At 50.0% G+C, this 243,793-nt stretch overlaps 2 protein-coding genes and 1 long non-coding RNA gene across 5 annotated transcripts; 1 reads left to right on the top strand and 2 right to left on the bottom strand.

Moving 5' to 3' along the window:
* The first annotated feature begins 1,006 nt into the window (after positions 1-1,006).
* LOXHD1 (lipoxygenase homology PLAT domains 1) lies at positions 1,007-163,664 on the top strand. 2 transcript variants are annotated; one of them, XM_042962467.1, is made up of 41 exons: positions 1,007-1,329; positions 6,913-7,027; positions 13,577-13,657; positions 15,521-15,705; positions 37,680-37,778; positions 44,277-44,425; positions 54,151-54,274; positions 56,813-57,063; positions 65,481-65,616; positions 66,178-66,338; positions 67,321-67,407; positions 67,802-67,937; positions 79,830-79,984; positions 81,826-81,986; positions 86,560-86,636; positions 87,526-87,722; positions 90,114-90,306; positions 93,829-93,989; positions 96,345-96,810; positions 97,262-97,416; positions 99,331-99,464; positions 108,394-108,563; positions 109,428-109,532; positions 112,137-112,265; positions 113,426-113,590; positions 117,526-117,707; positions 121,873-121,989; positions 122,700-122,862; positions 126,517-126,671; positions 130,554-130,763; positions 130,870-131,005; positions 132,905-133,113; positions 133,972-134,157; positions 136,948-137,075; positions 141,853-141,970; positions 142,692-142,866; positions 144,483-144,668; positions 150,114-150,284; positions 156,207-156,339; positions 157,663-157,821; positions 162,779-163,664. In XM_042962467.1, the coding sequence occupies exons 1-41, from the start codon at positions 1,200-1,202 to the stop codon at positions 163,257-163,259; spliced, it is 6,831 nt and encodes a 2,276-aa protein (XP_042818401.1). In that variant the 5' UTR covers positions 1,007-1,199; the 3' UTR covers positions 163,260-163,664. The 2 variants fall into 2 exon arrangements, with proteins under 2 accessions (XP_042818401.1, XP_042818400.1); XM_042962466.1 differs by lacking the exons at positions 1,007-1,329; positions 6,913-7,027; positions 13,577-13,657; ... (17 more) ...; positions 99,331-99,464; positions 108,394-108,563 and adding an exon at positions 108,957-109,306.
* LOC102950761 lies at positions 16,276-31,704 on the bottom strand. 2 transcript variants are annotated; one of them, XR_444810.3, is made up of 3 exons: positions 31,499-31,704; positions 28,292-28,385; positions 16,276-16,703 (listed from the first exon to the last, which is right to left on the bottom strand). It is a non-coding gene; the product is annotated as an uncharacterized LOC102950761 (long non-coding RNA). The 2 variants fall into 2 exon arrangements; XR_006210012.1 differs by having other exon boundaries at positions 28,292-28,368.
* A 13,175-nt stretch (positions 163,665-176,839) lies between the features above and the next one.
* RNF165 (ring finger protein 165) lies at positions 176,840-192,980 on the bottom strand. The gene is made up of 7 exons (XM_042961970.1): positions 192,854-192,980; positions 191,297-191,407; positions 185,935-186,064; positions 183,658-183,762; positions 183,217-183,312; positions 178,036-178,142; positions 176,840-177,554 (listed from the first exon to the last, which is right to left on the bottom strand). The coding sequence occupies exons 3-7, from the start codon at positions 185,971-185,973 to the stop codon at positions 177,437-177,439; spliced, it is 465 nt and encodes a 154-aa protein (XP_042817904.1). The 5' UTR covers positions 185,974-186,064; positions 191,297-191,407; positions 192,854-192,980; the 3' UTR covers positions 176,840-177,436.
* Between the last annotated feature and the right edge of the window lie 50,813 nt (positions 192,981-243,793).

The raw sequence follows: 243,793 nt of genomic DNA, 5'->3' as shown, positions 1-243,793 counted from the left end.
CACGTAGACTGGAAATTTCTAGCATTTGGGGATTTACACAGAAAACTTACAACTCAGGTTGTAAGAAATCTTACTAAAATTAAGGCCAAAGTGCTTTAATAAAATCTTAGCAAAATAAAATAAGCAAGGAAGAGGAGTCCAGTGGGCCTAAGGGAAATTTTTCTTGCTGATTGAGGGTGGAGAGGGGTCCCTGGGACTCGGTTCTCTTGCCCCAGCTCAGAATCCCCCCTTGTGGGGCCGTGGTTGGGGGAATGTCGGCCAAGTGGAGGGGCTCAGAGGGCTTGTACCATTTCATTTGAAAGTGCAGAGGGCAATGTGGGCAAATAGAGAGTGCCGGTTAAAACAGATGCTGGCTAACCTTGACTGGCCTGTCCAGTCATTGTGGGGGTCACATATGATGCAGCGGGCCTCTCCAGCGTCCATGGCTCTGGCCTGGTGGTACCAGTAACTCACACCTCAGAAAATGCTTTGTGGATTATCTGAGTGCTGGTTGGAGAAGCGTCTCTGAAGGGCAGCAGGGTCTCCTCCAGCCAAATGGTCTCTTCCAGAAGCCAGCGGTCACGAGGAGATGGAAGCAGAGAGATGGAACGAGAAGGATCCAGTAAGAACCTTGCCTGCTTTGTAAGGCGAGCAGAGGTCATGAATAATGGAGAGAAACAGAGGCCTCTGAGTCCTGGGAGCTCAGACGATTCCAGGCCGTGCCCTCCTTAGGAAGGGCCCCAAGGCCTGGGGACGTTGTTCACAGCTCTAGCTGTGAGGTTAGGGGATCTCCATGGGGGAGGCCCCCACCTACCCCTGGGGTGACCTGGAGAGGCCCCAGGGGGCCCCCTTGCTGTGAGGCCAGGTGGGAGAAGATGCCAAGGGCTTGATGTCACCTGATTCTCCATGAGGGGAGGAGAGGGGCGGGGTAAGGAAGACAGCGTGCCCGCAGTCCCCATGAATAAGAGATGAGGCCCAAGGAGAAACCCCAGGGCAGGTGCACAGGGTGGCAGAGAGAGGGGCCAGGGACAGGAAGGGCAGAGATAGGGCACAGGGTTCTGCTCAGGGGCCTGAGAGGACAGGGGAGCAGGAGGGGGCTGTAGACACAGGGGACCCAGAGGTGGGCGCCGGAGCTCAGGGAGAAAAGGCCTCGGGGCCAGGAGGGTGCGAGGTGGTGGGTGCCGTCAGCCTGCGAGTGCCAGGAAGGGGCAGCCGGCAAGATGATGCCCCAAAAGAAAAAGAGGAGGAAGAAAGACATCGACTTTCTCGCCCTGTACGAGGAGGAGCTGCTGAACTACGCCTCAGAGGACGACGAGGAGGAGCTGGAGCACGAGTACTACAAGGCCAAAGGTGCGGGCGGCGGGCAGGGCTGCGCGGGGCCCTTTCCTGCGCTTGGAGGAGGAGATGCGGGTTCCAACCCGGCTCCTCCCGCGGAGTCTCCTGCTGGGTCTGTGCTGCGTCGTCGCCGGGAGTGACCGGGCGGGCATCACACGGGGTTGCCCCCTGTACAAGAGCTGAGGCCAGCTGCCCTTAGTCATGTCTCAGTGGCACAGAATGGACCCGAACCGCGGTGCCCACGCTCTCCAGTCCTGTGCCTCCCAAGAGCCAGGCTCCAACCTGGCCTCCACCGTGTGGTCTGACGGCCCAGAGCCCCTGCTCGGGCTGTGGAGGGGAGAGAGAGGGAGGCCTGACCCCTCACGGCTGGCCTGGCGGGGTGGGGACGGCTGTCACCACAGCGGTGGAGATGGGGCCTGGGGCTCAGCAAGGAGGACACTTACTGCTCTGCACCCCGGGGCTTGCTCTTCCAGTCTCTGTGCACCCCCCGCCCCCACCGCCGATCGGGGTGGATGGGGCTGCTTTGAAGGGTTCCACCTTCTTGCCAGATAATCAGAGAGGGCAGAATCGGGGGTCCAGAAGGTAATTTTGGCCCGCAGAGGGTTGTCGTTGGTTTGGTTTGATGGTGTTCAGGGTTTTTTTTGCCGTTACCATGTTTTCTAAGGTTTGGCCTGTGAACGCCTGTAGGCTGTGGACATCCAGTTTGTGGACACCACAGTCTCCACTGCTCCCTGTCGCTCAGACTAGGTCCGTTTCGCCCATGGACGCTGCCTGCCTGGCCCCTGAAGGCATTTAAATTCTCCGTGCTTACTCCAAAGTGGCTCACTAGTCCCTGTAAGCACCACATTCATTCATTCACTCACCTATTCATTCATTCACCCGTCCATCCATTGAGACACCAAATACCGATTGAACGCCTGCCCTGTGCCTGCCCATGGACTGGCTCGCCCTCCCCTTTCTCCCTCTTCCTATCTTAACTTTGAAAGCCCAGCTCGGGTCCTCCTCTTCCATGAAGCCTTCCTTAATCCCAGCCCACCGGGAACTCCTTGATTACATCCACTTCTTCATTGTTCCGCTGCTTCACGCAAGCCTGGCATGTTGTAGCCTCTTAAGCCTCAGCCACACGGCCCTCCATGAAGGTGGGGCCCTCCTTCCCTTGTCCTCACTCCTCCCCCAGCTGCCAGCACAGATCCAGGCTCAGAGAAGGTGGTCGCTGCCTGAAGGCCGTGGCTCAGCTGGGGTCCCTTTCCTGGCAGGATGTCCCGGGTGCCTCCTGGGGTGGAGGCGGGGAGTGGGGGCTGCGGGAAGAAAAGATGTGCCTGGACGAGTGAGGCATTGCCGCCCTCCCCCAGCGCAGGGGTGGGACCGCAAGCCCAGACCAGTGTTTGCAGCTGGATGTGGGTGCAGCACCCTCGGCAAGTACTCTCAGGTCCCCAGTGCACATGGCTGCCTGCCGGGAAGCACATTCTCAAAGCTCCCGGACCTGCCACCCTGTCCACCTCTGTTCAGGGGCTCTGCACGCCTGTGTGACTATCTGGTCCCTCACATGTTTGCTCTTCTTTTTACCCTTCGTGAAGCCTTCTTCCCTCTGTGCTCACATTTGATCTCGAAGATTCCTGAGAACGGTCAAGGCAGGTGTGATCAGTCCCAATTCACAGGTTAAGGACTGAGGTCCTGAGAACTTAAGTGACTTGAGCAAAGTCACAGGCGGGAGAGAGAACAAGAGTTTAAAATATCCTTTCTCAAGGCGAGTCCCCCCTTGACCTCTCGGTGCCGCCAGACGGAACGGCGCTCTGTGCACCGGGCACATCGAGAGAACTGTGCTCATACTAACCAGTGTGATCCTCACAACCAGCCGAGGAGCAGGTGGGGTCCTTGTCCTCTTTCTCAGATGGGGAAACTGAGGCATGGCGAAGTTACATAACTCGCCCGAGATCACAAAGCTACCAAGTCGCAGTCAGAATCTGAATCGAGCTGGTCTGGCTCGTGCTTGCTCTTGCGCAGCTTGACCTTGACTGTGGTACCAGCGCTTGGAGAAGAGCAAGGCGAGGTGGGTGTAACGCTGACATTTCTAAGAGATGTGGGCGCACAGGCTCCCCAGTCAGGTGCAGGACACTGGCAGTAAACATGGATGCTGCTAATGGTAGTCACATGCTGAACCCTCGTGGTCACTGCTACTCTCTCGCTTCTAGAACAACATGCCTCCCACTCTTTTGAACTCCAGTCTTGCATTATTGGGAGACTGTTGGGGAGTGGGATGGGGAAGAAGAAGGAGGAAAAGGAGAAAGGCCTCGGTGTCCTTCTCTGTTCTTCAGGTCACCTCCAGGCTACAGTGGAGCTCGCCAACAGCCAGTGGGAGCAGAGCGGCTCCGTCAATCCTCTGAGGGAAGGCTGAACCCTGGCATTGGTCTGTCTCCTGGCTCGGACAGGGCCATGAGGGGAAGAGTGTGACTCATTTCAGAACCTGAGATCCAAGGGACCTTGGGGGCCATCCGGCACACGCTTCCAGCCCTGAGACCCTCTCCTCTTGTGCGGCCCAGACAGGCTTGCCCAGCATCGGTTGCGGTACAATATCCCAAGGCAGCCTCCCTGAGAATTTTTAATGGGGATAATGGCGGGCATGATGATGATGCCTTTGATGCTGGCAATGGAGATGATGATGACCATGATAGGGATGATGGTGATGATGGTGGTGGTGATTATGAGGGAAGTCTACCACTTGAGGAACGCATATCTTTTATCCAACTGTGGAAGAGCGTCTGTAAGATAAGTTCCTCGAAGTGCAAGTGCTGGAGTCAGTGAGAACGAACACTGAAAATTTTGTTTTATTTGATTCAATCCTGATCACAGTCCTTCAAGGAAGAAATTGTTCCTGCTTCAGAGATGAGGAAATGGAGGCTGTGTACAAAATTTGGTTGCTATCACATAGCCAGTAATGGTAGAATTGGGGGTCAGATATCGGTCACTTGAGTTCCATAGTCTGTGTTCATTTCATCGATTGATACATTCATTTGCTCATTCATTCCCCCAGGTAATTATTTATTGTGCACTTCCCACGTGCCAGGCTCTGTGCCAGGAGCAACGCTATGGTGCCATTGATGGTTCTTTGTGCTGACCAGGGAGGGTACTTTGTTCGTTGGGGTCGTCCCCTCTGGAGCCAAACAGAATGTTGTGCTTTCCCCGGGATATGTGTCCTCCGCAAGATCGTTCTTTGGCCATCTGAATTAAGTTTTTTAATTAAAATTTTTAAATTGGGGAATAATATATATACGGTATAAAACTTTCACAAAGATACAGTTGGATGACTTTTCAGGTATGTGCGTGCTTGGGTAATTACCATTCAGATCAGGACACATTCTTGCCAACACTTAGCACTGTCAGTCTTTTTAATTTTAGCCATTCTGGTGGGGATATAGTAGTATCTCATTGTAATTTCAGTTTGCATTTCCCCGACGAACAGTGATGCTAAACACTCTTCCATATGTTTATTGGCCGTTTGGATATCTTCGCCTATGACTTGCCTACTTAAATCTTTGGCCCATTTGTCAATTTTATTGAAACACAAGTTTTATTGAACTATAACTACTTTTTAATAAAATGCATCAATTTTACTTTATTTAAAAAAATTTTTTAATGTTTATTTATTTTTGAGAGAGAGAGAGTGAGAGAGACAGAGCTCGAGAGGGGAAGGGCCAGAGAGAGAAGAAGACATAGAATCTGAAACAGGCCCCATGTCTGAGCTGTCAGCACAGAGTCCGATGCGGGGCCTGAACTCATGAGCTGCGAGATCATGACCTGAACTGAAGTCGGATGCTTAACCGGCTGAGCCACCCAGGCGCCCCAAAATGTATCGATTTTAAATGTGCTGTTTGATGGGCATTGACAAATGTATACCTCTGTGTAACCATTAGCCCAATCTATGTATAGAGCATTTAAATTATCCCCCAAAGTTCCCTGAGCCCCTCCTCAGTCAATTCTCCATGCTGCAAACTCCAGGCAGCTGTGTTCTGCTTTCTGTTAAAATAGTTTAGTCTTTTTAGAGATTCATGTAAATGGCATTATAGTGTGCAGTGTCTTGTGTCTGACTTCTTTTGCTCAACATAACCTGCTTGAGATTCACCTATATTGCATATAAGGGTGGTTCACTCCTTTCTGTTGCTGAGTAGGATTCCGTCGTATGGTTATATCACGATTTGTTGATCCGTTCACCTGCGGTTGCATATTTAGGCTGTGTCCAGTTTAGAGCCATTATTATCGCTTCTCGGCCTTTTGGCTAAGATCAAGTGTAGAGCTGTTATGTACAAAGCTGCTGTGAACGTTTGTACGTGGGTCTTTGAGAAGGCATGTTTTTATTTCTCCCGGGTGAATACCCAAAGTGGAATGTCTGGGTCTTCTTGTAAGCGTGTGTTTATCTTTTAAACAATTTGTTGCCCTAATAGTGTGGTATCTGTTTTCCTTATTTATTTGTATGGCTTCTTTATATCTTCTGCTTATGAGTCCTTTGATAGCCATATGTGTTCCAAATATCTTCGCCTTTTCATTCTCATGATGGTCTTAATTTTCACTAAGTCCAATTTATCACATTTTTTATGGTCAGTGTGCTGTTGAAGAAGGAGCTGTGTGCCCTTGAAATCAGCTTTTGAGGCAGCTTCCTCATCCCTCTCGTGCCCCAGACTCTCCTTTTCTCCAAACCACACGTCTCCAGGCCTCTGTCTTCTCGCATGTGATGTGGTCCTGGGATTTCCACAATCCTGCTCATTCTTCTGTGGACCTTCAGTTTGGAAAGGCCCTTATGTACGTGCAAAGCTGTGTGGGCATCGCTTCAGGCCCTGGAGTCGTCCAAGGAGGGCTTGTGTACAGATCAGGCACCCTTGTGGTGTAGGCTATGAAGAATTAGGATTTGTTTGTCCCCAGAGACAAGGAGTGGTGCAAATGTACTGCTGCTTCCTTTCTTGTCTTGTAGTGCCTTGATCGAGACCTTCATCAGAACCAGGGACTTCAAGAGAAAAGGCATCAACAGCAAACAGCACAAGGTTCTAGGAACCTCAGAGAAGGGAAATCAGTGCCCCTGCTAAGAAGGGACACTGGACAAAGCTCTGCTCGGCTCTGGGATGCCTTGTCTGGAGCCTGTGATGACAGTGCCTGGGAGCTCACGGGAGACGAGGGCTGGCAATGCAGCTGTGTTTGTAGAGGGCAGAGAGGAGAGTGAGGGGCAGGTGCAGGCTCTGAAGAAGGCCAGGTCTAGGAGGCACATGAGTGCCGTGCTGGAAAGATCACAGACCAGGCGTCCAGAGGCCCTGGGCTGGGCTCTAGTGCTGACACCGAGTGGTATGTGACCTGGGCTTTCCCTGCTGCCTGCAGGCTCCTCACCTGTAAGATGAATGTGTGGCATTAAATGGGAGGTTTGGGTCTTACACGGGAGTTGTTGTGGCTCTGACCCTGGCTCAGTGGCTTGTGGGCTGGAGCGGGGTTTATAGAATAGACGCCTTTGTGGCTGGATATCCTCTGCACAGCTGGCAGGAGCTGTGACTTCTCCAAGCCCCTGTAGGATTCTGGGTTTTCTCAGAAGCCTGTGATGTGTTCTCTTTTCTCCTCCAGTCTACGAGGTGGTCACAGCCACGGGGGATGTTCGTGGTGCAGGGACAGATGCCAATGTCTTCATCACCATTTTCGGAGAGAATGGGCTCTCTCCCAAGCTCCACCTCACCAGCAAGTGAGTACCAACTTGGCCTTAGTGGGGTCACGGGCCATTAGTCAGGGTTGGTGCCGTTCTGGAGCCCAGGGAGAAGACCCGTGTGTCCACAGGCATATTAAGTGGCATGGGGCCTCTGTCAACCAGGTCTCTCCCAGTGATCTCTAGCCAATATTCCTTAGCTCCCCTGTTGGCTTTTGTGAGAAGTATCGCCCACTTTGGATCTCTGACTTCCCCAGGATCTTATTAGCTGTCCCTTGCTTTGGGAGAGGACACTCAGGACTAAGAAACCTGGGTCTAGGCCCAGCTTTACCACGTGGTTGCCATGTAACTTTGGCCAAATCTCTTTGCATCCAACGGCCTGGCTTCCTCATCTAGCGTCTGGGAGTGAGAATTCCCCTTTTACCAAACTTACAGGGCAGTTGAGAGGAAGAAACAAAAGCATGCATTCAAAGGAAGCATGAGCTTAAAGTGCTCTGCACCTGTGTCTCTCCAGGGGCCCAGTGTCACACTAAACCTGCCAACACACACTCGAGTCAGCCGTATAGACTAGCATGTGTGCTCGTGTGCGTGTCTGTGTAGACGTGCTCTGTGTATGTGTTCGTGTGTGCGCCTTGTGTTCCCCATATCATTTGTGATCCATTGACAGCAGGGGCTGCTGCCTCTTTGTTTGGACCCTGTCCCCCGACCGCACACAGGCGCACACAGATATACCCAGAGCAAAACATGGGAACGCTTTGGCGGAATTCTAGAGTTTTAGAGCTTCCCGGGGGCTGCAGGCGTGGTCTAGGCCCTGGTTTTCAATCTGTGCTGAATGGAACCGGGGATCGGTCCGTTGGTTCTGGGCCCATCGTGCCCCCATCCTTCCTGCAGAGTAGCTCACTGATGGTTGTCTTACCCACCGAGTTTCGGAGTCAGATTTTATTTGTACCGAGAGTTCTATAGCCAAGAAAAGTTTGAAAAACCACTAAATTTATTTCAACTTATTCATGGGGAAACTGAGGCCTAGAGAGGAGTGGAGATTAGCTCTGAGCCATGGAGCTTCTAGATGGTAAAGCTGGTCCTCAAACCCCAGGTACTTGATGTGGACGTTTTCCTCAAGCGCTGGCCCTGTGGCCCGGAGGGTGCGTGGGAGCTTCCCCTGCAGGCTTCCAGGTCGTCACTTCCAAGGGGGCCGGGGAGGCTATAGAGGGGTGGGGACCACAGGCCAGGACATCCCCGAACTCTGTGCTTCACAGACTGACCTGGCCCCGTGTCCCAGGTTTACCCTGAGCGCAGGCTGTGGTATAAATGCGATCCCATCGAGGCAGGCATAACGTCCTATTTTGTCCATTTCTGCAGAACAGGGTACCCGCCTTCTTGTACCGCTTACACTGCAGAGTGACTGGCTTGTGGAAGTCTTTCTCACCCGTGATGTGGGCACGGTAAAGGGAAGACATGAAATGTCCATCCTCTTTGCCATGTGACCTCCCCCAAGCACACCGTTCTAGGGAGAAGCCACTAGGCCCTGGGAATGCAGCCAAGTGGGTTTCTAGCATCCCCAGCCTGCCCTTTTGAAACAAAAAGAGCCATTTTCTCCTTTCATGGTCATTTCTCACTGTCTTTCCCACTTTCTTGCACCTAGTGCCCTCACTCTTCCCCCTCGGCCTTTTCATTTGTCACAACAGCCTCTCGGGAAGGCCCCAGAGTCACCCTTCATGAGCTGGTGTGAAGGTTTGTCCCTGAGTCCCCGTTTCCAGGAGTGTGAGATCCAGCCTTCCTTCTCAATGTGGAAGGGACTGCCTCATGGCAGAGGGGCTAAGACGCGAGCAGGGCCGGGAGGTCTCCGGGCGTCACACGCAGGCCCTCCCGCCAGCCCCGTAGACAGAAGTCAACACCCCTTCCCCCTGCTACTCCGAGGTCTCTCCCGTACCGGTGTGGTGCTGCGGGTGGGGCAGCAGGGGCACAGGTCTGGCCAAGACTCCGGGCAGGCTGGCCTGGAGGGCTCTGCAGGAGCCCATGGGGAGTGGGTGGTTTTGGAGACGGTCTCATTTTGTAGCATCAGCATATGTCCTGGGAGGCTGGAGAGGTGACATGCACAGCGATGCCAGGTGGAGGGTTGATGAGGGGAGTCTGCTTCATCCCTCTGGCCCCTCTCCCAGTTGTTGGCAAACAGCCAGGGCTCAGGAAGTGTCATACTGTCAGGGCGGCCAGAGTGGGACTTTATAGGGAAGGGCAGGTGATCTGGGCCTTGGGTGAGGGAAAGACTCAGATGAGAGAGGGGCAGGAGGAAGGTAGTTTAGACCACGGGGAACAGCTTGCAGACACATGGAGGCAGCAAGGGGCCAGGAGGGGAGGACAGGCTGTGGCAGGCCTTGCTTGCAAGCTGATCAGCAGAGGCCCGATTTACGATGCGGCCCAGAAGGATGAATCTGGCTGCCGCAAGACCCCAGGGAAATGTCTGCAGAGAGAATTGCAAAGACACAGTCAGTCCTCGCCATCTAAGATGCATTCAGTTCAAGACGGAGACCTTGGGCCTGGGAGGGGAGCACCGCTTTCCAAGGAATCCCAGGCTGCCTGAGTGACCCGGACGCCAGGGCCGCAGAGGTCACCGTGCTCTGTGCTATTTAGATGCAGGTGTTCCAGCCCAACCCTCACCCCCACCCTCGCCCTGGGGTCTGGCTCGGAATCTCTCATCTTGCTGTCTGCTGCTGGTCCCTCCTTGCCACGCTGTGTCACCCAAACCCAACTCGCATGTCAACTGGAACGGAGCTCCTTTTCCTTGCCTTACCCCCCCCCCCCCACACACGGGCACACACACACACACACACACACACACACGCGCGCGCGCGCACGTACACACGGGCTACAAGGTGTTTTTGAGTGCATCAGACTTCACCAATACTCAGGGCACCAGAGGGAGTTCCCAGCACAGCCAAGCAAATGACTTAAAATGGAATATTAGACAGACTCCCTCATCTTAAGATTAAACCACTGCCTATCCTGGAATTTCTTCCTGGCTGCTTTCTCCACAGCGTCTGGTCTTGTCCCCTCACCCCACCGTCCTCTCCCGCTTCGCCTACATCCTCTCTTTTCTCCCTTCTGTTCCTGCTCCATCTTCTGCCTTTTCTCCTGAGCCCCAGGACCTCCCACATGGCTTATCAACATGCTTATTTCCCAATACAGAATCATTCTGCTGCAATTATTTGGTGCCTGAGGTTAACATGCTGATTGTGCTTATCCTCATGGTCTAGTGTCTAAATTCCTCCGTACACACTGGCCCGTGTCTTGGGCAGCGAAGAGTGTGACGTGTTCACTTTGATCCTCTGTTAGCTCTACCCTGACCCCAGACCAAGCTGAGTGTCAACAGCCCTGGGTCCCACAGGAAGGCCCCCATATGCTGGGCGCCCTTCCCGGTGACCCAGGACCACTCCCAGCACTGACTGGGTCACATGTTCAGAATATGGCAAAAGGATGGGATCTCATGCATCTTCTGGAACACGGATCTCCTGTTGAGAATTCGCCAGCTGAGTGTCAGAGAACGCCTGGCATTTTAGCCTGCTGGCCCTGCCAGGCTGGCGGCTAAAATGCCCTGTGCAGCCTGTGAAGCCTCTCCTGGGTAGGGATCCCCGCTGAACGGGCAGGTACGGACAGGGAGGGGGCTGGGTACTGCATTACGCTTCATTTGCTGAGTGGCCAGGACCCCCGGTGAAGCCACGGTCTCCACAAAGAAACGAGCGGTCTGCATTTCTAATGTTTCCTTTGACAGGGGACCCTCCATGCTTTGGTATTTCCGCCTCACCTCCAGTTTCTGAAACCCACCGGCATTGCATTCTGACTTCCCAGACGTGGGGATTCGGGCATCTGACCCCGGTGGGCTGCAGTTGGGGGTTTGTTTGGGATTATCCTGGCCGCTCCCTGCAAGAAGAGAGTCCGGGTAGGCCTGTCTCCACAGTCCTTCTTTTCGTTCCTCTGAGGACAGGCCCTCACAAGGCCTTCCTCTCGTCTGCCGGAAGATGTTGACACTGCGGACAATCACTCCACATTGTGTGATGCCCTGGAACACTCGGGTGTGGTCCTGAGATCCTCTGCCCCCACTGGTAGTTCTTTCTCTCCTGGTCCCCCTCCTTCTGCTTTGCTTTTCACAAATTGTTTTCCGCGAGACAGTGAAGCATGGCGGTCAACTATTTAACAAACACGCTGGAACGCACGCATCCACATTCTCCCTGGCCCTGGGCTCAGGGCCTTTGTGCAGGGCACAGGGAGCTGTCAGTGCTTCTCCAGAAGGAGCTGTGGTCAGAGGCCCCCCCAGGACGCCAGCTGCTCTCCTTCCAAATCACCCTCCTCTTCCCCTGCTCATGGGCACTCGCTGTTTTCCAAATTCCAGGCAGCTCAGCAGATGAAGCCTGACAAGCCTCGAACTCATCCCCCAAGGATTCAGCCCAGGCAGCTGCTGGCCTCGGGGCATGGGGGGCTGTGGAGACAGGACCTGTTGCCGTGTGCATAATCACAGATCTAGATGTACTCCCTTCGGCAAACTTAGAAAATACATACACGGACCAGAAAACATAAGCAACACTTCATAATACTCTTACCATCGAGACATGATGTTTTGTATAAATCCTTCTTCTTCATTGTTTTTAAAAGCAGCTGGCCTCCCGTGGTGTTCCTACATTTTCTTTTGCAACTGCTTTTTCTTTTAAGCCCATATCATAAACCTGGTCCTGTTCCATTAACATTATAATGGGAGTTTTTGGTGGCTGCGTAATATTCTACCTCACAGCCTCCCAGGGTGGCTATTTCTTAGGGTATTTATCTGGTGTAGAGACCCTTGTCTATTCTACACATTTATTTCCTGGTCTCATAGGTTGAAAATACCTCTTGTTCACTTCCTTATATCCCACCCACACAAGCCTGATGGTGCTTAGATTTGACGTTCCTGTGTTTTCCACGTCGTTGCACATCTGCTCTTACCCTGCAGCACAACATGGGGTTGTTGTTCATCACTTTTGGAGATAAGATTCTCACAGGTATGTGCAGCAACCCCGGAGAAGGGGCCCTTTCACTCGAGCAAAAAGCCAGAAGTTTCCATCACTTTCTCCTCCTCCCCCTCGGTGCCCAGACCACAACTTGGGGGCCTCTTTCCCCCCAACAAGGCTGCCTCAGGGTACATTAAAAAAATTTTTTTTAATGTTTATTTTGAGGAAGAGAGATACAGAGTGCGAGCAGGGGAGGGGCAGAGAGAGAGGGAGACATAGAATCCGAAGCAGGCTCCAGGCTCCAAGCTCTCAGCACAGAGCCCGACGCAGGGCTCAAACCCACAAGTCGTGAGATCGTGACCTGAGCCAAAATCGGATGCTTAACCGACTGAGCCACCCAGGCACCCCTCAGTGTACACTTTCCACTTAATTTTATGAGATCTGCCCTGCTTTTGGAGGACCTTAGGCCTCATGTCTCACGACATGCCCACCTGAAGGAAACTTCTCGGGACAGACTATTTGCTAAAGTGGGTCTGTTTGCAGAGAACCACAGCTTTGGAGTGTGCAGAACTTCTAGGCCTTCTGTTACCAAGTCTGAGCCTTGTTGCCTTAGAGGGAAGGCTCTTCCCCTCTGTCTTTATTTGGAAGCACAGTGATGGCCTAGTTATTATATGTGTTTGTCTTCCACACTTTTCTTTCCCGTGGGCTGGTGCTGGTGACGGGAGCCCTGGCTGGAAGCCCCGGGGGAGGTCGACGGCTCTCCGGCCTGTGAGGGCGTCGCTGTGTGGGCAGGAAGAGCTGTGAGTGGAACTGGATGGCCGGGTCTGAGCCCACACAGAGGACACAGCAGATGTCCGTGCGAGATTCAGGTTTCTGCTCCCGGAGGACTCCGGGTGAGGCTGCTCCAGCCCTCCTGTGTCTAAGCTGATGCAACCTAGGATGCTCCAGAGTCTGGACCCACCCGGGCAGCTCGTCGAGGAACATCTCAGGTGTACTTGCTTCTGTTCACACGGTCTTTGTGATGCCAGATACGCATTCCCTCACTGCCTGCCTCCCTGGTTGCTGGTTTTTTGGTTGAGCGTTTCCTTTCTTGTTGGAATGGCAGGACCATGGGCCACCACCCAAGCTCCGCATCCGCTTGGGGCTGCCATTGCCACTCCCCCCAGCAAGAGCAAGGCAGGTGAGGAGAGGCCCAGGAACCTGCAGACCCAAGAGCACCATGGCGTTCACTATGGCCTCCTTCCTCCTCCGCTGTCCCAATGCAGAGCAGCCAGAGGGCATTGGGTCATGACTTTGGGGATCCAGGTTCTGATCCTAGATCTGCGATCAATTGACAGTTTACTTTGTTTGTAAAATGGGGCTAATTGTTGCCCACCATACCTGCCTTAGTGATGCGTGGCGAACATCACAGGAGAACTTGAGTGTGAAAGCAAGGAACGAGTAGTAACCGACCTTGCCCTCTGTCAGAAAGGAGTCTCAGAATGGGAGTGGTTACTCATAGCACTTCCCAGGACTGGGATTGTGGAGGAAGAAGGGGGATGCCAGCCCTTGGCTCTCCTCCCAGGCTTGTGAGCCAAGTGCAGATTACTAAGTGTGCACGTGTTCGTTGTAGGAGTGAATCTGCCTTTGAGAAAGCCAATGTCGACGTCTTCCGGGTGAGAACCAACAACGTGGGCCTCATCTACAAAATCAGGTCAGAATCTGGCCCCTGACCAGGAAGGAAGTGAGATGAAAACCAGTAGATTGGGAACTGATGTCACTACTGACACTTTCTGGATGTCAATTGCTCCCTGGTGTCATTTGAGGGGTGACTGAAGGCCCAGATCTTCCCCACCCATGCTGAGTCATGGCTCCCTAAACTTGCCCATTAGAGATTCACTTCTCTGGGTTGAGACTACTTAAGACAATTTCTCACAAACTTAGGAAATATGCTCTAAGAGGCACTAGCATAGTGGTTAAGAGTGGATTCTGAGTCCAGATTGCCTTGGTTCAAACTTCTGCCTTTCCATTTGCTAGCTGTGGAACTTCGGGCGTTTCCTCTCCAAGCCCCAGTTTCCTCATTTGTAATAACAATTCCTACCACCTAGAGTTAGGGAGGACTCAACAAGTTAGTGCTCAGACGGTAACTGGCACTCAGCAAGTATTAGAGATGCTGGGTCACATTGCAGGGTGCCTTATGACACAGAGCTTGCCTCTCTCTGGGGGCGTCTGTGTGAGTGTGCTGGGAAGGATAATTCTATCAGCCTGGTTGCCAAGGAAGAGTCTTCAATAGCCCTCCTTTCCCCCATCCTTCCTCCCTCCCTACGACCCACACCCATTCAAGTTCATGCCCATTTGTCAGAATGTCATCATCTGGGGTCTGATTGCATCCAGGCTAGGGCCTGGCTGCCTCAGTCCTAAGTTGTCTTCCTCCCACTAGAAAGTATAGGACCATGCACTGTCTTTCTTGGAAAAAAGGGACAAATGAGGGCCCCGGCACTGGTGTGTGAGGGAAGGGTGTGACAAACAGGGAAGGGGAGGGTCGGGAAGAGGGTTTTGCTGTGGGGAAAGGCGACTGCTATGCTGATGTCCCACTAGGTGCTGGGCTCTGTGCCAGACAGAGGCACACATCCTCGGGCACGTCACGGGTCATCGGTCCATCGGGGCTGTGTGCTGTGAGCTCTGTCTGTCCCATGAGGGCCTGCAAAGATAAGGCCCTGCTGCAGTGCACAGGGAGGTGATGTTTGGCATAAAGTGAGGTCATGCAGGGGTCAAGGTCTGGGGGAGAAACTGACCTCAGAGAAAAAACTGGGATTGCCAAGGATAAGGGGCACAATCAGAAGTGCAGGAAATTTGGGGGACCAGATTTTGAAGAGTGTGGATCTATGCTGCCCAATCCAGTAGCCCCTGGCCACATGTGGCTCCTGAGTGCTTGAAATGTGGCTACTCCAAATTGAGATGCACCGTATGTATATGAGCACAACAGATTTTTGAAAACTTAGTATGAGAATATAAAATATTGCACTGATAAATTGTCACACGGTTGCATGTTGAAATGATAAATGGATGAAATAGAATGTATTATTAAAATGAACTTCACCTGTTTTTTTTTTTTTTTGTTTTTTGCTTCTAGATATCTAGAAAATCTAAACCTATGTACATGGCTCGCACACGCAGCTCATGTGATATTTCTGTGAGGCAACATCAGTGTAGATGGCTACAGGGTATCCTCTGGGTGGAGAGACTAAGGGGGAGTGTCTGGGGGTCTCTGGGGGTCTGGGGATCAGGGAGAGAAGTGAAGCTCAAGATGGTCCCGCTGCAAGCCTGGGCAATCCTGGACTTTCCGTGGAAGGCAATATTACCTTGCAGGTGATGTCACAACGTTAACACTCATTAATAGGCACATCTACCTTGCAAGGTATTCCTATTTTGCAGATGAGGAAACTGAGGCTCGAGGGGGAAAGCGACCGCGACAAAATGAGGGAACCTCTCTTTGGAGTGAACATTTGGGTATGCCAGTGTGGAAGGGTGTCATCTCTTGCTGCCAATGACATGTAGGTGTCTGCCTCTGCCCCAGGATCGAGCATGACAACACCGGCCTGAACGCCAGCTGGTACCTGGATCGTGTGATCGTGACCGACATGAAGCGGCCTCACCTCCGCTACTACTTCAACTGCAACAACTGGCTGAGCAAGGTGGAAGGTGACCGCCAGTGGTGCCGTGACCTGCTAGCCAGCTTCAACCCCATGGACATGCCCCGAGGTCAGTGCCGAGGCGGGCCTTCCTGCCGTCCCTCCCTGCCTGGGCTGGCCCCCATCCCTGTCTTGCTCTGGGCAGTCCCGTGTCCCCTTTGCCACTCCTCCAGGGTCTTCCAGTCGGCTGGGACCCAGCTGAAGCCCCATCTTTTCCACATGACCTCCCCAAGAGCAAGCTTATGTGCTCTGGGGACTCAAGGAAACGGGAAATGCAAACGAACCAGGAGGCATGATGGAGGGGTGGGAGCAGCCCTGGGCATATCCTGTGTTTTCAACACCTCTTGTTGATGGGTATCTACCTAGAGTCCTCTCTGAGTTCAAAGACAGCTGCCTCCGTCTTCCTATCTCTTTGCCCTTCTTCTGATGCCCAGAGGAAGGTGAGCTACGGCCAGGGCAGGGCAGATGGGAATCAGAACTCACAGCTACAGGGGCTCCATCAAGCTGTCCCTACCTCCTCCTGATTCTATGAGGAGGGAAACGACTAATTTCAAGTGCATCTCTGGCCAAAGGCCTTAAATTCAGGCATTTTAGCTCAACAGGAGGCGGGGGAACAAATCATGTAAAAACACACACCATATCCCGTGGCCTGTTTTAATCACACTCTGTCCCCTAAAGTTCTGACCTCACCTCATTATTGGACATAGTTGCCTTTCCAAAAACGGAGACATAACACGTGGGCACCACCATCATAGCACCTTGCTTGCAGAGTGTCATAGACTTTTGGAGATGAAGGCATTTGATAGCCATGTGACTTTGCCGGGGTCGCTCAGCAGAGTAACAGAAGGCGGACGCACTTCTTAGATTCTGCCTTCCAGCGTGTGCCCTGTGGTCTCCAGGTTCCGTCCTCTCTTGCAGCCCAGCTGGGCAGAAATAAGCATATTCTGTGTCCACTGGGCTTCAGCTCGCCTTTCTCTGTCTACCTCTGATTTCCTACCTTCCAGCTGATCTTGAACTTGCCTTGTTCCTCTGTGGCCCCCACCATAATTCCTTGCAACTTCACTGTTTCTTTAAAAAAAAAAAAAAGAGTTGCTATTGATCTTTCTCTTATGACAAAAGCCAAATTTGACCATTGTAGAAAATTTAGAAAACAGAAACATGCAAACATTAAAAAAAAAAAAAGAATACCTGTAATTCCATCATCTGGAGAAACATCACTGGTGACATGTTTGTGCCCCCATTTCTAGTCTCTTCTATGCATAGTTTGAGAGAATGGGCTGGTACCACATCCTGTTTTAGAGCATGTTTGTTTTGATGCCATTAAATATGGCTCAACACCCCTGCTTGCAGTGGCTGTGAAGTGTCCTTGTATAGAGGGGCACCATCATTCATTCACTGAATCCCTTATGTTGGACATTGACATTGTGTCCCCCTCTAAAATTTTATTGTTGATATAAATAATACACCCAAATCTTTGCACAGACAAATGATTCTTTCCTTAGGATAAATTCCTAAATAGAATTTCCAGGTCAAATAGAATGCACATGGTTAAAGCTTTTAATGGGAATTTCCAAAATACCATAGAAAGGGTATATCAGTGCACAACCCCACCAGCTATGCAAAAGCACCTACTTTCCTCACCTTCAATTCTTAGTATTGTTTAATTTTCTAATTGGCTAGGAAAGGGGGTTTTACAATGTTCTCTCTTTGGTTATTGGTGAGGCTGGAAATTTTTCATGTGTTTATTGTGTTTATTGGTCATTGGTATTGTATGTGTGTGTGTGTGTGTGTGTATGTGTGAATTATCTGCCCATATCCCATGCCTGTCTTTTCAACTGGGGTGAATTTCATAGATTTTCATCAAAACTTTACGTATCTTTACTTCTTGATCCAGTCTCTTTACTAGGAAAAATCCTTAGCAAGTTGTCAAGCTGGCTATCTTCCTGTCTATTCTCCCAGGCTCCCCTTTTTTTTTGGCCTTTTCCCACTATTTAGTTCTTCATGCTACCGTTTGCTTTGGTCACATGAAAATCTAGGGTTCCCCTGTTAGAAGAGCTTCTGAGAAGTCACCATTAAGAAAGAATTCATGTGACCCCATGGTTCCCCAGCTTTCCACAAGAATCATCCAGGGTAGTGTTCTTGCCTCTTAAAGGAAAGACAAAGACACCCGCTGACCTTGTCCCTGAATCAGACCACCTGGGCCCCCTGCCCTTTTATGAGCTGGAGGCACTGGATTTTTAGTAATTCCAGGCTGGATTCTGAAAGAAAGAATGAAAAAGGGGATCTTCGAATATTCAGAGGACTGCGTTGGTAAACAAAAGGTAAACTCTCTTTGCTTTTCACCTGGAATTATACCCACTTGATATTTGGTTGCTGCAGGGGAGCCTCTAATGGTCAAAATGGGGAAGATAATTATTTCTTCATCCATGCAGTTTGACAGATGAAAATACTTTAAGTCGTGGGATGGGGGCTTAAGAAGGGGACTTTTTAGTGCATATTTCATCCTTAGTGAGTCATTAGCTGGGTAGCTTTGCTCCTCTCTCCCCACCTCCAGGACCATCTCCTGAAGCTCTGTCTGATAAACAGCTGGAACCTTCTTTTGTTCCTGCTCTTCAAGGAGGGTAGGTGTTCTAGGCTGACCGACTGACCTTTTGGCCAAGGTGATCAGTAGAAAATGGCAGGGGCAGAGGGACTGGACCTTGATCAGATTTCTAGATGGTTCCTCTATAGGGGATCTCATATATCATGCTTAGTTAGAGACACGGCACCTGTGGTTGCTGGCGAGCTGTGTAGCTTTAGGACTGCTGCCCTGGCAAGAACATTACCCTTCCTGCATGACGCAGTGCCTGACGTTTGCCACGGAGATGACTTTTCCTTCTCTGGGTTCTCTTTAAACATGGGAAAATGCCCTGCATATTCCTAGTACGTCAGGGTGAACGCCTGGTCAGGGCCACCCTTTTCCTTCATGGAGCCCATGGGGTAAAGGTACCCATGAGAAAAAGCAGGGACAGGAGGTTCCAAAAGAAGGAAGGGGATGATGACTAACTCAGTTACTGCGGAATGAAGTTGTGTGGGTGGAAGATCCTAGAGCCTAAGTTCAGTTTCTCAATTGTTCTCAATTGGTTGGTAAAATCGCTACACCTGGCACCTTAAGAAAACCAGGTAGCAGAGCCAACCCAAACCCTTCACCTTTCGGTTTCCTTTGTATCTGACTGCCAAGCCTGGGGGGATCTGTTGCTGGGGACCAGGGAGACAGGCTGTGGTATCCCCTCAACCACTGGACGCTCCCGAACCCCAGCTGCTCACATTCCATCTTCAAGAGTCTTGCCTTATTCAAGTAAGCAATTTTCTTTGTTTACTTATTCTTCTTTAACTCACTTTTGGCAACTTATATATTTACTTGTAAATTTATTTTTAAAAGAAAGCAGATATCACTATCACAAAAAACTGTTATCAATTCCTGTAAATATCAGCACATGTGAAAACAAATACGTAACGTTAGATAACCCTCCTGTATCACCATTAGCATCCTGTGTGCCACCTGTGGTGTGCAAACTGCACCCTGGGAAACACTACCAGCCCTGAGCTGTGAGGAAGGGAAAGTAGAAGTGGGGAGGAGGGGAGAAGGGCTGGTAGGGTATCTGGGCTGTCCTCTTCAAGAGTCCTTGGCTTCACTTCATCCCTAGCACTTCTGGGGGAGGCAATGTGAAGGATGGCAGGCAGGTGTTAATTGCACAGAGGACTGAACTGAGGGCTCAGAGAGGTGGTGATTCATCTAATACCAACCAGCCAACCACTGATAGAGCTGGGACTAGAATGCGAGGCTCCTAATTCTTGGAATGGGCTTCCTGTGTCTCCAAGACCAAGGGCAACCAACCTGGCCCCTAAGAGATCAGGGCTTGAAGGATCACAGCTAGGGCTCATGGGGGTTAGTAGGACCAGTCGACTGTCACAGGGATCCTTTCCACAGCATCCACATCAGTTGCTTCTCCAGCCTTGGTTTGAATCCAGCCTTTCTTGACGGTGGTTGGTTCCCAACCACCCAGCTCAGCCATCCCAGTGCTAAGGGACACTGGTTTTCAGAAAGCTCTTCCTGCAATTAAACCCCATACACTCTCCCTGGGACTTCTGCTTGTCCATTGCAGTCCTCTGCTAACAAACACCCTGGATGTTTTCATGTCTGCCTTTCAGCCATGTGAAGAAAGGCTGCCCTCCTCTCAGGACTGCATCCCCAGGTTCCTTGGCCTCTCCTCTTGTGGCTTATGTCCAGCCTGCATCCCTGAGTAGCTCTGGTTTGTCAGTGATCCCCAGGAATGTACCTCCTAGGCAAGAACCCTGTGTTCCGGATTGGCAGGTGGCGGGCGGGGGGGTGGTGGCAGGGGGAGTGGACTCCTCAGAACAAGAGTGCCTAGGTCTCCCTGACTCCATTATCCTACTTCTTCTAAAAAATTATTATTATTGCAGTAAGACATAGATAAAATTCACCATCTTAACCATATTTAAGTGCATTATTCAGTGGCATTAAATAAATTAATTATTGGGTATCCATCACCACCATCCATCTCCAGAACTTGCTCATCTTCCCAAACTAACACTCTGTGCCCATAAAATAGCTCCCCTTTCCCATTTCTTCCAGCCTTGGGCAACCTCTGTTCTTTCTTCTGTCTCTATGAATTTGACTACTTAGGAATCTCATATAAGTAGAATCATACAATATTTGTTCTTTTGTGACCGGCTTATTTTACTTTAGCGTAATGTCTTCAAGCTCCATCCATGTTACAGCATGTGTGGGAATTTCATCTCTTTACAGGGCTAGATGATATTCCGTTATATGCACAGCCCCTATTTTATTTATCCAGCCATCTGTCGATGGACATTTGGGTTTTTTCCACCTTTTGGCTATTGTAAATAACACTGCTATGAACATTGTGTACAAATAGCTGTTGAAGTTCCTGCTTTAATTTCTTTTGGGTACAGGCCCAGCAGTGGAGTTATTGGATCAGGTAGTAATTCTGTGTTTAACTTTTTTGAGGAATAGCCATACTGTTTCCTACAGCAGCGACATCATTTTGCTTTCCCAGTAACAGTGGACAAGGGTTCCAACTTCTCTACATACTCACCAATACTTGTTATCTTCTGGGTTTTTAAAATAATAACCACAGTTAGTGATGCTGAACATCTCTTTTTGTGCTGATGGGTCATTTGTAGATTTTCTTTGGAGAAATGTCCATTCAAGTCCTTTGCCCGTTTTAAAGTTGGGTTGTCTGTTTTTATTGTTGAGTTGTATGGGTCTATCCAAAATATATTTGGGGGTATTAATCATTTATCAGAGGTGATTGATTTACAACTATTTTCTCCCATTCCATGGGTTGCCTTCTCACTCTGTTGAAAGAGTTTTGTTGGTGCACAAAAGCTTTTAATTTTTATGAAGTCCAATTTATTATTTTTTCTGTTGTTGCCTGTGCTTTTGGTGTCATATCCAAGAAATCATTACCAGACCCAATATCATGAAGATTTTGCCCCATGTTTTCTTCTAAGAGTGTTATACTTCTACATCTTACATTTAGGTCATTGATCCATTTTGAGTTAATTTTTGTGGACATTATAAAATAAGAGTCCAATTTCATTTTTTTGCACATGGAGAACCAATTTTCCTAGCATCATTTGTTGTAAAGACTGTCCCTTCCCCCACTGAATGGTTTCACACTCTTGTCAAATATCATTTGGCCATATTCACAAGGGCTTATTTCTGGGTTCTTCATTCTGTTCATTGACCCAAATGTCTGTCCTGAAGTCTACTGCACTGTTTTGATTACTGTAGCTTTGGACGGAGTTTGGAAATCAGGATGTGTAAGACTTCCAACTTTGTTCTTTTCTTTTAAGATTGTTTGGATATTCAGGCTCCCTTGATGTCCTGCTTCTTTTCATCCATCCTACATTTTCATTAACCGTTTTTCACAGTGACAATATATCACATTGACTTTGAGGCCAAAGGGCTCTTATTCCCCCCAAAAGAAAAGATGAAAATGCTGTCTCCACCCCAAGTCCTCAGTTCTTGCCCAGGACTTCAAGGCTTCTGGAGAAACATCCTGGATTGTCCTGACTCATTCCCACATGAGTCAGCAGGAGCGGGTATCCCATTCTTGGCTGGCTCCCCTCCACATCTTAGTGGGAAGGTCCAGGAGACACCACACCTCCTGATTAATAGTCTCAGACATACATTCACACTACTAGGGAGCTAGCAGCCATCTCTATGGTCATCTCCCTCTTAGAGTGGGTGTTAGGGGTCCTGGTACCTTCTCGGGTCTGGGGAGGGTTGGCAGCCGTTTTTTCAGCATGTCTGCATCAACTATCCCTGGGAACACAGTCTTGGCTCTCGAACCACTCCAGAATTATAGTGAATTTTCCCTCCTGCCATCTGCCTCTTGGCATCCCCCCATTGCCATGCATGCCTGACTATCTTCCGAGAGGATTTCCATCTAGAATGGCTGCCCCTCTTGACAACCCAGAACCCAGAGGGGCAGGGTAGCTGCATTGACAGCTATACACTGAGGGCAGCCCCTGGCCAGAATCTCAGCACAGTCTCCCAGGCCTCGAAGTGAAGCATCACCATTAGCAGCTGTCATTGGTCATGCCCTTCTGCTCCCCAAGCTGCTCTTAAATGCTGAGTCTGGGGTAAGGATATCACCCTTGCCTTCCAGTTGCTTGCAGTCCAGTGAGGACACAGACCATCATAGTACGAGCTACCCTCAAGGGGAGTGGAAGGTATCACGTGGTCCACAGCTCCATGTCTCAAGTCATAAGAGCCCTAGGTTCAAATCCCCAAACGCTACCTTCTAGCTATGTGACCTTTGGACAAAATACTTCTGTAGTCTTGTGTCTTCATATGTATACACTGTACAAATCCACAGCACTCCTAGGAGGTAAGGTCTATTATTTTCCCCATTGTATACCTGCAACAAAGGTCAAGGTGAGCATGCACAGAGCACTTCCCACCTCTCCCTGTGTTCCTTAGTCCCATTCTTAGTCCCAGTTCCCATTTGTCAACGTGTTTGCTCAGATCGTGTTGGCTCCAGTGTCTGGCAGGCGGTGTCTCTGAAAGCTGTTCTCTCCAGCACTAATAAACCATGAGGAAGTTTCAAGGGACCCATAGGAAACGGGTCTGAGAATGAGACATTCTCTCCCCACCTGCTCCCAGATTGTGGAGAGAAGCCAGACTGCTGACAGAAGTTTCTGGGGTTTGGGCCCTGTCCCATCAAGCCCCACAAGGACCCAGGAGGACTGCTCTCCCCAGAGCCCCAGAATCCTGCCTGCCTGCTGCCTGGAAGGGGTATCCTTGCTCCCACGCTTCTGTGTCAAGTTGGTTAGAGAGAAAACTGTGGATCTCCTACTAAAACATACCTCAGGGTCAGGAAATGTCAGAGCCAGTGCCTTCCTGGTCCCCCTCCCCCCACCTGCTCTCTTTTATCCTATACTTCAGTCTTCTCTGTGCTACCCAAACCCCACTGCGGGGGAAGCCCCAGCCTCTCTGGAAAGCATTGGCTGCTCCCTCACCTCGCGTGTTCCTCCTCCAAACTCTGGAGAAATTGAAGTCTGTGCCATCCACTGAAGTGGATTTTCAGGGGGTTCCCCCAACCCAACTGCATCAAGGATGTGTAAGGAATCTCAGGGCAGAGAGGAGGAGCTTTTCAGCCTGCTCCTTGAGATGTAGGCATGATCCGGCCAGTTCGTAGCCAGAAGGAGCCACCATGGCTGATGGGGTGGTTGTAGCCCCCAGGGATTTTGAGATGGCTAAATGGCTGAGACACTCCGTATCTCAGGGACTGCTGTTGGCCTCTTTGGGTGCTAACTGCTGACTATGTGTCTATCTGGGCTCTCCAGCCAAGCTCAGGTTTCTCTGGGCATAACACTGGAGTCTACCCACCTGGTGATTTATTTCTCTTGTACGTGCCAACTTGGTCACTGGCACTAAGGGACTTGAGTGAAGATTAGTAAAAAACAGACATGTGTGTGAGTGTGTGTGTGTGTGTGTGAGTGTGTGTGTGTGTGTGTGTGTGTGTAGACACAATCACTTATGAAGGCCAGCAGCAGAGATGGGTGAAAAGAGCTCTACCACGGAGTGGGTGGCAGATAACAGGATTCTAGTCTTGCCCTTTGGTAACTGTGTGCCTTAGGCAGGTTACTTGTCCTCTCTGGGCTGCTTCCTCATCTGACCAGAAGGCTGGGCTAGACGTTCTCCGAGGTCCTTTATAGCACTGGCTTTCTCTGGTATTCTGCTAGCTAAATGCCTCCTTGTCTCTGTTACCTGGCTTCGGGTCTCCCACTCTCCGAACTCACTCCCTTGATGAACCTTGATGTTGTTACTTCTGGTTTGACATTCATGGGCACGGCACCCAGGTGCAACTGGTGACTGTGCTACAGAGTTGCACAGGCTGAGAGCACAGGGCTGCCCATCCTTCTGGCCCCAGAGAGGCTCAGGACACATCTCTGGGACTGAAGAGGGCCAGACCTGTTTAAGACAGACCCTGCCTGGCCTTCTCACTGCCAATATGATGTCATTTCCTGCTTCCTGGACAAGTAATTGTTCTCATCCCAGCACCAACCCACAAACCCGCCCACCTTAAAAAGCACTGAGATGATCACGTGGCTGAAATTAGTACTGAGCCCACACCACATTGCTTCGGGAAAGTTCTGCCAACTTGGCAATGCGACAGGCCTCTGAAGCCAAGAGCTGAGTTCCAGCTGGCCTGGGGGCTGTTCACACCCCAGGGCTGTCAGAACCCAGGCACAACAGCTCATCGATGTTGCAGACCCAGGCCTCGCAGACAGCGGAGGAGGCCCTGAATTCAGAAGGGCCCTGTCTGAAGTGGGTCCTGTCACTCCCCATTCTCAGTGGAGCCTGTTCCCTAGGAGCATTTATCTTCTTTGGTGGGTTAATAATAAACATGGCTGCAGCCAATGTTGTGCTGTGTCCCAGAGAGACCGAGGGGCTGGCCGTTGAAGGGAAGGGGGTCCATGAGAAGTTGCAACCACTGGGGAGGCGGGCCTAGAGCGTGCAGGTTGGGGAGTGGCGAATTCCCCCTTTTCTTCCAGATTCCAAGTCTGGAGCTTTTTCTTTCTTCCTTTCTTCCTTTATTTCTCTATTCCTCCCTCCCTCCCCACCTTCCTCCATTCCTCTCCTCCTCCTCTCCTCCCTCCCTTTCTTCCTTCCTTCCTTCCTTCCTTTTTTCCTCCTCCCCATCTTCCTTCTTTTTCTCCTCCCCCTTCTTCTTCCTTTCCTTCTCCTTCTCCTCCTTCTCCTCCTCTTCCTCCTCCTTCTCTTTTGCTATAGCAAATAGGACAGCTAATGTTGAGGCTGAAAGCTGCCCATAGGCCAGCTAGAACAGGTAGAAATGGGACTGTGTTTGTCCAGCATAATCACTGTTTCCACTCCCAGTGATTTTGTCAGGCAACTGGGTTATAATTTTGTTAGAGCCCACACTGTGCTACACAGTCATTATCACACAGCTCCAGATGTGCACCCAGTCTTGGCAAGACCATGCTGGGCATGGTGCCCACGGTGCATTTGAAGAAGTGATTGGACGAGAAAGGGCTCATGATTAACATTTTAGGGGCATGTGCACATTTCGCTGACCTGCGGTGGGTTATGATGGGCCTGCCCGAGAACTGCCTGGTGCCAAAGCAGATGCAGCATGAAAGCAGCCTGGGTGATTGATGCAGAAAGCACCTATCATGAGGGCTCTATCACACAAGCTGGCAGCCCTGACTTATTTCCACATTCTACAGAATGACACCACAGAGCAATTAAATCATTGATTTTAAAAAATATAGCTCTCTGGCTCAGAATGCACATGAGACTATATACCCTGAGTTCTAGTTCTCGCTTTGCCACCAGTAGCGATGAGACCCGAGGCAGATCTCAGTTTCGCTCCCATCCTCAGTTTCTTCCTCTATAGAATGGGTGCATTAGGTGGCCTCTGGGGGTCTTTTTAGGATTAGTAGAGTGTCATATCCAAAGAGAGAAGGACGGGTCTGGGGCTAGCCCTCCTCCATGGGGCAGGGGAAATTGGCTTTTGGTGACCTCCCTTCTGCTGCGGACACTTCTTCCTCATTCCACTCCCACCCCAATACTTACTATTCTTCTGCATAGTGTCTGTTTCCCCACTGTGGGCTTAGTCCCTGGACTCCCCTTCTCTGTGGTCAAAACCTGGCCCTGCCACTCTACTGGTTGGGTAAGCATGAGCAGATGTCTTAAGTTCTGTGCCTCTATTTCTTCATCTGTAAAGTGGGGATAACATTAATTCCCACTCATAAAGTGGTTGGGCTGATTAATTGGGGAAATGTACATAAAGACTGACTGTAGTGCTGGACATAGAGTAAGCGCTCAGTAAACGAGTATTGTGGTGGTGGTTATGATCCTGATGCTTTACCTTCTTCTTCCCCTACATCCAGGCTTATTTTGACTCTGAGATGCATAGACTCAAGATTCTGGCCTTTCAGAATCAGATAGGACTTTGGAGCCACTCAGTGCCGGGATCGCCTCTAAAAGGCAGCAGGCTCATCTAGACAACTGGAAACGGGCTGATGACCTTGATTTCAGTTAAAGCCCGCAGGGAGTGCCTCTTTTCCAAACACTTTTCCTTCTCCCCGATGTGTCCCCTCAACTCAGCTCAAACGTTATCCAAAGCCCTCTGAGCTAGATTTGCTGTGGATGCCAGTTGGGAGTTACTGTTCCTTTGACCTCTAGGGAGGGGGTCCTGGGCCCATGGACTCAGAGCTGGACTCAGAGCGAGAGGGCTTTGGGGCGGGGGGAGCTGGGCCAGTCCTGCATCGCTCTCCTCCTCTGAACTTCCCAGCAGCTCCCCGCCCACCCCATCTGCTCCCACCTAACATTGCAGAAAATCATCTCCGGAAAGAGTGGGAAGAAGAGAACTGTTTCCAATGAGGCCCCAGTGACGAGTATCAGAGAATTTCAGGACCAGAAGGGACCTTATCTGCTCTTCCTCCATTTTGCAGAACACAGAAGCCTTGGAAAGTTAAGCCACCTGCTCTTGGTGACACAGTGTGGGCAGAGCTAGTGCCCTGGGTTCCTGATGCCACCTTGTGCTCCTCTGATGTCATTCAGTGATTCAATGGGCACTATTTGGGAATCTTCTATGTACCAGATCCTTTGCTCAGGATAAATATGTACAGACCTTTCTCTCTAGACACTTAGCAACTAGAGGGGAGAGGGTCAAGCCAGGAAATAGTGAGTGCAAAAAGATAGAATGTTCTTATTAGGGATTGACCTGTATCACTAGAAGCATAGAGGAAGGAGGAATCAGTAAGGCTTCATAGAGTAAGTGATGCCCAATTGAGACTTCATAGTTGAGATGGAGTTTGCTAGGCTTTCAACAGAGGGAGGTTTTCAAATAGGTGTTTATAATAACACTCCCCCCCCCCACCCCATTTATGGAGAGTACTTTCTCAGAGCTGCATTTTGTGTGCATGTTATGATACAGACATTGCCTTGGGCCTGATCCAGCTGTGGGTGTCCATTCCAGCCACCAATGTTTTCCTGCCGGACCCTTCCCCTGAGCCCCAAGCATCGGCCAGGGTGGTGCAGGGGTGTCAGAGAAGGGGTTCCCACCTACCTGGAGCTGAATGTCTATCAGGTGGCCCCTGCCTTTGTTTTTCCTCTTCCTTCATCCAGTCCTCAACCCTCCCCCTAGCCTCCTAGCTGCCCAGACCAGCAAGCTCAAAGGTTTCTGGTACCAAAGCCAGCTTGAGGGTGTAAGGATGTCCATCATGTGCATGGGTTTTCCTCAAGCTGGCAGTTCTCAACAGCTCCTTCCAGACCATACAGGGCATGAGTTATTCAAATTGAATATTCAATTGAACTTTAGGTGACTTCAATCTTTAGTTTTCAATTGCAGGGAAAAGAAAAATGGCTGTTGTATAAATTATTAAAAGTACAAATAAGCAAGAATTCGAATAAGAATAAAATCTTCCATAATCCCATTACCCCAAAATGATAATAGCTAAAATTTATTGGGCATTCACTCAATGTCAGATATCATTGTAATCACTATCTATCTGTCTATCTCATCTTCACAATACCATGACAGATATATTATTATTATTATTATTATTATTATTATTATACTCATTTTATGGGTAAAGCAAACTGAGGCACAGAGTGGTTAAGTAATGTGCATACAAGTGAAGGGCCCAAGAGTAAACCCAGAACCTTGAACTTAATCCTTGTGTAGGAGAGCCTCGGAGACACTGCTGTTAACATTTTGGTCAATCTCCTTCCCGTGCTTTTTTACGCATGAATGCATTAAACACTACATACTGACGGAAAGTAGTGTTGTATCACAGTCGACTTTGTAACTAGGTTTTTTCACTGAATACTAAAACATTGAATAATCTCCTAAACCATTATTTTAAATGGCCACATGGGTGAATATCATAATTCACCCCAACAATCCCCCATTCTGGATATTTTTAGGTTGTTCTCAATTTTTTGTTATTAACGATGCTGTGATAGACATCTTTACAGGTCATCTGTGAACACAAGTATTTCCTCATATAAATGAATTGTTAGGCACAGGGACTGAATTGTTAGCTCCGGGATTTGCAGAATGTTAAGCCTTTTGACAGGCAGTACTCACCTGCCCTCCAGGAAGGCTGTGTGGTGTTCTGGTTCCTCCAGCAGCATATGAGAAGTGCATTGGAGGACGATAAGCTCCTGCAGAAGAGTGGAATCTGGGTTGGAAAGGGAAGAAATGGACGAGATTGCTGGGGTGTGCAGGTTGAAGGGGAGGGTCTGCTGTAGAGCCACACGAGGGGGAGCCAAGGGAGACGAGTGACTGAGGGGCGTGTGGAAATAGCTCTGCGGGGCTTGGCAGTGAACTGGATAAGAGGGGCTGAGCGCAGTGAGATAAAAGGAGAAAAAGCCTACCTACTCCATACTCTTTCAATACCTGATCACATCAGGCTTACATCACAGCTTCCCAAAAAGATGTGCTAGCTGTCTATGATTTGGGGGTAAAACAAAGGACGGAGTATTTTTTCTTGATTACCACCCGGGAGCAACTGTTAATGACTGACCAATGTTTTTTTGTTTTTGTTTTTTACATTTTATTTATTTTTGAGAGAGAGAGAGAGAGAGCACAAGTGGGGGACGGGCAGAGAGAGAGGGAGACACAGAATCCAAAGCAGGCGCCAGGCTCCGAGCTGTCAGCACAGAGCCCGGTGCGGGGCTCGAACCCACAAACTGTGACATCATGACCTGAGCCAAAGTCAGTTGCTTAACCAACTGAGCCACCCAGGCACCCCGGCTAAGCAGTGTTTTAATGTCCTTGTGTAACCAGGCTCAGCTTCGTTCACCCCATGGTCTGTGCTTGAGCACGTGTTAAGTGCCAAATAAATGATACAGGCCACAGGAGTTCTGGAATGGAACACCCTGGGCCTGGGAGGTGGGCTTTCAGCTAGACCTTGTGGGGTGGGCGAAAGGACAGATGAGAGTCAACCCTCCTGCCCGGACCTCTTGAGTCCGGGCTTCACCCTTTCTAACTGTGGGAACTTGATGAGGTTTCTTAACCTCTTGCTTCCATTCTCTTCTCAGTAAGCAGTGACCACAGTAGTAATAGGGTCTGTCATCTTGAGGATTACATGAGAAACATGTGACCGGCCCACAGTCAGTCTTCAGTAAGCATCAGAGGCTCTTACCAGCTTGAGGCGTGCATGTGTCTACAAGGGCAGCAAGATTGAGGGTATTCTCCAGAAAGCAGAGAAGTTCCAGTCCTACTTGAAGAAGCGGACGAATCTGGGTGAGCGATTCGGGCCTCTGGACCCAAGGGAAGGAAGAGGAAACGTTCTGGGGGCAGCAACAGGGGAGGGAGACTTGAGTCTGGGGACCTGGTTCACTGCTCAGTGGCCAAGAAGCAGTTCCCCACGGGTAGCCTTGCGGCCCATCCTTTGGGTCCGTGGACACTCCTCCCAGCACCGGTGCAGGCAGGCCGGAGGAGCTGGGGGCCTTCCCTGGCTGGAGGAGAACATTCCCCTCGCCCCCATCCCCAGGGCAGCCCCGCTTCACGTCTCTCGCTTGTTTCCGTGTTCTCCCCTGGCACTTCCCCAGTGCCTGGCTCTGGGTGAGTGGAAGTGAAAGGTGCCAGGGAGCAGCCGTGGCCTCGGGTGGGGGGCGGGCGGGAATCAGGTGCAGCCAGCCTCCTGCCACCCCTTCCCACCGCTCACCCGCAGGGCAGGGCGAATGAAGCCACTGTCTAAATACTCTAAATATGCACGACCTGAGAATGGGGGGCGAAGGCTAGGGAAAGAAACACCCTGCGGCAATTCAGGATCACTTCATTCATGATTCCCAGTTTCCTAAAAAAGCTTGGGCCACGTGAGCTACTGCGAGGCACAAATCACGTTGGGTGTGGGATGGTCCCATCCTTGGCAAGCAGGACGGAGGCTTAGTTTCCGGGCATTTGCTTGACTCCTGTCATCGGGAACGTGACAACCAGCTTAGCCCAGCTCAGCGCCGAGATTTGGGGGATCCGGCCCACTCATGGCTGTGCCTCCCCCACGTCGCCCAGGGTGGTTCTCTCAGATGTGTCCTGTCGCTGCTGTGTGCTGACTGTTCCAGACAGAGCGCAGGCGAGGCTGTGGGGGTGGTTGGCGCACCAGGCGCAGGAGGCAGCTCGGGCCTGCCAGTGCCTGCCTTTTCTGGAAGCCCACATAGGCAGCTTCCGGCTGGCCCACAGGGGACACAGTTCCTGTTTAGAGGGAGCAGGCCTGTGCCTCTGCCATGGAGGCTACACAGGAAAGAAGGGGCAAGGCTGGGCTTGTGGATCCTCTGGGCAGGGCAAGCAGGGCACAGACAGCCATATGCTGTGGCCTTGAGGGCCATCTGTCTTTAGGCTGCTGTTAATGCCATCCGTGCAGTACCCCCAACTCGATTCTGTTTGGCTCTGAGAGGTACCATGTAATTACCTTAATCTCTGGTCTATTTCCCTTCTTGTATGTTGTTCAGATCAATGCTCAAACTACTTTGGTGTCTTTGAGCTCACACTGACCTTCAGCAAAAGGCAACTACTCCCTGAAAGGTAGTGTTCCTGGGTTCAGACATGCAGGTTGTGCACTGCACAATTGAGACTATGTAAAGAGACATCTTTCACATCATAGAGGTTGTAGGTTTGTGTATTTATGATGACAGTTATCCAACAGATGGCAGTAAAGTGTCTTGAGGAAGGAAGCCTTTTTCTAATTTGTCGAAAGGCACCCTATGAACTAATGGTAGCTCCCTAAAAGGCCAGACAGAAATCAGTTCTAGGGAGAATGTTAATAGCATTGATTAAACCACAGGCCGACCTCAGAACTGGCTAGGGCAACAATTCCTGTCATCCATCACTAGGTCATGTTGGTCCCACGCTTGCTCGGGGAAGCACAGTGAACTTGCTAGCCCCTCCTCCAACTTGACCTTCCCCTCTCTTTTCATCTCTGTTCCTTGCTCACTGTCAGGCAGGCAAGGAGCTGAAGGCACAATACCCGAGGTTGCAGAACTGGTGCTGCCATCTGTCCCCACTTTTAGGAAACCCCAGCCGAGCCCCCCCATTCTCCACTGCACTCAGGGGAACATTGAGCTCAGCCCAGTCACCCAGCATTGCATGGGCAGGGAAAGCTGGCCCTGCCTACCCACACTGGGCACAGGACATGCTCCTTTTCACCCCCTCCAGCCCAACAGAAAAAGGGCAATAGTTCCCCAATCTTCAGAGCTTTGAGCTGCTTCGCTGGCGAATAGAGTGTGCTGTGATTACCCCGCAGCAGCAGCAAGCCACTCGGATCCTGTTCCAGGCCGCAGCGCGGAGAGTTACCTGAAGTTCCTGCCTAGACACACAGAAGAGGGCCCGAAAGCCCAAGGCAGCCTGGGGCAGCTGGTGGCCAACGACTACGGTGGCCGACTGGGTGTAGCTTTGCGAGGATCTGAAGCTAACAAAGACGTTTTACATTTTTTAAGGGCTGTAAAGAACTAAAACAAGAACAACAGCTGATGACACAGGAAAGTTACACGAAGTTCCGAGGTCTGTTGCCCACAAAGTTTATGGCACAAGGCCACGCCCCTTTGCTGACGTAGTTTTTACGTAGCGTGGTAGCTGCCGCGTTTCCCTTCCCGCCGTTTGAGTTTCTCGAGGTGAACCCGCATCCGGAGCGAGCGGATGATCCTCGCTCTGATCCAGGGTCGGAAGGTGAGTAGTAGCGTAACATGCGTCGGAGCCTGCGTCGTTCTCTTCCGTTCGTCATCAGGCAGCTCTTGTCCTCCCCCATCTTCAGGAGAAGGGTGAGTACAGGGCAGGAAGGAATTTTGAGAGAGGGAGACTGCCTTCACCTCGCTGTCATTACCGCGTATTATTACGGTCGTAACACGATTAGTTGCTGTTGGTAAACTCTTACTGTGCCTACTTTAGAAGTCAGACTGTGTCACAGTATGTATGGATAGGAGAAAACCTAGTTTATAAAGCGTTCCGTGTCAGGGTTGCAGGCATCCTCCGGGGGTCTTGGACTGGCCCTGCAGGGAAGTGGCGGTGGGGGGCGTGGGGAAGGCGTGGAAGACTCCTGTATTGCGTGTGGGCTGCTTTCATGATACAGCCGCGGAGTGGAATAGTTGCAACAGAGACCGGGCAGCCTGCAAAGCCTAAAATATTTACCACCTGGCACCTTATGGACAGGTTTTGCCTACCCCTGACATAGAGAATGAGAGGCCATGGCACACTCTAAAAAAGAGCCCTGACTTCAGAGGCAGGAGACCTGGCTTTGAGACCCTCTTGCATCATTTAGCAGCTGTGTGTCCCCCGGGAAGCCACCTTGCCCTCTGAGCCTCTGTTTCCCCATCTGTAAATGAGAATGTCAACAGTATCTGTCCTGCCTGTATCATGTGGCCATTGTACGGCTCAGGTGTCGTCGAGGACGTGCAGGGACCTCGTGAGCTGCAAGGCCTGGGTGACTGTTGCCTATTATTTGCCCTAGAAGGTGGGCCAGCCCTGGCCCGTCCTCCTTCAAGTCCTTCCTCCCATCCCCGTTCTCTGTCCTGCCTTGTTCCCTTCTGGCCCCCAGGGCGGGGATTTCTACTGGCCTTGGACCTTTCCCTCTGGCCCTGTTGCTCTCGCCAGGAAGGCAGCCACATTTCACATATGGGCATTTTGCTCTCACATGGATCACCAGATCCAAGGGGTGAATTCAACACATAAAAACCCACTTGTGACCAGAATTGCAAGTTTGTGCTCATTGAAATTCTGATCACGGGGAACTGGGGGGCTCTCGTGACCACTTGGGAGGAAGGCTTGATGCACTGTGCTGACAGTCTGGCAGCCGGGAGAGAATGAAGCCCTGCTTTTATCCCGTCTTGCTCTTTCCACTCTATATGCATTTAATCACAATTTCGGGTTGGCGCTGGGCCCTCGGCCTTGTTTGGAAAATGGCAAATCAGATAGTATGGGGGTTCTGCTTGAAGAGGAAATGTGGACGAAAAGCAGGAGAACAGTAATATAATAAGGCTCATTGTCTATCTTCGGGGCCTTTTACAGAGTGGTTTTGTGAGGTGTGCCTTGCCCGCCCCGCTGCAGCCCTCAGCCCTTCCCCAGTGTGGTCAGAGGTCATCTGGCACATGGGAGGGGGGGTGTCTTGCTTCTCACTCAGCCAACTATGTGGAGAACCAGGGCCCCATCTTGCCATAGAGAGTTCTGCAGAGGTGAGAGAACAGTCCAGCCTTATTCCAGAATCGATTTCCTACTGCATTCTGTTCAGCTGACTTTCTGACCCCTGGGCTTGGGCCCTTTGTCCACCTCAGCCAGAGAGTTCTGGAAGCTCCTTCCACCCTTGGCTTGTCTCCTACGTTGCCTCATTCCAGCCCTGATGACTCCTTCTCTGGACTTCCCTGGGACTGGGATGCTGTGTGTTCCCTAAACCCTGCATAGGGTCCTGCTCCCCAGGCCTGCCTGTACCAGCCTCGGGCACCTCCCCTCTACTTTGAGGGGCCCCCTCCATCTCTTGACTTCTCTCTCTAGTCTGCAGGCTGCCTTTCCTGGTCAAATGTCATGGAATTGCAGATTGAAAAGGACCCTTAGTGTTCTCACATTCTCTCACCTCTGGCATTTTCTTTACAGCCTCCCTGACAGATGGCTCTCCACCAAAGTGCTTGTCACAAAGTGACTGCTTAGATGTCTCTAGGGATGGGAAACTCACTTCCCCCAAGGGCATCCCATGCCTTTGTTGGATAGCCCCAGGTACTAGAAAATGTTTCTTTTGGTGAGCTAAAATATCTTTCTTTATAATTCAAGTGCTAAGTCTAATTCTGCCTTTTGGAACGATGCAGAATGTCTGCTACTCCTGCCCTGAGTGCTCCCCTACCCCCCCTCATCCTTTCTCCTGCTGCCCTGTGCCCAGTGCTGTCTGGCATCCTCTTGCCCTCTGACTGACTGATGCTCAGCGGTGGCCTTTAGCGCCTCCCCCACCCCCCTGGTATCACCAGCCAGGGGGCCCTGGGCATCTTGTCACCCTGCAGAAGGGACTTGCTTCTGTGTGAAGTGAGCCCCAGACTGGACCTGAGAAAGGATGTGAGCCAAAATGAATGGTTCTCAGAGACCCTGCCAACCAGGAGAGGAGAGAACAACCCCACAGCCAGAGGCCTCTGCAACTTGAAAGATGATCAGGAGCAGGGGCGGCTGGACATGGCCAAGGCCTTCTTGGTTCTTCACAGCCGTGTGTCTCAGGAGCTTCCGGGGGCGGGGGTGGGGGGAGGGAACCTGGAAATTGCCTTGTCAGCAAGCTAGCCTAAATATGGCCCAGATTTCAAGCCACTGACCTCGGGGTTGCCTGAGTCTGGCCTCTTCTGAAGACCATGGTTCTGCCTCCCATCTCAGGGGCGCTTCATGGGGATCCGGGGGGGGGTGTGTGTGAGAATCTCGGAGATCTTCGGTTGGGGACAGGATTGGAGGGTCTTCCCTCTCTCGTGATGGGTCTCACCGAGTGAGGTTTGAGGGGAGAATCACTGCCTCCTGGCTCAGGTTCTCAGCAAGTTAAAGATCAGCCTTCAGGGCTGTGGCGTATGTCGGGGGGGTGTCCTCTATGGGTGCCCTGCCACATTCTGCATCGTGTCGTCTCTAGATGGCAGAGGCGGGGCAGGATTCGAGATGGGGTTGGAGTGAAATTAGGTTTTCTCCTTGTCGCCCCACCTCTCACTCCTTTGCACTGAGCAACTTCCCCGGGACTTTGAGCTTTAGGAAGTTCAACTCAAGTTGTTTTCCGATACACTTAGGGAGGTTCTAGTATGTGCCCAGCACTGTGCTAGGGAACGTGTGTGTGGGGAGCCATATGTGAAAAGGAAGTCCCGCCCCAGACCTCTTGTAAATTCCTGAAAATCTTAGAAGCCTCACCTGCAGGAAACACCAGACTGCACAAGGCAGTCCTTGGTGAACTTGGAAATCATCGGCACAGACAACATAGCAGAACCAAGGAATGCAGGGGAGAAAGGCCCGGGGGGCTAGGACATCAGGGAAGGCCCCAAGGAGGCCGTGGGCAGAGGGGCTGGAACTCTGGGCCTCAATTAAAACAGTTCGATTTTGTTTTTATTGAGGTGTAATTGACATGAAACATTATATTTGTTTCAGGTATACGAAATAGTGATTCGATGTGTGTACATATTGCGAAATAATCACCCAAGTCTAGTTAATAACCATCACCACGCATAATTACGATTTTTGTGATAAGAACTTTTAACATCTACTCTCTCAGTAACTTCACATATGCAATGCAGTGTTATTAATTATAGTTGCCATGCTGTATATCCCATGTCATGATTTCTTTCCCTTATAACTGGGAGTTTGTACCTTTTTAAAAATTTTAATTTATTTTTTTAAAGTTTTTGTTTTTTGTTTTTTGTTTTTTTTTATCTGAGAGACACACAGTGTGAGTGGGACGGGGCAGAGAGAGGGAGAGGGAATCCCAAGCAGGCTCCACACTCAGTGCAGAGCCCAATGTGGGGCTTGAACTCATGTAACTGTGAGATCATGACCTGAGCCAAAACCAAGAGTCAGACACTTAAGCGACTGAGCCACCCACGTGCCCTGAGTTGGTACATTAAAAAAAAAAAAAGTTTTTTTAATGTTTTTATTTATGTATTTATTTATTTATGTATTTATTTATTTATTTATTTTAAAGGTTTATTTGTTTTTGAGAGAGACAGAGACAGAATGTGAGTGGGTTGGGGCAAAGAGAGAGGGAGGCACAGAATCCAAAGCAGGCTCCAGGCTCTGAGCTGTCAGCACAGAGTCCGACGCGGGGCTCAAACTCAGGAGCTGTGAGATCACAACCTGAGCCGAAGTCGGACGTCCAACCGACTGAGCCACCCAGGCACCCCTCATTTATTTTTGAGAGAGACAGAGCACGAGTAAGGGAAGGGCAGAGAAAGAGGGAGACACAGAATCTGAAGCAGGCTCCAGGCTCTGAGCTGTCAGCACAGAGCCCAACACGGGGCTCAAACTCATGAACCGTGAGATCATGACCTGAGCCCAAGTCAGACATGTAACCGGCTGAGCCACCTAGGAGCCCCAGAGTTTGTACCTTTTGACTCCCTTCACCCATTCTGCACACCCCCTTATACCCCACCTCTGGTAACCACCAATCTGTTCTCTGTATCTATGAATTTGGGTTGTTGTTTTTTTTTTTTAATTTTTGTTTTGGGGATTGGGGGGGTGTGTTTTGTTGTTTGTTTTTTAGATTCCACATATCAGTGGAATCATGTTATGTTTGTCTTTCTGTGACAGGCTTTTTTCACTTAGCAAAATGCCCTCAAGCTCCGTTCATGTTGTTGCAAATGTCAAGATTCTCTTCTTGGAATGCTGTTCATGGCGGAATAGTATTCCATTGTAACAATTATAACACAACTTCCTTATCTATTCTTCCATGGATGGACACTTAGATTTTTTCCATGTCATGGCTGTCATAAGGAATGCTGCAGTAAGCGTGAGGGTACAGATACCTTTTTGAGTTAGTGAAACACCTCTAATTTTTATTAACTTCACGTATTGGGAGTAAGAAATCTGAACAAAATTCTTCTACATAAAAAATAGAAAGTCTTTGAAGGAAGGGAGGAGGGAAAGGAAAATTGCCTCAGCCCTCGGAATTGTTGGGACCCAAAGAAAGTCTAGAGGAGTCTTCCTTCCCATACACACACCGGCGCCTGTCCTTTGCTCCCCATCCTAAGGCGGGCTCCAGCTGGGGAGACCTAGGTGGGCTCAGCATGTTGGTGAAGTTTACAGTGAGCCCATCTCCCCTACAAGGCCTTGGGCAAGGCTGAGGCATTTGTGGGTTACAGTGCATGGGTTTCTGCTCAGCAATTGGGGGAAAGATAGAAGAAGCGATACAGATCTTTAAGTAAGGTGACCACGAAGCATGCATGCGCTGGCTACTCTTGGTGCCCCAGTCTTTGCATTGGTTATGGCCCTGACAATTTACATATAGATTTGATTTTCACATGCAGAATGTATTTTCCCCAAGTAATTTTTGCACTGTGATGTATGTGGAGAACAGATTGGAGAAGGCAGAGTAGATGTGCAGTGGGGCCAGTAAGAAGCATTTCAATATCCAGGGGAGATTGGCTGGTGGTCTGGTTCAGTGTGGCATTTGGGCTGATTCTTGCATCCCAAGGCAGTATGAAAACAGAAGTTTCCTCTATCTCTGATTTATGCTCTGCACACCATTTAGCTTTAGCAGTGACCATTTGACTTTTCTTTTCTTTCCAGCTTTATTGGGATATAACTGACATATAACATTGTGTGAGTTTAAGGTGTGCGATGTGTTGATTTGATACAGGTATATACTAGCAATGACCATTTGGAACCAATGTCAGGCAACTTGTTTCTTGCTCTGTTTTTGACAGCGATGGTGACACTTCCTGTATTGCTGGAGGGAAGGGTAGGTGATGTGGTAGCTGCCTTGGGGCCTTTTTTCTTCTTTCTCGAGATCCTAATGAGCTGGGGCTTTCTCTGTCCTCATTCCCAGGTAACAAGTACGAAGTCAAGGTATGCACTGGTGATGTCATTGGTGCAGGGACCGATGCTGATGTCGTCATCAATATCTTCGGAGAGTATGGAGACACGGGTAATGGGTTTGAAATCCTCTCTTCCCTAGCTGTGCCCTGTTCTGCTTCTTAGCTGGGCTTTTCCCCCCACTCCTGGCAGAGGAAGGCAGCTCCAAGTCTCTTCTGTTGAGCAATAATTCTGCCTGTGGTGTGGTTTGTCACAGCCTTTCCTGGGCAGCAAGGTGCTCATCTTGTAAAATGTATGTGTGTGATGTGTTTTCAGAATAAGGTGTTCTTGGGTTCGGGTCTATTTAAAATTGTCCTTCATCCTAGACAAGAACAGACCCAAGCTTTACTTCCATCAGGGAGCTCAATTGTTACTTTCCTAACCTCCTTAAGCTCCATCTTGAGTTATATTTTGAATGTGGCTGGGCATGGCTTGATTCAGTGCACTGGCTTGATGCAGACCAGAATGGGATCAGGGGATAGAATTAGACTTGGCTTCATGGGTGAAGCAAGAGCTGAGGACACAGACATGGCTGCAGGTGTTGGGAGACCATTCGGGCCAGTAGAACTGGGATGGAGAGTCTCTCCTGCTTCTTCCAATTTTATGAAATAACAGAGGAGTCAGAAAATCTACCGAGGTGTGAACTTTGGACACAATGTATTAAAGAATTCAGAATGCATTGCTGAGCTTATAAGAAGAGAAGAGAAATCTCCAGGTGCCAGAAATCAAGAGGGAGCTCAAAACCAAAGAATTAGCTCTGAATTGGTGCTGTGGCTCTTGGAAGGAGGGACCTTTCATGTTCAGTTATCTACAGGATAGATTGTCATCCCCATTTGGGGTCAGAAAATGAGATTTCGTCCTGCATGAAGCAAGACAGGCAAAATTAGAACCGCGTATAAAGCCAGGAGCCCTGAAAGTTCACAGGAACATCTTCAGTGAAAAAATAGGCCAGGAAAAAATTTGCTCATCAGTACAGTAACTTTATCTCTGCAAGAGCTCTAGATTGAAAAGACAGTTGCTGAGAAATCGATACCTCCTGCTTGCATACATGTGGGCTTGACCTCCGATTTTACACTACAGGTGTGATTTGGGAACCCCCACTCCCCCAAAGGACACAAAATTGGTTCCGTGCCAGTAATACCCTTGGGAGTTTACAGAAGCATTGTATAACATTCCCAAAGATAAGGTACTGGAGATGACTTCACTTTCCAAAATTACCAAACACTCAAGGGCATAATCCACCATGACTAAACATCAGCGGACACAATAGATTAAATCCTGCAGAATTTCAGATAATAATCTGAGAAAAACTATAGTTTAAGAATGTTTAAATGGACTAGAGACATGAACAAAACAATGGAAGAAAATAAAAAGTCCCCATGAAAAATATAGTAAACAGAAATATAGAAAATGAAAATGTAGTTACCAAATATAAACACTTAATGGATGTGCTAGGCAACACAATTAGAAACCACTGAATAGAGATTATAAACTGTAACACAAATAAGAGCAAAATACTCAGATATAGCAGAGGTATAAAGAGTTGGAAAATATAAATGAGAGGTCATGAGATATGTAGGACAGAGTAAGTTGTGATAGATGTTGAATAGGAGTTCCAAATAGAGAATCCATAGAATAAGCAAGAGGATATATTTGAAGAGATAATGGCTGAAACTTTTTCAAAATTGAGCAAAGATACGAATTTTCAGATTAAAGTAACAGAAGGAATCATTGAGCAGCATAAATGAAAACAAATCCACATTTAGATACATTGTGGTAAAACCAAAGGCAAAGGGAAAGATCTTAAAAGTAACCAGATTTGGCAGATTCTCTTCCACAGAAACAATTAGGTTGATAGAAAATTCCTGTCTGCTACCTACACAAAGTCATAAGTTCATGGAATAATAGCTTTAGCGTTCTGAGCAAGAATATATATCAACCTAGAACTCTAGATCCAGTTAGGTTATCATTCCAGAGGGAAGGCAAAATTAATGAATTGCCTTGCAAACAAAGAGAAATAGTTACCACTCATAGACTTAAGCAGCCACTGAAGAATATGCTTTAAGAAAAAGGAAATTTGGGGTGCCTGGGTGGCTCAGTCAGTTAAGCATCCGACTTTGGCTCAGGTCATGATCTCGCAGTTTGTGGGTTTGAGCCCCACTTGGGCTCTGTGCTGACAGCTCTGTGCTGTCTCCCTCTCTCTCTCCCCCTCCCCCGCTCGCACTCTGTGCACACTCTCTCTCAAAAATGAACATTAAAAAAAAATGAAAAAACATTAAAAAAATAGTAAAAAGAAAAAGGAAATCATGCTCACAAGACAGGTAAAGCAGGGAAGAAAGTGAGCAAAACTATTGATAATTATGTGACAAAGCTAAGCAAGCACTGGCTATAGTAAACAATTCTAATAATGACTATCACTAGGGCATGAGAAAATGTGGACCCAAAATACTCAAACACAGTAATCTTAAGGAAGGCAGATAATGAAAGTTAAAACATAATTAGGTTCTTGGCCAAAGTTCATTCCCCAAGTGATAGGAGAGTAGAGACATTGATGAACTTTAGACCTCAGTGAGTCCAGTATGCATATTAAAATTGTAAAAGTAACCATGCCCCCCCCAATACAAAATGTGTAACTTCTAAACCAATAGAGGGAATAAAGAGAATAAAGCCTCAATAAAATCCAATAGAAGGCAGGAAATGAGGAAAGGGGAACAAAGAAAAAGAATGGCTAATCATAAAAAAAAGTAAATGTATAATAATCACAATAAATACAAATAAACTAAACTCATCAGTGAAAGGATGGTGTTTTCATATTAAATGAAAAGAAAGAAAAATCCAGCTTAAACGTGATGCCGAAGGGCTGAGAATAAATAAAACTGAATGACATGTGTCAGGAGCATGTCAATAACACAGAAGATGGTTGTGTAGCTATATTATTATTCATCAAATTAAACTTTAAGGCAAAAACCACTTTGTGAGAAATAAAAGTATATCGGACAATGACAAAAGGAACAACGAACCTACAAGATGTAATAATTATGAACGCTTATAAATTTTACAGCATATTCCCAAAATATGGGAAACAGAAATTAACTAAATTCTTGAAGAAACTTGACGAATGCCTAAGTATAATGGAAGATTTTAATACATCACTCTCAATAACTGATAAGTAAAATGGATAAAAATTTAGTATAGATACAGAAGACTTTAACTACACAGTTAATAAGCTTGATGTACTGGATCTATGTAGATTCCTGTGTCCAACTGGTAGAGAATACACATTCTTTTCAAGCACTTAATGACCACATACTAAACCACAAAGCAAATCTTAACAAACTGAAATTAAGCAATAAGACAGAGACAGGATTCTTTGATCACAGTCAGTAAAATTAGAAGAAACTCCAACCTCTCAGTCCATTTGGAAACAAATTTTAACTTTCATGAAAAATAATCAACTATAAAATCCAGGAGAATGATCAGAACCATGGGAGAGAAAGTTTAATAAAGATGCTGGGTACAAGATTAATAGATAAATCTTAATAGAAACAACAAGCGAACATTTAATTCAAAAATAAATTAATAGCAATATTAAGGTGCCTAATAGCACCTTACAATGGCAATTATAAGGTGCCTAAGAAAAACTAACAAAAAGAGCTTTCTGTAAAGAATATAAATATTTACTTGAGGATATACGAGAATATTTAAACGGAGAAATATGCTCGTGGAGGAGAATGGTCTCAAATTCATTAAGAAGTCAAATTTTCCCAGATTAGCCTGTGAATGCAATGCAATTTCAGTTACATTTCCAAAAGGCAATATCCCACAGTTTAAGCCGCTAATAAAATTGCCATCCATAAGGGCTAACTATTTCCAAGACTATTTTGAATAAGGAAAATAATATTAACAATATTAATAAGTGAGGGTATTTACTCTGATCTCTAAAAGATACCACAGATCTCTAAAAACTAAAACAGTGTGGTATGGATAGAAGGAGAAACAAACCAGTGAAACAGAATAGAGTCTAGACCCACACAGAGAGATAGTGTTATAAATCAGAAAGAAAGGATGGAATATTCAATTATTGGTGTGCAAACAATTGTCTTACCATATGAGGAAAGATAAAATTAAATCTTTTTACCTTTCACCACACACAAAGGTAACTTCCAGATGGGCTACAGACTTACGTGTGTAAAAGCAACACTATGAAATTTTTAGAAGAAACTTTAAGAGCATGTCTTTTGAATTTCAATTTAGGATGGAGTTTCTTGAACTATTCACTAAAAGCACAAACAACAAAGGAAAATATCTATGAAGTCTACTAAAACAAAAAAAGTGTCTGTATGATAAAAGACACCATAGACAGAGGAGAGGTAATAAAGAATATAAAATATATGAACAGAAAAAATTACAGAAGAGCAAGATCTAAATGGCCAACATATATGGGTATATCTCTCCCCCCGCAAAAAAATATATATGTATATGAACAGTATATATTATAATCTCTCCACATAATCAAGAGAATGTAAATTAAAATCACAATGAGATACTATGGTATATATATTGATATAAGCTTTTTAAGTATATATGTTAATGATGATTGTGGGGAATGGGACCCCGAATACACTGCTGGTGATAATTGATGTACAAGCATTTTGGAAGGTAATTTTACAATACCTAATACACCAAAGGTGAGCACACCCCAGGACCCAGCGACTCTTTGTAGGTGTCCACTCAGAGCATTTGTCACAGAAATGTAGCGGAAGGCAGTTATGAAAGAGTCCATTTCAGTGCTGTTTACAATAGCAAAAAACCAGGCACAACCAAAATGTCTATCAGCAGAAGAAACATTAATAGTATTTTCTTTATTCAATGACTTTTATATAGCAGTTCCACAAATGACCTCAAGCTACCAGCATCAACAGGGTAATCTCAAAAGCATAATGTCAACTGAAAGGAAAGTCAGTTGCACAGGGTATGTTGACGACGATGGTAGGATGATTAGAGAGCGATAGCAACAGCCTCCATCACTAACATAACACTTTCCATGGGTGGGTGTCACCACCAGTGTTTAGTGTGTACCAATTCAGTTCATCCTCACAGCAGGACCCTGTGTGGTGGTGCCATTATCCCCACTGTATAGATGAGGAACCTGAGACAGAGAGATATGCACTGCGATGTTATTTATGTAAATTCTAAAACATGCAAAAATAGCACGTTTTCTTTATGAATACCTCCATGTGCAAACAAAAATTCACGGGGACGATACATATCGCTTGTGGATAGTGTTTATTTAGGGGAGGGAGAAGGCGGGGGAAGGCAGGATGGCCAGTGAGACTGTAGACTTACCAGTTATGTCTTCTTTAAGACGGAGAAAGGTCTCAAGCAAATTAGACAAAGTGTTAGCATCTGTTCTGCCTCTGAAATCTGGGCAGTGGGTGTACAGATGTCTTCCTTTTTTTTTTAAATGTTTTTTAAATTATTTATTTTTGAGAGAGAGAGAGGGAGCACGAGTGGGGGAGGGGCAGAGAGAGAGGGAGACAGAAGATCCGAAGCAGGCTCTGCACTGACAACAGTGAGCCCGAGGTGGGTCTCAAACTCAGGACCTGAGCCGAAGTTGGAGGCTCAACCGACTGAGCCACCCAGGCACCCCTCTACAGATGTTTTATACTACTTTCTGTAGGGTTTTGAGTTTTTGCCATTTAAAACGTAGAAAGATTTAAAGAATTAAATTTTAGAAGAGAAGGTGAATGGATGGCATCAGCACGGAGCTGGTGCTTAGGTGGGGCCATAAGGGTTAATATGACCTGTAAGTTTGGGAACATAATAATGGAAAATTGAAAAGCAGAAAGAACAGGTTAGAATGGATCCTAATGACGTGCTTATCACCCAGTGTGACTTCCGACATGTAATTTCAGTTCTCCAAGCTTGTTTCTTCATCCACAAGACAGAATTAATAATACCCCCTCGCAGATTGTGGTGACAAATAGAAAGAAAAGAAAAAAAAATCTATGTGAAACTAATGTGTCTGATGGTGGCCGTCCTGTTTTCCAGAAAAGGAGGCAGGCCTAAGGAAGTGTGTCGGCTGTCAGGGTCCCAGCACAATCCTGGACCAACTTCCGTGGTTGTGCTCCCAGTTTGGGACAAGCAACTGGTACAAGCCAGGCAGGGTCTCAGCTCCAGGAATGGGGGTACACATGTGGTTACCAGGATGGGAACTCCAGACTAAGATAGAAATCAGAAGCCCAGTTATGGGACCTGGGCACAAGCCACACACAGGACAAGCTTGACTGGAGGTTGCAACGAGAGATTTACAGAGCCCAGAGATCTCAGGGTAAAGCTATTCTTGTTGACTTAAAAAAAAAAAAAAATTTAACACTGTTGTTAGAGTAGTTTTAGGTTCACGGCAAAAGTGGGTACAAGTACAGAAAGTACCTATGTACCACCTGACCCCCACCCTGCCCGCCAGCCTCCCGCCTTATTGACTTTTGAGACTACCTTCAGTGGGCAGACCATTGGTTCTTTCTCCTCTTCGGGTCTCCTTTGTAAGTTTCTTGCCTGTGTGTGTGTACAGGGGAGCGTAGGCTGGAAAATGAAAAGGACAACTTTGAAAGGGGAGCTGAAGACAAGTTCATACTCGATGCTCCCGATCTGGGGCAGCTGATGAAGATCAATATTGGCCACAACAACAAGGGCGGGTCTGCAGGTTGGTTCCTGTCCAAGGTAGGTTCACTGCCTGTCTGTGGTTCCTGTGGCCTGGGAGGGGGAATTCTGGCTCTTCAGAGGGTATGTTTCAGCCCTGACTTCCCTCTCTTGGTCTGTCTGTCTCCACTCTTCTACCTAAGCCTGCTGGCCAACCATACTGCCCGACCCTGCCCACATTACCCCCTTCCCAGAAAGCCCAGGTCTCCCATCGGAATGTAACCAGGGCCTGATCATCCTTTAAGACTCTGCCGTGAAGCTCTCCCTGACTTGCCCACCGGAACCTCTCCCTCCCGTGAATGTTTATAACCCTGCCTGTTTAGAGCATTTGTTGGTCCCTAATCATAAGCTTTCTTGTGACTTATCTTGGGCTGTTGCCTTGCATCTTAGATGCCTTGTAGTCTCACCAACCCAAGACAAGGTAAGAATCAAGAAGAAAGCAAAAAGGCTTCTGGGAAGCTAAAACAGTAGGTTCAGAGCTCGTGAGGAGAGCTCATGCCCCTGGCTTTATCTTGCCCTGTCCTGATTTTGAAGGAGAGACCCCCTCAGACTCTCTCTCATAGCCTAGTGCTCACTTACAGTCCCTTCTAGCAAACTCTTGCCTGCAATTTTAAACCTAAAGTAGAAGATTAGAGAGGGAAAGAGTCCTTGTATTAGGTAGGCCTGTTGAAAACTGTAATGGGGACTCAGAGAAGATAGAAAAAGCCAAAAAATAATGAAAAATCCATAGAAGTCTGAGGTCACTTAGAAAATGGGCTATCAGCTCTTTGCAGATACTTCCCTTCATGAGGCTATCAGTATATTTCAGCTCATTCCAGAATGATAGGGAAAGGTTATTGTATAACATAGTTTTGAAAAATATTTTGAAAAAGCTCTTAGCGCTTAAAACAGAAACCCTTCCAATTTGAGACAATTTGACAACGGAGAATGAGGCTGTCTGATAGGTGAGGTTTTGTTATTGCTTAACTTCATTTACCTTCTAATGTCAGCAGTGGTTGACCTGCAGTTATCAGAAGACTTCTCATCCACACAAAATCCAGATGTGGCAGCTGCTTTCTAGGACACCTGCTTTCTTGCTGTGTCACCATCCTGGGCACTGTGGCTTTCATCCTCTACCTTGTTGCCTCACGATCACATGATGGCTGCTGAGCCTCTAGGCATCTTAAGTGTGTTCCAGGCAGGAAGAAAAGGGAAGACCCAAGGGGAAAACCACTTTTTTTTTCCTGGCAAACCTTTCTTTATTTTGAGAGATGCAGTGTCCTCCTTAGGCCTTTTGTCTACATTTCATTGGCCAGAAATGAGTTGTGTGACCAACCTAGCTACAGTGGAAACTGGGACAAATGGCTGGCTTTCCAGCCTTTATAAGAAGAAGGTGATCAGGAAAGGGCTGAGAGCATCCTTTCATGTCTGCCACACTCCTCTCCGTAACTAGCCTGGAAGTTCCTTGAGGGCCTCTCCCCAGCTCTTGGCGTGGGATGGGGCATGAATTGGTGAAGTGAGGAATGGCCAAGGTTCCTTTGGAAAGGAAGGGGTTTGTTTGGCCGTAAGAGCAGCCAGCCTGGTGCTGAACAGGGTTCTAGGAGGCTAAATGCTGCTTGGATTGGAGAAGAAATGGGGCAGGGATCCAGAACGAGAATAGCCAATGAGAGGCCGGGGTGTGTCTCCAGGTTGGAGGAGGGAGAGGAGGCAGGTGCGGTTTGTGACCTCAGCCGGGATGAGGCACAGAGCAGGTACCTCGAAGCCCAGTTCCCTCATCCGGGGAAGAAGAACCATCTGAGTGAAAACCCAGGGTTAGTGCAAAGAGCTGCAAGGTGCACCCCAGGGCCTGGGTGTGGCCTTGACAGGTTTTCCAACTGCCCTCTCCTGAGGTCAGGTTCCTTCTTGGTCACATGGGCCCACTCACCCCACTTCTGTGCTCTCAGAAACCTCATGAAGGAAGTGGGTTTTTGTGCCAGAACAGGCCCCTTTGCAAAGGGAAGGGGCAGCTTAGCAGAGTGAAAACATTTTTTTCTTTTTTCTTTTTTTCCTTTAAGGTGTTGTAGATCTCGTTCCATTGCCTTCTGAAATTTGATATTGAGGCCAAGGAGAATTTTGTTTCTTTCAGGATAATCTGTTCTATTTTGTTTTTCTAGCTGGGATGCTTGCAGAATTTTTTTTTCTTTATATTTATAATAATCTAAATTGGGGGGCTCTGTTAGTTCATTTATGCCCCCATCCTCCTTCCCTCCCTCCTTCCTTTCATTCCTTAATTCCTTCCTTTCTTTTGCTTTTGTTTTTGATTTTTCAGGGACACGATTAGTCTTTACTTTTATGCAAAGGATATTTATTTATTCACAATTTATTTATTTGTAGCTCAGAAAAGAGAATCTCCTGTTATATGCCAGATTCTGGCTTGGATGGCATTTGTTCTGGTCTCTTCTTCAGGAGTAACAATTAACCATTTACGGGCTCTCCATTCTCTGTTTTCCAAAGCTCTTAGCTTCTCTCTTGTTCCTTCCACTTTCTGTTCTTTGCACTCCAGGAGAACGTGTCACATTCCCTCACCCTGTCCTGGATTGGCTCCCCCATGCCGTGCTGTCCAGTCCCTTCCTTCTCCTACCAGTGTGCATTCCATTCTAATTCTGAGTGTTTCTCAGAATTTACATGTTTGTTGTAAAAGGTTAGGAACATTTACATGTTCATTGTAAAAGGCTAGGAAATAGAAATAAACAAAAAATAAGGTAAACCTAAACCACCACGATTTCGCCACCCAGAGATGACCAGTGTTCGTGTTTTGATGCAGGTCCCCTCCAGCTATTTTTCTATGAATTAATATACATGTATCATTTTTTAAAATGGGGTCATCATAAACAGTGTTTTACAAGCTGCAGTGTCTCCACTTTGAAATAGAACATGCATATGTCCCCACGTTATTTAAATAGAGTGACATGAGGGTTTTACAGTGCAATTTGTTAATGAGTCCTAGAGTATTCCTTTTTTTAAAATTTTTATTTTTGACAGAGAGAGAGAGAGAGACAGAGCATGAGCGGGGGAGGGGCAGAGAGAGGGAGACACAGAATCTGAAGCAGGCTCCAGGCTCTGAGCTGTCAGCACAGAGCCCAACGCAGGGCTCTAACTCACGAACTGTGAGATCATGACCTGAGCTGAAGTCGGACGCTTAACCGACTGAGCCACCCAGGCACCCCTAGTCCTAGAGTATTTCAATGCACAGATATAACATGACTTATTGAATCAGTCTTCTTTTGTTGAACATTCTTTTCCTCAAAATTATTGATACTATAAAGAGTGCTGTCACAAACATTCTTATAGCTTATATTTATGCACATCTAGGATTACTTCTTACAGTAAATTCTGAGGAGTTGGGTACAGGGCTTGCAGAATTGTGAGAGCCTTGACAGATTTGCTGCTCTATAGTTTCCTTGATATTTTTCCTTCTTTAGTCTGGTTCCCTTTTACTATCATCTTTTGCCTTTTCAACGCGGCCACTGCTGTCTTAAATATGTTTAGTCCTATTTCATAAAGACCAGTCTTCTTGTATTCCATTAAGCGTGTGTGTTCCCCTCAGTTCTTGTACTGTATCCAGCGTGAGGCCGTTTGCAGAGTTCTCCCCTTCTTCTGGTTCTTTGGAATGATGTTCCCACCTTCCCTCCCTCCTTGTCTCCCTGCTTCCTTCCTTTCTTTTTCTCCTCTTATGTGCTAATCAGGCACTATTTTCAACCAGAAGGCCAAGCACTTGGCTCCTTTCAGGATTAGATTGGTTGTTGTTCTCTGTGCAGCCGTATTGTGTGCAGGGTGAGTTCAGGGTCTGGTAAGGCAGGCCTCCACCCGTCCCCCCCAGTGCTAAGGTGGGTGTCCTCAAAGGTTCACGGTCTTCTGACAGACTCCTGACAGCCTATTCCTGTAACTTAAGCCAAACCAAAAGGCTTCCTGGGGATAAGACATGAAACCAATTTAAGCGCTTCGCAGGTCAGTATGCCTGGATTTACTTGATACTTTCCTGAGGAAGAGAGGGAGGAGGGGTTTAGATCTCAGGCAGGGCGGGTGCAAGCCCGAAGCCAGAGGTTGGGGGAAAGCACTGTGTCACCATACTGGGGACAGCCAGCTCTAGTGTTCTGCCTCCCCACCTCTGGCCATGTGCTGCCCCTCCACAGTTTACAAGGACCAAGGACTGATCCGCTGGCCCTCAGCTCCCCAGGGACACCAGTTAAAGGGGCTGCTGAACTGCCCGAGTTTCCAGATTTGACACTTGCACAGAAAGTGCCCTTCTTCCTCAGAGTTGCCAGGCTGGTTGCCTTGGACTTCACAGGACAATTGCTCCTTGGGTATTTACGTTCAGGGGCTTGGTGGGTAAACCTAAAAGCCAATATAATTATCCACTTCACAGGTGGTCTCCCTTCTAGTCAATTGCCCACATATGCTTCTCAGCCCAGGGGTATGGCCCCTGGAGTGACCAACACCCCCTGTCCCCTGTGTTGCACCCTCTCCTGGAGCATAGGGGGCTGGCATCCTCCTCTCCCCCGGCTCTTGCTTCGCGACCCATGGCGTGGGCCCTCACGTGGGGTTAGTCCACAACTGTGATCAGCTCAGATGGTCATAGCGCTTCAGAAGAGCAACAATCACAAAATGGCACGTCACACTCCAATGGGCCTTGTCCTTGGTCCATCTGCTGCAGTAAAGAGACTTGCCCAAGGCCTTGCAGCTCTTCAGTGGCCAGCCTGGCACTTACCCTGGTCCTCCGCACTCCAGGTCTGGACTCCCTCCCCTGCGTCACGTGTTAGCCCGTCCAGGTCGGGAGATCGATCACCCGCTGCATGCTGTAGGCGGTATAACGGCAGCCCGCACCACAGGCTCCAGGAGGAGGAGGAGACCAAGGCTCATGGAGCTGATCTTAGGGACATCAGGAAGCTCAGTGTGTCCTTCTGTTACCAGATAAAACTCAACAGTCAACAAACATTTGTGTGGCTACCAACGGCAGCTGTTGTGATAAACATCATTCTTCTCTTTTTGCTTTATTGTTTTTGAGAGAGGCAGCACAAGCAGGGGAGGAGCAGAGAGAGAGGGAGACAGAATCTGAAGCAGGTTCCAGGCTGTCAGCGCAGAGCCCAATGTGGGGCTCGAACCCACAAACTGCAAGATCAGTGACCTGAGCTGAGGTCAGGCGCTTAACCCACTGAGCCGCCCAGGTGCCCCAAGCATCACTCTTCTTGAAAGAATAAGACAAGTCCCTAAATAATTATACTTACTATACCCATATACCCCTAAATTTCTGGGAGAGTCCAGCTTTCAGTGAACATTCTGTCATGAGAGTCCCACAAGTAAAGTAATGTCGATCAGATCAGATTTCCTGGCTTGAAGAGTAGAAATCAGAATTACCATGACTTTAATGCCAAGCAGGATGAGATAAAAGTCTTGAGTAAGGAACACACCAAGGTGGTGGGGGTGAGCTGCGTCTCACTGGGCAGCAGGGGTGCCCTGGAGCTGGGCCATGAAGATGGGTAGGGGTTTGCCAGGAGGGGCAGGGAGGAGGACTCCTGTGGTCAGATGAGGAGGAGCCAGAGGGCGAGGCAGGGATACTGAGTGGATCTGGGCCAGAGCACAGGGCTCAGAGGACTGAGAAGTGGGAAGTCATGTTAGGGAGGAAGGTGCGGGCAGGACCACTGCAGGCCCTGATCATAATAAGCCATCAGAGGCCTTCACTGAGCAGTAGCCTGAGGTGGTGGAGGGTGTGTGGGTGGGCTCAGAAGAGAGGGAGTGCAGAGGGTGGAGAGAGTCCTAGGCTGTCACCATTCAAATGCTGCCATTTACACTTATTTATATTATGGGACATCGTTTTATAGTTTTTCAGTGTGGTGGCTGAGACCTGGACCATATGGGGAAGGATAGCCTCTTGACAGGGAGAAGATCTCACCTTCCCTTGGTGGGCCTCAGTTTCCCCCAAGGAACATTCATTTGCTTTTCCACAAGCTAGATGCTGAGATTTATTTTAGTGGGTTCATAAACTCCGAAAGTCTTCCTCCTTTTTTCTCCTGTGTCAGAACTTACCTGGTCTTTGCCCTTTGATCTTAGAACTCTGGAAGGAAGCCACAGTTCTCCAGTGGTTCTTGAAATGTGATGATGGCTGCCTATGGGTCACAGGTTACTTTTACTGGATAACATATATGCGTTTTTAGTCTTTATTTATTTTGAGAAAGAGGGCACAAGTGCAAGCAGGGGTGGGGAAGAGAGAGAGGGAGAGAGAGAATCCCAAGCAGACTCCATGCTGTCAGTGCTGAACCCGACTTGGGGCTCGATCTCATGAACCATGAGATCATGACCTGAGCTGAAATCAAGACTCGGATGCTTAACCGACTGAGCTGCCCAGGTGTCCCCATTTATGCATTTTTAAAGGAAAGATTGAAAACCCCTTGAAAGCAGAGGCTTGTTTTACATTCTTTGCCTGCCCTCACGCCTGGTACATAGTGGGTACGCTGTGTGGACCACTCAGATTGTGCACATCTCGGGCAACTTGGTGCATGAGTGCGAGGGAGGGGACCCTTCATCCTCCTCAAATTGCTGTGTGTGTGGGTTTCACTTCTGCCCAGAACAGGCCTCTGTTCTAATAGGTTATATAAAATTGGTGCAAATTTTTTCAGTGTAGAGCAGGGAGAGCTGTCATGAATCATATGTGACACTCCCCATCGATCTAAAATCTACTGACTCCAGGACCCATGCCATGTGCTCACACGGGCACGTTTACCTTGCAGGGCGGGGCGGAAATGAAGGCCCCAAGGCCCTGGATCATCTGAGTGTATCTCTAAACCATCGGGAAGAATAGGGAAGAAATGACCCCTGCTTGGGCAGCTCCATCTTTTCCTCCTCTTCTTTGGGGTAGAAGAATAAGCTACTTTTACCATTGGCTGGTCCGATCTTATGACTCTGCTATGTCCTTGCGGCTGCTGAAGACAGTGGATTCCACCGTGGACAGGCCTTCTCTGGCTGCGGCCTCATCTCCCAGGCGGCTTGTGACCCCTCCTTGCCCTCTTGCCTCTCAGAAGGCCAGCGCTGCCTGGGGGCTTTCTGCCCATGGAGAGTATTCCTCCAGGAGATAATGGTTCTTGCTTTTTATTAGGTCATTGCTTCTGACTGTCTGTCTGTCTCTCACACACACAGTGTCTGTCTCTCTCTCTCTCCCCTTTCCTGCCTCCAAGTATGTGCTTCTATCAGTCATGGTGAGGGGCGTTTCTATTTCCCCAGTCCTATTTTACAGCGGTCGCTGCCACAACAACAGAATCTGGGTAACAGTGGTCTGGAGGGAACACCACCATTTCATTCTCTTAGCGAAAACCATTCCTGACATGTCCTGGATTCTTGAAAGGAACTCCATGAAATCCCAGAGGTGTGTGGGCAACTTGTAAACGGAAGTGGGAAAGCCGCTCACTCCTCCCTCGGAAGGGGCTCTTGGTTATGACTGTCTAAGCATCAGGGGTCATGAGTGAGCCACAACCCACCCAGCAGAGGCCAGGACGCCTCTGAGAGAACCCGCTCCCCACCCCCCACACCCCTGTACAGTCTTTACATACTGTAGTCGGCGCGTGGTCATTTCCCTCCCTGCCTCCCCTTCTCTGCTCCTGCCCACTGAAGGATCACCGTCTGCTACCAGACGTGCTCCCAGATACCCTGCTCCCTGGGAGCCAGCTTCCTCCAGCCTCATCTTGTAGACCTTGGGGCCAAAAGTTTTGATGAATAATTGTTTACATATTTTAATATGCATCTAGAAAAGGTTTTTTTTTAATTTTTTATAATTTTTTTAATGTTTATTTTTGAGAGAGAGAGAGAGAGAGAGAGAGAGAGACAAAGCAAGGGAGGGGAAGAGAGAGAGGGAGACAGAGAATCCCAAGCAGTCTCCCAGCTCCGAGCTGAGCTGTTGGCACAGAGCCTCATGCAGGGCTCTGACTCATGAGCCATGCAAGATCATGACCGGAGCTGAAGTCGGACGCTTCACCCAGGCACCCCTAGAAAAGTTTAAGACCTGTTCATGGACTCTGATACTTTCTGCACCAGTGTTTAACCTCTCATCATCTCTCTTGGCCCTTCTTTGTATTTAGTATTTTGGAAAATCTAATTTTTCCAAAAATGTATTCAAATATTGTCTCTTTCCTTCGTGGCTCAGCTAGTTTAGTCTTGTAGAGGTAATTAATGATACACGTTCTATTTCTCAGATTAGCTAAACTTCTCAGGTGAGGAATTTCCATCAGACACCAGGCCAGTAGGGGGCCCTTTATTGATGACAACTGTGAGGGTGGTATTGATGATGAGCTGTGAGGGTGGTGTTCTCGCTCTTGAAACCGTGGCTGGTACGCTAGTCTGTGAACACTGAAAGACAGAGATGGTGAATCTGTATGCCAAGGTTTATTAGTAGGCTTGATAGCTTCTCTGATAAACGAAGTCCTGTTTTCCTTCACTCTGCTCTTCCAACTTTGTGGGAGCCAGAGTAAAGGGGGTTAGGAGGCGGGCTGAAGCCTCAGACCTTTGTCATTGACTCCCCAGTCTCCCCCTAACACGGAGATGAAAACCACCGAGAAATGTGCAGATAGAAATGTTGTGAGAGGCTGGACTTTGACAGCAGAACCCTCTCTGGCCTGTGCCACAGTGGCCTCCAGGTGCTCAGCTTTAAAAGTACAGACACTCCATCAAATCAGCAGGCTCTGAAGGGTGACTCACACCAACCAAACTCACAAGGGACTGATTTATAACCCAAAGCCTGAATGCTGGATATATCTGAGGAGAGAAGGCTGGGAGGACAGTGGCTTCCAGTCACTGGTTCAGGCCACCGGCTTTTCCCTAGTGGGTGGTATCCTTAGGAAAACAGCTCTTAGCCCAGAAAGTTCTTTTTTTGAAAACGGGATTAGAATAGGGTGAGATGGCTTCAGGCAGCCCAGTGTGTGCCCTGTTTCCACACTGCAGACATTTTGATCTTAGGAAGGGAGTCTTTCATTGAAATCGCCACCCCCCGCTGCCCTTGGGCAATCTTGGGAACACCTGGGCAGACACTTTTACTTTCCAACTCACCCTGTCTCCAGATGCTTCTGCCTGCACAGGGCTACAACTGGGGGAGAGATTCTAGTTATTGATGAGTCTGGTTATCTTAGAGTGGGTTTTCAGTTGGGTTCCTGGCACGCTTGAAAGGGCCTTTCAGCTCCTTGGTAAACTCTGAAAGACATTCTTATCTCAGCCTCGCCAGCCTGGCCCACATGTGAGTGCCCTGTGGGAGGCTTTGTAGACGGCCACTTCCTTTATCCTTGCTATCAGTGGCTGATGTTTTCTGACCTGATCACCAGACCCTGGGATTCTGTGTGCCTCATTTGGGGCTTGTAATTCTCCTTGCGTGGACTCGGCTTCTCACCGAGGGTAGGGTCCCAGGCTTCAGCAGGTGGGGAAGGCGATGCTCTCGTTGCAGTCTGTAAATCCAGGCTTCACACCCGGGTCTCACAGGGCACATCCTGCCAAATTTCCTGCACTTAGTTGTGAAAATGATCTGCAGCAGAGGAGGGAATAGTGGCTCAGTCATTCAAGTAGGAGGTACTTGCCAGTCGTCCCCATGTGCCTCTCAGTGCTTTGCAAAAGGCATGTGCTTGTGCTAAGCTTTCCCTGGGCCACAAAGAAGGTGAGAGTGTATTCTTAGAGTGCATTCAAGTGATGGAGGTATTCGATCACCAGGTGCGCTGTTAGTGACCCTTGCCGTCCCCGCCCTCGCTTCTCCTTCCCAGATTGTCATTGAAGATTTTGGGAACAAGAGAAAATATGACTTCCCTCTTAACCGCTGGCTGGCCTTGGATGAAGATGACGGCAAAATCCAAAGGGATATCTTAGTGGGCGGAGCTGAGACCACAGGTAGAACTGAGAAAGGGGAAGCACGATTGGCTGGTATTTCACTTTCTGCCTGAGGTTCGGTGTTCTCCTTGGTGGGCCTGGAGGCCTGTGATCCAGCAGGAGCCAGCCACTCCTCCTGCTCTTGAAAGTGTTCCGTCCCTTTGTGCTGGAGCCCGAGGCTCTGCTGATGCCAGAGGAGGTGGGGGAGGTGCCCCTGAGCAGATACTAACTTTCAGGGCAGAAGAGATTAGCCACTAGGTGAAGCTGGGATGTGAACTCCTGTTCGCAGTGGATGAGGGTGTGGATTTACTCTTAGCTGCTCTTACTATTGCGTGCTTACTGTATGCCAGGCCCCCTAGGCACTTGACCCGTTTTGTCCCCTTTAACCCTCACGAGGACCCCGTAATATAGAAACTGTTATCATTTCCATTTCACAGAGGAGCAAACTGAGTCACATAGGCATTGAGAGACCTGTCCAAGGTCACGCAGCTGGCAAGTGACAGATCCGGATTCGGGCTGCCACCTTAGTCTCCACCCTGTGCGGATTCCACAGAAAACCCGCACCTCCCAGCACGGGAGCGTGTGGATGTTCCGGAACATCAGTGTCGTGAATGTGCCCATCTGAGAACGTGCTCTGCTGCACAGCATCCTGTTGCTTAGCACTGCACAGAGAAGAGGTCCAAGTCCTGGGGCACAGTATGCAAACTGCTTCATGGTTTGGCTGCAACATATGTGTCAGCTGAATCTTCCAGCATCTTGTGTCACTTCCAGATGCTCACCTGTCTCGCTCCACCTCATCAGCACACCTTTTGCTCTTTCCTGAACCTACACCCCCTTTACCCTCCTTCTGCCTCCTTCTGCCTCATCCACTTGTCTTCTGCTTCTGCTGGGGGGTGGGGGAGGGAGCTTCTCTCCCCTCACCTGGCCCTCTCCTCATCCGTGCCTTCCCCCACCCCGCCCTGAGCTGCTGGCCTTACTCTTTCTCTCACTTTATCTTTAGAATATCTTTCTCCTCAGCCTGTAATGCCATTTCTCTTCTCTACACTCCTCAAATTCCTGCTCCCTGTCACTCCCTCTGAGCCCTCCCTCCTTCCTGTAGACAGGCACTCCCTCCCTTCCTTTGCACCAGACACTTGGGCAGACCTTGACTGCTATCAGTTAGGAAATCACACGTTCCTCTGCTCCAGCACTTTCCAGCCTTGCACGTTATTTGTAACTGAAGCTTGCATATTATTTACTCAGAAACAGATAGGAGGGGCGCCTGGGTGGCTCAGTTGGTTAAGCATCGGACTCTTGATCTCAGCTCGGGTCTTAATCTCAGAGTCGTGAGTTCAAGCCCGGTGTTGGGCTCTGCACTGGGCATGAAGCCTACTTAAAACAAAACAAAACAAAACAAAACAAAACAAAACAAAACAAAACAAAACAAAACAACAACAACAAAACCAGATCCCAGAATGGGTCTGCTCTGACCCCTTTAATCATATCACTCTTACTGACCTCCAGTGGTAGAGGAGAAGGAGAAATGTCTGTCAAAGGCTGGGAATTACTGGTAGCCTGGGCCATGGGATTATGTACTGGGTGTGTTTTGGAGAACACAGAGCTGGAGACACCATTTGTTCATCTTCTAGTCTCCCTGAGGCCTTGCATGTAGTAAGCACTCAGTCAGCGTTTGTTGAACAAAGGAAGGTGTAAACGTTTCATTGAATCACGCATCCCGTAGCTGCATGTGGCTAGCTCCAAAAGACTTTCAGGATTTTCATTTCCCTGGGTCCGGGGCTAGGGGTGAGGCAGGGGGTGGGGTGGAGGGGTGTGAGCCTGTACGCCATTGCCTTAGACTCCAGAGCAAAATGGAGGGAGGCCAGACCTTAGCAGAGTTTCCTGTCCAGATGCTGGTCTTTGGTGTTTTCTCTTACTCAGTCCCATGTCACAGCTTAATCTCCCTTTGCTGGCTCTTGCCCAGAACTTCATGTCCTCGTCTCACCTCCCGACTGACCAAAACCTCAAATGGCCTGACCACAATGTGCTCTCCTTCCCTCACTCTTTCCTCAACCCAGCACGTCAGGCTCAGACATTAGTGCCCTCTATTAAAAGTTATCTTTTTAAGTTATGAGCAAAAGAGCAAGCAAAATGAATCAGCTAGCCCCGAATATAAATCTCCATTAATGGAGTTGACTATTATAATTAAATCAGACATAACAGAATTCATCCGGCAGCTATTAATAATATGCACATGGTAATTAACATTAATAACAAGTACTATTCTTAGCCAACTCAAATCCCTCCTTCTCTCTGTTAGTTTCTTGTAATCAGGGCTGGCAGCTTCTTAGGGTAATACCTGCAGTTTATTCCTAAACTCAGATACATTGACACACAAACTGAAAAAAGAGCACAAAGCGGAGAGGGGCGCTGGATGTCATCTGGGGAAGGAGGACGAGGGGGGAATGAAGACATGTGGAAGAGGGAGGGCCTAGGGAGGCGGTAGCCAGGGAGGGGAGACTTGGGTGGGATTTTGTAATCAGCTGGCACTAACTCTCTCCTTCCCTGTTGCTTCCACACCAGCTATTTCATATATTGTCACCGTCTTCACTGGGGATGTCCGGGGTGCCGGGACCAAATCCAAAATCTACTTGGTTATGTATGGGGCCAGAGGGAATAAGAACAGTGGGAAAATCTTCTTGGAAGGCGGTGTGTTTGACCGTGGCCGCACAGACATCTTCCACATCGAGTTGGCTGTCCTCCTTAGCCCCCTGAGTCGGGTCTCCATTGGACACGGCAATGTAGGCGTCAACAGAGGCTGGTACTGTGAGAAGGTAAGGGATGCCCCAGGGACGGCCCTTTCCTGATTCAACCCCTCTCTTCTTTAACTTGAAAATACAAACTCTGACCTGCTTCCTGCTTCCTGCTTGCGTTGGACCAGCTACAGAGCACATGGGCAATCCCTTTCATTGGGCAATTGGATTGGTAACATGCCCGTCCATCTTGTTCTGCTTATGGTCAGGAATGAGGGCTGCACTGTGCACGTATCCAAGGGCCAGACTGCAGGATAGCTTATCTAGAGGTAGTAGTTGATAGTTACAAACTATCCTGATTCTTGGTGTAGTGTTTCACTTCACCTTATAAATCTGTCAATCAGCAAGTATTTTTGAATGTATGTTTGCATAGTGGAATACTTATGCTTTAAAGCATATACTCAATGAAAGTAAACTATAGATAATGATAAGAAAACAAATACACATTTTGTCTACCACCCTACTTAAGAAATACTTTTCCAATACTTTTGAAACTCCACTGTGCCCTTGCCCAATCATAAAATTTTCTTTTCCCCAAAGAGCATACACTATTATGAATTGTTACCTATGTATATATTATTTGTATGCAGCAGTTTTCATTCAACACTATGCTTTAGACATTCATCTGAATTGGTAACAGAAACTGTAGTTCATCAATTTCACATTCATTGCATTGCATGAATCAGTCACCATTTATTTGTTCTTTAATTTACAGACATTTTGGGGTTGTATTTCTTGATATTTGCTAATATAAACAATGTTGCCATGACATTCTTATACATCTTTGTATAAACATCCAGTTGGTTGATAGTATATGTTCAAGTATCTTTTCGTAGCTTGCCTACAATGTTCTTTGAGCAAGGGAAGATTTAATTTAGAAATGCTTTATCCAGGGGCACCTGGGTGGCTCAGTCGGTTAAGTATCTGACTTTGGCTCAGGTCATGATATCATGGTCCACTGTTGGGCTCTGTGCTGACAGCTCAGACCCTGGAGCCTGCTTCGGATTCTGTGGCTCCCTCTCTCTGCCCCTCCCCTGTTCACGCTCTCTCTCTCTCTCTCTCTCTCTCTCTCAAAATAATAAATACAAATTAAAAACAATTTAAAAAACCCTGTAATTCTTTTAAAAATATAGATTCCTTGACTACAATGCAAGTCTACTGAGTCAGAATTTCCAGGTAATTGGGATATTCAGATAATTCTTATCATTAAGGAAGTTTCAGAATCACTGATTTACTAAATAGTAATTCTTTCTCAACTGTTCTAAAAAGGCAATTTAGTCTCATCAAATTCCCCAAATGTATGGTTTTGCCTCTGAGCTTTTTTGTCTGTTCCATTTATTGATTTAATTTTTTCCGACACTGATACAATACTCACTCTCATCATTTCATATCTTTATGTAAGTCTTGGTATCTTCTAGGACAAATTGACTCATCGTATTCATCTTCCTTAGGATTGTATTGATATTCATGGCTCTTAACCCTTCCATAGAAATTTTAGAATTTTCTTGCCAAGTTCCATGAAGAATTATGTTCAACAGAATTCAATTGGATATGTAGATCCATTTGGAAGAATTGATATCTTTACTAAGTACTTTTTATATGTATGAGCATTATGTACCTCTTAAAATTTCGGTCTTCTTTAATATTTAGGTCTTCTTTAATATTTCCCCTTTTTTCCCCTTACTTTAAAAGTTTATTTATTTTGAGAGAGAGTGAAAGAGAAAGCACATGTGTGTGTGAGCCGGAGAGGGGCAGAGAGAGAGGGAGAGAGAGAATCCCAAGCAGGCTCCCTGCTATCAGTGTAGAACCCAACAAGGGGCTTAATCTCACCAACTATGAGATCATGACCTGAGCCGAAATCAAGAGTTGGATGCTTAACCGACAGAGCCACCCAGGAGACCTAGTGTTTTTCTATAGTTTTATATCTTTCTTGATAAAGATCTTGCGTGTCTTTGTTAGATATATTCATAGAGGGCTTATAATTTTTGTTCCTATTATAAATGATATCAATTTAAAATTATATTTTTAAACTATTTGTTTAAAATAGAAGAAATAGAAATACTCTGTAGAAATAGAAGTACTTTTGTGCATTGAGTTTACAAATAGCCATCTTACTAAACTTTAATTAATTATAATTTGTCTACAGATTTTGGGAGAAGTTTCTTTATAGAAACTTTGTTGTTTGTGAATGGTGACAGTTTGGTTTCTTTCTTTCCAAAGCTTATAGTTAATTTTTTCTTTTTTTTTGTATTTGACCACATGAGCAGTACAGTGCTGAACAGTAGGGTTAATAGTAGACATCTTTGTTTTGGTTTTGATTTTACGGGAACTGCTTCTAATTTTCTATTGAGGTAATTATGATTTTTGAGGGGTTTGGTAGATAGTCTTAGATTAGATTAGGAAATCTTCTATTTCTGTATTGTTCAAAGTTTTTATTATTTATTGTTGAATTTTATCTAATGCTTTTTCTGCATTTAATGCTCTAGTCATGAAGCTTTTCTCTTTTACTTGTCAATTTGGTGAATTAGGACTGCATTTTCTAGTGGCAGACCAACTCCGAATTTCTTTAAGACAAACTTGGTCATAAAAGGTTTTAATTTTACATGCTTCTGGAATTGGTTTGCCAGCATTTTATATAGAATTTTTGTGTATATGTTTATGAAGGGCATGGCCCTTGTTTTCCTTTCTCCTATAGTCCTTGGCAGGTTTGATCCTGGCATGGAATGAGAAATACTGTCTTTCCTGAAAGAGGGTGTATAAAATTGCAGTGATCTGTCCCTCAAAGTTTGGTTGCAGTCTCTCACAAAATTGTGTGTGTGTGTGTGTGTGTGTGAGAGAGAGAGAGAGAGAGAGAGAAAGAGAGAGAGAAATTACTGATTTAAAAAGTTGTGTTTGTTTTGCTGGTTATAGAATTATTTAGGCTATTTCTTCTCGAATGTTTTATTTATTTATTTTTAATTTTTTTTTAATGTTTATTTATTTTTGAGAGAGACAGAGACAGAATGCAAGTGGGTTAGGGGCAGAGAGAGAGGGAGACACAGAATCTGAAGCAGGCTCCAGGCTCTGAGCTGTCAGCACAGAGCCCGACGTGGGGCTCAAACTCATGAGCCGTGAGATCATGACCTGAGCTCAAGTCAGACACTCAAACGACTGAGCCACCCAGGCGCCCCATCTTCTCGAATGTTTTAATGAGCTGTATTTTTCTTGGAATTTGTATGTTTATAGGTATCAAATGTATTGGCACTTACAATGTTAGTCTTATACAGCATTCCCTTATCTTTTTAACTTCTGCTGCATCTATAATTATGATCCCCTTTTTATTTCTAACATCATTTGTTCATGACTTCTTGCTTTTTAAAAATAGCATTCTCACAAAAAGTGTGTTTAGTCGTTTTAAATAATCAACATTTGGCTTTGTTTATAGTCCATTTTATCTCTCTTTCCATCTTGTCGGTTTCTGTTCTCTTAATTTCTCTGGGTTTCTGTTGTTGCTATTTTTCTAAATTCTTTTTTTTTTAATGTTTATTTTTGAGAAAGAGCATGTGAGCGGGGGAGGTGCAGAGAGAGAGGGAGACAGAGGATCTATAGTGGGCTCTGTGCCAACAGCAGAGTGCCCGATGAAGGGCTCGAACTCACGAACTGTGAGATCATGACCTGATGAGCTGAAGTTGGACTCTCAACCGACTGAGCCACCCAGGGGCCCCATTTATTTTTCTAAATTCTTAAGTTGGATTCTTAGCTCATTAATTTTTAGCCGACTTGTTTTCTCATATAAGCATTTGATACTATAACTTTGCCTCAGAGTAGTGCCCTAGCTGCACCCCACACATTACACTATGGAATATTTTTATTACCATTCAGTTTAATTTTATTGCTTCATTTAAAAATCAACTTTGTTGAGGTATAATTGACATAGAATTATACTGTGCAGTTCTATGAGTTTTGACAAATTCATATACCATGTAACTATTACCAGAACCGACACACAGAAATTTCCATCACTGCAACCTGTTTCTTGTGCTCCACCCACCCCCATCAGTCTATATGGCTCGAAACACTAACATGATTTCAGTCACTAAAGATTAGAATTGTCTTTCTTAGCATTTAATATAAGTGGAATCATGCAGCGTGCACTCCTGTGTGTGTGTATGCGCACGTGTGCGTGTGACTTCTTTTACTCAGTATAATATTTTTGATATTTATCTGTGTTGTGTTGCATATTAGTAATTTATTATTTTTATCACTAAGTATTATTTCATTGTTAGGGTTTACAAGTTCATTCATCCATTCAACTGTTTGTGTACATTTGGGTCACTTCCAGTTTTTGTTCTTTGTCTGCTATTATGAGCAGAGCTGCTATGAAAAATCATGTACAAGTCTTTGTATGAGCATGTTTTTAATTTTTTTGGGTAAATACCTAAAAGTGGAATATCTGGATCCTATGGTAGATATACACATATCTTTTTAAAGATCTCCCAAGCTGGTTTCAAGTGGCTATACTGTTTTGTATGCCCATCTGATGTATGAGAATTCACTATCGTTTGATATTGTCAATCTTTTATTTATTAGCTATTATAATGGGCATATCATGGTATTTGATTGTGATTTTAATTTACATGCCTCTGATTACCACTTATGTTGAACATTATTTTCATGTGCTTATTGGTCATTTGTATATCTTTTGTGAAGTATCTTTTGACTATCTAAATTTTTTTTGTCTTTTCATTACTAATTTATAAGAGCTATTCATATATTCTTGATAGAAATATTTTGTCAGCTATATCTCTATATGTTTGTGGTGTATTAAGTATAATCTCCCAAAGTGTGACTTACCTTTTCATTTTCTTTTTTTTTTTAAGTATATTTATTTATTTTGAGAGAGCAAGAGCGAGCGAGCAAGGGAGGGGCAGAGAGAGAGGGAGAGAATCCCAAGCAGGCACCACACTGTCAGTGCAGAGCCCCATGTGGGGCTCCATCTCACAAATTGTGAGATCATGAACTGAGCTGAGATCAAGAGTTGGATGCTTAACTGACTGAGCCACCCAAGTGCCCCTCCTTTTCATTTTCAGGACAATGTTTTCTGAAGAGCAGAAACTTTCAATATTGATGAAAGGCAATTTGTCAGCTTTTTCCTTTATGCTTTTTTATTTTTGCTTTATGCTTAGTTATTGTTCTACTTAAAATTTTTCTGTGACCCATTAGCTATTTTGAGGTGTGATTTTTAGGTTTTAAATACATGTTCTTTTGTTGTGTTTTGTTATTTATTTCTAATTTAATATCATTTCAACCAGCAAACATAGTCTGTATGATGCCATTTAAGGAGATTTGAAATTTATTTTACAATGCATGTTCAATTTGCGCATTTGTTCCTAGAGTTGAATTTAAGATTTTGAGTTTATATATTAAGTTCAGTTTATTAATACTTTTATTATTTGAATTATCTATTTCCTTACTAGCATTTTATTTGATCTATTAATTACTAAGAAAGATGTGTTGAAATTTCTCACATGAGTGGTAGATATTTCAATTTCTTATGGTAGAGCTAACAGTTTTTGCTCTATATAGTGTGAGGCTATGTTATTAAGTGTGGAGTTACTATAGCCTCTTGGTGAATTAACTAAATCTTTACCATAATCCAGTCTGACACCATCTGTCTTTTAACTGGCAAACTTAGTCCACTTATATTTATTGTACTTTCTGGCATGTTGGTTTTTCTACTTTTATAGTTTTTGTTTCTTTTGGATTGGTTGTTTTTTTCCCTTGATACTAAATTAGAAATTATATTCTATTTCTGGTTTGTTTTGTGTTGTTGTTTTACTGGTTACTCTTGAAGTTTTACCCTACATACTTAATGTGGCAAACCCAAAATTCAGTTACCATCTCTACTTTCTTTTTGGCAAGGACCTTGAAAATCTCTAATGGTAATAACCCTGCATCTGGGCCTCATGCTATTCTCACTTAGTGTTTTAGCTTATTTTAAATTATTTTCAAATCCACACATGAGATACAGTTGTGTAGAATCACTGTTTAGATTTACCTACATGCTTGCCAGTTTGTTTGCTTGCCATCCCTTCTTGCATCAGAGACCTTATTTCTGGTGTCCATTTTCTTCTTCCTGAAGTTCACACTTTAGAAGTTCCTTTGGTTAGGGTCTGTTTTTGTTCATTTGGGAAATGTTTTTATTTCATCCTCATTCTTGAGAGATAATTCTGGAGTACAGAATTCTAGATTGAGTTATTTTGCCCCTCCCCTCCCCCAGGCATTTTCTGGCTTCTGTTAGTCTAATTGCTGTCAGCTCTCTTTTCTGTCCTGATGCTCTTATCTTCTTTTTGTCTTTGGCATGCTGGTGCTTCTCTTTGACACATCTAGGTGTCCCGACACATCTAGGTTGTCTGTGTATTACTACTTATTCTGCCTGGGACCAGGCTTATGGTAACTAATTCTCAGGGAAGATTATTATTATCTGTCTGGAGCAAAGGCAGAGAAGATAGGATCCCTTTGCAGATGTTCCCCTCTCTACCTTTTTTCTGAGGGAGCAGCTCCTTCAAGTGTTTCTGCTTATTCAGGATTTATTTGTAGTTCATATCCTCCAGTTTGCAAAGCCCAACGGCTAGCCTCCTGCTTCCAATTGGCTGTTGATTTCCTGATCTCTGGGTGTCTGGTATTGTCTTTTCGCTTTTGGTGCAGCACCAACTTTAGCCTTCACATATACCCATTCTCTTGGCTTCTGCTTACTCTGAATTTTGCTGGCTCTTATGGCCTTTCTGTAACTTCTTGTCAGCTCAACAATGTATATAAAATGATATTTCCTGTTATTTATATGGCCTGTGGGTATTTTGCAGTGGTGAGAGGCTTTTCAGACTACCTTGTTTGTTGGACTACCTATTCCAGAAGTAGAACTTTTAACAAGAATTTTTAAGTACTTATTGTATGCTTAGAGCCATCTTTGGGGGAGCCATAAGGGGTGAGAACATACAACCTCAGCCTTTTAGGAGTTTGCTCCTCCTATTGATCAAACAAGACGAATACACATGTAAAAACTAGAGAGTAATTCAGGAGTAAACTAAGAAGAAGTAATTGCAGGATTTGTTCAGAGGGAAGAAAGAAAGGTTGTTAAATAATTGTTGGTGATTATTACTTTCTGTGCCCCTAGACCACCCTCTGTGGGTGCCCTCCATCTTTGTGTACAGGTAGGTCCACTTCTGAATGCATGGTTGCATAGACTCTTCAGCATAAAAGATGGCGTGCAGTAATGGGTCCCAGGGGACCTCAGCCTTAATAGGAATCCTGAAATTCTCGCTGATGGGTGTAAAAGGCCCCTAACTAATAGGAGTCAAGAGCATTTATGCTTCTGGTACTGACACCAACTAACTCCAAACTTGGGCACTTCATTCCCTTTTCTGGACCTCAGCTTTCCCATATGTTGAATGCATGTTGGGATAGACTCTATGAATTGCTAACACATTTGTGTCACAGGACTAAAGTGTTTGAGGAGGCTACTGCCTGAGGCTCTGAGACATCATTTATCTCTAGGAAGGAGAGTTTCTCTGGGAGATAGAGGGTGTACACACTCCCCTCCCCGACCCTAATCTTTTATCTTCCTTCCCCTTGGTTATAAGGCAAGGTTTCATACGGCTATGACAGTCATACAGTATTAGTTGAATTCTCAGAGATATCTGGGTATATCTAAGTATAATAATTCAATCCAAGGAAACTATAGTCAATGGTAATAACCATAAACAACTGACAGCAAACACCCAGTAAGACAGTAGTTTGTCAAAATGCTTGATCAGCTCTAGAGTCAAATTACCTTTCAAGTTAAAAAGAAGATAAAGCAGGGAATCTAGCAATGTGAATAGTCAAAATTTCTTGGTTGATAGAAAATCTTGTAGTGTCACAAGAACATTCCTTTGGACATCTCTAATGTGAGTGGCCTAGGCTGGATACACTTCTGAGTTCTAAACTCATGAGTTCAGAATGTGATCAGAGAAAGCGTAGGAAAGGTTTAATGAGGCTCAAGCCCCGAAGAGAGCAGTTTGTTTTTGTATTAAATTCCAGATACACATTGCTCTCTATGTGATTGACCTTTTCCCTACAAGACAAATGTAGGGAATTAATGTTGTATTCTAGCTCATTTGGTTTGGTCTGAGGTTTTATGAAGCGCATGAAGAAACACGGGGTTCAAAGAGCGTATTATATATAGGGGAGGATTCGGGATTTGGGCTGGTAAATTGGAGGACGGATAATACCTACTTGGGAAGACCTCTTGTGGGGGGGGGGTATTTCTTGGTCGAAGATTTAATGAGGCAGAGAACAGTAAGAGAAGTGCCATTCCTTGAGGAACCTGATGTAGACGACCCATAATATGAAGAGGCTGTCAAACTTTGTAAGGGTCCCAGCCTGGGGACCTGCTGCAGGAGACTCATCTGCCCTCCCAGGTGGTGATTCTGTGCCCCTTCACCGGCATCCAGCAGACCTTCCCTTGTGGCAACTGGCTGGACGAGAAGAAGGTGGACGGGCTGATCGAGAGGCAGCTCTACGAGATGGTGTCTCTCAGGAAGAAGAGGCTAAAAAGTAGGTGCAGGGGCTGCATCAGAGGCTGGTGGCCTTGCAGACAGGGCCAACAGAGGCCAGGATGTCAGACCCCTGGGCAAGAGCTTCACCTCGAAGGAGTCCACTTCTGCTTCTCAGGTCTCCTCTAGAAAGGAAGGGAATGGGCCCCGCAGAGCTCGGTTCTCCAAGATACAGGCTGTGTGCCCGGCATAGAGTTATATACCCGGCACCAAGGCCTAGTACCCCTGTGATCCCAAACTGCATAAGCTGCTGCTGTGAGGGGCTAGATGTTAAACTGAACGGTTTTAACACAGTGTACTCTAAATATACAGAGGTGCAGGGTGTCAACTCTTCTCCCTACTTAAAACATACTAGTAGATTTCCACGTTAAAAGGAACATTGAGGTACCCTCTTTCAAATAGCAGGGAATCCTTGGGTTCCTAATACTGGCACCTGTTAGAGTGGGTTTCTGAGAGTGGGCCACACTTGTGCATGGTCTGTGCTTCATTCCTGAGCTCCTTGGATTTGCTCACCTTCCCCACTGGTAACACGAAAATCTCTTTTCTTGACCTGTCTCTGCAGAGTTCCCCTGGTCCTTGTGGGTCTGGACGACCGACTTGAAGAAAGCTGGTACCAACTCTCCAATCTTCATCCAGATTTATGGGCAGAAGGGGCGGACGGATGAGATTCTCCTGAATCCCAATAACAAGTGGTTCAAACCAGGCATAATCGAGAAATTTAGGGTAGGAAGGAAGTGTAATGGGCTGGGAGGGATAAAGGAGGAAGGGACATAAGATGTGTTTGTCATGGGGATGGTTTTCTAAGCCAGATTGAATCCAGTTTGAGGACAAAAGGGTGCAATGAGAAGTTCAGCTCCTTGCAAGGGGTGCCAGAGTGATTTATAGGCAAAGTATTGATTGAATGGTGTGCACTTTGGATCTGGCCCTTCACCTGAATCAAACACTCCAGAACCAAACCTGGGGGACAGAAGCAGGTATGAAATGCTCTTGGGGAGCCTAGAATCCTGGGGAATCATAGTAGAACAGAGACCCTGAGCCCGCAGCGTCAAACCACCCCATCTGGAATGAATTAGAAAGGAGCAAATTTAAGGTAAATTGTAAGTTTAACGCTAAATTTCTGGTGCATATTAAACCGGAGCAAGGCTTATTTTGCCAACAGAAGTGTGCTCTGACCTTTAGGTGAGAATGATTTGTAATTTTCAGCTGTCTTCCCAGAGCACCCGCTGGTGCTTCTGTTATGCACTCAGTTCATTGCTCTTCATGTATTTGTCTCCCGGCTAGACTGCCAGCCCCTTTGGGAAAGGGCGTGACTGCTGTATTGATCTTTGTGTCTGTTTCAGTGCCCAGCAGAGTTCTGGGGCTGTGGGCCTGTGCTAATTTACAGGGTTGCCATATGGGTTTTGTTACTGGGAGTTTACTGCTTGCAAGATTTTCTTTATTCTGGATCCTACTGTGGGTCAGTTATTTTTGTTCGATTTCACCAGGGCAGACTGAATCCCGGCGCTACACGGCTATCTTGCCCTCACGTGCCCCTGGTCGCAAGGTCACGAGAGGACAAAGTCTGTGAGGGTGGCTTGAAGCAAAGCCATCCTCACTGCTGAAGAAGTGGCCCAGGGTGGGTACCCTCCAGGGAGGGGGTAAGCTGTGAGGATAAACACATTTCACTTGATTATGTCCACCCAAGGCTTGTTATTTCACCCCATAGATTGAGCTCCCAGATCTTGGCAGGTTTTACAAGATTCGGGCATGGCATGACAGAAGGAGCCCTGGTTCTGGCTGGCATTTAGAGAGGGTGAGATGTGCCATCTTGGGGCTTGGGAGGTGGTTGGGAGAGGAACTCTTTCTAATAACCCTGTCACATAAGTCTGTTGGGAGTGGGGGTGGGTAAGTGTGGGTCTTGAGTTTGGACACAGGGGGACTTCCTGAGGGGAGAGGACCCCCAAAGCAGACTAAGGAAATGCACAGGTGTTTAGGAGACTTGCATTGTTCCCCAGTCACCTGGCTGCTGGGCAAGCGTGGGTCTCCAGGGACCAAGAGGGACAAGTGTTAATCTGGCACTCTGCTTTCCACAAAAATCCTCTTGACAGGATGGCTGTGGCCTCCCTTAGATGCAATAGCAGAATGGGGCCCCCAGGGCATGGTGTATCTCTGGGACACCCCCTTGCTCACCCAGGACTTCGTTCCAGATGACCCTGATGAATACCCTGACCAAGGACAAGTATAACTTCAACTGCAATCGCTGGCTGGATGCCAACGAGGATGACAATGAGATCGTGAGGGAAATGACCGCAGAGGGTCCAACGGTGCGGAGGATAATGGCCAGTGAGTACCCACTATCCTGGGGGAGGCAGCGGAACTCCTCCTCGGTATGTCAACAGGGGGCTGGCCCATGAGGTGGTAGTCTCGTCTGCTGTACCTCATCAGGCCCCCTCCAAATGCCGGGTGAACTTAGTTCTCGGCCTTAAGACTGGCTTGAAGGAGTCATCTCTACGGCATGGTACCAGTGCTCTACGATGCTGGGTGTGGGGGAGCGAGGTGACATTTATGGGTCTTCAGGTGGGCTATGAGGGGATGAGAAGACTCTGCACTGAGCAATGTTTCTCCACAGCCTTCCTGACATTAAAGAAAACATCTTCTTCAAATTATTCATGAAACGCTCCCCCAAAAGGAAGGCTGTATCTGGTGATTGGCTACCCCGATGAGTCCTCTATTTCTATTTAAGGCCAGTAAGAGAGGGACTAAGCTTTTAATCTGGGGCCCAGGTTCCACATTGAAAGGGGCTAAGGGAGATCATTTTACCTCTAGGTTCTAGTAGCAGAATAGACAGAGACACAGCACATGTCCTGCCTTTGCCCCTGGCAGACATTACTGAGTGATCACAGCATTCTCTCCCATTGAGTCTGAAATGAGTTTCAGCGCTCTCGATATAGCTCCCCAAGCAGACATTAGCAATTGATCAGAATTGGCACTTAAGATGATTAATCTATTTACTATCACTGTGGTAGTCCTTAAGTTTTTAATAGTATAGCAATATTGCAAAATTACGGAGTTAAGAATATATAGAAAACAATGTCACTCATAGTTGCAGTAACCCTTCTAAATATTTGGATAGTGTCACTTCTCAGACATTTGTACATCTAATAGAAGCTCTGTATATGTTTGTTGAATGATTTAAATAGAGGTAAATACTCAAAAACTTAGAAACCCCACATAGCGAATATCAACTACAAAAGCACCCTGTTAGTCTAATTAGGCAGTGCTTGCAATTATGTATCATCTACTTTATGGTTCTTCTTAATTTTTAAATAAAAATGTGACTATAGAATATTTGGGTTCAAGGCCTTGAAAATAGCCTGGTGCAGTTCAGGAAAGTGAGGCGTTCTTGCCCTGATCATACAGTCAGAGAGTCAGACCTAGAGCAAGGTCTCCCACCTCCTGGTTCAGGGTCTACACTCTGTCTTTTCACGTTCAGTAATGTTTTCTGTGGTAACAAGGCAATCATGTCCCTATGGACATGGTCAATAACAGCATTATGCCCCAAATTGAGACTTACTATATAACATGTAGCCCATCAAGGCAGAAATAAACCTGCTCTTATTGGATCTGGCCCCTTTGTGCACCAGAATTGAGCCCGAGAGGAACCAGTGGGGCTGGGGTCTTAGGACTAACCCCTTCCTCAGTCTTTCTAACCAATTCTCACGACTTTAGATCCTCACTCCCTGTTTCTGAAGTGACCCTGCTGCTGTCATTCCTGAGCCTTTTTGCTGGTTGCCTCTCAAATTGCACAAGTGAGAGCTCTGATCAGTTCTCTCTGGTCTGGTAAGTCAGGGCTTCTCAGACTTCCCTGTGCATTATCACCCAGAAGGCTTTTGAAAACACAGCGTGCGGGCCCTCACCTGCAGGGTTTCTGATTCAGGAGGCCTGGGATGGGACCCAGGACCTGTTTGTCTCACAGATTTCTAAGTGGTGGCCCTGCTGCTGGTGAGGAAACACTGTGCTAAGGCATTAATCACCTTTCCAGGGGCTCTCAAGCCCCCAAATTCTTGTTGCCATTGTCTATACTTGTCCCTCTCCCCTAGCTTTATGGATGAAACCATTTTTTGTTTGGTTAAAACTTGAAAATGCTGAGAGATTGTCATTTCAGTGAGGTTTTTCTACTTAGAATGCCCCGGATGTTCTTTCCCTCCACCTCCTCCTTACCCTGACTGAAGCCTGGCTTCCCCGTCCATCCGAACCTGTCTTCTCTCCTCACAAACTGTGGGGCCTGGGGGAGGGAGTTCACCTGACTCCCTCTGCACTCTCAGACTTGGGGCTCACACCATCTCACAGTGTTGCCTCTGCCCCCGATCAGTCCCATCTTTTGGTGGCCTCTGCTTACTTTCCTCTTTCGCTGAAGGTGATGTGGTGTGCCCCTCGGTCATTGTCCACACCTCCACCTCCTGCCATTGTTCTGGGGGCAGTGTTGTTAGTCTGCTCGGGCTGCCGTAACAAAATACCACAGACCAGGGGCTTAAACAACAGAAATTACAGTTCTCACAGTTCTAGAGGCTGGAAGTCCTGGATCAAAGTGTCAGCAGGGTTCGGTTCTCCTGAGACCTCTGTCCTTGGCTTGCAGACGGTGGCCTTCTCTCTCTGTCCTGACACGGTCTTCCCTCTGTGTGGTCACGTCTGTGTCCTGATCTCTTCTTCTTATGTGGGCATGAATCGCATTGGATCAGGGCCCACCCGGAGGACCTCATTTTATCTTAATCCCCTCTTTAAAATCTCTGCCTTCCTATCCTGTCACACTCTGAGGTACTTTGGGTTAGGACTGAAACATATGAATTGGGGAGGGGACTCAATTCAGCCCCACCCCAGACATGCTGATGAGACTCTCTGAGGCCTGTGCCTGGTAATCTGCATTTTAATCAAGCATCCCAAGCAATTTGTTTGCACATCAAGACCTCAGAGCCTCTGTGCTGCTTCTTTCAATGTTCATGTGGAAAATCTCTTCACCCACACCCTGGTCCTCATCCACTTTGCTGATCGCTACCTCTCACCCACTTACCCAGTCCCCTCCGTCCCCGTGCCTCACTCAGGATCAGCCCATGAAGCTCCTCTGAGCAACACGTCCCACCTCTGGCTCAGGCTCCTGCCTCCCAGCCCTCCCATGACCTTGATGGCACTGCACCCTGTCCCGAAACTCCTTCTAGCTCCTTACTCCCAACACTTCTCCTCGCCTGTCTCACGGACGTGTGGAGGATGGATTTTCGGGGCGAGTCTCTAAGAAGTCATCAAGGGCAGAGAAAAAGAGGTCCTGGGACTGGGCAAAGATTGGCTAGACTAGAGAGAGGATAAATCCAAGAGAGAGTTTGAAGGTGACTGTGGCGGGACTTGGTGAAAGAATGCCATGGGAACACAGCGGCGAGGTGAACTTTCTGCTCAGGATGTTGGGAAAAACTGCAGATGAGGTGCCATTTGAGCTAGGTGTTCTCTGAATAGGGATGTGACAGATAAGGAGAGATCGTGGCAGGAAGAGCATGTCTGTAGGTTATATATGTAAATGTGCACGTAACATCTTTAAACAGGGTACGAGATGTGGGGCTATCATAGCTGTTGGTTTTTGTCTTCTGTGATGCTGCTAAAGAACCCTTCCAATGAAAAAAGTCTCTAATGAAGAGCTGAATCAAAGAGCTGTCTGTCCTGGCTCTAAAGGCAGTTTGGTGCCTTCTGGGGGTCCTTGGCAGTACTTCTGGAGCCCATGTCAACTTGGATTCCTCGCTCCCAGATGTTTTATCTGGCCCACATAAATTTCTCTTGTGCTGGGAACACCCACCCTGGTGTCCTTACAACACCTCTACAGGAACTTGGATCTCGTTTTTTGGTCTGGATACTTCTCTGTAACAGTAAACAGAGCTGGTGACAAGTGCCACGTCCCCCATTGGTACCACGGTATAGTGAATAATGTGCAGGGCTTCCTGGCAGTCCCTTAAGTGGAGCGTCTTAGACTCATAAGATAAGTCCCAATTTAAAACCAGTTCTCTAACTTTGAAATTGTGTACTCCTGGTTTACTACATACATACATACATACATACATACATACATACATACATACGTACGTACATACATCCTAGGGCCTTTCAAAGAAGCAGTTAATGCCATGTCTGAGGGGGAAAGGCTTTCGGGAGCGGCCTCGCTGACTCACGCAGCCCCGGGACACGGACTAGACACACCGCTTATGATGTATGTGCACCCTGCCCTCCCTCAGGAGCCCGGTGAGATGTAGAAGCAATGCGATCTGCAATCCCTACTGCAGGCCCGGCAGAAGTGATGCCACACCGCTGACGAGTGGGCGGGAGACCACTGGACTCGAGTGCTGAAAATCGAAGCTTCTTGTTAGTCAGTCCGAGCTGTAATTTTTAAATTAAAGTACAAGAGGCTCTGGTAGTATGTACCCATCTGTTGGAAGTCTACGCTGCTGACAGCTAACAATACAGCTAGTTTTAATTGTCCATAGACTTCCTGCCAGGATGGAGCTTGAGGACGGACCTCAGTGGCTGGTGGGCTGGGAGGGGCCCCTGGAGAAGATCGGGAGCCCCGAGAACTTCCAGCCAAATGGACCTCAGCGCTCCTGAACAAAGAGGACTGGAATTCCCAGGCGAAGGGATGGCTGCATTCCCTCATCAGTTTGCTTCTGGGAATTGCCGGGTGGTTACAGCTAAAACTGCAGAACTGTCCATCAGAATTAAGAGTCAGCAAGGCCGCTGTTCCTTCTTCCCGTTTGTGCTTCCCCATTTCAGTACTCACTCCACTTCATGCCGTTCATCCCTCTTGCTGCTCCCAGTTCTGTCACTGGGAGCTAAACACAGAAGCATCAGCTTCACTTACGCAAAGGCTGAAGGTTGAAGACACTTCGTGTTTGCATTTCAGCAGAGGTGACTGGAGAAGGCAGAAAGGCTCTAATAAGTTCAGGGGCTGTGGCCCCGTGAAGAGGCAGCGTAGGGGCAGGATGCTTTTGCTCCCACCCCCCTTGGTTCCAGTGCCCGCCTGTGCCAGCTCTGTGGGCAAGCAGTCATTCTCTGCCTGTCCTTCTAACCAGAGCTTTGGCTACACACACTGTGTCTTCACAGACCCACATGTTTAATGGTCAAATGTGATTTTCAGATGTCTCTACATCTCCAGATAAAAGTGGGTATATTACTGAAAACGTAATGTGTGCATTGACTTTAACTTTTTGGTGACTTGTCACATTCCTGTTATACTTTATCTTCATTTGTAGACGAATCATCAGTGAGTAGTGTCCATTTTTAAAAACAGCAGCTTTATTGCGGTATGATTCACGTCCCATACAATTCACCCCCTTAAAGTGTACAGTTCAGTGGCTTTTAGTATGTTGATAAAATCATGCATCCATCAGTACTGTCAAATTTCAGAACATTTTCATCACCCCCAGAAGAGACACAATATCCATTAGCAGTCACACTCTCCTCCCTCTACCTCACTCCTCAGACTCTGACAACCAATAGTCTCTATATTTTTTTGTCTCTGTAGATTTGCCTATTCAGGACATTTCATGTGCGTGGAATCATATAACAGGTGACCTTTTGTGTCTGGCTTCTTTCACTTAGCATATTTTCAAGGTCCCTCCACATCACAGCTCCTATTAGTACTTCATTTCTTTTTATTGCTGAGCAATATTTCATTGTACGGATAGATCACATTCAACTGTTGATGGACATTTGGGTTGTTTCTACTTTTTTGGCTATTATGAATAACGCTACTATGAACATTCAGGTACAAGTGTTTGTGTAGACATATCCTTTGACTTCTCTTGGATATACACCCACCAGTGGAATTGCTGGGTTACATGGTTACTCTTTGTTTTACAGAACTGTTTTTCAAAATAGGTGCACCATTTTGCATTCCCATCAGCAATGTGTGAGGGTTCCAATTTCTCCACATCCTTGCCAACGCTTCTTCATTATTCTTTTTTCCAGGTTGTTTTGGCCATTCTGGGTCCTTTTCAGTTCCATATGAATTTTAGAATTGGCTTTTCAATTCTAAAGGATTCTGACAGAGGTTGTATTTTATCTATAGATCCATTTGGGAAGTATTACCATCTTAACAATGTTAAGTCTTCCAATCAGTAAACATGGGATGCTTTTCCAGTTATTTAAATAATCTTTAATTTTTTCAGCAGTAGTATTTTATAGTTTTCAGAGCATAAGTTTCTCACTTGTTTTTTTAAGTTTATTCATATGTTATTCTTTTTATGCTCTTTTGAAGGGAGATGTTTTATTAATTTCATTCTCAGATTGTTTATTGCAAGAGAATAGAAATATAGTTGACCGAGTATATTAATTTAATACTCTGCAACTTTGATGAACTCATTTATTAGTTCAAATATTTTTTAATGGGATCCTTACGATTTTCTATATATAAGATCATGCCATCCATGAATAGAAATAGTTTTACTTCTTCCTTCCCAATCTGGATGCCTAACTGCCTTGGCTAAAACCTCCAGTACCATAATGAAAACAAATGTTGAAAAGCAAATACCTTTGTCTTATTTTGACCTTAAGGAAAGCATCTGGTCTGTCACCAAAAATTCTGTGTTAGCTGTAGGGTTTCATAGATGACTTTATGGTTTGATAAAGTCCCCTTTTATTCCTAGCTTGTTGATGGTTTTCTTTTTTTGTCATAAAAGAATGTTAGATTTGGGAGCGCCTGGGTAGCTCGGTCGGTTAAGCATCCGACTTCAGCTCGGGTCATGATCTCATGCTTTGTGAGTTCAAGCCCTGCGCTGGGCTCTGTGCTGACAGTTAGGAGCTTGGAGCCTGCTTCAGATTCTGTGTCTCCCTCTCTCTGTCCCTCCCCTGCTCATGCTATGTCTCTCTCTCTCAAAAATAAGTAAACATTAGAAAAAAATTTTTTAAAAAGAATGGTAGATTTTGTCATATTTTTTTTCTGAACCCATTAAAATGTTCGTTATATTTGTTTTTTATTCTATTGATGATACATTACATTAATTGATTTTCCAAACTTGTATCCTTAGGATAAATTCTACTTTGTCAAAGTATGTAATTCCTCTTTATGTTGCTGGATTTGGTTTGCTAATATGTTGTTGGGGATTTTTGTATCCATATTCATAAGATATATAGGTCTGTAATTTTCTTTTCTTGTGATATCTGTGTCTGGTTTTGGTATCAGAGTAATGCTGACCTCATAAAATGAGTTGGGAAATATTCCCTCCTGTTCTTTGGAAGAATTTGAGAAGAATTGGTATTGATTCTTCTTTGAATACTTGGTAGAATTCAGTGGTGAAGACATTTATGCCTGAGCTTTACTTTGTGAGTAGTCTTTAGATTACTGATTTAATCTTTTCACTTGTTATACGTTTATTCAGACTGTCTGTTGCTGGTGGCCAGTTCTGGTAGCCATTCTTTTACTTTCATCCTATTTAGGTCTTTGAATCTACAGTGTATCTCTCTATATAGCAGATAGTTAGATCCATTATCAATTTTGCCAATCTCTGTGTAACAGTGTGACTTTTTTTGATATTTGACTGCTGACAACTTTCAAGTTACACTACCCCCCCCCCCACTTTCTGCCTAATATCTGGGCAATTTGATAAAAAGACTGGATACTTCCTCCCTTAGCACTGGTGGAAAGTTCAAGCCATGCAAGCCCTGACCCCCACAAGGGAACTCTCATCTCTTAATCACCATAAAATCCCAAGCTAGTCATCCTTCCCTGCTGTCTCAAGCCATTTTTGGACCTTCTTGGGAACCTACCATACTCTCCCCAGAACTCATTATGTGAATAATACATCTTATGTTCACGCTTGGTACATGTGTAGTGTCATCAGCCTTGATATCTGAGCAAATATGGGGTGAAAAACCCATCCTGTTTCTGCAGGATGATGACCACACTCTGACTTTTGATTAAAATATTTAGTCCATTTACACTTAATGTAATTACTGATATGGCAGGATTTATGCCTGCCATTTTGCTATTTGTTTTCTATGTTTCAAATTTTTTTTTGGTTCCTATATTTTTACATTACCACTTTCTTTTGAATTAAATAAATATTTTCTAGAATACTGTTTTGCTTCCCTTGTTTCTTTTAATATATACATTTTTTGTAATTTTTTAATGGTTGCCCAGAGAATTACAACTAACAATTTAATAGCAATCTAGTTCAGATTAGTACCAACTTAATTTCAATAATGTACAAAAACTTTGCTCCGTTGTAGGTTTGTTCTCTTCCCCCTCCTTTGTGCTATACTATCATATAAATTGCATCTTTATACATTTTAAATCCACCAGTGAAGTTTTATATTTACTGCTTTATGCAATTGTCTTTTATAAGGTATGAGAAGAAAATAATTACAATAAAAAATTACATGATACTGTCTATACATTTGCTATGTTGTTACTTTCCCTGGTGCTCTTATTTCTTTGGTTGAATTCAAGTTGCTGTCTAATGTCTAATGTGAAGGACTTCCTTTAAATATTCTTGCAGGACAGGTCAACTAGTGATGAATTTTTTTCACTTTTTGTTTATCTGGGAGTATCTTAATAGCTCCTTCATTTTTAAAAATAGACTTTATTTTTTAGAGCAGTTTTAGGTTTACAGCAAAATTGGGAGGAAGGTATAAAGATTTATCATACTCTCCATTCCCCCATACATGTGTACCCCCTCCATTATCATCATCCCCTACCAGAGTGATACGTTTTGTTATAATTAATGAGCCTACATTGATACACCCTTAGCACCCTGAGTTCATAGGTTACTTGTGGAGCACTCTTGGTACTGTACATTCTACAAATGTTTTGGACCATTTATAATGGTCCAGTGGTTTGGAAAAATTTATAATTACATGTATCCACCATTATAGTATTATACAGAGTAATTTCACTGCCCTAAAAAATCCTCTGTGCTCTGTCTCTTCTTCTGTCCCTTCCCTCCTACCCAATCTCTGGCAACCATTGATCTTTTTACTGTCTCCATAGTTTTGCCTTTCCCACCCTAACATTTTTTAACTGCATCCGGACCTTTAATCCACTCATTTTATTATCACCTCTTCTTGTACTTAGTTTTTTCTGTACCTGGATGAGATTGCATGGGCCACCATTATAATCTACCTCTAAACATGCCCTTATCTTTTCTTCCCTTATATCCCTCTATCATGCTTGCCTGGATAACCTTATCCTAGGTAAAGCCAACAAGTGACCTATTCAGTTATTAAAGATTTACTGTAGTACAACATGCAGCCTTGCGAATGGCCTCATTTTATTTTTATTAAAAAAATTTTTGTCTCAAAAATAAATAAACATTAAAAAAAATTAAAAAAAAATAAAAGGGAGAGCCTGGGTGGCTCAGTCGGTTAAGCATCCAACTTCGGCCCAGGTCATGTCTCACACTCCATGAGTTCAAGCCCCGTGTCGGGCTCTGTGCTGACAGCTCAGAGCCTGGAGCCTGCTTCGGATTCTGTGTCTCCCTCTCTCTGACCCTCCCTCGTTCATGCTTTCTTTCTCTGTTTCAAAAATAAATAAACATTAAAAAAAATTAAAAAAACATTTTTTTTAATGTTTATTTATTCTTGATAGAGACAGAGCACTAGTGGGGGAGGGGCAGAGACAGAGGGAGGCACAGAGTCTGAAGCAGGCTGCAAGCTCTGAGCTGTCAGCACAGAGCCCAATGGAGGGCTTGAACTCACAAACCATGAGATCATGACCTGAGCCAAAGTTGGGTGGTTAAGTGACTGAGCCACCCAGGCGCCCCAGGACTGGCCTTATTTTAAATTTCTGACTCAGTATATCTCAGTTTGTACTCAAGGCTCTCCCACAACCTGTCACTCCTCTGAGGCTATACCTCTGCCCTCCTTGCAGTCTCTATAGTTTCTTGAACCCTGAAAAATCTAGTCCTTTATCTATGCTCTGGTCATTCTTCTTCTTCCTCTCTAAAGAACTTCACCTTCTCTCCTGCATCATCATTTCTTTTCTCTACAGGATCATTCCCACTTGGTATAATAATCTAGTATCTCACATCTTAAATATTTTATAATAAAGCATCTTTAAACCTAATCCCCACTCCAACTATTATTTCCCTTTTGTATTCCTCTTCACTACAGACTTCTTGAGAGAGGTCTATCCAGGCATCCAGGTGCTGTACCCACTTTCTCACTTCTTTCTCACTCTGTTCAAACTCTTGCTGTAGGGATTCTTCCCTTCCTCCACAATTTCACTGAGGCTGCTCTTGTCCTCAACACAAATACTTTCCATGTAGCTAAACCAAAGATCACTCTCTATCTTTGGTGGCATTTACTTCTGAAATCATTCCTGCCTTCTCTTGGCTTCAGAGACATGTCCCCCCTGCTTCCGTGGCTGCTTCTCATCTGAGTTGCTAGCTTCTTCTGGGCTTGATCCCTAATGTTGGTGTCCCTCTAATCCTTGTCTACATCCTCTCCATGGGGGATCTCATCTGGTCCCATAGATTTCAGTGGAATCCATGTGCCAGTGATGACCAGTCATGCCAACAGTCCTGACTCCCCAGACACACATGCAATTGCCATCTTGGCCTCTCTTTATGAACATCTAATAGACACCACAAATTTATAATGTACAAACAGAACCATTGATCTGTATCTCCAAACCTATCCTTCCCCCTAGGCATCCATACTTCTTATTGGGAACAGTACCCAGTTGCCCAAGCCAAAACCCTAGGAGTCATCCATGATTCCTCTTTCCCTCAATTACTTATCCAACCCATCACCAAGTACTGTTGGTTCTCCCTCAAAAATAGATCTTTAATCTACTGGCTTCTCTCCATCTCCACAGCACCCCGGTCTTAAGCACTCTCCTCTCTTTTCTAGACAACTGTAATTATTCTGTTAACTGGCCTCTTTGATTCACTCCTACAATCAGTTCTCCACATGGCAGCCAGAGTACCGTTTAAAACATAAATCAGATCAAGTTACGTGCTCACTAAAAGTGCTCTAATGACTTCCCATTAGAAAGTCACGCTTTTACCTTGACCTGTCATACCCCCAGTGCTGGCCTTGTCCCCCTTCTGGACTTCATCTAACCCCCCTGCTCCCCTCCCCAAGACATACTAGCCTTCTCTCTGCTGGAACATTTGCTACTCATACCCATCCCCACCCTGGGGCTTCATACTTACCTGTACCCTCTTCTCTCAGAGCTTCCTGTGGTCTGCTCCTGTCATTAGCATTTTGCCAGACATCACCTCCTCACTGAATCTCTAAATCCTTTACACTCACTCACCACACTCCCCCTCCCCACTTCCATTCCACTTTAGGGCACCCTGCTCCTATGTAATCTTTGTTGCAGACGTAACTCAGAAATTTCCCCGGTTATAATTTGTTATGATTTTACTGTCCATCTTTCCTCTCCACCTGCCCCCTCTCAACTCTGCTGTAACCGTGGGGACAGGAGTCTGTTGGACTTGCTCGCTGCTGATTCCCTGTCCTATCATGATGCCGAACACCGACTGGGCTTCAGTCAACATATACAGGACCAATGAGTGAATGAGTGAGTGAATGAGTGAATGAACTTTGCTTTCTAGCTTATTTGAAGTGAGAAGGGAGGCTGTGATGTGTGGGGATGCAGTCCACCTCCTCCAAGGTACATTTTCAACAGAGAAAGGACCTGCTGCCCCTCCCACGGTGGCTGCATTTTGTGCCTTTCAGTTCTGAAGAAAAGGGGGGCTCAGTTCTGTTTCACAAAGAAAAATTCTCTTACTAGGGAAGACAGGACACATATGAATTGGAGGACAACCTAAGACAAAAGAATCTGCTGGGTTGGATGGAATCAAGTGTCGAAATATTTGAAATCAGACCTGTGGTCCCCAAACACTGCCAACCCCATCAGAGTCTCCTGGGGGAGCATGTAAACAAAGCAGTTTTAGGGATCCCACCTCTGGAGACTAAAATTTGGGAAGCCTAGGTGGGGCACAGGAATCTGCATTCTTCAAGAATTTCCCAGGGGATTCTGATGCTTGACCAGGACTGGGAGCCTCTGGTTTATGTGGGAAGAGGGACGCTGATCCTGGAGTGGGTTGAGTCGGGATTTGTGTAGCTGGGGAGGGAGCAGGGCCAGCCCAAGCAAGACTTGGAGGGAAAGAGGGAGGAGGCACTTAGAGGCAGGAGCAGCAGGGCCAGTGCTGGGAGCAGGGGGTGGCCAGCCACTATGTCCCTTTCTCTACCTGACAGTGGCCCGGTACCGTGTGACCGTGTGCACCGGAGAACTCGAAGGCGCAGGAACCGATGCCAACGTCTACCTGTGCCTTTTTGGTGACATGGGGGACACCGGGGAGCGGCTGCTCTACAACTGCAGGAACAACACGGACCTGTTTGAGAAGGGCAATGTGAGTGCAGCCATGCCCCTCCCCCGTGCGGCTCAACTGGTCCCAGGTCCCATGCCCTTGTCTTCTGTCTTCCCTTCTCTGCTAAGGTAGAGCTGATATGGGTGCTGGGACCCAGCTGTCAGAGAGGCTTGCTCAGGGGAATGGCGAACTAGCATGCACGGCACCCTCCAGGCTCCTGGGACTGTTCAGCTGGGGCCTGAAGAGCCACCCAGGAGGGGTCATGGTCCCCTCCCCACCTTAAGCATTGAGAAGGGGGCAGAATAGGAGGACATTTGGGGAAGTATGAGTGGCACCTTTCTTCCCTCAGAGGTGGCCAGGTAGGGAGGAATGCTGGGCACCTTGCGTGTGGACCAGAGGACACAGGCTAGTGGAAAGGTGGGAACTTTGCCTTCTCCGCTCGACATGACCACTGGGGGCACCTTGTCGTTTCCTTTTGAAAGAAAAACCAAGAAAGCACTAAACATGGGAATGGAAGAGTTGGGATCTGCTCCTAGCCTCCTTACTGATGTGCTGGGTGCCCCCCTCATTTTCAGCATCTGTCAGATGGGTTTCCTGGGGAGGCCGAGTGGGGCAATGGGAAAAGTGGTGGGCAGATCTGGGGGCAAACCCAGCCTGGGGCCAGTAGCTCCCTTCCCCCAGCCTATTTTCCCATGTCTAAAATGGGGAAGGGATGGATGCCTACCTGTAGCCAGCTGATGTGAACATTAGGGATGCACATATATTCCCCCCCCCCCCCAACAGACCTGGCCTGCAGCACAGAACAGGTGCTCAGTAGAGTGGTTGTTGCAGTAATGGGAGGCTGGAGGTGCTTACCAGGTGAAGCAGATTTGCAGACTGACCTCACATAAGTCTTGGCTCTTTCCCTGCCTGGCGATGGCAGGACAAGCCCTGGAACTCGAGTGGAGGTCTCTCCGAGGCCAATACAGGCTGGCCTGGTTCTTGGGTGGCAAAAGTAATCTGAGTGTTGTGGGTACACGGAGGTTCATTGGGGAGGGATGGAGAGGGAGAGTTCACATAGATCAATATGTTTCCTCTCTCCCTCCCACCTACCCACCCTTTCTTTCTCCTTCTACCTCTTCTGACTCCTTTGTCCACCAGTCCCACACTCGTGTTTCTGTTCCTGGAGGCTCCCAGATGTGCTCATGTAGGCTTGGCAACTCTCCAGCCCCTACTGTATTTCTGCTGCCCCATTAGCAGGCAGAACGGTGAAATTAGCAAGACCACTGGTCCCCCAGTCAGTATCTTTCTGTGGCAGGAGCCCAAGTTGATTAGCCAAGGAATTAATTCATGATAAATGGTTAGTGACTGGTAACAGCCTAATGTGTCCTCCTGGGAGATCTGCCATTTAGAAGGAGATCATAAAAGGACGCCTGGGTGGCTCAGTCCATTGAGCGTCCAACTTCGGCTCAGGTGATGATCTCACGGTTTGTGAGTTTGAGCCCCGTGTCGGGCTCTGTGCCATCAGCTCGGAGCCTGGAGCCTGCTTCAGATTCTGTGTCTCCTTCTCTCTCTGCCCCTCCCCGACTTGTGCTCTGTCCCTCAAAAATAAATAAATGTAAAATAAAATTTTTAAAAAAAGATCATAAGGAATGGCCATTGTTTAACCAAGAAACATAGACTTCCATTGTTGGGAACTTGATATCGAGTGACTTCCCAGTGGGAGCAGTTAGAGAAGGGGTAAGACCTGTTCTTTCTAGGTATCCCCCAGCCCACCTGTGAAAGACCAGTAGTCCAACCCATCAGCCCTGGCTTTTTTGATTTCTGGGCCCGTGTTTTCCCTTGGTGTTTGGGTCCTAAGGGAGCCACTGTCCAACTGACCCTGCTGTCTTCCCCATTTGAAGGCTGACGAGTTCACCATTGAGTCGGTCACCATGCGGAAAGTGAGGCGGGTGAGGATCAGGCACGACGGCAAAGGTGGGGGCAGCGGCTGGTTCCTGGAGCGCGTGCTCGTGAGAGAAGAAGGGCAGCCCGAGAGTGACAACGTAGAGTTCCCGTGTCTCAGGTGCGTGGGGCCTGCTGCTGCTGGCGCTCTCCCGCCTCGGTCCTGGGCCCCCGGCTTGGGAAGACTCAGCCCTACCCACCGCCGTGGACCGGGGAGCGGAGTAGTGGCTGAAGGATGTAGCTGGTGCAAGAAAGAGATGGCCCTCCCGATGGCGCTTAGACCTGCGTCCCCACCCCACCCGCAGGTGCGGAGACCCGGCTCAGGTGTCCCGGTGCGCGGCTACTGTGCCTATTTATGTACCAAAGCGTTCTTACTTTTTAAAGATACAATATGGCAATTGCAGAATGTAACTGAGTTACCTCGGAGTGTTAGTCTCCTGCTCAATGAAACTTAAAAAAAAAAAAAAATGAAGATTTAAGATCAGAAGATCAGAGGGTGGATGGATGGCAAGGAGCAGAGAGGGTGGTGGGTGCTCCAGGCTGGAGGGGTGGCATGAGGCACGGGCCTGAGGAGGGGGCTCATGCAGAGGCCGGCAAGGGGCTGACATGCACGTGGGGATGAAGCACGAGGTGGGAGAGTTCAGGTCACCCACTCCTTTCCCCCCTACTGGACCAGGAGGCTGCCTGGCTGATAGCTGGACGGAGCAGACTTATTCCCATCCACTCAAAAGATATTTATTAAGCACTTGCTCACACTTGCTCCCTGACCTCATGCAGTGCGTAGCCTAGAGGGGGACTAAACAATAAGGAAGTGAATAAACAATGAAAGCTGTACTCATGGACTGTGAGGAACGGGATGAAGGAAACCGCACGATGGCGTGGAGGCTGCTGGGAGTGGCCACACTGAGGTGGGGTGGCTTCGAGGTGGGGGCGCTGGGTAATTTCTGTCTGCAGAGGGGACAGTGAGACTGGCTTCCTGAGGAATAAAAAGGAAAGCAGCAGGGCTTCTGGATGGAAGGTCCAAAGGGGAAGCGAAGCCTGATAGGAAGCTTTGCGGGGCCCATGATGTATTAGTTTGCCGGGCTGCTGTAATAACACGCCACAGATCGAGTGGCTTACACCACAGGATTGTTGACGCATAGTTACAGAGGCCAGAAGTTCAAACTCAAGGTATCAGCAGGGCCGTGTCCCCTCTGAAGGAGCTCTGCACAGGGTTTGCCCCATGCTTCTCAGCTTCTGGTGGCCACAGGCTTTCTTGGCGATTAGATGGCCACCTTCTCCCTGTGTCTTCACATTGCCTTCCCTCTGTGCATGTCTGTGTCTGTGTTCACATTTCCCTTTTTTATGAGGATACCAGTCATTTTGGAGTAAGGCCTGCCCTACGGTGACCTCATGTGAACTTGGTTACCCCTGTAAGGACACTATTTCCCAATAAGGTCACATTCTGTGGTACTAGGGGTTAAGACTTTAACATATCAGGGCACCTGGGTAGCTCGGTCTGTTAAGCGTCTGACTCTTGATTTCAGCTCAGGTCATGATCTCGCAGTTCATGAGTTGGAGCCCCGCGTCAGACTCTGTGCTGATGGCTCAGAGCCTGGAGCCTGCTTCAGATTCTGTGTCTCCCTCTCTCTCTGCACCCCCCCCCCCACTCATGCTCTGTCTGTATCCCTCTAAAATAAATAAACACTAAAAAAAATTTAAAAAAGACTTTAACGTATCACTTTGAGGGGATGCATTTAAACCTGTAACATGGCAGCTCGGCTCTAGGGGGTCGTAGTGGAGGTGGGGAGAAAGGGCCACACTGGAAGCAGATCCCAGAGGTAGAGATCATAGGATGTGCCCACAAGAGAGAGGGGAATTGGAGACCCCAAGTCTCTGCCTTTGGCAGATGGGCAGAGGTCATGCTCTTGCTGAAGTGGGGAGCCTGGGGAGGAAGGGTTCTGGGTGGGGAGGGGGAGGGGAGGAAGGTTTGAGGGTGGAGATGGGCTGGACTCGGGAGGTTTAGCCGGGGCACGTTAGGTTTGAGATGCTTGTGAATCGAGTAGCCAGAATCAGACCATGAGAAATAGATCCAGGAAATGAGAGCGTAGTGATGGAATTTAAAGTCAGGGAAATGCATAGGATCCTTCAGGGAGAGCATGGATAAAGAACGGTGAAGACCGAGCCCTGAGACAGGCCAGTAAGAGGATGAGGAATCTGGAAAGGGGATGAGGAAAAAGTTGGTATGTCCACACTGCCTGCCTTACTACACGCATGATGCAGGGGGAGTGTGGGACCAGGAGTCTTAGCCATTTCCCTGCTGTGTGGCTTTGGGCAAATTTCTTAACCTCTCTGGTCTTCTGCACCTTCCTGCCCAGCATGTGTCTTATGGTGATGGGGAGGATGGAATGGGATTGCACTTTGAAAGGAGCCAGTCTGCCAGAGGCACAGGTGATGCTGATTGCAGGGCACAAGGCAAGCTGAGGCCCCCAAACACCCCAGAGCCCTCTCTGCCCCCAGACACATAAAGTGTTCATGCATTTTTGAGAAAATGGCTTCTCGTACCTTTCTGAGGCATGTGGTGATGGCATTTGCCGACTCGGGACCCAAGAGGACTTTGAAGAAGCTGGAGGCGGGGCTGGAGCTCCATGCTGGTTCTTTTTTCACCTGAGCTGGGAGAGGACAAACCAGGCCTCTTTCTCCCAACTTCTCTGCCAGGGTCAGGTAGGGTGAGCGGTTTAGCTCTGGCAGGTGTGTGTGTGTGTGTGTGTGTGTGTGTGTGTGTACGTGTGTGTGCATGCTTGTACATTCTTGTGAGCCCAGGGAAAGAGCAATAAAGTCACCTGTAGAAGGGCTCACCCATTGAGCAGCCTCTGGGTGCTGGGCCCAAGCGTCTGAAGCTGAAAGAAAACGGCTGTATTTGGAAATCTCGATCGATACCCTGTAAGTACTTCATTGGAAACTGAAATGGCAAGCCACGGTGTCCCTTTACTGCTGCGGTGGGCCTGGGGATGGGTGAGTGGTGGAGAGAAGGTTGGGAGGGAGCATGGGTTTTCCGATGGCGGAGGGCCTGCTGGATCCATCCTCCCCGTCCCCGTGAGTGGTGGCCAGAGCCACACCCTTCTCTGCAGTCTGCATCTGTGGGAAATGCCGGGTGACCTCTGCAGGCAGTGACCTCCGCAGGACAGGGGTGGCGACTCCTAACGGAGGGGCTCTAGGCAGTAGTCCCCACTCACAAATATCTCTCCCTGACCCCCACCCACGCTGGTGTCAGCCTCAGAATTTTACAATTGCGTCTTCACGTCTTGGAATCCCGAATGATTGTGGCGTTCTAGGCTCACAGCATTGAGAAGCCCATGGCGAGTGCAGCCACTCAGCTGCCAGCTAACATTTTGTGTGAGCTAACAGCCGGCAGGTGGGCATGTAAGTTCGTGTGCTTGGGGCGGGGGCAAGAGAGAAGGGATGGGGATGCCGACACTCAGGTGGGGGTATGTTGCAGAGAGACCGTGGTTCCCAGAGGCCTGAGCTCCGTGTCAGGAGGGCTGGGGCGGAGGCACACCTTGGCTTCCTTCGATGGCTTCTGTGGCCAGGGAGGTGCCTCCCTGCCAGGAGTATAACAGGGCTGGGTTGCCAAGACCAGCTGTAACACAGAGGCAGATGGGGAGACACTGGTCAAGAGAGGAGTGCCTTGGCTTCCCCGCGGTGCTGGAGATCACCGAGGTTGTCTCTTCTGCTGCCGTCACCTATATCACAGACCCTCGTGAGTCCTGGGGCCTGGGCACCTGGTGCTTGCACGGTCATCTCATTTCTCAGGCTGCATCCCATGCTCGGGGCAGATGGCGCTTTTTGGGTGACCAGTGCAATATGTTGCCCCCAGGTGGGTGACCAGCAGAGAGCTGGGGCCATGGCCCACTCTGACGTATAGAGGAGTCACCACCATCAAACCCAGCCCTGTAGGGTCCAGACCCAACTTCTCCTTATTGGCAAATCTCATTCTTCCTTGAGGACTCAGAGCAGAGCCCCTTCCCCACAAACTGTCCTCATTGCTCTGAATTCCTGTTGCACTTACTCTGGTTCGACAGCCATCCTTGTCCTGGTCTTCAGCACTTTGGCCGGTCTAGCCTGTCTTCTTAACTGGACAGTAGGTTCTCTAAGGGCCGAGCTGTGTCTTTACTGATCTCCATGCATCATCTCTGCCGTCTCCCCTCCCCAGAGCCCTCAGCACACTGCCACGCACATGGTAGGCTCTCCCAAAACGAGGTGATTGTTTTTGATGATAACAGTGACACCAGTGTTCATGACTTTCAGGACAAGCTCTTTACTGTGATTGCCAAGGTCCTACATCCTGTGACCCTTCCACCTGTCTAGCCTTCTTTGCTGCAGGCTAGCTGCCCTTCCCCCGCTGCCTTCCATCCACACTGGCCTTCCACCAGCTCCCAGAGGCTCTGCTCTGTCCCAACATTTGCTGTTCCCTGGAGATGGCACCTTCTTCTTCTCCCAGCTAACTCCTTGTCACCCTTCCGACATCAGCCAGTACTGCCTCGTCAGGGCCGTCTTCCTCCCCAGTCTGGGCAGGGACCTTTGTTCTCAGCCCCCCTAGAGCCTTTTCCTTTGCTGAATTCCCAGTTTTGGCCTTTCTGGTGACTCTCCACGAACAGTGTGATGGCTGGTTGTTGGCCACTCAAAGAACTAACAGCCCCTTGTCTGCCCAACAGGTGGCTGGACAAGGATAAGGATGATGGTCAGTTGGTCCGAGAGTTGCTGCCCAGTGATAGCAATGCAACACTGAAGAGTAAGTTGTCCCGAGACCAGGTGGTGGGTGTGCCCCTGACGAGAGAGGCGTCCTCCCGGCTCTTGCACTGTTCACATCATTCCCGGAGGGCAGCAGTGGGGAGGGCGGAGGGGAAGAGGCTCTGAGGGAGGATCTGGAATCCTCTTCTCTGTAGTCTCTTTGTGGCATTGGGTATGGGCCCCTGAGTGCACACAGGCCTCTGTTGATGAGAGCAACAAAGGAGGCAGCACCAGCCAAACAGACGTGTCTATCCTCCCTTGTGCACCTACGATGCAGACCTTTCTGGGTGATAAAATGGAAGAACACCAACATGGCATCCTGTTTCGTGACAGGGAGCTTCGGGCCCACATGAGGATTTCACTCCTGGCCGGCTACTTCTGAACTATTGACATCTTGAGCCAAACATGTAACCTTCTAAGGCTCTGATTCCTCACTTGTAAAGCCAAGATCAGAATACATATACAGTGCATATATAATGTGCTAAACACGGTCTGCAAAGCTTGACGTTCCTTTGTTTCGGTGTCTTCATCCATCAGATGAGAAACTGGACAGGGTGGTTGTTTGAGGTCCTTCATTCAAGTCTTTTACACTCAGTGGTCTTTGAATGCTTTCCTGTTGTCGGCATGTTCATACCTTGTGGGCAGGCCAAACAGGGATCAGCGTCCCAGTGTTGTTGAGGGGACCTGGCAGAGATGAAGGGAGCCCTGCCCCATCACAGGGCAACTTACGGAGAGCAAGGGTTAGGCTGCTGACCACCACCACTCCACCCCACCCCACCCCACCCCCGTACCAGTGTCCCGCCCTGGCTGCAGATTGCCCTCCTGCTGCAGCCCTTTCCACCCACCCTGCACTAATCCCTCCCTCCCTGCCTCCCACCTTGGACTCCCAGACTTCCGCTACCACATCAGCCTGAAGACCGGGGACGTCTCTGGGGCCAGCACAGATTCCAGGGTCTACATCAAGCTCTATGGGGATAAATCTGACACCATCAAGCAAATTCTTCTCGTCTCTGACAACAACCTGCAGGACTATTTTGAACGTGGCCGGGTGGATGAGTTCACGCTGGAGACCCTGAACATTGGAACTGTAAGTCTCCTTCCCAAGACCATGTGACATGCTCTCACCCACCCCGCATGTGTCCACGTGTGGGTGCACGCACACACTCACATGCACACGCACTCATGCACACATTGCACACTCACATACACACAAACACACTCTCACATGCACATGGGTGAACACATTTTAAAGGGAAAAAATGCCCTCTTGGGGATTAGCGAAGTACATTACTTTCCAGCTATGACCCGGAGCAGCAGAATATATGTGAACAGTGGTTAAGCTCCCAGAGTCCGTTTAGGGACAGAATGTGTATTTTTGGTGTCTATAGTTCCAACATTTCCTTTACCTACATAGGCAAGACCAATGTAGCTGGGTCCCAGACACTGGAGAAGGGGACACAGGCATGTGGGGAAGGAAAAGAGGAGAAGGGAAGAAATGAAAAGAGGGGCTGAAAATCTTCCCAATTCCAAACTTGAGTATCCATCTATCTGAATTATGCTTAGGAAACCTGTTTCAATGTACAACCCCAGCAACACTGGAGAGATACTGCCTTAGAAGATGGCACCTGAGGGTGTCCCCCTGTCAAGGACCCAGTGGCCCGGCTGCTAGAAGTCTGAGCAGTTCATCTAGAAGAACACAGATCTAATGCCCTCAACCATAGTGTTGGAAACTTTTCTGGAAATGTCCAAGCTGGGCTTCTTGTTAGTACCTGTCCTTCTCAAGGTGTGGCTAGCAGGAATTGGGATGCTGACAAGCTCCCATCTGTGACCTTACTTTCCTGTCCCTTTCCCCTCTCTCTAAGCCTCACCATATTTCAGGTTCTCCATCAAAGTGCTCTCATGTCAGTCATTTATCCCTTGATGGTAATGAGCTTAAATCACAGTCTTCCTTCCTCAAAATGTATTTACATTTTCAGCTGAATTAATAATCGTGGAGTGAGATGCTGTTCCCTTTACTGAGGATTTCTGGCAACATCCCCAGATAGATGAGACATCTGAGGGGAGGGGGATGGCATCTGGGGCCTTTCCTTCCTTTTTTGAAACCCCCTCAACAAGCAGTGTGGCCAAGAGGTTGGGAGAGCCAGCTCTGGCTGCTGATGGCCAAGGCTCCACGTTTCCACTTACCTGCTGAGCCTGTAAGTTTCTTCACCTTTGCTTGTCCTCATTCATAACAACAGGGGACACCAGGGGGATTGTTATTGGCATTAACCATGTTGATAGCACCCACATGCCCACAGTAGGTGCTCAGTAAGCTGGCGGTTAATCAACAGTCGCGCCATGTAGGTGCTAGGCACTCTGGAATTGAAAGAACTTCAGGAGTTCTGTCTTTAAGGAGCTTCCCATCCTGTCAGGTAGAAGACACTTGTCCCTGTCTTTATTCTTCCAGCTGATCCCATTGCTGTCCCAGCACCACAGACAATGAAGCTCTCCTGTGGCCCTTGGCACTCACCCAGAAGGCTGTCAGGCTTTGTAAACAAAGCTTGTTTCCTTCCTACAATTCCAGGGGACCCAGGCTACATGCACTCCGTTCTGATGCTATTTTCATTATCAGCCGCAAGAGGCACTTAGCACTCATAAGAGCGAGAACAGGGCTTAGAGGAACAATTTTCTAACTCTAGCCTTCTGGCACCAGACTCATGGCTAGCATTACCCCTTCAAACCATCACAGAGAGAAGCTGAGGGGAGGGGGAGGGACCAGCAGGGATCTCAAGGCTATTTGATAATTCCGTCTAATGTTCGAATCGCCCCGTAAACAGCATTAAAAAACAAAACAAAACACACTAAAGGGATTTGAACATTGAAGAACCAAGTACTCGTGAGGATGGTAACATGATGATCTACGCAGTGGTCTGTGTTAAATGTAAAGATGTTAAAATGTAAAATAGCAAAGCAAGTGGACTACTGAGCGTTACTGGAAAGAGAAAGATGTTCCTCAGGGCCAAGAGTGAGAGAAGGGATTGAGCACAGAACTGAGGGGTACATCAGAGAAGAAATGCAGAAATGGGTACGGTACTGTCTTGTTTAAACAAAGCAAAGCCAAACCAATAACACGGCTACCGAAGCAAATGGTTAATGTTTTGAATGTTTGCTTCCTTGTGTGGCCACCACTCAACACAATCACAGACATACTGGAGTCACACCCGCTCCCCAACTTGCTTCTCACAACTACCACAAGGGTGAGCTCCTCTTAAGAGGAGGGAACAAAGGCTCTGGGCGGGAGAAGTGCCCCGACTGGCTGATGGTGGACAAGACTGGGACCCAGCCTCCTCCTGCTGAGCCCCCCTCTTCTGGGGAGCTGGAGGTCTGGGTCAAGGAAAGCAGTTTGTACCAGTGTTGGTGGTGGGTGGGAGGTGGGTGGAAGCATGGAGATTTCTGTGCACCAGCTCTTTGCTCACTCGCACCCTGGGTTTCTTTCTAGATCAGTCGGCTGGTGATTGGGCATGACAGCACGGGCATGCACGCCAGCTGGTTCCTCGGCAGTGTCCAGATCCGCGTGCCCCGCCAAGGCAAGCAGTACACCTTCCCTGCCAACCGCTGGCTGGACAAGAACCAAGCTGATGGGCGCCTGGAGGTGGAGCTCTATCCCAGTGAGGTCGTGGAGATCCAGAAATGTATGGAAGCAGCAGTGATGGGACCATCAGCATTGTTTCCCTGCAGGATGGGGTTGTGGGGAAGGAGAAGGGACTGTGGGGTGACTTAACTTGATTCCAAGGGGGAGGCTTAGGGGAGATGATGGGGCTTCTGATTGCCTGCGGTGCCATGGTTCTAGGAGGGGAAAAGCGGCTCAATTTACAGATAGGGAAAGTGAGGACTCCGTGGATGAAATATTTTTTTCTGGAATAAAGGCAGCAAATGACTCTATTAAGAAATGTACATTCTCAGCCCTGTGTACAGGAGTTTGAGACATAGTCTGTGTCTTCTTCTGGGAAGACTGGCTGAGGAGATAAAGCTGTTTATTTATTCATTTATTGAATAAGTATATATAGTGACTGTTTCTCTGAGCCAGCGCTGCCCTAGGCACAAAATAGGCGAAACTTGCCCTTGTGGAATTTACATTCTACCAGGGGAGGCAAACAATAAATATATAATACAATGCCAAGTAAGAGCTATGAAGAAAATGAAGCAGGATAGGATGTTAGTAATGACATGGGGGTGGGGGACTTTTTTGGACAGGATGACAACATCTCTGAATGAGGGTGAAGTTCACAGTGATCTCTCCTCAACTATCCTGTAGGTTTCTTGACGGCTGTATCATATACACATGCTGTGTAATGGTACCTGCCACTGTGAAGAATCAACTCTTTCTCTTTTTAGAAGTTAGAACTTGATTTCCATCACAATAATACAGGTACTAGTTAATAAGATACAGATTTTTAGAAAGCAGTAGTTTCTTTCTCCTTACCATCTCCCTTCTTCAAAGGTAACAGTTGCTTTCACTTTCCCTCTGAAGTTAATCTCCATATTTTTAATAATTTGCTTGCCAATTCCTTGATTATTTTATTCATAGACATGAACTCTTGACTTCTTACAATGGAAGAGGAGGGTTTAGCTCTTTTAACACACATGAATGTGTGTGTGTGTGTGTGTGTGTGTGTGTGTGCATCCATTCCTCCCAGCCTTCAATAAAACTAAATCAGTATTCAATTTTTACATTATTATGACTATGTAAATAGTATACATTCTGAAACACATACTGTATGATGATAACATTTCAATTTTTGTACAACTCTTTGTTTTTTCTGGAGTTAATGATAGCCTCAGTTTTCATCTATATAGTTTTCTATATACCCATCTGTATTTCTATATACCCACCTATCTGTATTAGTTTGCTAGGGCTGCCATAAAAAAATACCACAGAATAGATGGCTTAAACAACAGAAATCTATTTTCTCACAGTTCCAGAAGCCAGAAGTCCACAACCAGGGTGTCAGCAGATCACATTTCTTCTGAGGCCTTTTCTTTGCCTTGCAAATAGCTGCCTTCTTGCTGCATGTTCACATGGTCTTTCCTTTAGGTATTTGCATGTCTGTGTCCTAGTATCTTCCTCTTATAAAGATACCAGTCATATAGGATTAGGGCCTCACTTTAATGACCACAATTGAACTTAATTTTCTCTTTAAAGTTCCTATCTCTAAGTCACATTCTGAGATACTAGGGGTTAGGACTTCAATACATGATTTGCATTGGAGTACGAGATAATTCTCCCATAACATCATTTTATCTCCATCTCCCCAATAAAACTAAAATTCTTTTCATAATTCTGTTTCCTCTCTACCTCCTTCCGCTCACTCCTTGCCCCAAGACATTCCTTTAGGAACCTCTGTCCTCCTGCTCTCTAGGCTGCCATGAAGCTGTCCTTTTGGGACTTCCTTTTGCCCATCTTTTTGGAAATTCCTTTCTTTTTTGATTTCCTATTTCCTGGACTTCATGTCTTTCTCTTCTTTGGTTTCTGCCTTCTTTTCATTTCTACTGGATAGCTTCCTGAGAAAATGTGCATGGAAGAGAAAAGTTGAGACCTTGCATGTCTGGGAATGTCTCACAATTGATCAGGAATTTGGCTCATTATAGAATTCTTAGTTAGAATTCATTTTCCCTTAAAGTTTAGAAGGAATTATTCTACCATTTTCTAACTCCCAGTGTTGCAGTTTGGAAGTCTGATACCATTCTGTTATCCAACCCTTTAGGGTTTTTTCTCTCTAGAAGTTTATGGGATCCTATTTTTATACCTGGCATTCTGAAATTTCATGATGTCCTCACTGCCTTTTGTGATTTTAGTTTCATCCATTACTCTGGATTCATCACGGGCTCCTTCTGTGGAGAATTTTTTAATTCTGAGACTTTTATGGGTATTTCTTTAACAATTTCTAACTCTCTATCCTCTATTTTCTTGGTAAGATGTTGCAATTCCTCTACTTTTCTTACCTTTCTATCATTTGTTATTTTGTTCTTGAGAAATTTCCTCTATTGTTCTTATGAGCTGTCCTTGACTTTATCCTTACTATGGACTATTTTATTTCAGCTACCACATGTTGATTTCCAATAGCTGGTTCTTGCTCTCTGAATGGTCATTTTTATCATAGTTTTGTGTAATTCTGGCTGCCTATTGCTCTAGGATCTGACAGAGGGAATGAGGTTGTGGGTTCTGTCCATTCAGAATGCCAGCTTTTACTGAATCCCCCTTGTGCAAATGCTTGCCTACCCTCACTGCCAGCTGATCCTGGTATCTCTAGTTCAACTTCTTTAGGCTCTCAGCCAGTCCTCTTACTTTCTGCCCCAAATCTCTCATATTGCTATGGTAATGGAAGAGACCCCATCTTGTTGAAAATAACAATCTTACCTTGAAAATAAAAATCACGATATCATCTTATGGCATTTCTGCGAGGGTAAGTCTTAACAGTAGTCGCTGAAAAACCATGATCCCATAGTTCTGGAAGACATCTCCCTCATCGTCAGAAATGGTGCACACCTAGTGGTGCACACCTCAAACACATTTCCACCCTCTAACTGCTTACTAACGTATTACTTAGGACACAGACAACTCTCTCTGGGTGTAGATGTATCTGTTGATGTCATCTGAAAGGTGCATATATTTAAATAAAAATTATAATTTCAGGGGTCCCTGGCTGGCTCAGTTGGTAGAGCATGCAACCCTTGATCTTGGGGTCATGAGTTCAAGCCCCATGTTAATGTATGTATTTTAAGAAAAGAAAGAAAGAAAGAAAATTCTAATTTCAGTCCCTTGTCCTTTACTGAACATAAGGAAGCCTTTGCTTCTTTCTACTCCGTGGTGTCTGCCCAGGGGCCGGCAGACAGCAGCGAGTGCTCACTGGTGTATTAACGACTCCTCATGCCTGGCTCCGGAAGTCGCGTGTGGTACAGTGGATCACTGGGCTCTGGAGTCTGATTGCTTGAGTTTGCCATTTCGACCACCTACTCAATTCCTTTAAGCCTCAATTTGTCAGCCTGCAAAATGGCACTGATAGTCCTCATCTCGATGCTGCGGAGAGGGTTAGATGAGATGGTGCCCGTGAAGCATCAGGCGTGGCACAGGGTCAGGAATGTTGGCTTTGCTGCTATCACTGCTATTATTAATATTACTGAATGTCCTGTTTTCTCCCCACGTGCCAACCCAGTGGTCCATTATGAGGTTGAGGTTTGGACGGGGGATGTGGGCGGTGCAGGCACCACTGCCCGAGTCTACGTGCAGATCTATGGCGAGGACGGCAAGACAGACGTGCTCTTCCTGTCCAGCCGCTCGAAAGTTTTTGAGCGGGCATCCAAGGACACGTTCCAGGTGTGTGTGGGTAAGGCAGCGGGAGTGCCCACAGAGGGCCAGGGGATGCCCCAAAATGAAGGGATTGGACTAGCTCAGTGGTTCTCATCCCTGGCTTCTTAGAATCACCTGGAGAGCTTTAAGAAAAAAAAAAAAGTGCTGCCTGGCCCACATCCGGATCAGTTAAGTCAGAACCTCTATGGTGGGATGTGTTTTCGGGGTATGCTTCTGAAAACTCTGCCGGGAGGCTAACAAGCTGCCAATTCCGAGAACCGCTGGAGTAGATGATTCTAATTTGACAAAATATGGCCTGAAGCCCCTGGTTACTGCATCCACTGCCAGCCTGTGATTCCACAGCTCTCTCCGCCTGTGGGCAGGGCCACACTTCGAGGCAGGATCTGGGGAGGAGCCTCCTGGCTGCATTCTCGATGCCCCAGGATTCTGCACTTCCCTTTGAGTAGAGAAGAAAAAGATGAGAATGTGAGCATGTTGTTGGCAGGGGAGGAGAATGCAGGTGTGACGCCCTGTGGGGGACACATGAATGTTTCCTGTGGGATACTAGTGCGTGTGAGTGAGTGTATGCATGTGTGTGTGTGTGTAAGCAGGTATGTGTGTGCAGGGAGCATATTCGTGCTGGGTGCTCTGTGTGTGTTTGTGTGCCTCAGGTCACTTGGCCCTCGGCAAAGAGTCCTACCCCAGTGCCCGGCAGGGTCTGATTGACCTGGGTCAGGGCATATGGAACGTTGGTGCTGGAGGGGGCCTCACTGAGGCCAACCCCCCATAACACTGCTGAGGAGGTAGAGGCCCTAGCATTTCACCTCTCTGAGCCTCAGATTCTTCCTCCGTTCAAACCTAGCCTTAGAGTGCCTCCCTAGCCTGCTTCGAAGTCCTTAGAGGGGTCAAAATGGTGAAGGTCAGGGTACGTACTCAGGAAATTGTGGCCAGTTGTGGGGGTGGAACAGAGCAGAGCGTCTTCCAATGCCAGCATGCTGTGTGGCTGGAAGTGATGCGGTCATGAATGCGGTCATGGGAGACGCATGGGTGCTGAGGAGACAGATGTGGGAGGAGGGGATGGTGAGCAGGCCCGACTGGAGAGGTTGAGGGCAGGGATGCTCTGACTTGGAAAATGCTGGGGAGGAGATCTAATGTGCTGAAGAACGAACTTACCAGGCCCAGAGCCCATCCCCTAAGTAGCTGAGAGGGAAAAATGCCTCTCCTTCAGGGCTCCTGGGCTCTCATTTTGGCTGATAACTTTCTCAGAAAGGTGGTTTTGGCCTACATTGTGGCTTCATGAACAGAGTCAGAAGACCTGAGTTCTTATCTAGACCTGGACTCCAGTTATGGGGCACTGAGAAACTCAGGTCCCCAGTCACCAGGACACATGTGGAAAAATTGGTGGCACCAGGCTTTGAAAAGTGTCAGACACCCAGAAGGGGCCCATCAGAATGGGGAACAGAGTGGCTCAACCAGCAGGTACCCCATGTGGACCCTCCCCTGAGCTCTGTGGGGCTAGACCTCGCTGCAGGGTGAGGCTTAGAACAGAGTAAGTAGATCGAAGGCCGAGGACCTAATCTGAAGAAAAGCTAAGGCTAAATCCATCCACGCTGTGCCAGACCCTGTGCCAGAGAGAAGCAAGAAAGAACAGTCCCTGTCTCAAGTAATTCCCCGTTCAGGTGGGCGGGGAGCAGCTCATGTGGACAGGGAGGGCATCCAGGACAGACCAGAATCACAGCCAAGGTCTGGGCTCCCTCTGCACTGCCAGGGAAAGAAGAAGCCTGTGCTGGGGGAGAGGCCTGGGGTCCCTGGGGACATGGGGGAGGGGGTTGGGTGTATTTTTGAAAAATAACAGTTTTCTTGCTCATTACATACAAAAGTTGTATATGATTCATGCTGAAAAAAACTTTGGAAAGAGAATCCAGAAAAGCACAAACTGAAAAGGAAAGTAGTAATAAGGTTCAGGAAATGGAATGAATGGATTTCCTTGGAGGCAGAGGAAGGAATAAAGGCACTCTGGGTGAGGGGAGTGCATGAACAGAGGTGTGGAACCAGGAGTGACAGGAATGAGTGCGATGTGCATGTGTGTGTGCGTGCATGTGTGGATGTGGGGCGGGGTGAAGGGAGAGAGGCAGGGAGACCATCCTGACCACGACCCAGGGGTTAGAAGGAAGTAGGTGTGGGTGGAAGGAGGGGCTGCAAGAGGTCCTGGAAGGCCGGCCGAACAAGCAGGCTGAGAGAGAGGGAGCTGGTGGAAGCTTGTGAGCTCGAGGCCCCGGGCCTCCCCACCGGGGCTCCGCACACAGGCCCAGGCCTGGCTGCGCAGGGGAGGTGGGGAGGACGCCAGGGGCCCCCCCAGCCACTGCCCTGCGCTTTGCACAGCTGGAGGCGGCGGACGTGGGTGAGGTCTTCAAGATCCGGCTGGGGCACACGGGCGAAGGCTTCGGGCCCAGCTGGTTCGTGGACACGCTGTGGCTGCGGCACCTGGTGGTGCGGGAGGTGGAGCTCACGCCCGAGGAGGAGGCCCGGAAGAAGAAGGAGAAGGACAGGCTGCGGCAGCTGCTCAAGAAGGAGCGGCTGAAGGCCAAGCTGCAGAGGAAGAAGAAGAAGAAGAAGAAGGGTAGCGACGAGGAGGACGAGGGGGACGAGGAGGAGGAGTCCTCGTCGGAGGAGGAGGAGGAGGAGGAGGAGGAGACGGAGGAGGAGGAGGAAGAGGAGGAGTTTGGGCCGGGGATGCAGGAGGTGATTGAGGAGTACAAGTTCGAAGCCCACCGCTGGCTGGCCCGGGGCAAGGAGGACAATGAACTTGTCGTGGAGCTGGTGCCGGCAGGCCGGCCGGGTCCTGAGCGTAAGCCCGAGGAGGGGTCTGCAGGTCCGCTGAAGGGGGCCCGGTGAAGGGGGGTGTCTAGCTCTCCAGTCACGTGGCAGCCCCATAGCAGGGCACCCGTCATGGTTCCCAAGTGGGTCTCCTGACCTGTGACAGGCCTCTGCCTGGGGTTAGCTCTGCCCCTTGGGCGGCTCTCAGGGGGAGCCTGGATGTAGCTCGCGATGACTGAAAGTGGGATGTAACGTAGGAGGGCGGCCAAGGGCGTCTCCCCTTGACTCTCAGGCTCCTGGGCCTCATGGCAAAGAAAAGTCTTGAGCAGTGGGGAGGGATAGGTTCTTTCCAGGTTAGTGCAGATGTGGAGGAATCTGTAGGTCCTTCCCGCTCCCACGAGCTGGCTGGATCCGAGAGGCTGAGCCTCAGGTCCGCCCCGAGGCCTAGGTGTCCTCAACGCCACGTTTTTCTCTGTCCCCAGCCAACACCTACGAGGTCCAGGTAATCACAGGGAATGTGCCCAAGGCCGGCACCGATGCCAATGTCTACCTGACCATCTACGGGGAGGAGTACGGGGACACAGGCGAGCGGCCCCTGAAGAAGTCGGACAAGTCCAACAAGTTTGAGCAGGGCCAGGTAGAGTGGGGGCTCTCTGGCCCTTGCGTGGGTGGTGGAGACTGCTGGTTCCGGAGGCCACACCCCCACCAGCACGGTGTCCGGCAGGGTGCTTTGTTGAGTCCACCCAGATGTAATCGAAGTGGTTCCTCTGTGAGCTCCGGCGCCTTGTGGTGGGGGGCATAAGATAGGCCGGGGAGGGGAGCGTCGAGCACCACGAAGCCCACAGGAACTGACCAGAGATATTACAGGTAGCAGATGCTCAGGCGCTGAGGGGGTGGAGCAGGGGGGTTCAAGGAGGAAGTGTCGACGGCTCTTTGGGGAAAACATGGTAGGAAGGAGAGCTGTACACTGGGCCATGGTGGGTGAGTGTGGGGTGGATGCCCACGATTACCGTGAGAGGTGTTCCCCGAGGATGGGTCCAGGGGACAGAGATGTGGGGTGGAAATCTGGAAGGCCCAGCTCCAGGACAGGGAGTCTTCCCACAGTGCTGTGTTAACGCTGAGCCAGGGGGCGCACTGCCTCTGGGAAGCTTGATGAGCCCAGTTAAGGGGGGTGGGGCATGAGAGCCTTGAAAGAAGGTTGAGAAGCCTGGACTGAGTCCTGGTCCCGCCCCAGCAGGAGCCACGAAGGCTTCTGAGCAGTGAGAGAAATGCACGCACACCCCTCTTCCAGGTATCGTGGGGAGAGTGTGAAAAATCCAGCTGTCATCTTTGTCCTTCAAGATGTTACAATATTCTCTGGCTGGAAGACTGTCCCCAGCTCACCTTTCTCATTCCTGCCCCTGATCCCAAAGCCACATTTCCTCATCCACACAGAGGAAGAAGAGAAACCAAACCCATGAAAGTACTCCTGGGCTCCTCTGATTTCTTTCAGAGGCTGCCTGCTTTTTCTTTCAATACTGCCTTGCCATGACTTGAGGTTTAGGGTTTATTTCCATAGCCACTATGATCCTGGATTGGAAGAAAACTGTCATAGAGGACGTAACTGGTACAATGGATGAAATTTGAATATGGGCTTGTATGTTAGATAATAGTATTGTGTCGATAGTATTGTGTTTCCTGAGTTTGGTAATTGTCCTGGGATTATATGAGAATCACCTGTTCTTAAGAAAGCTATGATGAAGAATTCAGAGGTGAAGAATCATGGTATCAGCCATTTACTTTTAAACGTTTCAGAAAAATAATAGCAAAAGAGAGAGACAGGGAAAGCAAATATTGCAAAATGTAGGTGAAGGGCATATAAAATTTCATCGTATTGTTTCTGCAAATTTTCTGTAGACTTGATTGTTTTTCAATATAAAGAATTTAAGAAGTTACAGCCGAGAGGAATCCCTTATCAGGTCCCGATGTCGCCTGCCTCCTGCAGTGCAGACGCGTATATTGGGCTACACGCACGGCCTTCCTACTCACATGGTGAGGGAGTGCAAGTCTCCTGTTCCTGTGAATCACTTTGGATTTACACTTTGAATTCTGTAAATCACCTTGGATTTGCACTTTGGCTCATCCCAGGTGCTTAGAATGGGTGGCTGAAGGGGCTTATGCACACATGTGCACACATAGCACAGGGTTTCAGCACACACCCAACAACAGGCCCTCCACAGGTGCACACACACACACACACACACCCCACAACACAAACGCGGGCAGCCAGCCCACCTGCCTTCTCCTCTGCCCCTCACGGTCACCTTCTTGGCCTTCCCACTCCTCCTGCCACCCTTTGGGACACAGAGTGAAAAGACCCCTGGTGTGGGCAGGTTATAAAAGAGTGCAGATCACACACGGTCAACTGGCTGCCACAGGTTTCCACACCCCCTTCCCTCAATGGTTTGGGTCTCCCTGCCGGCCCCCAGGTGCTGATGTGTAGGGGGGGTGGGGCGCACCATGTCTCGGGGCGGGGGGGCATCCCTCTGAGTGCTTCTCTGGCCCTTCCCAGACAGATACCTTCACCATCTATGCTATTGACTTGGGGGCTCTGACCAAGATTCGGATTCGCCATGACAACTCGGGCAACAGACCGGGCTGGTTCCTGGACAGAATAGACATCACCGACATGAACAATGAAGTCACGTGAGTGGGGCTTGAGGGGAGATGGGGAAGGCCATGCCTGCTTCTTAGTCCTGGGAAGAGGGCTGAGGGTGGGGTGGTTGGGATGTCTGAGGCTGGGGGGGGGGGGGTCGGTGGTGGCTGTATGTTAGTTTGGCTCCTGTGGCTGGCTGGGTGGGCACTGCCTCTCTCTCTCCCCTCTCACTGGGCAGCCCCCTGGAGTTCCTGCCCTGGCAGGTGACAGGACCTCCAATCTAGTTCTTGAGATCCATCAGTTCAGAAGGTCGGGTTTCCTGTCCCTGTCAGACCTCCACTGGCCTAGTCTCCATCCACTTACTCACTCATCCGTGTCTCCACATATGAAGCGGCTTCCAGTACAATGTTTTAATGTTCTAGACCAGGGGTAAGCACACTTTTTCTCTAAGGGCCAGATAGGAAATATTTTAGGTTTTGGGGCCATTTGGTCTCTGTCATAGTTGATCTATTTGACTTTGCAGCAGGGAAGCAGCCACAGGTGATACTTGGTGGATGTGGCCGTGTTCCAATAAAACTTTATTCGTGAACACTGAAACTTGAATTTCATGTCATTTTCACATGTCACAAAATAACAATGTTCCTTAGATTTTCTTTTTTTCAGCCATTTAAAAAATGTAAAATTCAGGGGTACCTGTGTGGCTAAGTCGATTAAGCATCCGACTCTTGGTTTTGGCTCAGGTCGCGATCTCGAGGTTCGTGGGTTTGTGCCCCACAACAGGCTCTGTGCTGACAGTGTGGGGCCTGCTTGGGATTCTCTCTCTCCCTCTGCCTCTCAAAATAAATAAACTTAAGACAATGTAAAATTCATGCTTAGTTTGTGGGATGTACATAAACAGGTGAGTGGGCCACATTTGGCCCACAGGCCATGGTTTGCTGGCCCCTGCTCAGGATTCCCAGCTACCACCAGGAGCTAGGTTGAGGAAGGCATATTATCCTCCTGACAGGTGAAGAAACCATGCCCCAAGGAGGTGAAGCCGCCACACCCCCAGAGCCCATTCATGCCAGAGCCAAGATCAGAACTCCAGACCATCAATGATGAGTCTGGTGCGTCTCCATCATTAGGCCCCATTGCCTCTTGAGCAAAAGGGGCCACGGAGCAATAGACATGAAAAAAGGCTGGAGGTGTGATGGGGAGGTGCAGGGGCAGACAGAGAGGAAGGCAGGCAAGATCCTGAGTGTGTTGTAGGGCTGCTGAGTGCCCGCCAGTGTCCGGAATGTAGCGGGCACCCAATAAACAAACATACGTTGACTTAACTTCTTGGTCTGCAGTCTGGTGTCTCTTAGAGCAAGCCCTCTTATTGGGCTACTCTCTGTGCCGGGCAAGGGGTGAGGAGGCTCACCCCATCTCCCACCTCCACCCCGCCCCACCAGCCCAAGAGACTGCCTCAGATGGGGACACCAAAGGACACCTCTCACATGGCCTGGTGTCCTGGCTTTCTGTGAGGTCATTGTGACGGCAGAGAAGGGCAGTGGGACAACGCTATAGCCGGGAACCAGGGTCCTGAGCTGTGGTAGTCCTCTCTCAGAAACTTACCAGGTCACCCTGAACTAAGTGCTCTGTGTCTATGGGCTTTCATTCACTCTTCTGATAAATAGGCTTAATGATGTCAGCCCAGCTTACTTCTCAAGATGTTCTGAAAATCTAAGGCATTTAAGCTGGGAAAGGATAAAGTACTGGCAAAAACAGAAGGACAGGAACAGACCAAATATCCCTGGCTTCCCCTTAGAGCTCTGTTAGGGTCAGTTAACTCTGTTCCATTGATTTGACATTTCTGGGCCAGCCCAACAATTTGTAAATTATTGTAGCCTTATAATCTATTTTAGTATCTGTCAGTACTTGTCCTTTTCCATTATTCTTTAAAAATATTAGCTTTTCTTGCCTTTTCAAATCAAGACATTAAGTGATTTGAAGAAAAAAATCCCATTGGAATGTTGATGGTTATGCCATTAATCGTATGTGTGGAGAATTGTGTATTTAGAATATTAAGTGCTGCCCCAGGGGCGCATTTCCATTTATCCAATTGTTCCTTCTGGTATCCCAGTGATGCTTTACAATTTTCTACAGTCGTACTAAGTTTATGCCTAAATATTTTCTATTTTTATCGCTCTCGTGAATGGTATCCTCTCGTTCCCCATCCCCTTTCTTCCCTCCCTTTCTCTTTTCCTTCCCTCCCCCACTCCTGGCCCCCTCATCACCTCCCCCGCCCTCGTCATCCTGTCTTGTTGGTGTGAGTCAGGGTCCACCTCCCCATCTTCACCAGCCCTGGTCAGAGGCTCTTGCCTGGTCCCTCTGCTGCACCCTGGCCCCTCCTGTGTCAGGGGTGTGTTCCTCCTCTGCTCAACAACCTGCAGAGGCTCCCATTCACCCCCAGGTGAGAGCCAGAGAACTTCCAGTGGCCTGCCCCACACCCCCTCCTTAACTCTTGGTCCTGGTCTCCCTCCTGCTCACTCCTTGCTGTTCCTTGAGCCCAACAGCCAAGGGCCTTTGCATGTGCTGTCCCTTCTCCCTGGTCCTCCTTCCCCTAGTGGCTTACTCATGCTTTCTCTAGGTAAGGTCTCTGCTCAACGGTCATCTGCTCAGCAAGCCTCCCACCCTGGACCTTTTATTTCTCTTCCTTTGTTTCTTTTTCTGCACGTCACTAACGTTTGACCTACAATCGACTGCAGTATTTCATCATTGTTCCTTTCCCCACAACTGAATATAAGGTCCCTGCCTAAGGTAACGATTTCACCTGTCTTGTTCCCTACAGTGTCCTCTCCAGCACCTAGAAGAGGGCCTGGTGCACAACAGGCTTGCCATAAATACTTACTAAATCAACTAATGAATACAAACCACATTTGCTGTGTTGACTCATTCATTCATTCAGCAAACACATGCCATGCTAAGTGCGGAGAGTCAAGCGGCTGGTTCCGACAGAAAACTGTGATGGTCTAGGAGGCAGATGTTTTAGGTTCATTTCCTGTCTCTTCCTTTCTTTACTTGTGTGGCCTTGGGAAAGTCACTTAAGCCCTCTGAGCCTCAGTTCTTCCATCCATGAAACAGGATAATAAAACTCCCACACAGCATTAAGATAACCCGTGTAAGGGCCAGCGCCGGGCCTGGCACCCGGCAAAAGGTAGCACTGTGCCAGTAAGAACCCAGTCAGTTGGCATCTAAAAGTGGCTGCATAGCTAGGAAGGAACGGGCATGAGCGGGATTATGAAGGAACTCCTTGGGCAGCAGGAAAGGCAGAGCGAGGGGGCCGCTGTCTCAGGGTGGCGCCCCCCAAATGGGGCTCAGGGACTGGGGGGTGAGGAGGGGGTCAGGGTGCTCCTCTGTCCGAGGTGACATTTCAGATGGGCCTTCACAAACCGTGATGTTTGGTGTTTGGAACAAAGGGCACTAAAGCGGCTGAACCGTGTGATGTGGGAGCTGAGGGGCACAAGGGGCATGAACGGCAGGTGGTGGGTAATTCTGTCCGACTCGTGCATGAAGGGAACAGGACAAGAACTTTGGGAAGGGAGGCCGGGGTGGGGGGTGCCGCTCCACAGCCAGAGGCTCCTAGCTGGCCAGCTTTTCCAGAAAGCCTGCTTCTTAATTTTTTTTTTTAATGTTTTTATTTTTGAGAGAGGAGGCAGGGGGGCAGGCAGAGCGAGAGGGAGACACAGAGTCTGAAGCAGGCCCCAGGCTCTGAGCTGTCAGCACAGGGCCTGACATGGGGCTCCAACTCGTGAACCACAAGATCATGACCTGAGCAGAAGTGGGACGCTTAACCGACTGAGCCACCAAGGTGCCCCTCCCAGAGAGCCTTCTGAGGCCGAGGTAGGAAGACAGAGAAGGAGCAGGGAGGCACTCATGAGAGATGTTGGCCTGGAGGCAGAGAGATTAAAGAGGATGTGATCTCTGGAGCCCCTGCCACCACACTGAAGTCACCCAAGCAGGATTCAGAGTGGCTCAGGGCTCTGATGCCCCGACAAGGCTAGCGCTCAGCAGGGTGGCAGTGGGGCCATGCCCAGTCCCTTTGGCCTCCAAAGGCTGCCGGTTCTGGAGAGCAGCTGAGCCTGACTGGAAATACCTGGAGGAAGGGCCGGTGGGAGGGGAAGGGCAGAGGTGGATTGATCCACAATGCAAATTGCCAAAAAAGGAGAGCATTCTTTCTCTTCAAGTAGGGAGTGCTTGAGGTCCTTTGTAGGAGTCCCAAGCTGGCAGGAGGCAGTCAAGATGATTCAGAAAAGGCTTTTGAACGGTGGTTTGCAGCCGAGGGTGGCTTTGAGTGGGTGGTCCTGGGGTCTGAGGTCCCTCGTGGGTGGACTGGGGCTCCGCACACAGGCTCACATTCCCTCAAGAAAGGACCTCTCTGGTCCTTTGGGCTAGGAAGAAGATGGTGAAGCTGGGGAAATTTATCTGTGGCTTCCTCCAGCCTCCTCTAGCCTGGGAAGCCCCACCCCTTCGCCACTCTGAAAAAAAAAAAAGTTAAAAAAAGTGTCAGATTGATTTTGTATTGGTAGCCGTATTTGGAATGCAGAGAGGCTGTTCCCACCCCCTCTCCTCTGCTCAGATAATTCCTGGAGGCTTGGGTTGGCTTTAGGTAGCACGTTCTAAGGGGAATGTTGAAAAAAAAAAGAAAGAAAGAAAGAAAGAAAATGCATCTTCAAGGAAAGGATAGTGGCCGGTTAAGAAACTTGGAGTTACTGCAAGAATTTGAAGGAGGAAATGAGAACATTTCACCTTGATAGGAGATAGTGCCTTCCAATGCTGTGGGTACTTATGGCTGCCGGTGTATGTGGGGACTGTGACCATGGCAACAAGCAAGAAGATCCCGAGCTCACGGGGTTAGTTTGCCTAATGGGGGACACAGATTTATGCTCTGGGCAAACTCTTCCATCCTCATCACTTCCGTGACCATTTATTTGAGAATAGTGCCCACAATTTATATCTCCAGTCGTACCAGTCAGAATAGTCTAGGTTGTGCTGAGTAGCAAATGGCCCTAAAATGTCGTGTCCTAACACAATAGAAGCTTATTTCCTGCTCACCCTGCATGTCCAGGACAGGGCATCGGGGGACTCTGCTCAATGTGATCGCTCAGCGACCCAGGCTGATGGGACGTTTTCCTCAACACATGTTTCCACGGTCGTTCTTGTAGTGGAAAGAGGTGTGACAAATCACCCACTGACTTAAAGATTCCTTACAGCCCAGAGATTCTAATCATATTAGCAAGGACTTAAAACTTCAAAGTCCTCCTAACAGCCAAAGCTATGAACCTCGGATGTTTGGATTTCAGAACACATGACAGAAATGGTGGGATTTGGCAGGAGGGGTACATTGTTTTGAACTAACACATCTTTGTTAAGTCGTTGACTCATCGGGCTCTGCTTTCTCCCTCTTTTCCACAGCTCTTGACTTGTTGAGGAAGTGAGGTTGTGTCATGTCTTCCTTCCTCCTTTAAGAGGTTAGCTGCTTTTTTTGATCTGCATTAAAATCTAATACACTCAAGTTCAAAGAGGAAGAGGCAAATGCTGCAAAAGTTAGGAATATATTTAGTGTCCCGAGTTTTGCCCATATTCAGCCTGGTATATTTTGCTTTCTCTACGTGTTTTCCGCCCGAAGATAGAGATTCCCATTCTGATTGGTGGCTTGAGGGTGTCATTAGATCCTCATTAAAGACAGATGCTGTTGGGTGGGCTTTTCAGTGAGAGTTGAACAGAAAGCTTGTTGGACTTCTTCCTCTGGAGTTTCATCTGACAGGATGTTCTCTGGAACCCCACACTCTTTCAGGGCCCTTGGAATATTGAGACACAAAAGACCTCGCAGATGATTTTATCCAGCCTTTGTAGTGGTGGAACTGAGGGCCTGGGGCCACGTAGCTTTATAGGGGAAGAGTAGAAACACAAACCCTGAATTCCTGAGTTCCAGATTCATGCTCTTGTGGCCATGCCATCCCACCAGTATCACCTGTCGACTTTGACCTGATGTGGTCCAGCGCTTGTGCACAAAATGGGGAAGGCCATACCAAATGACATACATTTTACAACATTAAGTTTTTCTGTCTTCTCAGTTTTTACTTTTTTTATTTAAAAAAATTTTTTAATGTTTATTTATTATTGAGAGACAGAGAGAGACAGAGCATGAGCATGAGAGGGGCAAAGAGAGGCGGAGACACAGAATCTGAAGCAGGCTCCAGGCTCTGAACTGTCAGCACAGAGCCTGACGCGGGGCTCGAACTCACAAACCGTGAGACCATGACCTGAGCCGAAGTTGGACGCCCAACCAACTGAGCCACCCAGGTGCCCCTTAGTTTTTACTTTTAAAAAAAAAGCTTATTTATTTTTGAAGGAGAGAGAGAGACAGAGCATGAGCAGGGGTGCGGGGGTGGGGGGAGGGGTGGGCAGAGAGAGAGAGAGGGAGACCCAGAATCCAAAGTGGGCTCCAGGCTCTGAGCTGTCAGCACAGAGCCCAACGCGGAGCTTGAACTCATGACCCATGAGATCATGACCTGAGCTGAAGTCATACACTTAACTGCTTAACCAACCCAACCACCCAGGTGCCCCTCAGTTTTTACTTTTGAGTGAAACTTAAGATTTGCTCCAATAATCAGTTTAAACCTCCTGCTCACCCAAGCCCCCCCTTTCCTTCCAGTGGCCTTGTTTAAGCAGGGTGGTGGCCACACCTGGCCAGCACACCTACTCGCCACTCTTCTCCTTTGCTCCTTCAGAATCCCTGGCAATTTCCGTCCCCGGTACGGTACCCAGAGACCTGCTTAAGCAGGACTTACTGCTGTGAGAGGAAGGGGAAGGGGAAGAAGGGGAAGAAGGGGAAGGGGAAGGGAGGGAAGGGGAAGGGGAAGGGGAATCCTCTGCTAAATCTTCTGTGGGTGCTTGTTGGCATCATGGGGCTAGAGGCTGAAGGCCCAGCACTCAGGCCAGTCCCAGCCCCTGCTCAGGTTCTGCCCTCCAGGGGGATGGATCTGAGAAAAGAGATGGGAAGAGATGCTGCCACTCTGGGCATGCCGAGGGGCTTTAATGTCCCAGTACAAGTATCTCGGGGACACTGGAGAAGTCGCTCCATGAAAGCCAGCCTCTGCTTCCCAAGTAGGCACACGCTCAGCAGGTGTGGGCGGACTTGGGCCTTACCCCTTCCGTCTGGCTGACTTCTCTCTCCTGGGATAAGTCGCCCACTCTTTCTTTGTGTCTCTCTCTCCCTCTGTCCTTGTTCTGCTCCAGCTTCCCACTCTCCTTGTCTCCGCCTCTGCCGCAACCCCACTCCTTTCTTTATTTCTGTGGCTCCTTTAATTGGCCATAATTAAGAGCCAAAGCCTATTATTCATAAGTTAATTGGCTGAATAAAAAATGTAACTTTCCCATTCATAACTTAAAGACTAGAAAGTGGAACAATATACATTTTTCCATTAAGCCCTAATTTAAAGGCAATTTAATCTATATTGCCCTTGACTGAGCTCCTCCCACCCTTTGAATCCGTGTCCATGAACACAGAATTGCCCTTCTGCACCCCGTGTGAGCCCGTGTGTGGGCTGAGGTTATGCCTCTCTAAAGTGTTGGCCCTAGGAGGCAATAATGTCTCTAGAGGAATGTGGGGCTCTGACAGGGATGAGACCCCCAGCCTACACTGCTCCCTCCTCTCCAGGAGGGACTTCCTTCTCTCCTCAGGGACTCTGATCAGTCCCTGAATGCATCTTAAGCAGCCAGTCTGGCAGGAAGGGGTGGATATTGGGTAGAATGGCCCCAGTTTAGACATGGGCTGCATCCACCAACCCTCTGAGTTGTTCTGGGAGCTTGGGGGCCCAAGGCCAGCTGTCCAGCCCACAAGCTCCAGAGACCCCAGGCATGGGCAGGGGAGAAACAGGGAAGTACAATAAGAGTAACAACAGCAATAGTACTAGCAAATTCTTACCGAGAGCCAGGCATTTTTAGAAGCACTTTAAAACATTTAACCCACGTAAACCTCATAACAACTTTGACATAAGCAATATGATCTTCATTTTACAGAATGGCAAACTGAAGCACAAAGTAGGGTTGCCAGGTAAAATACAGAATGGCCAGTTAAATTTGAATTCCAGAGAAGCAGTGAGTAATGTTTTAGTATAAGTATGTCCCAAATATTGGGTAGGACATACTTACGCTAAAACATTATTCATTGCTTATCGAAAACTCAAATTTAACTAGGAGCCCTGTGATTCTGTTGGCTAAATCTGGCAACCCTAACACAGAGAGGTAAAGAAACTGGCTCAAGGTCATATGACTATAAGTGGCAGAGCCAGGATTCCAACCCAGTCTGGCTCCAGAGGTGAGTCCTTAATTAATTCATGTTGCTACCTCCATCATCCCTGGACCCCCCTTTGCTTTGTTTAGGTGTCTTCATTTTAGCTGGGCTCAGCCTCTACACTGAGGAGTCTAACTTGGACCTCCCTTCCCTACATGGCGCCAGCTGTCTGCTATGCCATTCCTTAGCCACACTTTCTGTATCTTCCAGAAGCATAATTGGGTATCATTCCATTAAAATCCATTTACTCAACCCTTAAGTATTGAACACCTACTATGTACAATACTCTCTGCTAAAGTGGCTTTGGCTACCAGGTTAATTCTAGAAAAGGCTGGCACAGTCCCTGGAAGCACTTCTTCTAGATACCTCCAATATGACCCTGAGTGAAGGTTTAATAGGCTCCAGGCAACTCTTACACAGCCATTTTCAATGGGGGGTCTTGAAACCGTGTCCCCATGTTTGTTTTCTGCTCCATGCAAGTGACTCTCATAGGGTGACCCCCAGGCTGGGTAGGATGGGAGGGCCATGCTTTTGGATGGGGGGCAGATAGGGGAGTGTTGGGGCCTCTGAGGGCCTGTCATTTTGCAGCCCAGGACTGCTTTTTAATGAAACCTTTCCTAAGAGACGTTCCTAAACTCTCCTCATTCCCCTTCCTACAGGTACTACTTTCCATGCCAGCGCTGGCTGGCAGTGGAGGAGGATGATGGCCAGCTGTCCCGGGAGCTGTTGCCAGTGGATGAGTCCTACGTGCTGCCCCCGAGCGAGGATGAGGGGGCTGGGGGAGGTGGTGACAACAACCCCCTTGACAACCTGGCCCTGGAGCAGAAAGGTTTCCTAAACTAGAGGTGGTTTCTTCTCTCTAGCCTCCCTCCCTCGGTCTCCATGTTCCCTTCTCCTGTGGGTTCTGAGCAACCCCTCCTCTGGCAGTGTGTCTGTACTGCCCTTATCCCTCCATGGCCAGAATGGGGAGGTGAGGAGACATATTCCCACATGCCTAGCATAAGGCTGGGTATAAAGCACATGACTAGGCATGGAGCTATGGTCAGGAATGGAGTGGAATGAAATAGGATAGGATGAGATGGAATGGAATGGAATAGAATGGAATATAGAACTGAACGGAATAGAACGGAATGGAATAGAATAGAATAGAATAGAATAGAATAGAATAGAATAGAATAAGAATAGGTAGGGTAGAGTAGAGTAGAATAGAATAAGACTAGACTAGACTAGAATAGAATAGGTTGTAGCCTGCTCCGATCTAGTTCTGTGCTCTCCCCTCCAGGCACACCATAAGCCCTCAATACATTTTTGTCAGGGGAAAGAATGAACTTTCAAGAATTCTAGGATGCTTCCCTTCCTTGAAACTTACATCCCTAAAACTTCCCAGTGGAGAAGTCAGACCAGGCTCCTGGCTGATGAGCCTCCGACTCTCAGTCACCCCAAGTCTCCCCTAAACATCCTACAGCTCTATTAATTGAGAGATTCCTATGTGAGCTGGAGGCGGGGAGACCTCATCTCTGCCTTGAGGAAGTTTCCAGACTATAGGCAACTGCAGAACAACACATGCTACAAGTAAAGTGATTCCTAGAAATGGTCACCGTGCATGTAGAAATGTACCCAGTACGTTTTCTCCCTCCTCCCTCCACGAGAGGGGCAGTCTACCACTCACTTCTCCACACTCCTCTCCCTGCAGACAAATCTACCACATTCTCAGTGACCGTAAAGACTGGGGACAAGAAGAACGCAGGCACAGATGCCAACGTCTTCATCACGCTCTTTGGCACGCAAGACAACACTGGTAAGAATGCAGCATGGGGCCGAGCGAGACTCACCCACATTCCTCCCCGGGGAGACTAGGAGACTCAGCAGAACTTTCCAAGGAAATCCTGGTCATGCTTCTGTTTTTCTCTCTTCAAAAAAAAATAATTGAAGAATTCCCCTGTGTTGTTTTACTTTATTTTATTGTTTTATTTATTTTATTATTTTATTTTATTTATTAAGAGCACTTGACATGTGCTCTATCCTCTCAAATTTGAAATGGATAATGCATCACTGTCGACTGTAGGTATGGACTGTATGGCAGGCCTCTGGAGCTCATTAATCTTACTAACCTGAAAGTACGCTTGTTGCTTAATAACTCCCCATCCTCTCCTCTCCCCAGCTCCTGGGAACCACCATTCCAGCCTTTGATTTTATGAATTTGGCTATTTTGGATACTTGGTATAAGTGGAATCATGCTATATCTGTCCTTCTGTGTCCGGCTTATTTCACTCAGTGTAATGTCCTCAGGGACCATCCGCATTGTTGCAGATTGGAGAATTTCCTTCTTTTTTAAGGCCAAAGAGCGGTCCATTGTATGTATACATATCAACATTTTTTTTCTATCTTTTCATCGGTTAATGGACATTTAGGGTTTTTTTCCCCCCACATCTCAGCTATTGTGAATAGTGCTGCAGTGAAATGGGAGGGCTAATATCTTTTCAAGATCCTGATTTCAATTCTTTTGGATATATACCCAGAAGTGGGATTGGTGGGTCATATGGTAGTTCTATTTTTAATTGTTTAAGGAACTTTCGTACTGTTTTCCATAGCAACGGCACCATTTTGCATTCCTACCAACTATGTACGAGTGTTCCAATTCCTTCACATCCTCACCAACAGTTGTTGTCTTTTCATTTTTGGTGGCAACCACCCTGTCAGGTGTGTGGTGAGATCTCATTGTGGTTCTGATTTGCATTTCCCTGATGCTTAGTGACAATGAGCATTTCGTTCATATACTGTTGGCCATTTGTATGTCTTCTTTGGAGAAATGTCTGTTTACGTCCTTAGCCCTTTTTTTAATTGGGTTATTAGCTTTTTATTATTAAGTTATAGGATATTATGGTAATGAACCCCTTATCAGATATATGGTTTGCAAATATTCTTTCCCATGCTGTAGGTTGCCTTTTCATTCTATTGATCGTTTCCTTTGCTGTGCAGAAACTTTTTAGTTTGATGCAATCCTCCTTGTTTATTTTTTTTAAATTTTTTAATGTTTGTTTATTCTTGAAAGGGGGGTTGGTATGAGCAGAGGAGGGGCAGAGAAAGGGAGACACAGAATCCAAAGCAGGCTCCAGGCTCCAAGCTGTCAGCACAGAGCCGGACATGAGGCTCGAACTCATGAACTCTGAGATCATGACCTGAGCTGATGTCAGACGCTTAACCGACTGAGCCACCCAGACGCTTCCTCCACTTGTTTATTTTAGTTTTTGTTGCCTGTGCTTTTGGTGTCATATCCATGAGATCATTACCAAGACCAACGTCACAAAGCTTTTCTCCTATGTTTTCTTCTAGGAGTTTTACAGTTTCAGGTCTTATGTTTAAATCTGTATCCATTTTGGGGCTCCTGGGTGGCTCAATAGGTTGAGTGTCCAACTTCAGCTCAGGTTATGATCTCGCAGTTCATGAGTTCGAGCCCCACATTGGGCTCTGTGCTGACAGCTTGGAGCCTGGAGCCTGCTTCGGATTCTGTGTCCTGACAGATTGCATTCAACTAGTGCTGTTGGAGGAAGGCATATTCCCTTTTTCTTAAAAATCTCCATGTGACGTGACTTGTCTACCTGGATTGTAAACATTGGTTCCTTTAGAGATTCTTCCTAAAGCTTACTAAGCCAGTTCTCCTGTACACCAGGGGGCAAAGAGCCCCCTGTCCCCTCTCCCGTCTTCATTCCTCTGTCTACCACCCCAGAAGTGTTTGAAAGCCATATGCATCCTCTTCCCTTCAGCGTCCTCTCCTTAAGTAATGGTGCCTGATCCTATGGTCATTCTTTCTCCAGGCCTTCCTGAAACTTTTTTGCCATTTCCTGTACTCTTGCTGGAGACATCACTCCGTTTACCTTTCAAAACCACAATGAAGGGCCTCCCAGTCCAAACAGTGACTGGTCTCTTCTCCGTGACTCCTGCCAGCTTTCTTCTTCTGTTCAAGGCTGCCCCTGAGACCCCAGGGAGCACGGGGAGGCTGGTTTTGTCCCTGGCTTCCTCCACATGTAGAAAAATGTGGGGGATGTGGAGGCACAGTCAACACTGACTTAGGACCCCACCACTTTCTCCTGGATGATCTTGAATACGGTACTTCACCTCGTGGTGTGCCTCCTTTTCTTTAGATACAAACTGGAAATAAAAATACACACCTTGAAGGCTAATTACAAAGCTCACTAAAAAGACACGCGCACACACACACACACACACACACACCCCAAATTGTTAAATGTGCAAAGGTTCCCGGTGGATAGTAATTGCATGCTCTAAATTTTATGAGAGTTAGAAAAATTTGGTCATTATAAGGAGGGACCCAAAGGGGTAGTCCGGCTCGGTTTGAAGGTCTCAGGTTCAGCCAGTCGTGTGGGGGCCATTTGGTTGACAGGAATGACCCTCCTGAAATCCTCCAAGACCAACAGCGACAAGTTTGAGAGGGACAGCATCGAAATCTTCACCGTGGAGACGCTGGACCTGGGAGATCTGTGGAAAGTCAGGATTGGCCATGACAACACAGGTCTGGCTTCCCTCCCCCTCTGTTTTCTGCTAAGAATATAAGGCCCACACACAGGTCCCTGTGGGTCTGGGAAAGAATACGCAAGAAACTTGAATGTCATCTGCCTTCCACGATGACACAACTTCCTCAAACCCTTCAACCCAGTGGAACCCTAGCTGCACGCAGAAGATTCTGGTCTCGTTGGCCTGGGCTGGGGCCTGGACACCAGTGACTTCCCAAAACCTCTACTCTCCGTGGTTTCACTGTGCAGCCACCTTTGAGAATCCCCAGTATAGCTCAGTGGTTCTCTGACCTGAGAACCAGGAGCTCCTGACAGGTTCTGTTGCTTAACAGAACCACCTCGGGGGGTTGTTAAACATAGGTTTCTGGGCCCCATCCACACAGGCGTTGATTCAGCAGGTCTGGGGTGGGACCGGAGCATTTCTGTTTCGCACACATGAGGCTGCTGGTCTGGGGACTCCACTTTGAGAACCATGGATCTAGTCTGTTCTTCCCAGAACCCACTGACACTACAGCCAGACAAAGTTTGTTCTCTTAGTGAAGTAGGACATGTGTTCTTGGTCTTTAAGTATTTTAAGGCTAAGGAAGGAGGACACCTTCCCAGCCCCTGGGATGGAGAGACAGGTTCTCTGCTCAGCTCCTACTTCCTTCTTTAAACCTGATCGCTCATTTTTCCAGGGAAGACCCTCAGTCCTTCACAGACTTCCCTTTCCTTCATGCACCACAAACTGGCAGGAATGACCCTCTTGGAATCCTCCAGGACCAAAGGCCAGAGAGCTCACAGTGTCATCCTTGTCGCTGGGTGAAATGACAAAATCCCCATTAATACAAGTTCTCTCTGGCATCTCTGAGCTCCCTTTTTAGAGTGCCTTCCACCCTGGACAGTGTGCTTGCCGTCACCTCCTGTCACCTCTTCCCCAGGCTCCTTTGCTCTTGTTAATTTCCCCGACAGCAGCCTGGAGTGTGACCCAGCTTCAGCTGGGTGCACATTTCAACAGGAGTCATTTAGCAATGCTATTAGGGAAAGGAACGGCATGGGCACGGGTGCAGCTGTAGACGTCAGCCACGGGCAGGGAAGCATGTCTGGAGTGGCTGAGGTCACCCACAGTAAACCATCTGTGTAGAGCTCCGTGGTGGGTTCCATGTCTCCTTCCCTGCAGGCAAGGCTCCAGGCTGGTTTGTAGACTGGGTAGAGGTGGACGCCCCGTCTCTTGGAAAGTGCATGACATTCCCCTGTGGCCGCTGGCTGGCAAAGAATGAAGACGACGGTGCCATCGTCAGGGACCTCTTCCACGCGGAGCTTCAGACGAGGCTGTACACGCCATGTAAGAACTGTGCACGGCATGGCTGACCCTCCTCCCAGACCCCATCGCCCACTACCCCGTCTTTGGCCCCAACCCCTCCTCCAGCCCCGACCCCAGGCCAGGTGCACCTCCTCTCCCCAGTTCCCTGGGCCTTGCGTGGGCTGTGGGCAGTGCCCTGGATCCACGGTAAGGAAATAGAGAATTTAGTCCCACCTCCACCCCAAACCAGCTGGTGACAACAGGCAGAGAGCCTGGCCTCTCTGGGGCTGTTTCCTCATCTGCAAAATAGAGATGATAATACAACATGGTCATAAGACCCATAAGGGAAGAAAGACAAAAGTCTAACTGTGAGAAGTCATATGGGCCCCATCACCAGTGTTCAGTCCAGTCAGTAACGTGACTAAGAAATCACCGCTGTAAGATTTTATCCTGATTGGGAGTGGAGGGTGGAGACTTGAAAAGATGATAAATGTAGGCCTCTCACCAGCCAAAGCAGGGGAGGAAAGGGAACAATTTGGTGAAGTTTTGACACTTCCTTTCCAGTGTCATCAGAAAGTATGGATTAAACGTTCATTTACATGTAGGACATACTAGGTACTGAGAACCAAACTGAAATTAACCAAACTATAAAAATCTGTTTAAATGTGCTAAAATCAGACCCAAACCCAGAGAATATAATTTTTTTTTCTAACCAAATAATTGGCCATACCAAAAGATTTCCCCCAAACAGCTCATAATTACATGATATGATTCAGTGATGACTTTTTTTTTTTTTTTTTTTTTTTTGCCTAAAGCAATTAAACTGGAAATGACCCGATCCATCAAGATATTTTCTGGTCCAAAGCCTGAAACAAAGTGACATTTCCCTCTAGTAAAATCTCTGCATATACAAAGCAAACCCTGGATGTAGACACTGCCCCCAGGAGCTGCCTGCAGTCTAGGACAGACACACTGACCTGACAGATGTACATAGAGCTGGCAGCATACTGGGTGAGACACTTTAAGACAGAAGTAGCTGTTTCTCCCTTCGTGCCCTAGGACAGGCCTGAATTTGTATGGCCTGACCTTGAATACATTCAGCTCTAGCCTCATACTAAAGCAAGTCCATTTGCCCTTTGTCTTAGACTCAGTTCACACACACACACAGACACACACACACACACACACACACACAGCGCAGGAGAGACTTGCCTTTCTGACTAGAGAGCTGTGGAGGCAGCTTCAAAGTGCCCCTCTCCCCGAGTAAGTGCCCAGAGAGGAGGGTCTGCTGCTCAGAACCTATTTCCTTGTTTGGGAAAGGTCTTGAGAGCCCAAAGCCAGGGAGCTCCCAGGAATGAGGAGCTGCAGTCCCAGGAGTGGTGGCCAGTTGTCATTCTCAGGGGCCTGGAAGGCTTAGAACTAGATTTGGCAGTTCATCAAGGCTGCCCAATACACGTGAAACCAAAAGAACACAGCAAGATGGCACTGCCTCCTGGCCGACTGAAATGTGCTGCCCACACAGTAGAGATGGGGCAATTAGGAAGTGGACCATTGTGATGGTCTGAATTTACAGGCTCCACGTAGCATGGAGCCCTGAATGTCAGAGTCCTGTTAAGGCTGAAGCCTGTGTTCTAGGGATTGCTGGTATCGAAGCAGGTGTCTCAGGGCAGCTGGTGCAGGAAGGGAAAGGATGAGAGGGAACAGCTCCCCAATTCGTGCCATCCAGATCTACTCCTCAGCTTTAAAAAGTCAAGTTTTTTCAGAGCATTCTTCCCAAATGTTTTTTTTTTTTTAATTTTTAACGTTTATTTTTTGAGAAACAGAGCATGAGCGGGGGAGGGGCAGAGAGACAGGGAGACACAGAATCCCAAGCAGGCTCCAGGCTCTGAGCTGTCAGCACAGAGCTCTCTCTACACGGAGCCCAAACTCACAAGCTGTGAGATCATGACCTGAGCTGAAGTTGGATGCTTAACCAACTGAGTCATCCAGGCGCCCCTTGTCCTAAATGTATTTTTCAGAACTCCACAAAAGTTCTCCACTGAAAATTAAATTCAGTTAAATAATCTGAAAACCACAGATTCTATGTCAAACCCTCTCATTTCACAGACAAAGAAAAGGACCCAGAGAAGTATATCTATTTGCCCAAGGACACACCGCTCCTCAATGGCAGAGGCAGAACTAGAAATCAGGAAGCAAATCTGAGCTCAGGCCTAGGGATGAGGGCTGAAGGGTGGGCTGTTCCTGCCCAGATATTTTTAGGGCTTCTCCTGCTGCCAGAGAGTCTCAGGGAAGTTCAGTTCCTCCTGGCCTTAGACCAGGGAGACACCCAAGAAACCTCAGAGGAAGTTGCCTCTATTACTGCCTGATGGCCTGTTTCCCTTAACCTTGGTGAGGGCCCTGTTCAGGCCATTGTGGGAATGGCCATCACCCCCGTAGGCCATAGGCCCTGTGACTTGTAGGTAGCGAGCAATATTCGCCTCCAATTCACAACAACAGCACCCTTAGAGGTTGACCACACAGGATTTAGGGGTCAGACAAGCCTGGGCTCACACTGGAGCTCTACTTCTGACCAGCCATATGATCTGGGGCAAGTTACTTTACCTGTATGAGCCTTGTTTTCCCCATCTATAAAATAAAGTACAATGATATCTCCTCCGGAGGTCATTGTCAAGGTTACAGGGGATGAGGAAGGTAGAACGCTTAGTAAAGAGTCTGGCACCTGGCAAGTACTCAGCAGATGGCAGTTACCGTTAATACAGGTATTATGGTTCTACAGCAGAGTAACCATCATACTAAATGAAAAGAAAATTCATTGGCTTTGGAGCAAATTTGGGGAAGGATGGGGCCACCTGTGAGAAGGTGACTTTTAAATGTGGTTCCTTTCGAGGTCAAGACCACAAGATAGGGTAGATTTCCACTTAAACTGTTTCTCTGGGTTTTCAATGTTTTTTTATTACTGTGACTTAGAGTAAGTTGTATATACCTTTATATACATATGAAACAAGTGTCACAAAAAAATTTTAGCCTGTGTGTGATGTCCAGTGATATTTTTTATTTGATTCTATTCAATTCCATATATTTTTTTAAAATACTGGTGATGACTCACTAAATTTATTCCATAACCTGCTAATGGATTTCAATCTGTAGTTAGCAACATACACTTTTAAACTACTGGTCTCAAACTGCAGTGTAAAGTCTGAGTTAAATATTTAGATCACTAGACTCATCCCATAGAGAATCTGAGGAAAGGTTGGGAATCTGGGTGTTTAATAAGTACCCAAAGAGTTTCTGAGGTGAAGGGCCAGTGACCCACACACTGGGCAGTGCTGGTCTCTAGCCAGGCTGGCAGGTGCCCATCGGGAAGCTGCTTGCCAACAACACTGATGGGTCAGCCTCCCTTTTAGGAGTTCACAAGGTCACCACCACCCCCCTCCACCACCCACATCCAACCCAGCAAGGGCCAGATGCGTTATGGACGGGTTAGGAGGGCAAGCCAGTGTGGAACAAGTGAGGGTGAGAAGAGAAAGGATTCTCACCCTGTAGACTGCTGATCTGATTGGTCCCTTGCCCCCTGAAATATAGTCCTCCTGTTTATAGTGTCCACAGCTAAGGAGCATGGTGGACACTTTACAGAAGAGGAAACTGAGGCTCCTGTGACTTGCCCAGGTCACACAGACGGTCGGAGTAGATTCTGTGCTTTCAGCCAAACTGCTGTACCAGCTCTGTGTTGTGAGAGGCACAGAGACCCTGGTCTGAGGTGACAGGCGCTGCCTGTGGGCACTAGGCGTGACAGGACACTGTCTCCCCCCACCCCTGCACCTGTGGTTGCTAAGCAACCACGTGAAGGTCCATCCCCGGGCAGCAGCTCCCGGTGATGGGGCCTGGGGCCATGGTGCCGATGAAGAACTTGATCTTGTCCACATTTGTTTTCTGTTCTCACCTCCCCTCTGACTTCACCGTCTGTCCACCATCCTCAGTTGTCCCTTACGAGATCATCCTCTACACGAGTGACGTCTTTGCTGCCGGGACGGACGCCAACATCTTCATCGTCATCTATGGCTGCGATGCAGTGTGCACCCAGCAGAAGTACTTGTGCACCAACAAGAGGGAGCAGAAGCTGTTCTTTGAGAGGAAGTCAGCCTCCCGCTTCATTATGGAGGTGCCTGGGATCCATAATGCTAGGAGGCTGCCAGGGGAGCTGGGACTGGGAAGCAGGGGGCACCAGAAGAGGGGAGGAGGCACCCTAACGGGCTGCTGTGGTGAGAGGGCCAGGCAGTTCATCCAGCCTCACTGGGCCTCACTCAGTACATCGGAATAACCAGGAGGGCAGGCACCTCACCCGGCCCCACGGGGACTAGTGTCAGGATCTAAGGAGACAGTGAGTGGACAGGGCTTGAGGAAAATAGAGGCACAATCCCATTTCCACTGGGGCCACCTCCAGGGCCAGCGATAACACATGTGTATCCGTGGAGAGCTTGGCTTCTGGACATCCCAAATGGTCCCCTGCTCCCCTCTGGCCTAGGGGTTTGCTTGTTCCATGTTTACTGTAGGCGTCGGTCACAGCACCTTGGCGTCCTGTGCACTTCAGCTCAGCGTCTCCCCTGTGCTCTCCGCTGTGTGTTAGGTTGGGTGGGAGAGGTAGGAGAAGGGGAGGGCCCAGACTCTCTCTGCAAGGGGCTTGCAGTCCAGCTGGAGAACCCCAGACCTCCACACAAGGCCAACAAGAGAGAATAACTGATCCTGTGGGTAAGAGCAGTGTCACAGGGCTTTATCTCTATTAACTCACTTAACCCTCATAGCAGCTCTGTGCTGTTATTATCCCTGTATAAAGATGGGGAAACTGAGGTACAGAAAGCTGAATAGCTTACATAAATTCACACAGCTAGGGTGTAATGGAACCAGGATTCAAACCCAGGAGTACTGGCTCAAAATATGTGCTCTTAGCCCCTGCAGGTCACTAGCCCATGGTGATGAAGGCAAATGCGGGACTGAGAATGCAAAGGAGGGACAAGAAGGGGAGGCATTCCTAGCAAGGGGAACATCATGGCCAAGGGCCAGAGCTGGAAATAAACACAGTATGTGGTTTGGTGGGAGGGACAGGAGGAGAGGGACATGACAGGTAGAAGACCAGCTGAAACAAGACTTGGAGGGGACAGCTCTGAAGAGCTAAGCGGCTCACGAGGCTGGACCCTCCAGGTAGCAGGGACCTTTGGAGAAGTGCCCCTTCGGATGGGAAACAAAATCCAGAGCTCCATCCTCCTTCCCCGGCCAGTGTCTGTCCTGGGGGGCTCCCTGCTCCCTCTCCACCTTCTCTGGGAGCAGTCAGCACTTGTGGGAAGGTCGCCACCTTGGTGGAGTCTTTAACAAAGAAAATTCAAGGCTGATTCATTTATCCACACGAAGCGGCAACTCATCCACCCAAGATGGCGTGGTACTGAGTCATCCAGCCCTGACTCCGTCAGCGGTGGGGCTGTGATCACACCTCGGCACGACTTCCGTGGAGTTTTATCAATGGAATGCCCACTAACGGCAGCTATAGTTTGCCAGTAGTTTGTTGCTGTGTGTTTTTCTTTCTTCTTTTCAAATCTTTCTGGCTGCTGGGGGAGTGTGAGGGTCTGGAAACAAATGAAAAAGCTTTGTGTCTCTGTTTCTCTGTGTCTCTGTTCGGACTGGTCTTCAGGTAGGACGCAGAGGGCTGGGTCGTAAGCACATAGCCCTGCATCCTGGTCCTGGCTCTGGGCTCAGACGGAAAGTCATGAGCAAGCCACTCCCTCTCTCTGTGGCTTTGTCCTAAGACTCGGGAGTGGCCGAGAAAATAGCAATAATAACTAGAATTTATTGAGCACTTGCCTTGTGCCAGCCCTGTCCTGAGCCCTTCGTGTGCATCAGTTCACGGAATCCTCATAGCCATTCCAAGAGTTGCTAGTACGATGATCTCTTTTTACAGCTGAACTTGCATGGGAAGGATAAGAAACTCGCTCAGGGCGTCATAATTTACAAAGGGCAGAGGCAAGATTTGGACTCCAGTTCAATTCCAGAACCTTCTCTGCTTAGCTCTTCCACCTCTTGGGAGGATGTTAGGGTCTCTTCTGATTCCGAGTCTATTCCTGAGGCCCGTCATCCATGGCTCGCGTTCCCCTGAAGGCCTCCTTGCTCCCTGAGGGTCACAGCTAAGACGGCCACCCTGACGTGGCATCCCTGACTGACTGGCTGGATGATTAAGGTTCCAAAAGTACCATTGAAGCCAAGGTCCACACATCTGGAACCTCAGAGATGGAATGGGGAAGGAAGAAAAGAGACCTCTGGACAGAGGGAGGGGCAAGGGAATCTTCACTGCCCAACGCATCTGGCAGCTCAGCGTCCTTAAGTGGACGTCCTGTGGCCACGGATTTCCCCCGCAGCTCCTGTGTCTCTCCTGTTTCGAGAGAACGAGGCCTTGTTAAAATGCCCAGAGCATTAATGTCAGCCTGAAGTCACTAATCTTTGTTTGGGGATCAGAATGGCCCTCAGGGGCTCACAGGGGACAGCGCTTCTCTGGTGAAGTGAGAGTGAGCTGGCCGGAGGGGGTGGGGGGCTGCGCTGCAGGGCAGCAGAACCAACCTCAGTGGCAGCACCCTTGTCGAGTCACGCAGGCTCCAGCAGTGACGTGCCATGCTGGTCACTTGGAAGGAGAGACGAGGTGACAGAAACATGGCTGTGATCTTAGACTTGGAAGTGACCTCAGGGGGTCACCCCACCCACGCCTCTGCCTTCAGCTGAGTAACACATTACTCCCCCCATTTTATAGAGAAGAAAGTTGGGGCCTGGAAGGTCAAGTGCCTTGCCTCAGATTATACAGGTGGTAGGTGGGAGCACCGTGGCTACAACTGGGAAGCATGAGGGTGGAGACAGGAGTGCGGGCAGGTCCCCCAGCAGGGCTGATGGGCCCGTCCTTGGCTGCCAGCCGTGGGTGGGTGTGTGGGGAAGAAGGAAACCAGTGGTTGGAAGCTGTTCCGTTTCATTCAGAGGTTACTTCCGTGTGCGGTTATAGGGGCTGTGCGTTTGATGAATGACTTAATCTATCATTCAGATGCCGTTCCCTCATCAAAAGCTCTTGCCTGCCGTGGAGCTGACTCTGCTGTCTCCTAGCACTGAGAACTTAATGGTGCCAGCCAGGCGGCCAGCTCCGTAGAGAGGCTTCGAGGACACTCCAGTCAGCACATCCCCCCTTGCCTTGTGTCTGGCCATCCCACTGCTTCGTTAAGGGATGTGGAAGGATCAGGGCATCAGTCATTCCTGACAAGAGTCCCTCCCCTGCACCCTGTGCCATAGGCTCCAGGCAGGAGAGACAAGACATGGTGTCTCCTGAATTTCAGACACATGCATCAGCTTTTCCATTCAGTGAGACTTCCACCCATACGATCATGGTTAAGGTCAACAATGCACATGACAGAACCTGACTGATACTGTCACACCTGTTTTTCAGATGAGGAAACATTCTTTCATCCTTTCAGCAAAGGTATCCTGAGTTCTGGGGTTCACAGGCTCTGTTCTAGGTTTTAAGGATAGAATGATGGGCAAGGACAGGTGCAGTGCCTGCCCTTGTGGCTTTCAGTGGTAGAGAAGACGATATTACACAAATGAAGGCAAACTTCTGACTGTGAGAAGTGCAGGGGAGAGGGGTGCTATGGGATACTGTAAGAGCTTCTCAGGAAGAGATTTGAGTTTCTTGAGGTGGTGAGGGGGCTTCCCTGAGGAAGTGATCCTTGATCTGAGACCTGAATGATGAGGTTGAGGTTTAGCTAAAGAAGAGGAGAGTGGAAGAGCAGGAAGAGCCTGTGCAAAGGTCCTGTGGCAAGAGAACATCAAGTTTGAGGGACTGGAATTTGAAGGATCTAGAAGAGGGGTAGCTAGAGACAGAGGGGCCCTTAGGGGCCAAGGAGAAGGTCAGGCTGACAAGACAGGGCATGGGCAGAACCAGAATTCCTCTTCTGAAACCCAAATCAGTTCTCAAGCAGGGAATGAACCACCACAGTGTAAGTAATGGAAGACAGAGAGGTGGGCTCCACCATGAAAAGGAGAACAGCCTCCCAGAGGTTGATGGAACTGCGTTCTGGAATCTAGGCTGATTTTAAGTAGGGAGAGAGGAAGGGAAGCATGAGCATGGCATGTGGAGAGGAGAGTGGGGGCGGGCTTGGCTGGACAGTGGGGGCATACTGGGAGAAAGCGGCCCCTGGAAGTTCAAAGGGACTCAAGAGTGGATGTCCTGGGCAGACAGTATGTTGCTGAGTTTTACTTTCCTGAACTTTTCTACTACCATCTGGTGCATTTTCTCCTTTCCACAGTTAGAAGATGTAGGGGAAATCATTGAGAAAATTCGGATCGGCCATGACAACACAGGCATAAATCCAGGGTGGCACTGCTCCCACGTGGACATCCGCAGGCTCCTCCCCGATAAAGATGTGAGTTTCTGACCGATCTGTCCTGCTGTTTCTTTTGCCCCTTTCCAGAGGAGATTCAAGGCGGATTCCTGATAAGAACCTGCAGCCTTATTAAGTTGAGGTAAAATCTGAGGACAGTTCACCCACTTCACTCAGAGTACAGGAACCAGCTCAGGTCCAGGGCAGAACCTTTTAGAACCCGGTTTAAGGGTCAAGGAGGAGCATCTGGGTAGCCCCGTCTCTGTGCCCCACCCTCAGGGCCACATTACTGAGTGACCCTCAGTATGTGAGTGACCGAGTATGCCCTTCCTGCTGCTCAAAGTCAACTCAGAAAAAAACTCACCAGAACAACTTGGCAAACATCCTGAAGCCACACAATTCTAAACGTGGAAGGCAGGTTTCAATTGTGGCTGTGGTTGAGTGACCTGAGAGCAATTTAAAAATACAGAGCCCCTCCCTTTACCCACTGAATCTGAGTCTGTGAGATGAGGTTCTGATGCCTATTTTTAAGTTACCCTGGGAACCCCACCTTCAAGAGCCAACCCCCGATGTGGTTGTTGAAGTCTTTGGATAAGACTGGATATACTGGCCTCCCTTGCTGGCTTTTGCATTATCTGTGGGGCTCTATGACCCTTGTCATTGGTCCCCATGAGTGTTGACATGCTGATGAATCACTGAAGTCAGAAGGTTCCACACAAAGAGCTAATTTTCCTCTTGCCTCCTTACCCCAGGGCACAGAGACCTTGACTTTCCCTTGTGACCGATGGCTTGCCACGTCAGAGGATGACAAGAAGACCATTCGAGAACTGGTTCCTTATGATATCTTCACTGAGAAATACATGAGAGATGGGTCCTTGAGGCAAGTCTACAAGGAAGTGGAGGAACCTCTAGACAGTAAGTGTGGTGCCCTCCTCAGGGTCAGCAGCAGCCCTTCCTTGTAGGGCACCCGCCCCGTGCCAGGCCGAGTCTTTGCACCCCAGGAGGCAGGGTCTGTTATTATCTCCACTCCGTAGAGAGGGCACCTGGGGCCCACAGAGGTTTCCTAACCTGCCCAGGTTCACACAGCTGATAAATGGCAGGCTCTTCAGGGTCCCGGCTGTGTCACTGCACGTCTTTCCGTGGCCTGATGGTGACACTGCATCCCATGTGTGCTCTGTGCCTGGATTCTCCTGATCCTTGTGGCCTCCCTCCTCTTCGTTTATTCACTACTCCTCTGCAAGGCTTGGTCCTCTCTGCTCTCACAGGATGCGTATGATTCAAGAAGCATCCTGGACTGCATGTATTTGTGTGTGCATGCGAGTGCGTGGGCACGCCCTTACACAGGCACGCATTCCTCCTGGACGACAGGGATAGTCACACCTCTTTTTTGAGCAGCAATGCCATTGTCCTGTCAATCCCCAGGTTATTCAGTCAGCCCTAAATAAGCTTTAGCTGTATCAAAAATCAAATTTCCTTGCCAAAAACAAGCTTTCTACCACTGGCGAGGTGCAAAATACCACAGGCTCCCCATGGGGGCGGTCTGCACGGATCAGAGATGCCCCGAAGGCTTGGAGACTCAGCTCATATATGTTGCCTTGCATTCCTTCTGGAAAAAACTGGACTAAAATCCAAGATTCCCGGCCCCATATGGAACCAGAGGGATGTAAACCAGCTATAGCTCTAACATTTCCTTTGATCTCAGTTGCCACTCGGTTAGAGATAAAAACAAGTGTTGCCTCCGTAATGTGCCTTTCCCTACCCAAATCCCTTTGCTGTTAAATCTGGAGGAAAATTCCCTCTTCTACTTGGGTCCCAGAGGATGCCCTGGAAAGCTGTCCCAGCGGCACACTTGGGCTGTTCTGTATTAATAACATGCCACAAACCCACTCGGTGCCTGGCGATGTTTCTAGGGAAACATCTTTCCACCAAGAGCCGTGTGGCTTGGGTGGGACAAGGGAGGGAGGAGGATCCAGAAATAGCTGGGTTTGACTGCACAACTGCATTGCTCAGCGCCCAGAAGCGGAATCAGTGTTCCATTCCCCAAGGACTGGAAAGAGCAGTGGGGGTGCAGGAGGGGGAGAAGGAGGGCCATCCATCCACAGCCCCTGGTGACACAGCACCCCACTCTGGGACAAGGGCTCCTAGCAAAGGTCCTACCTCAGTGCGGAGCAGGGCTGAATGCACGGCTGGGAAGTGAAGGCAGAGAAAACATGAAGGGGAGGACAGTCGATTGTGTCTAAACTGTGACAGGATTCCTAATGTCACCTCATGTCAGTGTCAGCCAGACAGACTTGGGTAATGTTGACTCTCAAACACCAAAGAGAAGGTTTTATTTATTAATGCAGCACATGAAAAGCTTGACAGATGCCGTGCTGAGCTGAGCGAGGTAGGGCCCGAGGGCAGTGGGCCTGGTTCTGGTTCCCGCCCTGGCTGAGGGGGCAGGCTCTGGGGAGCTGTGCTCACGGGACACCTCGGAGGTCAGAGGTCAGCAGAGCAGAGCACTGGGCAGGGAGGGTGGCTGGGGAAAAGGTTTGGAGAAGGGGCTTGCGGGAGGGGGCTGAGCTCAGGTTTGCATGTGAGTTTATGACATCTAGTCAAGGCGGACGTGTCCCCCAGGTGACAAGGCTGTGGATCCAGAGCACAGGAGGGAACTGGGTTGGAGACACAGGCTCGGGGAACTCAGAGAGGTCAATACCCAAAGCATGCAGGAAGGGAGCTGAGGGAAGCGGACAGAACCAGGCATCTGGGGGGCGGGAAGATTAGGAACCCGGAAAGCCGCTCCAGAAGGAGCGACCAGAGAGGCAGATGGAGAGCAGGAGAGAATGATGCTGTGGAGTCCAAGGGAAAAAGAGGAAAATAATAGGAACCACTCTGTGGGTGTGAACGTGTTCCATAACCATGGGTATGAGTAACTCACATCATCTTCCTTTTTTTGATTTAATTAAATGTGGTCTGAGCCCACTTTGCAGGGGTTGGTGAGAAAGTCCATCTCAGTCACTGCAGGGAGCGGGGGATCCCTCTTTTTTGGCTTCATAAGAATCCTGAGCCTCACAGGAGGGGCCTGGCCCTTAGTCCAGGGCGGGTACCACCGACACCTATGTCCTCCCAACACATGGTGACGGTTGCTGCTGGTTCCCCGCAGACACGCGGGTCGGCATTTCTCTGTGTGGCCAGAAACACTTCAGCTTCATCATGAGACCCTCTCTCTGGCCATGAGGCCTCCTTGCTTCAGTTTCCCAGATAACCACCTCAGCCTTCCCCCTGCAGGGACTCTGTGTGCAGATGAGGGGTTCCCGCCACCCAAGAGGACTCCCGAACCCTCACCCCCACGCAGGCTAGGGAAACCAACCTTCCTCCAGGCTGGCCACTCCCGCCCTTCACCTCAAAGCCACAATCTCCATCCCTCCCCTTGGGGATAATCTGGCTAAGTCCCCTCTTCCTTGGCCTGAAACTCCAAAGCTTTTAGGACAGAGGAATACGGAGAGGGGACAGAGAATTCTTAGCCACATAAAAATGCACTTCTTGCCTTTCCCCTAGGGATGGAAGTTGGAAAAAGAGATACTTTATTCTTCCTCGACGAGCCCGCAGCAGCAAAACAAAGACAAGACAGCATTTGTTTTTATTTTCATGAATAACTTTTAATAACTGTGGCACCAGTATTTATCCAGCCCTTCCCATGGGCCATGGGAGCTGAAGAAGAGGGTGTCAGTCACTGGGCAGGTGCTGGATGGCAGGGAGTTGGAGAATAAAGGAAAATAAAGAAATGGGGCAGCTGGGTGGCTCAGTTGGTTAAGTGTCTGACTCTTGATTTCAGCTCAAGTAAATAAATATTTTTTAAAAATCAGGAAATGGACACTATGGGGAAGCTATACTTTCAAAAACATTTGATTTTTTTTCTAAAAACCACTTAGAAGGAACTGGCATGGATACTAGTCACCCTCAAGTAGGAAGGCATATTATTTTTTTAATTTATATTTATTTTGAGAGAGAAAGAACAAGAGCAGGGGAGGGGCAGAGTGAGAGAGAGAGAGAGAGAGAGAGAGAATCCCAAGCAGACTCTGTGCTGTAAGCACAGAACCCAACTCAGGGCTTGAACTCACCAACCGTGAGATCATGACCTGATCCGAGATCAAGAGTCAGATGCTCAACCGACTGAGCCACCCAGGGGCCCCGGGCAGGCATATTGTTGTCCGTGTGTCAGGGAAGGTAGATTTAGTGACCACAGCGTGCACGCACGTCAGGCAGTCTCTGGCATCTTCCCCCGTTGGAAGCCCAGACAGCTGGATGGGTGGATGGCTTGAGGGCTACGGGGAGGAACCTCCGTCCTCTGGGTCTTAGGGGCCACCTGTGTCCAGATCAGATGGGCAAACTTCCCACTGGTGAATCTGAAGATTTGTAGCAGAATGTCCATAATTGACCAAATAAAAGGAAGACACTAACGCCTCCTCGAGATGTGGGCCAGGAGCTTAATACCTCCTACAAATCCAGCCAATGGATTTAATTTAATCCTAAAGCCAATGCCACTCTTTTCTTCCCTTTGTCTGTCTGTCTGTCCGACTGCACGCCCAGTTGTGCTGTACTCGGTGCAGATCTTTACAGGAAATGTTCCTGGGGCAGGGACGGACGCTAAGGTCTACATCACCATCTATGGAGATCTGGGGGACACCGGGGAGCGGTACCTTGGCAAGTCAGAGAACCGCACCAACAAGTTCGAGAAAGGAACGGTATGCGGGGCACACAGAGTTTTTACCCCCTCCCCTTCCCCTCCGGGCTCCAGGTGTCTGGGGGCCAGCTCTTGGTCCCTGAAGCTGTCTGCGAACCTTGTGGGGTGTCAAGCTCCCTCATGTGGGCGGTTGGCCTTGCACTTCTCCCTGCAGAGCAGCTGGTCCCCTCTCTGAGCCTGTGCATGGGCCCTGGGCCCTGCATCTGGGGTGGAGGTAGACCAGAGGGTAGGGTTTGGGCAAGTGAGAAGCCTGTTTGAGTTGGCTGTACTGGGGCGGGGCGGGGTGGGGGGGGGGATGCTGGTCATCATCAGAAAATCCAGCTCACTATGGGCGGATGATGAGCATGGGGGTGAACATCAGAGTGGCGGGGGCTGGAGGCCTGCCTCTCCTGTCAGCTCCTTATCTGGTTGAACCTGTGTGGACTTGGTTTCTCCATCTGTAAAATGAGGAGCCCGATATGAATCAGCTAAGCTGTGTTGTGCAGAGCTCTGGGCAGAACTGAGGCCCATGGGAGCCACGGAGGGATTAGAGGAGCAGACAAGTACCCCGCTCCCCCAGCTAAGGTCCGCTTTGACCTGAACTATCTATGGAAGTGCCAAGAAAGTGCTCTATTAGGCAGAGGGCTCTGACCTGCTGGGGTTTTAGGAAAAGGAAGACCTCTGTCCCAGTTTCTCTTCTCAGCCCCTCGACTTCCCTCCTCTCCCCACGGTAGCTCTGCTCTCTCCCAGGCCCTTTCTGCCTTATCCCCTTCACACAGCCTCAGCCTCTTTGCCTTCACTCCATTCACCTAAATCTGCCAGAACTCCCCACAGACCAGGCTGTAGCTGCAAGGTGATCAGAGCAAGGTAACCCCATCTGTGGTCTTGCCTTTGGCTATGCACATGCAGGGGTTTCCTGTACTGAGCAGTGGGTGTTTAGTAGGGGTCTGTTTAAGCCTGACTCTCAGCCAGGCATGATCCTTGGCACTGAAACATTTCCTACTTGTGAGGAGGAAATGAGCTCTGGAGCAAGGATAGCAGGTGTCGTCTAAGCGGGTCTGCGGCCATCTGGTGACCCCATGGGCCCCGCCATCTGGAAGGAGTCCAGCCTTGGCCTCAAGGTCCCGGGGAAGTCAGGCCCTGGTGCTCCCATCCATTTGTTCCATCATCCGGATAGGAACCATTGACTTTTAGCTTTGGTTTACTGCTTTGGAAGTGGGAGTAGCAGTATGATAGCTACTTAGACCCCTGGGCTGAAAAACAGGACAAGAGATGTAAGAACACTTTGTATCAGGGAGAAATAATTTCACACACACACACACACACACACACACACACACACACGAGATATAATGGTTTGCTGCACCGGTAAGGTAGCTAATAGGAGGCCTATCCATTTTGGGGAAAAATGGAATACAGAGAGGTACACTTAAGTGGCTCACGCGATGTCCTGGACTCTATACTGGGGACAAGCTCTGTTACCTATGCTGTTGTGGGATGTGGCAGTGCCATTCAGCAGTCAGCCCTGTGGCTGGGGCCAGATCACCCACATTCACATCCTGGCTCTGACACTGACTAGCCCTGTGGTCTTTGGCAAGTTTCTTCGCATCTCTGTGCCTCAGTTTCTTCCACCGTAAAGTAGGTTCACTGAGTTAGAAACTCTGAGGTGCCTAGCTCTTCATCAGTGCTGAGGATTGGGGAGCTCACCTTCGGCTGCCTTCGCTGATGCCCGGAGCCAGCATCTGGTGATTGCACTGTAAGACAGTAATGTGCAGAGCTGACAGGTAGATGTTGGTTTGTGGCCATACCCACGGAGCCGGGCACAGAAGAGGCACCATACATACTCATAAATGAATGAACTTATAAATGAAGGTGATGCAATCCATTCCACCTGGATTCAGAGTCAGATTTTTTTCTCTCTAGGCAATTGTTGTGTCACGAGAAAAACCTTTGTCCCGTTCTACACCACCTCTTCCCTTTCCTTCCCGCCAGTTATGATGTCCTAACAGGGGAACTGGAGCTACTTCTGGCTTAGTCACGGATGATTTACGTGACTTTAAGTTCACTGCTGAGCATCTAGCAGCTTCCATTTCTCTAATTATCTCCTCAGAATATAGAAGTCCCCTTTGACACCCTCCCCCACTCAGCATCTCCCCACCCACATCTAGTCCAAAGCCAGGTCTTGGAGAGTCTCCCTTGCACACGGCTCCCAGACCAGCCCTGTCAGCTCCTTAGCCCTTTCTCAGCTTACCTGGCTTCCTGAACCACCCTGGCTGCCTGCCGCACCTCCTCATGTCACCTAGCCAAAGGTGACAGTCACTCAGCCAGCCAAGGGCTCTCCGCTGATCCCCAGATCTGGCCTGGGCCCTTTGTAGGATTCACAACCTTTCATGGCCCACCAGCCAGCCTGTATGGAGTGCCCACAGCAGAATACCCCACGCTCTCTCCTGTTTCCAGACCTTTCTGGGCATCTTCTCTGCATCCATGTACGTGTGCCCATAGAAAATCCATATATATATATATATATATATATATATATATATATATATATATGACATCATTCCTATACGAATGCTTCTTCAGCCTGCCTTTGGCGTGCAATCTCCCTATGTCAGGATATTCGAGTGTAGATGAAGCTGGCTCATTCTTCGGAACCACCACACATGTGACATTCTGCACACAATATCACCATGGTTATTTAGCCATTCCCCAAGCACTGGACACCAGATGGCTCCCAGTTTTCCACTGTAAAAATTACCCTGCAATAAGCATCCTTGTGCACACATAAAGTTGTCCCCTCCTGAGGACAGAAGGAAAGAGGTGGAATCACTGTGTCATAGGCTGTGCCTGTTTTTGCTCCGGTGATCTCAGCCAGGCAGCAGAGCCCTGCAGCCTGCAGGGTCAGCCGCGCACTGCCCACCTGCAGTTTCCTCTGCCTGCAGTCACCTGCTGTGGTGCCAGAAAGGCCCGGCCCCCACCCTTAGCTTAATGCCACCTCCTGGAGAGTCTTCCCAGCCCTGCCTCTAGCCCCCAGGCAGGTGGCTGCTCCTCACCCATGGGCTGTGATTATCCACCTGGCCCTCTCCCTCTCTGGGCCGTGAGGTCCCAAGGAGGGGCAGACGCTGCCTATCGGATTTATCTCTGGGTTCCCAGCACTCAGCAGTGACTCAGCACATCTTCCACCTTCTGGAAGAAAAACACTGTAGCTCAGGGTCACCGGCCTCTCCTGCCCTGCTTCACGGTCCTGCCAGCCACATTCAGCCTGTGTTTTTGACCATACCTCACTCAGGGCCTGGATCTCCACATCTCACTGAGCAACCCCCAAAGTGTCCAAGCGCCCAGGAGTGTAAGGACACTTTATGGAAGGGGTAATCGGACCCAGAGGGCCTTACATCACACCCCACATAAAACCACCTGCACCACAGCTGCTGTCCCTGAGCCCTCAGCCTGACCTCCCCCAGCTCTGTCTCTCTTCTGGGCCTGGTCCAGCAGCAACTCTGACTGCCTCCCAGCTTCCCCCTGGGCGTTTCGAGCCCCTCCCCGTTACTCCCTCCTGCCTCCCACCTGAACTCGTGCTGATACTCAACATAAGCAAGGACATCCAGGTACCAGGGCCAGGCTGAGCGCCCTCGTCTAGCCCACTCCTGCCTGCGTTCCATCCTCCAAGCATCCACAAGGCTTATCCCAGGAAGAACAGGACTGCAAAACAGGGCCGCTGTGGAAGTGAGGGAGGCCTCAGAATACCAAACGCTCAGTGGTAGGGACTTGGGCCTGGAGGGTTTCCATCTAGGAAGGTCTGTTCAGCCCCACAACTGAGGGGTATGGAAGGTACTGGATGGTCGGGGTTGGAGTGGGTGCAGGTGGGGCACACCCCCACCCGAGTCCCCACACCTGGACTCCGCAGGCCGACACCTTCATCATCGAGGCCGCTGACCTGGGTGTCATCTACAAGATCAAGCTCCGCCACGACAACACCAAGTGGTGCGCAGACTGGTATGTGGAGAAGGTGGAGATCTGGAATGACACCAATGAGGACGAGTTCCTATTCCTGTGCGGGCGCTGGCTGTCCCTGAAGAAGGAAGACGGGAGGCTCGAGAGGCTCTTTTATGAGAAGGTGTGGGAAAGGCGGTGTGGGGTGGGGGGACTTGGCTCAGCCGTACCTCGTACTGTGGCAGAAGGGGCCAGAGCCGTAATGGGGACTGGGTCATGCTCCTGGGCAGGAGTACACTGGGGACCGAAGCAGCAACTGTAGCAGCCCGGCTGACTTCTGGGAGATCGCCCTGAGCTCCAAGATGGCCGACATCGACATTGCCACAGTGACGGGGCCCATGGCTGACTACGTGCAGGAGGGCCCAGGTAGGCCAAGCTGGGGACTCAGCAGAGGGGAGGCAGGCACCGGGACATGTGTTCAAGCTGTTCTTGGACAGGCCATGCATTAGCCCCACCGTCATGTGACTTCTACCTAACGCTTTGTAATTCACACTGAGTTTTCCATCCCCACGACAGCCCTCCGGGGGCAGCCATCAGCCCTGTTGCCGATGGAGAAACGAAGGCTAGGAGTAGTCAGGGTGATGATACCCTTAATCCACTGACCCACTACCAGGAGGCTATCACCGTGAACTCTGCCCTCACCCAGAGTCTCAGGATGTAGACTCAGCACCGTGGGCCTGGGACAGTTCTCACCAGACCCACACAGCAGCAGTCGGAACACTTTGCATGTCAGGAGAGCATCACACAGAGGACTTCGGCCGTGTAGACTTAAGGCACAGTGTGATGTGGTCAGACAGAGGAAGAATTTCTAAGATGGCTTTAGGGGTATTTAAGTTCCATTTCTGGTTTAGACAATAATATATGTGACCTTGGACAGTCACTCTTTTGGCCTCAGTTTTCCCCTCCTCCATAAAGTGATGCTGTAATGCCCTGACAAGCCCCTTGTTCCAACCAGAGTTTTGAGAAAAAGTAGTTCTGTGTTTGTCTATTGGACATTTAAAGGCACTGCCTATCTGTTCAGCTCTCTTAAGTATAGAGCATGACAACCACTATATTCCTCCCCAGGAGACAATGTGTGTGTGTGTGTGGGGGGGGGGTGTCTCTGGGGCTGGCCGGAGTGCATCAATCATTTTCTATTCTACCTTCTCACTATGTGAATAAATGACAGGACCCACAAGAAGTATTTCTCCTGAATTAAGCACTATGATAAACTGTGAAAGGCCAAGGGGATCCTCCTATAAAGGTGAAATAAGGCCACTGGCAGGTGCAGAAAACAGTACTGGTTATTCCAGCCAAGAAGGTCTAGTTTGGAAACTTTCAAAGAGATACAAATTACATAACCTGTAACCATATAACCTCTAACCTATACCAGAGCATTGTCTCTCAAGATATTCCCAGAGAAGGGTTTCCAACTTGTATCAGTTAGTAACTGCAAGTGACATAGACAAGATAGTGGCTTAAACAAATGAGGGATTTTCCTTTTTTCACACATAAAGGTTCACATATAGGCAACGAGACAGGCACAGCAGTTCCAATAAAGTCAGTGACTTCCTTCCTAAAGACTGCCCATGGTTCCAAGATGACTGCTGGAGTTCCAGCCATCACACCCACATTCCAAGCAGAATGAATGCAAGGATAAGGGGTAAAAGGGTGCTCCTCCCAGATGAATCAGAAAGTTCCCCCAGAAACCCACCCAACAATATCTGGTTACATTTTATGACCACCCCTAGCTGCAAGGAGAATGGGTACTCATTGGGCAACTAGAGCTCTATGCTGCACTACCTGAGCAAGTTTTCTTGCGGATTAATCTAGTCTGTTTTGGAAATGGGGATGCCTTCTAGAACTTTCATTTACCGTGCTACACATATAATGCTATTTTACTTTTCTTTCCCAAATTCCTACTTTCTGTGAGGCCTTGTTTTTAACAACCTCATTTTCGCTGACTGCAGTAAGCTTTTCAGGCATCTAACCCCTGTACCTGGTGAAAGGTTATTTTCTTACCCTACTTCACAAGGGAGTGCTGGGCACAACTGAGATAATTGGTCAACGGGGCTTTCTAGAAGTGTCAAGGATGCTCTTTTAGGATGATCTCCGCTTGGGAGATACCGATCTCTCATCCCCTGGAGAGTAGACGCTCATCATAGATAATTCACCAGTCTAGAAAGCTCTGGTGCACTTTGCTCTCCAAAAGTCATTTCCAAATCTGTGAGCCCACCCCGAGCCCCCCTGGCCCATTTTGAGGCTGGGCCCCCTGATCTCTTGCAGTGATTCCATACTACGTGTCAGTCACCACCGGGAAACACAAGGACGCAGCCACTGACAGCCGGGCCTTTGTCCTCCTCATCGGGGAGGATGATGAACGCAGTAACCGCATCTGGCTGGACTTCCCCCGGGGGAAGAAGGGCTTCAGCTGTGGCTCCGTGGAGGAGTTCTATGTCGCCGGCTTGGATGTGGGCATCATCAAGAAAATAGAGGTGCTGGTCCCGGGGTCCTGGGATGGTGCCCACCCCGAGGGAAGGAAGGAGCCAACCAGTACATAGTGGGAGGGAGTGTGGAGGGCAGGCCGAGCAACCAACCTGGAGCTCCACCTCAGAGCAGGTAGTGGGGGAAGGTCCCCTGGCCTCTGCCATCAGCTGGCTAGGTGACCTGGAATGAGTCACCACCCAGCCAGGTCTTTTTCCACCCACCCAGTGGGGAAGCCTGATGTATTAGTTTTCTACTGCCGGGTAACAAATTACCGTGAACTTAGCAAAAGAACATGCAGATGTATTATTTCCCCGTTTCCCAGGCCAGGAGTCCACATGTAAGTTAGCTGGGCCTCTTTCCAACATCTCATTGGGCTTGAATCAAGTTGCTGCTGGGGCCGTGGTCTTGTCTGAGGCTCGGGGTCCTCTTCCAAGGTTGTTGGCGGAATCCACTTCCTTGCAGCTGTAGGACCGAGGCCACCAGTTCCCAAAGGCCGTGTGTGTCCCTGCCACGTGACCTTCTCCAAAACATGGCAGTTTATTTTTTCAAGGCCAATAAGACACAATCTCTTCTGCTTCAGATCTCTCTAACTTCTCCCATCTCTGACATCGGGACCCTTTTCTAAAGGGCTTGCCTGACTAGGTCAGTCTCACCCAGAATAATCTTGGATGAACTCAGAATCATCTGATGAGGGGCCTTTATTTTATCTGCAAATTCTTCACCTTCGTGGGAAAGACCTGGGTCAGTGCGTGCAGAGCACATTGGGAGGAAGCACCGAGGAAGGAGGGTGCAGAATGGGGAAGGGGATGCTGAGTGGCGAGGGCTTCCTTCCCAGACCCTCATGGCCCTGGTCTGTCCCCTCCCAGCTGGGCCATGACGGGGCCTCCCCGGAGAGCTGCTGGCTGGTGGAGGAGCTGTGTTTGGCCGTGCCCACCCAGGGCACCAAGTACACATTGCGGTGCAACTGCTGGCTTGCCAAGGACCGAGGCGACGGTGTCACCTCCCGTGTCTTCGACCTCCTGGATGCCATGGTGGTGAACATTGGGGTGAAGGTATAAGGGGGACCTGCGTGTGCATATTGCGTGGCAAGGGCAGTGCATGTTGGGGTCGGAGAGCAGAAGTGGAGACAGAAGTGAGGGAAGAAGGAGACTCGTTGCTGGGGCACCGGCAGGGGCTGCAGCCTGGTATACTAGCCACATTCGCTTTGCTCAGGTCTCTTTGGGTCTGCTGCTGGGTTACCTTGGGCAAGACGTCTGGCCTCTCTGGGCCTTGGTCTTCTCATACAGTACATGGAAGTAACACTTCCCATCTTGTTCCACGTGAGACCTCGATGAGCATGAATGAGATCATGAATAGTCCACGAAGAACTTCGCAAGCTCTGCGTAGATGTGCGGAGTCATTTTTTTCTGAAGGCTCCCTCAACACCCAAAGGCAGGGATGGGAAAAGATAGCATTTGGGATGCTGTGCACTTCGGGATCTTGCAGTGCAGTTAGAGCTGCTTGCATGGGACCCTCTTTAAGTGAAAAAGGCTGGAAGGCAGGAGCTCTGAGCTCCTGTCCAGGCCCCACCTCTAAGTGGCCAAATGACCAGAACAAGTTGTGTAAACTCACAAGTCGGTGCTGGGCAAGAGTCAGGATGCCTGAGTGCTGGTGCCCAAGGATACGTGGCCTGTTGGTGGCTCAGAGGGCTCGGTTCACATGCCCGTACAGGCTTCTCCTTCTCCCCAAAAAGCTGTGGCATCAACAGGAAGCTCCAGCCCTCATCTCTGTTCCCAAATCCAAACCAACGAGCTACTAGATTTAGGTCAGAAGGTGTCCCACAAAGATAAGAAATCACCCTAGACCTGAGGATGCCCTGCTTATTTCTATATGGAAACAGAAGGAAGGGCTGAGTTTGGGGCTTTGAAAACCTGGACAGGCAGGAGGGTGGATGCCTGCCCCTCGCCTGCTTGAGAGCCAGAAAGCAGAACCTTCTACAGCATAGATATCCTCCCCTCCCTTCCCCAGACACCTCCATCTGTGGGCAGACGGATGGTGTGGGTGAGCACACAGTTCATCCAGGGACCTCCATCCTGACCCAGTTCCCAGCATGCGCGTGGGTGTGAGTGTGTCTGTGTGTGTGTGCTGCCCCCCCCCCCCGGCACACACATGCACACCCCACTCAGTGCAGCCGCGTCTCCCCCTGAGCCCTTTAGTCTGTGGAAATGTAGACCCACGCCCCTATTATTCATGTGACAAAAGAACACAGGTTTATCACTTTGCAAAGCACCACAGGGTTCTTTGGACTGGCCATCTCCCCAGGAGATATCAGACCAGAATTATAAAAGCCCTGTGTGTCTCTTTCTGGAAACAACCTCTTACCTAAAAAGAGACGTGTCCGTGTAAAGGAGAAAGAAGTGGGCCCAGAGAACACAAGAGTCCAGAGGGACCAGCCTTAAGGGGCCAGTCTCCATACAGTCGCCAAAGCACTCATTTTGATCTATTTTTCATGCCTGTCTGACTAAAAGCAAAAAGTGCCAGGCTCCTGCCTTCATTCCCAATAGCTCCCCCTGCCACCACGATGCCCCTGTTAAGGTCTGAGAGGATTTTCCTGGTAACGCAAGAGGCTCTTCAATCATGTCCTCAGCAAACAAGTGCTAAACTTGTCCTCTGGGCCAGGCCTGCAAATGCCACTTCTGACCTTAGAGCATCATGGTAAAGATTCTAGGTACTGTATGCAAAGCACCCAGCACTCAACAGGCACAACGTCAGGGGCATGATCACTGTGACAAATAACTTGGGCTCTGAGTTGGAGGGCATCTGGGTAGTGGGGACCAGGCACCTGCACAGGTGATATTGCAGTGTGGCGGCCACAAGGGGAAGGGAAGGGCCAGACGCGTTCAGAGGAGACGGGTTGGCCCGGCACTTCCCTGGCCATGTGTGCAAACTTCTCCTGAGCTTATGCTGGTCCTTGGGCACCTGGCAAGAGGGAATGGAGTAAGAAGCCAGGACCAGAGGATGCCAGAGAGGCGGTGAAGGTGGCCACCCTTGCCACAAGGCTGCTTCTTGGAGGAAGAGCCCAGCGAGGGCAGCGTCTAGGAAAGAGAAGGCTGCTCCCTCCCCCTCCAGTGAGCACACGCAAAAGGAATACGTTCTCTCTGGAGCAAACCTCAGGCAAAAGGGCAAAATCCCAACTTGACGAGCAAATCGTGGAATCGGTGGTTGTCCTACCTCACAAGTGAATGGAGCCAGAGCTCCTTCAACAGTAACTGCTCATGAAGGCTCAGGATGTGTGCTGGCCCCACAGGAAGCAGGGATGGACCCGGAATTGCTGCTTCCGGGCCCATAGCACATGGAAGGCTGGGCATGGGCCCAGGTTTACCTGTCTGCGGCTCTCACAGTTCTGTGAAACGTTTATCCCTTTTTCTCAGTGGAGGAAGCAGAGTCTGGCCAGGCTGGAGTGTCTGCCCAAGTTCAACAGCTGGCAGGTGGCAGACTGGAGATGCAGATGGCGTGCTGGGTAGCTCCAGAAGCCGCTGTCCCGCCATCACGTGCTGCTCAACTGCATGAGCTTGAGCTGGGATTTGATTGACAAAGAGATCGGTGAATGCTGGGGCTTTCAGTCATGCTTCTGTGCACACACGTCCTCTGTCAGAAACTGAACAACTCTCTAGCACCAAACTGGACACAGCTGAGGACATAGAGTAATAAGGCTTGACTCTTGTTCTCCAGGTGATAGCAATTGATCAGGGGCGGGATTCTTTTCAGAGCTGGCAGCTTGCCCTGCCCTGGAGAGAATGAGGCAAGCCGGTGGGGTTGGTGGGTGAAGCCCAGCGTCAGGATCCGCGTCCCTCTCCCTGCAGGTGCTCTATGAGATGACAGTGTGGACGGGTGATGTGGTTGGCGGTGGCACAGACTCCAACATCTTTATGACCCTCTATGGCATCAATGGCAGCACAGAGGAAGTGCAGCTGGACAAAAAGAAGGCCAGGTATCCAGAGGTGGCCTCTGCCCCTTGCTGCTACACGCATCCAATCCCCCAGCCTCCAGTCCTACCCTGCCTCCCTCACTCTCCTCATGCCTTAGGGCCTTCCAGCCTCCACACCTTTATCCACATGATTCCTCCCTCCCAGAATGCCCTTCATTCATTCTCTTCTGTCTCAGGACCTTTCTTTTCCAGGGGCCAGCTCAAATCTACCTCCTCCAGGAAGCCTTCTTTGATCACCTCAGCCCCACAGTCCATCCATTTGTCCCTTCCTGCCTTCCTGCCTTCCTGCCTTCCTGCCTTCCATTCATCCATCACTTAAAAATGTTTATTGTAAAGCCTATATATTTATTAGTTGATAGCACTGTATCCTGTGAATCTCCTGCTTTCATTCACTGGATGGTGGTGATGTAAGATTTAAGATTAGGGGAAGCTGAGTGAAGAGAACACAGAAACTCAGTTCTATTTTTGCAACCTTCCTACACATCTAAAATGATTGCAAAATAAAAAGCTAAAAGAATTTTTTAAATAGTAAAAAATGATTGAACCCCTAGTATCCATCAGGCACTGTCTTAGACACTGGAGACGGAGTACAACCAGGAAGAGAAGATCCCCAAGTTCACAAGGCTTAATACCTGAGGGAACCATAGCAAGAGCACGAACACTGTCGTGGCCTTATTGTGTGCCATGAGTTTTTCTAAGCCCTTTGAATATATTGGCACACCTTGCCCTCCCTACAATTCTATGAGGACCATTATCATCATCCCCGTTTTATAGGTGAGGACACTGAGGCACAACAAGGTGAAGTCACACTGTCGAAGGCCACATGGCCGGTACGCTGTGGCCCTGGGAACTGCACCCGTCTCTAGTCTTAAGCATTAGGTTCTATTGCCTCTTAAGTGAGTGGTAAGGATGATGATAGTGGACCTCCCATAGCCCTTACTGTCTGCACCTTTCATCGAATCCCTGACTCAGTCCTGGGTTCGGGATGGTTTTCTGTGTTCAGCTGTTGTCCGCCAAGCCATCCCTGGCCCCTGATGTGTTGGGCAGCAGAGGGGAGAGGGGAGAGACTCAGAGCCCAAGCAGGCAGTCATGGACAAGTCTCGACCACCGTAGTAGGCAGTGGTCTGGCTGCCTGGGATGGTTGCCACAGAGCTGTGGACCAGAGATCTGCTATCTTACATGCTGTCTGTTTGGATGTTCATGCTCTTTCAGTCCTCACTTCTATACTCTGACCCTAACTTCCATCCCAACCTCAAAGTCCTATGGTTGCTGTTTTTTTAAATTAATCTTTCCATGTCACTGTCCCACCTTATTTTTCAGACGGAGAGATAGACACCTTTCTGGTAGTACTTAAACTCCAAAAGTGTTGCTCAAAAGCTACATTATAAGTATAGCCATATCATAAATGATTTGAGGCACCTTGTTAGTTAAAGGATTTTGTTTTTCTGAATAAAGACTTGCTGTTTGTGATGAGAGCCATCGCTGGTTTGCAAGCTCAAATTTAACTTTATTTCATTTGCAAGTGGCTCTGTTTGACCCATGCCTTGTTCTGGGTGTCCACATCTTGACTCAGGGACTCGGATAGTAAGACTCATTTGTGCTTGTGACATGTGCTGCAAGGAGATGCTTCCTCCAAGAAATGGTGTGCGACCAGATAGGAGGGAGAAACATGCACGCATACACAGAGAAGATCTTATGTGGGTTTGCCTGCTGCAATTGCCCTGTTGTCAAATGCTGTTATACCCAGAGGCCAAAGTTGATAGCCATGCACTCACCCTGCTCCCTAGCTGAAGCCCCAACTTCTTATCTTGCCACTTTGGGGGAGGCTGTTGTGGTAAACTAATTCACACTGAGATGCTGGTGAATTAATGTGGCATCCAAAAGAGGGGTCATCCTCAAAAGGTAACGTGAAAACCAAGGAATGAGTCTCTAATGGTGGAATTAGAGTCAATTGATGTCCAGTGGGCATAGGTGCTATTTTTAGACAAAGGTATGTGAGGTTTTTTTTTAGGGAAGTAAGTGCCTGTAAGGAATCATTCCTAGGTCTAGTAGAGAACTCATGTCCTGGGAGATTCCTTGGTCTGGAAACAAAGGGAATTCAGAGTTCTGTTGGGTCTGACCAACAGAATGGCCCCATGGCTTTCACTAGCCCTCAGTACAAAGAAGAGGAGGAGCTGAGCTCAAGGGAATGCTAGGGTTCTAGCTGCCACTTCAGGAGGCAGTTAGGAACTATTTGACCAGTGACCATGGCCAGGGTGGTGATAAGCTTGTAAGTTTCGAGTCTTCCTTCCATATCTTTATCATTTGGAACTCACACTGCCTGGTTAGCATTAAAACTCTGAGAATGGAAAGGGCCCATCTTTGGGGACTTCAGGGGCAGAGGAGTCACTGGTGAGGCTGAGTCCTTCTCTCAGTTGGGCTTGGAGACAAGTCTCAGGGGACAGAAAAGGAATGCAGGCTGCCTTCGAGAACACCCAGGTCAGGCAGTTGGAAAGTCCCAGGCCCGCTGCTGGGTGACCCCTCCTGACACATCACCTTCAGCTTGGAGGTCACAATTTAAGAGGGCATTGGCAGATTTGAACAGGTACTCAGCCTGATTCTGGCATTTGAGAATGATAAATATTTAAAATCTGTTTGAGGTTTCTTTGGCTTTGGTCTGCACTCAAACCTCTGTAAGCATACTCACGCAATATGGATGCAGGCAGGTGGGTGCAGCTCCCTGTTGCCACCTTCTATCTCATGGGGGCATGTGCCATGTTCACTTTTATCTCAGTGGTCCTGAGGAGGGATCTGAGGGGCCAGGGACTGTTGGCTTTGCCTTTTACCCCCCCCAGGCACGTCAGCACCCGTGGACACTGACACCACCACCAAGGCAGTTGTCCTGCTACTCGCCGCTCTTTGGAGCTCCCCCTATGCAGATCATCTGCCCCCCTTTAGGCCCCAAAGTGCTCCATCCATGCCTCTTGGGCTTGTGACAAAAATTTACTGCAAATCTAGTGGCTTAAAACAACAGGAACATATTCTCTTACGTTTCCTGAGACCAGGAATCTGAAATCAGTGTCATTTGGCAGAAATCAAGCCCAGCCTCACCCCCTTCAAAGCCTCTGAGGGAGAATCCTTTTCTTGCCTCTTCCAGCTTCCGGAAACTGCCAGACTTCTTCGGCTTGTGGCCGCATCTCTTCAGTCTTCAAGGCCAGCATCTGTCCATTCTCTCCCTCCCCATCTTCACATCATCTCCTCCTCTGTGGATGTGTCAAATCTCTCTTTGCCTCCCTCTTACGAAGATACTCGGGACTGCGTTAAGGGCCGTCCTTGGGTATTTGTCAGCCTACCACAAGGGCCATGACCCACAGAGCATGGATCTGAAAACCCTGTCATGTAAGAAATAGTCAAAAGTTCCAGGGACATTTAATTCTCAAAAGAATTTTATTTTGAAACATATATGGGTGGGGATACATCTCCTTCGATGACCTGTATACATTAATGACTTCATGCCTCTTTGGCACAGATTGATCAGAGAATATAGTTGTATTTATTTGTATCCAGTCATCCATTCACATATGCATAACAAATGTGGCATGTATAACATACATTTGTACCTAAATCGTAAATTAACGAGAAGCATAAAGCCAAGAATTCTAAATTCCTTTGATCTGCAAAATTATACACTTGGTGAGGAGTCAACTAGTTGAAAGATTATTTGAGGGAATTTCTAGTATGTGACATGAGCCTGACGAGGGAACTAGTGAGCACCTCCTCCTAGCTTCTGCAGACCAGAGGGACAGACAGGGCTTAAATTAGAGCAGGAGGGATTTAGGGCAGACTTCTGGAGAATGTTTTCACTTCTAATAATCATAAAATGCACATGAGTATGTTATCGAAAAGGATTAGGCCTCTGGCCCACCACTGCCTTTAAGGCAAGGAGTAGTTCTTGGTTTTCAGTCCCAGCCACACTGGCGGCGGCCTCTGTTTTTAAAAATACTTCTTGTAGACAAGGAAGCATAATTGCCATGCAGCGTCATATCTTCAGTGCCACTTGCATTACCCCAGGGGCTTATCAACAGCAGCATCTGGAGTCAGTCAGCAGTCAAGCAATCAGTCAGTATGGAAGGTTGCATTACACATGCAGCATTGTGGGAAGAGGAGTAAGATTATCAAGATAGAGCATCTCACAGATGATGAGGTCATTCACCAGAAAAGCAGTAATAGCAACAAACGCAATGTACCTTCTGTTTGCCTGCCTTTTAATAGTTATTTACCCAATCTAAGGCCACTACTTTTAGTTTTGCAGATTGTGTATAGAAATATATCATCTAGAGCTGAGCAGTGGCTAACCTGCCCCACCATTCAGGGCAGCCCCGTCACTCATAGAATATCATTTAAAGCTTTGCAGGTATAGAATCCCTTTTACATTTTAAGCTGACTTCACATTCACTCGGTCCTCCTGACAGTTTTGTGAGATTGCAGGGTCCGTGTCGTTTCCCCCAGACTACAGATAAGGAAACCAAGTCCCAGAGAGAAGCTTGGACTGCTCTAGGTGGCTAGAAGAATAAGATTAGGAACCAGAGCTGGTAGTTCTTGATGCAGGGCCATTGCTGTCAGCCAAACTCACTTAATCCAGGCTTTCAGGAACACATCTGGGGTGTAAGAGACAGGCTATTGGGGAGTCACTGGGAGCTGAGATAGGAGCTGAATAAGGGCCTCCTGTACCCTCCTCACCCCTGCCCAGCCCCTCATGGTAGCTAGGTCCCCGCTTTATGCCCCTCCTCTCTTCCCCTAGATTTGAGCGGGAGCAGAATGATACCTTCATCATGGAGATCCTGGACATCGCTCCATTCACTAAGATGCGGATCCGAATTGATGGCCTGGGCAGCCGGCCTGAGTGGTTCCTGGAGAGGGTAAAATGTCTTCCCTCCACCCTTTCTGCCCAGCCCTTCTTCCTGCTCTTCTGTGTTGTCAGTGGACCTGGTTAAAGTGCAGATGTCACTTTAGAGGGTTATTACACGAGCCAGACTCCCAGCAGGAACTGGGGCAGCAGAGGCTTTAATGGTGGGCACTTCAGGCAGGAAGGCAGGAAGCTTTCGGTTGCCCCTGTGATCGCACATTAGGTAGCTGCCTCTTTCTCCATCTTGGGCTCTGCTCTCCCCCACTCAGTCTTCTCCTCTCCCATCCACCAAAAGCTATCTGTTTTGAGTCCCCTCAGGCCCCTACGTCCCTGTTCTGCCATTAACAGATTTTCCTTGAACCAACAATATGGTGCCCACACCAAGGACAGTCTGGCAGACTTCAGGTGTTTATGGCTGACAGTGGTTTGGTTCGTCCGTTCTTCTGTCATTCGCTCTGCAAACGTTCCTTGTGCACAGTGATAGGTACCTCTCAGAAACACGTTTGGATTAATTCTCCATTTCCAAATTTCCAAACTAAGGTGGTCACAGTAGGGGCTTCAGACCCTGTGCAAGTCATACAGAGCAGGGTCTTTGTTTGGAGCGTCTAGGTCAAAAGAACTCATCTCAGGTCTGGAGTCGTGGGTCTTTGGGGTTCAGCCAAGGGGGATGCATTAGCAGGTGGGCAGCTGATGGAAGTGAGGGCAGGTGTTCCCACACCGGCTCCCTCACCCAGATCCTACTGAAGAACATGAATACTGGAGACCTGACCATGTTCTACTATGGAGACTGGCTGTCCCAGCGGAAGGGCAAGAAGACCCTGGTGTGTGAAATGTGCGCTGTCATCGATGGGGAGGAGATGATGGAGTGGACCTCCTACACTGTCTCAGTTAAGACCAGTGACATCCTGGGTGAGTCGGTGGGGCCCTCCCGTCTCCCAGTCCCACATCCCACTACCCTTGCCCTTCCTCAAACTCGGGCCCAGGCCAGGGCACTTTTCTTTGGATGACCTTCCAAATGTTAGTCAACACAAGTCCTTTCCACCATATGTCACTGTCTGTCTGAACAAAGTAGTTCTCCCAGTTACTGAATTGGCTCTGTCCCCCATCCCCCAAGGCAGTCTGGGAGAACATGATGAGGCAGTGTGGTCAGGACTTTTGAAAGCTCTGCAGGAGCTTAACTCAGAGGCCCTCTGTCTTCCTACTGCTGTCCCATGCCCCTCACGCAGATGCTGTGCATCTCAGAGGCCCTTGGGTTCCTTCCCACATCTGTGTGCTTGGCAGCCATCTTCTGTGTGCTGGCTTTAGGCCTTGGGTCTTAGGATGGAGATATGACCCCGGGCCCTTATGAATCTGACATTCTAGCACAGCCGTGACATGAAGCTCTGCCCAAGGTCTGCATAGGAGCTGGGGAACTCACAAGAGGGTGCCTTACCCGGTTGGGGATAAAGGGCAAGGGTCATGGAGGGCCTCCCAGGGGCAATACCAAAGTCTAGTCCAGAAATACAGACAGAAGCCACTGAGGCAGATGGAACACCAGATGAAGGGTCTTACGAGCAAAAATGCTGGTGTTTGCAAAGGCCTGAAGCTGAGAGGGAACACGCTCTTATGGAGGCAGTGTCTCCCGCCTACCCTTCTCTATATCAAACCTGCTCTCCAGGAGCTGTTGCGAGGAATATGGCAAACTCATTCACACTGATTATAAATGACTAGTGAGGGATGAGCCTGTTTGGTCCTAATAGCTTACATGTTCAACAGAGAAGCATTTAGCCAAAGAAATCAGGCTCTCCTGGTAGGGTCTCAGGCACAAGTGATGGGTTAGTATAGCTGGTAAATCTGTTGGCACCTCCCTTCCTCCTTGCTCTTGACAGTGGAACCTTCACTCCTTTTGGTGGAAGTTCCAAGTGTCCACATGTTTTGCACCCTCCATCTCCTCATGATGTGTTCTCAGAAAATAGTTGATAAGTTCCTTAATAACCATAGGGGGAGTGTGTCAGGAAACTTTCATGGAGCCACCTCTTCCAGAAGCATCTCTTTTTTTAAAACTAGGGTCAATACCTCTATTTGGCTTAAGCAGATGCTATGAAGCTCTAGTGTAGACTGTCAACCAAGCGTAGATATGGGGAGCAAGGAACTTTCCTATTTCCCTCTGAACCCACATTGTGCAGGAAAGAGTCTGTATTTCTAAACCACAAAGCCAGTCTTCATGGCATACCTTTTAAGTATGGGTGCATTTCCCCCAGAAATAAATGAGTTCTTGCACTAAAACCACTCATACTTGCTAACCAGGACTCCAGTTAGCTCAACAGCATTTACAAGGTACAGAGATAGGATGAAGGATAGAACTGGAGACCCAAGGGTCCCAGGAAACTAACCAGCCCTTTCCAACCTCACCCTTGGCCTCGTCAACATTAAACTTTCCATCTGCACCGCTGGTGCTTCCGAGGAAGCCAGGATGGAGACCTGGAGAGTAAGTGGGCTGTGCGTTGGAAAGGCTAGCACCTAGAGCCTCTGTCTTTGCACCCCAGGAGCAGGCACCGATGCCAATGTGTTCATCATCATCTTTGGGGAGAATGGGGACAGTGGGACCCTGGCCCTGAAGCAGTCAGCCAATTGGAACAAGTTTGAGCGGAACAACACGGACACGTTCAACTTCTCTGACATGCTGAGCCTGGGCCACCTCTGCAAGCTGAGGGTCTGGCATGACAACAAAGGTAACTCCTGCTCAAGGTCAGAGGTGGTGGGGACGGCAGGCCCCAGCTCTCCACCTGAGCCCTTTCCTGTCCCCCTGGCTGCATGTTGACCTTTTACTGCAGGGTGACAGGCAACTAAAAACTATCGATTGTCACCATTTTTACACTTGCATCAGTTAGAAAATGTCCTATGTTTCTGGACAAATTTTAGAAATCAAGCTTCATTCCTAACACCATTTTCTGGTTCATTGCTCTTCCCCTAATGCCTATCACATTGCCTGTACTATAGTAGGGACTTGGTGTAGTTTTAATGGAATTTATTTATAGCCATGTTTCACTCTCTCAGATCCATTTCTGATTTGTTCATGCCTCAGTCACAGGAAACCCACATTTCTCTGGAAACAGAGTTTTCCCCATGCCTAATACTTCAAAAATTGAGTCCTGGCCATGAATCTCAGGATCATGATTAGGTCCTCTAATACCAGCTTCCCCACCTTTTCCCCAGCACTGACTGTGCACATATCTAGACTTTTTTTTCTTGGTGCTCATTTTTCTTGGTGCATTTTTCTTTTATGCCAAAACTTGACTGCCAATTATTTCGTATTTCCTCACAGTCAAAACCCTGAAAGAAAAAGGAGGCCCCTCAGCACCACGGACAGCTGCATACAGGTCCTACTGTATTGTTGGCTGCTGCTTACTGTGGTTTATTACATGCCAGACTCTTCAAAAAGCTTGGTTCCTCTCTTGGTAACTCAAGACTATCTGATTGCCTTCTTCCTATAATGGCTCCTGGGCTTAAAGAAACCCAGAGGCACCAATATTATCCTCATTCCTTTGAAAGCAGAGAAGTGGGCCTCCTCGCCTCCAACCAGAATTTGGATCTGAAAGCAGGGAAAGGAAGATGTCTGTATCCTCACTGAACCCAAGTGGTTGGGATACTAGGGTCAGGAGAGGTACAGGGAAGTCCAGGTTCTGTGCCTAGCTTCCTCTTTATAGTAACTTTCTCCTCCATAGATGGAAGCTTAAATGTTAATATAAGCCAAGACAGCTAAATATGTCCTTAAGCGCTCTCTCTATGCCACATTTTTTCATATTTAGTTTAAAAATATTCAAGCTACATTATGCTTCCCTTGCATAGCAATTTATGAGGACAAAAATATTTCATTTGAGAGCCTTCCACCAAAAAAAGTTGTGGATCCCTGAACAGATACCACATAAGTTACAAACATTTAGTTAACTTAATAGTATGGCAGTTATCTCTTTCCTTGATTCTACCTTTCCATCTTTTCTGTTTATCCAGCAATTTTTAATGAAAAGATTTAAGCCTGCACAAAAGTGAGGGAAATAGTATAATCAACTTCCACATACCCATCACGTAGATTCAACAGTTATGACTTGTCATACTTGCTTTCCTCTTTTCACTTTTTCTTTTTCTTTCTTATTTTCTTTTTGGTTGCTATGTTTCCCTTTCAAAAATGGACACTTCTATTTTTTTAACGTTTTTCCGTCTCCAAGAGACGGAAAGAGACAGAGCATGAGCAGGGGAGGGGCATAGAGGGAGACACAGAATGCGAAGCAGGCCCCGGGCTCCAAGCCGCCAGCATGGAGCCTGACGCGGGGCTCGAACCCACAAGCCGTGAGTTCATGACCTGAGCTGAAATCAGCCACCAACCAACCAAGCCACTCAAGCGCCCCAAAAATGCACATTTCGAAATGAAATCCAGTGCCACTACATTTAAGCGTGTCTTCCTTGTGTCGTCCAATTTCCACTCCGTATGCAAATTTCCTTAATATGAAAAATGTCTTTGTATTTTGATTTTGCTTGAATCTGGATGAAAATAAGGTCCACACACTGCGTTTATCTGTGACTTCCCTTTAGTATCTGTTAATGCAGAGCATGCTGACTCCCTTTATTTTTTTTTCATGCTATTGGCTTGTCGAAGGAAGTGGGCCCAATGATCTGTAGCATGTCTCTATTCTGGACCTGCCTGTCTACTTCTTCATGGTGTCACCTCCTCTTTATTCCCCATGTTTCATACAATCTGGAAGTCAGCTCTAAAGGCATGCCTGGATTCAGGTTCAACTTTCTTTGGCAAGAATACTTTATAGGTGATATCAGGACTTCTTTACAATGGGAATCGTGTATTTCACATTACACCACAGCAGCTCTACTCTTCCTGATTCTCCCATCCAATAGTGGGTGCAGGGACTATCAGCCTGGTTACCCCAACCACCGCCCCCCACCACCAGTCCCGTAACTCTTCATCTAATGGCTTCATCCAGTAATGATCAATTAAGATTACGAATGGTGATTTTCTGATTGTCCTTTCTTATCCACTTACTAGCTAGAATGCTTTTGTAAAAAATAAATAAATAAAATATGACTTTACAAGAGGAGACTGTTTAAGAAACAGACTCGCTCATAATAGGTTTCAGATGACTCGCTGTGGATCCCCAGGGTCTCCACCTTCAGGCTAGTGCTGGCCACACAGTTAGCCAAGCTGTAACTGTGGGTTTGTCTTCACTAGTGAAAGCCAACCATGTGATATCAGCCTTCCCAGAGCTACCTGTTCCCAGCTACATGTTTGATAAGTTCTTCGTGGAGCTAGTTGCGGTAGGATCCCTGTCAATCACATCCAATATTTTCAAAACAAGACAACTAAATCAGCAATGAAAAAAAGAGCTGAGGATGAAGTGTGCTTCATCTTAAAGGAGTTAGAGTTTTTACTGTGGTATTTACCATGAAAGGAACGGTTTGTTTGTTTTCATAGAATTCTAACTTGAGAAAAGAATTTGGGATGGGTGAGGCGATGCCATGCTTTCAGAGGACAAGGTGAAGGGAGGTGCAGTGGGGTGGGAAGCAACCTGCCACCGAGCACCAGGGCGACATGGGCCAGGAAGATTCCTTCTCTGGTTGTCCATGGATAGAGTTAAAGCCAGCCCAGAATCCACCCTTCCCTTCAGCCCATGGCTTTCCTCTGTCACCACCTTGCTTGGAATCCAGGAGATGAAATTCAGGAGTGAAGCCTACCTAGGGTGTAAGGCAAGATGAATAGTGTGTTCCAGCAACAGAAATGATCTCATGATGACCCACCTCTCCAATGAATGCCATCCCTCTCCACCAACACTCATGCATACACACACACTCACACACTTATAATTCCCATTGACTCCCACTGGTCATTTTGTCATGATGTGATATGATAGAAAGACCATCATCCTGGAGTCAGAAGAGATGGCATTAAGCCAGTGATTCTCAAGGTGTGGCTCTGGGACCAGCAGCATCAGCATGACTGGGGAACTAGTTAGAGATGGAAATTCTTGGACCTCACCACAAACCAAGTCAATCGGAATCTCTGGGAGAGGGGGGCCTCAGTAATCTATTTCCACAAGCCTTCCAGGTGATTGCAGTGCAGGTGCTAGTTCTCAGCCTTGGATACACATGGAAATCACTGGGCAGCTTTAAAGGCTATTGATACCTGGGTCCTACTCCAGAGATTCTACTGTAGGTGATTTGGGTAAGGCCTGGATAGTAGAATCAGCCTCTCTCTCTCTCTCTCTCTCTCTCTCTCTCTCACACCTTCCAAAAGGACCAACATTTTGGTTTCTCATTCTCTGCCTTCCTTTTTACTTGCCTCGCCCTTTCTCTGTTCCACTCTGGAATCCTGTAAGAACTACTCCAGCAGGTCTTATGGACATCATTTCCAGACTGAACACATTGGGGATTATTAAGCAGTTTAATTAGTTTCATGATATTATCAGGAATCATCTCAGAAAGCAACCAATTTATAACCTTATGGGCGGAACTTGCCCTAGTGTAGAAAAGTAAAACGATTATTGAGATTTTTTTAAAAGTTTATTGATAAAGTAACTCACCACTCTTTTAACTCAACAGAAGTGTTTTAAATTTTAGCATAATTGTTTTAGCACTCATTGTTTTCCACTTCAGTTGAGATTCACATTTAAAAAAATTTATGAAGTACTTTTAAAACCCAGAATTGAAGTATCCTAGGACTGCCAATATGCATGCCCTGCCCAGAGCCTCCACATCTGTCACCCACCCCAGAAGTCCCGTGACTGAAGTGTGTGGCCATCTTTCTGTGTCTTTGTGCTTGTAAGACCTTAATGCTCTTGGATCTACAGATGTTGCTGTCAGCAGATGTTGCTGTGGGCAGTGTCCAGTCCTAGAGACTGGCTTTTTGGTGAGGACATTGGGGTGGTCCCCACACCCCCTGGTGACCTTAGAGGGCAAGACATTAGAGTAGAGCATATACAAGCCTTCCTTGTGAGGTTGCCTTGTGAACATACGATGAGCAGCACGTATCATCACCATAACCTGTCACACCACTGGATTTCCCCCCACTGGTGGCAGGTGCTTTGGCTCTCAGAGTGCTCAGGGACTTGGAAGGGTGGAGAGTAACTGAACTGGTGCATGGTACAAATAAAATGCAGCTGCCACAGCAAATGCACACGACTTATACTTGACGGCTGTGATTTGGGGGGAGCACTTTTGAAGGACGCCCTGCCAGTCAGAACAGAAGTAGCTGTATGTTCAATATTAGGCCAAGACCTTTCAAGTTTCACATATACCCTGAAGAAATAGCAGCTTCTCCCATCCAAGTACTAACCAGGCCCGACCCTGCTTAGCTTCCGAGATCAGACGAGATCGGGCGCGTTCAGGGTGGTATGGCCGTAGACGAAATAGCAGCTTCTTATTCATTCTGTGACTACCAAACAGCCAAGGTCCTCAAAGTCCTAACATGCACATTCAGCATCCACTGAGCAGGTACTACCTGCCAGTCGATATGCAAGTCATTAGGGAAACAAAAACAAGTAAGACCAGGTCCCTGTCCCCAAAAGCTCGTGGTCAGGAGAGGAGACACATGTAAACAGTGATGACATAGGGTGGTCAGGATGTGGCCAAGGCAGGTGCAGGGTGCTGTAAGAGCAAGGAAGATATCAGATACAGGCCTCCTGAGCAATCAGGGGACACCAGGGAAGGCTCCCCAGAGGAAGTGATGCCTGCAGTGATTCTGAAAGGATAATGGGCATGAACTAGGTGGATACTGGTGTCAGGAAGCAATAGGATTCATCCTTCAGCTGTGTGAACTCCCAGGAAGTCAGTAACCCCACTGTGAGTCTGACGAAGGCCATGAGCCCTCTCCCTGGTGAATGTGGAATTATGTATAGCACAGTTTCTCAGGGCCCTTAGACTGCTTCATGCCCATACGCAAATCCTCCAAGGGCCCATGAACCCCAGGTTAAGGATTTTGCAAAGAGAATTATATGCTCAGGGCTAGAGGAGCCCTCAGAGATCGTCTAACCCACCTCCTCATTTCGTTAACAAGGAAACCAAGGCCCAGAGAAGACAGAGAACTTGTGCAGGGCCACACGGCCAGTGGGCTGGGGGTAGCAGAGAGGTGAAAGCGCATTCAGCTCCCAATCCCCATCACGTCTCTTCCCCAGGGATCTTTCCTGGCTGGCACGTGAGCTACATCGACGTGAAGGACAACTCACGTGATGAGACCTTCCGCTTCCAATGTGACTGCTGGCTCTCCAGGAGTGAGGGTGACAGGCAGACACTCCGTGACTTTGCCTGTGCCAACAACGAGATCCGTGATGAGCTGGAGGAGACCAGTACGTGGCGGGGTGGGTGGGGGTGGGCACCCAGGTGTGATTCCTGGGCTGAAGCTTCAGAGTTAAATGCGAGGTAGCTCAGGACGGGATGGGAATGGTGTTGGAAAGTCTGAAGGAGAGACCCTTATAGCTGGAGGGGAATCAGACGTGCAGTGAAGGAAAGAGTCTTGGGAAGGTACATAAATAAACACCCTAAATGTTACTCGGTGAACTTGGAACAGCCAGGACACTGCTACCAAATCTTGGCCCCAATCACGGGGATTAATTAGGTAGCAGGAAAAACACTGGGGACAGGCTTACCCTGTCCCGAGGGCCAGGCTGGGCACTTTGGTGGGGAGCCTTCTCTGGGTTGTTTTTATATCATGGGCTCCATACAATTGGTACCTGTGGCCACAGCTGACAGATCAAGACTTCTGGAAACAGAATTTGCAGGGGGAGCCAGCATCCCCATCGGCCACTTTCTTTGATCCTTTCTCAGGTGATATTTAAAGGGAAAGAGTTTAAATTGATCCCTAAAGTGGCTGGCCATCCAGGACTAGGGAGTTGTTTCTTTAATACGGATGCCGGCGTCTGGGTCCAACAGATTCAAAGAAACCTTATCAAAGGCAGAGCCCGGTGTAAAGAAAGGATTTTTTAACCTTAGTTTTTAAGGGAACACTAACTGCAGTAAGGGGTGAACCCTCAAATCTCAATGGCTTAACAAACCAAAATGTATTTCTCACTCATGCGATAAACCATACAGTGTGGTTGTTGGCAGGAGACCTTCCACGCTGTGATTGGGGGACCCAAGCTCTTTTGATCTGTGTCTCTGCCATTTTCAACATTCTTGGAAAAGGGAAAAGAGTGTGGAGTAGGCATACTCCCCTACCTTCTTAAAGAATTGATTGACTTTCTATTGGTGAGAACTAATCACTTGACTCCATCTAGATGCAGGGAAATGCAGTGCCCAGGTGGACAGCCCCTGGGGGTGGGGGGAAAGGAAAGGAAGCACGGATCTCTGGTAGAAAGCCCCCCCCCATGTTGGCCACACCACCCAAACTACCCAACGATGAGATTAGCGGCTCTCAGAGGTAGTGAGCCCCGTGTCCCAGGGAGCATCCAAAGGAGGGGCCAAGCACCCCCTTGTCAGGCTTACTGCACAAGGATTCCTGCCCTAATTCAGAGTGTGGGCTCCCAGCTTCTGTAAACCACACTCAGCTGAGGAATTACTGGGTGCCCAGTTTCATTGTAGATGCTGTGAGTGGTACACACCCCTTTGTGACCTCCAGTTTGTGTTGACCTTTGCACATGGTAAGTCTCCCTGTACAACTATAAGCTCCCAGAGGTCAGAGACAGAGTCGCTCATTGTTGTAGCCTTCTGCAGCTCTGTAGGCTTTGGGACTCGGTGTGCTGTCACTGCTCAGGGGATGGAAGAAGAGGCGGTCCTTTTCCTTGGAGCCTCATAATCCCGTTAGAGGGAGACGCTGAAGCCCCTTACCTTCCTTAAGGAGGAAGGAATTCCTACCTTAGGAATTCCTACCTTAAGTAGGAATGCTTAAGCCCCTGACCCACGTGCCAAGATAAGCACTAGAGGCTCCTCGGGCCACTGGCGTCCAGGGGAGGAGAGATTCGTGATGCTCAGAGCATAATCACTGAGTCTCCTTCACAGATTTCCTGCCAAACAGCTGCTAAGACCTGCGAGGGTTGAGTTGGCAGGGAGATTGCAGAGGGGAGGCGGCACTTGCGTTAGTTCCGGAAGGATGTTACAGACTGGAGATTGGACGGCAAGGGCACGGAGCCCGGGAGCCGGCCTGGATGACTGGTCTTTACTGAGAGGCTGTGGAGGGCAGAGGGGCACCCTCTAGGAGTCCACAGAGGGACAGACTGCCACACCTGTGTCCTCAGACTGGAGGGTCATCCTGGGGAGAGCCACGGACACAGCCGGAGCCAAACATCCCAATCTTCAGCTACCTTTATTTAACCATTTGGCAAAGATTTACTGAGCACCTACTAAGTGCCACAGCCTATTCTGAGTTCTGGGACACACCAGTGGATAAAACAAAGACCCTGCCCTTGTGGCACTTACTCTCAGTGTCTGTGACCCCTGGGGCGCCTCTGAGCACTCAGCTTGTGAGAACAACACCCTCTCATACTCAAACAGCTTCATATGCGCAACGCACTCTACACCTCTGTTCTCATTAGATCCTCACAGTCCTACTTCCACCCCGTGAGCTAGATAGGGTACAAATTCACACCTCTATCCCATGGGTAAGGAAAACAAAAACCCAGAAAGGCGAAGTGACACATCTAAGGCCCATTCACAGCTGGTACAACCCAGGTGACCTGATTCTTAGACCGGGGCTCGCTGCACCACTGCTGGCTGCCTTGTCTTTATTGGGCCTGGCTGCTACTCCAGATGGGTCGATTGCCCCACCTGCCTCGGCCCCCTGTTCCCTACCTTCACCTCCAACTCCCGTTAGCAGCTCCAGAAGCTGCTCCCAGCCCTCTTCAAGCACCTGCCTCTACAGATGACTCCAATGCGCAGCAGAGCTGAAAGCCATTGGCAGCCTTTAAATAACACTGACATCTGGGTCCTATTCCCAAATTCTGTTGCGATTAATCCGGAGTAAGGCCTGGGCAATAGGATTACCTGCTCATGCGTGCACACACACACGCATGCACACTTGCACATGTGCCCACATGGTCACGCTCACGCGCGTGCACACATACACCCTTGGGAGGACAAAATAGATCTGTCTCGCTGGGCCGTCCTCCAGCAGGACCGGTGCTTCCCTCTTTACAGCCCTTCCCCTCCCTGTTCTCCCTCCCTTGACACCTTTAGGGCTGCTCAGTCAGCCTTCTCTGCAACATTTCCAGCCCAAATATAGTCCATTTTGATGGCCAGCTCCCCAGGGGGTGGGGGACTTCACCGCATCACCGGGCAGCTCTGGAAGATGCTAGAAAATCCATCTTTATACTCACGTTCTTGAAGCTTCCATTCTTTGGCAGTCCCAGTGGAGTCAAACAGAAAATTTCAGGAGCGGCCAGGACTCGTGGCTGTGTGTGCCTGAACCCCAAACCTAAGCTGGCTCCAGCAGAGAGGAAGCGTGTTGTTTCCCAGAACTCCAAGGCTCGGGCGGAGCTGGTTTCCACTTGGCTGTCTCCAGAGGCTCCAGTCATTTCAGTACATCCCCGTCTCCCCTTTCGTCTCGGCTCTGCTTCTTCCTGTGCATCGTGGGAAGACGGCCACTGGGAGCCCCAGCCCCACAGCCTTCTTAACAGCCTCAGTGGAAGGGGAGAGTGTCTCCCACGGGAAGATTCTGACTGGCCATGCAAGCCACACTGCAGGAGCTCCTTAGAGTGAAGACACTCCTGACACTGTGAGGTGGGCAAGGTGATCTGGAGCAGGAAGTTCCGGAAGCCCACTGCCATCCTGCTGGCACTCCACAGCGTCATGTGCCCCTGCAGTTCTTGCCTCGGGACGAACACCTGTTTATCCAGCACCTGCCCACATGATGGGGGGCCCTCGACTATTTGCTCATCTCCCGCTGCAGATGCCATGCCCAGAGCAAGATTTCAAGGGTGGTCTGCTCTCCTCTCTCCTGTCTTGCCACTTGAACTACACTCGTGCCCCAAGAGCCTGTGGTGGCTTTGCTGGCGGCCCCTCAGTGCTGGTGACTCACACGATGGCTGCTGAGCCCCTCTCTCCAGCTGAGCTTGTCCTGTGGGTGTGCTGGCCTCACGGATGACCTTACACTGATCCCCACTAGCCTGGGCTCCCCACTGCCCCCACTCTTTCAGGTCCCTAATGCTCCTCTGTCCGTTTCCCCCCAGCAACATAGACACGAAGTTGAGAATCACGCCTTCCACATTTGTATCAAGCTGTCGATGAAATACTGGGAAAGAGGGCAAGGTGAACTACACTCATTGAAACTTCTTCTCCTCAAAAGACCGCAGATGCCCCTGGCAACATTTGTTCCTAATCTCTCTAAACGTCTTTGCTGATGTACCTTAACCCAGGACCATCAGGGAAGAATGGTCTGTTTGCACTCCATCCGCATTGGTTCTCAAATCTCAGACTTGAGTTCACCTAGTGAGCCCGTGGGTTCCTAGCGCCCCTGCCTCCTCCCCTAGGCGCTGACAAACCACGTCCTCAACAAAGCCCAGGACCCACTTTGAACTCACGGGTATTGGGTTTGCAGAACTCACCCCGCCCTCTGTGGGGAAAGCGTGAGACCTGACCGTGGCTCGGCCATCGGTCGGCCCCAGCCTCCTGGGCTGGGGTCTATACGGACCCACAGAGCCCCACCTTCTTCAGGAGTTCTGTGCTGTCCGTGGCTCTCCTGCCCTCTCGTCGGTGACCTGCCTCTTTGTCAGGATTGCTTCCACACGTCTCAGCAGCACGGACTGTCCTGGAGAGAAGCCGCCAGGGCAGAAGGGCTAGCGATTCACTGAGCTACAGACACAGCGGCGCCTCGTCTCCCTTGTCTGTATCACGTCCCTGGGAGAGCCGTGCGGAAAGAGCTGTCCTGTGCATCCAGAGTCCCAACCCCTCAACGAGTCCTTTACTGTGGCAAGAGCCATATGCACAGGGGACACTCTGACCGACATTGGTTGTGTCCCGTGTGCCAGCTCCGAGTCTGGCCTGGTCCCTTGGGAGTGGGAGCTGGGTCCCGTGAACTCCCATCCCCTCCCCCCTCAGTCTTTGCCTGCGCTCCTCCCTCTGCCTAGAACCTCCTTTCATCTTCCGCAGACGGTAATCCTGGCTCCATCTTCAAGCACAAGCTCAAACGCGACCTCCTTCCTGAAGCTTCCTGTGGCCCAACCATTCATTCATTCACTCCACAAATACTTATTGAGTTCCTGCATGCCAGGCACTGTTCTGGGCACTTGGGATCTATCAGTGAGCAAAACGAAGGCCCCTGCCCCCCTGGAGCTCACATTCAGGTGGGAGGGGGAGTACAGGAAACAATAAAATAAGCAGCAAACCACATAGCATGTTAGGAGGTAGCAGGTGATAAAGAGAATGTCATGGAGCCCCTTAAGGCCACCCGGGGGCGCTGGGGGCAGGCGAGTTGCCATCTTAGGGTGGGTGGGGCGATCTCCACGAGCAAAGTGAGAGAAGTTGGAAGCACTCCAGGGGAACAGTCACCCCAGGGCTCCAGGGACAGCAGGGGGGCAGAGGGGCCGAGTGGGGGGGGGGGAAGGGGGAGAGCAAATGCAAGGAGACAGAGCTGGGAGAGGTAATGGGCAGCTCATTTGTCCTCTCACCTGGAGCTACTTCAGCCCCTTGTTGCAAGGTTAGCACATCCTTTGTTGCAAGGTTAGCACATCCCATCTGTGGCCTGTGGTAGTCAGTGTGTGCCTGGGGCTGCAGGTGGAGCTCTAGGGCCCCCCCCCAACCCCGAGTCTAGCCCCATCCTGACCCTTAGCACCGACATAACAAATGTTGCTGAGTGAATGCAGACATGCTCAAAAGAGGCGCAGGGGAGGGGTGCGGTGGTGCTGGGTGCGACTCGGCCTTGAGACACGGCAGAACCTGACTGCATGTGGATAGGGCTCAGGGCTCTCCTGGAGTCTGGACTGCCTGTAGCTTCCCCCTCACTTCTCCCTCTCTGCCCTCTTTCTGCACAGGCTCTCCGTTTTGCATCTCGGAGTGGGGGGGTGCTGTCTATTCCTGAGAGCCAGGCCCCAGCACCTGTCCCAAAAAACTCCCCACCCCCTGCTTCCTGGTGTTTCACTCCCAGTGGCTCCATGGTCACCAGGCAGAGTGGCTGCTCTATAAATAAAAGACATGCTTATGGTGGCCAGACTGAGGCAGGTTTTTGTTGTAGTGCCTCCTTGTGGGGACTCCAGCCTATCCCCAGGCTGTGGTCTAAGATCAGATGGAGGACAGAGAAGCTGCTTCCCCCAGCTGACCTTCTCCCACCTTCTCCGCTGCAGCCTACGAGATCGTCATAGAAACGGGCAACGGAGGCGAAACCAGGGAGAACGTCTGGCTCATCCTGGAGGGCAGGAAGAACCGATCCAAAGAGTTTCTCGTGGAAAATTCTTCCCGACAGCGGGCCTTTAGGAAGTAGGAAGAGGGGGTTCCCACTGGGGAGTGAGGGGGGTGGGGTGGGTAAGAGAGGGACCCCCCAAATCAACCCCGTTGGTGGGTGCCCTAAGTATGCAAATGGGCCTAAACTGCAAGCACTTAATTGAGTACCTACTTTGTGCCAATCCTATGCGAACTCCTACGGATGGATGAAACAGGAGATTTATAAAAGGGAAAGGGGGAGATTGCCACGCAAAGAGAGGCCAGTATAAGAGAGGAGAATTTAATTATTCCAACCACTAAAAGGAGAGGATAATTCTGTAACCAGACAGAGGTGCCAATATCACCACCGTGGCAATCCTACTACAATATATCAATATATTAAAGTAGCACATCGTACACCCTACATTTACGCAGGTTTGTGTCAAATATATTTCAGTTTTAAAAAGTTAATGGACAGCTACAGCAAACATTAGTAATTAATTAATTAAAGAGAGCCCGCTGTGCGGCAGGACCAGGAATCATTGCGGACCCCATCCAAGTCCGTGCAGAGCGCACAGTCTAGTCTGCAAGAGAGCCGTGTAAGACAGCACAGACTGAGTTCTACTTAGGAGGAGGAAGGGAGGAGAGAGCCTGTTAGGTGCTTTGTACGAAAATCAAAATCAGGTCTCGGGAAAAGGTGCTTCTCACCCCTCCCGGTTGACAGGCACAGCCGGGAAACCTCAACTTCTCCACACCAGAGCCACCCCTGAACTTCCCAGATGCCCACTTCATTTCCCCGCTCCCCCAGAACTGCTTACAGAAGTCTCCCCCTCCTGTGACCCACTGCACCTTGCATTTGAACTCCCTCTGCATCGGGATGAAGTATGAGCTCCTTAGACTGGCACCCGCAGACCACCACAGATGGCCGCACCCCACCTTTTCCATGGCTGCTTCCCTGACTGGACCCCAACTGCAGCCGAGCCAACACGCCCCCCACAGATGCCTCCTTGCCCTCAGTCCCCATCCCGTGACTTCGCCAAGTCAAGTCCACCTCAGGGACCTCTTCCCTCCCTCCCTTTGCTGTGCTCTCTGAATCCCCACCACCCTCCTCAGCCTAACCCTCAGGGCCTCGCCCTCCTCCCACCTCTGTCTGCTTCGTGATGTTACCACCCCCTCCTGCTGGGACCAGGCTGTGGTTGTCTTGTTCCAGAATGACACTGAACCCCTCCAAGAATGCAGGGCTGACATCAGGTCATGGTTGCCATCCTATCCCTCCTCCTTAGACCAGTGCCTGGAATGCAATAGGCTTTCAATAAAGGCTCACTTCCTACAGTGGACATCAGCATCTCTTATTAGAGGCCATGCTTTTGTGTCCTGCAGGGGGACGACGGACACATTCGAGTTTGACAGCGTCTACTTGGGGGACATTGCCTCCCTCTGCGTGGGCCATCTCGCCAGGGAGGACCGGTTCATCCCCAAGAGAGAGCTGGTCTGGCACGTCAAGACCATCACCATCACCGAGATGGAGTTCGGCAACGTGTATGTACCGTGCCTCCACCCCTCGCCCAGGAAGGGCTGCTCCCTCCGCACAGAGGGATGGGGCTAGACCACGGGCAAGACACCAGGACCCAGGGAGCTGTCCCCTTCGAGGCCACCTTGTTAAGGAAACTTACAAGATAGGGAGGAAAAGGCAGCCGTACTGTTTTGGAGCTTTCTGAGCCATAGGCCTACCCTCAGAGGCAGGGACTCGACCAGATGAATTTGAGGGCTCCAGCCTTTTAATCCAGGGACGCTTCCTTGGAAGAAGTAAGCCAAATAAGACCAGACAGCGGACGCTTCCCTTCCCTCCCCCTCCCATCACTGTGCGATGACAAAGAAATACAGCTTTGAAGCCTGATGCTTCCACTGGCACAGTGAAAGCCCTGCCATCCTTGTGGGCAGAGTGGGGATCAGAGCCCAACTGGAGTAATCCCATGGCCCACCTGCCTCTGAGGACCCCGGATAAGGAGCTTTGCATTTCCCCCACCAGGGCCTTCTGGAGACTCAGGCATTTCTGAAGGATTAAGGGTTTTAGTTACCTGGGTAACAGTCCACAGCCATCAGTTTTTCTAATTAAAACCACTTGGTTACCACATTGGATGCCAGAAAGAGCCCCGAGGCCCTGGAAGGCAGGAACAACAGTGTGAAGGCACCGGGAGAGGAGGAAGGGGAAGCCGAGGGCAGTGCTTGCCTCTGGGAGGCTAGACCCGAGGAGTGAGTGACAGGTGACACGTGCAGCTCCCGGGGCCAGCCTGCCACTGCTCGCTGGGTCACCCCCCAGAGCTGCTGTCACCCGCTCCCCGAGCTGGCCCTGCCCCTGGCGACGCCTTCACGGTGAGCACAGCAGACCGGTGCAGGCTCAACCCGGGCAGCTCCCTCGGCTGCCCTCTCTGGCCTCAGGAGCTCAAGTCGCTCAAAGCAGTGTCTGTCCACGCTCCACCTGTGACAGTAGGCTCCCTGGGATGCCCAAGCTTCCCCTTTGGGAATCGGTCAGGAAGGGTTCTGACTTGTAAACTTCTGTCTTGACCAACTCAGGCTGCCATATCAAAATCCCACAGACCGGGTGGCTCCAATAGCAGACCTCTTTTTCTCGCAGTTTTGGAGGCTGGAAGTCAGAGGTCAGGGACCCAGCATGGTTGGGTGCTGGTGAGGCCTTTCTCCCTGGCTTGCCGAGTCGTCATGGCAGAGAGAGAGAGAGAGTGTGTGTTATCCATTGCTCTTTTAGTGAAAAACCAGCCGGTTACAGTAAATCCTGCCAGACTTGCTGGTCCTGGCTGCCTGGAGCGATTACTGATGGAGACGAGAGCTGAGACATAGAGGCCCAGAGGAGTTACCACCTCACCCAGCAAGTCGAGCCTGGGCAGAACCCCTTCTGCAACCCAGCACTGCCTGCCAACCACATCGAGTATTGCTACCGATACCACACCTCTGCAAGCCCCACCCCCCCCAAAAAACCAAACGGTACAAGAAAATACAATATAATACAGTGCAACATTATGCAATAATAAGAAATAGTCTTCCCTCGAGTTAGCTTTAAACCAGCCATGGTGGCTGTAAGAAAGACACAGAGCCAAAGATCTCAGCACCACCAAGCACCTTCCAGTCTCAGAAGAAAGGGGAAATACAAGCTCAGCCCGGGAGCTTCCTAACCCACAGTCCTGGGGCCGAGTTGTAGAATTTCTCATCCAGGGAAAGAAACCACCATTCCCACACCCTCAAAAGAGGGTGGCCTTTTGTCAGTATGTCACTAGGCCTGGAGGGGGAGGAAGGGATGTCCGTGGAGTGGGGGCTCTGCCCAAAGGGAAAGGGGTGCAGAGAGTCCAGACCCCGGATACTAGAACTGTCACCAAGTCAGCTGTGTGGCCTCAGGCGGTAACCCGTCACCTCTCTGTGCTGTCTCCCTCCGTGAAGAGAGCTGGATGTTCACTGGAGTCTGGCGCCGGGGGAAGGACGACAGGGGTCCAGCTCAGGGAGCTCTCGGAGGTCATAGTGCACCGGCCTGTGCAGGTCTCGAGCTTGGTTCCTTCCTGATGGATGGCATACATGCGTCCACAGTTCCTTTCCAGCCACCACATTAACCGTACCGTTCGGACTTCCAGGAGTTACAAATGAATTTAATCTCACTCTCCTGTAAACACAGGAGTCTCCAGTTTTCATCTTTCAGCCGGTTCCAGTTGTGACTCCTCCTTAGGGTGTGCCGTACCTTCTAAGGTTCTCCTTTGCGCTGAGATCCTCCGGATTCGATGGAAGGCCACACCCAGGGGCTTTCGTTTCTTTCTTTCTTTCTTTTTTTAACCAAATATAACTTCATTGTTTTATCTCAATACCATATATAATACCCAGCCATTATAAAAATTCAAATAATACAAATCGTCTTTTAAGTAAAACTTCCCAAAAGCCCTACCCATCAGAGACAGCCACCATGAGTGTTTGGTGACCCCGCTCTCTCTGACACTTTTCTAACATCTCACAAACGCTGTTCACAGAAGTGTGATCCTATTTACATGTTTTTCAAATATATTTAATTTTTCATTTGTTATTTTTTGCTTTTGTCATTAGTCTTTCTGATGTCCCTACCCTCCTTTCCAGTGGGTCCACACCTAGAGTCATGACCCCCACGGAGCCCTAGGGTCCCACATCTTGGTGATCTTATATGTATGAGAAACGTTTTCCTTATGGGTCTACTAGGGAATATTTTTCAGCCATTAAAAATAATGAATTAAATATGTACCAGATGACTTGGAGCGATTCCCGGGAAAAGCAAGATATGGGAAAACACATATTATATGATGCCATTTTGTAAAGGGAACACTGACATCCCACATATGTCTGTGTCTGTGTGGGTCTGTGCATGGTTGGGTGAAATGGAAGGAAATCTGGCAAGATACACCCGCAACTGTTCCATGGGTTATCTGAGGTAAAGGTGGGATGTGGAAGTGGAAAGGAAGGAGGGAAAAAGGAGAGAGAGCCAAGCGAAAAGGGGAAGAAGAGTGTATTTAGAAAAACACGCATGTGATCACATGATTTGTGCATTTATAGAGAATTATGTATATCAGTCAGCATTTGCATAAAGAAATACATTTTTAAAGAACGTCTAAACAAAGACTGAAGTTATATCCCCCTCTGAGAAAGTGTGGTATGTAACAACAATCCGAATTTATCAAGTGATGAACTGGGGGAAGAGAAATCTCAAAACAGAATATGGATTTCCTGCCAGTGTCTTTCCGTGGTTGTCTCCTCAGGTGGCGAGGCAGGCTGGCTCTGGGCCCGCTCTGGCTCACCTTGGGCAGTGACTTAGTTTCCCCTTCTGTGAAATGGGAGGATGATGCCTGAAGCTCCGGGTTGTCATGGGAGCCGACGAGATGCAAGGGTGCAAAGCCCCGGGTTGGCACTGAGGAAGCAAGCAGGAAATCCTGCTTTTTTTGCGGTTATGGATTTTCATCTAAAAGGGGTCTGATTTTGCACCACTGGGGACGCCCTTTTAGGGATGCATTCCTGAAGTCATCAGTCAGTGCCAGGACAGCTTATTTCCAAAGCTGTTAAAATATTAGCAGTTGGGAGTGGGAAGAAACCATAGCAGTTGTTCAGTACAAACCTCTAGCATTGCCAATGGGAAAATCAAGGTCTGGGTAGGAGACGTGGCTTGCCCAAGGTCACAAGAGTAGCAAGTGGCAGGGCTGGCGTAGACCCGAGGCCCCCTTGCACTCCATGCAGCATTTTCCCACTGTGCCTCCTGACTTCCTCCCTTGTAATTAATTATTAGACTAACTACCATTACCCAGAGGGTAAAATTGGGGGTGTGGAGGGTGGGGATAGAGAGGGGACATTTTGGTCCAAGACCATTTCTTGGCCCTATACTTGCTTCTGCTTATGGCTGCTTCAGTAGAGGATTTTCTCTTACCCCTTGCACCCCTCAGACCATGAGCACGTGCATGTACGTGTTTTCACACACGCACACACGTGCATGCGTGCACACACACACTCATACTTTAACTCAGTCCAGTGTGAGGGATTTGGGACGTTTCCACTTGGCTTTGCCTGGATCCCGCAGCTGTCCCTGAAGGTGAGAATACCAGGTACAAACATTCATCAGTCCCTTTGAAAGAGCAAGGGGACCAGCACGGTTGGCACGGAGTGAGCTTAGTTAGACAAGGCCAGGTGCTCGGTCAGAAAGGCAAACGGCAGGCAGAGGGTCCAACCACATAGGGTCTTGCAGCCCTTGGTAAGGTGGTGATTTTTACTTAATCTAAGAAGCCATTGGAAGGTTCTGAACAGAGGAATTACATTCTTGGACTTACATGTCCACGGGGTCACTTGGCTGCTGTGGAAAGAATGGACCACAGATAGCAGAAGCAGGGAGACCAGCTAGGAGGCCGATCTAGGAGGGAGGAGGTGGTGGTGACTTGGACCAGACGAGTGGCAGGACAGATAGTGAAATACTGCATACTTTTTCAAGTGGCTGATTCTGGACCTATTTTAAAGGTGGGATTTGCTGGTAGATTTGATGTGGAGTGGGGGGGGGGGATGGAAATGAAAGAATCAAGGAGACACTGGAAGGGTAGAGATGCCTCTCGCCGTGGATTCTAACACAAACAAGACCCCATCCTCATATTTTTTTAAAAATTTTTTTAACATTTATTTATTTTTGAGACAGGGAGAGACAGAGCATGAACAGGGGAGGGTGAGAGAGAGGGAGACACAGAATCTGAAGCAGGCTCCAGGCTCAGAGCCCGATGCGGGGCTAGAACTCACGGACTGAGAGATCATGACCTGAGCCGAAGTCGGCCGCTTAACCGACTGAGCCTACCCAGGCGCCCCCCCCATCCTCATATTTTAATGCAGACATTTCCGACCCCATCTCCTGCCACCTGGAGAAGGGATCATTCATGGCCCAGGGGGCCCGGGGGAGGGTGAGAGCCTTGGCTGGTGTCCACTGAGCCTCCTCTGTCCCTGCTAGGTACTTCTTCAACTGTGACTGCCTCATCCCCCTCAAGAGGAAGAGGAAGTACTTCAAGGTGTTCGAGGTCACCAAGACGACCGAAAGCTTTGCCAGCAAGGTCCAGAGCCTGGTGCCGGTCAAGTACGAGGTCATTGTGACGACGGGCTACGAGCCAGGTGCAGGCACCGACGCCAATGTCTTCGTGACCATCTTCGGGGCCAACGGGGACACGGGCAAGCGGGAGCTGAAGCAGAAAATGCGTAACCTCTTCGAGCGGGGCAGCACCGACCGCTTCTTCCTGGAGACGCTAGAGCTGGGCGAGCTGCGCAAGGTGCGGGTGGAGCACGACAGCAGCGGCTACTACTCGGGCTGGCTGGTGGAGAAGGTGGAAGTCACCAACACCAGCACCGGAGTGGCCACCATCTTTAACTGCGGCCGGTGGCTGGACAAGAAGCGGGGCGACGGGCTCACCTGGAGAGACCTCTTCCCTTCCGTCTGAGGGGCCGGAGGCTCTCGATCCCCCCGTCTCGCCGAGGTGCGCCTGACCACAGCCTGCTGCCTCCACCTTGGCTTTCAGCAGGCCTTTCTCAGAGCCTCCCGGGGCCGGGACTGGGCGCCAGAAGGGTGGCATGGGTGGCGCGGTGGCCCGGAACTTCACGGTTCTCCGGAGGCCGCTGCAGGGGACTCCTTGTGGGCCCCGCCCCTCCTCAGTCCCCTGGACCTACAGGAATCGATCAACGCGTGTCGGAATCCCTGGCTGCACAAAAATAACTTTCTGCGCTTTCTTTTCCAGTGACAGCAGTGGCCAGGCTGAGACTTGCCAAGTGTAGATGGGAAACTGGGGCTTCACCCAGGGGATAGAAGTGGGGAAGAGGAGGCCGTCGAGGTGGTGTATTTGAAAAGAAAACTAATTAACACGTTTTTCCCCCCAAAGCTGGGCTAATTAAATTTTTTACTGACCACACCCCACGAAGAGCTCATCTTGGCATCTGCTCACGAAGAAATGCATCCTTTCCCCCAGTTTCAATGATGCCAGTGGCAAACAGAGAAAAGCAGCAGGAGGAAGTGTTTTAGCCCTGGCGGGGGGTGGTTTATAAGCCTGCAAAAAGGTACGTGATTCTGTCCATCATTTATGGGAAACTCTGTGCCAGGTGCCCACTGGTTGTTCTAACCTGTGAGAACACAGTTGAGACCCACAGACCTGAACAGAAGGTGATGGCGCTGCGGGGGGGGGGGGGGGGGGGAGACAGAGAGGGACACAAAATAAAGGTGCAGTCTCTGCCTTCCAAGGGATATGACCTTGATGACGAGGCTGCAGGAGAAACACACACACACCCTCCCTCGTGGGCAGTCACGAAGGGATCTGCAATGAAAGATCCTTGCAAGGCAGCAAGAGCGCCTCAGGTCTCAGCACCTGACTTCTGATTTTCCTGCCGAAGCAGGACTGAGTGGAAAGGAAGTCTTCCTATAGGAGGGCACCCCCCCACCCCCGTCACCCTGTGTCTTGTAGCCTAGACAGGTGTAAATTCTTATCGAGGCTGATGGGTCTAAAGCAAGTTCCAGGAGCTCCCAGAGACACTTGGAGAAAGGCTGAGTTTGCAAGCGCTGGCTCAGAGGCAGCCAGAGAGCTTGGGTGAGCTTGGGCACATTATTTCATCTCCTGGGGCCTCAGTTTCCTCACTTGTCCAACAGGGACAATGATAGTAGCTACTGCATACGTCGTCATATGGACTAAATGAGTTAATCTGCGGGCAGTTTTAATTCAGCACCTGCACTGAAGGGTATGTCCATCATGTTGAACAAGTGGGCCTCCGGGGAGCTGGGGTGGTGGGGGTGGGGGAGAAGTAATCATGAAACACCTTTATTTGTATCTTTTTCCGTGGAACTGGCCTCCGCCCAGCCCCCACCTCCCCAGCACCCTCATGCCTCCGATGAACACTTAGCCAGGCCTCGGCTCTTCTGAACTCTCTTAGTCGTAAAAAGTGCAACCACCACCTTAAAAGTCACAAAGCCCATTACAGTTGTGCAATTTAAATGTCTGGCTCTGGGGGTGCCTGGGAGGCTCAGTCGGTTGAGCGTCAGGTCATGATCTCGCGGTTCGTGAGTTCGAGCCCGGCGTCGAGCTCTGTGCTGACAGCTCGGAGCCTGAAGCCTGCTTTGAGTTCTGTGTCTCCCTCTCTCTCTGCCCCTCCCCCACTCACACTCTGTCTCTCTCTTGAAAATAAATGAATATTAAAAAATAATAAATGTCTGGCTTTGATGTAAAGGCCAAAGTCAGGCTCAAAATTCATCTTCTGCCATTCCCCAACTCAGTGCTATCACAGGGGGACCAGAAGTGAAGGAGAAGGACACGCGTGTGTGTGCACACGAGTGCAACTGTGTGTGCAGGTACGTGTGTCCACACGTGTGGGTGCATGGGGGCGCCCCTCCCCCACCTTGCACTGTCACTCCTGCCCCCCTCTTGCTGACCACGGGTTCCGATCCCTTGGAGAAGGAAGGAAGGGAAGGATGCCTACAGGGGTTCTTTCTCCGTGCTTCAGCCTCCACCTGCCTTGTTTTTAGGACCTAAGACACCCAGATAGTTCCCGCGGCATCCTTTGCTCTGACGAACTCTGGGCATTCAGGCCACTCATCTCTGCTACCAGTGGCCAGCCAGCCCATCCTTCATCCCTACGGTTTCTGTGGATGGGGCAGGATGCTATGCCTTCAAGCGAGGTGGACACATCCCCTCTCCGGGTAGCCCTGTGGAAGTCGCGGTCAGCAGCGTTGGGTAAAAGGGCAGCCAGGAGGGAGGGGGTACTCCCAGGCCACCGACAGCAATTTCTGAGTGTCCTGTTCCCGTGGCCACGGCCTCCTCCTCAGCCTCCCCATTGTGTCTGAACCAGCTCAAAGTTGAAAACAGTCTTCCGCCATGCCCCCGGCAAGCACCGTGTGCTCTCGCTGTAGAATGCGGCAGCTGTCGTCCGGTTGATCCTCCTGAGCTGGCACAGGGACAGCCCGTGTTATCATCCTGCTGCTGCCAGGTCCAGGGTGGGCTCACTCTTACCCAGGTGGGGCAGGCCTGGTTTGCCAACACACCCCACAGCCTCAGCCCTTTCCACCCCTTCCCTGCCTGCCTCCTCTGCCCCCCTAACAGGTGGCTTGTTGAGACCCACGACCCTGCTGCTGTGAAGACCCCGTAAACAGTGGTCACACCTTTGGTGCACGAAGACGCACTTTGTTACCCACGAGGCACGTTCCCCCCAGCCCGGTTCCCCGAGTGCCGGGACCTGGGCCATCTCCATCAAGGGCGAGATGCCCACAGCTCCAGGTCCCGCGGGCTCCCCTCCAGCACCACCACACACACTGTCCTCCCTGCTGGGCCCCTGCTGAGACGGTACCGTCTGCCTCAGGTCTCCTGCAGCCTGCCCAGCCACCCATCCCTCCACCATGTTCCCAGGCCTCATGCTAGTCCACGCTCTCTGCTCTGTAGGGGCAGAGCGGGCCTCTGACTCACCCACGGGTCCCCAGGGGCAACGCGGGGCTTGAACCAGGCCGTCTGACGCCCTTCACACTCCGTGGAGGAGGTGGAGGAGGTGGGGGGAGAGGTGGATAGCCAGGGGAACACAGGGGCTTGCAGAATTCAACACCTGGCGGGTCCAGTCTCCACAGCCCTGCTTCTGTGGGCACCACCTTGCCCGAGGGAGTGTTGGGGCCCCCGGCCAGTCATGTCGTACCGCCTTCCTTTCTCCATCAGGCTGTGCTGAGGATGCAGGCAAAAGTGGGGAGCACCCCCTATAAGGTGGTTGGGGAGAAGGGCACTCTGCCCCGAGGAAGGAACGAGGGACACCCACGAGATGCTCTGCCTTTCAAGTCCAGTCTCTTCCTTGTAGGCTGTCCCAGGAATCCTCCTCTTGGAGGGCAGAAGGCAAGGCTGGGGTTAGGATAAAGCAAGCAAGAAGCTTTAAGGGAGCTCAGCCTCAGGCTCGTGCAATGGCAGGGCTGTACCTGAAAGTGAGGCCCCTTAAATGTTGCCCCCCGGGCACCCGCCTTGCCTCCCCCTAGTCCTGGCCCCAAGCAGAAAGTTACTCTACCCGTAGCAGTGGCCAAGCTCTGCACCCCAGCAGTCCGAATTCTGAGGCTGAGACCCAGCAGCCAGCCATGGCGAGGGTGAACCCTCTTGGGACGGTCCCTCCTGAACCCAGCTCGCCCGAGGCTGGGCTGCCACCAGAGTCCCAGGTCTTTGCTGGGCAGTCGGCCATGGGCAGGAGGCGCTACACGTCAACCCTCTAGCCAAGACAGAGCCCCTCACTGGAGCTCAGGGTGAAGGAAACGAAGGAATGGTCTCTGCCTCCCCCAGAGCCTCCTTTCCGTTCCTTCAGATCTTGCCAGAGCTGCTCCTTCCCTCCCCAAATCCCCCTGGCACCCACAGCTTGCTTTGTTAGAAACTTCTTCCTTATAAGGTTGGCTTCTTGAGTGACAAGGTTTTCTACCAGCTCCACGTTTCCTCTCCTGATTTAGAGACAAGACTCCATTAAAGAATATTTGAAGAGAAACTTAATTGCACTGCTTTCGAGTAACTGCTAACAAAGTATTTCCAAATAAATATCCCCAGGGGCCCACATCAAAGAAAAGATAAGACTCATTTGCAGTTAGCACAAGCTATTTACATACAAACTGTTGCACCAAAGTCTAAAAAACACTTCTGCTCTTAAGTAGGTTAAACAAAAACCTTCCAATTTTATTTTCTCAGCTTTTTGGTTGAACAACCTTTTTCTTCCAAGATTTCGAGAAAAGTAAACTCAGTTTACTTTTATACGCCAGTTCAGTTACGCGCCTTCTGAATTCTGATTGTGCGGGGTCCAACTAAATGAGGTCAGAAGTACTGTGGGTACCCCCCGCCCCGAGGACCCCTGGTGCTGTGTGTGCATCCTGAACAGGGGCCCCCATTTATCCAGCCCCTTGAAAGAGCATGGCACCAGGAGTCGACCCCTGGCGGGCACCAGGAGAAGGAAATGCCCTGAGCCTTCAAAGGCAAGGTAAGGGCTTCGGAGAACAGGTCAGGGAGCCTCAGTTTTGGACAAAGGAAGTAAAGAGAGCTTATGAGAAAGAAGGAAGTCTTGGACAGATGGGCCTGGAGAGTAAGGGAGGAAAGAGCATTTTCGTCCTAAATTTAACAGGGGGGATTTGGATGGGGCACCTGGATGGTGGGAGAGGTGGGGTTGCTTGCGAGCTGGAGAAAAGAGGAGTTCTGTGCTTCTGGCCTAGGAGCCTCAATGTGGCTTTTCTTCTAGAATCTCCCAACTGAATGAGGAAAGACTGTTACAAAGCGGTGATTCCAGAAGTCTTGGCTTTGAGGCCTCGGCTACCGGCTCTCCTACTGGACAAGCCATTGCTGGTGGCTGACCACGGGGGCGGTGGGGGGGGTCGGCCAGCGGGGAAGAATGCACATTGATGGGGCCTGGAAAACTCTCTAGGAAAAGGAAAGGGAGGGGAGAACAAGACGACCAAGGAGAAAGACTATGGAACGCAGGGATTTTTTTTTTTTTAATGTTTGTTTATTTTTGAGAAAGAGAGCAAGCATGAGCGGAGGAAGGGCATGGAGAGAGGGACAGAGGATCTGAAGCAGGCTCTGTGCTGACAGCAGCAAATGAGCCCGACGCGGGGCTCGAACTCATGAACTGTGAGATCATGACCTTAGCCGAAGTTGGACGCTCAACCGACTGAGCCACCCAGGCCCCAGGGATTTTTTTTAAATCATCATCATTGTAGCTAATGTTTATATAGCGCATACTATATACCAGACACGTGTTAAAGCACTTTAGCTCATTAGATCCTTATAAAGACGTACGAGGGAGGTCCTGTTACGATCTCCATTTCATAGACAACGACACTGATGCACAGGCAGTTTAAGTAGCTTGCCCAAAGGCACACAGCTAACAGGTAGCACAGGAAACCCAAGGGCAGGGCTTTCCTCAAAAAAAAAAAAAAAAAGAAAACAAAATGCTGGGTGAGAGCTGGGTACATAAACCAGATGAAAGAACAGCTGCTCTGGCTGATGTGGGGACAACGGGGCGGTTCTGAGACAGGAGGCAGATCAGCACCGTGCAGGGCAAGTGTGGAGAAGTGTTATTTGCTGGGCTTCAGGCGGCTGCATAGGGCCTGCCACTGAGGGCAAGGGGAGTGGGGAAGATAATGCTCTGGCAAGAGAATTCCTTGTTTCCTATTTCCCAGGAGCGGTGGGGGTCTCCCCCCCACCCCACCCCCCAGAACAGGGAGTGCTGGGGAGAAACAGGAGGCCGGATGTGAGAGGTCTCATTGCAGGGCAGGGCTTGGAGGGAGGACAGAAGCAGCTGGGAGACAGCCAGGAGCCTGGGGGTGAGGTGAGGGCGATGTGATGGTTCATTCGGTTGGCCGTGGGGTACCCCGGTTCAATGTTACTTGGGACGTGCCTGTGAGGGTTTCCAGATGAGATTAGTACTGGACTCATAAAAGTAGACTGCCCTCCCTGGTGTGGGTGGGCCCCTTCCAACACCTTGAGGGCTGAACGGAAAAAAAGCAGAGGAAGGAAGAATTTGTCCCCTTCCTGCTCACCTGCTCCAGCTGGACTTGGGTCCTCTCCTGCCGCCGGACTGGGATTCTCACGATCGGCTCTGCTGGTCCTCAGGCCTTTGGACTCAGAGTGGAGCTCCATCACGGCTTTCCTGGGCCTCCAGCCCACGGGCAGCAGGGGCCGGACTCAGCCTCCAGAAACACACAAGCCAATTCTGCTCAATACATCTCCTTTTGAATATATCTCCTACTGGTCTGTTTCTCTGGAGAACACTAATAGAGACTCTTCTTCCTTCACTTGACCTCCTGGGGGAGCGTCACAGCGCCTGGGAGTCACAGGCCTGTGCAGAGTGTGAGCCTAGATGCTCTCTGAGATATTTCTTTCCTCCCTGGCACTGCCTTAGAAAGGTGGCGGGGGGAAGCGAGGTTGGAGGGGATTAGGAAGGGTGTACATTTCCCCATTGGGGGGGGGGCAGGCATAAAATCCACAGAAAGAGAATTACTGTCCCAGCCCCCTGCCCCCACCCCAAAGCTAGCCCAGGCCTGTCCTCCCAGGGTCACCTCCATTGCAGGTACAGAGACTGAACAAAGATAACGGAGGGACGCAGGGCCTGTAAATAGAAACCCGTGGAATTCAAACACTGGAAGGAGCCGGGTCCGCCATCCACGTTTTTATAGTTTGCAAGACCAGGGAAGGGAAACGTCTCTCCCCTGTGCACCTGACGGTTAGTAGTGAGTGGTGAGCTAAGGACTACGGAGCCCCGGTCCATGGACCAAGAAACATACGTGGAAATACGTGGAAAGCTACAGCATTTTGGATCACTCACCGGCACAGCAAGCAGGGATTTGAACATTCATCCATCTAATGTAAACCACGGGCTTTAGTTAATAACAATGTCTCGATATTGGCTCATCCGTTGTCACAAACCTGCCCCGCTAAGGAGAGATGTTAATAGCAGCAGCACCTGGGTGAGACAATACACGGAAACTCTCTGTACTTTCTGCTCATTCTTCTGTCGACCCAAACCTGCTCTGAACAGTGAAGTCCATTACTTCAACAACAACAACAACAACAACAAAAAGGCTTATTAATGTGGGCTCTGTTTCCAGGTGATGCAAGAGAGTCACCTTTCAGTTTGCTAATCCACACACTGAGAAACGGACTTTAGACGATGCAGAGTATCTGGGTTTGGGCTCTTACAAAGAAATGAGAAATCCATGACAACCGCTGAAAAGCTGACTCCTTCTCTGTTAAGAGCAACTGGGCAGCCCTCTCGTTCAGAACACCAGAGGCTACATTTGAAACTTGATCAAAAATGAGAACTTTCCCCTTTAAGATTCATAAACTAAAGTTTAGGAAACAGGTTGATCAGATCCATGGCATTGAACAAATTTCTTGAGAGATGAAAAGGTAAAAAAGAATGATAAGAGGGAAGGAGTGGAGGAGGAAGAAGAAGAAGACTAGGAGGGAGGACAGAGGGAGGTGGAGGAGAGGGGAGGGAGGAAGGAAGAAGAGGGAGGTGGAGGAGAGGGGGGAGGAAGAAGGGGGAAGGAAGGAGGAAGAGGTGGGGGTAATAGAGGAGGAGGAGAGGGGAAGGAGGGGAGGGAGGTGGGGGGAAGAGGGAGAGGAGGAGGAGGAGAGGAGAAAGAGAAGGGGAGAGGGGGAGGAGGTGGTGAGGGGAGGAAGAGTGAAGAACAAGGAAGAGGGGGAGGAAAGGGGAGGGGGGAGGAAGGAGGAAGAGATGGGGAGAGGAGAGGGGGAGGAGAAGGGAAACAGGTGAAGGACAGTGAGGAAAATGGGTGGGGATGGTGTTACCTAACTTCTTACACAAGACAGGTCTGTGAGAGGCTTCCCACAGACAGGCCCTGGGTACGCGTGGAAATAAGCACCCTGCACCAGCGAGGTGTAGTTAGCAATGCAGTTCATTTTTATTAGTTATAAATAAAGTACAAAAAATCCACCAAAAGTGAATCTAAGCATTTACACAATTCCTAATGTCTCCGCCTTTTCATTGATGCACTATTGCTTTAATATTCATAATAAATATTCTTCTAGCTTTCTGCTATAAAATAGTCTATGTAGCAAAATGTTGCACAGCACAACAGAACAGAACAGCAGGAGGATTACAAAAAAGGACAATCAACACTGAGGATAATCCTTTCACTTACCAGGGGCAACCAAATTACCCCAGCGGGCCTGGCGCCGGGCGTGGCTGGCTCTGGAGCTGAGAAATGAGCCACGTCCGAGGCCAGGGTGGGGCTAGGGAAAGGCGAGGGGCCGGGAGGAGGGGAGGGGGGGGCACAGGCCAGCCAGGGCAAAGGGCCCCTTCCCACTCTGACCCCGCAGAGCGGCGTAAGGCATGTCCGTCCAGGAGCCCTGCCGAGGGGGCCGTGTCCGCCAGGCCTGGCAGTGTGGTGGCCATGCCGTCTCCAAGGAACAAGCAGGAGAACACGGCTCCGGGGCAGAGGCGGAAAGGGAAGCTGGGCAGGCAGCAGGCAGGAAGCCCAGGGAACGGGGCCCACAGTCCGGCCGGAGCAAAGGTGGGGCTCGGGGGCCCTACGCGGCCCGGCCACTCCTGCAAGCCTGGGCCGGCAGTGTGGTGGGTCTGGGCCTCCGCCTCCTCCCCCATCAGCACCATCCCGGGGCCTCATGTGGAGGATGGACTTCTCCACCAGGCAAAGGCAGTGATGTCAAGAGGCAAGAGGGAAGGATGAGAAGGGAAAGAAGGGAAGGAGGACAGGAGGGGTCCTCCCTCTCCCGGCCAGGGTCACAGCCCTGGCTCAGAGGACCCCCAGGGGGCATGGACCTCCTCTCTCTCTTTTTGGCTCAGAGGCATCTGGGCTCACGGCATTACCAGCCTTGGAGGTTACTGCTTCCCCCAAACCCTCCCCTAGCATTCGTGGTCCTCAGAGACCGGAAGGCCCTCCTGTCCTTCACAGCAGCCCCTCCCCTCCCCACAGCCGTGGAACAGGGGCAGAGGTGGAGACGACGCTGGGAGGAGAGACCATGGGTCTGAAATCCTTGTCCCAATCTGTTGTCGAGGGTACTGCTCAACAACAGAGGCTCCAAGAGAGGACAGGACAGGTGCCAATCCCAAAAACCACACTTCGGGGCTGCTGTTCTGCCTATGCCCTTCCCACATCTAATGAGATGTGGCCTTCAGCTCGCTCTGCAAATGACCACGGAACCCCGAGAAAGCACGCGTCCTGCGTCTGGGGATGTGTCCACCTATCCCGCCTCCCTGACTCCCGCGGAATGCTGCGTATAAAAGGACAAAACCCTTTCCCGGTGTCTACCGTGAGCAAATCCACTGAATAAATTCTCAGGACGCTTTCTCTCCTTTTTTCTTTCATCTCCTTCTCTCCACCCCTCCATCCTTTGTCTTCCCCTTCCTTCTCTCCTGAGAGGTTGAGAAAGCCCAGCGAGGGGTCCCCGCTGGGTCTGTATCCTAGTCTATCTGGGTCTGAGGGACCCTAGACACCCTCCCTTTTGCCTCCCTCACCTCTGCCAGAACCCTGAGACTCAGGGAGGCCAAGCGACTTGCTCAAGGTCACAGGCAAGTTTGCAATAAAACTGGTCTGAGAACCTGAGCCTCCTGACCCCCCCAGTCCAGGGCTCTTTCTAATAAATCAGGCTTTCAGATTTTGGCTTTCAGATGCCCCAGCTGGTAATGTCTGAAGGGCCCAGTTCTGGAACCAGAGAGATACGGAGCCCAGGTGGAGAGAGTGACCCCTAGGGGCCCCTGACCTTCCTAGGAGGCAGGATCGGCTGAGGTCGTGGGAAGGGTTAGGGAAGAAAGAAAAATAGGTTTAATGGTGAGGGGGCTGGGGAGGGGGCAGGGGTAGCAAGTGAAAGGATTACCCCAGTCTGCTGACGAGTGCAAATTATATTTATATATGTGCTAAATACAGTCACTATATTGGAGTTTTTCACTAGGTCACAGCATACAGAATCAAAGGTTTGCATTTCGTATGGAATGTATCCAAAGAGGCCAGCACCACAGTAGGACAGCTTGCAATCACACACCCTGATAGTTTGGACGAAATAAAGTTTGCGGAATTTTATTTAAATTTTTTTTTCGTATTCATAGTTGTTTGTCATCGTACCAATGCATGCAAAGCATTCCACTCCCAGAAACAACGCCAAAATGAGGTAATAGGAGTAATAAAAAAAATTAGTATCCTTTCTAAATAAATAAATTATAATTAAAAATGCAAAACAACTATAAAAATAATTAAATAAGAACCCACGATATCTACAAGTTAGTCATAAATTATGATTGTTAAATATAAGGCATTTAAACTCACAAAACCCTGTAAACTAGCAACGTGCCATGTTTTTTGTTTTTTGTGTTTTTTTTTTCATTTTTGTTTTTCTATCAGCTGAAATCGCTCTAGCATTTGCTCTACGCGCAGGAGATGAAACACGACAGGGGACCTGACAGACGTTGCTACAGCCCCACGCGGGGAGTGTTTGTCCCGCCGGCGGGCGGGGGGCTTGGGGGATTTCTTCAGGAAAAAAAAAAAAAAAAAAAGAAAGATCTGGTGCTTTTTCTTCACCATTGAAAAAACTGTGCTTGTTCATTAGGCGTAAAGAGTTGAGAATACTTGCAGGGAGGCTGGGGCATTTGCAGAAGAGTAGCTTGAGTCCTGTCACGACTGCTGGGCCAGGGCCACGGGGGCCAGGTGTCCGGGCCAGTAGAGGAGCCCCGTGCCCTGGCCCGCCCCCCTGCTGGCGCCAGCCGGCGCTGGCTGTGGCTGTGGCTGTGGCGTTGGTTTCGTTGATTGGCACCCTCTGCAACCCGCTGCGGCCAGGGCTACACTGCGGCTGGGAGGCCCAACTTGAATCCTGGGGTGGCTCTCGCCCCAGAAGGCACTCATGCGTCTCAGTCAAGAAAGGGTCTGAGTCCCTTGAGTTGAGCAGTAGGAGGACTACCGGGGGTCTCCTCTCCCGGAGGTGGTGGGTACAAGATGCTGAGGCCCGAGCCTGCCTCTTCTCCGTCTTCCCGGGCTCCTGGGCAAGGGAGAGGGGGCTTCCAGGGAGCAGAAGCACAGACCCCTCTCCTGTCTTCTCACCCAGAGAGCTGCCCGGCTAAGGAGCCTGGAGCTGGCAGGAGCCTGAGTCCACGTCCCCTCCTGTGCCCCCCCTGCAAGGTGCGAGGGCCCCAGAGAGATGGGGAGGGGAGGAGGGCTTCAGGATCCACCCCCATAGTCAGCGGCTGACCTCTCCCCACTGGGTGATCCCCACCCCAGTTAGTGCCTAGTGTTGGCCTGGGGCACTCAGAGCGTGCCCAGAACAGGGAGGAGGAGGGGACCGCACTCCCACTCTCAGCCCCTGAGACAGATGTTGGTGCCCACAGGAAGTTGTTTTCAACAGCTCGGTAGGCACGTGGCCCTACCACTTGAAGGATGTGTTGATGTCGGGGAGGATCAGAGAATGTGAGTGTCGGAAGGAAATTTAGCAAGCATCCAATCCAGACTCCTTGCGTCGCAGCTGAGGAAACTGAGGCCCAGAGAGAAGGAGGTTTCCAGCATTACGTGCTTGGTCACTGAAGAGCCAAGACTAGAACCCGCGGACACCAGCCCTCGTGCCATCTGGCTCCGCACCGACTCCCTCTACTTGCTAGCCTTCTGAACCAGCCTCAGAGAGAACAAGAGTCCCGGACTAAGAGGGGAGTGACCTTCCCTAGACCACCCTGGCTGCCTCCCGGTCCAAAGCAGGCTGGGGAGAAGTCCCAGCTTCCTGTGGCTACTAGTGATGAGCTTCCCCCCCCCAAATCCTGATTGGGAAGCACTTTCTGCACTGGTGGGTTCTCCAGCCTTCAGCCCTGGAGACAGTTCACGCACCGAACTATGGAATTGGACGACGTAATGCTCGCTGCTGTTAACCCTGTGTCAGTGATTCACCACTTTTGTGCTATTGTATGTGTCTTGCCTCCTCGGCTAAACTGTAAGCTCCTCAAGGCAGGGACACTGTCCTCTCTCCCAGCACTGAGCAGGCACTCAGGAAAGATTTTATAGAACACGAGAGTATTGGTGCTGGAAGAGGCTTCAGTCTGAGTAAGATCCTTGAGTAACCCTTCCACCAGAAGCCACATCCCCATTCTGTGCCTGCAGGTGTCCAGAACAGCCATGCCTCTGCCCGACAGCTCTGGTTGTGCTAGAAGGTTCTACCTCAAGCCAAAATCTGCCTCTCAGTCATTTTTAACCCATTGGTACTGGTCGTACCCTTAACCTTACAGAATTTCTTCATATAGGGGATAAGTATCCTGTCCTCCTTAGTCTTCGCTTACTGATATGAGGGCATTGAGACTGGGGGAGGGGCGAGGAGAGGGGGAGGCTTCGAGGACAGTGCAAATAAGGGAGGGGGAGGGGTAAAGGAAGAGAGCAGAGTTTCAGCTAGGCTGGGGTGTTCTGCACATGGATAAAGAAAGCTGGGTTGGGGTTGGGATTTGGTGGATTTTCCCATCTCCATTCTTCTGTCCTCCCATCTCCCTGCTCCCTTTGAGGTTCAGAAAAGTTGCGGGGTGGTGCAGAAAGACACGTTGGGTGGTGTCGCTTCGAACTTCCGGATCTCTGTCTCTCACCACTCCCATCCCTAAACCCCCAGGAGGGTCCCAGGACACAGCACGAATGTGTGGAGTGGATGGTTATCAGTCCTCACAACATGTAGGTGAGGGCGAAGAAGTGGAGATGGGGAGGACTGTCGTTTCTCCCCCCTCTCAGGAGAAGGCAAATGAGGCACAGGGAAATAGAGGGACTTGCCCAAGGTCATCAAAGAGAGAAAGAGCCAGAGACTAGGGACACAGGGCCTCCCAAGCCCAGCCGACACCGTCTCGGGGCCAGGGCCATCTCTGAGGGACTCCACTGGGATTTGAGACATCCCATAGGAAGCAGAAGTCCTCCCCCAGGTCCATGGTGTTTGACCCCAGCCCCTGAGTGCCAGCCAGAGCACTTTGGCCAAGACCGAGGGTCCACCACGAGCTGCACTATCATATCTTCATCATCCAGTGAATTTTTTGCATAGGGAGGCCGTGGCCAAATCGCCTCTTTGTGACAGGGCATACACACAGCCAGAAGGAAGAAGGTGGCATACACAGGGACATCCTGGCTCTGAGGAACACGGGGGCAACTCGAGCGCAAAGCTAGCTCCGCCCTAGTTCCACAGGGGACCGCGGGACCCGGGACATGGCTGGAACTAAGTACATGTGCCCTGGAACTGGGGGGCCCTCCTTCAAGACAGAATTTCCCCTTTCACTGACCCAAACTCTGCCTTCCTCGCCCTGGCTGAGCCCCTCGGGTGCCCAGTGAAGCCGCCGTCTCCCCCTTTTCCTGCCCTCCCCTTCCCCAGACGCTCCCCTTCTACACTCCGTGCACTGTAAACATGAGAAAAACAAAAGCAAAGGAAAAAACAAAACCAAAACCAAAACAAGAACCACCCCCCTCCCGCCTCCCAACCCGGGTGAAAAAAAAAAAAAAAAAATCATCCTTTTTCACCAGAAACAGGATTTGGCTTTTTTTTTTTTTTTTTTCCACCTTTGATTCCTTTTTCCTTTTTTCTCATAAAGACGGGAAGATCTGGGCTGTCGTTGGTTGGTTCAGTCAGGCACCAAAACAAGGAACTCAATGAGAAATATTTGGTGCGAATTCGTAATAGCGACATGTCCACCACAAGATGACTAGAGCACCACACACAACATTTTTCTTAAGCTAACATGCTCCGGCTGCCATCCACAGAAATAGCTAGAGACCCCTACATGGTTTCTACGTGGTCGAGAGGTATATACACAATCCTTCAAAGGACAGGATTGAGGGGCCTGTCTATCAGCTAGGACCTTCCAGTTCGCATCCAGATTCTCAGCAGCGTGGGCCCCCCCTTCCCACCCCTGCTCCGGGCACGGCCAGCTCCCTCCCGCGCAGCGAGGTGGATGGGGGCAGTCACCGCTCTGGTGGGGGGGGGGGGTCGCCCCCCCACCCCTCCTTTCCCTCAGACACTGATACCGCCAACTCCTCTTTCCACAAAATGTGCTTGCAGGCTTTTCCTCTACATCAAATGGCTCAGAAGGCAAAGTTTGGCTGCAAGGGCTATGGCCGTGGGGGGGACCTGGTGAAGGAAAACGGGGTGTCCACTGGCTAATTCCTCCCTCAGCTGTCGGCTCCCAGTTGTGTCTCAATGTCCACTCGGCAGATGGGACATTTCTTGCTCATGGCGAGCCACTGGTCCACACACAGTTGGTGGAAGAGGTGCATACAGGGGAGGCGCCTGGAAGAGAAGGGAGGGTCAGAGGACTGGTGGAAAGAGAGGGGCCCGGGGCGGGGCCAGAGGCGGAGAAACACCGGCTCTCACTGGACTGGGGACCACACCAACGCCACGGGGGATGGGCCAAAGAGGGTGTGGGGAGCCCTGTTCCAGAGCGAGGCTGTGGCTGGGATGGGAAGTCATGACAAGGCCCTCCTCCACGAAGCCCTTTCAGACCAGCCGAAGACAAAGCCATGACTTTGTCTTAGACCCATCCAGGCCAAATATCACCCTGCTCTCTTACACTCTGTGTCCACCAGTCCACACCATAGACATCGCACATCTTCCACGCCTACCTGCCGGGAGCAACCACGCGGCACACTGTGGCACGCCCAGCGCACACATGCACAAGTGAGCAAGCACCGCGCCCCTGACATACAGCAGGTGATTGATCGCAAATGCCTGTGCGGGAAGGGAGGGGGAACAGAAGAGTCTGGCCTCCTACCTCACATCTTCTCCATCTTCCAGCATAGACAGGCAAATTGTGCATTTCTCATCTGTGTCTGACTCCTCCCCCTCTTCCTTCTTGCCCTTGCCATCCTGGGGTCTTCGCTGTGAGAAGAGGAGGGGCATTAGTTACCTGGAGCAGACGCACCTGGTGCCTACTGTCTTTCATCCACAGCCTCCCCTCCCTTACATGTAAGTCAGTGTCTCTCTAAGTTCTTAAGGAAACCCCAGGCTGGTGTGCTGTCGCTAGCCCCTTCTCCTGGCCTCCTCTCCGACTCTTCCTCCTTGCCTCAGGATACAGGGGTGGTATGCTGGCCCAGGGCACATAGGGTTTGGACAGGAAGCGGGTGCCTAATGAATCGATCCTTCGCACAACAATGGTTTGTGCATGAACGGTTTGCTCTATTCCCCTCATACTCTCCATCCTCCTTACATCCTTTCCGACATAGACCCCTGCCTCCAGGCTTTTCCCTCACATTCAGGTCCAGCAAGCTCCACCCATCCATCCACCCATTTAAACCTCCATCCATCCATCTATCCATCCATCGATCCATCCTGTTTCCCTCCCTTCCTTCCTTCCTCCCTCCCTCCCTTCCTTCCTCCCTTCCTTCCTCTCTCCCTCCCTCCCTCCCTCCCTTCCTCTCTTCCACTCAACTAACGTCTACTCATTTATTCATCTATTACTAGATGAAGGCAAAATTCCTCAACCTGGCATTAACTCCTATCATTTTATATTGTTGGATCTCTTCCTATCCAGAAAGTTCCTTTAGCATAGGCAACAGCTCCAAACACAAGTCTGGACATCAAACATTCTGTTTATACTTACTGACTTTAGTTGTCCTGTTTTAAATTCTATGCTAATTACTTGAAAATAGTTAACTAGTTTATAGGAAGTTCCAAGCTCTTAGATGGTGTGGACCATGGTCCACCCTTCTTTAGGTACTGTTCCACACTTGGCCAAGTAGAAGGCACATCACTGGTGCTTAAAAACATATTCTGGAGAGCAAGGAATCTAATCAGTGAATGAAATCAGCCCATGTTTCTTGTCCTCATCTCCATGCTGTGCAGTGAAACAGTCTGATAATATCCATGGGAAGAAAACTAGCCCTTCTGGCCCCTTTCCAAAGAGAAGCAGGGGTAAAGGCCATTCTTGCCAAGAGAAAAATCTGAAGAGTCACAAGATAAGCAACATGCACAGAATGACTATAAGCTTGATGCCAGGCTTGGGGGCCAGGTTTCCCCACTCTGGTCCCTGGTCCAAAGCCCTGGAGATCCCTAGTGTGATATGGTGTCCAGAGTACCGTAGCCTCCCTGGAACACTGAAGAAACTCTAAGCTTCTGCTCTCAGCCTCCCTGTGCCCTGCACACGCTAACTGCAAACCATGCGATGGCCACTGCAATAAGTGTGCCCTTATCTAGAATCCCGAAAATTAAAATTACGCCCTTAGTCACATATAACCACCGTGGCTTTTGAGTCTGAACGGAGTCATGACAGTCGGCCTGCCTAACAGCCCAGCTGTGTTTCTGGTGGGGAGTGGCCTTCTTTTAGCTGGTCCTTTGAGAAAAGGGATATTCCATAAATGACACTAATAAGAGTCACTATTTGCCTATTTTCTATTGTTTCTCCCGACCATTATTCATGATTTCCTTTTTATAGCTAATGATTTAAACCTAATTGTCTTACCATGTCTAATCTATATTTAATGATTGTCTCTTTTCGAATCTTTTCCTATTTTCTCTTTTGTGTTTGTAATCTTTTAGGTCTTCTGGGTTTTTTCTTCTCTTCTCATCCATGTAACTTTTATTTTAACAGTAACTTTTCTCAGCATTTATTTATTTCATATTTATTTTACTCCTTCTGTCTGTCCCTCTTTGTCCTCATGCACAATAACTTTTCATGTCAGTGTTATTGGTTTTAATTCTGTATGTTGCTTCCATATCTTTTTTAAAAAGTGTTTATTTTATTTTTGAGAGAGAGCGTGCAAGTGGGGGGGGGCAGAAAGAGAGAGAGAGAGAGAGAGAGAGAGAGAGAGAGAATCTCAAGCAGGCTCTGCACTGTCAGTGGACAGCCTGAGCGGGGCTCAAACTCAGCAACCATGAGATCATGACCTGAGCCTAAATCAGGAGTCAGACCCTTAAACAATGAGCCACCCAGGCACCCCCATTGCTTTCATATCTTTGCCTAATTCTTATTTTTTACATTTTTCTACATGAATAGATTTATTTTATATATTCTATTCTTATATCACCATTGTAAAATATTTTTCATTTTGTTTTGTATTACTTGACTCTCAGTTAAAATTTTTTTAAATGTATTTATTGATTTCTTTTGAGAGAGACAGCCATCAGCGCAGAGCCTGATGTGGGGCTCGAACCCACGAACCGTGAGATCATGACCTGAGCCAAGATAGAGTTGGATGCTTAACCGACTGAGCCACCCAGGCACCCCTCTCAGTTCACATTTTCAAAGTTTTTTTCACAATTTATTTGGGTGGGTCCTAAAGTTTATCATTTCATATTTTTAATTCTTCTGGTTTCTTTTTTTTTTTTTAATTTTTTTTTAACGTTAATTTATTTTTGAGACAGAGAGAGACAGAGCATGAATGGGGGAGGGGCAGAGAGAGAGGGAGACACAGAATCCGAAGCAGGCTCCAGGCTCTGAGCCATCAGCGCAGAGCCCGATGCAGGGCTCAAACTCACGGACCGCGAGATCGTGACCTGGGCTGAAGTCGGACGCTTAACTGACTGAGCCACCCAGGCGCCCCTGGTTTCTTTTTTATAATATTCTATTCCCCTAATTGTCCCTTTAGTCTCATCATTTTTACCTCAATTCTTTATATCATTGGCTTGGTCCACATTCCCTTCTCATTCTCAATGTATGTTCTGTTCCTGTCTCCTCACGGCCTGTTGCCACGAGGGCAGGTGAGAGTGTGGCCCTGGCAGGAGCGAGGACACCCTAATCGGTGATGCGGAAGCTGCTCCGGGCTCCTGAATACATCACTCATTTCTTCCATGTTCTCCTCCAGTAGCCTAAAGCTCTCCCTGCAGAGAATGATCGTTTTCCACTTGGAGATGACACCTTTAGTTACTGAAACACTGTCATTTCCTCTACGAACACACTACCCATACAGGACACATCGAGGTTAATAAATGTTGATTGAAATCACTTACGGGTGAATCCAATGCCTCTATCTTGGTCTGCAGAGACCAAGATTCATAGTCTTTGACACTGACTGCATGGACACCTGGGCAAGCCTAGAACAAGTGAGCCTTGTATCAAGGTGAGAGTGGTTCACCATTCCCGGTCACTCGCCAGATACCAGGCACTGTACTAAGCTGTTCTATGCATTGTCCCACTGAATCCCTGGAGCACCCCTTATGGTCGCTACTAACACATCACTCCCGTTTTACATTATAAAGGTCAGAGAAGGGGCCAGAAAAGCCAAGTAAGTTGTCCAGAGTACCTAGCTATCAGCAGTGGTTATGAACTGAATGTCTGTGCCTCCCATCCCCAAATTCACATATTGACGCCCTACCCTCCAATGTGATGGTACCAGGAGATGGGGCCTCTGGGAACTAATTAAGTTTAGATGAGGCCATGAAGACAGAGCCCCTGGGATGGTATTAGTGCCCCTATAAAAAGAGGAAAAGACACCAGAGCTTCCTCTCTCTGCCATGTAAGGTTACAGCAGAAGGCGGCCGTCTGCAAGGCAGGAAAAGAGCCATCACCAAGAACTAAATCTGCCAGCACCTTGATCTTGGACTTCCCAGCCTCCAGAACTGCAAGAAATAAATGGCTGCCATTTAAGCCCTCCAGCTGGTAGTATTTTGTTATAGCAGCCCAAAGACAGTGGTAACACTGAAATTAAAAGCTGGCCCTGTCCGACTTCAACGCCGGGTGATCACAACCACTGCACCCTAGCACCTCATGAGGAAGTGAGGATGGGCTCTGGCCTGACCACCATGAGCATTTTCCCACTCCAAGTTTCTCAGCACTTGCCAAGCTTTTAATTCTTAAATTTTAAAAAACTATTTAATACTTGTTTCCATAGAATTTATTTTGTAGGGCGGTTTTAGTTTACATTAAAACTGGGCAGAAAACACAGTGCATTCCCAAATCCCTCCCCCTCTCAACACCACACACACACACACACACACACACATTTTCCCTATTATTAACATTTTGCATTAATGTGGTATCTCTGTTACAACTGAAGGACCGATAGTGATACACAGTTAATAACTGAAGAACATTCGTTTACGTTAGGGTTCATTCTTTGTGTTGTAGAATTCTATGGGTTTTGACAAATGCACAATGTCATGTGTCCGCCATTACAGTACGTACGATAGTTTCACTAAAAATACCCAGTCACCCACGTGCTCATTTATTTTCCCTCCCCAAAGCCATTGGCAACAGGGATCTTTTAACTGTTTAGTTTCACCTTTTCCAGAATGCTATATAGTTGGAATCATATAGTATGCCACCTTTTCGGGCTGGCTTCTTTCACTTAGTAATACACATTTAAGGTGCCCACATGTCTTTCCATAGCTTAATAGCTCATTTTTAAAAATCATGGAATAATATTCCATTGTATGGATGTACCACAGTTTGTTTGTTTATTCATTCACTTATTGAAGGACATCTTGGTTGCTTCCAAAAATTTTTTATTTATTTGAATGTTAAAATGTTTTAAAAATCAAATCCCTGGGTTCTAATCCTACTCCACATTCCTGAGCAATAACCCTGGAGAATCTACCTCTACAGGCTTAGGGTAGAGCCTGTAAACGTGTGGCTTTAAAAGCTCCCCAACTGATCCTGCTGGTCAGTGAGGATTGGAAACCCCTGCTCTGAAGGCTTACTTGCCTATTTGTCCACACAAGGGATTGGACTTGGAATTCTCTTCTAAGGCAAATCTCAGCCTTCACTGCAGGTGCTCCCTTGGCTCACCTCATTCAGATACAAACATTGACATACCTGTACCCCTACCTAATACACCCACTCACAAGTCCATGTGTACCACACACCCAGCCCTCCTCTTTTATGATGAGAGGCACCCCGATCTCCCCTCCTGGTCACACCTGACAGAGACAAGGGAGAAGACCCTGGGAAAGCATCACAGCTTCAGAGCATCTAACCACAGCACCTCAACTATGCAGGCTGACCTGCTTGCAGACGCACCTTCTTGTATTTGTGGGGGAAGGTGAACCTCTCGATGGTGTTCTGTACGGCTCCCCGAGTCACATTTCCCAACCTGTCCTCAAGCTGCAGCAGCTCCTGCAAAGAGAAAGATGTGGATATGTGCACTCTGCATGTACAAGCTCATACACACACACACACACACACACACACACACATACACACACACACAGAGGATAAGGAGGAGGGGCACTGATAGATGTTAACAGGAGCCATTCACATAGCCATCAGGAAGAACTTGCCTGGTACTGAAAGACCCCACATCTCTACTCACTCTCTCTTTTTCTCTCTCTTACTCTCAACCCTGAAGCTCCCTGCAACCTCCCATCCCCTACCCACCAGCAGGGGAAAGAGGGAGGGGACAGTGAACAATAATGGTGTCTCCACCAACCCAGCTGGAGCCGGACAGAGGGGCAGGCATACCTCGTAGCTCTCCCGCACTGCAGAGGTGTGTCTGCTGGGGTTCAGTCCCTGGAGAGCAAGGAAGTGAAGCTGAGGGTAAGGGTAGTTTCGGATTTCATGGACCACCTGTTGGGGAGGAAATGCTCAGATGGGATTCCCGGCTGCATGAGCCCGGCATCCAACTCCTCACCACCCTCATAACCACCAATCTGCACACCCTCAAGATTCTTCAGGCAGAAGTTCTATCTTTCCTGCTCCTCTGTCCTCCTCTCCTCATCAAGAAAAAAGCCTGTACTAGACCAGCCCCAGAAAAAAAATTACAAAATCAATGAAGTAAATATAAATTAGGGGCACCTGGGGGCGCCTGGGTGGCTCAGTCGGCTAAGCGTCTGACTTCAGCTCAGGTCATGATGTCGCAGCGTGTGAGTCTGACCCCAGTGTCGGGCTCTGTGCTGGCAGCTCAGAGGTGGGAGCCTGCTTCGGATTCTGTGTCTCCCTCTCTCTGCCCCTCCCCTGCTCACACTCTGTCTCTCTCTTTCTCTCTCTCTCAAGAAATAAATAAACATTACAAAAAATTAAATTAGGGGCAGCTGGGTAGCTCAGTTGGTTAAGCACCTGATTTTGGCTCAGGTCATAATCTCGCAGTTTGTGGGTTCGAGCCGTGCATCAGGCTCTGCACGGACAGCAAGGAGCCTGCTTGGGATTCTCTCTATCCCTCTCTCCCTGCCCCTCCCCCGCTCACACACACGCATGTTCTCTCTCTCAAAAATAGATGGATAAATGTCTAAAAATATATATAAATTAGTAAATATATATACCATATACTAATATAATTAGAAAAATAACCGAGCTGATTGGGCATTTATTTCGTGGCAGGCACTATCTAAGCACTTCACATGATTAAGTTAATGGTCTCATCTGCTCTAGAATGTGGGTGCAATTACACATTTTCCTGATAGGACAAATAGGAAAATCCCCATTTTCCTGATGGTGCAAATGAGATACAAATAGATAAAGTAAGTGCCCAAGTTATGCAACCAAGTGGCAGAACCACAATTTCAAACCCAGGCAGTTGGGTGGCCATGGCCACTTCCTTCCTCTCCACTCTGCACTGCCTTAGACGGGGAAGAGCTGGGGCCAGGGTCCTCACTGGGAAATGCAGGTGAGAGCACAAAATTTAAACACAAAAGACTCAGTAATCAAGGTAAATAATATCTTCACGCAGTATCTTTTAAATGGAAATCAATGCGGAAGTCCACAGTGAACAAAATATCAAAAGCTTACATAAAGACAGAATCTGACCCTGTGCTGGCAGGGCTCTGCCTCCGTCACCTCGCTCTGGCATCAGCTTTGTGTCAGAGGGGCCAGATCTCCATCACAGCTCCTCGCTGCATGAACCCTGTTAGCTAACCCCCCTATACCTCAGTTTGCCAATCTGTGAAATAGGGACAATGCCCTTTTGGGTAAGGTTATGGATAATTTATGCAAAGTGCTTAGAACAGGGCCTGCCATGCAGTAAGTGCTCGATAAACGTCAGTTTTTTTCCCCAGGAGATGGTGCTTCATGACACGAACCGAACCATCGTGCCTCAGAGCTGACGAGGGCTCCAGGCCTCTCATTTGACAAATACGGAGACTGAGGAACTGAGTGGCTAATGACACAGGCAAGGGCTGGAAGGGTGGAACTGTGAAGCAGCTGGGTGGAGGTAAGACTTTGCCATCTGTCTTTTGCCGCTTTGATGGAATATCCAACTTCGCTCCACTTAGCTCGCAACGCCAGGGACCGACCAGAAGGCCCCCAAACCCAACCTGCCCCCTTCTGCCACCCCGATGCCTGTGCTGACAAAGACCAGCCCCCTGCAGAAAGCAGAACTGGATCAGCAGGCAGGGCCCAAGGGCCACCTGTGAGGTCTCCTCTGTCCCTCACAACAGCCCTGTGAGAAGGACGAGGCAGGCTTCTTCCTCCCATCCCACAGATAAGCAAAATCAAAGCCCAGGGAGGCACTGACTCCAAGAAATTAATTAAGTGAGGCCAGGGACCACCAGGACTGTTCTGTCCTCGGCCTCTTCCCCACAGACCACAGCCTGCCACGCACCCCCTTGGCTCCTCGAGCGCTCCACTCAGTCCTGCCGCAGTACCGACTTTAGCCGGGCAGGTGGGAACAGGAGTGGGGAGGGGAGGGCGGCGTGACAGCAGGACCCACGGGAGCCTCTGGCCTCGGCCCACCCTCGGCACCCAGCCGTCGGCACCCGCCGGCAGCAAGGGGGGGTCTGTTCCCAGCAGGGCCCTTCCACTCACCATCTGCGTGGAGGAGGAGTTTCTGGGAAAGTGGTGCATTCGAGGAGTCGCTAGGTAATGCTGATAGTGCTGAGGGATGGGCCGCACCTGGAACTGGGCAGGGCTCAAGCCGGCGTCCACGCTGAGATCCCTGCAGGGACGAGGCCACAGGGCGGTGTGACTCAGCCGTCTGAAGGGGGTCTGGAGGACGGACCTCAGACCTCAAGCCCAGGGACAAGAGTCAGAGTCACAAAACACCAAGGCTGCAAGGGGCTTGGCATCACCAACCCCGTCGCCTCTCTTTAAAGTGCTGAAAACGGAGACTCAGAGGAGGCAAGGGGTCTGCCAGGCCTGAAGGGGCCGGGACGGTCTATGCCTCACAAAGCTTCTTCAAATTAGTGCACCAAGGCTCCCTCCCAAGATAAAGCCCGGCCCTGGCAGAAATGCTGAAAGAAGAATTCAAATAGAGCTGCTCAGGGAGGGATATGGAGCAAAGGGAAGACAAGGGAGGCAGAGACAGAGGTGGGAGCAGAGGCAGTGTTTGGAGAAAACCACAGAAGAGGGACGGACCTCTAGAGCGGTGAGGTTGGAAAATCTATCCTGGACCCCTGCCCCCCACTCCTGCAAGTACAGGAAAACTCATTTCCCTTAAAAATTAACCAGTCAATGGGGTGCCTGGGTGGCTCAGTCAGTTAAGCGTCTGACTTCGGCTCAAGTCATGACCTCATGGCTTGTGAGTTCAAGCCCTGCGTCGGGCTCTGTGCTGACAACTCAGAGCTTGGAGCCTGCTTGGGATTCTGTGTCTCCCTCTCTCTCTCTGACCCTCCCCAGCTTGTGCTCTTTCTTTCTTTCTCTCTCTCTCAGAAATAATAAGTTGGGATTCTGTGTCTCCCTCTCTCTCTCTGACCCTCCCCAGCTTGTGCTCTTTCTCTCTCTCTCTCTCAGAAATAATAAGTGAACACACTTTTTAAAAAAATTAAAAAAAAATTTAACCTGTCAATGTGACTGAAAAGGAACCAGGTCCTTGGGAAACGGCTAATTTCAGGTCTGGGGCAGAAAATGCACAAAATGTTTTGAAACGTCTTGTCATAACTGCGAGTAAGGAAGTTACCCCAGGTCAGAGGTGAAAAGGATTCAGGAACCATCCTGAAGAGGTTCCCCCTGGCCAGTCTGGACACCTGGCAAGTCAGTGAGCATAATTACGATGGATGGAAACCCATCGCATAGGTTATGTGACGCTAAGGAAAACAGGGCCCTTTGAAGCATGTCAGGGAACCCAGACTTCATTTTGAAAACTAGTAAAGAAAGGGAAAGAACACAACGTTTATCCTGCCTTTCCTCTATTAGCTGTACTTGAGGGTAACCAAATGGCTGAAGAAGGGAAATTTCTCGTTATAAAAGCTTCCTAGGTAATAAATGAGGAAGCAAGGATTGAATTGTCACCTTTTTGCAGCCCCTAAAGGAATAGAGGCTCCTGGCAAAGATCATTTGATGTTACCATCACAGAAGGAAAGGCAACCAGCTCTCTGCTGGAAAAACACACCCCCTGTGAAGGATTTTTGCCAAGAAATAGTAAGAGCTGAACCGGAATCTGCTCAAACCTTGATCTAAGCACCAGAGCACAGGGAACATAGAGAAACTGAGGGAGGTCTTAAGGGATACACCAGAGTACAAGTGCAACTAGCTGAATCCAGAAAAGGAAAAACTCCACAGAAGCAGCCAAATTCTTCAACAAATACATCAAAAGAAACAAAAACAAACAAGCAAACAAACAAACAACCACTATGAGGGGCATTTGGCATTAAAGGGATTTCTAGCCGTGATATACATATATATTACAATGTACTTGTAGTGCTGTATTTCCTGAATATATTAGCCCAAATCCCTGGGATAACTTTTCATGAGTCTATCATTTGGGAAATGAGCTAAATTCTTGGATCCAGTTGGAAGCAAACTTAGAAACCCACTAATCCAGCCCCCAGGCTCCCCAGGTCCTTCTGAGGCCTGAAGAGTGGCCGTGCCTGATCCACAGTCCTAGGCGAGGCAGTTTGGGCCACCTGGGTTCTAAGCCTTGCCTGGGCCCATTCCATTGACCTGCCTTGGGGAAGGTGTTCCATGGCGCACCCTCATGTGGCTGAAGCTCTGGCTGTCAGTATTTACTTAGCAGCCTCGGGGCGGGGGGGGGGGGGCACCCAATTCAAAGCAACAAAGAGATATTCAGGGAATTCTACCAAGAGCAATGTCCAAAGGAACTTAGAACAGAGTCGACCCAATTGCAAGAATGCTAACTGGGGGAGCAACGGCACCTTGACCCTCAATGAGTGGGATAACCTGCCCAGGTTGGCCCTGGGTGGTCTCTGGGATACCCCTCTTATCATCTCACCAGAAAATTCCTTCCTAAACCCAGGATCCCTGAAAAGGGGACACTCATTGGGTGCAAAAGAAACCTGGATTGGGACTTACCCTAGGACACATCAGCCCCTGGAAAAGCAGTGTCTCCCACCTTTCTGCTGTTGCCCCAAACTGTGAGAACCTGGCTGAGGGTTGAACAGGGTCACAGAAATACCTTACAGCCCTAGAGCCACAGGGTTAACCCAGAACGGTGTTCTGGAGATTTCCTGTGGGCATTGTCTCAATGCACAGTTTATGTCAGCTCTGTCTAACTATCAAGCTAAACTTGGAGTGCCTGGGTGGTTCAGTTGGTTGAGCGTCCGACTCTTGATTTTGGCTCAGGTCATGATCCCAGGGTCGTGAGACTGAGCCCCATGTTGGGCTCACTGGGCGTGGAGCCTGTTTGGGATTCTCGCTCTCCCTCTGTCCTTCTCCCCTTCTCACACATGTTCTCTCTGTCTCTCAAAAAAATTTATATATATATATACGTATATATATATGTATATATACGTATATATATACACACACACACACACACACACACATATACATATAGCTAATATAGCTAAATATATATATAGCTAATATAACTAATATATACATATAGCTAAACTTTATTTTCCACTATCAATGGCCTTGAAGCATGCTGTGGTCCAGTTGCTACACAGACCCTTACGTTCTTCCCTGGGGGAGCATCCGTGCTGGACTGTCTCACAGGGGAATCTGGAGGCTTGGCAGAGGCACAGCTGCCTGCAGGGGAAGGACAGTAGGAGGCTCTTGTTCGCTGCCCTGCCTCACAGGTCCCAGGTGCCCCTGGGGGGCTCTGCCTGGGCAGGGCTAAGGCTGGGGGTAGGCAGTCAGAACAGGGCATCAGAGTTGGAACTCTGAAACCGGGACTGAGTCAGAGAAGGAGCACCATGAGGACAGAGACATTGGAGCTCAAGTTCAGGGTCGCGTTATCAGGCATGGACCCAAAAGGTGGCATATTTGGGATTGATCTCCCAAGGCCTGCTGCTCCCACACACTCTGGGGCCAAGGTGCCCAGCTAAGAGAAGCTGCCTAGGTAGGGTTCACATATCCTAAAGTAAGGGTGACAGGCCAGGCAGAGAAAGCCCGGGGTGGACCCAGGTGTGCCTCGGGGCAGGGGCCTCCCCTCTTCCCCCGCTAAGGCCTCTCAGGGCCTCAGTCTTTATGTTTCTTAGGCAGACAGAGGTCAGGAGGGCAGCGTGATTGAGCTGCAGGAGGATGGAAGGTCTGGCTAGAGCAAGCAGCCTGGCAGGGCTCACACCCACACTGCACCTGACACCTCTCCAGGCCACCACTCTCCACTCACCCGTGTCACCTACCCAGTCCCAACCTGCTGCACTGGCCCCAACATGTTTGTTCAAATCACTCGGTGTGTGCTGAATTGAATTCAATCGGATGGGCTTGAGTGCCGAGGGACAGAATTCAATCCAAACTGCAATTAAATCTTCCTGATTTGAATCTGCTAATTAGAAAAAGCCTGGGCTGAAGTTGGCCGCCATGCAGCCTGTCTTTTAAGGAAGTGTTCAATTTAACAGTGTCCCCAAGAACCAGCAGAGGGCTGAGAGACATCGGAATGTGCCAGAACAACAATTTCCTGCCCCTGGAAGCATCCTGCACATGTAACCAACCAGAACTTTCCAGTTTTTGCATCATTCATTCCTGGATGTCCAGTTCGCCCAATGACTGAAGAATGACACAGTGGATGTCTTTTTTTTTTTTTTAAATAGTCCATCCCTGGGGCCCCCCGGGTGGCTCAGTCGGTTAAGCGTCCAACTCCGGCTCAGGTCGTGATCTCGCGGTTTGTGAATTCGAGCCCCGCGTTGGGCTCTGTGCTGACAGCTCGGAGCCTGGAGCCTGCTTCGGATTCTGTGTCTCCTCCTCTCTCTGCCCCTCCCCTGCTCATGCTCTGTTTCTCTGTCTCTCAATAATAAATAAACATTAAAAAAAAATTAAAAAAAAATAGTCCATCCCTTTCCATAGAAGTTTCTTGTTTGCTTTTGCATTCTTTCAAGAAACATTTTTGACCTCAAAGTTGCAAAACCAGCACAAAGAATTCCTGGATACCCTTCACCCAGATTCCCCATGTGTTGATGTTTTACTGTTTACTGCATTCTTATCTCTCTCTCTCTCTCTCTCTCTCTCTCTCCATGTATACATATACACATCTACACACACACTTCTCCAGGGTTTGTTTTTTTTTCTGAACTATTTAAAAATAAATGACAAGCATGATGCCCTTTAAGCCTAAGTGCTTCAGTAAACTACACGTCTTTTTCATGTGTTTGGGTGTTTGGATCTGACTCTAGATTAGGTCAGCCAACTTCTGAGCTAGAACCAGAGAGTCAGGTAGGGCAGAGGACCCAAAACCAAGCAACACTGCAAAGACATCTGTCTCCAGTGCAAGAGATAGTGGAAGGCCTCGTAGGGACCTGGTGCCTAAAAGGCATCAGGCAAAGCTCTTAATCTCTCTCCCCAGCTTCTCTCCCCAGTCCTTACCTCCAACCCTGCTGGCTCTGCCTCTACGAGCCTGTGCTTGGTCTTGCTGACTGGCCCTGGCTCTTCTCTGTGGATCCCTCAAGGCCCACCCCCTCCAGGAAGCCTTCCCTGACTAGCTAGCTCTTGAGACTCTCCTTTCTGCCCGCCTCCCCAAAACGGCTGGTTTCCAGCCCTCACTGACCTTGGGAAATGTTTTGTAACTCTGTCCCCTCCTCCCTTGCAGGACCGTGAGCACAGAGCCCCAAGCCGGGTGCATGATGATATCCAGCCACATAATGAGCTAATTGCTGAAACCAGGCCCACTGGGGGCCATTTGGCCTTGAGGGTGACTGGGGGCACAGGCAAAGGCAAGAGCTTGAGGACTAGGCCTCCTGCCCCATTCAAAGTGAAGGAAACAGGGTCTCCACGGACCAGCAAGACCTTCCTCCGACCCTCCTCCCTCCCTCGCTCAGGGGCCCCAAAGACTCACCAGTCAGTACCCTCAGCCAAATACCTAGGCTGAGGCGTCTGGAGTTGGTGGCCGAAGTCGAAGCTGGGGTGGAGGCGGTGGGGGTGGACAGACACACGCTCCTGACTCCGCCTGCACAGGAAGGGAAGGAGGGCCCGCGGTGTCACGGCTGCCCACGGCCAGCCCAGCTCCCAGGACCACCGAGCAGCCGTCGTCTGCCTGAGCCTGCAGCCTACAGAGCAGTGGGCTCTGCCTCCCTTCCCAAACTCCGAGGACATTCCCCAGCCTGGCAGCAGCCTGACCATTCCTGCTGCCCCGGCTCTGTCCACTTTTCTGAGGCCTCTCCCCGGGTGTGCCTGCAGCAGGCCACCCGTCCCACCCAAACTCTCTCCCCTCCTCTGCTCCTTCTCCTACTTCTTCCTTCTGAATTTGGTAGGCTGTCCCCAAGACACACAGATACGCCTCCTGCAGGCTTCCGCACACCTGTGCACCCCTCTCCTCCACCCTTCTCTACACTCTTCCCAGCTTTCGTAGTGCCGGTCAAAGCCGCCGCCTGCAGGAAGGCCTCCCTGAACACTCCAAGCATGGTGACCTCTTGTCCCTCCGACCTGCTACAACATTCATCTCTGCCCCTGCACCTGCACCCCTACAGTCATGGATGAGACTCCACTCAGAGCCTTAGAGACCATCAGGTCCAGCAGTCTTCAAAGTGTGTTCCAAGCACCCCCAGGGGATTCCTGAGGCTCCGTCATGGGGTTCGTGAGGTCAAAACTATTTTCATAATAATACTGGGACGTTATTTGCTTTTTTACTCTCATTCTCTCATAAGTGAATGGTGAGGTTTTCTAGAAACCAAATGTGATTCTGCAACAGATTGAATATGCAGAAGCAGACATGAGAACACAGCTGTCTTCTATTAAGCCAGGCATTAAAGAGATTTGCAAATATGTAAAAAAAAAAAAAAAAAAAAAAGCCCCTCTTCTCACTACATGTATATATAGCTCGTTCCCCAAAAAAGATATTATTAGTGTTAGCATGAGTTTGTTATTGTATTTTGAAGTGAATTAATAAATATTTTTAAAATTTCTTAGTTTTAACTTCCATCATGGTAAGTATTAATAGCCATAACCCACACAAACAGAAGCTTGTGTAATCCTCAATAATTTTGAAGCGTGTGAAGGGTCCTGGGGCCCCTGGATGGCTCAGTGGGTCAAGCGACCAACTTGGGCTCGGGTCATGATTTCACACGCTCATGAGTTTGAGCCCCGTGTGGGGCTCTGTGCTGACAGCCCAGAGCCTGGAGTCTGCTTCAGATTCTGTGTCTCCCTCTCTCTCTGACCCTCTCCTGCTCATGCCCTGTCTCTGTCTCCGTCTCTCTCAAAAATAAACATTCTTTTTTTTTTTTAAAGAGTGTAAAGGGTCCTAAGGCAAAAATATTTGGGAAGCACCAGTGTAATCTCTTTCTCTTGACAGAGGTGAAGTGACTTCCCCAGGGTCCCACAGCCCTTCGGACCTATCTGATTAGTATTATCTAATTTTACTCTCCATTTGTTTCGGAGCTAGTCACCTCAACCAGACCTCGGGCTCCAGGGCGGAAGCAGCCACGTCCTTTGGTGTCCCTTAGAGAACCGAGGTGTTAGAATCAGGTGACCATGGAGCTCAAGGAGACATAAAGGACCCCATCTCCCCCACCGTGAGCAGAAACCACCAGTCACTCAGTCCCCGTCCCTGCACCCGGGTGGTATGGCAAGGACACACACTAGCTACTGAGGGAACCCGTGTGGGGTCCAGGTGGTGTTCCCTGCCTGACACCAACGCCTCTAACGAGCAAAAGCTGTCCCCGCCCCACCAGCCACGGCGGGTAAACCCACTCAGGACCGCCTGCCCAGCCCGCGGGGCGGGGGGGGGGGGGGGGGAAGCCAGGCGTCCCGCTCTAGGCCCCGCCCCCAGCCCCCCCCCGCCCCCCTCCTCACCCCCTCCTCACCCCCCGCCTCCCCCCCCTCCTCCCCCCCCCCCTCCGCTCCCGGCTGCAGCGCCCACCTCGGGTGCGAGACGAGCCTGCGGTGCTGGGCTTCCAGGAGCTGCTGCTGCAGGAGGTATTGCTGGTGCAGGGCCTGAGGTAGGAAGGAGGGACCTGTGACGTCCTGGAACTGCAGGGTGGGCAGCGGAGTCAGCGACTGGTGCAGGGTGCCGCTGTGCTGGTGGGCCGGGGCCATGTGGGCGCTGAGGCCCGGCTGCGACTGCACGGGGTGCGCCAGGGGGAAGTCGGGGGCCAGCTGCTGCGGCTGCGGGGGGCCCAGGTGGAAGTGGCGGCAGGAGGTAGCGTGAGGATGCTGAGACCTTTGAAAGGGGGCACCTGGAGAGGAAGGACAGAGAAGACCCGGTGAGGACCCGCCCTGCGCCCCTCCCCCACTGAGGGGCCGCTCCGGCAGCTGGTGAAACGCCCGCCCGGATTTCGATTTCGCAGGAACGCAGCAGTGTCGTTGCTCTTAGACACACGTGGCCGTCTGTAATGCCGCCAGGTAGAGGCTCTGTGCCGTGTGTGTTGGAGGAGAGAGGAGCGTTTCGTTTACTGACCCGATTCGCAAGCGTCCTTTTAAAAATCAACACACTTGTTGGAGGAGGTGTCAGGCCCCTCGCGGCAGTTTGGCCTTGAATTCGACGGCTGCCGTGCACACTCACTGACCCTCCTGCCCGTGTTCATAGATGCTACCTAGAAAACAGGGAGTCCAGCCTAAGTACCCAACCCCGGGGGGAGCCCTAATTTCCAGAGATGAAACAACCAGACATTGTTTTCCATACAGTTTCGGGAAAAAGACTAATCCACGAAAAGTCATTTTTTCGTTCCATAAAAGTTAAGTAACTTGTTACAGTGTTACAATGTATTTAAAAGCAACCGTTTCCAAGAACGAGCTGGGCTCAGGGTACGCTTAATCTAGTCTCCACGACTTTTCTAAATAACATTGACCTTGATGACAGGAAAGCCTTACAGATTCTCCATGAGGAAAGAGCCAGCTCTCAGCTTGGAGGCCCTTTATGAAGACAAGGGAGAGAACTTGGCACTTCACAAACGTTCACCGGGGCTTCCTGCTAAACGTGGCAGGTTCAGCACATGTCTGCTCCTTCCTTAACCCCACTGAAATGAGAGCAAAGTTGTAAAGAGAAGATAAACAGCTAAGGACAGAGAGAACAGTAGAAATGACACGAGCTGACAGCAGATGTCAACAGATTTTGGAAGATGGAAAGCAAATGGAGGAATTTGCAGCGCTGAGAAACCGGAAATGAGTGTCCGCCCGAGGGGGCGGGCAACAGGAAGTAGACAGATTTTGCCGCCCCTCTGGGTCAGGAATTGGAGGTGGTGGCTACTTTGGAAGGCTGGGGAGAGGGACACTGATGACAAGTCTGTATGAGGACCAGTAATGCCTGGGGCTTCTCCCCTTTCCCACGGAGGCACTGACTACCCCCTCCCTCATCCTAGCAGTTTGTAGGGAAACTGGGCCAGAATGCAGCAGCGTGCTCAAACGGGGGGGTTTAAGTGAAAGTCTATGCACGGAACTTTGGAAGCCCCTGCCCCCTTCTGCCACTTGGCTCTGAAAGCACGGTCACCCAGTAGCGCACTGGAAACTGGTCCCAGAAAGACATCTGCAGATACTTCTACATCTGCAGATACTTCTGGTTGGGAGGGCCCAGTAAAATGGCTGGGTCCCCAACTAGCCTCTCTGCAATGAAACCTGTACATTTAAAAGTCCATACAGGCACACACAATCGCTCCCACTTTCTGGATAGCTTTTAGTGACCTAGTCTTCACCATGAACAGATAGCCCAAGGGTAATCAGTCTCTGAGGAAGATTACTGAGTGAAAAGAGAGACAATGTAGCAAATTTTTAAAAGAACAAAACAAAAGGAACCCAAAGGAACAGAGGCCATGCAAAGGAAAAACCCTATAATTGACATCCGCCGAGAAATAAAATGTTGGATCTATGAAACAAGAAGTTCTTTTAAAAGGAGCTAAGAGAAAACCAGAGCTCTTGGACATTAAAAACAGAAGGGTCAGAAGACAAAGCTGGGGAAATTTCCCAGGAAGCAGAACGAGAAAACCGAGAGACAGGAAATAGGAGAAAACAGATGTAAACATAGACAGATGGGTTGGAAGGTTACATACGTGACTCGTGAGAGAGAAAAGACAGAGAAAACAAGGGGGAGGAGAATATGAAAAACATTGTACAAGATAGTTTCCCAAACTGACCGTTTGAGTTTCTAGATAGAAAAGGTCCTCTGAGTGCCCAGCAAAATGGATAGGAGAAGAACCCATACTGAGGCATCTGACTGTAAAATATCCAAATTGTAGGAGCCAAGATGATTCTAACACTTTCCAGAGAGAAAGCAAACAGGGGCTACACAAAGGGTCAGGAAGCAAAATAGCATGAGGTTTTTCAAAAGCAACATTGGTAGCATAAAAACAGTAGAGCAATTGCCTTCAGGATACTGAGGGGGAAAAAGATTTCAATCTAGAGCTCTATGCCCAGCCCAACTATTGATTGATCAAGCATGAGAATAGAATAGAGACATTTTCAAACATGCTGGGTCTCAAAAACATCAACCTTCTCCGCACGTTTCTCAGAGAGGGACTGACACAAACCAAGAAAGAAGAGCAGACACTGGGGGGTGCGGCCTGAAAGAGATGGGGTTTCCCAAGCCGTGCAGTGGCTCCAGCACTGCACAGGAAAGCAGCAGGAAGGGAGGCGCTCTGAGAGGGTGTCCTGGGGTGGAGATGGAAAGGATAGGACTACCAAGAGATTTAGCCACACAAAAACAGTATTTGAAGGGGGTGCCTGGGTGACTCAGTCGGTTAAACATTAGGCTCTTGACGCTGGCTCAGGTCATGATCTCCCGGTTTGTGAGTTCGAGCCCCACGACGGGCTCTGCGCTGACAGCTCAGAGGCTGCTTGGAATTCTCTCTCTCTCCCTCTCTCTCTCTTCTCCTACCCCACTCACACATGTACTCTTTCTCTTTCTCAAAATAAATAAATAATTTAAAAATTTTATAATATTTGACAGAATTTTGCAGTTTGACAGAATTTGGTAAGAATTTGTGCAAATGTCATAAAAAGCAAGGCAACCACAAAAAATAATGCTAAACTACAAAAAGAGGCAGTTATTACCTCCCAGGAAAGAAAAAGCTATGCAAGAAAGTGTAATTATTATGTACTACTTGGTTCAGCAGTAAAAAATATTTCTATTACATATATATTATATTATATTATATTATATGTATAATAAAGCAAACATTAATAAGCTATATTAGAACAGAAAAAGACATTTCTCTCTTAATAAGAAACTATAAGGGTGCCTGGGTGGCTCAGTTGATTAGATCTCGGTTCAGGTCATGATCTCATGGTTCATGAGACAGAGCCCCGCGTCACCGGCTCTGTGCTCACAGCACAGAGCCTGCTTGGGATTCTCTCTCTCCCTGTCTCTCTGCCCCTCCCCTGCTCACGCACTCTCTCTCTCTCTCTCAAAGATAAATAAACATTTTTAAATTAATTAATTAAATAAAAAGAAAATGTGTAATGTCAAAATTGAAAAATCAACAAATAGCATTATAAGAATTTACTTAGTAATTTATGTGTTTCAGGAAGTGAACAGCTAAAGACGAGTGGCATGAATTGGGCTTTGGGCTGTAGGAGAGGGGAAGAGGCGGATACATTGCTACATGTATCTTACACACTGGTGCCTTTTGACTCTGTAAATGATGGCCATGCCGTTGATAGACGTTTTTAATCTTTTAAAAATAACTCTTTGCAAATCCAAATGAAAACCAAAAGAGTTTCTGACTGCCCTCAAATGAGCCAGGAAAGAATTATCTAGAAGGTTTATTTCTACAAACATTCTGGATAAGTAGGACTTCTCTGCCTGTTGAATTCTGGCTTTGCTGAGTCCAGGGGCGGTGGCCTGAGCAAGTAGGTCCTGGATTCCCCCTTCTCCCTCACTCACGCCTGACCATCAAAAGAGAAGAAAAAGGCCAAGGTGACAGAGGACAGGGGCAAGAAGAAGGAAGGAGGGCTGTTGAGAGATCATGGAAAGAAGTGAAAGGCGGCATGACTGCAGGGAAAGGGAATTGCGTAAAAAATACAGAGACTCTAATCCAGTCCTGTCCAAAAGAATTATGACGTGAGCCACGTGTGTAACTTAAAATTTTCCAGTAGCCACCCTTAAAAGAAGTAAAAAGACATGGGTGAAATTAATTTTAATAATATATCTAGGGGCGCCTGTGTGGATCGGTCAGTTCAGCTTCCTGACTCTTGATTTCGGTTCGGGTAGTGATCTTGCGGTTGGCGAGATAGAGCCCCGCATCGGGCTCTGTGCTGACAGCGCAGAGCCTGCTTGGGATTCTGTGTCTCTCTCTTTTGCCGCCCCTCCCCCCTCTCCAAATAGATAAATAAACATTAAAAATTAAAATAAATAAATAGTATATGCTACATAAGCCAATATATCCAAAGTGTTATTATTTCAACAGGTACTCCAGGAAAAAAAAATGAGATATAGTACATTGCTTTTTTTTTAATGTTTTTTTAATGTTTATTTATTATTGAGAGACTGAGAGACAGAGAGACAGAGCATGAGTGGGGGAGAGGTAGAGAGAGGGGGAGACACAGAATCAGAAGTAGGCTCCAGGCTCCGAGCTGTCAGCACAGAGCCCAAGGTGGGGCTCGAACCCATCAACTGCGAGATCATGACCCGAGCCGAAGTCGGACGCTCAACCGACTGAGCCACCCAAGCGCCCCTAGTACATTGTTTTTTTATTGTGCACTAAGTCTTCAGAACCAAGTGTGCATTTTGCACTTATAAAGCATCTGAGTTCCGACTAGCCCCCTCCCAAGCTGCCCCTTGGGGTTAGTGCCTCCCCTATTGGACAGTGAGCTGTGAAGGAAGAAAGCCAACTCCATGCACAGAGCAAAGCATTTGAGCCAAGTTTCCTAACTGGTCTGCCTTCAAATGGGGAGCTCCCCATTGCTTACAGGTGAGATGCACACCCCTTTGCCAGAAAGTAAGCCCCATCCTCCTGATCCCTGCTAACTCCACTAACCTCCCCCCCCACCAGCCGTTTGCACTGGTCAACTCAAAATTCAGACACGCCACGCGTATTCCCACTGAGGGGCCTTTGCTCACACCTCACCGGCTGCCTTCCCCATCTTTAAAGGTCACCTCTCAGCTCTTCCAAAAACGTCTCCCCTGCCCACCAGCCTCCCCTGAGTTCGTGGAGAACGCCCCGTCTCTATCACTCATTTGGCACCTGGCAGGGGCTACCTTGAGCTGTTTCTTCACACTCGCCACCCCCAGCTGGCTGAGCTTCGTGTCTTACTGTTTCTGGATCCCCACGCACGTCTCTGGGAGCTGCATTCAGCGGAGACCTACTGGCTGATTGTTGGAGGGTCTGAGGCAGAAACAGTAGCTCAGGAAACTGGTGCACTGAGACTGGTTGGTGGCAAGCTGGTTTCAAATTGAGAGGGAGAGAGAACGGCAAGAAGGGCCTGGGTGAGCTCCCGGGTTTTAACTGGGCAGCTGGGCGGGGACAGGTCAGGCGGGGCTGGCCAGAGGCCTGCCGCCAGGGTGCCCATCCTGCCAGGGGAGCCTTCAGGTTTCCTTCTTCTTAGAAAGAGGACCGAGCGACTGTCCTAGCCTAGAGAGGCTTTGCTCCCTGCGGCCTGGACCCTCACACTGATGCACTGGGAAGTGAGGACAGGTGCCTTCCCTCCGGGAGGGGCGGCAAGAGAAAGGTGAATCAAAGTGTCTATTTGTCCCATATTTCAGGCAGTTTCTACCTGCAAGAACCCTTTGACTTCCGCTCTGGGACTTTGGGTCCCTCTCCCCATCGCCTCCATGCCCGGAGGGTGTCTTAGTCTCAACACCCCTGCTCAGGAGGGAATTGAAGCCAGGAGACAGCCATTCAGGGACCCCCGGCTCTCCTCAAGCCTAGGTCATGTAGGGTCTGTGAAAGTAGCACGTAATAGCGATCCTATCTGGCCTCGAAGACCAGAGGAGTGAAGTTCTCAGGGTAGAATATCTGGGCCCATGACAAGCCAATGATCAATGACGTCTGAACAGCTCTTACATCCCCAAATGGCCCCATCAATAGACAACCCACAATTTTTCCCACTAGAGCCACTCCCTTGGGTTAAAACATAATCTCCAGATGTCCCTGATTACACTATCCATTTATCATACTTCCTCGGGGCTGATATGCCATCAGTTGCAAGATCCGCCATGAGCTAAATAACATTTTTAGGGAGTGAGGAGAACGAAGGAGCTCCCCGAAACAAAGCACCCCACTAAAGAAACACATCAAGTATAAGACACAAATTAGTTTGGGAAATGGAAGAGAAACATGTGCATCTCTGAATTCAGAAAATCAGTGTTCATAGCAACCCTCCACCCCACCCCCTCCGAGAGCTGGCAGGGAGCCATATCTTCAAGCGGGGGGCCTGGCACATGCACAAGGTAGGGCAGAGCTGGGGAGGGAGGCCCCGGGCTGGCCCCTCACAGCTGGGGCAGGGGAGGCACGTGGTGCGGGGGTCTCCTGATGCCCACCTGACACATGGGACACAACAGGTACTCCACACAAGCCTGGGGACTGGTGACTGATTTGTGCCTCGTGGGCAGGGAGCCTGAACAGGCTGGCAGCTGGAGAGTGGGTGGACCAGGGGACAGAAGAAACCATACAACCCCACAGCAGAGGGAAAGGTAAGGAGAAGCAGAGGACTGTGGGGCTAAGGATGGTGGGTGAGGTGAGTGGAGGCAACGGTGACAGAGGTCCCGAGTCTCTGAAAGGCTCATGGACACTCGTCTGGTAAAAAACAGAGCAGAGACTTGAACCGAGGTCTTTCCTGAAAGCAAATCCTCAATGGGAAGGAGGGCCCAGAGCCCAGGGAACTAGGAGGCTTGATAAATAAAGCAGAGGTGGCAGTGTGGGGACCTACCAAGGAGGAAGGTGGTACAGAAATGGGGCCAGGACACCCAGAGGACACACCGGGCCTGTCTGCGGTTTCTGGCCTGGGGACAGAACCAAGGGGGTTGGGGGAGCCTCAGGGCTGGGCCTAGGTGGGAGCACAGAGGAACCAGGCCCACATGTCAGAATGCCAGGGATGGTGACTGAGACCACAGAGCCCTGAGGCCTGACGGAGGCTTCTTCAGCGCAGGCAGCCCCCAGAGATGTTGGAAGATTCTAGCTGTATTCGAACCTGACCAGCATGGTCACCCGGAGGCAAAGGGGCTTTAATCCCCAAGACTCCAGGGCCCAGGAGCACCACCTTCAAGCCTTCAGACAAAGAGGCAAGGGGGAAGAACAGACGTGCAGTAGGACAACTGACATTGTCCCCAGCAGCAATCTGGGCTGCTGCCCGCAGCCTGGTGATAGTCCCCTTGTGCTCGTGGGTGCACAGAGTCTACCAGCTGGCGGAGTCTCGCCTGCTCCCCCAGGGGATCCGGGACCCTGGGAGAGGAGGGTGGGAACCAAACCCTCCAGGTCCCCAGGGAAGCCAGCCTGGCGTGTCCCATCCTCCCCAGGCCTGTTCCCAGGGTGTCAGGTTCCTGCTGTCCCTCAGCTCACTGACCCAGCGTCACCCTCCCTCAAAGCTGGGGGCAGAACCGGCAGGGGGAGGGACGCTAGGCAGGCCCACGGCAGAGTCAGGAGGGAAGGGGCACCACGGAGACTCCCTGCCCTGGGGCCAAGGATGGCTGGGGAGAAAGGGGACAGGAGCAGCTGGAAACCTTGTCCCTGCTGAGCCTTTCCCTAGAAGCTAGGGCTGGAGGCAGCATTTACTCCTTTCTGAGAAGCTGGCTCTCAAGCAGCAGAGAAAACCAGTCCTTTGAGAAGCAGACTGCTGGGGTGTCTGGGTGGCTTTGTCCTTGATTAAGCAGCCGATTTCAGCTCAGGTGGTGGTTTCGTGGTCCATGGGTTCGAGCCCCGCATCGGGCTCTGTGCGGACAGCTCAGAGCCTGGAGCCTGCTGCGGATTCTGTGTCTCCCTCTCTCGCTGCCCCTCCCTCACTCACACTCTGTTTCTGTCTCTCAAAAAATGAATAAACGTTAAAAAAAAATCAAGTAAAAAAAAAGAGAAGAAAAGAAAAGCAGATTGCCGTCCACAAGAGGCCAGTGAGGAAGGCCTCTGCTACCAAAGAGGCTTTCAAAGCCAGGCAGAGTGATCCAGTGGAAGCCTCTGTCCTAGAGGCCAGGGCACCTCCCCTTAGCAGTCGGACCTGGCCAGGACATTGGGCTTCTCCAAGCCTTAGTTTCCTAGACTTGTGACCCATGATGATGACACCTGATCCTACACACCTGCTAAAAGGTCTGGGCTGCCTGGGGCCATGAACATTTTCCTGCCAGGCCTCTCATTTCGCTCACTGGGAAGCCAAGTAGAAAGCCCTGGAAGATGTTTGTGAACTGACATCTGTGCTCCCCCAGGGGCCCACAGCTGGAAGCCCAGACCTGGCTCTGCTGCCCTGGCCCCTGTTGACATCTGTGTGATGTCTAGCATCTCAAGTGGGCTAAAAGCAGTGAGGAGCAGAGCAGACCAGCACTGACCTTTGAAACCCACCTTCCGAATGGCTACCACATTATTCTAAAGCCTACCCCTGAGCATTCTATTCCCCGCCCAAATTCCCCTCCTGCCCCCACCCCTCACTGCCCTGTGTGACCTTCCCTCTCACCTCTCCCAGACCCCCAGGGACCTGGCCTGCCTCCAGCCCTTGGCCGCCATTCTCTGCCCCCGCACTACTGCCCTGTCTAACCAGACTGTCATATGTCCTGTGAAGCCTGGACTCTAGGGCGGATGCCAGTCCCCCTTGGAGCCCTCCAGCGCCTTCCCAGCCACATGAGGTGCCCTCTCCGCTTCACTTGCGGCCTTCGCCTCATACACTGGCATTTCATTTGTGGGCAAATTTTATCTCCAAAAATAAGCTGTGAAGTGAGTGGTTTCGAAGCAAATACGATGCAGTAGATGTCTTTTGTTCTCAAGAGGGGCTTAGCAGGGTGCCTGGGTGGCTCAATTGGTTGAGTGGCTGAATCTTGATTTTGGCTCAGGTCATGGGATCAGCATGGAGCCTGCTTAAGATTCTCTCTCTCTCTCTCTCTCTCTCTCTCTCTCCCTCAGTCCCTCCCCTGTTTGTGCGCCTGCCCTCTCTCTCTCTCTCTCTCTCTCTCTCTCAAAATAAAATAAATAAACATTAAAAATAAAGGGGGGAGGGGATTAGAATCTTCCAAGAGGGACGGAGAGGGAAATGAGAGAATGGAGGAGAGAGGGTAAGAAAAATCTAGGAGGAGGAGAGGGAAGACAGAGGGAAGAAAAAAGGAAAAGAAAGACCTTCATTATCTCAGAAAGTTAAAGATTACATTATTAGCTAGTAAGGAAATCGGGTTCTTCATTGAATATTCAAGCTAAATGATCCTCAGTGAGTGGACAGGTGAAAACCCCAAAGGGGGAAATGCGGGGTGGCCTGTCCAAGGGCTCTAGGGTAGTGACGGCCGAGCTGGGGGCTAAGGCTCTGGGCTTTGAGAGTATGCTCTCCCTCAGCTCTGCCATTTCAGTCCCCCTGCCAGCCCTCAGGCCCCCGCGTGTCCCTCCATGACCACACATGGTACCCCCAGAGAGGAACCCACCTGTCCCGGTGGGCCGCTGGATAAGAATGACGCACACGACCCTGCTGGAACCACCTCCGCTGTCTCACCCTCATCTGTCTCCCCAGATGCCCCCAGGAGAAAGCCTGTTCCTGCCTATGGAGGTAACCATGAAATGACAAGGGACCAGCTACCACTGTCCCTGGAGAGTGGTGTCCTGCTGAGGAAAAGCCATGCTGATTGAGGTTGCTTAGGCACAGTCCAATCCACTTTGGCCAGGGGCCCCAGGACACCCCCGCCTCCCGCCCCGGCCTAAGAAAATGCCAAGGGCTTATTCAATGTTGCCAGCCCGTCGGATGCTTCTGTAACAGGGCAAATCTACGGAGCCCTGACAAATCCTCTGCAGAAGGCTTTCAGCCCTATATTTCACGGGGTTTAGCTAATAAAGAGGATGGTGGAAACCCCTGGGTCTGAGCACCAACGCCGGAAGCCTTATAAGAACAATCACGTAGGTAAACCAGGACGAGAGCAGGATGGTCAGGGGACTTGGGTTGTGCGGTACAAGGACTAGCTGAAGAATCTGAGTGTGAACCAGGAAGAGGAGACTCTGGGACAGATAATAGCTGCAGGCAAAGAGATTAAGCTCTTTCTGGTAGATTTGGGTCAACATAAGGAGGATGTCTTTTAGAATGTCACTATGTCCCCCAAAGCTCCTCATCATGGGGGATGCCCACGCAGAGGCCTACTACCTGCCCAGCAGAGGTGTGTGGACGCTGGAGATGGCCTGGAGCACCTCCAGGACCCCTTCTAGGCCCACCAGGACATGATGCACACTCACTGCAACACCTCCCAGTGCTTGATCGTAGTGATGCCGAACTGTTGTGGGAAGGCACAGAAAGGCTGGCCTGGGTGATAGGGAAGGGTGTATGGAGCACAGCAGTGAGGAGAGACCAAGCCTGGGTACTCGGGGCCCGAGCTTGGAGGCCGGAGCCCGGGGAACAGGGAGTGGACGTGAGCCACAAGTCAGATTCCCTGTACTACTCCACCTGGCCCTCCAGGGGCTTCCTCTTCCCTCTGCTGATATCAGAAGAATCCCATCTCCTGCGGCAGCTGAGCCTCCTGATGGCCCACACTGACTTCTCACATCTGAGATCCACGTGACAAGAAATGCATCCTTTGCGATCCATTCAGATGCAGAACGCTTGGGGGTGGGGGGGACACGGGAAGGAGAAGGGAGAGCTAAGTTGTGGGGAATCTTGAATCCCAAGACCAGGAGTCTGGGATATACTTCCTGAGCTGAGTACTTGATGACAGACTGGATAAAATCAGAGATAAAGAACGGGAATGTGAGCCATCTGCCCAGAGCCCAGCTTCTTGGCTGCTCTTCCCTCCTCCTTACCTCCTCCAGGTAAATCGGCTTAACCCCTTTTGCTCCAGTCCGATCAACCCCCAGAGGCCTATCCCCTGGCTCAGCCCCTTGGGCTGCCAGAGGTCTCCTTTCCTCCCACTCCGTGGTTTGGTTCCCTTACCAACAGAGCCAGGAAAGGAAGTGATATGCCCAGAGGGGTCCTTTGGAGCCCAGAGCAGCTTTGTGAACGCTTCCCCAGGGCCAATATTTGATCTCTAATGAAAAGCTCAGCTTCTTCCAAGGAACTGAATTCTGGCTCTGAAACCACTGATGGGAGGGAAATTTCCATCCTAAGGAAGCCTAACTTGCCCTTGGACAGGAAGCAATTAAACTGCATGCTTCCAACAAGCAGCAAAGGGCAAGCGTTTAGCTCTAGTTGCCCACTGGGCCAGGAGTAGGAGCCTGGAGCCTAGGAGGGAGTGGCCAGCTAGCAGCAGGCTGCTACTGCAGAAGAAAATGCCTACGGGGATAAGGTAATCTTCCAGGCGTCCTCTAGCCCCGAAGATACCTCTTCTCCATCCAGTGCCAAAGATGGCTATAAAAATATTCCCAGTGGGTACTCGGGTGGCTCAGTCGGTTAAGTGTCCGACTTCAGCTCAGGTCATGATTTCGTGGTTCGTGGGTTCGAGCCCCGGGTCGGGTTCTGGGCTGACAGCTCAGAGCCTGGAGCCTCTTTCAGATCCTCTCTCTCTCTCTCTCTCTCTCTCTCCCCGCCCATCCCTGTTCGCGCTCTGTCTCTCTCTGTCTCACAAACATGAATAAATGTGAAAAAACCAGACAAACATTCCCAGTGCACTCATAAAAGGGCTTTTGGTGGAGGGCGTCCATGGTCAGGAGACCTCGCTACCTGAGGGCGGAACCTGGGTCTATCTCATTTACCTATGTTCCTGGTGCCTGGCACAGATCCTAATACCCAGGAAGAACTTGCTGAATGAAAGAATGAATGAGTGAGTGAATGAAAACGAACAGTTGAATATGTAGAAAGGGGCATCTTGCTAAAAGCCTTGGTAGTGTGCAAACCAGCTGCCCCCAGCGAGTCAGCACCCGCGGGCTTGCATGGCAGCAAAGGGGCTGACGGAGTTCAAGAGTAGGGCAGGAGGACTAACCCGGTGAGCACCACAGAAAGACTGAGGATTCTTTGCATGAATCCCAGGGCCCAGATGCAAGTACCAGGACTGGGGTGGCCCAGCATGTGAGGTGGTCACCATGAATCACAAGCAAATACCTCAGAAGAAGAAGCCGTTTCAGACCCAGAACAGAACACCTGCCGCTCCTGGCCGCGGGAGGAGGGGTCCACACTGTTGGTGGCATTGGTTAGCTTCCGTAAACTGCGCGCAGCGAATCCCAGGTCATGAGTTCAGACACTCTCCTCATGGCCTTAATGCTCCAGTACATTTTTAAAAAACGGAAACCAAACCCCAACAACTTTCGAGAAGTGCCAGGACGCTCCCGGGACCTGGTCACATTAGCACCGCCTGGTGCCCATCAGGCAGACCAAGTTCAGCCAGCTGCTTCCATGGACTTTTCCTACCCAGGTGTGCAGGACATACGTGCCTCTGGCACAGAGGCCCGGCCCTATGAACATCCGGGCCAGGGCCGCGGGGAGCACCGTGCCTCTGCCTCCCGTTTCCCACCGGGACGACTCCGTCTGCTCTGACCACTGGTTCTCCTGCGCGTTCCTCCTGAGAAGAGTGTAGAAGAGCTTAGACGGAGGCCTTTCTCCGAAGCGGCTACGTTTGGGCGGGATCACGCTGCGAAGAGCTAATGGTGGGGTTTCAGGGGGAAGCCTGTGGGTCCGCCCGCTGGGGGAGTCCTTGGCCTCCCCGTGCCCCTGAAAGCAAACCACATGCGTGGGTGGGCATCCGTTTGCTTTCAGAGGGAGCCAGGGGCACTGAAATTAGATCCCCATCCATTACTGCTCATGAGGACCTCAGGCCGGCTCCCTGGGCTGTGAGGTGTGAGAGGGACAGAGACAGAGACAGAGACAGAGAGAGAGACAGAGACAGGAGGGAGGGAGGGAGGGAAGACCTTGGTTGAAATGCTTGAAGGAGCACAAAGGGGGGCAAGAGAGAGGGAAGGCTGGGAGAACAGAAAGGAGATGAGAAGACAGAAGGGGCAGAAGGAAGAGGGAGATGACTTGGGAAGAGCAGAGCTATGGGGGTCTCACAACCCGCAGATCCCAGCTGCTTGATGGGCGACCAAGGCCCATCTCAAGTCACCTCCAGTGACTCTGTCAGTCCCTTGGCTGCCACTGGCTTGGCCTGTGACAGCACCTGCCTCCCCAGGCAGGCCGGGGCCAGCCGTGCCACCGGGCACCCAGCTCACCACGTGGTATCCTGCATACTCATTTCAGGCCAGTGTCCCTCCGACCGGGTCACCCCAGCTGCCCTAAGAGCCCAGCGGCCCCCGGACTCCACCCGCCCGGAGGAGGGCCCCACACAAGCCCTCAGGAGACCGGCTGAGCCACCTCACTTCCCAGCTCTGGGCTGCGGCCTTCTGTCTGCAAAATGAGCGAGTAGTGCCTCTGGCCACCTGGCAGGGTGGACACCATGAGACATCACCGCGGAAGGTGCCTCACGGAGGACAAACACCGCTCACCCCTCTGGGGGAGGGGCCGGGGTTGGCCGCAGGGAACACCCACTCCTCCCAGGTCCCCTCTCTCCCCACCAAGCCCCAAGCATGGTCTACGATGAGATGTCAGGCAGGGGAGCGCGGCCAGGGCACCCCGCACCGGGGCTCCCTGCCCGCAGAGCCACCACGGCTGGCCTCCTACTCCTGGGGTGAACGGAGACAAGGAAGAGATTCATAGCCCAGCAACGGCACTGGAGCCAAAAATTCCCAGGAGAGAGGCACTGCCTTGGGTTAAGCATTGCTCTCTCACACTCCTGCTTTTAAGATGCAAATGTCCCCAAGAGGGCGACACTTTAAGTCCTTAATGCGGAAGGCCATGCAGGGCTTTCTGTCGTCCACAGAGAATGGAAAGCCGGGGAGGTACAGAATGAGCTGCAGGGCTCAGAGAGAAAGACTACCTTCATGGCCTTTGCAGCTCTCTGCCTGGCCGCCCTGAGGATGAGAACAGCCAGACAGTACTTCTTTGCTGGGTCTGAAACTATCTGGCCACACACTTGTATCTGATTCCAAACCCGACTTACTCATTCACCAAATATTTACGGCGTGCCTATTACGGGCGAGGCACAGTTCTAGATGCTAGGGATGCAGCCCTGAGCAAAACAGTCAAAAACCCTTGCCCTCATGGGACTGTGGTCTCGTTCTGTATGACAGCAGTGTGGTCACCACATGTGACTGTCAGCTTGTGAAACGTGGCTAGTCTGAATTGGTATAAGCTGCCAGTGTGAAATGTGCACCAGACCTCCAAGACTTAGTAAAAACCAAAAGCTAACTTTCAAATGAAGTATACATTGAAATGACTGATGTTGGATATATTGGATTAAATAATATATATTGTTAAAACAAATCTCACCTCTTTCATTTTACTTTTTTAATGTGGCTGCTAGAAAAAAATTAAGTGATATATGTGTCCTACATTATATTTCTATTGGGCAATGTTGGTCTAGACCCTAAGGGGCTATATAAGAAAATATATCATTCATTGATGATGTTGCCAAGAGCTGTAGAGAAAACTGAAGCAGGGAAGGAGGAGGGGTGGGGAGAATGTGTCAATTTTAGATAGGATGGCCAGGAGGGCCTTCAGTGAGAGGGCGAGGTTTTTGTAAAGAGCTGAAGGAGGCCAAGGATTGGGGGTGAAGATATCCAGGAGAAGAGCTTTCCACGCAGACGGGTCTGCATTGCAAAGGCCCTGTGGTGAGAGAAGCCCTGGCATGGTGAGGACCATCTGGAGGCCAGCGTGGGTGGGGCAGAGTGAGGTAGGGGACAGTGGTAGGAGTTTAGGTGAGATAGATATTGGGAGTTCAGGGAACACATTGTGCAGGCCCCCATTGGCCATTATAGGATGTTGGCTTTCACCCCAAGTGAGATTAGGAGCCAAAGGGGTGTCTGAGCAGAAAGTAATATGAGTTGGCTTGCTCCGGCTGCCATGTTGAGAATAGGCTATACGGATAAAAGGGAAGAAGCAGGTACCAAGAAAGAGGTGATTGTTTCTTGGACACTGGAGGGAATGGGGCAGAGGGAGGAAGGGAAAATATATGTCAAGGGTGGAGGTAACCAGATTTGCTAATAGATTGGATGTGGAATGTGAGACAGAGCACAAGGCTGACTCCAGAGCCTCTGTGAGCAACAAAGATTGTGTGGTTGACAGTTCAAAACAGTGGCCCCAATTCCTCCGCTCTGGATAGACACGATTTTTGCAAGGCGATTTGTGCCCGCCCCATCAAGAGGCAGAATCCATTTCTCCACCCCTTGAATCTGGGGTTGGCCGTGTGACCAACTTTGGCCACTAGAATGTAGTGAAAGTGACATCATGCCAGTTCTTAGCCTGGGTTTTCAGAGACCTTGCCTGTTCGCACTTTCTTGGACTCCTGCTTCTCCCTTATAAACAAGCTTGGGCTGTCCCACTGGAGAGTGAGAGACCTGCGAAGCTGGGGAAAACTCTCCTAGTGGAGGTCCTCCTGCCCCAGTCGGTCCCAGCTCCCTGTGGATGTATGACTGAGCCCAGATAAGACCAAAGGTCCTGGCTGAGCTCAACCCAAATTATCAACTCACTGACTTGTGAGCTGAATAAATGGTTGTTGTTTTATTTTTTTATTTTTTATTTTATTTGAGAGAGAGAGCGAGAACATGAGTGGGGGAGAGGGGCAGAGGAAGGGAGAGAGAAAATCTTAAGCAGGTTCCATGCTCAGCGTGGAGCCCAATGTGGGGCTCAATCCCACAACCCTGGGATCATGACCTGAACCGAAATCGAGAGTCAGCCACTCAACTGACTGAGCCACCCAGGTGCCCAATGGTTGCTGTTTTAAAGCCAAGCTTTAGAGTGGTTGTTGTAGGAAAAGCTAGCTGGTATAATTGATTTATTGATGCGGGGACCCAGTTTTGAGTTATGCTCTGTTTTGAATATGAGTCTGGATGTTTAGAGAGCAAAAGCCTCCCCTTCCCTCATCTCTTCCAGAGCACTTCAGAGGGGGCTAGATGGAATCTAGGTGCACACTGAACACTTACTGGATGGGTGGATAGATGGATGGATGCATGCATGCGTGCATGCATGGATGACTTATTAATTGGTCCCTAAGCACCAGCCAGGTCCCTGAATCACCCTTCCCCTGACAAAGCCAAAAGGGCTTTCAATGCCTCTTCTCTCTACCCCGAGGGTCTGCAGTTGAACCTTGATTTCATAGTGCTTTCACCGGCAATGGCAGTGGAGAACTGAAACCTGCAGAGCCGTGAGCTTCCTTGAGAATGTGAAGCACTGATTTTTAGCCTGCTTTTTGACCTCCCACACCCAGCCTTTTCCCAGATGTGCTGGCAAAGAGACAAATCAATTGTTTTGTGTTTTTCCTGCTCTCCACCCCCATGACATGCTAATTAGCAGGGAAAATGCCAACAGCAAAGTCAAAAGGCTGAGGACAGTTCCCAACCCTGGGTAGACAGCTGGTGCAGCACTGGGCGTCCTGACTCTTCCATCCAAGGTTGGTGCCCATTTCCAGTGCCTTAGGCACTGTTTTCTGCCTCCCTGCTTGTCTTTCCTCCACCCCAGGTGCTCTGAATCCCTCAGGAACTCCGCTTCGGTACCTCTGTGATGCTGACAGTAATCTCAGTGCACCATGTCACCTCCCACAAAGCCTTTCCCAAATTCAGCCCCACAACCATCCAGCACAGTGCATTGTAGACATGACTTCCATTTTAGAGATGAAGAAACTGAGGCTCAAAGGGTTAGAAAGACTTACCAACATCCTTTGGCCCAGGGCTGGAAATGTGGAGCCTAGTTTTCTCATTCCAAGCCTGTCTTTCTTTCATTGTCTGCACCATCAAAATATGGGGCCAAGAACACTGAGGCGGGGGGCTCCATAAGCAATTCACTGGTAAGGTTACCATCTCAGTTCTCACGTGGGCATTTAGCTGATGTCAGTTAAACTCTGGCCAGTCTTCCAGGCCCAGAGAAGGGGACACTCTGAAGAGACGCAGGCTCTCCCAGGCCCTGAAACTGTCCCTGCCCCCATCTCCTGGGCTCTAGCTGTCACCTGAAGCTCAGGGTGTCCATGAGCCAAGAATAAAGACCCATCTTACCAGGTTCTTCCGAGGTGCTTAAATCAATTCCTGATGCCACACATACTCTCATGCAGCCCTGGTGCAGGCTCCCCATCTGTAGTGCTCCCCATCTGCAATTCTGTGAACGTTCCCCATCTTCAGTGCTCCCCATATGCATATGGGGTGCTCCCCATCTGCAATTCTGTGCACGTTCCCCATCTGCAGTGCTCCCCATCTGCAATACTATGACTGCACAGAGTAAAGATGTTTACCGGGTGCAAAGTGAGCCCCGAAGAACCTAATATGGCCTCTCACATGACCCTTCCCAGTTACCATTGCACCCTTCCCTCTCCACTAAGGCAAGAGAAGCCAAGAGGAGCAAGGGATTCCACATGCTGCATTTGCCCTTCTGGAATCTGAGGGGTGTTGGGGGGAGGGGGGCAGCGTGCGCGTGCGCGTGCGTGCGGTGTGCGTGCGTGCACACGTGGGGGCAGCTGTGCCCTTGCATCCATCTCCTGCTCCGTGGCCTGCTGGAATTAGGCCTACTTGTTGGCAGTGGCTTCACATAGTCCTGCTTTGTCAGGTCAATCACACCGGACAGGAGAAGGGGGAGTAGACTGTCCCTCTAGGAAGCAGTGAGGTACATCTGCCCTGGGACTCAGGAGAGTTTCACTGAAGTCCAGTCTCACTCACTCTCAGTGTGGCCTTAGGCAAGCAGCCTGGCCTCTCTGAATTCCAGCTTCCCAACCTACAAAACGGCACAAGGATATTGCCGTCTGTTCATCCAGGATGGTCACGGGTTCAGAGGAGATGTGCTGGGGTCAAGTGCTTTGAAAAGTATACAACGGCTCACAGCAGGGAGGCCTGGGTAGGAAGGGCGTTACAACAGACGTTTAGGGGAGCCTGAGGGTCCCGCAGTAACTTCAAGTCAAGTCTGCCACTAGGTTATAGTGTACACGCAGCAGATGATTTCTGGAAGATGACACGAGCTCTGACGGCAGTGGTTCCCATGAGGAAAGAGCACGGGTGGCTGATGGCAGGGGAGGGAAGGGGATGTGGTTTTCTCGGTCTATATACACCCTCTCTACCATGTGGCTTTGTACCCTACACTGTGTGGTTTTTAAAATACACAAAGTAGCTTTTAAAAATAATAAATGTTAAGCACGGCAAAATGGGCAAGTCGGTTGGTCTTCAGCACTGTTCTGCCCCCCTTTCTATTCACTTTCTCACCCCAGGCTCCCAGGGTGCCCCACACTGTCTCCCCCATCTCCCCCAGTTTCAGCTTTCCCCCTCTCCCCAATTTAAAGATAAGCAAACTGAGGCACTAAGAAAGTCGACAACGGCCCATCACATTACCCCAGAGTGAACACAAGGTGTATTGGGGTTCAGTTCCACAGCCAGGGGGGCCCTCCGACCCCACGTGGCACCTACAACTCAGAACTGCTCTAGAAAGCCAATGGAAGCCCTTACAGTGGTGTGAGTTCAGACCCCATGGGACAGGCTGCAACAGACATACTTTGGGGTGGAGAGGGTCCTCCCAGGGCCCCTTGGATATCACCACATGGTCTGCTTCTAGGGAAGGCTGGGCTTGAGTGAGGCTGCTTTATCAAAGGTGCTGCTTTGGGTGTGAACTTGAGAATCGGTGCCCTTGGAAAGGGTCGAGGCAACCCACCTTATTCTAATTCCACTCTAGACAGAAGAGGTCCTGGCAGGATTCCCAGCTTGCAGTGTTTGAACCAAACAATTTTGAAAACTGAGTTCAAGACCTGACACCCAAAGCCACAAGCCTTTACAGAGTGCCACAGAGCACGGCCACAGTTCCCACCCACCGCCCCTCCCCCCCCCCCCCCCCCCCCCCCGCCCTCAGCAAAGGCAGGAAGGTGTCTGGAACACCTCCACCTTCTCAGAGAGCTGTGCTGTTTGAAGCTGAAGCCTCACTAATTCCTGAACATCAGGAATTCTGGCAAGGTTGAGAGCGGTGGGTTGAGGATCCTTGTCAGGGAGAGACGAAGGATCTTCCAGTGACCTTGGCCGGGGGGCTCCCCTTTGGGCCTCTGTGTCCTCACCTGTAACAGGGCACAGTGATACTTGGCCCACAGGTGTGATATCTAGAGCATGGAAGGCATTCACCCCATGATGGCTGGTAACGGCAACTCCATATCCGCCACAGCTCCTGCCTAAGGTGGCCTTGTCCTTCTCCGAGAGTGAGGGGTCGTCAGGACCACCAGCAAGGCCCTTCCTGTCTTCCCTGCATCCCCTGCAAGGGGAGCATTTCACTGCCAGCCCATGGCTGAAGCTGCTGGGGGCTGGGGGGCGGGGGGGGGGGGGGGGAAGTGCGCAAGTGGAAAGAACCAGACAAACGAGGGTGCCTCCGCCGTGGTGCCACTCAGAGAGGCTGGCCTCCCTGGAGCCCTCTCCCCACCCAGGGCGGCACGCAGTATGCGGCTCAGCTCCCAGAGGGACGCTGGACAGGTGGGTGCCTGCTCTCTGCTCTGACTCCCGCTGTCTTCAAAGCCCGACAGGCAGCTGTGAGCTGCTACCAAGAGTCAAAGACAGTGGCAGATGGCAGACAGGCAGGGACATGTTTGCCTGCTGGCCTAGTGGTGAGCCTCTGGGGCCGCCAGGCAACCAAGAGACCAGGGCTGCTGGGCTGCCTCCGGCCAGCTGGGCAGCCGGCCCAATAACCGGGATGCATCCCTTCTACCCCACGGCCCGTGGAGTCCACACTTCCCCAATCCGGGACATGTGGTGGTCATGGCCGGATTCACAGGCGGCTGCCCAGTGGATGTGATTTTGAAGGACGAGGGTGGGGAGACTTAAACTTTGGTTAAACTTGGGGTGGGGGAAGTTGATCTTTGATTCCCGAGGCTCCGAGATGAGCCATTCTCTCCCGCTGAGCTTGAGATCTGCACTCGGGGAAGAGAGGGCGTTTAAAAATAGCACGGCTGACTTGAATACCTCTGCTCCCTGCCTGCTGCAAGTCAGATCCAATTACTCTGCTGACAAGAGGCTTTTAGCCCAGGGAGCTTGGCATCTTTGATGCCACTCCAGGGGGCCAGATGCCATGGTTCCCTCCGGTCCCTCCTCCTCCCAGTGGGCCTCCAAGAGTCCAGGAGAAAGGGACCAAGGGGATGTGAAGATCACAAACGCACGTGGCTCAGCCCCAGGCCATAACTTAGGCACGTCCGGCTACTTGGCTGTATCTGGTTTCCCCGAACGACACCCCTTGTAATTAAAGTATATGTCACATGCGATATTCTTATTAGTTTCAGGTGCACAACGTACACATTATGAAATGATGGCCACGTTAAGGGTAACTGCCATCTGTCACCATGCAAAGTCATTGAAATATCGTTACCTGCATTCCCTGTGCTGTACTTTTCATCCCTGTGACTTACTGACTTTTTAACGGTAAGTTTGTACCTCTTCAACCCCTTCGTGTATTTCACCCAACGCCTCAGGCCCCTCCGCCCCTCTGCCGCCCCCAGTTGTTCTCTGTGTTTATAAGTCTGCTTCTTTTTCGTTGTGCTGTTTGGCTTTTCAGATTCCACCTCTAAGTGAAATAATATGGTATTTGTCTTTCTCTGTCTGACTTATTTCACTTAGCATAGTGAAGTCTGAAGGCACCTCAAGGTCTGGGGTGCCTGAGTGGCTCAGTTGGTTAAGCTGCACACTCTTGATTGCAGCTCAGGTCATGACCTCGGTTTGTGAGATGGAGCCCCACATAGGGCTCCATGCTGACAGTGCACGGAGCCTGGTTGTGATTCTCTCTCTGTTGCACCCTCATTCACGCTTACTCTCTCTCGAAATAAATAAATAAACTTAAAAAAAAAAATCTAAAAAAAAAAATCCCAAGGTCTATCCGTGTTGTCACAAACCGTCAAGATTTCATTCTTTTTTTTTTTAAATTTTTTTGTTTACATTTATTTATTTTTGGGAGACAGAGAGAGACAGCGCATGAGTGGGGGAGGGGCAGAGAGAGAAGGAGACACAGGATCCGAGGCAGGCTCCAGGCTCCGAGCCGTCAGCACAGAGCCCGACACGGGGCTCGAAGCCACAAACCGCGAGATCATGACCCGAGCCGAAGTCGAACGCTCAACCGACCGAGCCACCAAGGCGCCCCAGGATTTCCTTCTTGAACACACCCCGTCTTATTCACACTGGGTGAACAGCCCAAATATAGGACTCATGCCTGAGTTTCCACCAGTATAGGCTCAGCCCTTCAGAAAGTGAAGACCTTTTCAAGACTCCCCCACTAAGATCCAAGTGAGCCTCTCTGGGGTGGGTGGCTTATCACAGTTGAGGACACATATAGAGTGTCAACTCCATGAGGCAGGACCTCCGTTGTCCGGCTCACTGCTGGCACTCAGTAGGTACTTCACAAATGTATGTTGAAATGGTCAGTAGTAAACTTCCTCACAACTGCAAGTGTGAGAAACGATCTACTGATCCAGAAGCACGGGTCCTATTAATGATAGCCATATGGCATTACGTCACCAACAAAGGCCAAGTGCACAGGCCCCTAGGAAATCTTGTCTCTTTTCCTTCTCCAGCCAACGCCGCTATAGTTTCATCTTTCGGCAAACTGGCCCCACCTGAAGCAGCTTGCCAGTGACCCTGTTAACCAGCAAACGCTAGACCTGAAACTGTCGCCTGCAAGCCTCACTCCACCTGCCTGTGGAGCCGTCCTCTCCTATGTACTTTGCTTCTCTCCCTTGAAATCATTGGATGCCCAGGAAATGGAAACTAAGAGAGCTGTCACTGAGAGAGAAGGGGGGATCTGTAGGGCACGACTTGCCCATCTTGTCTATGACACTTGTCACCTTCTATCCTGTGCTCTGTCACAAGAGGTCTTGTCTGAGCAGTTTCCCCTGGGGGGAGGCAGGGATTTGGTCATCTGCCACCCATGCACAGCCAGCATCTGGCTTACAGTGGTGCCCAGGAGATGTCTGATTAAAGAATACGTGTGTGTGTGTGTGTGTGTGAGAGAGAGAGAGAGAGAGAGAGAGAGAGAGAGAGAGAGAAGGGCCCTGTAAACATTACACAAGCACATGTTGCAGGATCCAGGGACTCCTTGCTGACCACTTTCATCAGCCTGGACAACTGAGGAAACGATGCATAAAAGTGGGCTCACCGTGTGCTATGCCCATGACAAGAGTGGAAGGGACAAGAGGCATTTCCTTTCCTTGGTCATTTTACACTTCCTTTGTGACGGATTTCCATTTGTGTGTCAGAGAGGCCCTCCCCCTTAGCTAAGCCCTTGGAGGGTTATTGGTGACAGCTTTGAGTGTTTCTGGGCATGGCTCCAGGTCACCACCAAGATCTAGGCCCTACCAGCATCTTCCTGGGGTGAAATTACCATAAGTATCAGAGCCTCGTTAAGCTAAGGATGAGGATCCTTCACTGAAGGCCTGGACAGTGAGTTTGCCCTTCAGTCTCACGGCCTGAGGGGCTCTGACCTTCCCAGTGACACACACAGCTGGCTATTCTCCTTTTCCTCCCCCTCCACCCTGACCATGGGAGGCAAGGCATGTGTTCACGGATGTTGGAATGATGTCAGTTGCTGGCATATCACTGGTAAGACACTGAACACCAGAGACTCTCTCATTCTCGCTATCTCTCTCTCTCTCCTTTCTGAAATTGGGGTGGGAAGCATCCCAGGAACGGAGCCTGATAAGAAGCCCAGCCCAGCTAAGCATTCGGTACCTTAAGAAATGGGAGCAGCAGCACAGCAAGACTCTAATGTCACGTAGCCTTAGAGGTGGCAGGTGGCAGGTAGATTGGAGGGCTCGTCAAGGAATCCCACCCACCGCCCCACCACGTGAGTAAGGTAGCAGGGCCCACGACTTAGCAGTAGGATTATAACTGGTGCAGCCACTGTGGAGAGACATCTGGAAATGGACATGAAAATCACAAACGCACAACCCCTGGCAATGGCCGCTTCGCTCGGCACCCTACAGCTCAGCGTGTACAAGTCCAGAGAGATACATGTACAAAATGTGCACGGTAGCTTGTGAGACTGTGAACAACCAGGTGTCCGTGGATAGGGAACGTGTATTCAGAGAACACTGTGCTGTCATGAGGAAGAATGACCATGATCTCCAGGACGCCTTGAAGTGAAGAAAGCAAGCAGTCTGAAAGGCCTCCGGATCCTTCGTCTCGTAAATGGGGAGGTTAAGACCAGGAGAGGACAATGAGTGGCAGAAAGCCACCACCCTGCCACCACCCCGCGGCCCCTTAGCCTCCCCACCCAGTACGTAACAACACAGAGCCAGACAATTCTTTCCCTATCGAAATCAAACCTCAGTGTCACTGCTTTAATGCCTTTCCTCCTGCACTGTCCTTGGCTACAGTAAGGAAGTGTGTGTCACCCCCCTTCACTTGCACATACATAGATGTGCCCCAAACCTCAAAGCCTCCTTCCATCCCCTTCCTTCACTGCTCAGAAGATCACACCAGTCAAACAGGACTTGCTTGTTCTAGATTATGGTGGCTTCCACACTGTCTTGTTGTGGTCAGGGTATCTCAGATCACGGTACCTCTTTTTTCCCCCCTTAAGTGGAAAACAAATTTGCGGACCATCCTTTGTTTAGGGGCAGTAAGGATATCTATGTTCTTTTTTCTCGATCTTGAAGGTTTGTAGTGATAATGATGGCCGGCGTGTATATTGCACCCAGTGTGTGCCAGGCACGGTTAGATGCTTCTAACATATTAACTCGTGTCATCCTCAGGATTCCACGGTGTGGCTGCCGCTATTATTCCCACTTGCCCAGTGAGAAAAGCAAGGCACAGTGGGGGCAAGTAACTAGCCCAAGGGCAAACATGAGGGAGGACGTGGCCCTGCGGGCAGATAGGCAGTGTCTAGGGAACTGCGACTTGAAACAGAAACCACCAATTGCAAAGAGGCCCGTGTGATGATTCATAAAACAGAAAAACGGCACAGCGCAGACTAGCTAAGCTCAAATGCTTTGACACCAGCTCATCCACACCCATCTGTTCCAAGAGAAGCCCACAGACAAACTGATCTGACGGCAAATCCGAGCAGGCTTGCGTGTTCTAAAGATGTGACTTCTGACTGTTCAGCAACCCACTAGTTTACCGACTCTCATCAAGACCGTGCTGGGATTCTTTCCAGCCCCCAAACTCTGGGTGCACCCCTTCTTTTTTTTTGATATAATTTACTGTCAGATTGGTTTCCATACCACACGCAGTGCTCATTCCAACGAGGAGGGTGCGCCCCTTCTTTAGTGCCCTGTTTGGAGGTGCCCCGCAGTTGCCCAGGATGCGTGCCCTCACTTGCTGCTGCGGGCTAATACCCCTGACTGGGTTGGGATACAGGTGTGTTCCCACTGGTCTTGGCCGGTGGGTTTTGATGCGATAGACGTGGAATTTGAATCTCGGAAATCAGGTTCTCTGTGCTGAGTGTTTCACCTCTAGAGACCCTCTCCTGCCTCCAGGCTGTCATTATAGATGCCGTGGGCCAAGCTGATGCCAGTCGGATCAGCCTGAGACCAGCTCTGGCCGGGCAGAGAGGAGGTAGGACTTGGCAGATTTCCCTCCTGGCCTCTTTACTATTCCTTGAAGCAGACCTGAGATTCCTCCCACTCACCTTTCCCTGAATCAGCAGCCTCCATCACAGCACCTCGTTCGGCTACCTTCATGGTTCCCTGCTCAGCCCAGGACAGGTGCCACCCATCACGCCTGACTCCAGCTCACCGCTCCCACTCACTGAGCCACTTTCAGGCCTTCATACATATTGGAGCTTTCCTGTCTCCAAATATCCCCCCAGGGTATCCCCCCCCCCCCGCCAAACTGAAATGCAGCCCCCTTCTCCGACGTCCATCTTCCAAGACTTCAGTGTTCAGCCACCATCCCACCTCCCCCAGGAAGCCTTCTCTGACTCCCTCACCGGATCTTTGCCCCCCTGGATTGTTGAAGGCACGATCAATCTCTGTGTTTCTCAAAAGACAAGGTTCCCTGAAGCAGCATGACATTTGTGATGACATAATGCCTGTGATATCACCCAACTTTTTACCTGAGTGGATCTTGTCACCTTACCTAGAATATATGCTCCTTCCAAGCAGGAGTTCCCTGACATGCCTTAAGACATCGAGCCCAGGCCCAGCAAGTGCTTCCCTGCCCTTAATTTTTAAAATCCAGCTATGAATAGCAGCTGTGCTTCATTTTTTTTCCCATGCAAGCCACTGCTGGAGCCATGGGTCTGGAAACAGCCTCTGCATTAGAGATTAACCTTCAAATTCAAAACAAAAACAAACAACAACAACAACATCAACAAAATCAACAAACTAACCAAGACCTCATCTGCCTAAGGAGAAAATCTAGAAGGAAATACATGGACAGGTTAACATGGTCTTGTTGGGTGAATGGAGTCAGGAATGATATTTTCCAAATTTCTTGTGACATGATTTTATAACAGGAGAAGTAAAGGCACATGCTGATAATAAAGATAGCATGCACCAAAGAGAGAAAGCCCACGGGAGCAAGCCAGACAGAGCTAATTCCCAGGCCAGGCCAGCCCGAGTGGCGACACTCGGGTGGGGTGTCAGGAGACTGGCTCAGAGGGGACACCTGCTTCCTCCAAAGGCCTGGGGGGTCTGAAGCAGAGGCCCAGGCCAGAGGTGGTGTCCTGCCCTATGGGGTGAAGGCCACACACGCCCTGGGAAGGGAGGCGGTAGCCCCTGTTCACTGAGCCCAGTATTTCAAATAGATCTCAAACGCTGGGGAATTCAAGGCAAATCAAAGGATGCCCAACTCTATGCGGTAGGATGCAATTTATATATAGTCCTCATTTCCCCCAAGAGCTGGGAGAGGCAGGGGCAAAAGTCAGGTTTGAGAAGGTTTTAGATAACTCTTAAATAAGAGCTCCATAAATAGCCATTTTTAAAGGGAAACTAGGCTGTTCAGGGACAGAAGGAGGGTGATATCAGCAAAGACAAGCACGTTTGGCCTCCCGGTCCGCCTCAGGGTTCTGGGCTGGATGGGTGGGTGCCGGGGGCTGCATGCCGCATGCCCTCACTACCCACTCCCAGGCACCAGCCAGGCCCCGCCCCAAGGACGGCAGCTTCTCGGGACAGGACCAAAAGAGGCCCCCCCGCCCAACATCTGGCCTCACCGCTGTTGGTAGTCCCTGTGCCCAGGCTTCAGCTCAGGCCCACCTCTGATCCCACTGTGATCAAACGTGTCAGCCTGGGCACTGAGCACCACCCCCTGACCCAGATCCTGGTGTTCTAGCTCCTAACCTGCCACCACCTGGCAGGGTGACCCTGGGCAGGGCAGGCCTCTGTAAATGAGCCAGATGAGAGGCTCTCTATGAATTCTTCGAGTTCTAATGCTTCGTCCCACTGCAAGGACACCCTGGTTTCCCGGAGGCCTGGGACTGAGGACCGAAGGGCTGCACATCCTGGAGAGGCTCTCCTCCAGCTGGCCGGCCCCAGCCAGCACCCACGAGGTCAATGGCGACTAGAGGTGGGGAGCCAGCCCAGGTGGGGGCCACCTGACAGTGGAGCCGCTCCCCTGCCCAGGACGCCCAGTCCCCAGATGGTGGCCGCTCTCTGAGGAGGCTGTAAAGGGCTGGCTGTGCAAAAGGAGCAGTTTCTGAGCAGGAGGGAGATGAGAGAGGGGACACGTGTGTGTGAGGCTGTGTGTTTAAATGAGTGTATGAGTGTGCACGGGTGTGTGAGCGGGAGTGAGTGTGTGTGGATGAGGGGAGTGTGTGAGTGGGTTGCATGAGTGTGTGGGTGGCTGAGGGTATACACAATGTGTGTGTGTGTGTACTAGTGTGTGGATATGTATATGAGGGGAGTGTGTGCACGCACAAGCATGTGAGGGTAGTGAGGGTATGTGTATGTCAGTGTGCAAATATGTACAGGTGCGTGAGTGTGTATGGAGGGAGTGTGCATGTGCGTGGAAGGGGCCTGTGAATGTGTTTATGGATGTGTGTCGAAGGGATACGTAATGTGTGTGTAAATGTGTTCCAGTGTGTGAGTGTGTCCGATAGGAGTGTGTAAAGATGTACACGTGGGTGTGGGTATGTATGTGAGTGTGTGGTTATATACAAGTGTGTGTGGATAAGTGTGTGAAGGTGCACACGCGTGTGGGTGTAGGTGTGACTGTGTACACGTGTGTGAGTGTGGACACGTGAGGGGACCGCGTGGTGTGTGTGGATGAGTGTGTGAGGGCATGCGCATGTGCACAAATCCCAGCGGAATCTTACTGGGTGGGAGAAAGGGAGATTCGTTTCGGGGAAGGTCTTACATACAAATAACTCTAGAAAACAGCTCTCCTCCCGGAAGTAACCCCGAATCTCTGCAGCCAGCCCCAGACACTAAGACGCCAGCCAGCGTGTCCCATGACACGTCTGAAGCCACCCATCCAAATCAAATTTATTTCCCCTCCCACCCGTTCCTCCACCTGTCTTACCCCTTGGGGTACACAGAACCCATCTGGACCCATGGCCAGGGCAGGGGCCTGGGAACCTTCCCATGGTCACCCCTTGTTCCCTCTCTCTCCCTCTCTCTCTCTCTCTCTCTCTAGCACCCTTTCAGTCCAATCCTCCACCCACTTCTCTTGTTTCTGCCACCTCCCACCGACACCCCAGCCCCCTGCCTCAGCTGTGCCTGCGGCCCTCACGGTCCCTCCCTGGGCCACCACCGTACCCCTCACCCACCCCACCACCTGCCTGGTGGGCCCCACCCTGCGCTCTCTGGGTGCCAGCCCGCCGGCTCGCAGAACTCCGCGGCTCCCACCAGCTGCCTGCCTGCCTCCCTGGCCGTAGGCACCTCCCTCGGCCACTGCTATTCCTGGGGAGCCCTCCGAGCTGAAAACCTGGCCTCTCAGCTGCCCCCACGGCTAAAAATTCTCTGGGATACTGAACAATCACTCGACCTCCCTGTGTCCCAGAGAGAGACAACCCAGGCTGCCACACTGCCCACGATAGATGTGTTTGAAATAGTCAACTCGTTTCATGAATCAGATCCTATGTAAAAAAAGAATTACATGATGAACTTCATCTCTCTGAACATTTGAGTTTGGCCATATTATACTCGCTGCAAGTTAAGCGCATCCTGGAGCACAGTGGAAAGAGCACAGACTTTGAGGCTGAATGGAGCTGGATGTGGAGTCTGCAGATATCACACAGACATTCCAGCCGTGTGACGTAACTTCTCTGAACTTCTCAGTTTCCCCAACTCAGAAACGGGGCTGATAATCTCCCCTTCATCGAGTTGGAGGAAGGTGGAATCATATAATGAATGCTGAATACATTGCATATCTGACACAAAAGTGCTTACTATTAGCTTCCTTCTGTCGCTCTTTCTCCTGTCCTTGACCTACATCCACCAAATTACTTGGAATTCATTAGAGTTAGAAGTTAAGAAGAGTAAGGCAGCCAGTCGTTCAGCACATTCACTGCACACATGTCTCTCAACTCTGTTAAATTGTAGTGCGGCATGGGGAAAGGACTTGCAGACGAGACCACAGACCTGCTGAGCAATTTTGGAGGAATCACGCATAGCAGCAGAGGGCCAGACATTTCCGACCATGAATTGTGTTTAAATTTTCCCACAAGGAAAAAAGATGAAGTCTAGAAACTTTAAATTGGAATCTCAAACACCTTGACAAATTTTTAATGGGTTTCGAAATGGTTTGTGGTCCCTTAAAAAGGGAAGGGGGAGCAAGAGGAGACTGACAATCACTAGGGGCCAGTAGAGTTCCCTAAAGAACGAGCCTTTCTGATGGGGTTACCTCGGTTGGGAGATGTAATGGATCTGATTTTCACCAGGCATCTGGCACATGGCACAAGGAGGCGTTCTAAAAATATTCCCTGAAATGAATGAATCAGAAAATGGAAGAAGACTGTTATAAAATGTTTGTAGATGAAATGAGAAATGTAGTCTGGGTAATAGATACTACACTCAGGTAAGCTGGCCCAGTGAGTGTTGGTTAATGGCAGCCTACAGGAAGTGGGGAAGGGAAGGCTGTCATCAGGGGCACACCAAAGATGTCAGTGCTTAGCCTTGGCCAGGTCCCCGTTTTCACCAACTACTTGACTGTAGATCTACCAGCCAGGCTTATCACGTCTGAACATACTCTAACCTGGGAGGGATAGACTTTTTTGCTGGGCTACACACTCTGGATTCCAATGGCCCAGAAGCATAGACAAATCAACAAGGTGAAAGAACACGGGTAGAGATGAAGGAGCCAAGACAGTTCAAAAATGCCTGAAGGCTGGAGGGGAGGACTGCCTGATGGCACCCAAGTCAATGAGGTCAACAGAGGCCATGAACGTGACTCGAAAAGGCTAGCACGATCTTAACATCAATAATGAAATTCATGACAGGGAGACCGCTGTGCAGCACCCTAAAACCCCAGGAAGGTTCAGAACATCAGGGAATGCTAAGATTTGTCTTCAAACACCAGAAGGGCTGTTCCTTGGCAGAGGGAACACACGAATTCTATACAACACAAGAGGCTAGAGCTCGGGGTGAGCAAATGAAAATACAGCATGCCCAGTTAAATTAGAATTTCAGGTAAGCAACAAATGGTTTTTAGTATAAATATGTCATGTGCAGTATTTGTAGAAGTATGTCACATGCAATACTTGGGACATACTTATACCAAAAAAAAAAAAAAAAAAGCCCTATTCATCGTCTATCTGTGATTCGAATTTAACTGAGCATCCTGTGTTTTATCTGGCCACCTAATGAAACTGGGGTTGGAGAGTAGAATGTAGAGGGAACATAAGTTTGCAAAAGCCCATGGCATGGAGGGTGTTCTCAAGGAGCAGCTGATCTAATAAATGAATTAGTCGAGAAGAACCAACCAGCAGGGAACAGATGCTTTCACAGGTATATACACGTGGCAAAACTCATCAGACTTTACACTTTAAATACATGCAGTTTATGGAGCATCACCTATACCTCGATAAGTCTTTCTGTAATAGAGGAGGAGACCTCCTGCAGAGCAAGCTAAGTCCAAAGCCTCCCGCTGGGAATCGAGGAAGGGTTTTGTGAATCTGCATCAGATCTGCAGTTTCCAATTCTTCTCTGGGTAAATAGATCTCGCTGAGAGTCCCACAAAGAGCAGCCGAAGGCAGGCGGCCCCTCCCACAGTGCAAAACCCCCACTGTGGCGGGAGATGCATGCTGTCAGCTAGACTCCGGGACCTGGATGTGCGTCCCTCCCCCCCACCCCCCCCACCCCCCCCCCCCCCGCCTATTTGAGGAGCAGGAGGAGACACTTCCAAAACCTCCTCAACTCAAAGGCCCATGGCACCGGGAAGCCCCCTGGAGGGGCTTGAGCCTCCAGGGCTGATGCCGGTGGTTTGCAAGGGCAGCCCAGAAGGTGGTGGACGTCTCTTAAGGCTGGTTTAGTGGGAAGATGGCTGGAGAGAGGGAGAGCCAGCTGCCTTCGTGTGTTCCTTTGCTCCATCCTCTGACCCTGGCATGGCCCAGGAGGAACAAGGCCCTGAGTAGCTGGGTGACCATGGGCAAGTCACTTGGCCTGTCCAAAAGAGGATAAGGGTTTTGCTAAGTTCCTTTCATGCCTTCATGCTCTTGGATCCATTACAGAATGTAAATACATGGCATCTTCATTCTTAATTGGATGACACGGAGAGGTCAGAAAAATTCCGTAATAAGGAAACAGTGTCCTTGCGTGACGGCGGTGGCTGCAGAAATGGAGGTGGGGTGCAATGCTGCGTGCCGCCCTGACTTCGGCTGGGATGTGGGCCGCTGACCTGCTGAGTTTGGTGTGGCCTGTCCAGCCGGCCGGCTGCTGGGAGACCCTGGGCCACGCCGGGGCCAGCCTGGCAGGTAAAGTGGCTCCCCAGGTAACGGACCCACTGGCCCAGGACCTCTCCCTCAGACAGAGCCCGGAGGAGCACTGGGTGAGCCTTTGTCCTCACCTCTGTGCAGGGCTGAGTAGGGAGGGCCCTGGGGACCCGGGTCTGGGCTTCCCGTGCCCTCACCTGCTGCGTCACATGGCCCTGAGGCTCTCGGCCTGCATGCAAAGTCCCTCCATCCTTGTGGGAGGGCCAGGCCTCCCAGCATTTCCAGTACAAGACTTAGCTTTGATGGTGGCAATCTCTGCCTCTGGCAGCTTTGGCCTCGCTGTATCCCATCCCCATCGCCATTCCTTCCACCTGCCCATCTAGAACCTGCTCTCCCCAGTAGTCCCAGAAGGGCTGAGTTGTAAATGCCTCCATGAGCCCTGATCCTGAGCCCTCACCAGCACATTTCATTCTAACAGAAGACCAAGGAGGGAAAAATGCAAACCGAGAAAACAGGATTTGGCCCTCAGGAGCACGGTGACAGGGCTGCTGAAAGCTGGCACAATTCAGGCTGTGTTCAGACCTAGGAAGACGACAGAGCATCCCCGACAGACTGTCTGACTCGGCCCACCACACTAAGAGGCACATTGACGCGTCAGGGAATGTTCTGAACAGCTGGGGACTTGTGAGAACAGGGAGGCGTTCTGACTGCAGAGAAACGACAGTGCATAGGCAAGGTTCTTCCCCCATTTCTGCGGGTCACACAATCTTACAAACTGCCCATTAACAGACTGAGGGTCCCCGTTTGATCTGAGCCTGTCGGAGAGGGGACGAAGGCCATAACAGCACTCTTTTAACAGGCCAGGAAGAAGCCATTGGAGTCCCTAATGAAGCCACATCTATTCACCGGGAACCTGCTGGGTGCCCAGCCCCTCTCCCAGGGAACACAGAGAAGTGAGCAGTCAGGACCCTGCCCTCGATGTACTGGCCAAGCCCAAGTACAAAGAAGGCACCCAGAGACTGCCCATATGGTCCAAGCAAGAGGCTCAGAAGAGAGGAGCTGACGGGAGGGGTGATCAACGAGGGTCAGAAAGGCCCAGCCCATTTTTAGAAGTCTGAGCTAGAGAGGGACACCAGGACATCCAAGCCCCGGGAAATGAAACCAGGGGAAGGCTAGGAGGTGGGGTGAGGGTCCAGACGTGAGCATGGGGTGCTCTCTCTGAGAGTCAGAGTGTCCAACACCGAGGGCCTGAAGATCAGAACAGCCAGGGTCTGGTCCCATATCTGCATTCCACTAACCCGGTGGCTCAGTTTACTCATCTATAAAGTGGGTTGCTTGCCCCGATCACCTTTCAGGGTGGTCTACACAAAAGTGGTTTGGAAAAGCCAATCACAATGTAGAATACAAGGGCTCAGCATCAGGGAATTGGAGAGAAAACCAGAGAAACAGTCCAAGATGAGACAGGAGAACAAGAGTAGATCCCGGACAAGAAAGGAGGTGAGTTGATGAGTGCCTGTTGAATCTGGAACAATCTAAGCATGCGCCCTTGTCTGCTGTTAATGAGGGCGTCACCCTAGTCCACTATGATTAGGTATTGCGTGAGCCATTTCTGGTCTCTGCATCTCAGTTTCCTCACCTGTAAAATGAGATGCCTTCTGTTTTATAACAGTCCATGATTCTGGAGCTCTCCAGGAGTCCTCCAACGGCGAGAATGGGAAGAGCCAATATTTGCCTCTAGGACTGGCTAGGACTGGTCTGAAGCAGCATGGGACACTCTCATTGCCAGCTGACCCTTCCTTTCGTTGCCTCCCCTTCTCTGCCTGTCAAAGCCTGTCCATCCTGTGTCCCAGTGCCCCCCGGACTCTGTTCTCTGCCACTAATCAGCAACCACAGCACATTAGGTAACCAGATAAAACAGGCTTTTCCTGGGGAGTCACATGTCTTTGCCCAGTTCAAGTGCACACATTCCCAGGAGGCCTCGCTGCCTGGCCCAGTCTAGCGAGGAGTATTTGATGGAAAAGGGCATCCCAGTTCTACCATCCATTCCCGCATGCCCCTGGGCAAATGCTTCTTTTCAGGAGTTCCTTTGTCCCCATCCAGGAAATGGGCACAGCTATCCCTGCTCAGCCAATATAATAGGGCAAAAGGGAGTTGTGGGGAAAACCCTGTAGTTGAACGTATTTCACAATCATAATACATGGAAGCGTAGTAAGCACCCACCCCACCCAAGAGCATCAAGCAGAGGACCAGGGTCACTGCATCTGGGGTATTTGGCCTCTCCTGCCATGGGCACCGGAGACCGTGACGGCAGGTATCAGGCTACTGGTCTCCATGGAGCCCCAGCGCTGGACTGTGTGCTCTGGGTCACACAGATCACACAACGATCTGTGTCCAACGATCACAGTGGACCCCCACCATTCCAGACCCGCCAGCCCACTGTGCCACCACAGCTCACGCTCTTCTCCAAGCTTTCCCCACCCGCCCTCGCTGTCCCCCAGCCCCGGTGTCCCAGCCGCACGATCTGACTGTTCATCCCTGCTGGCTAGCAGTCTCCCCTGTGCCAGGTTCTTGTCCCCACTCACAAGGGGACCTTGGAGACAAAGGGCTGCATTTCTTCTCCCAGGCCATCCACAGCTGCTGGCAAAGGCTCAGGCCACCACATGCACCTGGTCATATATCAACATATAACACCTGGTCTCCTGGTATTTGTTCTTCCTTCTACCTGTCCCCTCTCTCCCACCCTGCCACCTCCCCATGACCTCACACACACTCACACACACACACACACACCCCTGCTACTTCTCCATAACCACACACACACACACACACCTGCCTCCTCCCTGTAACCACACACACCTGCCTCCTCCCTGTGACCACACACACACACACACACACACACATTCCACACAGCCTGACCTAAGTGACTGATATGGTAATCTCCACTCTCAGTCACCACCGAGAAACCACACACACCGGCCTGATTTACTTCCCAATCTGGAAGGAATCCCACTTTACCTCCTGCCCTAGGCCCTACTCCTGAGATATGGGTGGAGATGAGAGGGAGGACTGATATCTCATTAAGACCCCTTCCTTCCTCCTCCAAGCTGGAGAGCAGGAAGAGGGGACGCCTCAGGCACAGGCCTGCTCAGCCAAACTAAGCCGGGACTCTGGGCCTGCCCGGGGGAGGCTAACTTCGTTGACTCCTGGCAGAAGGCAGCTTCCTGTTTCTAAGAATCTGGGGCTTTGAAAGTCTGTCCCATCCCGGGTGCCCTTACACAGACAGCATTGTGGTAAATCTCGTGCACAGTCTCAGATTTCCCTTCCAAAGCTCTGAGGCTTTCAAAGGAAAAGGGAAGCCAGCAGGCTGCCGAGACACCCGCTGGATTTGGCTAAACTGAACCACTTGGAAAAATCAGCAGAAAATCCACCCAACCCACATGGTGCCGAGAACTTGGGAAGAGTTTCCAGAGACCCGGGCCTCTGCATGCCCTTCCTTGTGTGGCCCAGGCTGTCGCGACATGGGTGTGGTTTGTAAGGCCAGCACTTCCGAGGCTGAATGGATGCCTTCTCAGTCACGTCCCCCATGAGTCACGTCCAGCTCTCGGTCTGTGGTGGAGACCTGGGCAGATCTGACTCTCAGAGTAAGTAGGGCTAAGCTCAATAGACAGCAGGGACAGAACAAAGACCACTGAAATCAGGTTATGTGATTTCAGTGAGGTGAATTCGTTGAATTAATCTCACGCTCAACAACTGAGAACCTACTGTGTGTCAGGCACATGCTAGATGCTCAGAACTCAGGGGTGAACAGAGGCCATATCCTCAAGGAGCTCGCCATCCGGAGGGGTGACAGGAGATCTGCTCTGCCTCCAGGCAGCCACAATTTCTCTGCAGAAGCCTGAACCTGCTGACATTTCCCTTTCCTCTCTCACTAGCAGGGCCTGGGCTTCCCGTGGCCTTCCAGAAAGCCAGATGAACTCTCTGAGAGAAAGAACACAAAAAAGGCCTCAGCTGTCCCCTCTCTTACACTGTGACTCTGCAGTCACTCCATTAGAGGCAGAGTCTATGTCCGCACCCTAGAATCTGGGCTGGCTCTGTGACTTGTGGCCGATAGAATGAGGCAGAAGTGACTGTTCTAGCTGCAAGCGTAGGCCTCATAGGGCCCTGCACACTTCCTTTTCCGTTTCCCTCTCTCGGATTCCTGCCCCACCATTTGAGCAAGTTAAAACTAACCTCCCGCACAATGAGACCAAACGGAACAGAGCCAGGACAGCCCCGGTGGCCAGGCAGGAGCACAGACATGGGACAGAGCCCAGCCAAGGGCGGCAAACCGCACACGCACACGTGGGCCTCCCTGAGACTTCATGAGGCCAGATGCACTGCGGGGGAATCGCGAGCTCCAGCAAATGATTCCGGTGTGCGGCTACTGGTGTTGGGTGACTTAGTACGCAGCGTGATTGTGGCACTCGAGATGGACACAAGGTCCAAAGCTAGCCAGCCCCACTGCAGAAGGAAAGTAGGTTTACCACTCGGCTACTTCTTCCCATCCCTGCCTGGCCCCAGAAAGCCTCTGAAGGAAGAGAATTCAGGGCTGAGACCCTTGCAGTGAACCTGTTAGCTCACTTTTCTCACACCCAAAACTTGAGCATTTTCCCAGGCGACCCCTGGCTCCTTGGAGCTTCAGAGAGTGAACAAGATCTCATCTCACCCCCTGCAGCAGGAATCATGGCTAGAACCACGGTTAAAGTCATTGACTTTGGGGCGCCTGGGTGGCTCAGTCAGTTAATCGCCTGACTCTTGATTTCAGCTCAGGTCATGATCTCTCGGTTCATCAGTTAGAGCTCTGCATCGGGCTTTGCGCTGACAGTGCGGAGCCTGCTTGGGATTCTCTCTCTCCTTCTCTCTCTGCCCCTCCCCTGCTGGTCTCTTTCTCTCTCTCTCTCTCTCTCTCTCTCTGTCTCTTAAAAACTAAACTGAAAAAAATTAGAAAGCAATAAAATAGACTTTGGTGTCAGCAGACTCAGGTTTGGGTCCTGGCTTTGGCATTGACCAGCTGCAGAAATGTTGCTTAACTCAGCCTCAGTGAATTCATCTGTAAAGTGGAGGTGATCATCCAAGTTGGTCCCTCAAGGGGCTATGTGTGATGATATGTAAAGCCACAAGTTCTCAAGTGGAGGCGATCTAGCCCCTCAGGTTCTGCTACTGGCATCCAGTAGGAGAGGCCAAGGATGTTGGAAAACATCTTAATGACGCCCGGGGTAGCCCCCACTATAAGGAATTATGCAGTCCCAAATGTCAACAGTGAAACCCCAAGGTGTCCAGCCCCAGTCCCTGCACACATCAAACAGCAGTGGAGATGGTCACACAGCCCCTGGGGAAGCGGGGTCCAAGGTCCCCTGTATTCCTGGGACGTTCCTGGCAAAGCGGCAGCAGCAAATTGGGTGCGGACGATCGTTATCCCACCTTCCATCTTTGAGTCCATCTACCCCGTGTGTCTGTAACCTGGGATCCCAGCCAGTCTGGATGGAGTTTAGGTTTCAGCTTGAGTTCCAACAGGGGGAGGACATTTCTGAGTTTCTGGCCGTCTGTGACCAAAAGGTAGCTGTCTTCACAAACTAAGTGAGAGGTTGTGCATGCGATTTATAGCACTCTTGAGCAAAGTCCCACATGAAAGTTAATGTTAACTGAATGTTGCGGGTTCCCAGAGATACCTTGTACGCTCTGCTAGAGCATCTGTTTTTAAAGAACTAGTCTGTAATGAAATACACTGGAATCTTCCTTTGCTGATTAGAAGGCCTTTGGCTCCTGCAGGAATAATCGTGGGACCACTTATTAGGATCCACAGTTGTCCTTGCACAGGGTCAGGGACGTGAAGGGAAAACTCTGCCTCCGGGAACTCCTGCTTTTTGGATTTGGGTGGGCTACGGAGGGTCCATTAAACCCCAAATAGAAGTAAGTAGGAAAACGCCCCCAGGATAGTTAGTTGTGGATACGCGTCGAGCCACCTGAGAGACTGCATTCTATCTGATCAATCTGAAGCCTCCCCCACTGTAACCATGTGAGGAGATGAGCTGGGAGCCGAATGGGGAAGTGGATAGGGGGGTGGGGTGCAGGGAAGGATGGGGACTCAGGACCCACAGAAGTGGAAGTCCGGAAGAGTCATTAGGGTGTCAGCCAGCAGACAGAGGGAAGGGGAGAGCCCTTCCGAGCAGAGACCAATCCAATGTCAGGGACACCGGGCAGGCCAGAAGGAAGGAGCCCTCTCGGTGTGGGGCAGTGAGCTGGTGTGGGGGGCTGGGACACACGAAGGATGCCAGGTCAGGGCCCGGAAAGATGACCTCCTGTGGTGAAATCAGGACATGCGCTTGATCACCTGAGGTTCATATTCTCACCCCATTTAGAGTCTGTCTTTCTGCAGGAGCCCCTTCATCATGTCAATATCCCTAGTCATTTGCATCTAAGTGAGAAGAAGGTTCTGGAGGAAGGAAATGAGTGCGAGTCTGGTTTGCAGCAGGGTGTGCACTCCCCATGCCCTGGGGATGCTTCTAGGCAGCAGAAAGCTACAGGGAAAGGTGGGGGCACCTAAGGCCACTCTCCCCGCCTCCCATAATGCCTGGAGCCAGCGCCTGGAGACGCCTACAACCCCACCAGGCGGCGGGCACCGTATCTTTTCTAAGCCTTGCACCAACCAAGATTCAGAGGCTTAACTAACAGCACAGCTAGCATGTGGCAGAGACAGGCTTTGAACCCAGGTCTGTCAGACTCCAGAGCCCTTCCAGTTTCCAAACTGCAAGTCTGCCCTGTTTTCTACTTACTGGGCCATCGCCCTGTAGACCTCTGCAGAGTAGGTGACACTCCCAGGAATTGGGAAATGGTTTCACTGGGTGGGAGGTTTTAGAACCTGCGGGTCACATCAGGGTTGGACAATCATTTGGAGTGGGGTGACAGCAGGTCTGAGACCTCACACTTGGGTGAATTCAATAGCACACGGGCCAGCTCCAGTCCTACCCAGTGGGTAGAGGAGGGGGCCGTGGCAGGAAGGGCATGAGGCCACCACGGAAGGAGGAAGCCTCCCAGCTCTGAGGACTGTGTTTCTAAAACCTGGGGAGAAGGGAGAACAGGGCGCCCTGGGGGCTGCCCTCTGGAAGGCTCTGGTTAGGCATCCTACCTCCTAGAGGGAGCTGTCGGCAAGGAGGAAGGTCACCTGGTCAGGTGCTGCCTGGCCAATGGCCTGGGGCCCCGGGGCAGCCCTGTCACCGGGGGAAGGCCCGCCACAGCCCAGAACTGTTTGAGAAGATTTATACCGTGAAGCGCTCCTCAAATTTAACTGGATGTTGTCAGAATGAAACCAGTGGGCATATCCTCTTGACAAATACAAGAATTCATAACACGGTGCCCTTTTGTGCTTCTGCTTTTAAATTCAGAGGCACAATTTAAGCAAACCTGACCCATGAAAAATCTGAATCTGTGAGGCCGACAGAGAGGACGTAGCTCCCCACGTTGGAAAGGGCTCATCCTGCGCCCTTGCTGTGAGGCGGGGGGGGGGGGGGGGGGGGGGGGGAGGGGGAGCTTGGGGGCCCCTGGGTCTCTGTGCCAGTGATGTGAGGAAGCTGCTTCGGGGATTCCATTTTCCCTCGAGCTCTCAGGGAGCTCGAACATGGCGGTTCTCAGTTCCTGGGGCTGGACCCAGATGGAAACAGGACCAGGAGTCACCACCTAAAGACCAGGGCCGTGCATCTCGCTGCACTTCAGCTCCACAGAGGCTCCCTGTTCTCCTGCGTACGGCGTGATGATGCTGGGGGCTGTTCCTCACATAGGCCCCATCCCAAGCTGGGTGCCCGGCAGGGGCATAACGGAGTATTGAATCGAGGGCCCTGGCACTCAGAAAGGAGAGAACGAAGTGGCCAGGGACAGTGTCTCCATCAGCCCCGAGGCTGCCCGGGCACCTGCCCGCCTTGACCTCATCCCGTGGGTCCTCCCCTGTGAACTGACCCAGCCCCCCACGCACGGGCTCCCTCGGGCAGCTTCTGCCAAGTCTGTGTTCACGGGCCCAGCAGGACAGGGCTACGGCCACCAACGGCTTCGCATGTGCCAAGGGCGGCTTTCAGGACCCAGCAAACAATACCATACTGAATGTTGTCCCCTCCCACCAAGTATGGTCAACAAGGGACAGCAGGAGGGCACTGAGGGCCTTATTGTGGGGTGGACACGTAGGGCTATTCCTGGCAGCAAGGAGTCCCTGGCTGAACCCAGTCAGATGCCCCACTGAGCGGTCAGGAAGGAGAGAGGTGAGCGCGGGCCCGTGTGAGCCCAGCCTCTTTAGGGAAGAGGCAGGCTGAAGGTGAAGTCCAGCGAGGTGAGGGGCTGAGAGGGCAATGGCGTGGAGGCAGGAACGAAAGGAGGGATGTGTGTATGTGTGGGTGTGGGTGTGGTGTACGTGGGTGGGGGGCAGGTGTATGTTGGGGGCCAGGCTGGCGGAGGGAAGCGAGCAGCGGACACTGTTGGAGATGGACGCGGCCGGGCCCGCAGCCGGTGGCCTCAGTCGGTGCTGTGCAAACTTATTTTAAACTCCAACAGACCAAACGGGGTCGCTTAGGTCGCAGGGCAGGTGGGAGAGTCGGGCTGCACCAGCCACCTCTGCCCCCGCGGGGCCTGCCCAGGAGGCTCCCGGGAGCCCCGTGTCTCCCCAGGGCACAGGTGGGGACGCACGGAGTAGGTTCAATACACGTCGCACGTGAAGACACCGGGGCTGGAGTAACGGCAGCAACGTGAGCGCCGTCGTTTCTGAGAGCGTGAGCGCGCGGTGAGCCTCGTCTCTACCTCTCACAACCCGCGGGCACGGCCGTGTCATTCCCCAACAGAGACATAGCCCGCAGCGCGGAGCAGGGACCCGACTTGCTCCAGGATCCATGGCGCTACGAAGGCGCGAAGTCTAGAACCCCAGTCTCCTGCCTCAAGACTAAACAATGTAACTCACGTGAAACACACCCCACGAGGAAGTGCTAGTGAGCGGCGAGCTGCAAATGACCAGGGAGCGTCGGTCCCCCCACTGAGGGAGCCATGACCGGCCCCGTGTTTTGTCCTCGGCCCTGTGAGGCAGCAGCTCTCGTCCGCAGCCCCCCAGCCGGCAAAAGCAGATTCAAAGCCAGCCCGTCACGCTTGGAGACCGTTATGAAACGTGAAGTGTGCCCATTGTGCTCACTGCTTTCAAGAATTCCAGCGACGGCTCTCATAAATGGCAAGTCAGTCAAAATCAGTCAAAATCCCCCTGCAAGCAATAATCTGCCATTCACCGTGGGCTCCCTAAATGATTCATAGCCATCGCCGCTATGAGGCATCATATGCCCATTCCACAGATGAGGCAAACGAGCACCAAGACCGAGGGCTCCCGGCTCAGCAGTGATGCAACAGGAACCCGAGCCCAGGCTAGCCTGGAATTCTGAGTCCCATTCTCCCGCCTTTCCTTCGGCTCTCCTTAAGTGCTTAAGTCCACACCAGAAGTGCTCGTGAATGGGGGTGGATGGATTCATCGTCCTATAGTGAAAAAAATAGAAGAAACTGGCCTATTTCCATCCCTCAGAGAAGGGTTAGTGTTCCGTTTCACAGGAAGCCAGAAGTCCACAAGCTTTAAAATCGAGCTCCACCGAAAATAGAATCTATATGCCAGAGCCTTGTGAAACCAGCCCCACCACCTGAGGACACAGATGCAGCGACCCGGCTCCAACCTCTGCCACTTGCCATCAGACCAGTGATGGCGAACGCAGTTGGTTTCCTAAGAGACCCCCACCCTGGCTGAATCTCCCACTATGCCCCATTCCTATGCCAAGTCCACCCTAAGGGGCGTGGGGGGGGGGCAGGAAGAAGAAAGAACCATAGGGTCTAGCGATGTTAGGGAAGGCTAGGGGGCTTAATCCCAGGGGAGAAAGATGGGAGAGTTACACTATCCCTCCCTCCACCAGCTGTGGGCGTCTAACTGGGTGGCTCCTGTCCACCCCACCTCCCTTTCTGTGCCTCCAGAACGAAGGGCTTGAACCAGATGACTCTGACATGCTCTGCTTCCTATACATAGTATGTGTCTGTCCCAGGGGACATGTATCTAGAGCATTTAGAATTTACAGTGACGTTTCACTTATCAGCCTTGTTGAGAAAGATTCACATAAGTGAATTTTCCCCATGACACAAACCTACCCATTGAATCCCCATCATTCAGTATGGAAATCTTTCCTAAATGCTCACTTAGTTTCCTAGTTCCTTCTAGTGGCTAAATATAACGTATCCTCCCCTATTTCCTAGTGGTCAGAATTACCCAGTGGTGAGTTGTGATAAGGATGAGGGTGTACACAGTTGTCTCCGTGATAGGTTCTGCCGTCCCCAAGCCTGTCCTTCCCCTTCCAACGGGTTGCTTTCAATCTATTGTTGACTGGGCACCAAGACTGGTAGAACTCTTTGTAAACTAAGAGTCAATAAACTATGAGAGAAATCTAAGACCCTATGCCCCAGAGTTAAGCACGTGAGCTCCATGAATGCTATTTCAGTGTTTTGTGTCTGTTTTCTTTTTTTATCTCTGTGTTCTTAGATCTGTTTTTGACCGCCCCTAAGGGGTGTTAAATTTTCACACCCACCTCCTCCACACAAACATGTCTCTGGGTTCTCCAGGTTTACCCCTCACTCTGGGGAAATGACATTTTCTTTGATTAATCCTAAAACCACCTTCCAAAAGAGCTGCTTTTTCATGACTCAGATTTGGTGAGCAGGCTGTTGCCCACCCCCCCCCACCCACCGCCCACCTGAGGAGCCGACACCCCCAGAGCAAAACGAAGCCATGAAGTCAATGACCCCTGCAAACCCCAACTGAGGGCAACGCCAATTAGTGCCAACCCGCGTCCTCCTGTGTCCTTGTTCATGGCTGAGGCAGACCCTGAAACCAGAGTGCAGGCATCTTGCCCCCGCCGTGTCTTTCTGCTCATCTCGCAGGTCCTAAAGTGTGTTTCAGGAACACATTGTGCGGCAGGACTCAGCGGCTTGTATGTCGCTGAAAGGGTCCTAAGACCAAATGCGTCCAGGAAACAGGGGTAAAAGAAAAGTTCCCGGATATTCAAGCCTGTAACATAACAGGTGAGTGGTGAATCTTCCAGGTAGAGGGGACATTGCATACAGGATATGTCAAACTTACCCAGCCGGGACCCAAGCGTCCCTCGACAAGGCCACCTTATCATGCAGCTACCCTCCTTCACCTCCCCGCAATAATTCCAAATAACCATCGAGCAAGCCTCTCTCAGCCTCCTGGTCCTCATGGGGCAAATGGGGGAGTTCATCTAGATTGGGAATGGCAAGGAGGCATGCGTGGGACGCTAAGTGGTACATACGTGGCAGGTGCCAACAAGAATCTGGGAACATCCCGGGCTGCCATGCGGTCGGAAGAATTCTAAAGCTGTCTCCAGGCTCAGGAGGAATACCCACCTGGCCACCGAGGATGTCTGCCCCCACCCCAGGAGCTGGGCTGGCAGCCGGCGTGCCCCCTATTGGCTGTCCCTGTAACTAGAACCTAAGGACACCTAAGAGTCTGTTTTGGGGGGACCTGAACTTGGATTTCAGAAGCCCTCAATGGCAGAGACTAGAAGCTTCTCCAGTCACGGAGGCCACCTGAGGTTTCTGTCTGTTCCCATTTGGTGGGTCCTTGCACCCCTCACTCAACCTGCTTGCTCAGCTCCAGACCTCCTCCCGTTCTGATGTCCTTCCTTCCCACCTTCCGGACCCGCACTCGGGTGGAGTTGGTAGCACACAGTTTCCACGTTTTACACAACCTCAAGAGGACCTAGCACAAGTCTCTCCGCTAGAAGCCCTGAATACTGCAAGTCCTATACAAATGCCCCGTCTGCAGAGGTAAGCGCTATTTTCATGCCAGACTCACTCCCAAAGCCTCCACTGTCTTGAGGAGAGCTGCTTCCCCAACTTCAGGGTAGCCCCCCGGGGCACTGGAATCATGGCATTGAGGTCAGAGGGAGCAACTTGGTTTAATGCAGGAGCTTATTTTAATTTCCCACACCCACTGTGGAACTCTCCAGAGGTGGGTTCTGGTAGAGGTGGGTTCTCCAGAGGTGGGTTCTGTCTTTTTCACATGTGCCCTGGCTGGACACTGAAGTTGAGAACCACAGTCATCAAGAAACTTGTCTGCTGAGCTGGCCAGACCAGAGCCCTGCGCTAAAAAGGCATATCAGGGGGCGCCTGGGTGGCTCAGTCGGTTGAGCGTCCGACTTTGGCTCAGGTCATGATCTCGTGGTTGTGAGTTTGAGCCCCTGTGTCGGCAGAGCCTGGAGCCTGCTTCAGATACCGTGTCTCCCTCTCTCTGTCTCTCCCCACCTCACACTCTGTCTTTCTCTCAAAAATAAATAAACATAAAAAAAAATTTTTTAAAGGCACATCAGGACCTCACTGCAGCGAGACCACCAGAAATCACTGTTTCTCTGACCTGACCCACTCTTCTTTGGGGATTTTCCAAGAAATGAATTAGATGAGATGTGTTTGCCAAATGCCTGGTCAACACCAGCACCCAACATTACCCATAAACATCAGTGTCCTTGCTCCCCTTGGCTAGTGCTTAGCTGCTCTGTTGTTTCTCAAGCCCTGCTCACCATGCCAAAGGTTCTAGAAATAGGAAGGTGGAGGGCTCCGAAAAACCGGTCTGCTGGGGGTAGAAGGCAGGAGGAAGTGGTAGGAAGGGAAAACGAAATCTTTCTCTGAGAGCTTCATGCCCAGGCTTTCACTCTACACCCTGGATCTTTCTATCTACAGAAAAGACAATCTCCACTTAACTGACGACAGCTGGGGACAAGGAACAGGTTTGTTTTTGTCCACCGCTACCTACATGCTTGGCTCTTAGTAATTATCTATTGGATGGATGGATGGAAGGATGGATGGAAGGATAGATGGAGGGATGGATGGATGCATCTGGGGTCAAGTCATAAGATGCCACAGAAAGAGAGTTGGATTCTTGTTCGGGCCCCAACACTTGCTGGCCTTGGAAGAAAATTGACATTAACCCCACTGAGCCACTGCTTCTTGTCAAATAATGATGGTTATATCTGTCCTGACCTCATCATAGCAGGATGACTACATATATGGTAGCTATTTGGTAAAACACCAGATTATACAAATGCCAGAGGTGATGATGACAGTGACAGTGTGGTTGATTCAAGAGGAGTCCACAGGCCCTGGTACGTGGATAGGGGGACGCATTCAGCTTTTGCCTCTCCAGCGTGGGCACTGAGGCAGCCAGGAGAAGGAGGACAACCTGTGGGAGCCCATTTCCTTCTCACCCATGAGAACATTCCCCCCCAAACTGATGGGCCAAGGCATTTGCTGCCAAGGCCCATGAGGCTGTGGGTGGAGCCCAATACCTCCTTTTGGCAAACCAACCAAGAGGAAAGCCCAGATGGCCTGGAAGCTTCCTCCTGTAGACACGGGGTCTATGTCACCAGAGCCCCAGAGCTGGCAGACACCATCATGATGTCATCCAGCCCTCTCCTCTCAGTTTATGGAGATGATATGACAGTCTTCTTGGCACGTATTCATAAAAACAACTCCTCCAGCCCCAGGCCCTTCGCTGGGCTCAGCTGAGCCCGGCTGAAACATCTGTCACTTACGGGGGGGGGAGGGGAATCACTTTTCCAGGTCAAAGGCAAACACTGATTTATTCATTAATTACCTCCAGGGGGTCCTGCCAAAACCATAAGAGAGGAGCGAGAGGCTGGGTTGGGGGAGTGGCAGAGAACCTCTGGAAGGAGGTAGTGGGCTCCCAGTTCACACTCTAGAGGGTCGAAGGTGACATGTTCAGATGAAGGGCTGTGGGGCTTGTATTTAGGTTTTCTCTCTGTGCCTTTCCTTGTTCCTTTCACCCATCAGCAGAGAGGAGAACATCTGGGAATTTAAAAGCTCCAGGCATGGTTCTCTGTCCAGTAGGGTCATCAGAGCCAACATGGAAAGCTCCCAGTCTTGGGCTCAACATCCTTGTACATCACCTTGCTCTTTAGAACCCTTTTCTGTGTTCGTGAGCATGCACACAAGTTCCTAGTTCCCAGAGCACCTCCAGACAAGACGATCTGTCATCAGTCACTTACGCCCAGCTGTGAAGATGCACCCCCCACTCCCATCTCCCAGAAGAATGTACAACATCTTGGCCTGGCCCTCTGTAAGTCTCATTTCTGTGCAATTTGATTTGGGGCCCAGAAAGAAGCCCTGTAACTCATGAGGTAGAATGGGCTTCTCCTGGCCCCTGACATCACATCACCTGGGCAACCATAGTCTCCAACTCAAGAGACAAGAGCTGGCACCAGTATGGGGAGTAGGATCTCAGAGGACATATGCCAGTGGTGGTTGGACTATCTCCCATTGAGACTTCAAAAGGTTTGCCAACCAAGAGGTTGAAGGGGCTCTGGAGACTACTCTGGAAATCTCCGAGGGGGAGGGAATGGGGCCGTTACATGTAGATGTGCTGTCTGTGCCAAACACAAAGATGTCCCGCAAAGGGGGGAGTAGGACCGAAGCAGCAGTGGGTGCACCCTGGCTCTGGCCACATCTGCCAGCAGGGAGGGGAGCCATTTTCTAATTCACGCAAAGGTGCAGAACGGGCTAGCCTTGGCCCCAAGTGGAAAGACGTGAAAGGTAGAGACGGACCCCTTTTCTATCAGAAAGCCGTGCTCCTTCAGAGCTCCTGAGTGAGTGGGCTTGCTTTCATGGGAGGTGCTGCATGTGGGCCTGTGTGGTGGGGCAGGAATAGGCGAATATATGTCCGTGGGAAAAACTCAAGGAAAGAGCAATGCGTTTGGGAGAGTAGAAAATAAGGGCAGAGTTCTTTGAAGAAAGAAGAGGCTTTCAAGGCCCAGTTCTTGGCAGATCCCTAAAGGAGAGGGTCCTTGTGGTAAGGGTGTGGAACCCCACACATACACACACACCAGCCTGCAGGAAGGTCCCCAGGAAGACTGGGTGCCCACAGGGAGTCCTCATTAGCTCTCGGGTGTCTCCAGAGCCTCTTGGATTCATGTCCATCATAAAGTGTCCAGTCCAGGTTGTTCTAATAACCAGAATGGAATGTTCTAGATGAAGGGAGGGGTCAACCAAGTAGGTGGAATGGGACCAGCAGAGGGGGACAGTGATCTTAGATGGTTAAAAAAAAAATCCTCTGTGCTATCTCTGTCTTGGGCTCTCTCTGGCTGGAATCCCTCAGTTTTACCCCCTGCTTATTTCTGCCTGCTATTAAGGAAAATACCCAAAACTTTGAAATAAGGCAAAAAAGAAACTACATCCTTTCAAAGTCATACTAGAACACTAACGGCCTTGCCTGAGAGTCATCTGGCTTTCTGGAACAAGGTAACTTTACCTGACTTACTGGTTACTACTGAGAGAACCCAGTCTCCGTAAAGTTAGATTATCCAAGGTAAGGTGCAAATGATTTTTGGTCACTGGAGAATACCAGTTTTGTATCTAATTTAGCAATCTTATTCCGGCATTCTTTTTTTTGCCCCACCCCCCCCATTAATGTGTGTGTGTGTGTGTGTGTGTGTGTGTGTGTGTGTGTATCCTGCTGATTCCCTCATTAACAACTTAAATATATCTCTCTGTATATCACCATATATTTGTAGGAGAATTACACTGTTCACCATTTTAAAAATCTGACTTTGATGCTGTCTCGGCCTGACCCTCTGTCTTCAGCCCCAACACCAACCGCTTCCCACAGCTCCGGGGTGCTGACCGTGGCTCGCTCTCGCACAGCCATCCGCCGGAGTCTGTCTCACGCAGCTGGCTCCTGTGCCAGCCTGTGCGGGGCCCTGGGCTCGACCTCGGCCTAGCAGGGGAGAGGACGCAGGGCACGACGGAGGGCCACGATCAGGCCGTGCTGGTCAGGCGGCCTGGAGTGTGCGTGAGGTTCCAGCCCCGGGGGCGCCATGAGGGGCAGACAGCTCAGCTCTGCCCAGTTCTGCTGCCTCTTCACCGAGAGGGAAGCCTCGGGCCAGCCCTGGCACTCTGTGAGCCCCTCTCCCTGCACACAGAGGAAACACGGCTCCGGGGGCTGTGGCAGCCTAGGCCATAGACGAGCACGGTTAGAAGAACTGGGAACTCACGATACAAAAGTGTTAACATAACCTGCAGGATTCTAGGCATGAGCAGGGTTTCACCTTCAGTGGGTAGGTAATACAAACAATGGGACGATAAGAGACTGACCCTAGATGAATGCATTCCTATTAAAACATTAACTGACACACAAGGGAAGGGATTCCTCTTTGTAAAAATAAAAACTCACATCTCTGAATGCCACAGGCTTGCAGAAACCCAGATGCCGTGGGGGCCGGGCCGGGGGCTCTGTGCTTTGCAGTATGTCTGAGGCCGAGAGCCAAGGAGAAGCATATCTCTCCATGAAGACCTTCTCGCTGGGGGTCCCTGAAATTCCATCACTAACGTTTTGTTCCTAAGAGTCTTAAAAGATGTGCTTTTTCCCTTCAGGAGGGCTCTGTGGAAATAGGAGGACGTTGAGAGGGGCCAAACGTTGATGCAGCTGAGAGCCTTGGAAGCCCCGACGAGGGACAGGCTGCACCTGGTGACTGCGGGGACAGAAGGCCCTGGCAAGAGGAAGGGGGCGGAAAAGCAGAGCACTGCCCTGGCGTGGGCCACTGCTTCCTGTGGCTGGGTCTGCCGCTGTGGCCCGAGCTGGGGGAGCCTAGCTCATCAGAGACCAGAGCCGGAGCGGCAAATCTGGACGGACCCTGGCTTTGGCTGCAGACAACATAGAATGTGCTAGGCCTTATCTCCGAGCCAGGCTGGAAGTAACAACAATCCCTCCGTCCTGGGAAGGCGACTCTGCTTCCCTTCTCTCATTCCATGGGGGATGGCAGAGTGAGGGCATTGTCCCCATTTTACAGATGGGGAGACTGAGACCTAGTAAAGTGTCAAGCCCGGGCTTTGCCACACTCCCATACATGGCCAGAGGAACCCGAGGATCGAGGATGTTCTCTACGAAGGATCTGTTTCTGAAAGAGAAAGAACCCCAAGCCAGGCTATGATTGTGTTCTGGGGAAGTCTCCCTCTATCTCTTTCCTTCCTTCTCCACCATGGGGCTGGCTCTGGGGCTGCCCTAAGACTCGGGGGAGCAGGGCTAGGAAGAGTGTGATGATGTGAACCTGACCCAGGAGGGCCCCCCTCGCCTTCCGGTCTCTCTTTCCCCCAGCTAGTGAGGGCCCACACCACAGGGGCCGCCAGCCCAGGGTGCACAGGCTGCGTTCAGAACTCCAGGACCCCGGAGAGTGTGGGTCAGGGGACCTCAGAAGCCACCGGCTCCCAGCCCCCACCCGCCTGAGCTTCTCCAGGACCCAGTGGTGAGCCCAGCATCTCCCTTAGGCCACTGGTTCAGAAGTTTGGGGATCTGAGGAAAGATAAGCCGTGAGCCAGAGTTCGTGTAGGTGGCCCGTGGAAGCCGCACCCAAGAGCTGCTTGTTACTATTACCCCTGCCGTTGCTCTTGACATTGTGCTTGTCGTCATCATTATTACTACACCTTCCTCTCAGTGAAGCAAGTCCCTCGGGCCTCCTTCAGGCCAGCGGATGCCTCTGCACTCCAAGGTCCACCTCCCGGCCCCCAGCCCCGGCAGGGCCAGACTGGCCATTTGATACAAACCCCACCCCCCAAAGCCACACGCACAGGCGGTGGCTCAGCTCCCTTCGTGGCCATACTTCCTGTCGGCCCTTCTTCCTTTCCTTGGGGGTCACTGAGTCAGAGACCGGCAGAGACCCTCAGCCCCACTCTCCTGCTTGATGGAAGAAAGCAAGGCCTGGAGGCAGGGGGTGGAGAGGGAGAAAACCGGTCAAGGCTCTTCCCCTCTGCCCCCTGCCAGGAGGGTGGGGGTGGGGCGAGCTGTTTTTAAAAAGCTGTACAGCACAGCTCCTTGATAGAATTTGAGGACCAGGGCAGGAGGCGTTTCAGGGAAGGGGGTGTCTCTTGCCTTTGGACCCTCATCTTCTGTTCTCTCACATTCCAATTCCATTTGAGGTGAGGTCAGCAAGCAGGTCACCCGTTCCTAGTGGCAGGAACTTCCCAGGGGACCAAGGACCCCGGGGGGTAGGACAGGCCCTTCTGCAGTTAGCTCAGTGACAGGTACTGCCGGGGCAACCTCTCTTAAAGTGACACTGGAATAGACCCTCTGGATCCAGTGCCTCGGCCCCTGTGTGTGTCCTGAAATCACACCCTTTAGGTTTGGAAAGCTGATTGGTTCCCCAGGGCGGCTGGCTAAACCCTGGCCTCTCCAGAGAGGCCACACCCTTGCAGTTAGCAAGGAGGGGAATGGGCAGGAAGAAAAATCCAGAAGGTGACCCAAAGGAGGAATCTTGCCCAGGGGGCCTGGTGGAGCTAGAAGGGGTCAGGAGAAAGAGCTTAGGACCAGGGCAGCTGTCCCAGGCCAAAGCACTGTGTGACCTCAGGCAGTTGACTCAACCTCTCTGGGCTTATTCCTGCATCTGCAAACTGAATAGAGGTGGGAGGGGTAGTGAGTAGGGAGGGACCTCTAAGAATCTGGAGAGATGAGGCATAAGCCCTGAAAGGAAACCAGCACTTTGCCCTATGAGATCGGTTTGTTCTCTTAAATGTCAAGCTAAACGTAAAGGAGAAGATGTTGTGTTTGTCAAGGTGGAGACCAGTGGGGACAACAAGCTTAAAATCTTCTGTACTAGAAGCCCCCCCAAAAGACAGGGAAGTTGAGTGGTTGAGTGACTCACCGGGGCGGTAGCATTTCTACCTCCTCTTATCATGGGGTTGAACGGGGGTTGGGGGCGGGCCCGGGAATTTCCAGCAGGGACGTGAGGTCCCAAAGCCATCACTTTCTTTTCTGCATCTTGGGGACCACGCGCCAGCTGCTGTCCTTTGGTGCCGCCCTATCCTCCCCACCCCAGGCCTAACTAGGAGCAGGTGAGCCCCTCTCAGGGCGCTGGGGTCCCTCCCCTTGACAGATGGTTACTTTCAGCCGCTTACTCATCTGAGTCATGCTGGGGAAGGAGGAGGCTTGACATCAGACAGTGAAGACCCCTCAGTGCTTCCCCTCAAGCTCCCTGAAGCCTTTCCATCCTTCGTGGTGAGTTATAGAGAGAGGGGTGCAAAAGGCTCCCACTTCTCACCCTGTCCCTCCCCCACACTATGCTCAGAGGGATGAGTGTTCTAGAGGACATGCCCTGGGTACCTGGCCTCTAGCCCTGCCACTGACCCTGACTGCTCTGTGCCTTCAGAAGCCACACAACAGCCTCAGTTTTCTCCTCCGTGGCATGGGCAAAGGGAGGACCAGAGCTCGGCCGCCCCAGGGAATGTGTGGGGCCCTTAGCTTGCTTCTGAACCGAACCCTCAAGCTCGCTCCCCCAGCACAAGTTGATAAATGGCTGGGGGTCCCTTGGAGCATTGATGAAGTCCACATGAGGATCTGGCAGAGTAGTCTGCTCAAGACGCAAAGCCCAGGGCCATCTTCCACGGGCGTCACCTCAATTGTGACTCGTCAGCTGCCAAGACCTGCCGCCCTCTTCCC

This window comes from Panthera tigris, chromosome D3 (genome assembly GCF_018350195.1).
Source record: "Panthera tigris isolate Pti1 chromosome D3, P.tigris_Pti1_mat1.1, whole genome shotgun sequence".
Taxonomy (NCBI): Eukaryota; Metazoa; Chordata; class Mammalia; order Carnivora; family Felidae; genus Panthera; species Panthera tigris.
Note: the sequence above shows the minus strand (reverse complement) of the source record. Positions and strands in the feature narration are given on the sequence as shown.

Coding starts and splice junctions, on each gene's coding strand:
- LOXHD1 (XM_042962467.1), top strand. CDS start 1,200: ATGATGCCCCAAAAGAAAAAGAGGAGGAAGAAAGACATCGACTTTCTC. Junction 57,064..65,480: donor GAGGCTGGTACTGTGAGAAG/GTAAGGGATGCC, acceptor CTGCCCTCCCAG/GTGGTGATTCTGTGCCCCTT. Junction 144,669..150,113: donor GGTCTGGCATGACAACAAAG/GTAACTCCTGCT, acceptor TCTCTTCCCCAG/GGATCTTTCCTGGCTGGCAC.
- RNF165 (XM_042961970.1), bottom strand. CDS start 185,973: ATGCACCACTTTCCCAGAAACTCCTCCTCCACGCAGATG. Junction 183,313..183,657: donor CAGTGCGGGAGAGCTACGAG/GTATGCCTGCCC, acceptor TTCTCTTTGCAG/GAGCTGCTGCAGCTTGAGGA. Junction 178,143..183,216: donor TCCCCCACAAATACAAGAAG/GTGCGTCTGCAA, acceptor CTCTTCTCACAG/CGAAGACCCCAGGATGGCAA.